The sequence below is a fragment of the Papio anubis genome, chromosome 20 (assembly GCF_008728515.1).
Source record: "Papio anubis isolate 15944 chromosome 20, Panubis1.0, whole genome shotgun sequence".
In the NCBI taxonomy this organism is placed as follows: domain Eukaryota; kingdom Metazoa; phylum Chordata; class Mammalia; order Primates; family Cercopithecidae; genus Papio; species Papio anubis.
The window spans coordinates 40,550,224-40,796,408 of record NC_044995.1 but is presented as its reverse complement, the minus strand read 5'-3'; the positions used below and the strand labels follow the sequence as shown (position 1 = coordinate 40,796,408).

At 52.0% G+C, this 246,185-nt stretch overlaps 6 protein-coding genes and 2 long non-coding RNA genes across 26 annotated transcripts in view; 3 read left to right on the top strand and 5 right to left on the bottom strand.

Moving 5' to 3' along the window:
* Nucleotides 1–21,942: 21,942 nt before the first annotated feature.
* On the top strand, nucleotides 21,943–64,641 carry LDLR (low density lipoprotein receptor). The gene is made up of 18 exons (XM_031659896.1): nucleotides 21,943–23,217; nucleotides 33,777–33,899; nucleotides 36,211–36,333; nucleotides 38,673–39,053; nucleotides 40,000–40,122; nucleotides 41,140–41,262; nucleotides 43,703–43,822; nucleotides 44,552–44,677; nucleotides 46,391–46,562; nucleotides 46,648–46,875; nucleotides 50,152–50,270; nucleotides 50,917–51,056; nucleotides 53,321–53,462; nucleotides 53,596–53,748; nucleotides 55,088–55,258; nucleotides 60,283–60,360; nucleotides 62,798–62,955; nucleotides 64,520–64,641. Exons 1-18 carry the CDS (start codon nucleotides 23,151–23,153, stop codon nucleotides 64,553–64,555), a joined length of 2,583 nt encoding a protein of 860 aa, XP_031515756.1. The 5' UTR covers nucleotides 21,943–23,150; the 3' UTR covers nucleotides 64,556–64,641.
* On the bottom strand, nucleotides 59,748–69,618 carry LOC110741890. Of its 2 annotated transcripts, none has more exons than XR_004180380.1 (4): nucleotides 69,569–69,618; nucleotides 68,398–68,553; nucleotides 64,372–64,509; nucleotides 59,748–60,297 (listed from the first exon to the last, which is right to left on the bottom strand). It is a non-coding gene; the product is annotated as an uncharacterized LOC110741890 (long non-coding RNA). The 2 variants fall into 2 exon arrangements; XR_004180381.1 differs by having other exon boundaries at nucleotides 68,422–68,553.
* A 7,806-nt stretch (nucleotides 69,619–77,424) lies between these two features.
* SPC24 (SPC24 component of NDC80 kinetochore complex) lies at nucleotides 77,425–89,741 on the bottom strand. Of its 2 annotated transcripts, none has more exons than XM_003914912.5 (5): nucleotides 89,225–89,741; nucleotides 80,752–80,896; nucleotides 79,610–79,714; nucleotides 79,422–79,498; nucleotides 77,425–78,887 (listed from the first exon to the last, which is right to left on the bottom strand). In XM_003914912.5, exons 1-5 carry the CDS (start codon nucleotides 89,382–89,384, stop codon nucleotides 78,781–78,783), a joined length of 594 nt encoding a protein of 197 aa, XP_003914961.1. In that variant the 5' UTR covers nucleotides 89,385–89,741; the 3' UTR covers nucleotides 77,425–78,780. The 2 variants fall into 2 exon arrangements, with proteins under 2 accessions (XP_003914961.1, XP_031515755.1); XM_031659895.1 differs by lacking the exon at nucleotides 89,225–89,741 and adding an exon at nucleotides 88,885–89,211.
* Nucleotides 89,742–97,643: 7,902 nt separating this feature from the next.
* On the bottom strand, nucleotides 97,644–133,339 carry KANK2 (KN motif and ankyrin repeat domains 2). 10 transcript variants are annotated; one of them, XM_009193500.3, is made up of 13 exons: nucleotides 133,260–133,320; nucleotides 131,343–131,614; nucleotides 130,276–130,391; nucleotides 128,740–129,951; nucleotides 113,423–113,614; nucleotides 113,215–113,317; nucleotides 110,797–111,036; nucleotides 110,093–110,180; nucleotides 108,050–108,269; nucleotides 106,687–106,829; nucleotides 103,722–103,922; nucleotides 103,551–103,640; nucleotides 97,644–99,944 (listed from the first exon to the last, which is right to left on the bottom strand). In XM_009193500.3, exons 3-13 carry the CDS (start codon nucleotides 130,310–130,312, stop codon nucleotides 99,891–99,893), a joined length of 2,580 nt encoding a protein of 859 aa, XP_009191764.2. In that variant the 5' UTR covers nucleotides 130,313–130,391; nucleotides 131,343–131,614; nucleotides 133,260–133,320; the 3' UTR covers nucleotides 97,644–99,890. The 10 variants fall into 10 exon arrangements, with proteins under 10 accessions (XP_009191764.2, XP_009191766.2, XP_003914962.2 ...); XM_009193502.3 differs by having other exon boundaries at nucleotides 131,408–131,614; XM_003914913.3 differs by having other exon boundaries at nucleotides 113,423–113,590; nucleotides 131,408–131,614.
* Nucleotides 133,340–135,359: 2,020 nt separating this feature from the next.
* On the bottom strand, nucleotides 135,360–196,688 carry DOCK6 (dedicator of cytokinesis 6). 6 transcript variants are annotated; one of them, XM_009193506.2, is made up of 50 exons: nucleotides 196,561–196,653; nucleotides 188,337–188,424; nucleotides 187,477–187,652; nucleotides 187,177–187,245; nucleotides 186,814–186,943; nucleotides 185,564–185,776; nucleotides 182,959–183,044; nucleotides 180,640–180,706; nucleotides 180,391–180,540; nucleotides 178,443–178,523; nucleotides 178,195–178,348; nucleotides 177,883–178,010; nucleotides 177,684–177,777; nucleotides 176,667–176,829; nucleotides 172,562–172,679; nucleotides 172,420–172,490; nucleotides 172,013–172,151; nucleotides 171,824–171,925; nucleotides 171,160–171,246; nucleotides 170,712–170,943; nucleotides 169,966–170,127; nucleotides 166,706–166,869; nucleotides 165,872–165,976; nucleotides 162,974–163,066; nucleotides 162,615–162,710; nucleotides 161,053–161,193; nucleotides 155,379–155,492; nucleotides 155,121–155,291; nucleotides 154,493–154,632; nucleotides 154,235–154,404; nucleotides 153,389–153,549; nucleotides 153,072–153,254; nucleotides 152,036–152,162; nucleotides 151,623–151,707; nucleotides 151,107–151,203; nucleotides 150,842–150,976; nucleotides 149,156–149,308; nucleotides 148,150–148,308; nucleotides 147,933–148,033; nucleotides 145,742–145,934; nucleotides 145,517–145,660; nucleotides 140,244–140,375; nucleotides 140,145–140,159; nucleotides 138,648–138,779; nucleotides 138,459–138,548; nucleotides 137,935–138,171; nucleotides 136,950–137,093; nucleotides 136,757–136,863; nucleotides 136,350–136,511; nucleotides 135,360–135,604 (listed from the first exon to the last, which is right to left on the bottom strand). In XM_009193506.2, exons 1-50 carry the CDS (start codon nucleotides 196,602–196,604, stop codon nucleotides 135,562–135,564), a joined length of 6,348 nt encoding a protein of 2,115 aa, XP_009191770.2. In that variant the 5' UTR covers nucleotides 196,605–196,653; the 3' UTR covers nucleotides 135,360–135,561. The 6 variants fall into 6 exon arrangements, with proteins under 6 accessions (XP_009191770.2, XP_009191771.2, XP_009191773.2 ...); XM_009193507.2 differs by having other exon boundaries at nucleotides 138,648–138,773; XM_009193509.2 differs by lacking the exon at nucleotides 162,974–163,066 and having other exon boundaries at nucleotides 138,648–138,773; nucleotides 196,561–196,688.
* ANGPTL8 (angiopoietin like 8) lies at nucleotides 174,234–176,565 on the top strand. The gene is made up of 4 exons (XM_009193505.4): nucleotides 174,234–174,556; nucleotides 174,757–174,918; nucleotides 176,065–176,174; nucleotides 176,280–176,565. The coding sequence occupies exons 1-4, from the start codon at nucleotides 174,260–174,262 to the stop codon at nucleotides 176,305–176,307; spliced, it is 597 nt and encodes a 198-aa protein (XP_009191769.2). The 5' UTR covers nucleotides 174,234–174,259; the 3' UTR covers nucleotides 176,308–176,565.
* Nucleotides 196,689–229,753: 33,065 nt separating the features above from the next.
* TSPAN16 (tetraspanin 16) lies at nucleotides 229,754–245,783 on the top strand. 2 transcript variants are annotated; one of them, XM_031659891.1, is made up of 6 exons: nucleotides 229,754–229,958; nucleotides 231,734–231,931; nucleotides 235,071–235,178; nucleotides 237,854–238,006; nucleotides 243,351–243,434; nucleotides 245,595–245,783. In XM_031659891.1, exons 1-6 carry the CDS (start codon nucleotides 229,890–229,892, stop codon nucleotides 245,640–245,642), a joined length of 660 nt encoding a protein of 219 aa, XP_031515751.1. In that variant the 5' UTR covers nucleotides 229,754–229,889; the 3' UTR covers nucleotides 245,643–245,783. The 2 variants fall into 2 exon arrangements, with proteins under 2 accessions (XP_031515751.1, XP_031515752.1); XM_031659892.1 differs by lacking the exon at nucleotides 229,754–229,958 and adding an exon at nucleotides 230,009–230,189.
* Nucleotides 229,920–246,185, bottom strand: part of LOC110741891 — a 19,142-nt gene continuing 2,876 nt past the window's right edge. The window contains exons 2-4 of one of the 2 annotated variants that reach the window (XR_002518892.2): nucleotides 235,049–235,106; nucleotides 231,672–231,902; nucleotides 229,920–230,018 (exon numbers count right to left, since the gene is read on the bottom strand). This is a non-coding gene — a long non-coding RNA (uncharacterized LOC110741891). Of the gene's footprint in view, nucleotides 230,019–231,671; nucleotides 231,903–235,048; nucleotides 235,107–235,368; nucleotides 235,419–246,185 lie in introns of those variants that run through there. The other variant, XR_004180379.1, reaches the window with a different exon arrangement.

Here is a 246,185-nt window from a genome sequence, read left to right as displayed (position 1 = left end):
GTCGCCCAGGCTGGAGTGCAGTGGTGTGATCTTGGCTCACTGCAGCCTCCACTTCCCGGGTTCAAGCGATTCCCCCGCCTTAGCCTCTGGAGTAGCTGAGATTACAGGCACCCGCCACCACGCCCGGCTAATTTTTGTATTTTAATAAAGACAGGGTTTCACCGTGTTGGCCAGGCTGGTCTCGAACTCCTGACCTCAGGTGATCTGCTCACATCAGCCTCCCAAAGTGCTGGGATTACAGGCTTGAGCCACCGCGCCCGGCCTTGTTTTGTTCTTAATTCTTGTTTTTCTTTCTTTCTTTCTTTTTCTTCTTTTATGTTTCCCCTCGGAGACAAGGTCTTGTGCTGTCACTGATACTGGACTGCAGTGGTGCAATCTCAGCTCACTGCAGCCTCCTGGGCTCAAGCCATCCTCCTACCTCAGCCTCTCGAGCAGCCAGAACTACAGGCTTGTGCCACCACACCCGGCTAAATTTTTTTTTTTTTTGGGTAGAGACAGGGTTTTTCCATGTTGCCCACAGTGGTCTTGAACTCCTGGGCTCAAGCAATCTGCCCGCCTCGGCCTCCCAAAATGCTGGGATTACAGGCGTGAGCCACCACTCCCGGCCCAATTCTCGTTTTTCTTTAGAAGGAGTCACCCCTGGGTCAGCCGAGCTGAGACATCAGTTGGTGGTTGGTCAGAACTTGTGCCCAAATGCTGAGTCAGTGGCTCTGCCCAGGCAGTTTGCAGGCTGGCGCTACCTTTGCTTTCGGCCTGTGGTTCCTATCAGGGCATGCACTTCAGCTCTCTTGGGCAGGGAGACGTGCATCGGGCTCTCTCCAGGGCATATGTGTTGTCTTGGCCTGCACGTGGCCTCCCAACCCCTATGGATACCTGGGGCCAGCTGGGCCTCCTTTTCCGTTTCTGGCTAGTTTACCAATCTGTTGCTCAATTGGAGTCTCAACCTTAGGCCAGCTGATGACCTTGGCCCTCCCCTCCCCGTTCACTCCGCACTGAGATCCCTGCAGCTTCCAACAGTGGGGCCCTCCAGCAGTGAGGCCACTGATCTCCATGGCGTGGCTGGAGCTGGGGGCCCAGGCCAGGAGCAGCCCCAGGCAGAAATCACCTCCTACTGCTCTTCTCTGCCACGCGGTAGTTTTTCTGGAATAAACATGTCCTGGCCGGGTGAACACCTTTGACCAGATTTTCACGGTCCCGGGATGGTTGCTTTGGACAATTCTGTTAAGCTTTACTGTTGCTTTTAGGGAGAGGATTTGCCAAGATCCTCACTCCACCATTTGGGAAAATCCTCATTTTGTTTGTTTCAATAGCTTTGGCTTTATTTTAATAGATTAGAATTTATTATTTATTTATTTATTTTTGAGACAGGGTCTTGCTCTGTCGCCCAGGCTGGAGTGCATAGTGACACGATCTCTGCTCGCTACAACCTCCGCTTCCTGGGCTCAAGAAATTCTGCCACCTCAACCTTCTGAGTAGCTAGGATTACAGGTGTGCACCACCACATCTGCCTAATTTTTTTGTATTCTTAGTAGAGACAGGATTTTGCCATGTTGCCCAGGCTGGTCTCAAACCCCTGCGCTCGAGCCATCTGCCCACGCTGGCCTCCCACAGTGCTGAGATTACAGGTGTAAGCCACCACTCCCAGCCAGAATTTATTTTAACATTTATGGAAAACCAGCTCACCAAACGTATGATTTCATGGTTTTCAGGATGAGGCCAATTAAAAAATAAGTCCCAGGAGGGAGAGCATTAGGACAAATACTTAATGCTTGTGGGACTTAAAACCTAGATGATGGGTTAATAGGTACAGCAAGCCACCATGCCATGGCACATGTATACCTATGTAACAAACCTGCGCATTCTGCACAGGTATCCCAGCACTTCAACCAACCAAGAAACAAACAAAAATAAAATTAAAAATAAGTCCCTTAGTCTGGGCATGTTGGCTCATATCCATAATCCCAGCACTTTGGGAGGCTGAGGCAGGAAGATTGTGAAGATTTTTTGAGGCCAGGAGTTTGAGACCATCCTAGGCAACAGAGAGAGACTGCCATCTCAAAAAAATGAAAAAATTAAATTAGCCAGGCACAGTGGTGCACATCTGTACTCCCAGCTACTTGGGAGGCTGAGGCAGGAGGATCACTTGAGCCCAGGAGTTTGAGGCTGCAGTAAGCTGTGATCCCACCACCACACTCCAGCCTGGGAGACAGAGTAAGACCCTGTCTAAAAAAAAAAAAAAAAAAAGAAAAGAAATTTTTCAGGAAAATAGTTTTTAGGAAAAAAATGAGGGAGCCCACAGAAAGAACTTTTGTCTGATGTCTTAATGTCCACCTATGTAAAACCCATGTTACGGGGACACGGGGACATGTTAGCTGTGGTGCAGATGAGTTGTCCGGGCTGCAGGTCCATCTGACTCAGGTCTCAGACATCGGCTTTGGCCTGAGGGCCTGGAACCAGCTTGGTCCCCATGTGGACAGTGGCCTCAAGCCAGGGGCCTCCACCCGTATGACTGGTGACAGCTGCTGGCTGGCTACTGCCCTTCCTGACCTTTGCTCTCCGCCCCTGCCCCTCTGGTAGGCCTTTCCTCTCTCTCAGTCCCACTGACCAATGCCCTTCTTCCAACAACCCTGGGGGCTAGAGGACTTCATTCCCGTTTCCCAGATGACACAAGCGGAGCTCAGGGAGGTTGAGCCACTGGCCTAAGGTTACACAGATCTGAGCTCAGGTTTGGGGGGCATGAGACTCCTCTGGGGCTGCCACCTGCTCCGGGGTCTGGAGCAGGGACCCTGAGACTTGAAGGCTGAAATGGCCCCTGGAACCAGGTGGTGAACTAAGCAATGGCGGACAGCTCAGTGTGTCCGGAGGAGTCAGGAGAGGCTTCCACAAGACACGACTGAGCAGGACCTTGAAGCTGAAACGCCCAGTGGTCAGGGCATGATGGGACCTGACACGGCCTGGATGAGGAGGGAGTGGGAGCAATAATGTGGCACATCATATGTGGCAGGTGGTCACGCGCTTTCCCATCCAGCCATCTAGGCTGGCTCTCCTGGAGTCTTTTTTGATTTGTTTTGTTTTGTTTTGAGACAGAGTCTTGCCCTGTCGCACAGCTGGAGTACAGTGGCACGATAGTTTCTCGAGTAGCTGGGACAAAAGGTATGTACCCACACCCAGCTAATTTTTGTATTTTTAGTAGAGATGGGGTTTTGCCATGTTGGCCAGGCTGGTCTCCTGACCTCATGCCACCCACCTCGGCCTCCCAAAGTACTGGGATTACAGGCGTGAGCCACCGTGCCTGGTTGCCTGGCCATTTTAAGAGTCACTTTTTGGGCCGGGTGCAGTGGCTTTTGCCTGTAATCCCAGCACTTTGGGAGGCTGAGGTGGGCAGATCACTTTTTTTTTTTTTTTGAGGTAGAGTCTTGCTCTGTTGCCCAGGCGTGAGTGCAGGTGGGGTGGTGCAATCTTGGCTCACTGCAACATCCACCTCTCAAGTTCAAGCGATTTTCCTGCCTCAGCCTCCCATGTGGCTGGGATTACAGGCACGTGCCACCATGCCCAGCTAAGTTTTTGTATTTTTAATAGAGATGGGGTTTTGCCATGTTGGCCAGGCTGGTTTCGAACTCCTGACCGCAGGTGATCTGCCCGCCTCAGCCTCCCAAAGTAATGGCCCACTTTCTGTATGTTTTAATAGAGATTGTGTCTCACTATGTTGCCCAGGCTGATCTTGAACTCCTGAGCTCAAGGGATCCTCCCACTTCAGTCTCCCAAAGTTCTGGGATTATAGAGTGTGAGCCACCACGTCCGGCCAGAACCGCTTCTTGATTCCTCACCAATGTTTTGGTCAATAGCAGACTTGGGTTCTAGTTTCTGTCTTGGTCTCAAAGATTTCTACTGCAATAAGCCAGTTCTTGGTTGGGCCTGGTGGCTCACACCTGTAATGTCAGCACTTTGGGAGGCCAAGGTGGGCGGGTCACTTGAGGCAAGGAGTTCGAGACCAGCCTGGCAAACATGGTGAAACCCCATCTCTACTAAAAATACAAAAATTAGCCGGGCCTGATGGCGCATGCCTGTAATCCCAGCAACTCAGGAGGCTGAGGCAGGAGAATTGCTTGAACCCAGGAGGCGGAGGTTGCAGTGAGCGAAGGTCATGCCACTGCACTCCATCCTGCGCGACACAGCAAGACTCAGACTCCAGAAAAAAAAAAAAAAAAAAGGATAATTCTTACCTGCAGGAGCGTTAATATGAATGAGGTGTCCAGAGCCCAGCTCCTCCCGATCCACCCATGTCTGATTCTGCTGTGTCCCCACCTCACTGGCCTTGTAGGCCACTGACCTACAAGGAGTCCGTGTCAGCTGCCGTCCCTTTCCATCAGGCCGCACCAGCCAATCCCCCCCACCCACTCATTCTCGTTCCTAAATATCCCCTCAACCCACCCACCTCTCTGTCCACCCTTGACCTTCACCTGCACCAGCCTCAACCTCATGACTGGCCTAGACCAGCGTGGTCAACTCCTTGGTTTCTCCGCTTCCAACCACGCTGCACTCCATGTGGCCAGAGGGTTCTAAACTGTCACAGTTCCTCAATGCACAAGGAGGCCTGGTCAGCTGAGCCTGCACCTGCCCAGCCCTCTCTAAGCCTCAGCTAAAATTCTACACCACATACTTCTAGGCACTGGCATGCGCAGGGGCCCGTTGCTGCAACCCCTCATGTGGCGAATCTCCCTTGGAGCCCTCAGACATCAGTTCCCTCCCCTTCTTGCCTTCCTTGGTAATCTGGGGCAGGAAACACTTGGGGCCGGGCACAGTGGCTTATGCGTGTAATCCCAGCACTTTGGGATGCTGAGGTAGGAGGATCGCTTGAGCCCAGAAGTTCAAGAGCAGCCTAGGCTCTACAAAAAAAATAAAAAGTTCTGCAAAGGTCAGTTTTCTTTTTTTTTTTTTTTTTGAGACAGAGTCTTGCTCTGTCGCCCAGGCTGGAGTGCAGTGGCCGGATCTCAGCTCACTGCAAGCTCCACCTCCCGGGTTTACGCCATTCTCCTGCCTCAGCCTCCTGAGTAGCTGGGACTACAGGCGCCCGCCACCTCGCCCGGCTAAGTTTTCGTATTTTTTAGTAGAGACGGGGTTTCACCGTGTCAGCCAGGATGGTCTCGATCTCCTGACCTCGTGATCCGCCCGTCTCGGCCTCCCAAAGTGCTGGGATTACAGACTTGAGCCACCGTGCCCGGCCGGTCAGTTTTCAAAGCATATTTCTGGCTGGGCGTGGTGGTGCACGCCTGTAATCCCAGCTACTTGGGAGGCTGAGGCAGGAGAATTGATCGAACCCGGAAGGCAAAGAGGTTGCAGTGAGCCGAGATCGCACCACTGCACTCCAACCTGGGCAACAGAGCGAGACTCTGTCTCAAAAAAAAGAAAACAAAAGGAAATGCTAGTGTGTATGCTGAATAAACAAGCACTTTGAGAAGTTGACAGGGAAGCTGGGCATGGTAGCTCACACCTGTAATCCCAGCACATTGTGGGGCTGAGGCAAGAGGAGCACTTGAGCCCAGGAGTTTGACATCAGCTTGTACAATGTAGTGAGACACTGTGTCTACCAAAAAAAAAAAAAAACTATCCAGGCATGGTGGTGTCCGCCTGTATGTAGTCCCAGCTACTCAGGAGGCTGAGGTGAGAAGATAACAGGTTGAGGGGGTTGAGGCTGCAGTGAGCCTCACTGTTGCACTCCACCCTGAGCAACAGAGGAAGACTTTGTCTCTACAAAAGGAAAAAAGAGAAATTGACAGAAGTTCTTCCTATTTCTATTTTCTTTATTTTTCTTTTTCTTTTTTTTTTTTTTGAGATGCAGTCTCACTCTGTTGTCCAGGCTGGAGTACGGTGGCTGAATCTAAGCTCACTGCAACCTCCCCTCCCAGATGTAAGAGTCCTGCCTCGACCTCCTGAGTAGCTGGGATTACAGGCACCTGCCATCACACCTGTCGCTCAGGCTGGAGTGCAGTGGCCAGATCTCAGCTCACTGCAAGCTCCGCCTCCCGGGTTTACGCCATTCTCCTGCCTCAGCCTCCCGAGTAGCTGGGACTACAGGCGCCCGCCCGCCACCTCGCCCGGCTAGTTTTTTGGTTTTTGTTTTTTTTAGTAGAGCCAGGGTTTCACCGGGTTAGCCAGGATAGTCTTGATCTTGTGACCTCGTGATCCACCCGTCTCGGCCTCCCAAAGTGCTGGGATTACAGGCTTGAGCCACTGCGCCCGGCCTTTTTTTTTTTTTTTTTTAAATAGAGATGGGGTTTTGCCACGTTGATCAGCCTGGTCTTGAACTCCTGACCTCAGATGATCTGTCCACCCTGGCTACCCAGAGTGCTGGGATTACAGGCGTGAGCCACTGCACCTGGCCTTCTATTTCTTTCTTTCTTTCTTTCTTTCTTTTTTTGTTTTTTGAGACAGAGCCTCACTCTCAAAAACAAAACAAAACAAAATCCGTCTCAAAAACAAAACAAAAAAACACCGGCATCACTGAAATGGATTATAATACTATGTTCTTTTATTGAACAGACCACAAGAAACCTACTTTAACCTTTAAAAAAGAAAAAGGAAGGCTAGGCGCAATGGCTCACATCTGGAATCCCAGCATGTTGGGAGGCCAAGGCGGGCAGATCATGAGGTCCGGAGTTCGAGACTAGACTGGCCAACATAGTGAAACCCCGTCTCTACTAAAACTACAAAAATTAACCGGGCATGGTGGTGAGTACCTGTAGTCCCAGCTACTGAGGAGGATGAGGCAGGAGAATCCCTTGAACCTAGGAGGTGGAGGTTGTGGTGAGCCGAGATTGAGAGTCACAGCACTCCAGCCTGGCAACAGAGCGAGACTCCATCTCAAAAAAAAAAAATTTTTTTTTGCCACAGGTCACACAGTAAAAGGTTTGTGCTCAGACAGTGTGGTTCTAAACTGCTGTCCACAAAATCAAAGTTAAGGTAAAACACTCTCAGAAGGCCTTGTAAGGGCAGGTGGCACTTTTTCCTTGAAGCCTGTATGTCAGAATTGCAATCAGTTACACCAACCCATTTAAATCAGAAGGATTGACCGGGAGTGGTGGCTCACACCTGTAATCTGAACAGTTTGGGAAGCCGCAGAGGGCAGATCACTTGAGGTCAGGAGTTCGAGACCAGCCTGGCCAACGGGCGAAACCCCATCTCTACTAAAAATACAAAAATAGGCCGGGCATGGTGGCTCACGCCTGTAATCCCAGCACTTTGGGAGGCTGAGGTGGGCGGATCACAAAATCAGGAGATTGAGACCATCCTGGCTAACACGGTGAAACCCCGTCTCTACTAAAAATACAACAAATTAGCCAGGCGTGGTGGCGGGCGCCTGTAGTCCCAGCTACTCGGGAGGCTGAGGCAGGAGAATGGCCTGAACCCGGGAGGCGGAGCTTGCAGTGAGCTGAGATCCTGCCACTGCACTCCAGCCTGGGCGACTGAGCAAGACTCTTGTCTCAAAAAAAGAAAGGAAGGAAGGAAGTTCTGACACAGGCTCCAACACAGACGTTATGCTCAGTGAAATAAGCCAGACACAAAAGGACAATACTATCTGATCTCACTCACAAGAGGTCCCTAGAATTGTAGAATGGTGTGTGCCACGGGCTGGGAGGGGCGTGGCCAGAGTTGCAGTTTGGGAAGTTCGGAATGTTCTGAAGATAGATGGTCGTGGTGGTTGCACAACTGTGTGAATGTGCTTAATGCCACTAAACTGTACAGTTAAAAGTGGTTAAGATGGGCTGGTCGCGGGGGCTCGCGCCTGTAATCCCAACACTTTGTGAGACCGAGGTGGGTGATCACGAGATCAGGAGTTCAAGACCGGCCTGACCAACATGGTGAAACCCCGTCTCTACTAAAAGTACAAAATTAGCCGGGCGTCGTGGCACGCGTCTGTAATCCCAGCTACTGGGGAGGCTGAGTTGGGAAGATCACCTGAACCCAGGGAGGTCCAGGCTGCAGCGAGCCGTGATTGCACCACTGCACTCCAGCCTGGGTGAGAGAGTGAGACCCTGTCTCCAAACACACACACATAAAAAACAGGGGTTTTTTTTTTAATTTAAAAAGGAAAGAAAAGGAGAGCGCTGTGTGGCAGGCACCTAGCCCTGTCCAGCGCACCCTGAGACAGGGATGATGTCTCCTCCTTGACGTAAGACCACAAGTTCTAACCAATTCAACCGAGGACGGAGCCCCAATTCCAGGCAGGGTGATTTGGTCCCCCAGTGAACTAAGATGCAGATGGAGAAGAGCAGACACAGGCCTTGGGGCCCCTGCAGGGGTTTCTTGCTGGCTTTTTCTCCCTGGATTCCTGTGGCTTCTGGGCAACAGAGTTAGGTGGCCTGGCAAGAGAGATGCTTGAGGCTGTGTCGCCCTTGACATTGAGCTGGAGGGCCAGAGTTCGTCACTGCTGACGCAGAGAAGCTGGGAACCAAGGTTAGCCAGATGGCTTGGAGGAGCTTTAAACAATCTTTTCTTCTTTCTCTTTCCATCCGTCTACCCTTCTTTCCTACCTTCCTGCCCCCTTTCTTTTCTTCTTTCTTTCCTTCCTCTCTCCTTCCTCCCTTTCTTTTCTTCGATTTTCTTTTTGTATTATTATTATTACTTTTTAGACAGGGTCTTGCTCTGTTGTCCAGGCTGGAGGGCAGTGGCATGATCACAGCTCACTACACCCTCAGTCTTCTGGGTTCAAGCAATCCTCCTGCCTCAGCCTTCCAGGTAGCTGGGACCACAGGCACACACCACCATGCCTGACTGGTTTTTTATTTTGATTGATTGATTGATTTTAAAACGGAGTCTCACTCTGTCACCCAGGCTGGAGTGCAGTGGCATGATCTCGGCTCACTGCAACCTCCACTCCCTAGGTTCAAGTGATGCTCCTGCCTCAGCTTCCCAAGTAGCTGAGATTACAGGTGCCTGCCACCACGCCTGGCAAATTTTTGTATTTTTAGTAGAGACAGGGTTTTGCCATATTGGCCATGCTGGTCTCAAACTCCAGACCTTGTGATCTGTCTGCCTCAGCCTCCTAAAGTGCGGGGATTACAGGCATGAGCCACCACACTGGGCCTAATTTTTTTTTTTTTTTTTTTTGAGACGGAGTTTCGCTCTTGTTGCCCAGGCTAGAGTACAATGGTACAATCTCGGTGCAATCTCGGCTCACTGCAGCCTCCGCCTCCCTGGTTCAAGCAATTCTCCTGCCTCAGCCTCCCAAGTAGCTGGGATTACAGGTGCACATCACCATGCCCTGCTTATTTTTTTCCTTTTTTTTTTTTTTTCGAGTTGGAGTCTTGCTCTGTTGCCCAGGCTGGAGTGCAGTGGCGTCATCTCAGCTCACTGCAACCTCTGCCTCCCGGGTTGAAGCGATTCTTGTGCCTCAGCCTCCCAAGTACCTGGGATCACAGGCGCATGTCATCACACCCGGCTAACTTACATTTTTAGTAGAGATGGGGTTTCACCATGTTGGTCAGACTGGTCTTGAACTCCTGACCTCATGATCCGTCCACCTCGGCCTCCCAAAGGGCTGGGATTACAGGCGTGAGCCACCATGCCTGGCCATGCCCAGCTAATTTTTTGTATTTTTAGTAGAGATGGGGTTTCACCATGGCCAGGCTGGTCTTGAACTCCTGACCTCAGGTGATCTGCCCGCCTCAGCCTCCCAGAGTGCTGGGATTACAGGCGTGAGCCACCGCACCCGGCCTAATTTTTTATTTTTTGTAGAGATGGAGTCTCTGTGTTGCCCAGGCTGGTGTCAAACTCCTGGCCTCAAGAGATCCTCCTGCTCCAGCGTCCAAAGTGCTGGCAGCGTCCAACATGCTGGGATTATAGGCATGAGCCACGATGCCCAGCTTTTCTCTCTGTTTGTTTGTTTTTCTCTCTCCCTCTCTTTCTTTCTAATTATGGCAAAACACATGTAATATAAAATTTACTAGCTGGGCATGGTGGCTCAAGCCTGTAATCCCAGCACTTTGGGAGGCTGAGGTGGGTGGATTGCCTAAGGTCAAGTTTGAGACCAGCCTGGCCAACATAGTGAAACCCCATCTCTACTAAATTAGCTGGGCGTGGGAGCACACGCCCATAATCCCAGCTACTCAGGAGGCTAAGACTACAGAATTCCTTGAACCCAGGAGACAGAGGTGACAGTGAGCCGAGATCACGCCACTGCACTTCAGCCTGAGTGACAGAGTGAGACTCTGTCTTTAAAAAAAAAAAAAAAAAGTTACCATCTTAACCATTTTTTAAAAAATAGGTCCTCACATTTTGTGGGATCTGATATTTCTTTGATGAAAGTGCTGCAATTAATCTATACCCTCTTAACTATGTTTTTTCTTTTCTTTTTTTGAGATGGAGTCTCGCTCTGTCACCCAGGCTGGAGTGCAGTGGCGTGATCTCGGCTCACTGCAACCTCCGCCTCCTGGGTTCAAGCTATTTTCCTGCCTCAGCCTCCTGAGTATCTGGGATTACAGGTCCATGCCACCACCTCCAGCTAATTTTCGTATTTTTAGTAGAGACAGGATTTCACCATGTTGGCCAGGCTGATCTCAAACTCCTGACCTCGTGATCTGCCCGCCTCAGCCTCCCAAAGTGCTGGGATTACAGGTGTTAGCCACTGCGCCTGGTCCTCTTAACCATTTTTAAGTGCACGGTTCAGCAGCATTAAGTACATTCACACTGGAGTCCAACCATCAGTCCTCGTCCATCTCCATCTTTCTCTTTTTTGTTGTTGTTTTGAGACAGGGTCTTACTCTGTTGTCCAGTTTAGAGTGCAGTGGTGTGATCTTGGCTTACTACAACCTCTGCCTCCCAGGTTCAAGCTATTCTCCTGCCTCAGTCTCCCCAGTAGCTGGGATTACAGGCACACACCACCATGCCCAACCAATTTTTTTGCATTTTTAGTAGAGATGGGATTTCACCATATTGGCCAGGCTGATCTTGAACTCCTGGCCTCAAGTGGTCTGCTCCAAACTGCTGAGATTACAGCCGTGAGCCACCGTGCCCAGCCATCTGCACCCTTCTCATCTTCCCAAATGTAACAATGTCCCCGTGAAACACTCACTCCCCATTCCACCTCCCCAGTCCCTGGCACCCACTATTTTATTCTGGTGCTAGGGGAATTTCAAACCAGGCAAGTCTCAACACATGCTCCAGTGTTAAGAACCAGCCCACAGCCTCATTCCCTGATCACCATCAAACCAAAATTCTACTCCAGGTTCTACTCTGTGAATCTGCTTTCTGTGAATCTGTTACTCTGGCGACTGCCTATATGTTGAATCCTACAGTGTCTCCACTTCAATGACTGGCTTATTTCACTTTTCTACTCTTAATTAATGAATTATCTATTTCTGAGACAGAGTTTCGCCCTTGTCGCTCAGGCTGGAATGCAAAACATCTCGACTAAGTTTTTGGTATTTTTAGTAGAGGCAGGGTTTCACCATGTTGGCCAGGCTAGTCTTGAACTCCTGACCTCAAATGATCCACTTTGGCATTCCAAAGTGCTGGGATTACAGGCGCGGCCCACCTTTCTCCTCTTAATCACACAGGTAATCCATACATACGACATTCTTTTTTCTTTGAGACCGTCTTACTCTGTTGCCTAGGCTGGAGTGCAGTGGCACAACCTTGGCTCACCGCAACCTCTGCCTCCCAGGATCAAGCAATTCTCCTGCCTCAGCCTTCCTAGTAGCTGGGATTACAGGTACCTGCCACCATGCCTGGCTAAATTCTGTGTTTTTAGTAGAGAGGGGGTTTCATCATGTTGGCCAGGCTGGTATTGAGCTCCGGGTTTCAAGTGATCCTCCTGCCTTGGCCTCCCGAAGTGCTGGAATTATAGGAATGAGTCACTGTGCCCGGCCAATATGACATCCCTGTAATGAAGTGCAACATATGAGACACGAGTGAAAAACACCCTTCCCCCACCCACTGCTCCCCCCACGCCCCCCACCCCTACCACAGGGCCTAACCCCCCCACCCTCGTCTTCAGATCAGAACTCGGGGCTGTGCAGTATTCAACCTTGTAGCCACTTGCTACTTGGGTAGTTGAAGTTCAGTCTCAGCCAGGGTGGAGTCCTGGACTCTGGCCCATCTTTTTTTTTTTTTGAGACACGGTCTCTGTCACCCAGGCTGAAGTGCAGTGGCGCGATTTCGGCTCACTGCAAGCTCCGCCTCTTGGATTCACACCATTCTGCCACCTCAGCCTCCTGAGTAACGGGGGCTACAGGCGCCCGCCACCACGCCCAGCTAATTTTTTGTATTTTTTAGTAGAGATGGGGTTTCACCGTGTTAGCCAGGATGGTCTCTATCTCCTGACCTCATGATCTGCCTGCCTTGGCCTCCAAATTATTTTGTTGATTTCTTTCTTGCTGGTTTCCAGGAGGGATGGGACCTTTGTCTTGTTCATGGCTTTGTCACCAGTCCCTGGAGGGGACTCCAGAGGAGGGATGTGCCCTGACTCAGGTACTCACAGGTGTCTGGTACATGAACAGTAAAGAAAAGTGTTTTGGCTGGGTGCGGTGGCTCAGGCCTGTAATCCCAGCACTTTGGGAGGCCTAGGCGGGCGAACCACCAGATCCCGGGAGGTGAACCATCCTGTGAATGAAACCCCGTCTCTAAAAACAGCTGTGCTGGGCGTGGCTGGCGCCTGAGTCCAACTACTAAGGAGGCTGGGCGGAAATGGCCTGAACCCGGGGGCTTGCAGTGAGCAGCCACCACTGCACTCAGCGACAGCGGACTCATCTCAAGAAAAAAAAGACTGCAAGCTCTCCTCCCAGTTCAAAGCGATTCTCCTGCATCAGCCTTCCAAGAGCCTGGGATTATAGGTGCCCGCCACCACGCCCAGCTAATTTTTGTATTTTTAGTAGAGATGCGGTTTCACCATGTTGGCCAGGCTGGTCTCAAACTCCTGACCTCACGTGGTCCACCTGCCTCGGCCTCCCGAAGTGTTGGGATTACAGATGTGAACCACTGCACCTGGCCAAGAAAAGTTGCTTGAATGAAGAGTAAATAGAAGACCCAGAAAGAAATGATTCATCCAAGGAAGGTCACAAAAGCAACGTAAGAAAGATGGAAATCTGACTCTTCCTAATTCTGGCCAGACTGCCCATCCCTCCAAAGCTTTCCAGACTCTTCCAGATCATTCTAGATATTTCCAGAAATCATTCGTGAAATCTTCTAACTAGGAGTAGTCTATAAACAATGTGCTTCACACAAATACAATTCATAAACGATGAGAAGACAAGGACACTTCATGAATGAAATTTTTATGGCCGGGTATGTTGACTCACACCTATAATCCCAGGACTTTGGGAGGCCCAGGCAGGAGGATTGCTCCTCCTGGAGTTCAAGGAGTCCAGGAGTTCAAGACCAGTCTGGGCCACAGAGTGAGACCCTGTCTCTACAAAAAATTTAAAAATTAGCTAGACGTGGTGGTGTATGCCTCTATTTTTAGCTTTTTTTGAAGGCTGAGGCAGGATGATCTCTTGAGCCCAGGAGGTTGAGGCTACAGTGAGCTACGACTGAACTATTTACACTCCAGTCTGGGTGACAGAGAAAGAGGCTGCCTCAAAAAAATAAAAATAGAAAAATAAGGCCGGGTGCGGTGGCTCACGCCTGTAATCCCAGCACTTTGGGAGGCCGAGGCGGGCAGACCCTGAGGTCAGGAGATCGAGGCCATCCTGGCTAACATGGTGAAATCCCGTGTCTACTAAAAACACAAAAATTAGCTGGGGGTGGTGGCGCATACCTATAATCCCAGCTACTCAGGAGCCTGAGGCAGGAGAATCACTTGAACCAAGGAATCAGAGGTTGCAGTAAGCGGAGATTGCGCCACTGCACTCCAGCCTGGCAACAGAGCGAGACTCCGTCTCAAAAAAAAAAAAAAAAAAGAAAAAAAAAGTCTGGGCACGGTGTCTCATGCCTGTAATCCCAGCACTTTGGGAGGCCCAAGTGGGTAGATCACTTGAGGTCAGGAGTTTGAGGCCAGCCTGGCCAACAAACATGGTGAAACCCCGTCTCTACTAAAAATACAAAAATTAGCCGGGTGTAGTCTCAGCTACTCGGAAGGCTGAGGCAGGAGAATTGCTTCAACCCAGGAGACGGAAGTTGCAGTGAGCCGAGATTGCGCCACTGGTGACAAAGTAAGACTCTGTCTCAAAAAAAAAAAAAAAGTTTAATTTAATGATTCAAATAATGACCTGCTCAAGACATAAATATAAATTCTAACATAAGAGGTGTACACTTTTTCCTCCTTCCTGCTCTCCTTGCCCCCACCTCACCCCAAGTCCCAACCTGATTGTTCAGTCTCCTTTCCCTCTGGTATCCCCACACCCGTGACGGAACTGAGAAGTCATGTACCCAAACGAGAACTGTAATTTTTTTTTTTCCAAAGTCTTCTTATTGCCCCGAAAATAGTTTCTTTCCTTCCCAGGGGATGTGAAAGTGTCTCTCCCAATTTTATTTCAACCTCCCAGCATTCCACACACATGCCCTGCCTCAGCCAGCTTTCACTGATCTGCCATTGCCACCTCGGCACTGCTCCTACTGTCCATCCACACTCTGATTTCTGTTGTTCCAGAACATTATTATTTTTTTTTTTCCGGAGCATTCTTTAAGATAAATCAATAAATGAAACCAGGGGGTATAGAACAGTATGAATGGGGACTACAATGTACAGGGGGAAATGGAGGGGAGTTTGATGTACTCTCCTTCTTGTATATGCTTAGGATGTTCTACAAGGGTATGCTTAAAAGGTCAGCGGTCCTGGCCAGGCGTGGTGGTTCACACCTGTAATCCTGGCACTTTGGGAGGCTAATGCAGACGGAATCACACGGTCAGGAGTTCTAGATAGCCTGACCAATATAGTGGAACACCGTCTCTACTAAAAATACAAAAATTAGCCGGGCATGGTGGCGGGCGCCTGTAGTCCCAGCTACTTTGGAGCCTGAGGCAGGAGAATCGCTTGAACTCGGGAGGCAGAGGTTGCAGTGAGCAGAGAGCGTGCCATTGTACTCCATCCTGGGTGACAGAGCAGGACTGTGTCTCAAAAAAAAACAAAAAAGGTAAGCAGTCATAATTGTCAGAGGGGAGGGGACCTGGCTGGGATGGAGGTTTTTCCTTATGTCCACTTTTTGAACCCTTTTGCCTTTTTTCTTTTTTTTTGTAAGTCTTTTTATTGTAGCAAAATAGATATAAAATTTACCACCCCTGGCTTTTTTTTTTTTTTTTTTTGAGACAGGGTCTCACTCTGTTGCCCAGGCTGGAGTGCAGTGGCATGATCTTGGCTCACTGCAACCTCTGCCTCCCAGGTTCAAGCAATTTTCCTGCCTCAGTCTCCCAAGTAGCTGGGATTACAGGCACGTGCCACCATACCCGGCTAATTTTGTATTTTTAGTAGAGAGGGGGTTTTGCCAAGTTGGCCAAACTGGTCGCAAATTCCTGACCTCAAGTGATCCGCCCCCCTTGGCCTCCCAAAGTGCTGGGATTACAGACAGGAGCCACCACGCTCAGCCCTAAAATTTACCGTATTAACCATCCTCAAGTTCAGAGGCATTAAAGTATGCTCACATTGTTGTTCAACCATCACCACTACTCATCTGCAGAAGTTTTTCATCTTGCAAAACGGAAACCCTGTACCCAATTCCCCGTTCTTCCTCTCAGCCCCCAGTAATCACTATTCTACTTTTTGTCTACTTTTTATATGAATTTGCCATTCTAGGACCTAATAGAAGTGGAGTCAAACCTATTTGTCCTTTTGTGACTGGCTTATTTCACCCAGCTTTATGTCCTCAAGGTTTATCCATGTTGGAGGATGCCTGAATTTCCTTGCTTTTTAAGGCTGAATGATACTGTATTAATAAGTCATATTTTTTTATCCTGATGGACACTTGGGTTGATTCCACCATTGGCCATTTTGAAGAATGCTTCTATGAACATGGTATACACATATATCTTCGGGTCTGTGCTTTCTTTTTTTTTTTTTTTTTTTTTTTTTTTTGAGACGGAGTCTTCACTTTGTCGCCCAGGCTGGAGTGCAGTGGCACCATCTCGGCTCACTGCAAGCTCCGCCTCCCGGGTTCGCGCCATTCTCCTGCCTCAGCCTCCCGAGTAGCTGGGACTACAGGCGCCCGCCACCGCGCCCGGCTAATTTTTTGTATTTTAGTAGAGACGGGGTTTCACCGTGTTAGCCAGGATGGTCTCGATCTCCTGACCTCGTGATCCGCCCGCCTCAGCCTCCCAAAGTGCAGGGATTACAGGCGTGAGCCACCGCGCCCGGCTGGGTCTGTGCTTTCAATGCTTTTGAGGATATTTCAGATGTGGAATTTCTGGATTATAAGGTAATTCTTTTTTTTTTTTTTTTTTTTTTTTTGAGACAGACTCTTGCTCTTGTCACCCAGGCTGGAATGCAGTGGTGTGATCTTGGCTCACTGCAATCTCTGCCTCCCAGGTTCAAGCTATTCTTGTCCCTCAGCCTCTCCATAACTGGACTACAGATGTGTGCCACCGTGCCCAGCTATTTTTTTGAAATATATATAATACATTTAAGTTCTGGGATACATGTGCAGAACGTGCAGGTTTGTTACATAGGTATACACGTGCCATGGTGGTTTGCTGCATCCATCTACCTGTCATCTACATTAGGTATTTCTCCTAATGCTATCCTTCCCCTAGCCCTCCACCCTCCCTGTTTTTGTTTTTGTTTTTAGTAGAGACAGGGTCTCACCATGTTGCCCAGGCTAGTCTTGAACTCCTGACCTCGTGACTCACCCGCCTCAGCCTCCCAAAGTGCTGGGATTACAGGTGTGACCTACTACCCCCAGCCTTATTTTCACGTGTTTATGCAACTTTCACTCTTGCTGTATTCTAGTAGGCACTGTGGAGTTCCACTGTGGAATTTTCATATTGCTGTATTCCAGCATGCCGTGGGGTCTGTCAGCACATGGCTTATGGGCATTTTGTGAAGATAACGGATGCCAGCTGAGCCAAGGCAGGTTCATGATTCCACCCACTGGCAGGCACCGAGGTCTCTGCTGTTACTGATAGTTTCTCTGTGGACTGATGGGCTTAAGGCCAGACCACAGCTGCAATGGCTCACTTCTGCCAAAAGGCCGGGCTCGTTGGGGCAGAGACCTATTCTGGTCTGAGCCTCCTGGTGAATCAGAGAGATAGAAAATGGGGCCGGGCGCGGTGGCTCAAGCCTGTAATCCCAGCACTTTGGGAGGCCGAGACGGGCAGATCACGAGGTCAGGAGATCGAGACCATCCTGGCTAACACGGTGAAACCCCGTCTCTACTAAAAATACAAAAAACTAGCCGGGCGATGTGGCCGGTGCCTGTAGTCCCAGCTACTCGGGAGGCTGAGGCAGGAGAATGGCGTAAACCCGGGAGGCGGAACTTGCAGTGAGCTGAGATCCGGCCACTGCACTCCAGCCTGGGCGACAGAGCGAGACTCCGTCTCAAAAAAAAAAAAGAAAATGGGAGGACAGGGACAAGGCGGGCTACTACAACGAGGAAAACGCCCACCCTGAATTTTATTAGATAACTTTGGGAGTTCAGGAACTTTCCAATAAAGTGGGTTCCACAGGATTACTTACTGACTCCCTAATAGAAAGAAGGCAGGCACAGGCCGGGCGCGGTGGCTCACGCCTGTAATCCCAGCACTTTGGGAGGCTGATGCGGGCGGATCACAAGGTCAGGAGATCCAGACCATCCTGGCTAACACAGTGAAACCCCATCTCTACTAAAAATACAAAGAATTAGCCGGGCGTGGTGGCACGTGCCTGTAGTCCCAGCTACTAGGGAGGCTGAGGCAGGAGAATTGTTCGAACCCGGGAGGCGGAGGTTGTAGTGAGCTGAGATCGGGCCACGGCAGGCTAGCCTGGGTGACAGGGCAAGACTGTCAAAAAAAAAAAAAAGAGCAGCAGGAACAGGCAGGTCTTCCCTAAGAGACTAAAAAAAAAAAAAAAAAAAAAATGCAGTTGCAACACAAAAGCAGCCACAGAGAAAAGCAAACCCATATATGGTATTTATTATGCACCGAGTGTGGCTCTAATCACTTTTTTTTTTTTTTTTTTTTTTTTTGTGACAGAGTCTCGCTCTTTCACCCAGGCTGGAGTGCAGTGGCCGGATCTCAGCTCACTGCAAGCTCCACCTCCCGGGTTCACGCCATTCTCCTGCCTCAGCCTCCTGAGTAGCTGGGACTACAGGCCCCCGCCACCTCACCCATCTAGTTTTTTGTATTTTTTAGTAGAGACGGGGTTTCACCGTGTTAGCCAGGATGGTCTCGATCTCCTGACCTTGTGATCCGCCCGTCTCGGCCTCCCACGGTGCTGGGATTACAGGCTTGAGCCACCGCGCCCGGCCTTTTTTTTGTTTGAGAGGTAGACTGGCTCTGCTGATCGGGCTGGAGTGCAGTGGCACCATCATAGCTCATTGCAGCCTCAACCTCCTGGGCTCAAGCAATCCTCCTGCCTCAGCCTCCTGAGTAGCTGGGACCACAGGTGTGAGCCACCACACCTGGCTAATTGTTTTATTTTTTGTAGAGACAGAGTCTCACTATGTGGCCCAGGCTGGTTTCCAACTCCTGGACTCAAGTGATCCTCCCGCCTCTGCCTCCCAAAGTGCTGGGGATTACAGGCATGAGCCACCTCGCCTGGCCTCTATTCGCTTTATATATTTTAACTTAATCCTTGCAAGAGCCCTACGAGCTAGTTACAGGAGCACAAATGGAAACCAAGAAACAGAAAAATTTATCAGCATGACTCAGTCCTCAGGGCCATGTATGACCGTGTCTGTGCGTGGCAGGCAGGTCAGGGGCCTGGGGAACGCTGTTCTGGAAACCTTGGCCAGGCCTTGGCACCCCAGGAATGTGCTTTTCAGAGTTTCTGTGGCTCTTTTCCAGACCTGCCCTGACCTGTAGCTCTGGGAACTACGTAAGCCAAGTGCCTTCCAGGAAAGGAGTCCCTCTCTGGTAACTCTTTCCGGGCCTGTCTACCACCAGATGTGGACTCATGACACACACTGAGCCTAGGTCTTATAATTTTTTGTTTTTGCTTTTGAGACAGAGTTTCGCTCTTGTTGCCCAGATTGGAGTGCAATGGTGCGATCTCGGCTCAGCACAACCTCCGCCTCCCCGGTTCCAGCGATTCTCCTGCCTCAGCCTCCCTAGTAGCTGGAATTGCAGGCATGCACCACCATGCCCGGCTAATATTTTGTATTTTTTTTTAGTAGAAACAGGGTTTCAACTTGTTAGACAGGCTGGTCATGAACTCCTGACCTCAAGTGATCCGCCCGCCTTGGCCTCCCAAAGTGCTGGGATTACAGGCCTGAGCCACCACGCCCGGCATATATATATATATCTAATATATATATGTGTGTGTATATATGTGTGTATATATATTTTTTTTTTTCAGAGGGAGTTTCCGTCACCCAGGCTGAAGTGTAGTGGCGTGATCTCGGCCCACTGTAACCTCTACCTCCCAGGTTCAAGTGATTCTCCTGACTCAGCCTCCCAAGTAGCTGGGGCTGCAGGCGCCTGCTACCACGCCTGGCTAATTTTTGTAGTTTTATTTTTTTTTATTTTTTTTTTTTTTTTTTTTTTTTTTTTTTTTTTTGAGACGGAGTCTCGCTCTGTCGCCCAGGCTGGAGTGCAGTGGCCGGACCTCAGCTCACTGCAAGCTCCGCCTCCCGGGTTCCCGCCATTCTCCTGCCTCAGCCTCCCGAGTAGCTGGGACCACAGGCGCCCACCTCTGCGCCCGGCTAATTTTTTGTATTTTTTAGTAGAGACGGGGTTTCACCGTGTTAGCCAGGATGGTCTCGATCTCCTGACCTCGTGATCCACCCGTCTCGGCCTCCCAAAGTGCTGGGATTACAGGCTTGAGCCACCGCGCCCGGCCTTTTTGTAGTTTTAGTAGAAACAGGGTTTTGCCATGTTGGCCAGGCTGGTCTCAAACTCTTGACCTCAGGTGATCCACCCCTTGGCCTTCCTAAGTGCTGTTATTACAGGCATGAGCCACTGTGCCCAGCCGTCTTAATTTTTTTTTTAAGGGAAATCAAACCCGGTGATATTGGGCCAGCGCAGTGGCTCACACCTGTAATTCCGGCGCTCTGGGAGGCTGAGGCAGGCGAATCACCTGAGGTCAGGAGTTCGAGACCAGCCTGGCAAACATGGCGAAACCCCATCTGTAATAAAAATACAAAAATCAGCCAGGCGTGGTTGCATGCACCTGTAATCTCGGCTGTTCGGGAGGCTGAGGCATGAGAATTGCTTGAACCTGGGAACAGGAGGTTGCAGTGAACTGGTATCACACCACTGCATGCCAGCCTGGGTGACAGAGCAAGAATCTGTCTCCAAAAAAAAAGAAAAAAAGAAAAATCCAGTGATACTGACTTTTTTAATTTTTATTTACTTATTTTTTGCTTTAAGTTTAATTTTTAAATTTATCTTTTTTTTTTTTTTTTGAGATGGAGTCTCGCTCTGTAGCCCAGGCTGGGGTGCAGTGGTGCAATCTCGGCTCACTGCAAGCTCTGCCTCTCGGGTTCACGCCATTCTCCTGCCTCAGCCTCCCGAGTAGCTGGGACTACAGGCGCCCACCACCATGCCTGGCTGATTTTTTTTTTTTTTTTTTTTTGTATTTTTAGTAGAGATGGGGTTTCACTGTGTTAGCCAGGATGGTCTTGATATCCTGACCTTGTGATCCGCCCGCCTTGGCCTCCCAAAGTGCTGGGATTACAGGCGTGAGCCACCGCGCCTGGCCAATTTATCTTTATTTTTGAGACACAGTCTCACTCTGTCACCCAGGCTGGAGTGCAGTGCTGCAACCACAGCTCAGTGCAGCTTTGACCGCCTGGGCTCAAGCCATCCTCCTGCCTCAGCCTCCCGAGCAGCTGGGACTACAGGCACACACAACCATGTCCAACTTATTTTTGTAGTTTTTGTAGAGACAGGGACCCACTGTGTTGCCCTGGCTGGCTTTGAACTCTTGGGCTCAAGTGATCCCCCCGCCTCACCCTCCCAAAGTGCTGGGATTACAGGCCTGAGCCACCACACCCAGCCTTCACTTTTTTGTTTAATGTCGCAAATGGCATAAGGAATGGGATTCAATGGGGACACATTTATAAATGTTGCAGCAGCTCCTAGAACTTGCCTATCCTTGTAAACTTCTCTAGGTGATTGCTAATTATTTCAATTTGACCTTGACACTGAGCCTGCCAAGTAAGTTCAAGCATTTTAATGGCCCCTTTACAGGTTGGGAAAGCTAATTTATCTGTCCAAGCCCCCTAATTCTGAAACTGCGTCTTAACTGCCAAAAATTCTTTTTTTTGTTTTTTGAGACGGAGTCTTGCTCTGTAGCCCAGGTTTGAGTACAGTTGCCGGATCTTGGCTCACTGCAAGCTCCGCCTCCCGGGTTTACGCCATTCTTCTGCCTCAGCCTCCCGAGGAGCTGGGACTACAGGAGCCTGCCACCTCGCCCGGCTAGTTTTTTTTTTTGTATTTTTTAGTAGAGACGGGGTTTCACCGTGTTAGCCAGGATGGTCTCGATCTCCTGACCTCGTGATCCGCCCGCCTCGGCCTCCCAAAGTGCTGGGATTACAGGCTTGAGCCACCGTGCCCGGCCAACTGCTAAAAATTATTGTTATCAATTTCTTCTTCTGGGTTGGGCACAGTGGCTCATGGCTGTAATGCCAGCAATTTGAGAGGCATCATGATGCAAGAGGAAGAGGATTGCGTGAAGCCAGGAGTTCGGGACCAGCCTGGGCAACATAGTCCCCATCTATAAAAAAAATTAAAAATTAGCTGGGCATGGTGGTGCACTCCTGTGGCCCCAGCTATTCTGGAGGCTGAGGTGGGAGGATTCCTTGAGCCCAGGGTTGATGCTACAGAGAGCTGTGGTCACACCACTGCATTCCAGCCTGAGTGACACAGCTGGAAATAATGATAAATAATAATTATAAAAAAATAGTAAAATTATTCTCCCTGATTAATCTTTTTTTTTTCCTACTGAGAGTTCAATTTGTCTCTTTTCTGCCTCGTCCCCTAGGTTTCCCTGAAATCCTGCTGAGAGGTTAGCACTCCCTGCCAAAGTCAGTCTGCAAAACCCCAGAGAAATCCAGCTCATTCCTGGGGAAAACCACCAAGACTGCCCAGCCCTGTGTGGGGTTCAAGCAAGTTTCTCACACGTGCCTTCTTGGCACGAGGTCTCTGCAATCCCATGAGTCCGCAAAGAGACTCAATTCTAAAAGTTGGTCTCCACCAGCTCTCTGTGGTTTAGGGGGTCAAGTTCAACTGTGAAAGCCCTGTTCTGTTTTGATTTTGCTTTGAGGGGGAGGAAGCCGCCCCTTCTGTTTGTTTAACTCCTTCTCCTAAAGGGAGAAATCAATATTTATGTCCAGACTCCAGGTATCTGTACAATTGATTTTTCAGATGTTTATACTGATAATTCATCCAAAGGCAGGATCTCACAAAAACAAAAAAAAATTTTTTTTGGCTGTACTTTTGTGAAGATTTTATTTAAATTCCTTATTGATCAGTGCTTATAAGGTGATTTGGAATAACCATGTAAAAACAATATACAACGAAAGTAAGCTAAAAATCTATATACAATTCCTAGAAAGGAAAAGGCAAATATAGAGAGTGGCGGAAGTTCCCAACATTTCTAGTGTTTTCCTTTTGAGGCAGAGAGGGGATTGGCATTAGGCTATTGGAGGATTTTGAAAGGATGCTGTTATCCTTCTGTGGACAAAAACAACAACATATTAACAGTTAAACGTGGAGACATTTCAGGGGGATCTTTCAGAAGATGCATTTCTAATTTTGGGGGAGAGTCAGCTGTTCACCAGAGACCCGAATACAGCAAATCAAGTCGCCTGCCCTGGCAGCACTTTCAAAAGACTGGAGTGGGAATCAGAGCTTCACGGGTTAAAAAGCCGATGTCACATCAGCCGTTCAAAACTCCTCCTCTCGCAGTGAGGTGAAGACATTTGAAAATCACCCCACTGCAAACTCCTCCCCCTGTTAGAAACCTCACGTTGAAATGCTGTAAATGACGTGGGCCCCCGAGTGCAATCCCGGGAAGCCAGAGTTTCCAGCGAGGACACAGCGGGTCCTGATCCGGGTCGGGACACTTTCTGGCAGAGGCTGCGAGCATGGGGCCCTGGGGCTGGAAACTGCGCTGGACCGTCGCCTTCCTCCTCGCCGCCGCGGAGGCTGCAGGTAAGGCTTGCTCCAGGCGCCCACGTAGGGCGAGAGGGAATCCCCGGGGGGCCCCTTGGGAATTTTTTTTTTTTTTGGGTAAAAATAATCACTCTATCCCTGGAAGACCTGTAGGGTAATGGCACGGGGTCCTTCCCAAAGGGCTGGAGGGGGCGCTGAGTAGGGCGCGAAGGTCGGGAGGAGTCTGAGGGATTTAAAGGAAACGGGGCACGGCTCGCCCCCAAGTCTCCACCAGGTAAGGGACACCTTCCTCTTATTTTTAAGACGGAGTCTAGCTATATCGCCCAGGATGGAGTGCAGTGGTCCGATCTCTGCTCTCTGCAACCTCCACCTCCTGGATTTAAGCAATTCTCCTGTCTCAGCCTCCCGAGTAGCTGGGATTACAGGCCCCCAACCACCATGCCCGGCTAATTTTTGTACTTTTAGTAGAGACGGGGTTTAACCATTTTGGCCAGGCTGGTCTCGAACTCCTGACCTCAGGTGATCTGCCCGCCTCGGCCTCCCAAAGTGCTGGGATTCCAGGCGTCAGCCAAGGCGCCCGGCCGGGACCCCCTCTTCTAACTCAGAGCCGGGTGTGGGGACCACCAGTCCTAAAAGAAGGGACCACCTCCCCCCTCCTCCCCGCTTAAGTCCTTCTGGGGGCGAGGGTCGCGCGACTGGAGACCAGATGTCCAGCCTGGAGGTCCCCGCGGGCTCAGGGGTCCCGATTCGCTTTGCGCGACCCCAGGGCGCTACTGCCACCCTAGGTTGGGTGCAGTTCCCGGATTCCGCCGCGTGCTCCGTCTGGGGGCCACCCCCTCCCGCCTCTGCCCCCGCCCCTTTGGCCCGCCTCCCGAATTCCATTGGGCGCAGTCCGAACAGGCCACCCTCGAGCCACTCCCCTCATCCAATTGGAGGCGGTGGAGGTGGAGGCCGGCGTCTGGAGGGCGGGGATTGTGTACTAGCTGGGCGGGACTGGCGCGGAAGTCTGAGCCGCACCTCGTCCAGGGCTAGGCGGCTGCCTGGTAGCCTTGCGTTCCTCCGCGGTTCCTGTCACAAAGGCGGCGACAAGTCCCGGGTCCCCGGAGCCGCCTCTGCGACATACACGAGTCGCCCTCCGTTCGCCCGGGCCCACCCGGCGAAGGCCCCGGTTTCCGCTGTGCTCTGTGGCGAGACCTCCATCCCCACCTTGTCCTGGGGGCCACCCCCGCCCTGCCAGCCCCGGTCAGGTTCACATAGGGGCCCCCGACCACCCTCAAGGCCTCGGTTCCTTCCAAGGCTGAAACGTTGTCTCAGAATCTACCTCCTTGGTCTGAAGCCGAGATCTTCCGACCCCTTGGGGTGGCCTCGCCTCTTCAGAGGCTGTGAATGGCTTCGGTTCAGCTGTCCAAGTGGCAATTTTTCCTCTGGGTGAAATGGATTAGATTTTAGATTTCCACAGGAGGCTGGTTGGTGCATGATCCTGAGTTAGAGCTTTTTCGGTGGCTTTAAATCAGTTGCAGAGAGAAAGCCTCGCCCTAGACAATAGCTATATGGTCCTTTCCCTCCTGAGAACCAGCCCAACCTAGAAAAGGATTGGGATTGCCTGTTGAACAGAAGGATTGCAGGAAACTTTTTTTTTAATTGGCAAGGGGGGTTGGCTTTGACTGGAGGGAGAGCTTTGAACTGCCTTGAAATTCACGCCGTAACTAACACACCGGTTTCCTCTGGGAGGCCAGAGAGGGAGGGAGGGAGGGTGCAGTGAAATACGGATGATTATTCTTTTATTTTTATTTATTTATTTATTTTTTAACTTTTTGTAGAGATGAGGTCTCGCTTTGTTACTCAGGCTGGTCTTGAACTCCTGGCCTCAAGCGATCCTCCTATCTCAGCCTCCCAAAATGTAGGGATTACAGGAGTTAATCACCGCGCCCCACCAGGGATGACGATTATTGCAAACATTCTGCCACCCAGTTCTACAAAAGAAAGAGAGGCACTGAGGCCGGGCGCGGTGCCTCAAGCCTGTAATCCCAGCACTTTGGGAGGCCGAGAGGGGTGGATCACGAGGTCAGCAGATCGAGACCATCCTGGTGAACACAGTGAAACCCTGTCTCTACTAAAACTACAAAAAACTAGCCGGGCGAGGTGGCGGGCGCCTGTAGTCCCAGCTACTCGGGAGGCTGAGGCAGGAGAATGGCGTGAACCCGGGAGGCGGAGCTTGCAGTGAGCTGAGATCAGCCACTGCACTCCAGCCTGGGCGACAGAGCGAGACTCCGTCACAAAAAAAAAAAAAAAAAAAGAAAGAGAGGCACTGGATTAACGTGTATTTCACTCACCAATCAACCTCTTCCTTAGGAGAAAATGTTAAGGGAGTCTTAAGCAAGACCTTGTTCGTTCATCACTTTAGCTGTCTCTCCTGCGGGGTGGCTGAGAATGTGATGTTTCTTCTGTTGTCAAGGAGACCACACCCCTGATGTTTCCCTCCAGACTTCTGAGAGCTTGGTGATGTGTGTTTCTAGCACTCCTAGCTGCGCTACCTCATGCTCCAGCTGGCTTCAAGGCATATCCAGGGGGGAGTTTCTTGTCATTTCCTTTACGAAGGGAAGTTGTTGGAATCTCAACACTTAGATCAAAATTAGGCAACAGTGGTGAGCGCAGCTCCAAACATGTCAATGGCTCACCGGAACTTGAGTAAGGGAGTTGTTTGCTTTAGCGAGCCCCAGGGTGATTCCTTTGTCATTTCCGGACTTACCTATCTTCCAGGGAACACTGGGAAAAAACAGTGTTTGTTGAGACTGAAAACCTGTAGGGAATTCTCTTCCTCATTCCTGCTCTTATCTGTAGACTTCCTCCCTGATAAGATCCAATTCTAGATGGGTCTGTTGTTGCTTGCTTTGATGGGTGCTTTGATGGACTTTTTTTTTTTTTTTTTTTTTTGAGGCGGAGCCTCGCTCTGTCACCCAGGCTGGAATGCAATGGCTGGATCTCAGCTCACTGCAAGCTCCGCCTGCCGGGTTTACGCCATTCTCCTGCCTCAGCCTCCCAAGTAGCTGGGACTACAGGCGCCCGCCACCTCGCCCGGCTAGGTTTTTGTATTTTTTTAGTAGAGACGGGGCTTCACCGTGTTAACCAGGATGGTCTCGATCTCCTGACCTCGTGATCCGCCCGTCTCGGCCTCCCAAAGTGCTGGGATTACAGGCTTGAGCCACCGCGCCCGACTTTTTTTTTGTTTTGATGGGCTTTTTGATGTCCTTTTTGCCTTCCACACTCTGTCCCAACTGTCAAGCAAATAGCCTTTTGTTGCTAAGAGGCTGCAGATGTAACTGACCAGCAGCAAACAGTGACAGGCTCTCTCTCCCGGAAACAAAATCAATCTCTGAGATCACTCTGGGGAAAATACCCACCTCGTTTGGAAAGAAGCGCTGATCAATTGATTTCTTTTCTTTTCTTTTCTTTTTTTTTTTTGAGTCAGAGTCTCACTCTGTTACCCAGGGTGGAGTGCAATGGCGCAATCTTGGTTCACTGCCAACCCTGCCTCCCGCGTTCAAGCAATTCTCCTGCCTCAGCCTCCGGAGTAGCTGGGATTATAGGTGCCTGCCACCATGCCCGGCTAATTTTTGTATCTGTAGTAGAGATGAGGGTTCACCATGTTGGCCAGGCTGGTCTCGAACTCCTGACCTAGTGATCCACCCGCCTCGGCCTCCCAAAGTGCTGGGATTACAGGCGTGACCCACCCACCATGCCGGCTGATCAACTGATTTCTCATTCATTTTCAGCTGGCTGTGTTCCCTCCAGCCAGGGCATTTTTGTTTGTTTGTCTCCCTTTCAAGGAAATTATTCTAGCTGCAATTGTGGATTTCCTCATACAACTGTTTTCAGTAGCACGAGGAAAGAAAACATCGAAAGCATTCACCACCTCATTTGTGTGCTGGGGCAAAAAGCAGAAATGTGTATTCTTTCTGTTTCGATAACCTGTTCCTGACTTGTCACTCGTGACTTGAGAGATCGGAAGCCTAGAGGACTAGAATTTATAGAGATTTTTTTTTTTTGAGACGGAGTCTTGCTCTGTCACCCAGGCTGGAATGCAGTGGCGCGATCTCGGCTCACTGCAACCTCTGCCACCCAGGTTCAAGTGATTCTTCTGCCTCAGCCTCCCGAGTAGCTGGGACTACAGGCGCATGCCACCACACCTGGCTAATTTTTGTATTTTTAGTAGAGACAGGGTTTTACCATATTGGCCAGGCTGGCCTCGAACTCCTGACCTCATGATCTGTCCACCTCAGCCTCCCAGGGTGCTGGGATTAAAGGCATCAGCCACCGCACCCGGCCTTTTGTGTTTTTGTTTTTGGTTTTTTGAGAGGAGCTCAGTGCTTTTTAGGCATCCTTAGCATGAGAAAAATCTGGGGATCCATGCTCTAGTTTGCTTCCTTTTTTGTTTTTTGTTTTTTTTTTTAAATGGAGTCTCACTCTGTCACCCAGGCGATCTCAGCTTATTTCAACTTCCGCCTCGGGGGTTCAAGTGATTCTCGTGTCTCAACCTCCTGGGTAGCTGGGATACAGGCACCCGCCCCCATGCCTGGCTAATTTTGTACTTTTAGTAGAGACAGGGTTTTGCCATGTTGGCCAGGCTGGTCTCAAACTCCTGACCTCGGGTGAGCCGCCCACCTTGGCCTCCCAAAGTGCTGAGATTACAGGCATGAGCCACCACACCTGGCCTAATTCGCTTTTCCTGAAATTCAAATGGTCTAATATGAAAAATGCCAACCTTGCTTGAAAGAATAAGAAAGAGGTATGGTTTCATTGGGCTGGTCGTGTTTGGAACAGGACTGGCTTTGTCCCCTTGCTTGGGAAGGGCAGCATCTGTGAGGACACCTCCCTGATGTGCTCTCACTCAGTACTATTCTGTTCCTGAGCCGTGTCCCCACTAGCTGGGCCAAGAGAGCTCATTTTGCAGGCAACTGCTGTCTAGCTGCGCCTGTTGCAGTAAAATCCCCCTTCATTTTTCAAAGGAAGGGTCTTGTCCTGTCACCCAGGCTGAAGTGTGCAGTCATAGCTCACTGCAGCCTCCAGCTTCTGCACTCAACTGATCCTCCTCTCTCAGCCTCCTGAGTAGCTGGGACTACAGGCATGTGTCACCACTCCCAGCTAAGTTTGTTTATTTATTTGTTCATTTATTGAGACAGAGTTTTGCTCTTGTTGTCCAGGCTGGAGTGCAATGGCGCGATCTCGGCTTACTGCAACCTCTGCCTCCCGTTTCAAGCGATTCTCCTGCCTCAGCCACCAGAGTAGCTGGGATTACAGGCATGCACCACCACGCCTGGCTAATTTTGTATTTTTAGTAGAGATGGGGTTTCTCCGTGTTGGTTCAGGCTGTTCTAGAACTCCCAGCCTCAGGTGATCCACCCACCTCGGCCTCCCAAAGTGCTGGGATTATAGGCGCGAGCCACCACACCAGGCCACTCCCGGCTAAGTTTAAATTATTTTTGTTTGTTTGTTTGTTTTTATTTTTTTGAGACAGGGTCTCCTGCCCAGGCTGGAGTGCAGATCACTGCAGCCTCCACCTCCCAAGCCTAAGCCATCCTCCCCACTCAGCCTCCCAAGTATCTGGGATTACAGGTGTGTGCCACCATGCCTGGCTAAGTTTTGTATTTTTTGTAGAGATGAGAGTCTCACTATGTTGCCCAGGCTGGTCTCAAACTCCTGGGCTCAAGCAATCCTCCCTCCTCAGTCTCCCTAAGTGCTGGGGAAATCCACTTTTGAAACACTGTCTGGAGAGGTGCCCAGGTGTTAGATCACAGAAATAGGTCATCGTGGGGTCCTCTCATGGGTGCAGTCTTGAGCCACCTGTGGCCAGCAAATATTTGGAGAATAATAGTCAGGGGAGAGCTTGAGGTTCAGGAAAAGATTTTGTTTTTCCTCAGGGAAAGTTTTTTATTGTTCTTTATCCCTCCTTAAAGGACCTTCAGGTGTTACTGACATTCCCAGTCTACCCAGTGGCACATTTAGTTTGTAAGCTGGGCCCTTATACAGAGGTAGGGAGGTGAGAGCATTGGATTAGTGGTCACCAAAGCTGCCGTCACCTAGTGGGGTGATCAGAGACTCCTCCCTTAAGATCTTTATCGCCAACGCCTCTGGCGCAACTTTCCTTTTTATTTATCGCAAACCTCCTGGAATCTCAATTGCTTTTTGCCCACCCGCTGTGTCAGCACAAGAAATGAGTCATTTCCTCCTTTAAGCACAATCGAAATTGAGCTGTGAGTCAGTGGGGTGTGTACAGTATTGTCAAAGCACCTCCAATAAGACATTCCACACAGATCTGTAGTTGGGCAAGATAATTATCAGTTTGTGACCACAACAGATTCCAAAGCTCAACTCATTTTCTTCTCTCTTCCTTCCCTTTTTCCTTTCCTTTTTTTTTTTTTTTTGGACAGAGTCTCGCTCTGTTGCCCAGGCTGGAGTGCAGTGGCACAATCTGGGCTCACTGCAGCCTCTGCCTCCTGGGTTCAAATGATTCTTGTGTTTCAGCCTCCCGAGTAGCTGGGATTACAGGCATTCGGGTTCAAGCGATTCTCCTGCCTCAGCCACCTGAGCAGCTGGGATTACAGGCATGTGCCACCATGCCCAGCTAATTTTTGTATTTTTAGTGGAGACGGGGTTTCACCATGTTGGCCAGGCTGGTCTCGAACTCCTGAACTCAGGTGATCTGCCCACTTTGGCCTCCCAAAGTGCTGAGATTACAAACGTGAGTCACCACGCCCAGCCTGTTCTGTTCTTTAATTCTCAAAACACCCTCTAGGAAGTAGAGATTGCCATTCTCCCCCATTTTACAGCTCAGGAAACTGAGTCCCAGAAGGATTAAGTCAGTTACCCAAGTCGTTCTTGTTAAATGACCTGGAAAGCCACTGAAGCCCAGGATTGTCTATCTAACCCCCTTACTACTCTGACTTTCAGGGAGTCTACATGAATGTGCTGGGTCAACTATCAAAGTTGAAATGGATAAAGGGGGCTGGATGCAGTGGCTCATGCCTGTAATCCTAGCACTTTGGGAGGCCGAAATGGGTGGGTGGGTTGCTTGAGCCCAGGAGTTTGAGACCAGCCTGGGCAACATAGTGAGACCCCTGTCTCTGCAAAAAATAAAAGCAAAAAGTTGGCTGAGTGTGATGGTGCACCCGTCTAGTTGCAGCTGCTCAGTTAGGCTGAGGCAGGAGGATCGTGTGAACCTGGGAAGTTGAGGCTGCCATGAGCCTCAGTCATGCCACTGCACTCCAACCTGGGCGACAGACTGAGACCCTGTGTCCAAAAGAAAAGAAAAAAAGACATAGATATCCCTTTTAAAGTTAGGTTGTATGTGAATTACCTACAGCTCAGTTTCAACCATGCTTAAAGGAGGAAATGACTCATTTCTGGCTACACGTCAAATTAGCCCAAAACATAGTGGCTTAAAACAACACATTCATGGTTTCTCAGTTTTTGTGTGTCAGGAATTTGGAAGCAGCACAGCTAGATGGTTCCAGCTCAGGGTCTCTCATGAAGTTGCAATCAAAATATTGGCAGGAGAGGAAAACATATTTTCAGAAGCCGCAGGCATAGGAAGGCTTGGCTGGGGTTGAAGGATCCACTTCCACGACGGGGCACTCAGTGGCTCTTGGCTGGAGGCCTCAGTTCCCTGTTGCATGGAGCTCTCCCTCCAGCTGCTTCAGTGGACTCATGACATGCAGCTGGCCTCCCCTGGAGTAAGTCGATCCAACAATGAGCATGGCCATGAACTAGGCTCAGAAGCCACTTGTTGTCACCTCTACATTTTCCTATCAGAAGTCCAGTGCCACTCCAGGGGACAGGAATTAGGCTCTGCCTTCTGAAAGGATTATCATAGAAGATGCAGTCATAGTCATATATTCTTTTTTTTTTTTTTGAGATGGAGTCTCGCTGAGTCGCCTAGGTTGGAGTACAATGGCACGATCTTGGCTCACTGCAAGCTCCGCCTCCTGGGTTCACGCCGTTCTCCTGCCTCAGCCTCCCGAGTAGCTGGGACTACAGGCGCCCACCACCACGCCCGGCTAATTTCTTGTATTTTTAGTAGATATGGGGTTTCACCGTGGTCTCCATCTCCTGACCTCATGATCCGCCCGCCTTGGCCTCCCAAAGTGCTGGGATTACAGGCGTGAGCCACCGTGCCCAGCCTATTCTTTTTTTTTTAATTATTCTTTTTTTTATTTTGTAGAGATGGGGTCTTGGTATGTTGCCCAGGCCAGTCTAGAACTCCTGAGCTCAAACAATCCTATCTCTGCCTCCCAAAGTGTTGGGATTACAGGCGTGAGCTACTGCACCTGGCAATGTGGTCATAGTTTCTCTTTTTTTTTTTTTTGAGACAGAGTCTCTGTCGCCCAGGCTGGAGTACAGAGGCATGATCTCGGTTCACTGCAACATCCACCTCCCAGGTTCAAGCGATTCTCCTGCCTCAGCCTCCTGAGTAGCTACAGGCGCCCACCACCACACCCGGCTGATTTTTTTAGTAGAGACGGGGTTTCACCGTGTTAGCCAGGATGGTCTCGATCTCCTGATCTGGTGATCCGCCTGCCTCGGCCTCCCAAAGTGCTGGCTGGGATTACACGTATGAGCCCCCCCCCCCCGGCCTTTTTTTTTTTTTTTTTTTGAGACAGAATCTTGCTCTGTTGCCAGCCTGGAGTGCAGTGGTGTAATCTTGGCTCACTGCAACCTCCACCTCCTGCATTCAAGCAATTCTGCTGCCTCAGCCTCCCGAGTACCTGGGACTACAGGCCTCTGCCACCGCCCCTGGCTAATTTTTTGTATTTTTAGTAGAGATGGGGTTTCACCATGTTGGCTAGGATGGTCTCGATCTCCTGACCTGGTGATCCACCCACCTCGGCCTCCCAAAGATTCAACCATCGATCAAAAGTTATCGATGTACATATGTAGCTAGGCACGGTGGTGTGTGCCTGTAATCCCAGCTACTTGGAAGGGTTAAGGCAGGAGAATCGCTTGAACCTGGGAGGCAGAGGTTACAGTGAGTCAAGATTACACCACTGCACTCCAGTCTGGGCAACAGAACAAGACTCTGTCTCAAAAACAAAACAAAACAAAAAAAACCCTTGTATGTGATTTTCCTGGAGAGCATCTGTTACACCTTCACAAAGATAAAAGGCAGACTTGGCCAGCCGTGGTGGCTCACACCTGTAATCCTAGCACTGAGAGACTGAGGCAGGTGGATCACTTGAGGTCAGGAATTCGAGACCAGCCTGAGCAACATGGTGAAACCCCGTCTCTACAAAAAATACAAAAATTAGCTGGGTGTGGTGGCTGGCACACGCCTGTATTCCCAGCTGCTTGGGAAGCTAAGGCAGGAGAATCACTTGAACCCAGAGGCAGAGGTTTGCAGTGAGCTGAGATCGCACCATTGCACTCAACAGAGTGAGACTCTGTGTCAAAAAGAAAATAAAATTTTTTTTAAAAAGGCAGATTTTTTTTTTCTTCTTGGTCTTATTACCTCATTATAGTAATAATAAGTGCATAGTGCATGCTGAGATAAGCAATCATAATTTGTTATTGCAGCCAGGCACGGTGGCTCCCACCTCTAATCCCAGCACTTTGGTCAGGAGTTCAAGGCCAGCCTGGCCAATATAGTGTACTGGGCAGTACAGGTTTTTTTGTTTTTGTTTTTGTTTTTGTTTTTTTTTTTTTTTGGAGACGGAGTCTCGCGCTGTGTCACCCAGGCTGGAGTGCAGTGGCGCGATCTCGGCTCACTCCAAGCTCCGCCTCCCAGGTTCTCGCCATTCTCCTGCCTCAGCCTCCCAGTAGCTGGGACTACAGGCGCCCGCCACCACGCCTGGCTAGTTTTTTGTATTTTTAGTAGAGACGGGGTTTCACCATGTTAGCCAGGATGGTCTCGATCTCCTGAGCTCTGGATCCGCCCGCCTCGGCCTCCCAAAGTGCTGGGATTACAGGCTTGAGCCACCGCGCCCGGCCTACAGGTTTTTTTTTTGAGATGGAGTTTTGCTCTTGTTGCCCAGGCTGGAGTTCAGTGGTGCCATCTCAGCTCACCACAACCTTTGCTTCCCGGGTTCAAGTGATTCTCCTGCCTCAGCCTCCTGAGTAGCTGGGATTACAGGCATGTGCCACCACACCCAGCTAATTTTGTATTTTTAGTAGAGATGTGGTTTCAGCATGTTGGCGACGCTGGTCTCAAACTCCTAACCTCAGGTGATCTGCCCACCTTGGCCTCCCAAAATGTTGGGATTACAGGCGTGAGCCACCGCGCCCAGCTGCAGTACAGGTTTTTAATATGCGAAATACTCTTCCTTTCTTTATGAATGTGCATGGAAATTCTAATTTGGAATCAACAACATCAGTCTTTGTTGACAAGTGTCTGTCTCTCTTGGGTGTCTTCCTTGTGTCCTCCACTGTATTCTGGGGTTCATAAAATTTCAGTTGTTGTGGTTGCTTAATTTCCTGGGAATCAGACTGTTCCTAATTGGATGATATTTCTGGTTAATTCTATAGTTGGCAGGAAACAGGCACAGGAAACGTGGTCAGTTTCTGATTCTGGCATTGAGTAGACCCTTTCTCCTTTTCCTCTCTCTCAGTGGGCGACAGATGTGAAAGAAACGAGTTCCAGTGCGAAGACGGGAAATGCATCTCCTACAAGTGGGTCTGCGATGGCACCGCTGAGTGCCAGGATGGCTCTGATGAGTCCCAAGAGACGTGCTGTGAGTCCACTGGCGGGATCCTCCACGCCCGTCCCTTTTTTTTTTTTTTAAATAGAGACAGGGTTTTGCCATGTTGGCCATGCTGGTCCTGAATTTCTGGTCTCAAGTGATCCTCTGGCCTCGGCCTCCCAAAGTGCTGGGATTACACGCACCACGCCTGGCCTGTGACACAATTCTTAACCCCTTTTTGATGATGGCAGCTGGAAAAGTGGGCAGGGGATTTTGATGTATCCAATCATTAATTAGGAGGTGGGGAGAGAATGAATTATTGGAGCTTTCCTTAAAGCCATTAAATGGCTTTTTTTCCATTGATGTGAATTTCACATAACATGAAATTAACCAGCTCAGTGGCATTAATACATTTACAATGCTGTGCTGTGTGGCCACCACCTCTATCTCAGTCCAAAACTTTGCATAACCTAATGTCTTTTTTTTTTTTTTTTTAAGAGATGGAGTCTAATTCTGTTGCCCAGGCTGGAGTCCAGTGGCACAGTCATACCTCACTGCAGCCTTGACCTCTTGGGCTCAAGCGAGTCTCTTGCCTCGACCTCCCAAAGTATTGGGATTACAGGTGTGAGCCAGTGCACTCAGCCTAATGTCCAATTTTTTTTTTTTTTCTTTTTTGAGACGGAGTCTTGCTCGGTAGCCCGGGCTGGAGTGCAGTGGCCAGATCTCAGCTCACTGCAAGCTCCGCCTCCCGGGTTTACGCCATTCTCCTGCCTCAGCCTCCCAAGTAGCTGGGACTACAGGCGCCTGCCACCTCGCCCGGCTAGTTTTTTGTATTTTTAGTAGAGACGGGGTTTCACGGTGTTAGCCAGGATGGTCTCGATCTCCTGACCTCGTGATCCGCCCGTCTCGGCCTCCCAAAGTGCTGGGATTACAGGCTTGAGCCACTGCGCCCGGCCCTAATGTCCAGTTTTTAACAAGCTCCATTAAATGCCCTCTGTTTTGACCCATAAAGGGGTAGGCTTGGCCGGGCACAATGACTTGTGTCTGTAGTCCCAGCTACTTGGGAGGCTGAGGCAGAAAGGCAAAAAGATTCCTTTATAAAGCCCAGGAGTTTGAGGGCCACCTGGGTGACATGGCTAGACCCCATCTCTAAAAAATAAATAATAAATAAATATTTGTTTTTTTTTTTTTTTGAGACGGAGTCTTAGTCTTGCTGTGTTGCCCAGGCTGGAGTGCAGTGGTGCGATCTTGGCTCACTGCAAGCTCTGCCTCCTGAGTTCATGCCATGCTCCTGCCTCAGCCTCCCAAGTAGCTGGGACTACAGGCGCCTGCTACCATGCCCAGTTAATTTTTTGTATTTTTAGTAGAGACAGCGTTTCACCGTGTTAGCCAGGATGGTCTCAATCTCCTGACCTCGTGATCCACCTGCTTTGGCCTCCCAAAGTGCTGGGATTACAGGCGTGAGCCAATGCGCCCGGCCCATATGTATTTTTTTTTTAAATGAATGAGAGGCCAGACATGGTGGCTCATGCCTAGAATCCCAGCACTTTGGGAGGCTGAGGTGGGTGGATCACTTGAGGCCAAGAGTTTGAGACCAGCCTGGTCAATGTAATGAAACTTCATCTCTACTTATAAAAAAAAAGTGGGATTGGCATTCTCTTCAAAGTTCTGGGGTTTTCCTTTGCAAAGAGAGAATTGGCGAGGCCAGTGGGTCTTTTGAGGCCAGGTCTGGCTCTGTCACCAGGCTGGAGTGCAGTGGCGGATCTCAGCTCACTGCAGCTCCGCTACTCCCGAGGTTCCGCATGCATTCTCACCTGCCTCAGCCTCCTCAGTAGCTGGGACTGCAAGCCACGCCACCTCGCCCGGCTAGGTTTTTGGTATTTTTAGTAGAGACGGGGTTTCACCGTGTTAGCCAGGATGGTCTCAATCTCCTGACCTTGTGATCCGCCTGTCTGGGCCTCCCAAAGTGCTGGGATTACAGGCTTGAGCCACCGCGCCCGGCCGTCTTTTTTTTTTCTGTCTTGTGACGGAGTCTCACTCTGCCACCCAGGCTGGAGTGCAGTGGTGGGATCTCGGCTCACTGCAACCTCCGCCTCCTGGGTTCAAGTGATTCTCCTGCCTCAGCCTCCCAAGTAGCTGGGACTACAGGCTCCCACCACCACGCCCAGCTAATTTTTGTATTTTTAGTCGAGACGGGGTTTCACCATGTTGACATGTTGACCAGGCTGGTCTTGAACCCCTGACCTCAGGTGATCTACCCGCCTTGGCCTCCCAAAGTGCTAGGATTACAGGCGTGAGCCACTGTGCTCAGCCTCAGTGGGTCTTTGCTTTGAGTGACAGGTCAATCCTGTCTCTTCTATAGTGTCTGTCACCTGCAAATCCGGGGACTTCAGCTGCGGGGGCCGTGTCAACCGCTGCATTCCTCAGTTCTGGAGGTGTGATGGCGAAGTGGACTGTGAGAACGGATCAGATGAGCGAGACTGTCGTAAGTGTGGCCCTGCCTTTACTATTGAGCCCATCTGGGTCCTGGGGAGTGGTCTGACTGTCTCTACAGGGTCCTGCTTAAGCTGCAAGGCAGCTGCCCTGAACTGGGCTCCATCTCTTGGGGGCTCATACCAAGCCTCTTCTGCCCCTCAAATCCCTCCCTGACCAGGAGGCATTACAGACCAGGGATAGTGCCACCTCTTCGGTTTGTTGCGCACAGTCAGGGACACCATCCCTGCCGAGGGCTGGCCACCTGGCACACACACTGGCAAGCCACTGTGATCCCCAGTGGCCGTGATCCCCGTGATCCCGTGATCCCCGCCCCGTGAGGCTGAACACATAGTGACACTTGCTAGCCACGCCTCAATGACCCAGGTAACGTGAAGGGGAAAAAGCTAGAAAGTTCTGCCAAGGAGGAAGGCCAAGAATCCCAAAGGGAAATGGGCTTTGGAGCTGGGCATCTTCTTGGCTGTCTTAATACAAGTGGCATATCCCAAATCCAAAAACCCGAAATTCAAAGTCTTGAGCACCCAAAATTCTGAAACGTCTTGAGCACTGACATTTAGAAGAAAATGCTTATTGGAGCATTTTGGATTTCGGATTTTTACCATTAAATGTGGAGTCCTAATTAGGAAAAAGCCAGGCTGGTCAAACCAAGGGAAAGCAATAAAAGAAGGCAGATAGAGTCGAGTGCAGTGGCTCACGCCTGTAATCCCAACCCTTTGAGAGGCTGAGGCGGGTGAATCACTTGAGGTCAGGAGTTCAAGACCATCTTGGCCAACATGGTGAAACCCCGTCTCTACTAAAAATACAAAAATTAGCCAGGCATGGTGGTGTGTGCCTGTAATCCCAGCTACTTGGGAGGCTGAGACAGGAGAATCACTTGAACCTGGGAGGCAGAGGTTGCAGTAAGCCAAGATCACACCATTGCACTCCAGCCTGGGGGACAAGAGTGAAAATCTATATCAAAAAAAAAAAAAAAAAGGAGCCTGGGCATGGTGGCTCATGCCTGTAATCCCAGCACTTTGGGAGGCCGAGGTGGGTGGATCAGGAGGTCAGGAGATCAAGACCATCCTGGCTAACACGGTGAAACCCCTTCTCTACTAAAAATACAAAAAATTAGCTGGGCGTGGTGGCGGGTGTCTGTAGTCCCAGCTACTCGGGAGGCTGAGGCAGGAGAATGGTGTGAACCCAGGAGGTGGAGCTTGCAGTGAACCGAGATGGCACCACTGCACTCCAGACTGGGCAACACAGCGAGACACCGTCAAAAAAAAAAGAAGAAGGCAGATAAACTATATAAGTCTGCCTTTCTTCATGGTCCAGAACACATAGCTCTCCTGTGTAAATAACTCCCAATCTTCCTGTGCCCAGGTATCAGCAGACACCTTGGCTGATAGAAAATTGCAGGTTAGCGCACTGCAACCTTGGCATCATAGGGACTGCACAACGCCCTCTTCAGCGCACAGCACAAGCACCATTCTATAAAATCTCCAGCAAGCAGCCGGGCACGGTGGCTCACACCTGTAATCCCAGCACTTTGGGAGGCTGAGGCGGGCTGATCATCTGAGGTCAGGAGTTTGAGACCAGCCTGGCCAAAATCATAAAACCCTGTCCCTACTAAAAATACACAAAAATTATCCAGGCATAGTGGCAGGTGCCTGTAGTCCCAGCTACTTGGAAGACTGAGGCAGGAGAATCGCTTGAACCTGGGAGTTGGAGGTTGCGGTGAGCTAAGACCGTGCCATCACACTCCAGCCTGGGGGACAAGAGTGAGACTTCTTCTCAAAAAAAAAAAAAAAAACATCCCCAGCAAGCCTTTGTCTCCTGGCAGTCAGCTCCTCCCTTGCTGACCTGCTCATTGCTTTCTTGCAAGGTATTTTCCTACTTTCTCGAATAAATCTGCGTTTCTTTACCTACAGCTGCCTTTTTTTTTTTTTTTTTTCTTCAATTTTTTGAGACCGAGTCTCACTCTGTTGCCCAGGCTGGAGTTCAGTGGTGCAGTCTCGGCTCAGTGCACCACTGGTCCCAAGCATTTTAGAGAAGTGATACTCAACCCAAAATAAGGACAGGAATTCTATAAATGGTGCCACCGTCTTGCAGTTCTCAGTTTAACAGCTTTACACCTATTAACGCACCAGTCCTCAGAGCAGTGCTGGGAGATGTGTACAGATGAGGAAACTGAGGCACTGAGGCAGTGGTTCAGAGTCCATGGTCCCTGACTGCTCCCCAGCCCGCCTCTCCAGGGGCCTGGCGTTTCTGTGGCAGCGTCCCCGGCTATAGAATGAGCTAGTGTTGGGAGACTTCACGGTGATGGTGGTCACGGCCCATCCATCCCTGCAGCCCCCAAGACGTGCTCCCAGGACGAGTTTCGCTGCCACGATGGGAAATGCATCTACCGGCAGTTCGTCTGTGACTCAGACCGGGACTGCTTGGACGGCTCGGACGAGGCCTCCTGCCCGGTGCTTACCTGCGGCCCCGCCAGCTTCCAGTGCAACAGCTCCACCTGCATCCCCCAGCTGTGGGCCTGCGACAACGACCCCGACTGCGAAGATGGCTCGGATGAGTGGCCTCAGCGCTGTCAGGGTCTTGAAGTGCCCAAAAGGGACAGTAGCCCCTGCTCGGCCTTCGAGTTCCACTGTCGAAGTGGCGAGTGCATCCACTCCGCCTGGCGCTGTGATGGAGGCCCCGACTGCAAGGACAAGTCTGACGAGGAGAATTGCCGTAAGGACAGGGGCGGGGCCTGGGGCGGGGCGGGGCCGGGGGCGGGAGCGGGGCGTCCTATCACCTGTCCCTGGGCTCCCCCGGGTGTGGGACTGCTTAGGTGCTGAAGTGGATTTCGAACAACATGCCAAGAAACTGTTCCCATTCCATGTTTTTTTCTTTCTTTTTTTTTTTTTTTTGAGGTGGAGTCTCACTCTGATTTTTTTCATCTCTAAATTTCCTGCATCCATGAGGCCCCAGGCGATGGTTCCTGTTGGCTTATTGGGAAGTCACTGTTTGGAAGGTGCTGGTTGTTTTTTGTTGTTTGTTTTTGTTTTGAGACGGAGTTTCGCTCTTGTTGCTCAGGCTGCAGTGCAATGGCGTGATCTCGGCTCACTGCAATCTCTGCTTCCCAGGTATAAGTGATTCTCCTGTCTCAGCCTCCCAAGTAGCTTGGATTACAGGCATGCACCACCACGTCCAGCTATTTTTTGTTGTATTTAGTAGAGATGGGGTTTCACCATGGTAGTCAGGCTGGTCGCAAACTCTTGACCTCAGATGATCCATCTGCCTCAGCCTCCCAAAGTACTGGGATTACAGGCGTGCACTGCCGCATCCAGCCTCTTTTTTTTTTTTTTTTGGGGAGGCGAGGTCATCTGTGCCAGGCTGGAGTGCGGTGGCGGATCTTGGTTCACTGCAAGCTTAAGCCTCTTGGGTTTCACATGCATTCTCCTGCCAACCTCCTGAGTAGCTGGGACTACAGAAGCCCGCCACCTTGCCTGGCTAGTTTTTGTATTTTTAGTGAGCCGGGGTTTCACCGTGTTAGCCAGGATGGTCTCGATTTCCTGACCTCGTGATCCACCCGTCTCGGCCTCCCAAAGTGCTGGGATTACAGGCTAGAGCCACTGCGCCCGGCCTCTGGTTGTCTCTTCTTGAGAAAATCAACACACTCTATCCTGTTTTCCAGCTGTGGCCACCTGTCGCCCTGACGAATTCCAGTGCTCTGATGGAACTTGCATCCATGGCAGCCGGCAGTGTGACCGGGAATATGACTGCAAGGACATGAGCGATGAAGTTGGCTGCATTAACGGTGAGCGCTGGCCATCTGCTTTCCCATCCCCCATTCTCCGTGCCTTACTGCTTGCAAATGATTTGTGAAGCCAGAGGGCACTTCCCTGGTCAACTCTGCACCAGCTGTGTGTCTGTGGGCAAGTGACCTGAGTTCCCAGAGCCTCACTTCCTTTTTTTTTAGGTGGAGCCTCGCTCTGTCACCCAGGCTGGAGTAGTGTGGCACAATCACAGCTCACGGCAGCTTCTGCCTCTGGGGTTCCAGTGATTCTCCTGCCTCAGCCTCCTGAGTAGCTGAGATTCAAAGCATATGCCACCATGCCAGGCTAATTTTTTGTATTTTTATTAGAGACAGGGTTACACCATGTTGGCCAGGCTGGTCTTGAACTCCTGTCCTCAGGTGATCCACCTGCCTTGGTCTCCCAAAGTGCTGGGATTACAGGTATGAGCCACCACCCCAGGCCTAATTGTTTTGTATTTTTAGTAGAGATGCGGTTTTACCATATTGCCCAGGCTTGTCTCGAACTCCTGGGCTCAAGCGATCTGCCTGCCTCGGCCTCCCAAAGTGCTGGGATTACAGGCGCAAACCTCTGTGCCCGACGCGCTTTCTTTTTTTTTTTTTTTTTTTTGAGACGGAGTCTCGCGCTGTCGCCCAGGCTGGAGTGCAGTGGCCAGATCTCAGCTCACTGCAAGCTCCGCCTCCCGGGTTCATGCCATTCTCCGGCCTCAGCCTCCCGAGTAGCTGGGACTACAGGCGCTGCCACCTCGCCCGGCTATTTTTTGTATTTCTTAGTAGAGACGGGGTTTCACCGTGTTAGCCAGGATGGTCTCGATCTCCTGACCTCGTGATCCACCCATCTCGGCCTCCCAAAGTGCTGGGATTACAGGCTTGAGCCACCGCGCCCGGCCCCGACGCGCTTTCTTAATGAGTCCATTTGCATGCGTTCTTATGTGAATAAACTATTATATGAATGAGCGCCAAGCAGACTGCAGGTCAGACACACCTGACCTTCCTCCTTCCTCTCTCTGGCTCTCACAGTGACACTCTGCGAGGGGCCCAACAAGTTCAAGTGTCACAGCGGCGAATGCATCAGCCTGGACAAAGTCTGCAACATGGCTAGAGACTGCCGGGACTGGTCAGATGAACCCATCAAGGAGTGTGGTGAGTCAGGGTGCAGGCGGCTTGCAGAGTTTGTGGGGAGCCAGGAATAGAACTGAGAAATGAGTGCTGTAGGGTTTTGGGAACTCCACGCTGCCCACCCTGTGCAAAGGGCTCCTTTTTTTTATTTTGAGACAGTCTCGCACCGTCTCCCAGGCTAGAGCACAATGGCGTGATCGTGGCTCCGTGCAACCTCCACCTACCAGATCCAAGCAATTCTCCTGCCTCAGCCTCCCAAGTAGCTGGGATTACAGGTGAATGCCACCATGCTGTACTGATTTTTGTATTTTTAGTAGAGCCGGGGTATCACCATGTTGGCCGGGCTGGTCTCAAACTCCTGACCTCAAGTGATCCACCCACCTCCTGAAGTGCTGGGATTACAGGCGTGAGCCACCTTGTCCTGGTGAGATTTTGTTTTTTTTTTCCAACCCTCTGTGGTGGATACTGAAAGACCCTATTAAGATAACCGTACGGTACAGAGAACGCAGTGGGAAGTTTTCTGTCATATACCAGAGAGGGCCTGGGCACGGTGGCACACTCCTGTAGTCTCAGCTACTCAGAAGGTTGAGGAAGGAGGATCGCTTGGGCCCAGGAGTTGCAGGCTGTAGTGAGCTATGATCATACCACCACACTTCAATCTGGGCAACAGAGTAAGAGACCCTATCTCTAAAAAAAAGTAAATATTTTGGACACTGTGGGCCATACGGTCTCTGGTGCAGTTTCTCAACATGGCTGTTGGGTGAACACCACCACCCACAGAACGCAAACCAATACATGTGGCTGTGGGCCCAGAAAATGTTATTTATGGACACTGAAATTGGAATTCCGTGTAACTGTTTTGTGTCACAAAAATGATTTCCCTTTTTATTTTTATTTTTCTTCTCAAGTATTTAAACATGGAAAAGCCATTTTTAGGTCTGACGGGATGGTTCACGGCTGTGATCCCAGTACTTTGGGAGGTCGAGGCGGGAAGACCACCAGGTCAGGAGATCGAGACCATCCTGGCTAACATAGTGAAACCCCGTCTCTACTAAAAATATAAAAAATTAGCCAGGCGTGGTGCCACGTGTCTGTAATCCCAGCTGCTCGGGAGGCTGAGGCAGGAGAATCGCTTGAACGCAGGAAGTGGAGGTTGCAGTGAGCCAAGGTCGCACCACTGCACTCCAGCCTGAGGGACGGAGTGAGAGTCCGCCTCAAACAAAAAAACGTTTGCTCATGCAGGTCTTGAACTCCTGGGCTCAAGCTATCTGCCCGCCTTGGTCTCCCAAAGTTCTGGGATTATAGGCATGAGCTACAGCGCCCAGACTTTTGTTGTTTTATATACATATATTTAAACTGCAGCAAAAAACATGTAATATAAAATTTACCGTCTTAAACCTTAGTAAGTGCACAGTTCTGTGCCATTAGCACATTCACACTGTTGTACAGCATCACAACCACCATCTCCAGAACTCTTTTTTAAAATTTTGTTTGTGATGGAGTCTCACTCTGTCACCCAGGCTGGAGTGCAGTGGTGTGATCTCTGTTCACGGCAACCTCCACCTCCCAGGTTCAAGTTATTCTCCTGCCTCAGCCCCCTGAGTAGCTGGTGGTGCCCACCACCATGCCTAGCTAAATTTTGAATTTGTAGTAGAGACGGACTGGGTTTCATCATGTTGGCCAGGCTGGTCTCGAACTCCTGACCTCAAGCGATGCTCCCACCTCGGCTTCCCAAAGTGCTGGGAATACAGGCATGAGCCACTGCGCCTGGCCCCAGAAATCTTTTATCTTCCGAAACTCTGAAGCTCTGTCCCCATGAAACACTCACTCCCCATCCCCTCCCCAACTCCTGGCACCTACCATTCTACTTTCTGTCTCTATGATGGCTCTAGGGACCTCCTTTGAGTGGAATCAGACAGCATTTTCCTTTTTTGACTGGCTTATTTCACTGAGCCAAGTGTGGTGGCTCACGCCTGTAATCCCAGAAGTTCAGGAGACCAAGGCAGGCAGATCACCTGAGGTCAGGAGTTCGAGACCAGCCTGGCCAAGGTGGTGAAACCCCATCTCTAGTAAAAATACAAAAAAATTAGCCGGTTTTGGTGGTGGGTGCCTGTAGTCACAGCTACTCGGGAGGCTGAGGCAGGAGAATCACTTGAACCCAGGAGGCAGAGGTTGCAGTGAACCGAGATCGTGCCATTGCACTCCAGCCTGGGCGACAAGAGTGAAACTCCGTCTAAAAAAAAAAAAAGAGAGAGAGAGAGAAACCCCGTCTCTGCTAAAAAATACAAAAAAATTAGTAGTCGGGCATGGTGGCGCATGCCTGTAGTCCCAGCTACTCGGGAGGCTGAGGTATGAGAATCACTTGAACCCGGGAGGTAGAGGTTGTAGTGAGCCAAGATTGGCAGTGTGAAGGGATGGGTGAGGGCCTGAGAGTGACCAGTCTGTGTCCCCTGGCCCTGCACAGGGACCAACGAATGCTTGGACAACAACGGTGGCTGTTCCCACATCTGCAACGACCTTAAGATCGGCTACGAATGCCTGTGTCCCGACGGCTTCCAGCTGGTGGCCCAGCGAAGATGCGAAGGTGATTCCCGGGTGGGACTGAGCCCTGGGCCTCCTCTGCACTTCCTGACATGGCGACTAAACCCCTCGTGCCTCAGTTTCCCCATCTGTCAAGTGGGCCTGAAAGCAGTTAGTAGGGCTTCATGAGATTCCACAGACATGGAAAACTATCATTGGCTGGCCAGAGGTTCTTGTCTCTGGGGATTAATAATTAAGAAATTTCAGGCCGGGCGTGGTGGCTCACGCCTGTAATCCCAACACTTTGGGAGGCCGAGACGGGTGGATCACCTGAGGTCGGGAGTTCGACACCAGCCTTACCAACATGGAGAAACCCCGTCTCTACTAAAAATACAAAATTAGCTGGGCGTGGTGGCTCACGCCTGTAATCCCAGCTACTCGGGAGGCTGAGGCAGGAGAATCACTTGAACCTGGGAGGCGGAGGTTGCGGTGAGCTGAGATTGTGACATTGCACTCCAGCCTGGGCAACAAGAGTGAAACTCCGTCAAAAAAAAAAAAAAAGAGAAATTTCAGCTGATACAGCTTCACACTCTTGGTTGGGTTCCTGTGGTGAGTGGTGAGGTCACGTCATGGCTGGGGATGACACCTGGCTGTTTCCTTGATTACATCCTTTGAGAGGCCAGGCTGTCCCCTGGCTGCCTTCGAAGATATGGGTTTTGGCCTGGGTCCCATTGCTCCGTTTCCAGCCATTGGGGAGGAGTCCCCCCACCAAGCCTCTTTCTCTGCCTCCCAGATATCGATGAGTGTCAGGATCCTGACACCTGCAGCCAGCTCTGCGTGAACCTGGAGGGGAGCTACAAGTGCCAGTGTGAGGAAGGCTTCCAGCTGGACCCCCACACCAAGGCCTGCAAAGCTGTGGGTGAGCATGGGAAGGCGGCGGGTGGGGGCGGCCTCACCCCTTGCAGGCAGAAACGGTGAGGAGTTTCATCATCTGAACTTTGCACAGACTCATATCCCCTGGCCAGGAGGCTGTTTGCTCCCAAGGGCTCTGGCAGCAGAGTCCACTGCCCTGTTAGGACTTGGGCTTGCCAGGGGCATGACTGCATAAAACCTAGTTTCTAGGAATATCCAGTTAATAAAACCCTCAGCCCTGCTGGTGGAACAGGAACCGGCTTTCCTTTCAGGGACAACCTGGGGAGTGATTTCAAGGGGTTAAAGAAGAAAAAATTAGCCAGGTGTGGTGCCGCACACCTGTGGTCCTGGCTACTCTGGAGGCTGAGGCAGGAGGATCTCTTGAGGCTACTCGGGAGGCTGAGGCAGGAGGATCGCTTGAGGCCAGGAGGATTGGTTCATCCTCCCATGTCGGCCTCCGGAGTAGCCAGGACCTCAGGTGCATGCCACCATGCCCAGCTAATTTTCATATTTTTAGTAAAGACAGGGTTTCACCATGTTGGCCAGGCTAGTCTCGAATTCCTGAACCCAAGTGATCCTCCTGCCTTGGCCTCCCAAAGTGCTAGGATTACAGACACCACACCTGGCTATTATTGTTTTTTAGAGACAGGGTCTTGCTCTGTCTTCCAGCCTGTAGTGCAGTGCAGCCTCCATCATAGCTCACTGCGGCCTTGACCTCCTGGGTTCACACGATCCTGCTACCTCAGCCTCTGGAGTAGCTGGGACTACTGGCATGTGCCACCATACCTGGGTAATTTTTTTTTTTTTTTTTTTTTTTGGTTTTTTTTGAGACAGAGTCTCAGTCACCCAGGCTGGAATGTGGAATGTAGTGGCACGATCTTGGCTCACTGCAACCTCCACATCCCAGGTTCAAGCAATTCTCCTGCCTCACCCTTCCAAGTATCTGGGATTACAGGTTCCCATTACCAAATGTGGCTAGTTTGTGTACGTTTAGTAGAGATGGGGTTTCTTTTTTTTTTTTTTTTTTTTTTTTTTGAGACGGAGTCTTTGCTCTGTCACCCAGGCTGGAGTGCAGTGGCGCGAACTCAGCTCACTACAAGCTCCGCCTCCCGGGTTCACGCCATTCTCCTGCCTCAGCCTCCCGAGTAGCTGGGACTACAGGCGCCCGCCACCTCGCCCGGCTAGTTTTTTGTACTTTTAGTAGAGACGGGGTTTCACCGTATTAGCCAGGATGGTCTCGATCTCCTGACCTTGTGATCCGCCCGTCTCGGCCTCCCAAAGTGCTGGGATTACAGGCGTGAGCCACCGCGCCCAGCCAGAGACGGGGTTTCACCACATTGGTCAGGCTGGTCTCAAACTCCTGACATAAAGTGGTTCGCCCACCTCAGCCTCCCAAAGTGCTGGGATTACAGGCTTGAGCCACCGTGCCCGGCCAAAGTTTTTTTTTTTTTTGTGGCAATAAAGTCTCATTGTGTTACCCAGGCTAGCCTTACACTCCCAGAAAAAGTGATCCTCCTCCCTCAGCCTCCCAAAGTGCTGGGATTACAGGTGGGCTCCACTGTGCCTGTTCCTATCAGGAAGTTCTTTTCCACCCTGTTTTTCTGGGTGCCTCCTCTGGCTCAGCTGCACCCTGCAGGGTGACACGAGGGGATGGGGAGGCACTCTCGGTTCCATTGCCGGGTTTCCTCTGCCCCCCTGACCTTGCTCCCCGGGTCCCCAGGCTCCATCGCCTACCTCATCTTCACCAACCGGCACGAGGTCAGGAAGATGACGCTGGACCGGAGTGAGTACACCAGCCTCATCCCCAACCTGAGGAATGTGGTCGCTCTGGACACGGAGGTGGCCAGCAATAGAATCTACTGGTCCGACCTGTCCCAGAGAATGATCTACAGGTGAGCGTCGCCCCTGCCTGCAGCCTTGGCCCACAGATGAGATGAGGGCTCCCGGCCCTGACGCCCTCCTCTCCTCCTGCCTCAGCACCCAGCTTGACAGAGCCCACAGCGTCTCCTCCTACGACACCGTCATCAGCAGGGACCTCCAGGCCCCCGACGGGCTGGCTGTGGACTGGATCCACAGCAACATCTACTGGACCGACTCTGTCCTGGGCACTGTCTCCGTTGCGGATACCAAGGGTGTGAAGAGGAAAACGTTATTCAGAGAGAACGGCTCTAAGCCAAGGGCCATCGTGGTGGATCCTGTTCATGGGTGCGTATCTACGACGCTGAGGGGTGCAGAGGGAAGGGAGGGAGCAGGAAGGGGCTTCAGGAACTGGTTAATGGGCTGGGCATCGTGGCTCAAAGTGCCTGTAATCCCAGCACTTTGGGAGGCTGAAGAGGGTGGATCATCTGAGGTCGAGAGTTCAAGACCAGCCTGACCAACGTGGTGAAACCTCATCTCTACTAAAAATACAAAAATTAGCCGGGTGTGGTGACGTGCACCTGTAATCCCAGCTGCTCGGGAGGCTGAGGTGGGAGAATCACTTGAACCCAGGAGGCGGAGGTAGCAGTGAGCCAAGACAGCCCTGCTGCACTCCAGCCTGGGTGACAGAGCGAGACTCCGTCTCAAACGAACAAACAAAAAAAGAACTGGTTAGTGGTTAGTGGTTAGTGGCTAGGCCCCAGAATGGTATCTTCCAAGCCCGTGGCTGACTCAGCAGCTCCTGGGACAAGGCACTCTGACCTGTGTCCCCTGGCAGGAAGCATCGCCCCTGCCGCCTGCCTGGCGTACTCTGTACCTGTCAGGCGACATCTGCCACCTGAGCACGTGAGAGGTGGCACCTCAGTTTCAGTGAGGCGCTGACAAGCCGGGATGCACACCGTCCTCACAGCCACCATCAGGAGGTGAATGTTCGGTCTCGGGCAGAGATCACTGGAGAAGGCACACTTGGTGTCCGGCAGGGGAAAGCAGGGAAGAGAGCATCATTTAGATGGAACAGAACTTTCCTGCGGGGGAAGGTGGGCCCGTGAGAGACCGTCCTTTATTTTTTGTTATTTATTTATTTATTTGTTTATTTAATTTATTTTTTTTTTTTTGAGATGGAGTCTGGCTCTGCTCACCCGGGCTGGTGCAGTGGCGGATCTCAGCTCACTGCTCTGCCTCGGGTTTCACGCCATTCTCCTGCCTCAGCCTCCCGAGTAGCTGGGACTACGACCCCGCCACCGCCAGCTAGTTTTTTTGTATTTTTTAGTAGGGCAGGGGTTTCACTGGGTTAGCCAGGATGGTCTCGATCTCCCTGGCCATCGTGGTCACCGTCTGGCCTCCCAAAGTGCTGGGATTGAGCTTGAGCCACAGCATGCAGCTTTATTTATTTATTTATTTATTTTTTTTTTTTTTTTTTTGAGGCGGAGTCACAAGCTCTGTCGCCCAGGCTGGAGTGCAGTGGCGGATCTCAGCTCACTGCAAGCTCCGCCTCCGATTCCGCCATTCTCCCGGCCTCAGGCTCCCGAGTAGCTGGGACTACAGAAGCCATGCACCTCGCCTGGCTAGTTTTTTTGTATTTTTTAGTTGAGGCGGGTTTCACGGGTTAGCCAGGATGGTCTCTATCTCTGACACCGTGATCTGCCGTCTCGGCCTCCCAAAGTGCTGGGATTACAGGCTTGAGCCACCAGCAGCCCGGCCCTATTTTTTGAGACAGAGTCTCACTCTGTCACCAGGCTGGAGTGCAGTGGTCCGACCTGGAAGCTCACTGCAAGCTCCGCCTCCGGGTTCCACGCCATTCTCTGCCTCAGCCCCTCCCGAGTAGCTGGGACTACAGAAGCCCACCACCACGGCTAATTTTTGTATTTTTAGTAGAGGCCGGGCTTCACTGTATTTATGGGATGGTGCTTGATCTCCTGACCTCATGATCTGCCCTCCTCAGCCTCCCAAAGTGTTGGGGGATTGGGGCAGGACCACTGTAGCCCCTTTTTATTTTTATATTTTGGTAGTCTTGCTGTATTGCATGAGCTAGATTGCAGTGAATCTTGGCTCACTGCAGACTCCACCTCCCAGGTTCAAGTGATTCTCCTGCCTCAACCTCCCAACTAATGGGATTAGAAGCATGCACCACCACACACCCGGCTAATTTTTGTATTTTCTTTTCTTTTCTTTTTTTTTTGAGGCCGGTCACAAGCTCTGTCGCCAGGCTGGAGTGCAGGTGGCGGGATCTCAGCTCACTCACCAGGCTCACTTCCTCCCGAGTTCCATGTTCTCCTGCCTCAGCCTCCCGAGGTAGCTGGGACTACAGGCGCCAGCCACCTAAGCCCGGCCTAGTTTTTGTGTATTTTTTTTTAGTAGAGATGGGGTTTCACTGTGTTAGCCAGGATGGTCTCGATCTCCTGTCCTCGTGATCCGCCCGTCTCGGCCTCCCAAAGTGCTGGGATATTTTTTGTATTTTCAGTAGCGACTGGGTTTCACCATGTTGGCTAGGCTGGTCTTGAATGCCTAGCCTCAAGTAATCCGCCCACCTCAGCCTCCCGAAGAGCGGAGATTACAGGTGTGAGCCACTGTGCCCAACCCAACCCTGGATCTCTTTTAAACAAGACAATGCTCACTGTTGCCACAGAACAATGAGTGGGGTACGTGTGGCCCAGTGTGTTTGGCCACATAACTGCCAGGCCAGCGGGAAAGAGACTCCAGACTGTCTCCACTCAGATACAAATGTTGTGTGTGTTGTGTGTGTGTGTTCTGGTCTCATGTTTGTTTTTATCGTTTGTTTGTTTTGAGACAGGGTGTCGCTCTGTCACTGAGGCTGGAGCGCAGTGGTGCAGTCAGAACTCACTGCAGCCTCAAACCACCGGGATCAATCAATTCTCCCACTTCAGCCTCCCACGTAGCTGGAACCACAGGTGCACACCACTGCGCCCAGCTAAATTATTTTATTTTTAGTAGAGATGAGGTCTCACTATGTTGTCCAGGCTGGTCTTGATCTCTTAGCCTCAAGCAATCCTCCTGCCTCGGCCTCCCAAAGTGTTGAGATTACAGGCGCAAGTCATTGTGCGTGGCTTGTGTTCTTATGTTTCTTCCTTTCTTTTTCTTTCGAGGTAGCGTCTCAGTCTGTCACCCAGGCTGGAGTGCAGTGGTGTGATCATAGCTCACTGTAGCCTCAGCTTCCTGGGCTCAAGCAATCCTCCGATTTCAGCCTCCTGGGCCTGGCCAGCATGGTGAAACCCCGTCTGTACTAAAAATACAAAAATGTAGTCAGGTGTAGTGGCGCGCGCCTGAAATCCCAGCTACGCGGGAGGCTGAGGCAAGAGAATCGCTTGAACCTGGAAGGTGGAGGTCGCAGCGAGCCAAGATCATGCCACAGAACTCCAGCTTGGGCGACAGAGACAGACTCTGTTTCAAAAAAACCCCAAACAAACCATATTTGGAGTTTGGGGTTCCCAGCAGGGCTGTTTCCCAAGCCTGAGCCTGGCTGTTTCTGCCAGAATTCGTTGCACGTGTTGGCTGGGATCCTCCCCCACCCTCCAGCCTCACAGCTATTCTCTGTCCTCCCACCAGCTTCATGTACTGGACTGACTGGGGAACTCCCGCCAAGATCAAGAAAGGGGGCCTGAACGGTGTGGACATCTACTCGCTGGTGACTGAAAACATTCAGTGGCCCAATGGCATCACGCTAGGTATGTTCGCAGGACAGCTGTCCCAGCCAGGGCCGGGCACAGGCTGAAGGACTGACGGGGGTCACCAGGTGGCTCTGGGACAAGCCCAAGCTGCTCCCTGAAGGTGTCCCTCTTTCTTTTCTTTGTTTTTTTCTTTTTTTTGAGATGAGGTCTTGGTCTGTCACCCAGGCTGGAGTGCAGGGGCGCAATCGTAGCTCACTGCAGCCTCCACCTCTCAGACTCAAGTGATCCTCCTGCCTCACCCTCCTGAGTAGCTGAGACTACAGACACGTGCCACCACACAGACTAATTGTATTTTATTTTGGGGAAGAGACAAAGTCTTGTTATGTTGGCCTGGCTGGTCTCAAACTCCAGGGTGCAAGGGTCCCTGCCACCTCCGTCTTCCAAACTGCTAAGATGACAGTACGTGGGCCGCCGTACCCAGCCTCCCTGAGGTTTTTCTGACCTGCAGCTCCCCTACCTGCCTGTTGCAGAGGGCGTCACAGGGGAGGGGTTCCGGCTCACACATGGTTGGAGCTGCCTCTCCAGGTACCTCTGCCGGGTCCCTGGGGGGTTCTTCCTGCCTGGATCAGCGTGGCCAGGCCCGCAGGCCCCTCTGGGACTGGCATCGGCACGTGACCTCTCCTTATCCACTTGTGTGTTCTAGATTTCCCCAGTGGCCGCCTCTACTGGGTTGACTCTAAACTTCACTCCATCTCAAGCATCAACGTCAACGGGGGCAACCGGAAGACCGTCTTGGAGGACGAAAAGAGGCTGGCCCACCCCTTCTCCTTGGCCATCTTTGAGGTGCGGCTTACGTACGAGATTCAAGAACTTAGATGGCAGATAGACACAGACTGTGTAGATCACTCAAGCCAAGACGAATGCGGAAAACTGGTCGTGACTAGGAGGAGGTCTTAGACCTGAGTTATTTCTATTTTCTTTTTTTTTTTTTTTGAGACGGAGTTTCGCTCTTGTTGCCCAGGCTAGAATGCAATGGTGTGATCTTGGCTCACCGCAACCTCCACCTCCCAGGTTCAAGCAATTCTCCTGTCTTAGGCTCCCCAATAGTTGGGATTATAGGCACGGACCACCATGCCCGGCTAATTTTGTATTTTTAGTAGAGACAGGGTTTCTCCATGTTGGCCAGGCTGGTCTCGAACTCCTGACCTCAGGTGATCCGCCTGCCTCTGCCTCCCAAAGTGCTGGCTGGGATTACAGGCGTGAGCCACCGCGCCTGGTGCTTTGTATTCTTTTTACTGAGAGCAGTGAAAGGCAGTGATCCTTGGTCACATGTGATCTTGGCTCTCGGGACACATTTGACGATTTCTAGAGATTTTTTGGTTGTCACAAGTTGATGGGGAAGACTGTTGGCATGTAGTGGGTAGAGGCCAGTGACGTTGCTGAACGCCCAGAACAGAGAAGTAGCAGGCCCTAGATACAGCTACGATGGGGAAACCTGCTCTAAGGAAATGGCATTATTTTATAACCCCACGTTCCTGGCAGCATGATTACCCAGAGCCAAAAGTGGAGTCCCCCCAGGTCTGTTCGTCCATTTGCATTTTAGTAAAGGAATAGCTGAGGCCGGGTAATTTATAAAGAAAAGAGGTTTAAACTGGGCACGGCAACCTACGCCTATAATCCCAGAACTTTGGGAGGCTGAGGCAGGAGGATCACTTGAGTCCCGGAGTGCGAGACCAGCCTGGCCAACATGACGAAACCCTGTCTCTACAAAAAATACAAAAAGGGCCGGGCGCGGTGGCTCAAGCCTGTAATCCCAGCACTTTGGGAGGCCGAGATGGGCGGATACCGAGGTCAGGAGATCGAGACCATCCTGGCTAACACGGTGAAACCCCGTCTCTACTAAAAAATACAAAAAACTAGCCGGGCGAGGTGGCGGGCGCCTGTAGTCCCAGCTACTCGGGAGGCTGAGGCAGGAGAATGGCGTAAACCCAGGAGGCGGAGCTTGCAGTGAGCTGAGATCCGGCCACTGCACTCCAGCCTGGGCGACAGAGCGAGACTCCGTCTCAAAAAAAAAAAAAAAATACAAAAAGTAGCCAGGTGTGGTGGCAGGCACCTGTAATCCCGGGTTCTCCAGAGACCGAGCCATGAGAATTGCTTGATCCCAGGAGTTGGAAGCTGCAGTGAGCCAAGATCATGCCACTGCACTTCAGCCTGGGCGACAGAGTGGGACTCTGTCTCAAAAAAAAAAAGAAAAGAAAAGAAAAAAAGTTCTGGAAATGGATGGTGGTGATGGTGATACTTGCACAACAGTGTGAATCTGCTTAAGGCCATTGAACTGTGCACTTACAAATAGCTGAGATGGTACATTTTATGTTATGTATATTTTTACCACAATTAAAAACTAGTTGTGGGCCAGGCATGGTGGCTCATGCCTATAATCCCACCACTTTGGGAGGTTGAGGGAGGCGGATCATGAGGTCAGGAGTTCGAGACCAGCCAGGCCAACATGGTGAAACCCCCATCTCTACTAAAAATACAAAAAATAGCCAGGTGTGGTGGCACACGCCTGTAGTCCCAGCTACTCGGGAGGCTGAGGCAGGAGAGCCGCTTGAACCTGGGAGGCTAAGATTGCAGTGAGCCGAAATTGTGCCACTGCACTCTAGCCTGGGTGACAGAGCAAGACTTAGTCTCAAAAAAAAAAAAAAAAAAAAAAAAAGGCTAGCTGTGGGTGAGGCATGGTGGCTCACGCTTGTAATTCCAGCACTTTGGGAGACCGAGGCAGGTGGATAGCCTGAGGTCAGGAGTTTGAATCCAGCCTGGCCAACATGGTGAAATCCCGTCTCTACTAAAAATACAAAAAATTAGCCAGGTGTGGTGGCATGTGCTTGTAATCCCAGCTACTCGGGAGGCTGAAGCAGGAGAATCGTTTGAACCCGGGAGGTGGAGGTTGCAGTGAGCCGAGACTGGGCCACTGTACTCCAGCCTAGGCAACAAGAGTAAAATTCTGTCTCAAAAAACAAACAAACAAACTAGTTGTGGAGAGAGGGTGGCCTGTATCTCATCCCAGTGTTTAATGGGATTTGTCATCTTCCTTGCTGCCTGTTTAGGACAAAGTATTTTGGACAGATATCATCAACGAAGCCATTTTCAGTGCCAACCGCCTCACAGGTTCTGATATCAATTTGTTGGCCGAAAACCTACTGTCCCCAGAGGATATGGTCCTCTTCCACAACCTCACCCAGCCAAGAGGTAAGGGTGGGTCAGCCCCACCCCCACCTTGAAACCTCCTTGTGGAAACTCTGGAATGTTCTGGAAATTTCTGGAATCTTCTGGTCTATCTGATGATCTGGTTCCTGCCCTGACTCCGCTTCTTCTGCCCCAGGAGTGAACTGGTGTGAGAGGACCACGCTGAGCAATGGCGGCTGCCACTATCTGTGCCTACCTGCCCCACAGATCAACCCCCAGTCGCCCAAGTTTACCTGCACCTGCCCGGACGGCATGCTGCTGGCCAAGGACATGAGGAGCTGCCTCACAGGTGCGGCACACGCCTTGTTTCTGTGTCCTGTGTCCTCCAACTGCCCCTCCTGAGACTCTCTGCTTATCTGTCAAATGGGTACCTCTAAGTCATTGTGAGGACTTGTGAGTCGAGGACTTGTGAGTCGGGAAAACCATACTTTTCTTTCCTTGGATGGACACATCAGCACTGGGCTGGACATATACCCAGTTCCCCTTTGATACCTGGTTTCCTCTTTCCCGGACCTCTGAAGAGGTGATATGATTTCTGACAAGGGCCCTGAGGGAGGAAATGGTCCCCTTTGTTGACTTTTATTTCTCTTTTTTGAGATTTGCTCTGTCACCCAGGCTGGAGTGCAGTGGTGCCATCTTGGCTCACTGCTGCCTCTCCTATTGGGTTCAAGCAATTCTCATGCCTCAGCCTCCCAAGTAGCTGGGATTACAGGCATGCACCACCACGCCTGGCTAATTTTTGTATTTTTAGTACAGACAGGGTTTCTCCACGGTGGCCAGGCTGGTGTCGAACTCCTGACCTCAGGTGATCCACTCACCTCTGCCTCTTCAAGTGCTAGGATTACAGGCATGAACCACCGTGCCAGGCCCCCTTTGTGGACTTTTCTCATCCTCTGAGAAAGTCTCAATTGAGGCCAACACCTCCCTCAAGCAAATTGAATCTCCCTTTTGTTTTTTTTTTTTTTTTTGAGACGGAGTCTAGCTCTGTCGCCCGGGCTGGAGTGCAGTGGCTGGATCTCAGCTCACTGCAATCTCTGCCTCCCGGGTTCACGCCATTCTCCTGCCTCAGCCTCCCGAGTAGCTGGGACTACAGGCGCCCGCCACCTCGCCCGGCTAGTTTTTTGTATTTTTTAGTAGAGATGGGGTTTCACCGTGTGAGCCAGGATGGTCTCGATATCCTGACCTCGTGATCCGCCCGTCTCGGCCTCCCAAAGTGCTAGGATTACAGGCTTGAGCCACCGCGCCCGGCCTTTATTTTATTTTTTTATTTTTTGGTTTCTTTTTTTTTGATACAGGGTCTCACTCTGACGTCCAGGCTGGAGTGCAGTGATGGGATCATAGCTCGCTGCGGCCTCTACCTCCTGGGCTCAAGCGATCCTTCCACTTCAACCTCCTGAGTAGCTGGGAGTACAGGCGTGCACCACCACACCTGGCTAATTTTTTGTTGTTGTTGTATGTAGAGACGAGATTTTGCCATGTTGACCAGGCTGGTCTTAAACTCCTGGACTCAAGAGATCCTCCTGCCTTGGCCTCCCAAGGTCATTTTAGACTTCTCCTCATTAGGCACACACTTATTAGAGGGGCTTGCAGGCATGTGGCACTCAGAAGACGTTTATTTATTCTTTCAGAGGCTGAGGCTGCAGTGGCCACCCAGGAGACCTCCACCGTCAGGCTAATGGTCAGCTCCAAAGCTGTAGCGACACAGCACACAACCACCCGGCCTGTTCCCAACACCTCCCAGCTGCCTGGGGCCACCCCTGGGCTCACCACGGCGGAGACAGTGACGATGTCTCACCAAGGTAAAGGCTGGGCCTTCCCTGGGCCCCCCTTCCCCAGGAGGTGGGCCCCTTCAGTGGCCACGAACATTTTGGTCACGAGATGGAGTCCAGGGTGGCGTCCTCACTCCCTTGCTGACCTTCTCTCACTTGGGCCATGTGTCTCTGGGCCCTCAGTTTCCCTATCTGTAAAGTGGGCCTCATACCAGTTCTTGCCCTCTTTGCAAGGATTAAATGGGCCAAATCATATGAGGGGCCGGGTCCTTCAGGCTCCTGGTTCCCAAAGTCAGCCACACACAGTCTGGGTCCTGAAATTTTATCAAGGCACATTCGCTGCCTCACCTTCAGGCATCCGCCCAGAAAGGCCAGGACTCAGGCAAGGAGAGGGAGGGATTCCTCAGTACGCAGCTTTTCGCAGAGGCTCCAAAAGGCTAAGGAATCCAGTACATTTTAACACAATTTTACAATTTTTTTTTTTTTTTGAGATGGAGTTTTGCTCTTGTTGCCCAGGCTGGAGTGCAGTGGCGCGATCTCGGCTCACCATAACCTCTGGCTCCTGGGTTCAAGCGATTCTCCTGTCTCAGCCTCCGGAGTAGCTGGGATTACAGGCATGCGCCACCACGCCTGGCTAATTTTGTGTTTTTAGTACAGACAGGGTTTCTCTATGTTGGTCAGGCTGGTCGTGAACTCCCAACCTCAGGTGATCCGCCTGCCTGAGCCTCCCAAACTGCTGGGATTATAGGCATGAGCCACCACGCCTGGCCTTTTTTTGTTTTGTTTTGTTTTGTTTTGTTTTGTTTTGTTTTTTGAGACAGAGTCTCGCTCTCACCCATGCTGTAGTGCAGTGACGCGGTCTCGGCTCATGGTAACCTCCGCTTCCCAGGTTCAAGCGATTCTTCTGCCTCCGTCTCCCAAGTAGAGTAGCTGGGATTACAGGCACCGCCGCCATGCCTGGCTAATTTTTGCATTTTTAGTAGAGATGGGGTTTCACAATGTTGGCCAGGCTGGTCTCAAACTTCTGACCTCAAGTCATCTGCCCACCTCGGCCCCCGCCAAGTGCTGGGATTATAGGCGTGAGCCACCACACCGGGCCTACAATTTATTTTTTGGTGACTCATACCTGTAATCCCAGCACTTCGGGCGGCCAAGGTGGGAGAATGGCTTGAGCCCAGGAGTTCAAGTCCAGCCTGGGCAACACAGCAAGACCCTATCTCTACTACAAAATAAGTAACAAAGAAACTAATTTTTTTTCTTTTAAAACCCAACTATTCAACATGGTAATGCAATATATTTTTTAAAATTCTTTTTTTTGAAACGGAGCCTCTCACTGTTGCCCAGGCTGGAGTACAGTGTCGCCATCTCGACTCACTGCACCCTCCGCCTCCCGGGTCCAAGTGATTCTCCTGCCTCAGCCTCCCGAGTAGCTGGGATTACAGGTGCCCACCACCATGCCCGGCTAATATTTTTGTATTTTTAGTAGGGACGGTTTCACAATGTAGGGCAGGCTGGTCTTGAACTCCTGACCTCGTGATCCACCTGCCTTGGCCTCCCAAAGTGCTGGGATTACAGGCATGAGCCACGGTGCCTGGCCAAAACTTTTTTATTTTTATTTTTTTGGGACACGGTCTCACTGTATACCCCAGACTGGAATGATAGAGCACTGTCACGGCTCACTGCAGCCTCAACCTCCCGGGGACCAGGTGATCTTCCCACTTCAGTCTCCCAGGTAGCTGGGACTACAGGCATGAGCCACCACACCCAGCTAATTTTTGAATTTTTTTGTAGAGACGGGGTTTCGCCTTGTGGCCCAGGCTGGTCTCCAACTCCCGGGCTCAAGCGATCTGCCCACCTTGGCCTCCCAAAGTGCTGAGATTAATGCAATTTAAACAAAATTTTGGCCAGGCATGGTGGCTCACGCCTGTATTCCCAACACTTTGGGAGGAAAAGGCGGGCAGATCACTTGAGGTCAGGAGTTCGAGACTAACCTGGCCAACATGGTGAAACCCCCAGTTTACTAAAAAAACACAAAAGTTACCTGGGCATAGTGGTGGGCGCCTGTAATCCCAACTCCTTGGGATGCTGAGGGTAGAGAATTGCTTGAACTTGGGAGGCAGTGAGCCAAGGTCATGCCACTGGACTCCAGCCTGGGTGACAGAGCAAAACTCTGTCTCCAAAAACATTTTTTTTTTTTTTTTTTTCAAATCATCACAGTATAGCCAAGGCCTGGCCACTTACTTCTGTAAATAAAGTTTTATTGGAGCCAGTGGTCCAGTGAGGCCGAATCCTGCAGGTGTAAGATCATAGCCTATCCTTGAAAATGTTGATATTTTGTTCATTGGGGGATTTTTTCATTAATTTAAATTTTAAAAAATAACATATTAAAGGCCAGTGTGGAGGTGCATGCCTGCAGTCCTAGCTACACCCAGAGGCTGAGGCAGGAGACTCGCTTGAGCCCAAGAGTTGAAGTCCAGCCTGGGCAACATAGTAAGACTCCCATCTCTAAAAATAAAAATAATGCATTAGAATATTATTGGATTCCTGGGCAGGGCACAGTGGCTCACGCGTGTAATACCAGCACTTTGGGAGGCTGAGGCAGGCGGATCACATGAGGTCAGAAGTTTGAGACCAGCCTGGCCAACATGGTGAAACCCTGTCTCTACTAAAACACAAAAATTAGCCAGGCATGGTGGCACACACCTGTAATCCCAGCTACTCGGGAGGCTGAAGCATGAAAATCACTTGAATCCAGGAGGCAGAGGTTGCAGTGAGCTGAGATTGTGCCATTGCACTCCAATCCTGGAGGACAAGAGTGATACTCCGTCCCCACCCCACCCCCCAAAAAAAGGAATATTATCGGATTCCTAAGCTTTTTGGCTCCTCCTTTAGTTTGGGGACTGGGGTGAGGGTCTGGCTGTCTTCGTCCTACAAGACCTGGCCTCACTGTCCTCCCTGGATGTGATGAGACCCAGGTATGGGTCAGGACGTCATTCATTTGTCCACCAGAGGGCGCCCAACCTGCTTTGAGCTGCTGGGATATGGTGCTCCTAGACTTCTAGCAAACAAAAAAAAATGGCACATCAGCAAATTTCAGACCATTCTTTTTTTTTTTTTTTTTTTTTTTCCCCAGAGTAGCTGAAACCTTTGTTCAGTTACAAGCAGGATAAAATGGAAACTGCCTGGGAGAGGCCAGGAAACCTTCTTTCTTTGGGGAGGTGGGGCACTGCTAGAATTCCAGACCTCCTCAAATTTGGCAAAGAAGCCGTTCGTTCATTCGTTCGTTCGTTCGTTCGTTCGTTTGTTCGTTCATTCATTCATTTGTGTAGAGAGGAGGGAGTTCTGGCTATGTTGCCCAGACTGGTCTCAAATTCCTGGCCTTAGGTGATTCTCCTGTCGTGGTCTCCTAATGTGCTGCGATTACAGGCGTGAGTCACCGTGCCTAGCTCTAGTGGACTTGAAATGTTGACTTGCCCGGGGCCTTTATGTTGAATGGCCCAGGTCTACTTGCATGGTTCTGTACCGAGGTTATCCCCATCCCATAATTCGTGGGACAGTTGATGCAGGACAATCAGCCTCTGTGCCATTCAACCTCAGGACTGAGCATGCTGGGCACTGTAGGGTCCGAAGGTGGCTCCCCTGTCCCCTTCAAAATACACTCATTGTTTTTTTTTTTGTTGTTGTTTTTTTTTTTTTTTTTTTGAGGCGGAGTCTTCACTCTGTCGCCCAGGCTGGAGTGCAGTGGCGCGATCTCGGCTCACTGCAAGCTCCGCCTCCCGGGTCCGCGCCATTCTCCTGCCTCAGCCTCCCAAGTAGCTGGGACTACAGGCGCCCGCCACCGCGCCCGGCTAATTTTTTGTGTTTTAGTAGAGACGGGGTTTCACCGTGTTAGCCAGGATGGTCTCGATCTCCTGACCTCGTGATCCGCCCGTCTCGGCCTCCCAAAGTGCTGGGATTACAGGCTTGAGCCACTGCGCCCGGCCAGAAATAAATGTTTATTCTTTTTTTCTTTTTGAGATGTAGTCTTGCTCTATTGCCCAGGCTGGAGTGCAGTGGCACGATCTCGGCTCACCGCAACCTCTGCCTCCTGGGTTCAAGTGATTCTCCTGCCTCAGCCTCCTGAGTAGGTGGGATTACAGGTGCCCGCCACCACGCCTGGCTAATTTTTGTATTTTTAGTAGAGACAGGGTTTCACTGTGTTGGCCAGGCTGGTCTTGAACTCCTGACCTCAGGCAATTTGCCCACCTCAGCCTCCCAAAGTGCTCGGATTACAGGTTTGAGCCACTAGGCCTGGCTTTTTTTTTTTTTGAGAGGGAGTCTTGCTCTGTTGCCCAGGTTGAAGTGCAATGATGCGATCTTGGCTCACTGCAACTCCATCTCCCGGGTTCAAGTGATTCTCCTTCCTCAGCCTCCCAAGTAGCTGGAATTACAGGTGCCCGCCACCACGCCCACCTAATTTTGTATTTTTAGTAGAGACAGGGTTTCACTATGTTGATCAGGCTGGTCTTGAACTCCTGACCTTAGGTGATCCACCCGCCTCAGCCTCCCAAAGTGCTGTGATTACAGGTGTGAGCCACCACGCCCGGACCAAAATATGCTCATTTTAATAAAATGCAGAGATAAGTTGACGAAAATTTCACCCACAACCTTGTCAACCTCCTGGAATGAAAGCGTCTGCGACCCTGCCCTAAAGACCCATGAATGTGAGGCTCCAGAACCTTCTCAGGCTGGGCTCGGTGCCTCACGCCTATAATCCCCACACTTTGGAAGGCTGAGACAGGAGGATCACTTGAGTTCAAGACCAGCCTGGGCAACATAGCCAGACCCCTATTTCTATCCTCCCAAAAAAAAGCCTTCTGAAACTGGAATGGAGTCCCGCAACTTTGGTAACTCACAAATAAGCCCGTGTGGCGTCTCACAGACTCGGGAAATTCTCCAAGTGCCCAGGGAGACGTGCTGGGCACTTTCCTGGCCGTGACTGCCGTCCTCTGCCTGCTCCATTTCTTGGTGGTCTTCCTTTAGACCTGGGCCTCACTCTTGCTTCTCTCCTGCAGCTCTGGGCGACGTTGCTGGCAGAGGAAATGAGGAGAAACCCAAGAGCGTGGGAGCTCTGTCCATCGTCCTCCCCACTGGTAAGCGCGGGCCAGTCCCCCAGCATCCCCCAGGTCACAGCCTCCTGCAAGGTGACCTCGTGCCTGGCCAGTTGGGCCTGTTCACCTTTTCTCCCGGGCAGGGTACAGCCCCACTGAGTGTCCCTTATCACCCCGACAGCCTCTCCCGGCTTCGGGCTGACAGTGACAAGATCAGACAGCTAAGGGGTCAGATGGAGGACGTGGAGCTGGGTCCTGTGCTGCGGACATGGCCTCACTGAGACTTGAGTGCCTTCTGGGGAACTGGTTCTCTTGCAGGGGACTGTGTGGAGAGGCGCACTCTCGCTGCCTCACTCATGCTCATCCTAACTCACATCACATTTCTTTTTTCCTTTTTTCTTAAATTTTAAGAAAAAAGAAATTTGGCCGGGCGTGGTGGCTCAAGCCTGTAATCCCAGCACTTTGGGAGGCCGAGACGGGTGGATCACAAGGTCAGGAGATCGAGACCATCCTGGCTAACACGGTGAAACCCCGTCTCTACTAAAAAAATACAAAAACCTAGCTGGGCGAGGTGGCGGGCGTCTGTAGTCCCAGCTACTCGGGAGGCTGAGGCAAGAGAATGGCGTGAACCCGGGAGGCGGAGCTCCCGCTTTGTTGAGACAAAGCGAGACTCTGTCTCAACAAAAAAAAAAAAAAAAAAAAAAAGAAAAGAAAAAAGAAATTTAATTTGTTTTAGAGACAGAGTCTTGCTCTGTCACCCAGGCTAGAGTGCAGGGGCGCGATCATGCCTTGCTGTAGCCTCAATGTCTAGGCTCAAGTGATCCTCCCACCTCGGCCTCCCGAGTAGCTGGTACAAGCCACTGTACCCCGGTTCCTATTTCTTAAAAAGTCACAGCCTTGTGTGTGGCTAATCCTGGACAGAAATATGGAAGAAGTCAGCTACTTCTGGGCTGTGGCTCACCCAGTGGGCTTCAGGTTACACATTCCTTATACTTACGAGGCTGGGCGCCGTGGCTCATGCCTGTAATCCCAGCACTTTGGGAGGCTGAGGTGGGTGGATCGCTTGGGCTTAGGGCTTCGAGACCAACCTGGGCAACATGGCGAAACCCTGTTTCTACAAAAGATACAAAAATTAGCTGGGCAGGTGACACTTGCCTGTGGTCCCAGCTACTTGAGGGGCTGAGGTAGGAGGATTGCTTGAACCTGGGAGGTCAAGGTTGCAGTGAACTGAGACTGCGCCACTGTACTCCAGCCTGGCAACAGAGCAAGACTCCGTCTCAAAATAAATAAATAAATAAAATTCTTATGGATAGAGTTGCCTATTTTCTGTTTGTTTGTTTTTTTTTTTTCTTTTTGGTTTTTTTTTGAGATGGAGTCTTGCCCTGTCACCCAGGTTGGAGTGCAGTGACACGATCTTGGCTCACTGCAACCTCCACCTCCCGGGTTCAAGCGATTCTCCTGCCTCAGCCTCCCGAGTAGCTGGGACCATAGGCGCCCACCCCCACGCCCAGCTAATTTTTGTAGTTTTTAGTAGAGATGGGGTTTCACTATGTTGGCCAGGCTGATCTTGAACTCCTGACCTCATGATCCACCCGCCTCAGCCTCCCAAGGTGCTGGGATTATAGGCGTGAGCCACCGCGCCTGGCCTGTTTATTTTTTGTTTTTTTGAGATGGAGTCTCGCTTTGTTGCCCAGGCTGGAGTGCAGTTGCTCAACCTCAGCTCACTGCAACCTCCGCCTCTTGTGTTCAAGCAGTTCTCCTGCCTCAGCCTCCCGAGTAGCTGGGATTACAGGCACGCACCGCCATACCTGGCTGGTTTTTGTAATTTTAGTAGAGATGGGGTTTCACCTCATTGGCCAGGCTGGTCTCAACACAAAAAAAAAAAAAAAAAAAAAAAGCCGGATATGGTGGTGCATGTCTATAGTCCCAGCTATTCAGAAAGCTGAGTTGGGAGGATCGCTTGAGGCCAGGAGGTTGAGGCTGCAGTGATCTATGATGATGCCACTGCACTCCAGCCTGGGGCACAGAGCAAGACACTGTCTCTCTTTTTTTTTTTTTTTTTTTTGACGGAGTCTTGCTCTGTCACCAGACTGGAGTGCAGTGGTGCAATCTCAGCTCACTGCAACCTCCGCCTCCCGGGTTCAAGCAATTCTCTTGCCTCAGTCTCCCGAATAGCTGGGACTACAGGTACCCGCCACCACGCCCAGCTAATTTTTGTCTTTTTAGTAGAGACGGGGTTTCACCATGTTGGCCAGGCTGGTCTCGAACTCCTGACCTCATGATCTGCCCGCCTCGGCCTCCCAAAGTGCTGGGATTACAGGCGTGAGCCACTGTGCCCAGACCTCAAGACTATCTCTAAACAAACATAAAAGACCAGGAGTCCAGGTTATGGTACGATGCCCGTGTTTTCGCTCCAGCCATGGAGCTGGGTCTCTTGTCTTGAGCGGAGCTGTGTGACAGAGTGTGCCTCTCCCTACAGTGCTCCTCGTCTTCCTCTGCTTGGGGGCCTTCCTCCTCTGGAAGAACTGGCGGCTGAAGAGCATCAACAGCATCAACTTTGACAACCCTGTCTATCAGAAGACCACAGAGGATGAGGTCCACATTTGCCGCAACCAGGACGGCTACAGCTACCCCTCGGTGAGTGACCCCCTCTAGAAGGCCAGAGCCCATGGCGGCCCCCTCCCGGCTGGAGGCGTAGGATTCTCAGGCCAAGGCTTCCCCAGCCCTCCAGATCGAGGACGGCCTTAGGTGAATGCTTCTGTGCGCTCGTTCAGAATGTCAGTGGACAACGGCCTCGGTGATGTAAGGAACGCTGGATCAGCGAATAGAGTTCCATCAGATGGTGACGGGGCAAAGAAAGTCAAAAGGAGTTCAGAGGCCGGGCGTGGCGGCTCACGCCTGTAATCCCAGCACTTTGGGAGGCCAAGGTGGTGGATCACCTGAGGTCAGGAGTTCAAGATCAGCATGCCCAGCATAAGGAAACCCCATCTCTACTAAAAATACAAAAAATTAGCTGGGCGTGGTAGCAGGCACCTGTAATCCCAGCTACTTGGGAAGCTGAGATAGAAAAATGGCTTGAACCCGGGAGGCGGAGGTTGCAGTGAGCCGAGATCGCGCCACTGCACTGCAGCCCGGGTGGCAAGAGCAAAACTCCATTTCAAAAAAAAGGAGTTCAGAGGCCAGACATGGTGGTTCATACATGTGATCCCAGAACTTGGGGAGGCTGAGCAGGTGAATCACCTGAGCTCAGAGTTCATGACCAGCCTGCGCAGCATAGCAACACCCCATCTCTGCAAAAAAATAAAAATTTAGCCTAGACAAGCACCTATAGTTACAGCTACTAGGGAGGCTAAAGTAGGAGGTCAAGACTGCAGTGAGTCGTGATTGCACCACTGCACTCCAGTCTGGGTGACAGAGCAAGACTTTGTCTCTTAAAAAAACAAAACAAAACTCAAAGAAGGGTTTCCAGAGGGCTGGGAGGGAGGAAGGGAGAGGAGGTGTTTTTTGTGTGTGTTTTTGTTGTTGTTGTTGTTTTGAAACAGGGTCTTGCTTTGCCACCCAGGCTGGAGTGCAGTGTTGCGATCTTGGCTCACTGCAACTTCTGCCTCCTGGGTTCAAGCAATTCTCATGCCTCAGCCTCAGCCTCCTGAGTAGCTGGGATTACAACACTATGCCCGGGTAATTTCTGTATTTTTAGTAGAGATGAGGTTTTGCCATGTTGCCCAGACTGGTCTCGAACTCCTGACCTCAAGTGATCCACCCGCCTTGGCCTCCCCACGTGCTGGGATTGCAGGCGTGCGCTACCATGCCCGCCTTGATCTTCAGACAAGGGGTTTAGGGTAGGTAGGCTTCTCTGAGCCAGAGGAACAGCCTGTGCGAAGGCCCTGAGGCTGGACCATGCCTGTTGGGTTTGAGGCCGTTGTAGCTGGAGCAAAGAGGGGTAAAAAGGCAGGAGACGACCAGGCTGGTTGTGCAGAGCCTCGTGGGCCACCGGGGGGAGGACTTTGGCTTTTGCCCTGAGAGCGGTGGGAAGTGACTGAATGGTGTACTCACCGTCTCCCTCTGGCGGCTCCTGGCGGAACATGCTGAGGGATCAGGATGTGGGAGGCTGCCGAGCCCAGGAGGTGAGAAGTAGGTGGCCTCCGGCCGAGTTTCCTGAATGCTGGACTGATCGTTTCCGCTGTTTACCATCTGTTGGCTGAGACAGATGGTCAGTCTGGAGGATGACGTGGCGTGAACATCTGCCTGGAGTCCCTGGAGTCCGTCCCTGCCCAGAACCCTTCCTGAGACCTCGCCGGCCTCGTTTTAGTCAAAGACAGAGAAGACCGCTTGGTGATGGCTCAAACCTGTAATCCCAGCACTTTGGGAGGCGAGACAGAGGCGGATCACGAGTCAGGAGATCAGAGACCATCCTGGCGAACAAATTAAAACCCGTCTCTACTAAAAATACAAAAACTTGAGGCAAAGTGGCGCTGTAGTCCCAAACTACTCGGGAGGCTGAGGCAGGGAGAATGGCGTAAACCCGAGCGGAGCTTGCAGTGAGCTGAGATCCACGGCCTGCATCAGCCAGGGCGACAGAGCCAGACTCCGTCTCAAAAAGACAACAGAGAAGATAGAAAGCATTGCCTACAGAGCTTTGTTTTATGTTATTGTCATCGGGAGGCAGAACAGGCTTGGGACAGTGTCAGCGGTGACAGGTTGGGATTTTTGGTTTCTTTCTTTACTTGTGAAGGAGGAGAGAAACAGGCCCGGGGTGCCAGGATGACACGTCCATTTGGAAGTTTTGAGTTTCTCTCCACCGTGACACAATCCTCAAACGTGGAAGATGAAAGGGCAGGGGATGTCAGGTCCAGAGAAGCAAGTGGCTTTCAACACACGACAGCAGATGTCACCAACGGGACCCCTGGCCCTGCCTCGTCCACCAGTCTCTAAGCCGAACCCTTAAACTCAGGAGTCAACGTGTTTACCTCTTCTACGCAAGCCTTGCTCAACAGCCAAGTTAGCCTTTGCCCTGTCACCCCGGAATCAGGACCCACCCAGTGTCTTTCAAGCTGGGCTTGTACCTTCCTCAAACCGGGTAAGGGATTCATGGCATCGGAACTGATCCGGCTGAATCCGGGGTGGCACCGAGACCAAACTCATTCCCCAAATGACGCCACTTCCCAGAGGGAGAGCCTGAGTCTCTGGTCACCCTTCATATTTATTAAGTGCCTGAGACACCCGGTTACCTTGGCCATGAGGACACGTGGCCTGCACCCAGGTGTGGCTGTCAGGACGCCAGCCTGGTGCCCGTCCTCCCCACCCCTACCCACTTCCATTCCTGTGGTCTCCTTGCACTTTCTCAGTTCAGAGTTGTACATTGTGTCAATTCAGCATCTGTGTTGTTTTGCACTGTTTTCTGTCCTGTGTGTTGGGATGGGATCTCAGGCCAGGGAAAGCCCGTGTCAATGAATGCCAGAGACAGAGAGGGGCAGGTTGACCGGGATTTCAAAGCCGTGATGGTGAATATTGAGAACTGCCATTGTCTTCTTTATGTCTGCTCACCTAGTGCCTCCACTACTATGCAAATGCCTCCAAGCCATTCACATCCCCGATCTTGTCATTGATGGGTATGTGTTTAAAACATGCATGGTAAGGCCAGGTGCAGTGGCTCACGCCTGTAATCCCAGCACTTTGGGAGGCCCAGGAGGGCGGATCATCTGAAGTTAGGAGTTCGAGACCAGCCTGGCCAACATGGTGAAACTCTGTCTCTACAAAAAATACAAAAGGTAGCCGGGTGTGGTGGTGCATACCTGTAATCCCAGTGACTCGGGAGGCTGAGGCAGGAGAATCGCTTGAACCCAGGAGTTGGAAGTTGCAGTGAGCTGAGATTGTGCCATTGCACTCCAGCCTGGGTGACAAAAGCAAAACTTGTTTCAAACAAAACAAAACAAAACAAAAAACACATGCCTGGTGCATCAGCAGCCTGTGGCCTCTGGCCAGGCATGGCGAGGCTGAGGTGGGAGGAGGGTTTGAGCTCAGGCATTTGAGGCTGCTGTAAGCTATGATTATGCCACTGCACTCCAGCCTGGGCAACATAGTAAGACCCCATCTCTTAAAAAATGAAGTTGGCCAGACACAGGTGCCTCATGCCTGTAATCCCCTGTAATCCCAGCACTTTGGGAGGCTGAGTCAGAAGGATCACTTGATCTCCTGACCTCGTGATCTGCCCACCTTAGCCTCCCAGAATGCTTGCATTACAGGCGTGAGCCACCACGCCCAGCCAACGCCTGGCTACTTTTTGAATTTTTGGTAGAGACGGGGTTTCACCATGTTGGTCAGGCTTGTCTTGAACTCCTGACCTTGGGTGATCCGCCCACCTCAGCCTCCCAAAGTGCTGGGATTACAGGTATGAACCCCCGCCCGGGCCGGACTCGCTCCCTTCTTTCATCTGTTTGTGGATTGGACTCCCCAGGAGAAGGACCTAGAAGGGGAAGATTTTCAGGAGTTGGAGACCAGGCCTGAGCAACAAAGCGAGATCCCATCGCTACAAAAATCAAAAAGTTAAAAATCAGCGGGGTGCAGTGGTACATGCCTGTGATCCCAGCTACTCGGGAGGCTGAGGCAGGAGGATCGCCTGAGCCCAGGAGGTGGGGGTTGCAGTGAGCCATGATCAAGCTACTGCACTCCAGCCTGGGCAACAGATCAAGACTCTATCTCATAAATAAAACTATAAAAAAAAAAAGTAAATCCTCCAGTCTGGATCGTTTGACGGGACTTCAGGTTCTTTCTGAAATTGCCCTAAATGTTACTGTTGCACTGATGACCCGAGAGAGAGTGACAGCCTCCCTCAGATTCCCGGTGTGGAGATGTCACAGGGATTGGCTGTTGTCCCCAGGGACGAAACACTGTGCCCCCCCCCAGTGCAGGGAACCATGACAAGCCTTTCTGGTTTCGGAGCATGCAAATGCGTCCCTGTACAGATAGTGGGGTTTTTTGTTATGTTTGCACTTTGTATATTGGTTGAACCTGTTATCACTTATATATATATATACGTATATATAAAATCTATTTATTTATGCAAACGCTGGTTGCTGTATTTCTTCAGTGACTATTCTCGGTGCCCTGCGTAGTGGGTTATTGTCTCTGAAATGCCTCTTCTCTATGTACAAAGATTATTTGCACAAACTGGACTGTGTGCAACGCTTTTCGGGAGGATGATGTCCCCGCTGTATGTATGAGTGGCTTCTGGGAGACGGGTGTCACTTTTTAAACCACTGTATAGAAGGTTTTTGTAGCCTGACTGTCTTACTGTGATCAATTAAATTTCTTAAATGAACCGGTTTGTCTAAACTCAATGCACTTTCTTCTGTTCGCTCATTTTTTTTTTTTTTTTGAGACGGAGTCTGGCTCTGTCACCCCGGGCTGGAGAGCAGTGGCATGATCTTGGCTCACTGCAACCTCCGCCTCCCAGGTTCAAGCAATTCTCCTGCCTCAGCCTCCCTAGTAGCTGGGATGACAGGCGAGTGCCACCATGCCTGGCAATTTTTTTTTTTGAGATGGAGTCTTGCTCTGTCTCCCAGGCTGGAGTGCAGTGGCGCCATCTCAGCTCACTGCAACCTCCGCCTCCTGGGTTAATGCCATTCTCCCACCTCAGCCTCCCAAGTAACTGGGGCCACAAGCGCCCGCCACCACGCCTGGCTAATTTTTTGTATTTTTAGTAGAGACGGGGTTTCACTGTGTTAGCCAGGATGGTCTTGATCTCCTGACCTTGTGATCTGCCCACCTTGGCCTCCCAAAATGCTTGCATTACAGGCATGAGCCACCACACCCAGCCAATGCCTGGCTAATTTTTGAATTTTTGGTAGAGACGGGGTTTCACCATGTTGGTCAGGCTGGTCTTGAACTCCTGACCTTGGGTAATCTGCCCGCCTCAGCCTCCCAAAGTGCTGGGATTACACGTGTGAGCCCCCGCCCAGGCCAGCCTCGCTTCCTTCTTTCATCTGTGTGTGGATTGGACTCCCCAGGAGAAGGACCCAGACGGGGAAGATTTTCCCAGAACTCTGGGCAACATGCAGTCTCCATAGGCTGCCACGGTACCTGGCCTGTGCTGTGATGGCTGACCTGGTGAGTGTGTTCTCTGCTGTCGCTTCTCTGAGTTGGAGATTTTGTCAAGTCCTCTGCTCGTCCATTCATTCACTCGACAAATGTTGAGTGCTTACTGCGAACCACGCTCTCTCGTAGGCTTGTGGGACACTACAGGGGATAAAAGAAATGAAAGATGGGTGCGGTGGCTCACGCCTGTAATTCCAGCACTTTGGGAGGCTGAGGCGGGCAGATCACAAGGTCAGGATTTCGAGATCAGCCTGCCCAACATAGTGAAACCCCGCCTCTACTAAAAATACAAAAAAATTAGCCAGGCGTGCTGGTGGGTGCCTGTAATTCCAGCTACTTGGGAGGCTGAGGCAGGATAATCGTTTGGACTCAGGAGGCGGAGGTTGCAGTGAGCTGAGATCATGCCACTGCACTCCAGCCTGGGCGACAGAGAGAGACTCCGTCTCAAAAAAAGGGTTAACATGGTCAATTTTATGTGAGGTGTATTGGACTACAATTAAAATCACAAAAAATGTTCAAGATGAAACGGGGGGACAGTGAGGTAACCCAGAAATAAGCAACAGCAGAAAGCGCCACCACCACAAAACCAGGAGAGGGAAGACGTGGTTTCTGGAGCCTGGGAGCTGGTGGGAGCCAGAAACTCATAGGAGGGAAAGAACTGCTGCACATGTGGTCCCCGGCAGAGGGAGGGGGGAAAGAGTCCAGCCCATCCCCTGCTCCAGGCTCTATCTCCCACCACTGCCTCCCACGACCTGAACCCAACAGGGACGGGCTGATGAAGCCCAGGCAATGGTGCCTTACTGGGTGGATTGAAGGAAGGACAGGGTCAGCCTGGGGGTGACACGACACTGGGGTGGTTAGGCCCACAAACGTGGCCGGGGGTCACGGCTCATGCCTATAATCCCAGCACTTTGGGAGCCTGAGGCAGGAGGATTGCTTGAGCCCAGGAGTTCAAGAGCAGTCTGGGCAATATAGCAAGACCCCATCTCTAAAAAACATTCTAAAATTTCCAGGCTCACGCCTATAATCCCAGCACTCCGGGAGGCTGAGGCAGGCAGATCACCTGAGGTCAGGAGTTCAAGACCAGCCTGGCCAAAATGGTAAAACCTCGTCTCTACTAAACATACAAAAATTAGACAAGTGTGGTGGCGCATACCTGTAATCCCAGCTACTCGGGAGGCTGAGGCAGGAGAATCTCTTGAACTCGGGAGGCTGAGGTTGCAGTGAGCCAAGATCGTGCCACTGCACTCCAGGTGACAGAACGAGACTCTGCCTTAAAAAAACAAACAACAACAAAGAAATTTTAAAATTACCAGCCAGATGTGATGGTGCACACCTGTAGTCCTAGCTACTTGGGAGGCTGACGTGGGAGGATCTCTTGAGCCCAGCACTTTGGGAGACCAACCTGGGCAGATCACCTGAGGTTGGGGATTTGAGACCAGCCTGACCAACCTGGAGAAACCCCGTCTCTACTAAAAATACAAAATTACCCGGGCGTATTGGCGCATGCCTGTAATCCCAGCTACTCAGGAAGCTGAGGCAGGAGAATTGCTTGAACCTGGGAGGCAGAGGCTGCAGTGAGCTGAGATCCCGCCATTGTACTCCAGCCTGGGCAACAAGAGCGAAACTCCGTCTCAAAAAACAAAACAAAACACCACAAAAATCCAAAAAGAGCAGACTGACCAGGACACCTGGGTTCATATCCTGGCTCTGCCACTGACTCGCTGGGTGACGGGCACCTCAGAGCCTCAGTTTCTCCACCCGACAATGGAGACAAAGCTAATCTCCCCCTCCCCAGGGGCTCTGGAAGTGGGATGGGATGGGGGCTGCGCAGGCGCCCGGAGACAAAGGCAGGGCCTGTCATCTTTCCCGCGTCCACAGGGTGGCACTTCCTTCCTGCCTTCCGCCTTTTGTTTTGGGAAGCTTCCAAAACGCCCCTGGGAGGGAAAATGGAGCAGCCAACACAGGGAGCGTCCCGGAGCCTGCACACATGCGCTCGATAATTGCTTGATTGACGAAATTGGTGCTCAACCAAGTGGCAAACAGGATAAGTGGGCTCAGATGGCCAGGCTGGGAAGGAGGAGCCTGGGAGGTGGCAGCTCAAGGATGCCCTGAAGACTGAGACGGGGGGCAAAGGACAGGGTGCATCCCCAGGCAGGGGTGGGGGGACCGGGTGCACAGCACGGGTGGGGCATGACCCAGAGGTCAGGGTGATGGAGATTCAGTACATCGGCGCGGCTGCTGCATTGGGAGGGAGCCTGTACCAGGGCTTTGCTTTGAGGGTGACACAGACCTGCAGACATTCAGAGTTTCCTGACCATCTATTGTTCTGCCCTGGTGGTCGCCGAAGGGAGAGAGGGTGACAGCCACACATTTTACAGAGAGAAATAGGAGTCTCGGGTCACTGTGGCTGGATTCTGATCCTCACCGGTTCCAGTTCTCTGGCTCAGAACGGGGCGCTGGTAAAATGCGCTTCTGGCTCCCTGGTCCGTAGGCTCAGCACCCACCCACCCGCCCAAAGGCGCTTGTCCTGCAGGGCCGGGGGCAGCCTGCAGCTTGGGGAACGCCACCCCTGCAGACAGGATGAGGGCTGGTGGTCCTGTCCTGTCTCCGCAGGCTCAACAGCTCTGGCCAGGACAGAGTGGAAGGTGGGAGGAATTTGCCCCACTCCCAGCAAGTCTGACACCCACAGCTAATGTCCCCTGCTGTCCCTCCCCCTCTCCTGTCCCCAGGCCGTTCCTCTTCCAGCAGCCTGAGGCATCCCAGACCACAGCTGTCTGCAGTGAGTCAGCCTGAGTCTCTGGGCTGAGCCAGGGCTGCCAGAGGGAGGTGGGGAGAGGGGTGTAGGCTGCCCGGCCCTGCAGCTGGCCCTGGCCTAGTCCCCCCCAACCTCCCCAGTCTGGGGTCAGCACCTTCCTCCCTTGCAGGCAGTGATTTTCCATGATGATGAAGGGATAAAAAAGCCACTGAGGATTCTGAGTGGGAGTCTCTGGTCCCCATCACCCCACTGAGCACGGCCGCTTGGGTTTCCTGGCAACTTTCTGCTCCATCCGCAGCCGTCCCTCCCCTGGGCTGGGCTGCTCTGGGGCTGTTCCTGGGATGGGGAGCGGGGAGCTTGAGGGTAAATAATGACATCAGCCACCTAGACAGGCGGGGCCACTGTGTCAAGGGGCCCATGTCAGGTTCCCTCCTCCCAGAGCTGGGGTTTGTCTTGGAATCGGAAAATCCTCCCCACATTGCCCTGTGGACTGCAGGCCTGGCGTGATCAAGGACCCTGCCCTCCTGCTATCCCCCTGTCTCCTCCATGCCAGCCTTGCTGTGTCCCCTGCCTGGCTCACAGTCTCCACACCTTTATCCCCCAGGGACTCATATCTGGGACAAATGACGCCTCCTCCCTGGGCCTCCCACAGAGCCACAGAGCATCCCTCCCCGACCCCACAGTGTTCATTTGTGGGTAGGGATTAAGAGCACAGCTCGAATTAAAGCCCTGGCTCTGACACCCGCCTGCAGAAAACCTGACACAGTGGCCTCCACTGGGGCGTGACTCCATGAAGGAGGGCCTGGCCGGCCACAGGCTTACAGCACACATTTCTCTTTTCTTTCTTCCTTCCTTCCTTTCCTTTCTCTCTCTCTCTCTCTCCCTCCCTCCCTCCTTCCCTCCCTCCCTTGCTCCCTTCCTTCCTTCCTCCCTCCCCCCCCCCCCCCCCCCCTCTTTTTTTTTTTTTTTTTTTTGAGACAGGGCCTCGCTTTGTCACCCAGGCTGGAGTGCAGTGGTGCGATCCTAGCTCACTGCAGCCTTGACCTCCCAGGGTTGAGGCAATCCTCCCGCCTCAGCCTCCCAAGTAGCCAGGACTATGGGTGCACGCTACCATGCCTGGCTAATTTTTTAGGTCTTTTGTAGAGACAGGAGTCTCACCATGTTGTCCAGGCTGGTCTTGAACTCCTCAGTTCAAGCAATCTTCCTGCCTTGGCCTCCCAAAGTGCTGGGATTACAGGCATGAGCCACAGTGCCTGGCCCAGTTCACATTTCTAAGTAAATATGGGAGGCCAGCCAGGCGCAGTGGCTGTAATCCCAGCACTTTGTGAGGCCGAGGTGGGTGGATCACCTGAGGTCAGGAGTTCCAGACCAGCCTGGCCAACCTGGTGAAACCCCGTCTTTACTTAAAAAAATACAGAAATTAGTGGGACGTGATGTCAGGTGCCTGTAATCACAGCTACTTGGGAGACTGAGGGAAGAGAATCGCTAGAACCCAGGAGGCGGAGGTTGCAGTGAGCCGAGATCATGCCATTGCACTCCAGTCTGGGTGAGAGGGCAAGACTCCATCTCAAAAAAAATATATATATATATGTGTGTGTGTGTGTGTGTGTGTGTGTGTGTGTGTGTGTGTGTATTTATGAGGTCACTGGAGGTTGTGGAGCCACTGTGAGAGTGGACGAGTGTGGCCCACATTCCTAGATGAGTTGCCTGGAAGCTGTAGTCCCAGACCTCAAGGGGGGGTCCCCCGCAGAACCCAAGCACTGTCATGCCAATGACACAAAACTGGTCTTCCTGGCCTCTCCCATCCTGTCCATCCCAGAAGCGAGACTGAAGCTTCAGACCCGACAACCCTGGGTTCAAATCCAGCCTTGGAAGCTTGCTTCCTGTGCACAGGCAAGCCCCATTGTGATCTGTTTCTTTCTTTATTTTTTTTGAGACGGAGTCTTGCTCTGTCACCCAGGGTAGAGTGCAGTGGTGTGATCTCAGGTCACTGCAACGTCCACCTCCTGGGTTCAAGCGATTCTCCTGCTTCAGCCTCCTGAGTAGCTGGCATTACAGGCATGTGCCACCACGCTCAACTAATTTTTGTATTTTTAGTAGAGATGGGGTTTCACCATCTTGGCCAGGCTGGTCTCAAACTCCTGACCTCGTAATCTGCTTGCCTCAGCCTCCCAACGTGCTGGGATTACAGGGGTGAGCCACTGCACCCGGCCATGATCTGTTTCTTTTAACCATAAACTGGGAAGAACTTTGAGCACATCTTAGTCCAGAACTATCAGGGAAGGGGCACTGAATGCCAGGCCAGAGGAGGGTTGCATGAAAGGCTTAGCCCCAGCTACTCAGGAGGCTGAGGCAGGCGGATTGTTTGAGCCGATGAATTCGAGGCTGCAGTGAGGCTGTGATCACGCCACTGCACTCCAGCCTAGGCAACAGAGTGAGACCCTGTCTCAAAAAAAAAAGGCCGGGCGCAGTGGCTCAAGCCTGTAATCCCAGCACTTTGGGAGGCCGAGACGGGCGGATCATGAGGTCAGGAGATCGAGACCATCCTGGCTAACACGGTGAAACCCCGTCTCTACTAAAAAATACAAAAAATTAGCCGGGCGAGGTGGCGGGCGCCTGTAGTCCCAGCTACACGGGAGGCTGAGGCAGGAGAACGGCGTGAACCCAGGAGGCGGAGCTTGCAGTGAGCTGAGATCCGGCCACTGCACTCCAGCCTGGGCGACAGAGCGAGACCCCATCTCAAAAAAAAAAAAAACAAAAAAGGCGCAGCCATCCCAAGCTGCTCCCAGCCGCCTGCCCCTCTGGGTGGCCTCCACTATTGGCTGAGAACGCACTTTACCCCCGCCAGGGCCTGGGGAGTCTGGGGAAAGGGACCTGAGTCTAGTCCTCAGGGGAAGCCGCCCAGTGAGCAGCAGGGCACGAGGAAGGCTTCAGCCTCGAGACTCCATAGGCCCTGGGCTCCCGTCCCCAGAAACACCAGTTACGAGCAGGGGACTGGCCGTGGTGTGAGTTTGTGGCCTGCACACCTCCTGCCAATAATGACTAAGTAGCTAGAGCTTTGGGCTGCCCCCCTGCCGCCCTCTGGGGCTCGGGCAGGTGCAGGTGTGGATGCCCACCCTGGCTTGGCCGCTTCCCACCTGGGTGGCTTCGGACACAGGATGGACTCCTCAAAGGAGCCACCTCCCATCTGAGAAGCCAGCGTGATCCTCCAGGGGCTGCTGATGGACACACGCTGCCCCGGTCCCGAGTGAGATCACCCTGCCCCTGGGGGGCGTTGGGGGCTTCGCTGCTTAAGTTCACAATCCAGGGTTGTCCTTGTCCTGCGTGCCTCAGTTTCCCCATCTGTAAAATGGATGGTCCTGGGGTTGAGCCTCAGTGCTGCAGGGACCAGTGTGGAGCCCCACATCCTGGGGCCTGAAACTTTACTCCCACCTCAGCAGGGCTGGGCTGAGCCATCAACAAGCCTCTGGCCGGCCTCCATCATTCAGGAAAGAGCCGGTGGCCGAAGGGGCAGCTCTCAGAGGGAGAACAAACGGGGGCGGGGGTGGGATGGGGCGGGGCTGGAGGCCACCGGCCTCAGGCTGTCCTGGGCACTCAGCCAGCGCTGGGCAGTGAGTCAGGGGCCAGGCATGCGGAGTGGGGCCTCTCCTGGCCCTGGAGATCAGGCACCTCCCGGAACCCGCCCGCTGGGCCCCCACCAGGCCGCGTTCCTCTCCCACTCACTCTCCCCATAGAGGGGACCCTGGACCTGCCTGAGGGGGATGGGAACGGGGATGTGGGTGATGGGCACAGGGCCTCTCTGAGCCCCAGCACAGGCCCCCTGATGGGACCGTCTCTTCCTTGGGGAAACTGAGGTCCAGGTTGCTGGGGTGGAGGGGATGTGGAGTGACAGGGCAGGGCAGTGGCTCCTTGGCCCCCTCTGGGAACAAAGCCAGGCCATTCCCGTGGGGAGGGAGCGCCAACCCCAGGGTAGGGGGACACGGGCCCTGGGCCAGGGGTACAAATAAACCTGGGCTCCCAGAACCCTCGTCACTGCGGCCCCTCTGTCCCCATGCCTGCTTTCTCTCCAGGGCACTTGGAGCTGCAGTTTGCAGGACGAGAGGGAAACGTGCCCATTCCCCCACCCCGGGACTCTCAGCCATGCATGGGCTGGGCCCACTCCACTCCTGGCGCCCACAGTTGCACCGGTGAACCGGCCAGTGGAGGCATCCTGCCCCGTGTGCGGGAAGGAATGACCACAAAGGTGACAGCAGGCTCAGCCAGCCCTGGCACTGACACCTGACTTGCAAACTGGTCCCTGCCTGAGGCTTCAAGGCAGGCGAGACGCTTTGTGTGACTTCCTCCCCGAAGGGACACTGGCAACAGCTGGAGACATTTCCTGTTGTTAAGGCTGAGGGGGAACTACTGGCATTTGGTGGGTGGAGGCCAGGGATGACACTAACTGTCCTATGACGCCCAGGACAGCCCCCAACACACAGAACGGCCGGGCCCAATGTCACTAGAGCTGAGGCGGAAAAGCCCTGCCCTGCTTCAGGTCTTCAGATCTTTGGGGGTCAGGGGTGCAAATAGAGGACTCTGCTCCCCGTTCAGGTCACATAAAAGAACCGGCCGGGCGCTGTCGCTTATGCCCCTAATCCCAGCGCTTTGGGAGGCCAAAGTGGGAGGATCGCTTGAGCCCAGGAGTTTGAGACCAGTCTGGGTAACATAGCAAGATCTCATTTCTACAAAAAGTGCAAAAATTACCTGGGCACGGTGGCATGCACCTGTAGTCTCAGATGCTTCGGAGGCTGAGGTGGGAGGTTTGCTTGAGCCCAGGAGGTTGAGGCTGCAGTGAGCCGACATCGTGCCAGTGCACTCCAGCCTGGGTGACAGAGTGAGACTATCTCAAGAAAAGAAAAAAGAGAAAATCCATGAACTTGGAAAATTAAAACAGCCCCAAGGGCTTCTAGGAACACATCTAAACCCAGGCCCGCCATTCTCAGAATCTTTGCAAGCCGAATGGACTGAGATTTCTGACATTTCAGGGCTAGACTCAAAAATCCCTTTAAAAAAATTTTTTTTTTTTTGAGATGGAGTTTCACTCTTGTTGCCCAGCCTGGAGTGGAATGGCACGATCTCGGCTCACTACAGCCTCCACCTCCTGGGTTCAAGCAACTCTCTTGCCACAGCCTCCAGAGTAGCTGGGATTACAGGTGCCTGCCACCACACCTGGCTAACTTGTATTTTTAGTAGAGACGGGGTTTCACCATGTTAGCCAGGATGGTCTGGATCTCCTGACCTCGTGATCTGCCCGCCTCAGCCTCCCAAAGTGCTGGGATTACAGGCGTCAGTCACCGCGCCCAGCCCAGGCTAGTTTTTTATATTTTTAGTAGAGATGGAGTTTTACCATGTTAGCCAGGATGGTCTTGATCTCCTGACCTTGTAATCCACCCACCTCAGCCTCCCAAAGTGTTGGGGGGTTTCACCATGTTGGCCAGGATGGTCTTGACGTCTTGACCTTGTGATCCACCCGCCTCAGGCTCCCAAAGTGCTGGAATTACAGGCGTGAGCCACCGCGCCCGGCCCTTATCCCTCTTTTCTAGGTTGATCTCCCTGGAGGCCACCAGTTCAGCCTTCTCACCCCAGGACCTGAGGGTCACCTGAACGGACCGTTTCAGTGTCCCCCGAACATGCTTAGAAGCTGTTAAAGCTGACTGTTCCCTCTGCCTAAAAACGCCCCTGATTAAGAAAGAACTGCACTTAAGTTCAGTCATGGAAAGCGCCATGAAACCCAAGTCCAAGTTCATGGAACTAACACATCCAAGGACAAAGCTGTATCCGGGGACAACCGTGTGGGCGGGACCCCACCTCCCTCTCTCCTCCCTCAGGCAGGCAGGTGGTGTACAAGCCTCCTTTCCTTAGTGGTACCCAAAACACTGAGGATGGGAGAATGATGAACACATTGATTGGCCGGCCCTGGACTGGAGTACATTTTCAATCAGTTAGGACTTATTTTGGTATCTGGCATAGAAAACCCCCCAAACCGGCAGCTTACACAAGGTAGAAGTTGAGATTGGTTCTCTCCCTTCTCTCCCCCATTTATAAGTCTGTGTTGATATCTGGCTCTGCTATCATCAGGGAACCAGGCTCCTGTCATCCCTAAGGGACTGCACTCGTCTGTACATGTGGCAGGATGGCTGCCAGGGCTCCAGCCATCACGCCCACATTCCAGGAAATAGGAAGGGGGAAGAAAGGTTGTACTTGTCATTTAAGAATCCTTCTAGAAGTGTCATGTAACACTTCCACGTACATTTCACTGGCCAGACCTTAACTACAAGGGCAGCTGGGAAGTGTTGTGTTTTAGCTCCCAAAGTGCTAGGATTACAGGCATGAGCCACTGCGCCAGGCCAAATTTTTTAATTTTTTTGTAGAGAAGGGGTCTTGCCATGTTCCCCAGGCTGGTCTCCAACTCCTGGGCTCAAGTGACCTGCCCGCCTCTGCCTCCTACAGTGCTGGGACTGCAGGCCTGAGCCACTGCACTGGCCGGCTTATCTTTTTAAGTCCTGACACAAAAGTTGCTTCCGTCCTCCATGAAGCACACTCTGGTGTCACAATCTGGGCCTCTCTCTAGTTCTAGAGTGTTGTCTGCTTTTGTGTGGACTCCTCCGTCAGCAGTGGGAGGAGAGCCACGTCACTTGTGTCTTGTCTCTCTGGTGCCTAGCAGAGTCTGGGCACACCGTGGCACTCAAACATACCCCCGAATGAATAAGGGCCAGCCTTGTAACACCTGGGAGCTGTCATCGAATACAGCAGTGTCATCTGTCCCATCTTGCCACAGATGTGAAACTGCAGGCCTGGCATGGATAAGTCGACTCCCGTTGGTTACTGAGCTGAGGCCACTCTAGGAGCTGAGGCCAAAATCAGGAGAAAAAGAAATCCAGTAAAAAAAAAAAAAGCCAGGCGTGGTGGCTCACACCTGTAATCCCAGCACTTTGGGAGGCCGAGGTGGGTGGATCACAAAGTCAGGAGATTGAGACCATCCTGGCTAACATGGTGAAACCCCATCTCTACTAAAAATATAAAACATTAGCCGGGCGTGGTGGCAGCTACTCAGGAGGCTGAGGCAGGAGAATGGCGTGAACCCGGGAGGCAGAGCTTGCAGTGAGCTGAGATCACATCACTGCACTCCAGCCTGGGCGACAGCGAGACTCCGTCTCAAAAAAAAAAAAAAAAAAAAAAGAAGTCTAGCTGGGCACGGTGGTTCACACATGTAATTCCAACACTTTGGGAGGCTGAGGTGGGTGGATCACCTGAGGTCAGGAGTTCAAGACCAGCCTGACCACTATGGTGAAACGCCATCTCTACTAAATACAAAAAATTAGCTGGGAGTGGTGACACATGCCTGTAATCCCAGCTACTTGGGACGCTGAGGCAGGAGAATCGCTTGAACCCGGGAGGCAGAGGTTGCTGTGAGCTGACATTGTGCCACTGCACTCCAGCCTGGGCAACAAGAATGAAACTCTGTCTTTAAAAAAAAAAAAAAAAAAATCTACGTGCACACATTTCATTTGAAACGGATCCAACCACAGCAGATGCCCGCTGGGTGGAAGACGCAGCCACGAGGCTCCTGGCTACCACTCGGTGTCCACCAGGCTCCAGAGATAGTCGCTGATGAATTTCCTGGAGAGCTGGGTGCTGTCCAGGTGGATGGGCTGGGCCACACTGGGGCCATGATGGACTGAGGCACAGATGTAAGGAAAGCCTGGGACACACAGCCCCTCACACAACCCCATGAGGAAAAGGATACTGCCTTTACTTTTTTTTTTTTTAGAGACAAAAGTCTCATTCTGTAGGCCAGACTGGAGTGCAGTGGCGCAATCTCGGCTCATTGCAACCTCTGCCTCCTGGGGTTAAGCGATTCTCATGCCTCGGCCTCCTGAGTAGCTGGGACTACAGGCATATGCCACCACGCCCGACCTCGGGTGATCTGCCCGCCTCGGCCTCCCAAAGTGCTGGGATTACAGGCGTGAGCCACCACACCTGGGCTGCTATACTTTACTGTATATTTATTGTAGTCACGGGGTCTCACTGATACCCAGGCTGGTCTCAAACTCCTGGCCTCAAGTGATCCTCCCACCTCAGCCTCCCAGGTAGCTGGGACTACAGGTGCACACTACCACACCTGGCTAATTTTTACAGGGTCTTGCTATGCACCATTTTACATCCCTACCTACAGTGCATAAGGGTTAAAATGGCTCCCCAAAAAGGATACTGCCTTTGATCATCCCTGGTTCACACTCATAATCCCACTCAATTTTACTAATTTGGTGGTAAAGTTGAGCCACGTACCTACAGGAAGACAAAAAAAAAAAAAGAAAGTAAGTTACCCAGCACTGACTTCAACCAAGAGCCGGACTGCACAAGGAGGCACAGGCAGGCACACGCTTTGGCAGAACCTACACGGCCGAGGGGATTGTGACTGTCGTGTCCTCGTCGACCTCCTTCTCCTGTCGCTCCAGATCTGCCTCGATCTCCTTGAGCTCTTCCAGCTCTCTGGTGAGCTGAGTAGGACAGGTCGTTAAGGACCCCAGCTTTTGAGAGGGCTGCCTCTGCGCTAACTGCAGCTGGGAGGCCCGGTGTCTTGGCTCTATCTACGCATTCTTTCTACTTTGAGTCAGAGTTTTGCTTTGTCGCCCAGGCTGGAGTGCAGTGGCGTGATCTCAGCTCACTGCAACCTCCGCCTCCCAGGTTCAAGTGATTCTCAAGCCCCTGCCTCCTGAGTAGCTGGAATTATAGGCGCACACCACCACCTCCTGCTAATTCGTGTATTTTTAGTAGAGGCAGGATTTCACCATGCTGGCCAGGCTGGTCTCGAACTCCTGACCTCAAGTGATCTGTCTGCTTCAGCTTCCCAAAGTGCTGTGATTACAGGTGTGAGTCACTGTGCCTGGTCTTTTCTTTCTGTTTTTTTTTTTTTTTTTGAGACAGGGTCTTGCTCTGTCACCCAGGTTGGAGTGCAGCCTCAATCTCCCAGGCCCAAGTAACCCTTCCACCTCGGCCTCCCAAGTAGCTGAGACTACAGGCGTGTACCACCATGCCCAGCTTGCTTGCTTATTTATTCATGTATTTATTTATTTACTTATTAAGACAAAGTCTCACTCTGTTGCCCAGGCTGGAGTGCAGTGGCGCGATCTCAGCTCACTGCAAGCTCCGCCTCCTGGGCTCACGGCATTCTCCTGCCTCAGCCTCCTGAGTAGCTGGAAAACAGGCACCGGACACCACGCCTGGCTAATTTTTTTTGTATTTTTAGTAGAGACGGGGTTTCACTGTGTTAGCCAGGATGGTCTCGATCTCCTGACCTCGTGATCCGCCCGCCTCAGCCTCCCAAAGTGCTAGGATTACAGGCGTGAGCCACCGCACCCAGCTTAATTTTTTTATTTTTGTAGAGACAGGGTCTCTGTTGCCCAGGCTGGTGTCCAACTCCTGGGCAACAGGATCCTCCCACCTGGGCTTCCCAACGTGCTGGGATTATAGGCGCAAGCCACTGCGGCTGGCCCTATGCGTGTTTTCTAGCAAGGCTGACCCCTAGCAGAAAAGGATATAGGAGGCTGGCCTTCAGATGGGCATCCTCCTCCCCAGCCTCCTGAAGCCCGGTTTCCAGCTGCTGCAGCTCCACGCCTCCCTGGTGCACCTGCTCTTTTGCGTTGAGAAGGTTCTGGGCCACTTCCTTTTCCATGGTGAGGATCTCTGCAGGGTGGAGAGAAGCAGGCTCCCTAGGGTCTGTCCTTCCCCAGGGAGAGCAGAGAGAAGGTGGTTCACCACCTCCACTGGCAAGAAACATGCCCCTTCTTGTCTGCAGCCCTGTGTCCAGAGAGTTCCACTGGCAACTTGTACAACTACTGTTTCACCAAAACACATTTAAATACACCAAAGATAAAACCTCATCCTTCTTCACACACCTAAAATAGTTTATAACAAAATAGTTGGCCAGACATGGTGGCTCATGCCTGTAATCCCAGCACTTTGGGAGCCTGAGGCAGGAGGATTGCTTGAGGCCAAGAGTTCAGGCCTGGGCAACATAGGGAGATCCTCTCTCTACAAAACTAAAAAAATTAGGCTGGGCGTGGTGGTTCACACCTGTAATCCCAGAACTTTGGGAGGTCGAAGCCGGGCAGATCACCTGAGGTCGGGAGTTCAAGACCAGCCTTGTCAACGTGGTAAAATCCCGTCACTATTAAAAACACAAAAAATTAGCTGGATGTGGTAGCAGGTGTCTGTAATCCTAGCTACTTGGGAGGGTGAGGCAGGAGAATCACTTGAACCCAGGAGGTGGAGGCTGCAGTGAGCCGAGATCGCACCACTGTACTCCAGCCTGGGCGGCTGAGTGAAACTCCATCTCAAAAAAAAAAAAAAAAAGGCTGGGCACAGTGGCTCACACCTGTAATCCCAGCATTTTGGGAGGCCGGGGCAGGCAGATCACCTGAGGTTGGGAGTTCGAGACTAGCCTGACCAACATGGAGAAACCCCATCTCTACCAAAAATACAAAATTAGCCGGGTGTGGTGGTGCATGCCTGTAATCCCAACTACTCAGGAGACTGAGACAGGAGAATCACTTGAACCCAGGAGGCGGAGGCTGCAGTGAGTTGAGATCGCGTCATTGTACTCCAGCCTGGGCAACAAGAGCGAAACTCCGTCTTAAAAAAAAAAAAAAAAAGTGAAAAAAAATTAGCCGGCTGTGGTGGCGCAGGTCTGCAATCCTAGCTGCTTGGGAGGCTGAGGTGGGAGGATCCCGTGAGCCCAGGATGTTGAGGCTGCAGTGATCCAAGATGGCGCCACTGCATTCCAGTCTGAGTGACAGAGTGAGACTGTCTCACACAGACACAAAGACATACACACACACACTCACACACACGTTTATAGCAAGAAGCACAGGACTCACTTTCCACATCCAATGAGCCTTGCAAGCCTGGTAGCTCCCTTCCTCCTGCTCAGCTCCACTCCTCATCTTCCTCATGCAGGTCCCCCATCCCTCCCAGACCACCCTAACAGCTTTCCTGCTGCTCCTCCCACCCCGCCTAATCTTTTGGTCTCTCCCTAAGCCACTCTGCCAATCCATTCTGCTCTCTGCTGCATGAGAGGCCAAGTGGGAAGTCACTCCCCTGCTCAAAGACCTACCATGGCTCCCCAGTGTCTCCAGGATAAAGCCCAGATCTCCTTTTACATCGTCACAATCCTAAACAGCCTTCTTTCTCCCTACCATGAACTTTTCTCTCTGTTCATCATTTTGCACACACGCCTTGGTTCTCACCTGGGCCCCTGTGCTCCATGGAATGTCCCCATGCTCCCGCCCAGCAGGCACACCCATACCTGGCCTTCAAGGCCTCCTGGGTGATGCCCAGCTCAGGCAGTGGGGCGCTCTCCTCTGCCTCCCAGAGTGCAGCTGTGCTTCCAGGACAGCCCCGGCACACTGAATTATTCCTTCCTCACCTTTCTACTTCAAATCAGATACCGCATCTTCTATTCACTTTTTGTCTCCAGCACCTACCCGAAATAAAAATGTGTTGAGGCCGGGTGCGGTGGCTCAAGCCTGTAATCCCAGCACTTTGGGGAGGCCGGGGAGCCCAGGCGAGGATCCGAGAGTTAAGGAGTCCCGAGACCATCCCACAAGCTAACCGCGAGTGGGAAACCCGTCTATTAAAATGCACAAAAACTAGCCGAGGCCCGAGGTGGCTGAGCCTGTAGTCCCAGCCTCGGGGAGGCTGAGGCGGAGAATGGTGAACCCGGGAGGAGCTTGCAGTGAGCTGAGATCCGGCCACTGCACTCCCAGCCTGGGCGACAGAGCCGAACTCGTCTCAAAAAAAAAAAATGTTGAGGAGGCTGGAGTGCGGTGGCTCAAGCCTGTAATCCCAGCACTTTGGGGAGGCGAGACAGGCGGGATCCCACAAGGTCCCGGGAGGTCGAGACCACCATCTGGCTAACACGGTGGCTTAGTCTCTACTAAAAAATACAAAACTAGCGTGGTGGCTGGCTTCATAGTCCCAGCTACTGGGGAGGCTGAGGCAGGAATGGCGTGAACGGAAGATGAGGAGCTTGCAGTGAGCTGAGATCCGGCCACTGCACTCCAGCCTGGGCGACAGAGCTAGACTCCGTCTCAAAAAAAAAAAAAAAAAAAAAGTGTTGAACAAAACACCCAGAAAGAGCCATGTCTGGCCAGGTGGGTGACAGCCTGTAATCCCAGCAATTTGGGAGGCCAAGGTGGGTGGATCATTTGAGATTAGGAGTTCAAGATTTGTACTTTAACAACATGGTAGAATCCCGTCTCACTAAAATACAAAAATTAGGCCAGGCACGGAGGCTCACGCTTGTAATCCCAGCACTTTGGGAGGCCGAAGCAAGCAGATGATGAGGTCAGGAGTTCGAGACTAGCCTGGCCAACACAGTGAAACCCCGTCTCTACTAAAAATACAAAAATTAGGGGGTTAGGGGCTAGGGGAGGGATGACATTAGGAGAAATACCTAATGTAGATGATGGGGATGGGTTGATGGGTGCAGCAAACCACCATGGCATGTGTATACCTATGTAACAAACCTGCACATTCTGCACAGATATCCCAGAACTTAAAGTATAATAATAATAGTAAAAAAAAAAAAAAGGAAAATAAAATATGTGACCTTGCCGGGGGGAAAAAAAAAGGCTTGGCACAGTGGCTCACGCCTGTAATCTCAGCACTTTGGGAGGCCGAGGCGGGTGGATCCCTGAGGTCGGGAGTTAGAGACCAGCCTGACTAACATGGAGAAACCCCGTCTCTACTAAAAATACAAAATTAGCCAGGTGTGGTGGCGCATGCCTGTAATCCCAGCTACTCGGGACGCCGAGGCAGGAGAATCGCTTGAACCCGGGAGGAGGAGATTGCGGTGAGCCGACATCGTGCCACTGCACTCCAGCCTGAGCAACAAGAGCAAAACTCTGTCTTATGAAAAAAAACCAAAAAACGCTACTGGTGGCTGGGCACAGTGGCTCATGCCTGGAATCCCAGCACTTTGAGAGGCCAAGGCAGAAGAATCGCTTGGATCCAGGAGTTTGAGACCACCCTAGGCAACATGGCAAAACCCCATCTCTACTAAAAATACAAACAATTAACTGGGCGTTGTGATATGTACCTGTAGTCCCAACTACTTAGGAGGCTGAGATGGGAGGATCACCTGAACCAGGGAGGTTGAGGCTGCAGTGAGCTATAACTGCTGTCACTGTGCCACTGCACTCCAGCTTGGGTGACAGAGAGATATCCTTTCTCAAAAACCCAAACCAAACCAAACCAAAACAAAAATGGCTACTGTTCCTTCCTAGAAACCTGCCAACTCAGAGAAAGCAGATTAAATGCTTCCCAAAAGGCCCGTGTTTAAGTTTTAGAAACTCACATTAAGTTATTTTTAATCACAGTATGACATGTATATGGTTCTGCAAACATAAACACACATGCACACACCCTTCTCCAAGCCTCTCCGCCCCTCTGAAGCAGCCACTTTCAAGTTTTAGCTGTTTTCTCTGGCACTGGCCTCCACATTTCTAAGTAACTTGCTTATGCTGCTATTTCTTGATGGGTCTGGTTCGGATGGTGCCTGCTGATTTCCTGTTAGGACAGCTGAGGCTCCGGCTGGCTCACATAGCCTTCCCACCCGCTGTCTGTCCGCCCTCCCGAGGGACAATGGACTCTTCTTGAATTCTTCCCTGAGTAGTAATCTCTACCCCATGGCCGTTCATTATAAGACGCTCCTACTTGACATATTCTCACACAGCTCTCTGAGGGGACACTTTTTTTTTTTTTTTTAAAGATGGAGTCTCGCTCTGTCACCCAGGCTGGAATGCAATGGCACGGTCTCAGCTTACTGCAACCTCCATCTCCCAGGTTCAAGTGATTCTCCTGCCTCAGCCTCCTGAGTAGCTGGGATTACAGGTACCCACCACCACGCCTGGCTAATTTTTATATTTTTACTAGAGACGGGGTTTCACCATGTTGGCCAGGCTGGTCTGGAACTCCTGACCTCGTGATCCGCTCGCCTCGGCCTCCCAAAGTGCTTAGATTACAGCTGTGAGCCACTGCACCAAGCCTTTTTTTTTTTTTTTTTGAGACAGAGTCTTGCTCTGTCGCCCAGGCTGGAGTGCAGTGGCACAATCTCAGCTCACTGCAAGCTCCGCCTCTCGGGTTCATGCCATTCTCCTGCCTCAGCCTCCCGGGTAGCTGGGACTACAGGCCAGCCACCATGCCGGCTAATTTTTTTTGTATTTTTAGTAGAGGCGGGGTTTCACCGTGTTAGCAGGATGGTCTCGATCTCTTGACCTCATGATCCGGCCCCTTGGCCTCCCAAAGTGCCAGGTTGCAGGCATGAGCCACAGCCCAGCACTTTTTTTTTTTTTTGGTAGGAGTCTCCCTCTGTGGCCCCAGGCGGAGTGCAGTGGCCAGATCTCAGCTCACTGCAAAGCTCCATGCCTCAGGTTTACGCCATTCTCCTGCCTCAGCCTCCCGAGTAGCTGGGATACAGGCCCGCCACCTCGCCCGGCCTAGATTTTTGTATTTTTAGTAGAGGCGGGGTTTTCACCATGTTAGCCAGGATGGTCTTGATCTCCTGACCTTGTGATCCGCCCATCTCGGCTCCCAAAGATGCTGGGATTACAGGCTGAGCCACCGGCCCGGCCCTTTTTTTTTTTGCTTTTATTTTATTGGCCATGTTTTGAGACAGAGTCTCGCTCTGTTGCCTAGGCTGGAGTACAGTGGCATGATCTCAGCTCACTGCAATCTCTGCTTCCCAGGTTCAAGCTATTCTCCTGCCTCAGTCTCCCGAGTAGCTGGGATTACAGGCATGCGCCACCATACCTGGCAAATTTTTGTATTTTTAGTAGAGACAGGGTTTCACCATGTTGACCAGGCTGGTCTTGAACTCCCGGTCTCAAGTGATCCACCCACCTCAGCCTCCCAAAATGTTGGGATGACAGGCATGAGCCACTGCGCCCAGCCAGCCTGAGAGTGTACTTTAACTCCTCTGCCCCGCATCTGCGACATGAAAAACAGGTCCAGAGACAGAGAAGTTCAGTGACTCGCCCACAGGTACATAGCTCCAAACCTAGGATATGAACTGGATCTGTTTGACCCAAAGCTCAGGATCCCTGGATCCTGACTCTCAGTTTTCTTGGCCCCAGACTCATCCATTCTGCTAACAGCCAGGCTGGCTGAGTCACACCGTTCTCCTAAGCCATCAAAGGAGGGGGAGTTAATGGAGGGGTGGAAGGAGGAGGAGGGAAAGAGGGAAGAGCCTGCCTGGGACATTACACTCGGATAATATTCAGACTCCTCCTGGGTGCTCACCAGGCCTGGCAGTCAGGCGGCTGCTGAGCTCATCTTCTGCTCGCCAAGTTCATTCTCACCTCCTGACCTTTGCATTTGCAATCCACGCTGCCAGGAACACCATTTGTGAGCCATCCTGTGGCCGACTCCATAGGCCAATCAAGGCTCAGCCCAGGCCTCCTCATAAAATGTGACTGTACAAGGCATCCGAAACCCTTGGCACTGCAGCTGTCAAGAACTGTATGGCGATTCCTCAGAAATTAAACTTTGAATTACCATTTGATCTGCTTCTGGCTGAATACAAAAAAGAATTGAAACTAGAGTCTTGGGCTGGGTGCAGTGGTTCATGCCTATATTCCCAGCACTTTGGGAGACCGAGGCGGGCAGATCACGAGGTCAAGAGTTCGAGACCAGCCTGGTCAACATGGTGAAACCCTGTCTTTACTAAGAATACAAAAATTAGCTGGGCGTGTTGGCACGTGCCTGTAATCCCAGCTACTTGGCAGGCTGAGGCAGGAGAATCGCTTGAACCCGGGAGGCACAGGTTGCAGTGAGCAAAGATCACGCCACTGCACTCCAGCCTGGCCGACAGAGCAAGACTCTGTCTTGAAAAAAAAAAAAAAGAATCTTGAAGAGATATTTGGTCACCCGTGTTCATACCAGTGTTATTCACCACAGCCAAAAGGTGGATACAACTCAAGTGTCCATGGATGGATGAATGAATTAACACAATGAGGTCCATCCTTCTATATCATGGAATATGACTCAGCTTTAAAATGGAAGGAAATTGGCGGTGACAGGCTCCAAGCCCTGTAATCCCAGCACTTTGGGAGGCGAGGCAGGCGGATGCAGAGGTCAGGAGGGTCGAGACCATCACCAGCTAACGGTGAAACCAGTCTACTAAAAAATACAAAAACTTAGCGGGCCCGGTGGCAGGCGCCTGGTCCCAGCTACTGCGGAGGCTGAGGCAGGAGAATGGCGTGAACCGAGGCCCGGAGCTTGCAGTGAGCTGAGATCCGGCCACTGCACTCCAGCCTGGGTGACAGAAGCGAGACTCCGTCTCAAAAAAAAAAAAAAAAAAAAAAATAAATAAATAAAATGGAAGGAAATTCTGGCTGGGTGTGGTGGCTCACACTTGTCATCCCAGCACTTTGGGAGGCCGAGGCGGGTGATCACTTGAGGCTGGGAGTTCAAGACCAGCCTAGCCAACATGGTGAAACCCTGTCTCTACTAAAAATACAAAAATTAGCCGGGCATGGTGGTGCATAAGTGTCTTCTCAGCTACATGGGAGGCTGAGGTGAGAGGATCACTTGAGTCTGGGAGGCAGAGGTTGCAGTCAGCCAAGATCACACCACTGTATTACAGCCTGGGCAATGGAGTGAGACTCTGTCTCACAATAAGTAAATAAAATGGAAGGAAATTCTGACATAGGCTATAACATGGATGAACCTGGAGGACATTATGCTCCGTGAGATAAGCCAGACACGAAAGGGTAGATATTGTACAATTCCTCTGTGAAGTTCCTAGAGGAGTCAAAGTTGAGACAGAAAGTAGATCCCTGGTGGGTGCCAGGGTCTGTGAAGGGGATGGGGAGTGACTGTTTTATGGGGGCAGAGCTTCAGTTTGGAAAGATGAGAAAGTTCTGGAGGTAGATGATGGTGATGATGGTTGCACAGCAGTGTGAATGTGCTTAACGCCACTGGACTGTGCAGTTAAAAATAGTGAAGATGGGCCGGGCGCGGTGGCTCATGCCTGCAGTCCCAGCACTTTGGGAGGCCGAGACGGGCGGATCACGAGGTCAGGAGATCGAGACCATCCTGGCTAACCCGGTGAAACCCCGTCTCTACTAAAAATACATAAAACTAGCCGGGCGAGGTGGCGGGCGCCTGTAGTCCCAGCTACTCGGGAGGATGAGGCAGAAGAATGGCGTAAACCCGGGAGGCGGAGCTTGTAGTGAGCCGAGATCGGCCAGGGCACTCCAGCCTGGGCGACAGAGCAAGACTCCGTCTCAAAAAAAAAAAAAAAATAGTGAAGATGGGCCAGGCACAGTGGCTCACGCCTGCAGTCCCAGTACTATGGGAGGCCAAGGCAGGCAGATTACCTGAGGTCAGGAGCTGGAGACCAGCCTGGTCAATGTGGTGAAACCCCATCTCTACTAAAAGTACAAAAATTAGGCGGGTGTGGTGGCAAGCACCTGTAATCCCAGCTACTCAGGAGGCTGAGGTAGGAGAATATCTTGAAGCCGGGAGGTGGAGGTTGCTGTGAGCCCAGGGCCTGGCAGCAGCAGGTAATCCATAAAACATCTGAATGCCTTCAGGAAGAAGGGATGGGCTATTGTCATAACTATTTGACAGGGAAGGAAGCTGGGGCACAGAGAAGCTAGGAAACTCACCTCAAGTCTCACAGCGGACATGGGGACGGGTGCGGAGATGCAAACCTGGAGCTTTGACTCCTGAGCTCCAATTCAAACCCTGAGACCCCCAGCTCCTGCTCACGGAGCGCTCAGAAGACGCCAACCCCTCCGGGCTCCTATATCTACCACTAAACCCCTGGGGGGCGGGGGATGGTTGCTATCATAAAGCCCGGAGGGCTCAGAGGCGGCCGTCCCAGAGGGGATAGGGCAGGAGATGGAAGAGTCCAGGAAAGAAGGAGTGTTGAGGTCGGCCTGGTTGCCAGCTCCCAGCACCCGGGCCCTGTTCCCCGTGGGCCCGCGCCCACGCTCCAGCCCTCACCTCGCAGCTGCTGCTCGGCACCGTCTTGTGTCTCCAGCAGCCGCTCCACCACCTGCTCGTGGCGCCCCAGCAGCCGTCTCTGCTGCGCCTCGGCGCGGTTGGCGCCCAGCAGGCTGAGCAACCCCTGGCTCACCTCCTCTATGTCGCGGAAGGCGGCCATGACTACGCCGGGCCCCAACCCGCGCAAATTTGACTGCCCGCGGAGCCCGCCCTCTTCCCGAAGAGGTTGCTTTCCATTGGAATTTTTCTACGTCAGTCATAAGCAATAGCCAATAGGCATAGGGAACAGCGTCTTAGAATGGGGGAAGCCGCCTAGGGTCTGGCCTGGTGCGCCTGCGACCACTCCTCCGTCAGTCATCGGCGATGACCAATCGGCGCAGGAAGCGGGAGGCTCCGTTAGCCCTCCCGATGCGCCTGCGCGGGATGGAAAGCGGCTGTTTATTTCTCCATAGGTCGAGCGCCTGCTCTGTGCAGGGCCGGGTTCTAAAGGCAAAACCTCAAGCAGCTTCTCCTGGAACTTACATCCTACAGTGTGTGCGTGGGATACACACAATAAGCATAGAGAATAAGCAGATTCTATGAGAGGCTGCATAGAAATATGGCGTCTGTAGCCAAGTTACTGGGTTCGAATCCCAGCGTTGCCACTTACTAGCTGTGTTACCCTGGGCAGATTTCACCCCTATGTGCGGTACTTTCCTCCATAGTAAAATGAGGTTCATACTAGTGCCTATGTCAGGGTTGACGTGGTGCTGAGACGGGGGTCATCTGTCGCGAGCTGAATACCCGATGGCAGATCTCAACTCGCTGCTCCGCTGCCGGAGGTTCACCTATTCTCCTGCCTCGGCCTCCAGTAACAAGGACTACGAAGCGCCACCGACTTAATTTTATTATTTTTTGGTGAAACCGGTTTCACGCGTGTTAATCGAAGCTGGTCTCGATCTCCTGACCTAAACCGATCGCTTTCCGTCTCGGCTCAAAGATGCTGGGATGGCGTGGCTCACTAGCCCGGCTTGTGTCAAATTCTTATTGCTTTTTGGGAGCAAGGTATTGATTGCTCTATGCTCAGTGGCTGCACAGTAGCTGTCGTTGCATCGCCGACCTCGGGCCTCCAGCAATCCTCCGCCTCGCCTCCCAAAGTACTAGGATTACAGGCCTGACCCAACCTGGCGTGTGGTATATATATTAGGTAGGTGCTATATGGTTGTTTAATGAAACATACATAGAATCCTAGCATGTAGCTGGGTGCAGTGGCTCACGCCCGTAAGTCTCAGCTCTTTGGGAGGCTAAAGGCAGGAGGGTGCTTGAGCCCTGGGTTGAAACCAGCCTGTCTCAGAGCAAAAACAAAACAAAGAAAGAAAGATAGTGCTGACTCTATGAGCTGGTTCCATGCTAGACACTGGTATTTCTGCAGAAGCTGATTTAAGATGTTAAGATGGCATTTTTTTTTTTTTTTGAGGCGAGTCTCACTCTGTTGCCCGGCTGGAGTGCAATGGGGCGATCTTTCGGCTCGCTTTTTCAACTCCTTCCTGGGTTCAAAGGCATTCTCCTGCATCAGCCTCCCTGAGCATGGGATTACAGACTTTAAATACCACGCCCGGTAATTTTGTATTTTTATTAGAGGCGGGGACACACTGTATTAGCCATGCTGGTCTCGAACTCCTGACCTTGTGATCCGCCTGCCTCAGGTTCCCAAAGTGCTGGGATTATAGGCATGAGCCACCATACCCAGCCTGACATCATTTTTATGTGTGCTACCACCTAAAGAACATCTCGGGCCAGGCGGCGGTGGCTCAAGCCTGTAATCCCAGCACTTTGGGAGGCAGGGCAGGGATCAGGGTCAGGGAAGTCAGATATCAGCAATGAGGGGTCAGCTACAGTCTCAAAACCACAAAAATGGCGGCAGGGTGGCAGTAGTCCTTCCCGAGGAGGCTGAGCCCGAGTCAGCTGATGAACCCGGGAGGCGGAGCTTGCAGTGAGCTGAGATCCGGCCACTGCACTCCAGCCTGGGTGACAGAGCAAGACTCCGTCTCAAAAAAAAAAAACAAAAAAAAACAAACAACAAAAAAGAACATCTCGTTGCTTTCCTATGATTTTTTTTCTTTTCTTTTTTTTTTTTTTTCTTTTGAGACAGTTTCACTCTTGTTGGAGAGTGCAATGGCATGATCTCGGCTCACTGCAACCCCCACCTCCCAGATTCAAGTGATTCTCCTGCCTCAACCTTCAGAGTAGCTGGGATTATAGGCATGCATCACCACGCACAGTTCATTTTGTATTTTTAGTAGAGACAGGGTTTCTCCATGTTGGTCAAGCTGGTCTTGAACTCCCAACCTCAGGTGATCCACCTGCCTCGGCCTCCCAAAGTGCTGGGATTACAGGTGTGAGCCACTGTGCCCGGCCTTCTTTTCTTCCTTTTTTTTTTTTTTTTTTTTTGTTTGATATGGGGTCTTGTTCTGTCCCCCAGGCTGAAGTGCAGTGGCTCAGGTGATCCTTTCATTTCAGCCTTCCAAGTAGCCGGGACTACAGGTGGGTGTCACCCTTTGGTGCCTGAGAGCATGGCTTCTAGAACCAGCTGTGTGATCTTGGCATAGAATTCACCTTCTTTGTGCCTAAAGGCAGTGAATAACAATTATGCAGAGTGAAAGCAAGAGGGGATAAGACCTTGGGTTCACTTTCTGACGCTGCAGTTTACCTGTGACCTTGGCAGGTTCCTAACCTTTCTAAGCCAGAGTGGCTAAAGATAGCCCTTTCTTATTAGCTGCCAGGAGGTGTCCCGGAGATAAGCCAGGCAAGATTGTGCAACTCGAGCCTGATAGATATAAAGGCTCCTGTGGAAAAATGCCACCCGCCCACCTCCCTTCCAAAAAAGCAAAGCGAGAACCACTTCACAGCCATTAGGATGGCTACTGTCCAAAACCAACCAACCAGCCAAGCAACCTGGAAAATAACAAGTGTTGATCAACAGGTAGAGAAATTGGAATACTGTGTACCCTTGCTGAGAATGTAAAATGGTGCAACTGCTGCGGGAAACAGTATGGCAGTTCCTCAAAAAATTAAAAATAGTATTACCATATCAGCAATTCCACTTCTGAGTATATCCCCAGAAGAATTGAAAGCAGGTTGTTGGACTAGGCTCAGTGGCTCATGCCTGTAATCCCAGCACTTTGGGAGGCCAAGGCGGTCGGATCACCTGAGGTCAGGAGTTCGAGACTAGCCTGACCAACATGGAGAAACTCCATCTCTGCTAAAAATACAAAATTAGCCGGGCGTGGTGGCACGTGCCTGTAATCCCAGCTACTAGGGAGGCTGAGGCAGGAGAATCGCTTGAACCTGGGAGGCGGAGGTTGCGGTGAGCTGAGATCGCGCCATTGCACTCCAGCCTGGGCAACAAGAATGAAACTCTGTCTCAAAAAAAAAAAAGAAAGAAAAGAAAGAAAGGAGGTTGTAGGACATATATTTGCAAGTCCATGTTCACAGCAGCCATTATTCACAATAGCCAAAGGGTGAAAACAGCACAAGTGTCCTTAGATAGAAGAATTAATAAACAAAACGTGGTTCATCTCAACAACGCAATTTTTTTTTTTTTTTTTTTTTTTTTTTTGAGATGGAGTCTTGCTCTGGTGTGCACGTGTAATCCCTGCTACATGGGAAGCTGAGACAGGAGAATCACCTGAACCCGGGAGGTGGAGGTTGCAGTGAGCTGAGATGGCACCACTGCACTCCTGCCTGAGCAACAACAGTGAAACTCCGTCCCCACCCCCCACAAAAAGAAAGGAAATTCTGACACATGCCACAAGGTGGATGAAGACATGTTCAGTGAAATAAGCCAGACACAAAAAGACAAACACTGTGTGATTCCACTTATAGGAGGTCCCTAGAGTCATCAGGTTCACAAAAGCAGAACGTAGAACGGTGGGTCCCAGGGGCTGGGGAGGAGGATGGGGAGTGAGTGTTTCATGGGGACAGAGTTTCAGTTTTGCAAACTGAGAAAGTTCTGGAGATGGATGGTGGTGATGGTTGCACAACAGTGTGAATGTGCTTAATGCCATTGAACTCTGCACTTCAAAATGTTTAAAGTGGTACATTTTATGTCATGTATATTTTACCACAATTAAAATTAAAAATCTACTAAAAAAAAAAAAAAGCAAAGCAAGAAACTGCATGACGGGGAAATACGGTCTTAAGGGTGAGCTGAACGAGAGAAACAAAGATAATGACAAATGGAACTGGCAATTGCTTTGTGAGAAACAGTTTATTTCCTAAGACAAGGGCTTCTTGGCTCACAAATCCAGAGGAAATTAACAAGAGTAACGGACCTTCTGCCTAGAAACACACTCTTTAGTATAACATTTCTGGGGCTTTCTAAAACCTTCTGTTATCTCCTGGCTGAACAGCCTAGCGGATAAACAGAGGAAATGAGAAGTCAGGAGATATGATCACCGCTGGAAGATCTGAGGGGAGGGGCCCGTGGGCTGCTGGGGCCAATGATACTCCTTTTCCAGTTCTGGTGCTGGTGACTTAGGCGTGCCGTTTGCAAAAAAGTCATGGATGGAGCTTAACACTTTTGTGCACCATTTGTGCACTATATATATATATATATATATATAGATATATACACACACACACACATACATTTTTTTTTTTTGAGACGGAGTCTCGCTCTGTCCCCAGGCTGGAGTGCGGTGGCGCCATCTCGGCTCACTGCAAGCTCCGCCCTCCAGTTACGCCATTCTCTGCCTCAGCCTCCAGAGTAGCTGGTACCACAGGCGCCCGCCACCACACCCGGCTAATTTCTTTTTTGTACTTTTTAGTAGAGGCGGGGTTTAGCCATATTGATTAGCCAGGATGGTCGCCGATCTCCTGACCTTGTGATCCACCCGCTTTGGCCTCTCAAAGTGCTGGGATTACAGGCGTGAGCCACCAAGCCTGGCTTTTTTTTTTTTTTTTGTGAGACAGAGTCTCACTCTGTCACTCAGGCTGGAGTGCAGTAGCGCGTTCTCAGATCGCTGCAACCTCCGGCTGGGGTCAAGCGATTCTCCTGCCTCAGCCTCCGGAGTAGCTGTCACCATGCCTGTCACCGTGCCCGGCTAATTTTTTTGTATTTTTAGCAGAAGTGGGATTTCACCATCTTGGCCAGGCTGGTCTTGAATTTCTGACCTCAGGTGATCCACCCGCCTCAGCCTCCCAAAGTGCTGGGATTACAGGCGTGATCCACTGTGCCCAGCCAAAATATATTCATTTTATACCTCAAGAAAAAAGAACTGTTAAAAAAAAATTAAGATCAAACATATTGGAAAAAGATTTGGTAGGAGATGCTCCAAACTGTCGACAATGGTATCCCTACCAAGTGGGATTATGGCACCCTGCAAGGACACCAAACACTGCTGTATTGTTTGAATTTTGAGTATTTTTATTTTTAGATGGAGTTTCTCTCTTGTTGCCCAGGCTGGAGTGCAATGGTGTGATCTCAGCTCACCACAACCTCCGCCTTCCAGGTTCAAGTGATTCTCCTGCCTCCTCCCGAGTACCTGGGATTACAGGCATGTGCCACCATGCCTGGCTAACTTTGTATTTTTAGTAGAGACAGGGTTTCACCATGTTGGGCAGGCTGGTCTCCAACTCCTGACCTCAGGTGATCCACCCACCGTGGCCTCCCAAAGTGCTGGGATTACAGGTGTGAACCACCGTGCTCAGCCCGAATTTTGACTTTTTTATTGAGATGGAGTCTCCCTGTTGCCCAGGCTGGAGTGCAGTGGCACAGTCTCGGCTCACTGCAACCTATGCCTCCCAGGTCCAAGCGATTCTTGTGCCTGAGCCTCCTGAGTAGCTGGGATTACAGGCGTGTGCAACCGCACCTGGCTAATTTTTTTATTTTTAGTAGAGGCGGGGTTTCACCATGTTGGTCAGACTTGTCTCAAACTTCTGACCTCAGGTGATGCCCACCTTGACCTCCCAACGTGCTGGGATTACAGGGGTGAGCCACTGTGCCCGGCTGGATTTTGACTTTTATAATAAATCGCTGTAAATTATTTGGCATTAGAACACAAAAGTCACTTAAGAGCTATTTTTTAGGCCAGGCATAGTAGCTCATGCCCGCAATCCCAGGACATTGGGAGGCTGAAGGGGGCAGATTGCTTGAGCCCAGGAGTTTGAGGCCAGCCTGGGCGCGATAGAGAGACCTCGTCTATACAAAAAATAAAAAAAATTAGCCAGGCATGATGGCACACACTTGTAGTCCCAGCCACTCTGGAGGCTGAGGTGGGAGGATTGCTTGAGTCCCGGAGGTCCCGGAGGTTGAGGCTGCAGTGAGCTATGATCGCACCACTGCACTCTACCCTGGTAGGCAACAGAGTGAGAACCTGTCTCAAAAAAATAAATAAATAAATAAATAAAAAGATCTTTTTTTTCTGAGGTGTTCACAATAGGTGTTCAACAAAATTTTGTACGTTGGCAATATTCAGTATCTGCAAGTCGGTACAGTAGCCACCAACCACGTAAAGCTGTTGAGAACTAATTATAATTCATTGACTTTATTTATTTTTGAGTTGGAGCCTCACTCTGTCGCCCATGCTGGGGTACAGTGCTATAATCTTGGCTCACTGCAACCTCTGTCCTCCAAGTTTAAGTGATTCTTATGCTTCAACTTCCCCAGTAGCTGGGATTACAGGCGTGCACCACCATGCCCAGCTAATATTTTTGTATTTTTAGTAGAGATGTGGTTTCACCATGTTGGCCAGGCTGGTCTTGAACACAAATGATCCACCTGCCTCAGCCTCTCAAAGTGTTGGGATTATAGGCGTGAGCCACCACACCCGGCATAATTCATTTACTTAAAAAAATTTTTTTTAGAGACAAAGTCTCACTCTGTCACCAAGGCTGGAGCGCAGTGGGGTAATCACAGCTCACTGCAGCCTCGAACTCCTGGCCTCGAGTGATCTTCCCACCTGCCTCAGCCTCCTGAGTAGCTGGGACTACAGGCACAAGCCTGCTAATTATTATGTATGTATGTATGTATGTATGTATTTATAGATGGAGTCTTGCTCTGTTGCCCAGGCTGGAGTGCAGTGGCGCAATCTCAGCTCACTGCAACCCCTGCCTCCTCGGTTCAAGTGATTCTCTGGCCTCAGCCTCCTGAGTAGCTGGGACTACAGATGCCGGCCACCATGCCCAGCTAATTTTTTTGTATTTTTAGTAGAGACAGGGTTTCACGATGTTGCCCAGGCTGGTCTTGAACTCCTGACCTCAGGTGATCCACCTGCCTCAGCCTCCCAAAGTGCTGGAATTACAGGCATGAGCCACCACGCCCAGTCTCATTTAACTTTAAATGAAAATAGCCACATATAGCTAGTGGCTATGCTATTGTTGGGTGCTGGTCTAGGACAGAGCATGAAGGTGTTTACTGTGATATTCTTCAACTGTTCTGTAGCTTTGAACACTTTCCAAAATAAGTCCATTTTGAAAAAGAGATTTGCAGCAGCTCATGTGTATAATCCCAGCACTTTGGGAGGCCGAGGCGGGAGGGTAGCAGGAGACCGGAAGTTCGAGACTGGCTTGGGCAACATAGCAAAACCCCATTTCTACAAAAAATTTATAAATTAGGCCGGGCGCGGTGGCTCACGCCTATAATTCCAGCACTTTGGGAGGCCGAGGCGGATGGATCACTTGAGGTCAGGAGTTCAAGACCGGCCTGGCCAACATGGTGAAAACCCATCTCTACTAAAAATACAAAAATTAGCTGGGTGTGGTGGTGGGTGCTTCTAATCCAAGCTACTCAGGAGGCTGAGGCAGGATAATTGCTTTAGTCCACAAGGCGCACGAGGCGGAGGTTTCAGTGAGCCAAGATCGCACCACTGCACTCCAGCCTGGGCGACAGAGGGAGACTCCGTCTCAACAACAAGAAGTCAGGGGTGGTGGCACAAGCCTGTGGTCCCAGCTAGTCAGAAGGTTGAGGTGGGAGGATCGCTTGAGCGCTGGAGGTAGAGACTGCAGTGAGCTAGGATTTGTACCACTGTACTCCAACCTGGGAGACGGAGTGAGACTCTCTCTCCAGAAACAACAAAAAACGGTGGTTCACGCCTGTAATCCCAGCACTCTGGGAGGCTGAGGCGGGTGGATCACCTGAGGTCAGGAGTTCGAGACTAGCCTGACCAACACGGTGAAACCCCGTCTCTACCCAAAATACAAAAATTAGCCGGGTGTGGTGGCGGGCGCCTGTAGTCCCAGCTACTCGGGATAATCGAGGCAGGAGAATTGCTTGAATCCAGGAGGCAGAGGTTGCATTGAGCCAAGATCGTGCCACTGCACTCCAGGCTGGGTGACAAGAAGCAAAACTCTGTCTCAAAAAAAAAAAAAAAAAAAAGGAAAGATTTCTATCTTAAAGCTTAAAAGGGAGCAGAGTGAAAAAAGAAAAGACACAGAATCATCAACATTATTGGTAGCTTTATTAAATTTGTTTACCTTCTAAAAAAACGATTACAAAAAAGAATACTTCAATTAAGTGTAATACTGGCTTTATGGACGTACCGTGATCAGAAAGTGAAATTAAAGCTCATGGATACGCGTGAGAAGAGAATGGGCACAGAGGCACGAGCCCGGTATCCCACGGAGAGAAGGAAGCGTAGAGAGACGCGTGGACCCACCTCAGGGGTCTCGCATTCCTGGGCCAAGAAGTTGCTTCTAAGAGTTTAAAATAAATGCACTGGCTGGCTCCAGGGATGGACACACAGGCACAGCACTCTTGTACCGCTTCTCAAAGCTGCCCAAAACTGCGTCCTTTCCCCTCAGACACCAGCAACTCATTGTTTCCAATCAGCTTTGGTTTTGTTTTCTCTGCAATTTACATGAAAATACCATCCATCCATCCATCTATCCATCCATCCATCCTTCCTTTCTTCCTTCCTGTCTCCTTTGACCAGCCAAGCCCTATTTTGTTTTACGTACATTCCCTTCACTAAAAATCAAAGCAAGCCAATCTACATCAAGCCAAGAAACCTACTTTTCTAAGGAGAGAAACCAGTGCTTTGCCTTCTTTAATGAACCTGCGAGCTCTCGGCGCTTTCTCTTGCTGAAATGTGGCTTTTAAAGCCTTGGGGGCTGAGCTCACTGGCCTCGAAAGGGCAGCGCACATATTTGGTTTGGAGCACACTCCTGATCACAAGGCACATTTTTAGAGGCTTGGAACCCTTCCCTTTCTGTTGCTCACCAAGGAAAAGGCACAAGAAAGAAAATGATGTGGAGATTCTTGGGGGACCAAAACAGGCCACGAAGGAAACTGTGAGCGTCTCTGGCAAGCTCTGTTTCCCGCAGGCTCTGTTCCAGGCAGCTCCGGAAAGCCTCTAGGTTGTTAAAAAGGCCAGCTGGCCCATGTTTGGTTTTCAGCAAAGCCCTGTCTCTTTAAGTTTGCGCCGGGAGGCCTGGGAACGGCCAACTTTTAATCGTGCACACATGGGGTTCTTGGGAGCTGGCCCTGCGTTTTGCCAACAAGCACATGCCCTGTTTTCTTTCCTTTGAGGAGAGAAATTCTGGAGTCCCAGGGAGGAACAGGACGGCCCTGTGACCATACTCCGGGGCCTGGCGGGGGGACACAGAAGTCACCCTGAGAGCCAGATTCTTTTCTTCGTCTCCAGGTCTGAAGGATTTTCTAGGAAAATTAACATTTGCCAAGACCTCCATGTGGGGAAGGGAGGGGTTTCTGGGTAATTTTTTTTTTTTTTTTCTGGAGACAGGGTCTCGCTGTGTCACCTAGGCTGAAGTGCAATGGCACAGCTCACTGCAGCCTCGACCTCCAGGGCTCAGCCTCCCAAGTAGCTGGGACTACAGGTGCGCACCACCACGCCTGGCTAATTTTCACATTTCTTGTAGAGATGGGTCTTGCTATGTTGCTATGGTCTTGAATGTCTAGGCTCAAGCTCTTGCCTTGCCCTCCCAAAGTGCTGGGAGTACAGATGTGAGTCACCACGCCTGGCTGGTAATTTCTCACTGTGAATTGGTTCCCTGTTAAGTCACAGAACTTGTCCTGAGTCCCTTCATTTGAATGAGGGTGAAAAGACTGAGTTTTCTGTCCTGGGTGACAAGGCCAGGATCTGTCTCATGAAACAACCGGAAGAAAATTCCCCTAACAAAGCCGTCTAGAGGGGGGCAGTGGGCATAACACTATTCTATATCAGACAATTAAATGTGAGGGATGAAGGGTGAACCCCAAACTGGTGCGTAATAACACTTAGGATTAAAATGAAAATATGCAAGTTCCAGTGACTTTCAAATCTGGCAACAAATCCTAAGATTCCCGCCCCCTCCTGCAACATGGATTCAAAAATACAATATTTTTTTTCCTCTCCCTCTTCCTCCATCCATAATTACCAGCTGATTGTTCTCAATGTTCTTCATAAAACCCACACCCCAGCATCAGCCCTGGCGCCAATGTATACAAGAATTTTGCTTCGGTCTGCGCTGTGGCCGCTTTGATCCGGGGAGCCAAGAAAACCCGCTTGGAGCTGGAGTCCTGTGGCCGTCGGGGCTCCCCCAGGGAAGCAGAGGGAAAGCTCGCTTGCCTTTCAGCCATGGGCCTTGGGGAGTGTGAGTGGGGTGGGCCAGGGAGGAATGGGAACAGGGAGGAAACGGGACAAGGGACGGTTTGCTCCGGGGCTGGTGGCCCCCGCCTCCCTCACAGCTACTCTTCTGCCGAGGATGATGTAGGGCTCTCGTCATCTGACATTGGGGCAAACTGAAACGAGAAGCAGAATTCTTTTTGTTCGGGATCCTTTCCAATCCCCCGAGGCGCCGACGTGGTGGCTGGCCTGGTAGATATGGTGGGTAAGCAAGAGGGAGGCATGGCCCCAGGCCCCAAGGAGGTGGCAATCTAGGGGCACCGCCTTGAAGAAACAAACTCATGATTGTGGTCGAAGATGTTCACCAGGGGTGAGGGATGCAAAGGAATGAGGGTGGACAGTGGCTGCTTAGGGAGGGTGAGGTCTCAGCTGACTGTGAATGGCATCAAGGGACCAGCAAGCAGGGAAGGGCATTCCAGGCAGTGGAAACAGCACATGCAAAGGCCCTGGGGTAAGTGCAGAGGGGTCGTGGCAATAAGGCCAGTGTGGCTGAAGGGGGAGAGAAACAGTCGTGGGGAAGGTGAGGGTGGTTGTGCAGGGCCTGGTGGACTTTGGAGAGGACTTTGGCTTTTTTTTTTCTTTTTCTTTTTCGAGACAGTTTTACTCTTGTTGCCTAGGCTGGAGTGCAATGGTGTGATCTTGGCTCACTGCAACCTCCACCTTCTGGGTTCAAGTGATTCTCCTGCTTCAGCCTCCTTAGTAGCTGGGATAGCTGGGATTATAGGCATGCGCCACCACGTCCGGCTAATTTTGTATTTTTCATAGAGACGGGGTTTCTCCACGTTGGTCAGGCTGGTCTTGAACTCCTGACCTCAGGTGATCCGCCTACCTCGGCCTCCCAAAGTGTTGGGATTACAGGCGTGAGACACTGTGCCTGGCCTAGATTTTTTTTGATTAAAGACAGGGTCTTGCTCTGTCACCAGGCTGGAGTGTAGTGGTCCAATCATAGCTCACAGCAGCCTTGACCACCTGGGCTCACGCAATCCTCCCGCCTTAGCCTTCCAAGTAGCTGGAACTATAGGCATGCACCACCACGTCCAGCTAATTTTTTTTTTTTTTTTTTTTGAGACGGAGTCTCGCTCTGTCACCCAGGCTGGAGTGCAGTGGCGTGATCTCAGCTCACTGTAACCTGCACCTCCCAGGTTCAAGCAATTCTCATGCCTCAGCCTCCTGAGTGGCTGGGATTACAGGCGCCCACCACCATGCCCAGCTAATTTTTGTATTTTTAGTAGAGATAGGGTTTCACCATGTTGGCCAGGCTGGTCTCGAACTCCTGACCTCAGGTGATCCGCCCGCCATGGCATCCCAAAGTGCTGGGATTACAGGCGTGAACCACTGAGTCTGGCCTGAATGCTCCTTAAACACATCAGGCACACCCCTGCCTCAGGGCCTTTGCACTGCCTGTTCCTGCTACCTGGAAGACCATATGATTCACTCCCTAACTTCTCCAAGTGTTGACTCAAATGTCATGTCTTCTCTGAGGGCCTCCAATAGCTTCCCCATCACTTGCCATCCCACGTCCCTTGGGTTTTTTTTTTGTTTTGAGACAGAGTTTTGCTCTTGTCACCCAATGGCATGATCTCTGGCTCACTGCACCCTCTGCCTCCCAGATTCAAGTGATTCTCCCACCTCAGCCTCCAGAATAGCTGGGATTAAAGGCATGTGCCACCACACCCAGCTAATATTTTGTACTTTTTTAGTAGAGATGGAGTTTCACCATGTTGGCCAGGCTGGTCTTGAACCCCTTACCTCAAATGATCCGCCCGCCTTGGCCTCCCAAAGTGCTGGGATTACAGGCATGAGCCACCATGCCCGGCCTCTTTTTTTTTTTTTTTTTCAGACAAGGTGGCACTCTGTCACCATATAGTGATGCAACCACAGCTCACTGCAGCCTTCACCTCCTGGGTTCAAGTGATCCTCCTGCCTCAGCCTCCCGAGTAGCTGGGAGTACAGGCATGCACCAACACACCCACTCATTTTTGTATTATTATTATTATTTTTTGAGACGGAGTCTCGCTCTGTCGCCCAGGCTGGAGTGCAGTGGCGCCATCTCGGCTCACTGCAAGCTCCACCTCCCGGGTTCACGCCATTCTCCTGCCTCAGCCTCCCGAGTAGCTGGGACTACAGGCACCCGCCACCATGCCCAGCTAACTTTTTTTTTGTATTTTTTAGTAGAGACGGGGTTTCACCGTGTTAGCCAGGATGGTCTCAATCTCCTGACCTTGTGATCCGCCCGCCTCAGCCTCCCAGAGTGCTGGGATTACAGGTGTGAGCCACCGCACCTGGCCTCATTTTTGTATTTTTGCGGAGACAGGGTCTTCCTATGTTGCCCAGGCTGGTCTCAAAACTCCTGGGGTCAAGCAGTCCTCCTGCCTCAGCCCCCCAAGATGCTGGGATTATAGACGTGAGCCACCACACCCAGCCTGATTGTATCTCTTACCAGAATGCCCACTCCACAAGGGTGGATACTGTTTTCTGTTTTGATCAGTGCTGTGACCACTGGGGACTACCCAGAACTGGGCCTAACACACAGCAGGCACTCAATAAATATTTTTCAAATGAGTGAATGATGACTAAGTTATGCATTTGGAACCAGACAGACCCAGGCGCGGATACTGCTGTGCCAACCATGGCCATGAAGCCTCTCTGTGACTAATTTCCTCACTGGGGCACTATGAAGGTTCAGCAAGCAGCTGACCATATCCTGACTTTATCCTTAGCATGGACCCCGTGCACAATCAGCTCTTCATAAACATCCGTCTCCTCTGGCCAGGCGCAGTGGCTGACCCCTGTAATCCCAGCGCTTTCGGAGGCTGAGGAGGAAGCATGGCTTGAGCCCAGGATTTCAAGACCAGCCTGGGCAACAGAGTGAGACCCAGCCTCCACAAAGAATAGAAAAAAAATGGCCGGGTGCGGTGGCTCACTCCTGTAATCCCAGCACTTTGGGAGGCAGAGGCGGGCAGATCACTTGAGCTCAGGAGTTCAAGACCAGCCTGGCCAACACAGTGAAATCCCATCTCTACTAAAAACACAAAAATTAGCTGGGCATGGTGGTGTGTACCTGTAATCCCAGCTACTCTGGAGGCTGAGGCAGGAGAGTTGCTCGAACCTGGGAGATACAGGTTGCAGTGAGCCAAGACTGCGCCACTGTACTTCAGCCTGGGTGATAGAGCAAGACTTTGTTTCAAACAAAACAAAACAACTCAGCCAGGTGTGGTGGTGAGCACCTGTAGTCCCAGCTACTCAGGAGGCTGAGGTGAAAGGATCACTTGAGCCCAGGAAGTGGAGGCTGCAATAAACTAAAATTGTGCCACTGCACTCCAGCCTGGGTGACAGAGTAAGACTCAGTCTCGAAACAAAAACAAGGCTGGGCGCAGTGGCTCATGCCTGTAATCCTAGCACTTTGGGAGGCTGAGGTGGGCAGATCACGAGGTCAGGAGTTCGAGACCAGCCTGATCAACATGGTGGAACCCCATCTCTACTAAAAATACAAAAATTAGCTGGGCGTGGTGGTGCACGCCTGTAATCCCAGCTACTCAGGAGGCTGAGGCAGCAGAATCGCTTGAAGCTGGGAGGCGGAGGTTGCAGTGAGCCCAGATCGTGCCACTGCGCTCCAGCCTGGGCGAGAGTGAGACTCCGTCTCAAAAACAAAAAGAAAAACAAATCTCTCTCCTCTCAGAGCCCCACCCACCCCACGCCTCCCCGGCCGGGTTGAGACTCACCGAGCATTTGATGTTCATGCGGGAATACAGCATGGACGCAATCTCACTCTGCCCTGCATCCAAGGCCACCATCAGAGCTGTGCTCCCATCCTGCAAAGTATCCGGTGCTATGAATGACGTCCCCACGCTGTGCTCCCGCCCTCCCCGGGGTGCACCTGGTTGGAGACTCACGCGATCTGTGAGTGAGATGTCACAGCTGGGTACGGCCAGCAGCAGCCCTGCAATCTCCTTGTGGCCGTGCTCACAGGCGCACATGAGGGCCGTGGAGCCATCATCATCTTGCACATTGATGTCTGCCTCACAGGCCAGCAGGGCTTTGACAACGTCCACCCGCCCGTGGCTGACTGCCAGCATCAGGGCCGTCTGTCCTGCCTGGGGAGGGCAAGGAACAGGATTATGGCTCATGCAGGCCCCAGAGCAGGACACCCCCTGCTCTAGAACCTGCTGTAGCTCCCACATACTCTGATGGTGAAATGTACCCTCAACTCGCTCCTCTCCCCCTGAATCTCAAACAACCCTCCCACCACCAGGGGAGTAATCAATCCATAGAGACAGAAAGCAGATGAGTGGTTGCCAGAGGCTGGGAGAAGTGGGGGCAGAGGAAATGAGGATGAATACAGGTTTCCTTTGGGGGTGAAGAGAACGTTCTGGAACTAGATGGAGGTGTTGGTTGCACAACAGGGTGAATGTATTTCACGCCAGTAGGGCTTTTGGTTTTCTTTTGCTTTATTTTAGAGACAGGGTCTTGCTCTGTTGCCCAGGTTGGCGTGCAGAGGCACGATTGCAGCTTGCTACAGCCTCGACCTCCCCAGGCTCAGGCAATCCTCCCACCTCAGCCTCCCGAGTAGCTGAGACTGTTGGCACACACCACAATGCCTGGCTAATTTTTGTATTTTTTGTATAGATAGGGTTTTGCCATGTTGCCCAGCCTAACTGTTCACTTTAAAAGGGTTAATTATTTTTTTTTTTGGAGACAGAGTCTCGCTCTTTCGCCAGGCTGGAGTGCGGTGGTGCAATCTCAGCTCACTGCAACCTCGGCCTCCTGGGTTCAAGCAACTCTCCTGCCTCAGCCTCCTGAGTAGCTGAGATGATAGGAGTATGCCACTACGCCCACCTAATTTTTGTATTTTTAGTAGAGATGGAGTTTCACCATGTTGGCCAGGATGGTCTCGATTTCTTCACCTCGTGATCCATCAGCCTCGGCCTCCCAAAGTGCCAGGATTACAGGCGTGAGCCACTGTGCCCAGCCTAAAAGGGTTAATTCTGGGCACTGTGGCTTACACCTGTAATCCTGGCACTTTGGGAGGCCGAGGTGGGAGGACTGCTTGACGCCAGGAGTTAGAGATCAGCCTGGGCAACAGAGCGAGACCACATCTCTAGCAAAAAAATAAATAAAATACAGCCTGGGCAACTTGGCGAAACCCCATCTCTTAAAAAAAAAAAAAAAAAAATTAGCCGGGCATGGTGCCACATGCATGCTTGTAGTCCCAGCTACTTGGTGGCCTGAGGTGGGAGGACTGTTTGATCATGAGAGGTCAAGGCTGCAGTGAGCTGTGATTGTACCACTGCACTCCAGCCTGGGTGACAAAGTGAGACCCTGTCTCAAAAAATAAAAAATAGAAATAAAATAAAATAAAAAGTTAGAAATAAAGGGTAAATCTTATGTTTTGTGAATTTCACCTTCTTTTCCTTTTTTTTTTAATAGAGAGGAGGTATGCGGGGGGGAGCGTCTCTAGGTTCCTCAGGCTGGTCTCGAACTCCTGACCTCAAGCAATTCTCCCGCTTTGTTTTCCCAAAGTGCTGGGGTTACAGGCATGAGCCACCTTGGTGAGCCTCACCTTAATTTTTTTTTTTTTTTTTTTTTTTTTGAGATGGAGTCTTGCTCTGTCACCCAGGCTGGAGTGCAGTGGCGCGACCTTGGCTCACTGTAACCTCTGCCTCCTGGTTCAAGCGATTCTCCTGCCTTGAGTAGCTGGGATTACAGGTGCATGCCACCACGCCCAGCTAATTTTTGTATTTTTTTTTTTTAGTAGAGATGGGGTTTCACCATGTTGGTCAGACTGGTCTCGAACTACTGACCTTGTGATCCGCCTATCTCGGCCTCCCAAAGCGCTGGGATTACAGGCGTAAGCCACCGCGCCTGTTTTTTGAGACAGAGCCTCACTCTGTAGCCCAGGCTAGAGTACAGTGGTGCGATCTCAGCTTACTGCAACTTCCACTTCCCAGGTTCAAGCAATTCTCCTGCCTCAGCCTCCCGAGTGGCTGGGATTACACGCACGTGCCACCATGCCCAGCTAATTGTTTTATATTTTAATAAAGACAGGGTTTCACCATGTTGGTCAGGCTGGTCTCGAACTCCTAACCTCAGGTGATCCACCCACCTTGGCCTCCCACAGTGCTGGGATTACAGGCATGAGCCATGGCGCCAGGCCTTAATTTTTGAAAATGAAGCCACTAAAAAAGTCTCTTGGGAATTAAAACAAAATTAAATCAATAAAGGTAAAGCAGAGTTATGCCTGTTATGGCCTGTCACAGCTCCCTGTTTTGTTCCTTTGCTATCTTCAGGCTATTGGCAATCCCTCTCCTCACTGTCCCCAGTGGGTCCTGGCTTCCCTGCTCTTTTGCCCACACACCTGTCCATAAGCCCCAGTCACCTGCACAGTACCTGTTTCTGCTTCCCAACACACAGCCAAAGAGTGCGCTCAGACCAGGAATCAGGCCATGCCACTTCTGCGTAAACTCCCCTGGTGGTTTCCTGCAGCCCTGAGTCCAAACTGGCTCAACTCCCGGTGCTCCCTGAAATGCTTATGGCTTGAAGCACGGGCTAGTTAGTGAGCTTCAGGAGACCATGCCTGCTTGTTCACTGTTTGAATCCCCAGTGTCCAGCCCAGGGAACCCAGCTGCTGCTCAATGAACTGTCCAGCAGGATGTGGGACGGGGTCATATTAAGAAAGGGAAGGACCCCCATATCCTCCACTCCTTCCAGTTTCCACAAGAAGGTCCTGTGTCAGAGACAGCCTGGCCATGAAGAGCAGGGCTCTGGTGCTAGACCACCTGGGTTTGGGCCTGTCACTCAGCCGAGATGTCATAAAGTAAGAAGAACAGCCTGGTTCTGCAGCAGCAGGGGGTCCCATACCTGGCTGGCTTTGGCATTGACGTCACCGAGCCGGAAGAGCTGAAGGACAGTCTCGATGTCGTCCTGGGTCTTCAGGGTGGCCAGAGCGGTGAGCATAATAGGGCTGTAGCCAGCACGGTTCTGTTTGTCCACCTTGCAGACACCTAAGAGGGGTGGTGTGAACCCTCAGACCAGGCATCTCTGCTAGTGGACTGCCCCAAGCAACGTGGGTATCATGTCTCCTCCATCAGTCTAGGCATGCCCTAATCCCTCCCTTTTCTCAGAGGACCCCACTCTACCCCAGAGGCCTCCATCTCCATTGGGTCACCCCATTACACCACGGGTTCCTAAAGTTGGAGACGGTCCCTCCTCCATCAGATTTGGGGCCCCGATGCTGGCATCTATATTTAGGGCTGAGACTAGGAACTGGGTCTCCCCCGTTAATTTTGGAACAGCCATTTACCCTCAGACTGGCCCATGTCTCCCCCATCAGATTGTGGGCCCTGAGTCCTTCATCAGCCTGGGAGGCTGTCTCCCCCAATCGAAGAGGGAAGGGCAAGTTTCTTCCTGCCAAACTGAGGGCCACATCTTCTTTCTAAGCCCGAGACTTGAGGACGCATCCTTCTCTTAGACCAGGGCTCCAGAGATGTCGCCTCCATCATGCAGGCGTGTTTGGGGATGCTGGAGGGCCACATGTTTTCCCTAATATCATTTCTGCCTTTTCGATAATGCTGGCTAAAGGTAGGGCCCGTGCCTCCCCCACCAGACTGGGAAGGCAGTGTCTCCTCCATCAGACTGGGAGGACAGCATCTCCCGCATAAGACCAGGAGGGTGGAGTCTCTGCTATCAGACTAGGAGAGTTATGTCTCCCTCGTTAGACTGGGAAGGTGGTGTCTCACTCATTAGACTAGGAGGGCAGTGTCTCCACTATTAGACTGGGAAGGCAGCCTCTCCTCTATCAGACTGGGAGGGCCACATTCCCCCCACAATGAGCTGGGAAGGTGTCTCCTCCATTAAACTAGGCAGGTGGTGTCTCCTCCATCAGCCTGGGAGGGTGGCGTCCCCCCCATCAGACTGGAAGGGTGGCATCTCCTCCATCAGACTGGCAAGGCAGCATCTCCTCCATCAGACTGGGAGTGCCATATACCCCCACCATTGAACTGGGAAGGCGCTGCCTCCTCTATCAAACTGGAAGGCTGGTGTCCCTCCACATCTGAGTGGAAGGTGGACTGGGAGAGAGGCGTTCCCTCTATTATACTGAGGAGGCCGCGACTCCTCCATCATCTTCCCCACCAGACGGGGAGGGCAGCGTCTTCCCTATCAGACTGGGCATGGCGGACAGCCAGCTGCTTTAGAGTCGCCTTGTCCTCCCCGCTGGGCTCACCGCTGTCGAGCAGCTGCTGCACCACAGGGAAGTTGGCATGAGACACGGAGTAGTGCAGCGCCGTGTTGCCGTTGCTGTCGGCGATGTTGACCACGTAGTCCAGCAGCCGCGCAGACATGGCCCGGAACGTGACCAGGTGCCGCCGCACCAGCTCGGCGTGTGCATCGCTGCGGCAGGCCAGGCGCAGCCACTCCTGCAGCACTGTGGTGTAGGCCACTTTCTGTAGGTAAGTCAGGTGGGAGAGGACATGAGGGCGGGGGAGGCCCACTGGGACACCCCCAACCCCAGACGGGCCCCCCTGAAGCAAAGCGTGGTGCCCTTGTCCTGGAAAAGGATCTCAAGGGAAGTGCAAGGGCTCCCAGAGGGAAGTATAGACATCTCTGTCCCAATAAGATTCTTGGAGTGGGGTGTGGACTTTGCAATCCCCAACATGTTCCCCGAGGAAGGTGTGAGCACCTCCAGCCTGGATATAATTACTCTGTCGCTCTCTCTCTCTTTTTATTTTTTGTGAGACAGAGTCTCGTTCTGTTGCCTAGGCTGGAGTGCAGTGACATGATCAGGACTTACCGCAGCCTCAACCTCCTAGGCTCAAGCCATCCTCTCGTCTCAGCCTCCCAAGTACCTGGGACCACAGACATGCACCACTATGCCGGCTAATTTTTTTTTTTTTTTTTTTTTTTTTTTTTTTTTTTTTTTGAGGCGGTCACCGGCTCTGTCGCCCAGGCTGGAGTGCGGTGGCCAGATCCCAGCTCACTGGCTCCTGCCTCCCGGGTTCACGCCATTCTCCTGCCTCCAGCCTCCTGAGCAGCTGGGATATGAAGCCCGCCACCACACCCGACTAGTTTTTTGTATTTTTTTTTTTTTTTTTTTGAGACTGAGTCTGGCTCTGCAATAAGCCCAGGCGCCTGATGCTTGGTGGCGGATCTCAAAGCTCACTGCAAGCTCCGCCTCCACGGGTTACATGTTCTGCCTCAGCCTCCCGAGTAGCTGGGACCACAGGCGCCCGCCCACTTCGCCGGCTAGTTTTTTGTATTTTTTAGTAAAGGCAGGGGTTTCACCTTGTTAGCCAGGATGGTCTCGATCCTGACCTGCGTGATCCACGCCAGATCTCGGCCTCTAAAGTGCTGGGATTACAGGCTTGAGCACAGCGCCCGGCCGTTTTTGTATTTTTAGTAGAGACGGGGTTTCACCCGGGTTATGAGGATGGTCGATCTCCTGACCTCGTGATCCGCCCGTGCGACTCAAAGTGCTGGGATTACAGGCGAGCCACGCTTGCCAGCCTGCCCGGCTAATTTTCAAAGAATTTGTAGAGGCTGAGTGCAGTGGTTCACGCCTGTAATTCCAGCACTTTGGGAGGCTAAGGCAGGCGGATCACTTGAGGTCATGAGTTCGAGACCATCCTGCCCAACATGGTGAAACCCCGTCTCTACTCAAAATATGAGAAAATTAACCAGACGTGGTGGCACGCTCCTGTAGTCCCAGCTACTTGGGAGGCTGAGGCAGGAGAATTGCTTGAACCTGGGAGGCGGAGGTTGCAGTGAGCCGAGATTACACCACTGCACTCCAGCCTGGGTGACAGAGCAAGACTCCATCTCAAATAAATAAATAAATAATAAAATAAAAAAAAAGAATTTGTTTATAGAAATGGGGTCTCACTATGTTGCCCAGGCTGGTCTTGAACTCCTGGCCTCAAGTGATCCTCCTGCCTTGGCCTCCCAAAGTAACAGGATGACAGGCATGAGCCACCACGCCCGGCCCTGGTTATAATCTCCAAAGTCAAGTGTAGGTGCCCCAATAGGGAAATCTGGATGCCCCGCCCCTGAAGCCCCCAGGAAGAACAGCAACCTAAGGCCAGGCCTGGCCAGTGAGCGTTCGTCCTCCCCATCTCCCTCGCCTCTCTCTGAGGCCCATTACTTGAGCACCACCCACCCCCAAGCTCTGGGCTTGGGTCTCAGGGTCCCCACTAGGCAGAAGCAGGAAGTCACTGAGGATGAGAAGAGGCCACGGGTGGGGTGGAGGTAGGAGTGCGCGTGGGGATCGTACCAGCTCCCGCTCCGTGAGGGCGTTGGGATTGTCCAGATACTTTTCCAGGGCCAAGCAGGCTGAGATGAGGTCAGGGCTTAGCTCCATCCTGCCAGGAACAGACAAAGCAGGGGACTAAGTAAGCCCCCAGCCCCCTGCATTCTCCCCCAAAATCCTCACATCCCGCTGTGGTGCCTGGGAAGGGACTTGACATTCTGCACCACGTCACTCACACTAGGGTCACCGGAATGGTGGCATCTCAGACCCTCCTTCCCCCAGGACACACATTTACATTGCACCCCAAGGGGCAGATGTGGGGAACATGCAGACCCCCAAGGGAGAGTGGACACCAAGCCAAAGTTGATTCCAAATGCCCACTGGCAGACGGAAAATATTTCCCAAGGGCAAATTTTTTCACCAGGGGAATGAAAAAGACATAAATAGAACAGGCAGGTAGAGGAAACGTCCCAAAGTAGGTAGGTGACTTCAGGATAAACTTTGGCTGGCCCCCCCAAATCCTAACCCCGGCAGCCCAAAATACTTCCACCAGGCCCTTTAGCAAAGCCTCCAGAACTTCAGATGCCCAGAAGGGGCAAGTGCTTGTTTGCTAATTCAGACTAAAGTATGCATGACTGATAGGAAGGTCCTTCGAAGGGCTTGAATGGTGGGGTGTGAGGCAGAGGTCATCAGGCCCTGCCTGAATCCCTCCCACCCAGAAAACGGACCTGATCTCCTCCTCCGTGTTTGATCCTGATGCCCCCTCAGCAGTGGGTATGTGCTGAGATTCTCGAGATAGCTGGCATTCCTGCCGGCTAGTCTTGGCCACGGCCGTCCCAGCAGGCCTGAGCTGGGGGGCTTCAGCCACACTCGGAACCCTCTCCCTTGGCTCTGGGGCCTCGTTCTCTGTGCTGTCGTTGTCTGAGATGTTCTCTGCCGTGCTGGAGTCCTCCGATGATGACTCATACCTGGGGAGGTACAAGCGGGGCAGGGGAGACGCTGCAGACGGGATGAGAAATGGTGGGAAAGGAAGGCAGGAATCCGGTGACCTGACCTCTGTGGGCCTCAGCTTCCCCATCTGTTCAATGGCAGTGTTGACATTCCGGGGCTATGCCATGTGGTTTACAGCAACTGGTATACAGTAAGCGCTCAATAAACATTAGCAGTGATTGTGATCATGCTTGGGGGGAGAGGCACTGCTTTTCACCTGCTGCCCTTTGACACTTCTAGCATACCCACCCTCTTTTTTTTTTTGAGACAGAGTCCTGCTCTGTTGCCCAGGCTGGAGTGCAGTGGCGCTCACTGCAACCTCCACCTCCTGGGTTCAAGCAATTCTCCTGCCTCAGCCTCCCGGGTAGCTGGGATTACAGGCGCCTGCCATCACGCATGGCTAATTTTTGTATTTTTAGTAGAGACAGAGTTTCACTATTTGGCCAGCCTGGTCTCGAACTCCTGAATGCAAATGATCTGCCCACCTCGGCCTCCCAAAGTGTTGGGATTACAGGTGTGAGCCACTGCACCCAGCCATATCTCCAGCCTTTTTAAGATAGGGTCTGACTTTTGCCCAGGCTGGACTGTAGTGGTGTGATCTTGGCTCACTGAAACCTCTGCCTCCTGGGTTCAAGTGATTCTTCTGCCTGAGCCTCCCAAATAGCTGGGACTACAGGTTCGCACCACTGTGCTCAGCTAATTTCTGTATTCTTTTAGTAGAGACAGGGTTTCGCCATGTTGGCCAGGCTGATTGCGAACTCCTGAGCTCAGGCGATCCGCCTGCCTTAGCATCCCAAAAGCTGGGATTAAAGGTGTGAGCCGTTGCGCACAGCCGCCTCTAGCCTCTTTTTTTTTTTTTTTTTTTTTTTTGGTAGTCTTGCTCTATCACGCAAGGTTGGAGTGCAGTGGCGGATCTCAGCTCACTGCAAGCTCCCTCCTCTCGGGTTCACGCCCTACTCCTGCCTCCAGCCTCCCGAGTAGCTGGGGCTGCAGGCACCCGCCACGCCGCCCGGCTAGTTTTTGTATTTTTATTAGAGGCGGGGTTTCACCGTGTTAGCCATAGGATGGTCTGCGATCTCCTGACCTCATGATCCAGCCCGTCTGAGCTCCCAAAGTTGCTGGGATTACAGGCTTGAGCCACCGCACCCAGCCTAGCCTCTTTTTTTTTGAGATGGAGTGTCGCTCTGTCACCCAGGCTGGAGTGCAATGGTGCAATCTCGGTTCACTGCAACCTCTGTCTCCTGGGTTCAAGCGATTCTCCTGCCTCAGCCTCCCAAGTAGCTGAGACTATAGGCACCCACCACACCCAACTATTTTTTGTATTTTTAACAGAGATGGAATTTCACCATGTTGGCTAGGCTGGTCTCAAACTCCTGAACTCAAGTGATCTACACGCCTCAGCCTCCCAAAGTGCTGGGAGGACAGATGTGAGCCACTGTGCCTGGCCACTTCTAACCCTATTAAACACAGGTGATTCAGACCTCCTGTTCCACTGCAAATAGGGCTCTCTCGTGTTTCTTGCTGGCTCTGGACAAAACCTAATCAAGCTTCTAGGCTCGGCATTCAAGGCCCCAAACCAACCATCACTCCCTGCGCCTCCCACTTCTCATGTCACTCTGCTTTCCCGCCTCTGAGCCTTTACCCACGCTATGCCCCTGCCAGGAGAGCCCTCCTCGTGCCCTCTCTCTTCGCCTTGCTAGCTCCTACTTCTCCCGCAGCACCTGCATCTCCTCCTTCTGGGACTCCCCTAGGGCCACCTGTGTCTTTCCTGAGGCCCGGTACCACCTGAGTGTTCCCCATCATGGCTCCAACCACATGGCTCCAACCACCCATCGGTGCCCAGCTGCCCACTGGACCAGGAGCTCTATTAGGGCAGGAAACGGAGTCCGGCACCTTCTGTGGGGTAGAGCTGTGCAGTGGTTACACCTTGAGTTCTTGAGCCAGGGCACCTGGGGCTGACTCCTGGGTCACTGAGTGAGCTCCAGCAACGCGCTCAGCCTCCCCGTGCCTCAGTTTCCTCATCTCTGTATTGTGGTTTGATTAAACAAATTAACCAAAGCAAGGGGCTTGGAATGAGGAAATTAGGAGGCTCTCGTGCATGGATGAATGGAGGAGGGGCAGGAAGTGTGGGGGGAGTGGGGGTCTTCTCCTCTCACCCGCCGTTGACCCCCACAAACTGGAGGCTCCTCCGGTGGGCCGTGGGGTCTGCAACCTCCTCTTTCCGTTTCATGATAGATCGCACGCCTGCTGGGGGCCCGCCTGGAGGGGAGAACAGAGGAGGTGTTGTGAGAATCCTTCAGGGCCAGACTCCAAGCTGGTGCCATCTGGGTGCCCCATCCCTCTTGGCAGCCACCCACCACTTACCGGCGCCCCCGGCCTCCTCGGTCTCTCGGGAGGCTGCTTGCCCGGTGGGCTCCCTGTGGGTGGTGTCCCGGGCAGGCTCTCGGGCTGTGGTCTTCTCAGGCTGTGTAAGGAAGGCTACTTTGGACCCCGGGGGTGACGAGGACGATTCGGCAGTAACTTGTGGGAGGCCTGGAGGGACAGGAAATGGGGTGTCTGCTCTTGGTCATAAAAGCCAAACCACCACAGCCTGATAGCTCCTGCCCTGCGGGTCATACACCCTGGGCCAGGAGCTGTAACAGGGCTGATTTTTGTTTTACCACAGCCAGTCTTCCTTACCCTCGAAGGGAAGTCGGATTATTACAGATGAGGAAACTGAGGCGCAGAGCTGCCAAGATCACCCCTTGAGCAGGTGGCAGAATGCAGTTCCAACCTGTTTGGTGCCTGCCCAGCAGTTAGTCAGGGACAAGTGACAACCCTGTGGTCCTATATTCCTGGCTCGAGCCTGAGTGATCTCTAAAAATAAGGTTCGGCCAGGCACAGTGGCTCACGCCTGTAATCCCAGTACTTTGGGAGGCCGAGGCGGGCGGATCACCTGAGATCAGAAGTTCGAGACCAGCCTGGCTAACATGGTGAAACCCTGTCTCTACTTTAGTCGGGCATGGTGGTGCACACCTGTCATTCTAGCTACTCAGGAGGCTGAAGCAGGAGAATTGCTTGAACCTGGGAGGCGGAGGTTGCAGTGAGCAGAGATCATGCCATTGCACTCCAGCCTGGGCAACAGAGCAAGATTCTGCCTCTTAAAAAAATAAATAAATAAAAATAAATCAGATAAAAACACGTCTTCGCTGCCGGGCACAGTGGCTGATGCCTGTAATCCCAGCACTCTGGGAGGCTGAGGCGGGCAGATCATGAGGTCAGGAGTTCAAGACCAGCCTGGCCAACATGGTGAAACCCTATCTCTACTAAAAATACAAAAATTAGCTGGGCGTGGTGGGGTGGGGATGACTGTAATCCCAGCTACTAGGGAGGCTGAGGCAGGAGAATTGCTTGAACCAGGGAGGCAGAGGTGGGGATGACTGTAATCCCAGCTACTAGGGAGGCTGAGGCAGGAGAATTGCTTGAACCAGGGAGGCAGAGGTTGCAGTGAGCCGAGATCACACCACTGCACTCCAGCCTGGGTGACAGAGTGAGACTCCATCTTGAAAAAAAAAAACACATCCTGACTAAAAAAACGAAACAAAACAAAAGACAACAAAACAAAACACCCACCCAGGTTGGTCTGAGAACAAAGGTGACTTCCTGGACGCTGAGGTCCTGGACTGCCAGTCACGGCGTGGAATAAAAGTTGTTTCCTTTTCGTGTAGCCACCAATGTCTTGGAATCCACTCAGGTCCCACCAGGCTGCTTTTTAAGACCGGGTTTCACTCCCTTCACCCAAGCTTGAATGCAGTGATGCGATCTTGGCTCACTGTAACCTGTGCCTCCGGAGTTCAAGTGATTCTCCTGCCTCAGCCCCCGAGTGGCAGGCAGTAAAGGCACATGCCACTGTGTCCGGCTAATTTTCTGTAATTTTTGTAGAGATGGGGTTTCACTATGTTGCCCAGGCTGGTCTTGAACTCCTGAGCTCAAGTGATCTGCCTTCCAAAGTGCTGGGATTACAGGCTGAGCAGCACCGCCCAGCCCATGCGTGCCTTCTGTGTCAGCATTTCCTCGGGGCTTCCCCTTCCTGTCCCCCGGGGTGCCAACTCTGAAGACCAATTAATTTGAATTCCCTTTAATGGATAAAAAGGTTGTTGGTTATTTTTTTTTTTTCTTTGTGACAGGGTCTTGTTATATTATCCAGGCTGCTCCTGAACTCCAGAGCTCAAGGAATCCTCCCACCTCAGCCTCTCGCATAGCTGGGATTATAAGCGTGAGCCACTATGCCCAGCCTTAAATTTGTTTTGCCATATACAGTGACTTCATGAGGCCCACAGGCAACATTCAACTTTAGTACAGAACGGTGACCAAATGCTGGACGCAGGCAAAGAGTAACATAGACAGGGCTGGTTGCATGAGACACTCGGTCATCAGCACGGCCAACAGCATCCCCAGACCAGGGTGTGGCCAGCTCAGACCACAGAAAACATAAAAACCATGCCAGAGCCAGGGCTTGAACTCATGAGTGGGGAACTGAGCGAGAGGAAACGCCAGTTGCTATGTCAGTCTCTTGATTTTTCTTTTTAAACTTGGCAATAAATTCACATGAAATAAACAAACATACTGCGTGGCCAGGAGACGGATTCACAATGTCAATCTCTGCCCAAAGTGCAGGGCGCCTAACTTGAAATCCTGGGAGAGGCCGGGCGCGGTAGCTCACGCTTCTAATCCCAGCACTTTGGGAGGCTGAGGTGGGTGGATCACTTGAAGTCAGGAGTTGAGACCAGCGTGGCCAACATGGCAAAACCCCATCTCTACTAAAAATACAAAAATTAGCCGGGCATGGTGGTGCACATTTGTAATCCCAGCTACTTGGGAGGCCGAGGCAGGAGAATCGCTTGAACCTGGGAGGCGGAGGTTGCAGTGAGCAGAGATCATGCCACTGTACTCCAGCCTGGGGGATAGAGCGGGACTCTGTCTCCAAAAAAAAAAAAAATCCTGGGAGAGCCAAAAAATGAGGTGGAGCAATGTTATGCTAAGTGAAAGAAGCCAGATGCAAAAGGGACAAAAACATTGCATGATTCCATTCACAGGAGGTCCCTAGAGTTGCCAAGATTAATTATTATTATTATTATTAGATACAGTCTTGCTCCATCGTCCAGGCTGGACTGCAGTGGCGCAATCTCGGCTCATCGCGACCTCTGCCTCCCGGGTTCAAGTGATTCTCCTGCCTCAGCCTCCTGAATAGTTGGGACTACAGGTGCCCACCACCATGCCTGGCTGATTTTTGTGTTTTTACTAGAGACAATGCTTCACCAAGTTGGCCAGGGTGATCTCGAACTCCTGACCTCAAGTGATCCATCTGCCTCAGACTCCAAAAGTGCTGGGGTTACAGGTGTGAACCACTGCGCCCGGCCCTAGAGTTGTCAGATTTAAACAGACAGAAAATAGAACGGTGGGTGCCAGGGGCTGGGGGAAGGAGAATGGGAGTGAGTGTTTAATGGGGACAGAGTTTCAGTTTGGAAAGATAAGAAAGTTCTAAAGATAGATGGTGGTGATGGTTGTGCAATAGTGTGAATGGGCTGGACATGGTGGTTCACACCTATAATCCCAGGACTTTGGGAGGCTGAGGGGGGAGGATCACTTGAGCCCAGGAGTGTGAGACCAGTTTGGGCAACATAGGGAGATCCCATCCCTAACAAACACAAGAAAAAACACACACAAACAAACGATGCAAATGTACTTAATGCCATTGAATTATATACTCAAAAATGGATAAGATGGTTAAATTTTTTTTTTTTGGACGGAGTCTTGCTTTGTCGTCCAGGTTGGAGTGCAGTGATGCAATCTCGACTCACTGCAACCTCTGCCTCCCGGATTCAAGCAATTCTTCTTGAGTAGCTGGGATTACAGGCGTGTGCCACCACGCCCAGCTAATTTGTATTTTTAGTAGAGACGGGGTTTCACCATGTTGGCCAGGTTGGTCTCGAACTCCTGACCTTAAATGATCCGCCCGCCTCAGCCTCCCAAAGTGCTGGGATTACAGGCGTCAGCCACCATGCCTGGCCAGATGGTAAATTTTATGTTTTATCTATGTTACCACAATATTTTAAATGGTGAAAAAATTTTGAGAGGCTGAGGCAGGAGGATCGCTTGAGGCCAGGAGTTTAAGACCAGCCTGGGCAAGAGAGCAAGACTCTATCTCTACAATTAAAAAATTAGCCAGGTGTGGTGGAGTGTGCCTATAGTCCTAACTACTTGGGACTATACTTGGCTGAGATGAGAGCATTGCTTGAGCCCGGGAGTTTGAAGTTACATTAAGCTATGACAGCACTGCTGTACTCCAGCCTGGGTGACGGAGTGAGACCCTATGTTTTTTTTTTTTTTTTTTTTGAGATGGAGTTTTGCTCTTGTTGCCCAGGCTGGAGTGCAATGGCGTGATCTCGGCTCACTGCAACCTCCACCTCCCAGGTTCAAGCGATTCTCCTGCCTCAGCCTTCCCAAGTAGCTGGGATTATAGGCATGCGCCACCAAGCCTGGCTAATTTTGTATTTTTAGTAGAGATGGGGTTTCTCCGTGTGGGTCAGGCTGGTCTCGAACTCCTGACCTCAGGTGATCCACTCACCTCAGCCTCCCAAAGTGCTGGGATTACAGGCGTGAGCCACTGCGCCCAGCCTAGACCCTATATTAAAAAAAAAAAACAAAAAAAAACAAAAAAAAAAGGCAGGCGCAGTGGCTCACGACTGTAATCCCAGGACTTTGGGAGGCTGAGGCAGGCAGACCACAAGGTTAGGAGATTGAGAACATCGTGGCTAACATGGTTAAACCCCATCTCTACTAAAAATATAAAAAATTAGCCAGGTGTGGTGGCACGCACCTGTAGTCCCAGGTACTTGGGAGGCTGGGGCAGGAGAATCGCTTGAACCCAGGAGGCAGAGATTGCACTGAGCCGAAATTATGACACTGAACTCCAGCCTGGGTGACAGAGTGAGACTCTGTCTCAAAAAAAAAAAAAAAAAGTGAAAAAAATAAAAACAAACAAACTAGAGCAGAACCAAAGCCCATTCTGCCCCAACAGAAAAGTAGGCAGTGACTTCAAAACCTGGGATGGCTCCTTCCAGTCTAAGGAATTCAAGGTTAGACACAGAATGCTAAAATAACAACAACAAGTAATAATAAAATTGATCATACTTCTTATTGTTATCCCACTGGGGAATGGTGCCAACTCATACTAAAATTCACACAAAAGAACTAAAGTCCATTGATGAGCTAAGACAATCCTACAGAAAAAGAGCAAAGATGGAGTCGTTGGTCTGTGAGAGAGTTAAACATATTTCAAAGTCACAACCATGAGAACAGAAGGGCATTTTTGCATTAACAAATGGACCAATGGGAGAGAGAAGACAGCGCAGCACAGGCTCCAATCTCTGGGCACTGAGGGTAAGACAGAAGGGGTTACCACAAGCCAGTGGGAGACGGTGGATTCTGTGGTGTGGTTTTGGGAGAAGCAGCTTACTTCACATGAGAAGAGCCAAGCTGGATCCCTGTCTCACACCGTACACAAGAAAGAAACTGTGAAGAATTAAGATGAAAGTACAACTACAAAGCTAAAGGGAAATAATGTAGCAGAGTATCAGGGACTCAGGAAGGGGAAAGATTCATTCATTCATTCATTCATTCAGTGACAGGGTCTCACTCTATTGTCCAGGCTGGAGTGCAGCGGCATGATCACAGCTCACTCCAGCTTTGAACTCCTGGGCTCAAGTGATCCTCCCACTTCAGCCTCCCGAGTAGCTGGGACTACAGGCATGCACCACCATACCCGATTAATTTTTTGTTTTTTTGAGACAGAGTCTTGCATTGTCACCCCAGGCTGGAGTGGAGTGGGGCCATCTCAGCTCACTGCAACCTCCGCCTCCCGGGTTTAAGCGATTCTCCTGCCTCAGACTCCCGAGTAGTAGCAGGTGCCCACCACCATGCCCGGCTAAATTTTTTGTATTTTTAGTAGAGATGGAGTTTCACTATGTTGGCCAGGTTGGTCTCGAACTCCTGACCTCGTGATCTGCCCACTCTGGCCTCCCAAAGTGCTGGGATTACAGGCATGAGCCACCGTGCCTGGCCAATTTTTATATTTTTTGTAGAGAAGGCGGCCTTATGGCCGGGCGCGGTGGCTAAAGCCTGTAATCCCAGCACTTTGGGAGGCCGAGACGGGCGGATCACGAGGTCAGGAGATCGAGACCATCCTGGCTAACACGGTGAAACCCCGTCTCTATTAAGAAATACAAAAAACTAGCCGGGCGAGGTGGCGGGCCCCTGTAGTCCCAGCTACTCAGGAGGCTGAGGCCGGAGAAGGGCGTGAACCCGGGAGGCGGAGCTTGCAGTGAGCTGAGATCCGGCCACTGCACTCCAGCCTGGGTGACAGAGCGAGACTCCGTCTCAAAAAAAAAAAAAAAAAAGAGAAGGCGGCCTTACTATGTTGCCTAGGCTGGCCCTGAACTCCTGGACTCAAAGCAATTTTCCCACCAAAGTGCTGAGATTATAGGTGTTGAGTCAATGTGGCCCGTTAAGATTCTTTTAAAAATTCCTCCAGGCCGGGCTCGGTGGCTCACGCCTGTAATCCCAGCACTTTGGGAGGCCAAGACAGGTGGATCATGAGGTCAGGAGATCAAGACCATCCTGGCTAACACAGTGAAACCCTGTCTCCACTAAAAATACAAAAAATTAGTCGGGAGTGGTGGTGGGTGCCTGTAGTCCCAGCTACTCGGGAGGCTGAGGCAGGAGAACGGCATGAACCTGGGAGGCGGAGCTTGTGGTGAGCCAAGATCACGCCACTGCACTCCAGCCTGGGGGACAGAGCGAGACTCTGTCTCAAAAAAAAAAAAAATTCCTTCAAGCACAATAATGGTTTTAATTATATTCAAAACGAAGACCTCTGGCCAGGCGCGGTGGCTCACGCCTGTAATCCCAGCACTTTGGGAGGCCAAGGTGGGCGGATCACTTGAGGTCAGGAGTTTGAGATCAGCCTGGCCAACATGGTGAAACCCAGTCTCTACTGATAATACAAAAGTTAGCCGGGTATGGCGGCAGGCACCTGTAATCCTAGCTACTTGGGAGGATGAGGCAGAATTGCTTGAACCAGGGAGGCGGAGCTTGCAGTGAGCTGAGATCGTGCCACAGCACTCCAGCCTGGATGACAGAGCAAGACTCCGTCTCAAAAACAAAAACAAAAAAAAAAATGAAGACCTTTAAGATCTTCATGGGTGCGGTGGGGGAGTGCCGGAGATTGGCACAGGCAAAAGTTGGCAAGGGATAATCTTCTAGAACAGGGTCAACAAACTTTCTGGGGAGGGCTAGATAGCAAACATTTTTGGTTACGCCACACACAAGGACTTGGTTGCAACTGCTCAACTGTGGCATAGTTCTAATACAAAACCAGCCACAGACAGTATGTAAATGCTTCCGCGTGGCTGTATCCAATAAGTGTGAATTTCATATTATCTTGTTCATGTCAAGAAATATTATTTTTTTTGAGACAGGGCGAGACTCTGTGTCTATTTTTTTTTTTTTTTTAGTGTGAAAAAATCCATAAATAAACTAGAGCAGCACCCAAAGCCCATTCTGCCCCAACAGAGAAGCAGGCAGTGACTTCAGGCACCTTTTTTTTTTTTTTTTTTTTTTGAGACGAAGCCTCGCTCTTGTTGCCCAGGCTGGAGTGCAATGGTGTGATCTCAGCTCACTGCAACCTCCACCTCCCGAGTTCAAGCGATTCTCTTGCCTCAGCCTTCCAAGTGGCTGGGATGACAGGCACCCGCCATCATGCCCGGCTAATTTTTGTATTGTTGTAGAGACAAGTTTCACCATGTTGGCCAGGGTTGGTCTCCACCTCCTGACCTCAGGTGAGCCACCATGCCCAGTCTACTTCAGGCAACTTCTGTTGCCCAGGCTGGAGTCCAATCATAGCTTGCTGCAGCCTCAAAATCCTGCGCTTGCTGGGCATGGTGGTTGACGCCTGTAATCCCAGCACTTTGGGAGGCCGAGGCGGGTAGATCGCTTGAGCCCAGGAGTTTGAAACCAGGCTGGGCAACATGGTGGAACCCCATCTCCACAACAACAAAATTCCTGGGCTCAAGGAATTCTTCTGCCTTACCTTCCTGAGTAGCTGGGTCTACAGCTGCAGGCCACCATGCCAAACTAATTGTTTTACTTTTTTTGTAGAGACGGGGTGTCACTATATTGCCCAGGCTGGTCTCAAACTCCTGGCCTAAAGCAATCCTTCGGCCACGGCCTCCCAAAGTGCTGGGATTACAGGCATGAGTCAGTGTACTTGGCCCAAAATATACTTTTAAATCATTCAACCATTTAAAAAAAAAACTTAAAAATCATTCTTAGCTGTGGGTTGTAGAAAAACAGGTTTTGGGCTGTATCTGGCCCACAGGCCGTAGTTTACCAGTTTTGACTCTGGAAGATACCAGGAACTTCTAAACACTGCTCAGAGAAAAAATGGAGAAAGGCTACAAGTAATTGACTTACAGAGGAACCTTATTAGGCACACACAGAGAAGCCGTATCTCTCACTGCCTATCAGAGCTATGCCAATGAAAACAATAAGGAGGGCTGAATTCCAAGGCTCGCATCTCTAATCCCAGGACTTTGGGAGGCTGAGATGGATCACTTCAGCCCTGGAATTTGAGACCAACCTGAGCAACAAGCAAGACCCCATCTCTACAAAAAATTACCTGAATGTGGTGGCACATGCCTTTAGTCCTAGCTACTCGGGAGGCTGAGGTAGAAGGATCTTGTGAGCCCAAGAGGTTGAGGCTGCAGTGAACTGTGACTGTGCCACTGCACTCCAGCCTGGGTGACACAATGAGACCCTGTCTCAAAAAACAAAACAATGAGGAGATACCATTATGTAGCAGCTATCAGATGGATTAAAAAAATTAGAAAGATAGGGCCGGGCGTGGTAGCTCACACCTGTAATCCCAGCACTTTGGGAGGCCGAGGTGGGCGGATCACCTGAGGTCGGGAGTTTGAGACCAGTCTGGCCAACATGGTGAAACCCCGTCTCTACTAAAAATACAAAAATCAGCCAGGTGTGGTGGCACGCCTGTAATCCCAGCTACTGGAGATGCTGAAGCACAAGAATCGCTTGAACCTGGGAGGCGGAGGTTGCAGTGAGCCAAGATCGCCCTACTGCACTCTAGTCTGGGCAACAGAGCAAGACTCTGTCTCAAAAAAGAAAAAGAAAAAGAAAGAAAGAAGAGGCCAGGCGCAGTGGCTCACGCCTGTTAATTCCAGCACTTTGGGAGGCCAAGGCAGGCAGATCAACTGAGGTCGGGAGTTGGAGACCAGCCTGACCAACATGAAGAAGCCCCGTCTCTACTAAAAATACAAAATTAGCTGGGCGTGGTGGCGCATGCCTGTGATCCCAGACACTCAGGAGGCCGAGGCAGGAGAATCGCTTGAACCCAGGAGATGGAGGCTGCAGTGAGCCGAGATCGCGCCACTGCACTCCAGCCTGGGTAGCAAGAGTGAAAACTCTGTCTCAAAAAAACAGGGAAGAAAAATTAGAAAGACAGATAAAGCCGTATGTTGGTGAGGGTATGAGAAAATGGACACCTTGAACCGGAGCACGGTGTTAGGAATGCAGACAGGGAGAGCCTTTTTTGGAAAGGATCAGACAGGACTTGGAGTGAAGTTGCAAATCCTCTAGGAATGGGCAGTCCCACAGGAGGGGATGTGTGACGATGACTCCAGCATTGTTTGTGGTGGCCGGAAATTAGAAGTAACCAGATACCCACTACGAGGGGATTAGAGAAGAGGGTAGGTGGGTGCAGTGGCTCACGCCTGTAATCCCAGAACTTTGGGAGGCCAAGGCGGGCAGATCATGAAGTCAGGAGTTCGAGACCAGCCTGGCCAACGTGGTGAAAACCCCGTCTCTACTAAAAATGTAAAAATTAGCCAGGCGTGGTGATGCATGTCTATAATCCCAGCTACTTGGGAGGCTGAGGCAGGATAATTGCTTGAACCTGGGAGGCGGAGGTTGCAGTGAGCAGAGATCACACCACTGCACTCCACCCTGGGCGACAGAGTGAGATTCCGTCTCAAAAAAAAAAAAAAAAAGGAAGAAAAAAAAGAAAAAAAGTGACAAACTAGATTTACAAACATCAGTGTGGAGAGTTCAAAAATAGCGTAAGGAGAGGAAAAAATAAGAAACAGAAAGAGATTTTTGTTTTTCTGAAGCACACCACCATTTAAGGAAATGAAACACGAACGAGGCATATTTTTCAAGGACACTCAAATGTCTAAATAAGTTTCTGGAAGGTGGATTGTAAGGAATGGTATTAGATGGGGTGGGGGTGGCACTGATGGTGGAGAGTGGAGGGTGGTGAGCTTCAGCCTGTGGGTGCTGTTTTCACATTTTTAAATGGATGGGAAAGAAGAATTTAATTTGGGACTCATGAAAAGTATGTGAAATAGAAATTTCAGGGTCTGTAAATAAAGTTTTATTGGAATGCGGCCATGTTCGTTCATTTCCATATTGTCTATGGCTGCTTTTGCAACTGCAAAATGAAGGCACTGAAGCACCAAACTCAAAAACGTATACATTAAATATGTGCATTTTTGGGGCATATTAAGTATACGTCAGTAAAACCAGAAAAAGTTGGGCGCCTGTAATCCCAGTTACTCAGGAGGCTGACGTGGAAGGATCACTTCAGTCCCTGAGTTTGAAGCCAGCCTGGGCAACATAGTGAGACCTCATCTCAACAAAAAGGATAAAAGGAATAAAAATAAAGTGGGGAGGAAAAAAGAACGGAGGCAGAGTTGAATCAGTGCAATAGAGACTGTATGACCCGCCAAAGTGAAAATATTTACTGACCTTTAGCATTGAAGGGTGAAGGTGGAGGTTGAAGGTGAAAAAATAATAATACAAGAAAAGTGGTCTGCGCAGGCTAACGTGGATGGTTGTCAGGAGCTAAGGAATGAGATGAACTCAGTTTTGGACTCCTGCAGGCCAAATACAATTTTTTTTTTTTTGAGATGGAGTCTCAGTCTCACTCTGTCACCCAGGCTAGAGTGCAGCGATGCGATCTCAGTTCACTGCAATTTCCACCTCCCCGGTTCAAGCGATCCTCCTTTCTCAGCTTCCCAAGTAGCTGGGATTATAGGTGTGTGCCACCACGCCTGGCTGATTTTTGTATTTTTAGTAGAGATGGGGTTTCGCCATGTTGCCCAGGCTGGTCTTGAGCTCCTGACCTCAGGTGATCTGCCCACCTCGGCCTCCCAAAGTGTGGGGATTATAGGCGTGAGTCACCGCACCTGGCCCAAAATAAGTTTTTTTTTTTAAATTTAGGCTGGGTGCAGTAGCTCATTCCAGTTTGTTCAACCCCTTGATAAGCCCGAGCCTCTGCTTATCTCAGGGCCTTTGTCCCTGCTGTGCTCCTCCTTGGACCATTATTTTTTCCACCTCTTTTGGTGACTTCTTTCCTTTCACGTCTTTGTTCAAAGAGGCTCCTTGGAGGCCGGGTGCAGTGGCTCACACCTGTAATCCCAGCACTCTCGGAGGCCGAGGCTGGCAGATCACGAGGTCAGGAGTTCGAGACCAGTCTGGCCAACATAGTGAAACCCCATCTCTACTGAAAGTACACAAAAATTAGCTGGGTGTGGTGGCGGGCGCCTGGAATCCCAGCTCCTTGGGAGGCGGAGACAAGGAGAATCTTTTGAACCCGAGAGGCGGAGGTTGCAGTGAGCTGAGATAGCGCCATTGCACTCCAGCCCGGGCAGCAGTGAGAGACTCCATCTCAGAAATAAAAAGATGCTCCTTTGAGAGGCTATAGAGCCAAGAGCTGACCTTCGGCACCAACTATCAACACACCCCTGGTAGCATGGTGAACACTTGACATGAATTGATTCTCGCCCTCCTACTCCCACCCACAAGATTGGTCTTGCCCAGGCTGGAGTGCAGTGGTGTGGTCACAACTCACCGTAGCCTCGACCCACTGGCCTCAAGCAATCCTCCTGCCTTGGCCCCCTAAAGCGCTAGGATTACAGGCATAAGCCACTGCGCCCAGCCAAATTGACATATTAAAGCCTCACATTATTCCAATGATACTGTGCCGTCAGGACCCCCAATTTGCAAATGAGGAAACTGAGGCACAGAGAGATTAAATCATGCTCGAAGGCCCAGTCAGTTGGATCGCCTGAGGTCAAGAGTTTGAGACCAGCTTGACCAACATGGTGAAACCCCATCTCTACTAAAAATACAAAAATTAGTCAGTTATGGTGGTGCCTGCCTGTAATCCCAGCTACTCGGGAGGCTGAGGTTGCAGTGAGCCGAGATTGCATCACCGCACTCCAGCCTGGGCGACAGAGCAAGACTTCGTCAAAAAAAAAAAAAAAAAAAAAAAGAAGATATAGAAATGAATTAAGACATTCCAGCTCAGCCCAAGCAAGGCAGAGATTGGGGCTGCCTGCAGCAAAAGGGAATAAAATGAGACTCCAGGCAGAACTTTCAGGGCAGCAGCTTGCATGCAAAGAAGGTGGACATCGCTCTGTCTGTTCGTCCTGCAGGCAGAAGGCCTCCCAGCTGCTCTGGGAGGCACGTCTGGAATGGTGGTTGCCTCTCAGAGATTCCGAGGCTGAGCCAGGCGGAGCCTCTGGCAGGGGGCCAGAACCTCAGGGTTGGGTGTTTGGGATAGGCATAGAACAGGCGGGTGGTGTCCAGAGCTGGCCAGGAACAACACGGGCCGGCGAGAAAACACAGCTGGGTCCGTGCCCTCCAGCCTGTGCCCTCTGGTCTGTCGGTAGGGGCTCTGGCCACCTGACATTCGAGGCTGGGATGAGAACTTGGGCCCTACCTTCAAGCTCTGCGGCAGATTCAAGCTGTCCTGGGTTTGTTTATTTTTACTTTTTTTCTTTTTCTGTTTTTTGAGATGGAGTCTCACTGTCATCCAGGCTGGAGTGCAGTGGCGCGATGTTGGCTCACTGCAACCTCCGCCTCCTAGGTTCAAGCAATTCTCCTCCCTTAACCTCCCAAGTAGCTAGGACTACAGGCGTGTGCCACCATGCCCGGCTTATTTTTGTAGTTTTGGTAGTGACGGGGTTTCACTATATTGGCCAGGCTGGTCTTGAACCCCTGAGCTCAGGTGATCCACCCACCTCAGCCTCCCAAAGTGCTAGGATAATAGGCTTGATGTCCTGGGTTTAGATACTGGCTCAGTTGAGCCACTTCCTGGCTGTGTCACACAGGACAAATGAATCTCCTCAAGCCTCAGTTTCCCCAGGTATAAACAGGGTTGACCAGAACATTATCAGCAGAAGCAGCAACCAGTACTTAACCATGTGCATTAATTCATAAATTCTCCACCTCTCTAAGACGGAGAGCATTATCATGCCACTGCACAGATAGGGATGTTTAGGGCTAAAGAGGTGACGTTGCTTACCCAGTATCACACCGCATGAGTTTGAACCCATCTGGCAGAGCCTCCCTGACCATGTTTCAAGAAGAACAGCTGTCATTATCATTATTATTATTTTTGAGACACAGTTTCACTCTGTTGCCCAGGCTGGAGTGCAGTGGCATGATCTCAGCTCACTGCAACCTCCGGCTCCCAGGTTCAAGCATTTCTTGTGCTTCAGTCTCCGAAGTAGCTGGGATTACAGGCACCCGCCAACATGCCCGGCTAATTTTTGTATTTGTAGTAGCGACAGGGTTTCACCATGTTGGCCAGGGTGGTCTTGAACTCCTGGCCTCAAGTGATCTGCCTGCCTCTGCCTCCCAAAGTGCTGGGATTACAGGCATGAGCCACCGTGCCTGGCCAGCTGTCATTATTATTATTAATTATTTTGAGATACAGTTGCACTCTGTTGCCCAGGCTGGAGGGCAGTGGTGTGATCTTGGCTCACTGCAACCTCCGCCTCCGGGTTCAAGCGATTCTCCTGCCTCAGCCTCCGGAATAGCAGGGACTACAGGTGCGTGCCACCACGCCTGGCTGATTTTTGTTATTTTTAGTAGAGACAGGGTTTCACTGTGTTGGCCAGGCTGGTCTTGAACTCCTGGCCTCAAGCCATCCGCCTGCCTCGGCCTCCCAAAGTGTGGGATTATAGGCATGAGCCACCGCGCCCGGCCCAGCTGTCATTATTATGAATCATTTGTGTGGCTTCTCCCAGGGACCTCAGGACAACCCGGCAGCTGACATTCTGCACAGCCGGCATCCCCTTTCCTGGCATCAGGACTCAGTACTTCCTCTGGGAAGCACCCCCTTCCTCCCTCAAAGGCCACAGGGCTTGGGTGGGGCTCCCATACCCCCAGTGTCCATGGCTAGGCAGACAGGGACACCACACTGTGACTGGCTCAGCAATGGGCACATGACCCAGGCCAGCCAATGAGGGCCCCCTCTGGGATTTTTACTGGTGCTCTTTGGACTGAGGAGCTCCCTCTGCACTAAACGGAACAGACAGATGCCTGGAGCAGTGAGGTCACCTTCCCTCGCCTGCCTGAAAGAGAAGCTCCCAGGGTAAACAAAAAATGAAAGGCATCAAGTTAGATTCCTGATGATACCTGAGCACTGAGGCCAGCGTGGTGGCTCATGCTTGTAATCTCTGCACTCTGGGAGGCCAAGACAGGAGCCCAGAAGTTTGAGACCAGCCTGGGCAATATAATGAGGCTTTGTCTCTACAAAAAATTAAAAAAAATTAACACGGCACTCGTTAATTTTCTTCCACCAGACACATCACTCCAACTCTTAGAGAGTCTCTGTCTTGCCGGGTGCGGTGGCTCAAGCCTGTAATCCCAGCACTTTGGGAGGCCGAGACGGGCGGATCACGAGGTCAGGAGATCGAGACCATCCTGGCTAACATGGTGAAACCCCGTCTCTATTAAGGCCACTGCACTCCAGCCTGGGCGACAGAGCAAGACTCCGTCTAAAAAAAAAAAAAAAAAAAAAAAAGAGAGTCTCTGTCTTGTCATCCACAAAAGGGGAAGAATTGTGCAGCCAACCTCAGGGCTGTAGCAACCATGCAGAGAAATTAGGTGACTGCCACTTTGTCAGTATCCAGAAAGTGGGAGGTATTTGGGGGAAAGTTCCCCAAGGCTGTTGGTTTACCAGGCAGAAATCCTCCCTGTTTATTCAGTAAGTGGCAGGAATCAATCTTGGACCAGTTTAAGCAGTGAAAAGGAAATGTGTTGTTATGTAACTGATGACAGCTTCAGGCATGGCTGGATCCAGGTGCACAAATATCTTGTTGTTGTTGTTATTAAGAGATAGAGTCTCGCTCTGTTGCCCAAGCCGGAGTGCAGTGGTGCAATCACGGCTCATTGCAGCCGTGACTCCTAGGCTCAAGTAATCCTCCCGCCTTAGCCTCCCAAGTAGCTGGGTCTACAGGCACTGCAACCTCTGCTTCCCTGGTTCAAGCAATTCTCGTGCCTCAGCCTCCTGAATAGCTGAGGTTTCAGGTGCGTGCCACCACACCTGGCTAATTTTTGTATTTTTAGTAGAGATGAGGTTTCACCACGTTGGCCAGGCTGGTCTTGAACTCCTGACCTCAAGAGGCCTGCCTCGGCCTCCCAAAGTGCTGGGATTACAGGCATGTGCCACAGCACCCCGCCTGGATCCTGGCATTCTGAGGGTCCAGGATGAGCCATGGGAAGAAAGAGGGCCCCCCCACCCCCAGCATTTCTCCCCGCCTGAGACCGCTTACCTGCCGTTCCATCACAGCTGCGATCTGTGATGCTAATCTTCTTCACCATATGGACGTTGCTGGTAGCCGCAGCAGGCACTGGGCACATCGTCTCCACCACCTCCTGGCTGCGGAACACAGGTGGGCTCTCAGGCCCACCAGGCATTGCCAGGGCCCTCAGCCCTGCCCCATAAGGCTCCAGGCTCTGGGCCCGCTGTGCAGGGGTGCCAGCGGCTGTGCTGGCCACCACCTCCACCTCCCGTGGCCCTTCTACCACCCGGACGGTATCCACGCGAACCGGGCTGTCTGGCGGTGGCCAGGCCTGGGGCTGGGGGTCGGCCTGCCGGGCCTGAGCTGCCTGCAGCTCCTGCAGTGCCTTCTTGAGCTGGGTCTCCAGCACAGCGACCTTGGCAGTGAGAGCAGCCTCCCCATCAGGCATGCCCAAGTCCCGTTCTCGGACCCAAGTGCCCACACTCCGGGTCTCAAGTGCCACTGGGTCCTCTGGGGGATCGGGGAGGTCCAGGCAGAGCTCGCTGCGGCCCCGGCCCGCTGTGGGGTGGCCCAGGAACTTCTGGCTCTTAAGTTGCACTGTGAGCTGCCGCTTTTCCTCCTGGAGCACTGAGAGCTTCACCTGGAGCACGGGGATCAGCTTCACCTGCTCCTCCAGCTGCCGTAGCTTCCGCAGGGCACCCGCCATCTGCTCTCGCACGTGGGCCAGGTGCCCGGCACTGGGAGGCACCGGCGTGGACAGTCCCGAACTCCGTGGCGTCGGGGGTGGCAACCCCACACCCACCAGGGAGGCCATCGAGCCGGCCGCACTGGGGGTCAGGGAGCCCAGGCCGGCGGGTGTGGCCGCCTGGTCCTCGAGACGGCGACGGGCGTCCAGCAGTGTGCGTTCCACCCGCGGATTGAAGCCACCGCGGGTCTCCAGAGCACCATACTGAGGATAGAAGCCACGGCCGCAGTAGGAATAGGCTGAGTGGCGGCTGTCCCCACTGGCATTGGAGCACAGCGACTCAGTGGACGTCCACCAGGAGCCAGGGCCACGGGGCAGCGAGCTCAGGCGGGGGCGGCGCTGTACCGCCACGCGTCGCAGTGTGTGGCCCTTCTCGATGTCGTCCACGTACTTGAGGAAGTCCAGGTCCAGGCGATAGCCATAGGGGGTCTCCACAGAGTAGGGTGGGTCGGGGTCCTTGGCAGGGAAGGCAGGCGGGGAGGCCGGGCCAGGGGTCCCTGGGGGTGGGAGAAACACCAGGACCTTTGAATCCTCTTGTCCCCATACTCAGGGTGAAGACTGATGCCTGGGGAGAGTTGGGGTTTATTTGCCCAAGAGATGGGAGCCCACCTGGTACTCAACTGCGTCTGTTCTCAGACCCTCCCAGCGCAGGGCTGTGCCTCCCCATCAGACACCTGGGGCAGGACTCTGCCTCCTCCCTCAGACCTCTAATCCTTGGGCTGCGTCCCACCCTCAAAGTCCCCAGGGCAGAGTCCCCGGCCCCTCAGGCCTCCAGAACTGAAGCTCCCCAGGGCAGGGCCCTCTTCCCTGAGTCCCCTGACCTGGGAAGGGGGCAGGCACGTGCAGGACCTGGGCCATCTTCTTGTCTGCAGATGCTCCTTGGAAGTCACTTGAGGGACTGTGAGTCAGACTGCCTGCAGCACTGACTGAGGCTTACCTGGGGAAAGGGAACCATGGCACCGGGAGTTAGGAGTCTGTAGGGGGAGGGAAGGAGATGGGGCCAGTCCCCTCTACTTCTGGCTCACCCAACCCCCCACCCAGGTCTGGGACCCACTCATAGACGCACACCCGGCCTGGCTGCGGAAGGGCTCCCCCCGCACCGCAGGTCTGGAACAAAGAAACCAAACCTCACTGCCTGCATGAACATCTGTCCAGCCCCTGGACAGGCTCCAGCTGTTCCCACAGCCCGGCCTCCACATAGCTCTGGGGCTGGGGGGCCCCAAGCCCAACAGGCCCCACCCTTCCTGCATCCCCTCCCCTCAGCCCAGGCCTGGAGCTGGCCACAGGGAAGGATGGGGGTTGAGGCGCTAAGGGGTTGGGGAAGACGGGAACCTCATCTTCCTGCAAGGATCTGAGGAGACAGAGATGGAGGGGAACAAAGAGAAGCAAAGCATGGCGAAGGGGACCCCCAGTGACCCCAAAGCTGACAGCTGGGTCAGGCCTGGACTAGGTAGGGGGGAAGGGGTAGGGAAAGTTGGGGAGGCAGCTAGGAGTGAAGCCTTTCCCCTTTATGGAAACAATTTTCTCTAAAAATAAACAGTTTCACTGCCGGGCTACACAGAACTTCCTGCCTGCCTAGGATGCGTCCGGGCTTAGGGGCGCAGTAGGGATAGAGGGCCGGGTGGAGGCCCAGGAAGTCCTGGGGGTGGAGGGGAGGAAGTAAGACGGGGTGCCTGGAGGCTGCAAAAAGGAGGGACAATCAGAGCCTCTCACTAAACCCCCCTCAGCCCTGGAGGCTGGCCAGGGCTCTCTTGTCCCCAGTATAACCCGTCTGAACTTGGCCGGTCCTTTCTGTTATCTGACCTCCAGCCATCATGCTGCAGAGGCCCCAGCCCATCCCGCCATCAGTGAATCCTTTCTGGCCTTTGAGTGCGGGGGCAGCAGGTACCTTGGGAGGATGGGCCAGGTAGCGCACCTGCTGGGCATGAAGGCAGGGCTGGGGCTCCGGGGCACCTGAGCTTGTCCTTGTTCTCCTGTCCTGTCTTGCTTTGTCTCTCTCCAAGTCTCTCTGTGTCTCTCCACGTCTCTGTCTCTCTGTGTCTCTCTCCGCGTCTCTGTCTCTCTGTGTCTCTCTCCGCGTCTCTGTCCTTCTACGTCTCTCTCCGTGTCTTTCTCTCTGTCTTTCCACGTTTCTGTCTTCGCGTCTCTGTCTTTCAACACCTGGAACACATGATCACCAATTGCAGGAAATTTGGTTTTCCATTTGCCTGGAGACTCGCCCCTGAGCAACAGGAAGTTGATTGAAAATATTTTCTGGCCACCAAAGAGAGATGGAGATACAGGGAGCAAGCAGGATTAGAGCAGGATTGGAATAGTCAGGGGGAGAGGGGGGCAGGGGAGTGAGGGTGCTGCCAGGCAAATAGTATAGTAACAGTAATAATAACACCAACTCTTTTTTTTTTTTCTTCCTGAGACGGAGTTTTGCTCTTGTTGCCCAGGCTGGAGTGCAATGGCATGATATTGGCTTACCGCAACCTCCGGCTCCCAGGTTCAAGCAATTCTCCTGCCTCAGCCTCCTGAGTAGCTGGGATTACAGGCATGTGCCACCATATCTGGCTAATTTTGTATTTTTGGTAGAGATGGGGTTTCTCCATGTTGGTCAGGCTGGTCTCGAACTCCTGACCTCAGATGATCCACCCACCTCGGCCTCCCAAAGTGCTGGGATTACAGGCATGAGCTACCGCACCCAGCCTAACATCAACTCTTCTAATTGTCATGACAATTCCATGAGATGGGCAGTTATCCCGTTTCACAGACAGGGGATGCAGAGGGCACAGAAAGGTACAGTGGCTTGCCTAGGATCCTTGGGGCCACGGGGAAGTAGCTGGGCCTGAACGTGAACCTAAGGCTGGTGGATCCCGCCAATGCCCACCAAGTCACCACCCCCAGACTCCACACCAGATATCTCTACCCGTTTCCCAGATATTGAGGTCTGAGGGTCCTCAGTCATCTGATCGCCCTCGATCAGGACCAGCGACTCCCGAGTAAGGGGAAGAGAAAGGAGATGAGGGGGTGTGGTGGGGGAGATGGATGTCTGTGGCTGAAACCCTTCTCTCGCTATGGGACCCCTGGGGAGTGGGGAAGGGGTGACAGGATAAGACACAGATGGAGAGACTGGAGCCTACAAGAGGGGACAGGTAGGGAGTTCAGGGAAGGGGCGCGGGTCTCCCCAACCCACCACCCAAGACCGGCCTGCACATCTTGGAGGTGGCGGGGGCGCGGGGGGTCTTTCCGCCCTAAACTCGGGGGGTTGGGGGGCGGCGAGAAGGACCCCGCCCCGTGCAGGGAGGGGGCGGGGCCTGTGGATCCCCGGCTAATGGCAAACAGCTGCCGCTCCCCACGCCGGCCCAGCCGCCAAGCCCAGGCCCAGCCCGGCCGGACGCCCGGCCGCCTTCCCGCCGCCTGGGGCATGGCCGCGGAGGAGGGTGAGGGGGGACAGTGCGGGGAGGGGGCAGAGCCGGGCGGGGAGCAGAGGCAGAAAGGGGGACACAGATAGGGGAGAGGGGGCAGAGGGGAGCCAGGACAGGGGAGACGGGCAGGGCACGAGGAATCGATGGGGGTACTGGGAGGAATCGATGAGGGTATGGGGTCATAGACGGGGAGGGAGCAGGGACGCGGGGACAGAGACAGTCCAAGTCTGGAAAGTTTGGGCACAGAAGGTGGAGTTGGAGGCAGCGGCTCGTTGAGACCAGCGAAGTCGTGTCCCGGGGTTGGAGGCGGGGGGTAGGGTAGTAGGTGGGGGGGCGGTGCACACTCGATCCCCGAACCGGACTTGAACCCCTACCCAGCCCCGGGTCCCACTCGCCTTGCGCGCTCCGGCCGCTGCCTTCCCTGCGTCCCGCCGCCCGAGCGTCCTCGCGCGCGCCGCCGCCTGGGCGCCCGGCCCTCGGAGGTGGCTCCGCCCGCACTACGCCCCCTCCTGCTGGCCCCGCCCCTCCAGTCGGCCCCGCCCCCTCCCGCCGCCCGGGCGCCCAGGCCGCGGTGGGGGGTGGGGATGCAGAGACGCTAGTTGGAGACTGGATCTCACCTGGACAGCAGGTGTGTGTGTGCGCGCCGGGCTGTCCGGCCTCGTCCTTCCTCCCTCCTTAAGTCCCCAAAGCAGGGTCCCCCCCCGCCGGCCTCCCCCCACCGCCGGCTGTCCCTGGGCCGCTGCGGGGGGCGGAACGGCTCGGCGGCAGGAGGGGGTGGAGCTGGCCGGGGCCCAGCTAGGGGAGGGCGCGCGGGGGGGGGGGCGCGGCGGCGGGAGGTCACCCCTCCCCCAGGCGGCCCAGGGCTGGACGCGGCCCAGCGCAAGCCTGGCACACGGTGGGGTGACCGCCGCGCGAGAGGGGAGGCTGCACAGGCCTGGGCGCCGGAGCCAGCCAGACCTGGACTCCCATCCCAGACCCACCAAACTTGCTGCTCTGTGCCTCAGTTTGCCCATCTGTAAAATGGAGATGATCATGTTAGCTACCTGATAGGAGTGTTGAGAAGATTCACTAACCATTGAGAAGGGGCCTAACCATTAGGAAGGAGGTCCCTCGGGTTAAAAAGTCTCATAAATGGAGTGTCCTACTTTTGCAGAGATCTTTCTAGGAGCCCTTTAGTACACAGCCAGCCACTCAGCAAGGGCTTAATAAATATTATTAGGCCGGTGAGGTGGCTCACACCTGTAATCTCAGCACTTAAGGAGGCCGAGGCAGGAGGACTGCTTGAGCTCAGGAGTTCCAGACCAGCCTGGGAAACGTAGCAAGACCCTGTCTCTACAAGAAAAATTTTTAAGTGAAAAAAAATTAGGCCAGGCGCAGTGGCTCATGCCTGTAACTGCAGCACTTTGGGAGGGCAAGGTGGGCGGATTATTTGAGCCAAGGAGTTGGAGACCAGCTTTGGCAATATGACAAGGCCCCATGTCTGCAAAAAACAAAATAAAAAGAAACCACCTGGGGCCGAGAAATGGCTCACACCTGTAATCCCAGCACTTAGGGAGGCTGAGGTGGGTGGATCACCTGAGGTCAGGAGTTCAAGACCAACCTGGCCAACATGGTGAAACCCCGTCTCTATTAAAAATACAAAAACTATCCAAGCATGGTGGTGCACATATATAATCCCAGCTACTCGGGAGGCTGAGGTAGGAGAATAACTTGAATCTGGGAGGTGGAGGTTGCTGTGAACCGAGATTGCGCCACTGCACTGCAGCCTGGGTGACAGAGCGAAACTCCGTATGAAAAAGAAAAAGAAAAGCCAGGCATAGTGGCATGTGCCTATAATCCCTGCTACTCAGGAGGCTTGAGCCCCGGAGTTTGAGGCTGCAGTGAGCTATGATTGTGACACTGCATTCCAGCCTGGGGGACTGAGAGAGAGCCTGTCTGTTAAAAACAAAGAAGCAAGAACCAGGTATTATTATTCCCGGTAGGCATGTGACATTATTTTTTTTTTTTTTTTGAGACAGAGTCTCGCTCTGTCGCCCAGGCTGGAGTGCAGTGGCGCGATCTCGGCTCACTGCAAGCTCCGCCTCTCGGGTTCACGCCATTCTCCTGCCTCAGCCTCCCGAGTAGCTGGGACTACAGGCGCCCACAACCGCGCCCGGCTAATTTTTTGTATTTTTAGTAGAGACGGGGTTTCACCGTGGTCTCGATCTCCTGACCTTGTGATCCACCCGCCTCGGCCTCCCAAAGTGCTGGGATTACAGGCGTGAGCCACCGCGCCCGGCCGCATGTGACATTATTTGTGTGTTGCCTTCCCCGCTAGAACGTCAGCTCCACAAGGGCAGGAATTTGTGTCTATTGTCACCATGATGTCCCTGGCACCCAGTATGTTCTTGGTGTCTCCATTGATGATGCAGGGATGTGTGGATGTGGGGCAGTGGACTGTGAGCATGTCATGAGCATGTGACCCAGCCCCTAGTGACCGCACCACATGGCACAGGTTGCTTATAAAAACCATTTTAAATTAAAAAAGGGAGGAAGCATCAGTGCATACAGATGGGGACACAGGGGCAAAGGGCCCAGCACCGAGTACAATGTGGTCACCCCATGGCCCAGTGGGCACCAGGGGAGACTCCCCTCGCAGCACAGATAGCTGAGGGCCGGGTGCTGGTTCTTCTAGGTGCAGCTTTGGTCCTTGTGGGCTCAGAGGTCTGCCTTTCGAAAACTTGCTCTGTTCAAGGAGTTCCTGGGAAAAGAATGAGGGTGGGTCAGCATGGCCGTGGGGCCCCCAACTCCATAGACCTCCCAGCCCACATCCTCATCCTCTTCCTCTTCATCTTCCTTCGAGGATCCTTCTGGGGTCTCTCCTATCCCTGATCCTGCTGTGGGATTCTCAGATGCTCTCTTGTAATCCACCACGGAAGGTATGAATCATCCCCATTTTACAGATGTAGAAACTGAGGCTCAGAAAGATGAATTCATGTATCTGGGAAATGACGGCTCGGAGCCTGCCCTGCCTTTGTACATCTGAATGACTTATTCAGATGCTTATGCAAAGTTGAAGCAGCTCATGCTATAATCCCAGCACTTTAGGAAGGCAAAGCGGGTGGATCACCTGAGGTCAGGAGGTCAAGACCAGCCTGGTCAACATGGTGAAACCCTGTCTCTACTAAAAATACAAAAAATTAGCCAGGTGTGGTGGTGGATTCCTGTAATCCCAGCTACTCAGGAGGCTGAGGCAGGAGAATCGCTTGAATCTGGGAGGTGGAGGTTGCAGTGAGCTGAGATTGTACCACTGCACTCCAGCCTGGGCGACAGAGGGAGACTCTCTCAAAAAAAAAAAACCAGAAACACAACAAAGTCGAACAAAGTCCAAGCTACCAGGAAACATGTTGCTGTGTACGTGTACAACAGCCCCCATCCTGTATCTGTCCTGGTCTGCCTCTGCATCCCCTCTCTAGTCTCTAGGATGGGGGCACCAGGTCAGGCACCTGAGGCCAGGTGGGGTGGGTGCCAGCAGCTGGGGCAGGCGCTGGGTAAGCAGGGGCTGCAGAGCCTCCCGCAGGCGGCAGTAGTTGCGCTCTAGCTCGCGGTGGTACTCCTTCTGGTCCGGCCCAATCAGGGCCTTATTTTTCCGCAGCGCATCTTCACATCTGAGGGCCAGAGGGTGGGAGATGCTAAGAGACTCGCACACAGGACTGAAAGCAAGACTAGGGGTGGGGGCATCCGTAAGGCGGGGCCAGGCCTGCTGAAAGACCCACAATAGGAGGTCAGGTTGGGAGAATGGACTTAATGGGAATCGGGCAGATGGGGGAGCCATGCGGAGATCAGGTGGGCAGAGAGCAGGTCTATGCAGGTTAGGCAGGCATGAGACCCTCCTGCGGGGTTTTGCGCCTACTTCTTGCAGAAGTCCTTGAAGCAGAGCCGCAGTTTGTTGTGATGCCGGAAGAGCTTGGGGTCTTCCGGGATCTCTGCTAAAAACACTTGGGCCACCTCCAGGGGACCCTGTGGGGTGAGAGGGACTGGTGAGCCAGCCTGCATGGCACCTGGAGTCCCCTGTGCGGCCTGCATCCCCCTTCCACCAGCCGTGCCTGATTCACGGTGGGCCCCACAGAGCCCTGAAGCACCATCTGTAGCATCTTAGCATCTGGTGGGTCCTGCTCGGTGGCGAAGGCCAGCTCCCGTGTTTTCTTCTGCATGTCCTCGATAGCCACCTCCACTGGCGTCAGCACCGTCTATGGGGTGAGGGGAGGGGTGTGCACTCGCTGGGGCCTGAGGAGGTCCTGATCGAAGCCAGTCGGGGGCAGCTCAGACCCCGCTGGGAGCAAGAGGGGTCCAAGAACCCAGGCAATGACCAGAATCTGGGGTCCTTCCTGGGTCTGACTCTGGGGGGGTCCAGCCTTGGGTCTGCTGAGTCTGGTGCCCTGGGGTTTAGTGGCTTCACATCTGGGGTCTCCAGACTTCCTTGGGTCTGGAGGTAGAGGTTTGAGACTGGAAGTTGGAGTTTGGGGTCCCCAACCTGGTTCTGGGGTACATGAGCCAATTTCTGGGTCTAGCGTGTCCACACCTCTCCTCTCTGGGTCTGGGATCCCCGGGCGTCTCCTCCCTGGGCCTTCTTAGATTTGGAGTCCCTGTGCCTCCCCTTTGTGAGTCTAGAATCCCTGGGTCCTCCTGGGTCTGGAGGTACAGGTTTCAGTTTAGAGATTGGAATTCGGGTCTCCATATATTCTCAGCTCAGTTCTGGGGTACCTGGGTCTCTTCCTGGGCCACACCTCCTTCTCCCTGGGCCTTCCTAGATCTGGGCTCCCTCTGCCTCCTCTTTCTGGGTCTGGAATCTCTGGGCCACACTGGGTCTGGGGTCCCTGTATCTTGCCTCCTAGGTCTCCCTGGGTCTGGTCTCCTCCCCTCTCCTCCCTGGGGATCTGGTCTAGGGTCCCTGTGCCACCCCTCTCTGTGTCTGAGATCCATGGGCCACCTTTGGTCTGGGTCCCTGTGTCTTCCCTCCCCTCCCCTCCCCTCCCAGGGTCTGTTGTCCCCTCACCTCCCCACCCCTCCAGGCCCAGGGTCCCCACGCACCTCCTCCCTGTGGCACACACGGATGCGAGTCTTGATGTAGGGGAAGGCGTGGTCGGTGCTGAGCAGCGTCTTACGCTTGTGTTGCTCGGGCAGCTCCCCGTGTGCGCGCCCATCCGGCGTGAAGGGCGTGCAGAACAGGAATGTGCGAAGCCCGTAGTTGCGGTCAAAGTAGGTCACCCGGTCCTTGAGCTCGTAGGTATCAAAGTACGGTTCCACATACGTGATCTGGATGTAGGCCTGGGCGCAGGGTCAGGTGTGAGGAGGGTCCCACAGCCCCGGCACGCACAGCCCAGGCCCTGTGCCTGGAGAGAGGGGATCTGGGCATCCCTGGATCTGGGGACTTTGTCACTTCCAGGTCTTCCTATGTCAGGATGTTTGGGAATCCCCTGAGGAATAGGTTTTGGGGTCCCCCAGTGAAATATGATTTGGGGTTTCCCAGAGAAAGAGGATTTGAGGGTCCCCAGGAAACAAGACTTGGAGTCTCTGTGGATCTACGATTTTGGGGAAATGGTCGGGGGACCCACCTTCTGTGCGTCAAGCTTGGACTTGTCCACAGGGTTAGAGTCTTTGATAATCTCAACCACGTCGTCGCCAAATCTCTCCGTGTAGAACTCCTGGAGACACAGGGCTGACTCGGGGCCACCCAGGGACAGCCCCTACTCCAGCCCCAAGGCAGCCCCATGCCCCGTTCCACCCCCACCACAAGGACATGCCTCCAGCCGGTGTGAGATCTCTGCCAGCTTCGTGATCGATGGCTCCTTGTACACAAACTCCTGCTCATCCAGGTCGCCAAAGCGGGCGCCGTAGAAGCCCACGCGGAAATACGTCCCGAACACGCGCTGGAGCTGTGAGAAAGGGTGTGGTTGTCCGGGAGGCCCCTGCTGGAGGTCTGCCTGCCCCAGAGATAGGGGTCTCGAATATCAGGATGGGAGTGTGAGGACCATGAGAACATCCGGGCATGGGCACAGGCAGGGGGTCCTGAGAACATCGGGGCATGGATTGCAATATGAAGTTAGGACTGGGGCTGTATTGTTCACAGGTGTGTCCCTGATGCCCATGGGACAGGGTATATAGCAGGTACCCAATAAATGCTTGGATGGCTGAGGAGAAGGATGGCTGCCTGTCACTCTAGGACAGAGGCTCTGACTCCTTTGTTCTAGGGCATTCTCCTTCCCGTGCCCCGATGCCCGCAATGGGTATACAGTAGGTGCCCAATAAGTGCTTGGATGGCTGAGGGAAGGGATGGCTGTCTCTCACTCTAGGACAGAGGCTCTGGTTCCCTTGTTCCATGGCATTCCCCTGCTCCTGTCCCCGGCCCTAAGTTTGGAAGAAGGAACCCCCTCCCTACCACCCCAAAACCACCACCCCATGACTGGAAAGGAAGTGGAATGGCTGGATGTTCACTTACCAAGGCCGATCCGGGGAGGGTGGGGCAGACATGGTGGGGTCAGAGGTGTGGGGGACAGAGAGACAATGTCATGGGAGAGGTCAGAGGTCAGAGTTCCCTCAACCCCCAGGGTCCTGGTTAACACTGCCCCGTGAGAATCATTCCGTGGGGAGAGAGATCAGAGATGGGAGATGGGTGGGGGCGAAGAGGACCTGCCCTCCCCACCCAGCTCCCACCCGGCCTGCCTGCCTGGGCTCTGGGTTTCTGCCATCTTTGGCCAGAACATTCTCCCCAAACTAGGAGATGCCTAAAAATAGACCTAAGCAGAGCAGAAGCGGGATTGGGGTGGGGGGAGTGCTGCTGGAGCGGGGGGACACATTAACCAGAAATGAGGAGCAGAGGAGAGCCTGGGGGAGGCTGGAAGCTAGAGACGCAGGGAGAGACAGAGACTAAGAGACAGAGAGATACCAAGATAGGGAGAGCCACGTGATAGATGGGGAGAGATGAGAAAGAGACCATGAGGGAGTCAGAGCCACCCTGCCACCCCCCTGCAGTGACCAAGCTGGCCCTGGCAGCGGGAGGGGTGTCTCTGGAGAGCTCCCAGCTGGGTGAGTCACAAGCTGCCCTCGAGATCTGGGGCGGGGGGGTGGCGCATTTTTAGGGAAGGGAGGGAAATGATGGGGTGGGTGCCTTGTGGCCACAGCCCCAGCCCCAATGGCCAACGGCCATGCTCCTCTGGCGCCCCCTGGTGTTCACTGATGGCTGCTGGCCAGTCATCACGGGGGTCCCAGAGGCAGGTGGCTGTCCACTGAAGCTGACTCACCTCCCAGCCGGAACTCTGTCGGGAGAGAAGGGTCAAGGTCAGCATATCCCTGGAGGAGTGGGGCTGAGGGTGGGGTCTGGGGAGGGGTCCTGGGCCCACCTGGTGCATGATCTTGGTGAAGGCCTCCTGCAGTTTGCCGTGCACCGCGGCCAACTTCTTGTAGTCACGGTGGGCTTCCAGGATGGGGATGAGGTTCTTGTAGACCTCATTCACCGCCTCGTAGAGTCCACCCTGAGAGTGAGGTGGGGTCAGGATTCCCCAAACTGTCTTCCCCTCTCCACTGTGCTCCTGTCTACCCATCTCCCTTGTGATCCTGTGCTCCATCCTACCCACCCTCCATCACCTCCTCCAGGAAGCCCGCCCTGACCACCCCCATCCCAGATAGGGACTGAGCCTTTCCACTCAGCTCCCACAGAGGGCTCCATGGTCTTCACCGCTACTTATCTGTTTTGTTTTTTTGAGATAGGGTCTCACTCTATCGCCCAGGCTGGAGTGTAGTGGTACAATCACAGCTCACTGCAGTCTCCAACTCCTGGGCTCAAGAGATCCTCCCACCCTAGCCTCCCACGTAGCTAGAACTACAGGCACATGCCACCATGCCCAGCTAATTTTGTTTTAGTTTTTGTAGAGTCAGGGTCTCACTATATTGCCCCGGTTGGTCTTGAACTCATGGGCTCAAGTGATCCTCCTGCCTTGGCCTCTGAATTAGCTGGGATTACAGGTGTGAGCCACCACTCCCCCAGCCCTTCACCACTTTTAACAACAATATTCTATGGCACAGGTACCATGTACATCTGCACTTCACCCATCTGTGTTCCCTCATTGATGGGAGAAGCAGTTTTTTTTTCCCCTATTCCTCAAAGAGGAAAGTGAGTTTCAGAGATATGGAGGCAATCCCCAGGGCCAAGACCCGAACACAAGCCCATCTGGCCCTGTGCCCGTGACCTCCATGCCCAACTGCCTCGTGGCGTGTGGTAATATGCCCCTCACCCCCAGCGGGTGCTGGCATTGAGCCTGGCTCAAAACAGGCACCCTGTGAGGTTTGCTGACTGTCAGAAGGCCTGTGTCCACCCCCTGGTTTCTTCCCCTGAGGCCTCTGTGTGTGTGTTTTTTAAATCTTTTTTTATTATTATTATTTTAATCTTTTTTAAATTATTATACTGGTTCTGACATGTGTGAGCCACCGCATTCAGCCCTCCCTCCGAGGACTTTGTCTCCAAGAATCCAGCAAAGTGACAATAATGAAGTTCTGGGGTACATGTGCAGAACGTGCAGTTTTGTTACGTAGGTATACATGTGCCACAGTGGTTTGCTGCACCCATCAGCCCGTCACCTACACTAGGTATTTCTTCTAATGCTATCCCTCCGCTAACCCCCATCCATGTTTGTTTTTTTGTTTTGTTTTGTTTTTAGATGGAGTCTTGCTCTGTTGCCCAGGCTGGAGTGCAGCGGTATGATCTCAGCTCGCTGCAACCTCTGCCTCCTGGGTTCAAGCAATTCTCCTGCCTCATCCTACCTAGTCACTGGAACTACAGGCGCCTGCTACCATGCCTGGTTCATTTTTATTTTTTTGAGACAAGAGTCTTGCTCTGTCACCCAGGCTGTAGTGCAATGGCGTGATGTTGGCTCACTGCAACCTCTGTCTCCCGGGTTTAAGCGATTCTTCTGCCTTAGCCTCCCGAGTAGCTAGGACTACAAGTGCCCGCCATGCCCGGCTAATACTTGTATTTTTAGTAGAGACGAGGTTTCACTATGTTGGCCAGGCTGGTCTCAAACTCCTGACCTCGTGATCTGCCCACCTTGGCCTCCCAAAGTGCTGGGATAACAGGCATGAGCCACTGAGCCCATGCCCAGCTAATTTTTTTGTTTTTTGGTTTTTTTTTGTAGAGATGGGGTTTCTCCATGTTGCCCAAGCTGGTCTTGAACTCCCGACCTCAAGTGATCTGCCCTCCTCGGCCTCCCAAAGTGCTGGGATCACAAGCGTGAGCCACCGCATTCGGCCCTTCCTCTGAGGACTTTGTCTCCAAGAATCCAGCAGAGTGACAATAATGAAAACAATGTCGGCCGGACGCAGTGGCTCACGCCTGTAATCCCAGCACTTTAGGAGGCTGAGGCAGGCAGACTACGAGGTCAGGAGATCGAGACCATCTTGGCTAACACGGTGAAACCCCATCTCTAATAAAAATACAAAAAATTAGCCAGCCGTGGTGGCGGGCGCCTGTAGTCCCAGCTACTCAGGAGGCTGAGGCAGGAGAATGGTGTGAACCCGGGAGGCAGAGTTTGCAGTGAGCCGAGATAGTGCCACTGCACTGCAGCCTGAGCGACACAGCGAGACTCTGTCTCAAAAAAAAAAAAAAAGAAAAGAAAACAATGTCACTAGTGTCACTAGAGGGCCAGCACCACAGAAGAAATCTCACTGGAACACCTGACTTCAAATGTGACCTTGAATCTCGCTGAGCTCTCAGATGTAAATGCCAGTTCCCCAAAATGTGAGGAACTGAGAAACAGGTAAAGTGACATCACATGGACACAGCCAGCCCCACACAAACCAGAAAAACACGCGGAGCAAAGGCCCCAGGGCTCCTGCAAGTCAAATGTAGAAGCCACCACCTGCCCTCATACAAACAAGCAAACTAGAGAAGAAAACCCCTTTTCAACAGTGGAAAATCAGTTGCCAGGCATGCTGGCTCATGCCTGTAATCCCAGCACTTTGGGAGGCCGAGGCGAGAGGGTTGCATGAGTCCCGGAGTTCAAGCCCAGCCTGGGCAACATAGCAAGACTCCATCTCTTTAAAAAAAGAAAAAAAATTGGCAGGCACGGTGGCTCAAGCCTGTAATCCCAGCACTTTGGGAGGCCGAGACGGGCGGATCATGAGGTCAGGAGATCGAGACCATCCTGGCTAACCCGGTGAAACCTCGTCTCTACAAAAAATACACAAAACTAGCCAGGCGAGGTCGCGGGTGCCTGTAGTCCCAGCTATTCGGGAGGCTGAGGCAGGAGAATGGCATAAACCCAGGAGGCGGAGCTTGCAGTAAGCTGAGATCTGGCCACTGCACTCCAGCCTGGGCGACAGAGTAAGACTCCGTCTCAAAAAAAAAAAAAAAAAAAGAAAAAAAATTAACAAAGAAAAAAAAATTAGCTGGATGTGGTGGTGCGCACTTATAGTCCCAGCTACTTGGGAGGCTGAGGTGGGAGGATCACCTGAGCCCAGGACATTGAGGCTGCAGTGAGCCAGGCTGCACACTGCAACCTGGGTGAAAGAGTAAGACCCTGTCTCAAAAAAAAAATAAAAAAAAAGAAAAAGAGACTTAGGATACAGATCAGCCACAGCCATTGTGGGCCCTTATTGGATTCTGATTCAAACCAAGTAACCCCAAAAAAGATACATCAGAGATGATCTGGGACATCTAAATATAGAGGGCAATGAAATGACATCAATGTCATTAAAGGATGACCATTAACTTGGCCACGTGGGATACGAGTTTTGTAAAAGGGTCTTTATCAGGAAGGGTTGCACAGCGGGTACTTGTGGGAGTGGTGGGAAAATACCTGGGATTTGCTTTTTTTTTTTTGGAGACAGAGCCTTGCTCTGTCCCTCAGGCTGGAGTGCAGTGGCATGATCTCAGCTCACTGCAACCTCCGCCTCCTGGGTTCAAGCGAGTCTCATGCCTCAGCCTCCCAAGTAGCTGGGATTACAGATGCCTGCCACCACGCCCGGCTAATTTTTGTATTTTTAGTAGACATGGGGTTTCCCCATGTTGGCCAGGCTGGTCTTGAACTCCTGACCTCAGGTGATTCACCTGCCTCGGCCTCCCAAAGTGCTGGGATTACAGGAGTCAGCCACTGCGCCCAGTCTGGGATTTGCTTTAAGCTGGAGCTTCTCCAACTTGAAGATGCATGTGAATATCCTGTCTTTATTTTATTTATTTTTTGAGACATGTCGGTTTCACTCTGTCACGTAGACTGGAGTACAGCGGCACGATTATAACTCATTGCAGCTCCAACCTCCTGGGCTCCAGTGATCCTCCCGCTTCAAGCTTCCTGAGTAGCTGGGACTACAGGTGCACGCCACCACACCCAGCTAGTTTCTTGTATTTTTTGTAGAGACAGGGTTTTGCCGTGTTGCCCAGGCTGGTCTCAAACTCCTGGCCTCAAGTGAGCCTCCTGCCTCAGCCTCCCAAAGTGCTGGGATTACAGGCGGATTACAGGCGGGAGGCTCCTGCCTCAGCCTCCCAAAGTGCTGGGATTAGGTGGGAGGACTGAGTGAGGCCAGAAGTTTGAGACCAGCCTGACCAACATAGTAAGACTCCCTCTCTATAAAAAAATTAAAAATTGGCAGGGTGTAGTGGCACACACCTGTAATCCCATGACTTTGGGAGGTTGAGGCAGGCAGATCACTTGAGCTCAGGAGTTCAAGACCAGCCTGGGAAACATGGCAAAACCCCATCTCTACAAAAAATTACAAAAAATTAGTCTAGTGATGTGTGCCTGTAGTCCAGTTACTCAGGAGGCCAGGGTGGGAGAATCACCTGAGCCGCCCTGGAGGCCCAGGTTGTAGGGAGCTATGATCACGCCACTGCACTCCAGCCTGTGTGACAGAATGGAGGCCCTGTCTCACAAAATATCACAAAGAAAAAATATATATAATAATTTAAAAATTGGCCGGGCATGGTGGCACATGCCTGCCGTCCCACCTACTTGGGAGGCTGAGGTGGGAGGATTGCTTGAGCTCAGGAGTTCGAGGCTGCAGTGAGCTATCATCGCACCACTGTACACCAGCCTGGGCAAAAGAGCAAGACTCTGTCAAAAACAAACAAATAAAAAAACAAGAAAGGAAAAAAGAAAACAAAGGAAAATTGAAAGCATCTCCAGCGTATGGAAGGTTTACTATATCAAGCCTGCATCAAGGGTCTCATGGAGACATAGGCAAGTTACAGGGCCTCTGAGAAACCCAATTCTCCTTCTTGCTTTTTTTTTTTTTTTTTTTGAGACAGTCTCCCTCTGTCGCCCAGGCTGGAGTGCAATGGCGCAATCCCGGCTCACTGCAACCTCTGCCTCTCTGGGTCAAGTGATTCTCCTGTCTCAGCCTCCCGAGTAGCTGGGATTACGGCTGCGTGCCACCACGCCTGGCTAATTTTTGTATTTGTAGTAGAGACAGGGTTTCACCATGCTGGCCAGGCTGGTCTCGGACTCCTGGCCTCATGATCTGCCCGGCTCAGCCTCCTAAAGTGCTGGGATTACAGATGTGAGCCACCGCGCCTGGCCCAGTCTCCTTCTTTCTAAATCCCCTGCTGGAAGGGTCTAGGAAGCAGATGTGATGGCGCCTCCCTGGCCCGAGCCCCCTCTCCTGCACCCAGTCCCCAAGGCCTCACCATGGTGAAGTAGCCGGCTGCCTGTTCCAGCAACCCTACCAGCCCCAGCTCAGTGAAGTGCTTCCCGGAGCAGAAGCCCTCCTCGTCGGGCGACAGGATGTCATCGGAGATGGCGGACTCCTCTAGCACGTTGGACGAGATGTTCTGGGGCAGAAGAGATGGCATCAAACCCTCGTCCCCACTGCACAAGTGCTGCCCACCGCCTGCCGCCCCCTGGCCTCTCACCTGGAAGGAAACACAGCCCACGGGCAGGTGGCGGTGGTCCTCAAGCAGGGCGAGGTACTCAGCCACAAGGGCGGCTGCATGCACCATGCACTGGGCGGCCTCGGCATGGTTGCCCAGCTCCGCGTGCTTCCCGGCCATGTTCTGTAGCCAGGTCAGCCGCAGGTCTGGTGAGCCCTGGTAGCCCCGGGCAATTCTGGAGTCCAGGTGAGGGGGGATGTGAGGAGGGGACTCACCTGGTCCTCCCCCTGCCTCCCACTTGTCCACCCCCTTCACTGGTTACCCCCATATCTGCCCCAAGGATTTTGCGATGATGTATTTTATTAAGCGATGATTTAAGCGGTTTATTCTTTACGGAGTTTTGTTTAGCATTTAGTGGCGACGAGCGATGAGCCTTTTGAGCGATGGAGAGATGAAGAGTGCCGATGAGTTCGAGAAATGAAAGCATTGATTTGTTGTTTTCGGATTTATTTCCCGATGACGAGCCGATCTTTTACGACGCATTTCTTTATTGATTCCATTTATCGAGCCGACGCTGGTCGACGCGAAAGAGTTTATCTCTTTTACGAAACGATTTTATTTGTCTTATTCATTTCGACTTTTCCTTTGTTTTGTTCCACGACGACGAGCGATGAGCCGAGAGCGATGACGAGTCGATCTTTGATGAGCGATTTTGATGAAACGATTTTTATGGGATCGTGACGCGGATGACGATTTTATGACGAGATGATGAAAACGATTTTTTATGAAAACGATTTACTGAAACGACTTTTGATAGCGCCGATTCGGATGAAATGAGCGATCTTTTATCGACGATTTTATCGAGTCGATCTCTTTTGTCGGTCGATGACTGACGATCTCTTTATCGAGATCCATTTTCGCGATTTGCCGATCTCTTTTATCGAGCTGATTTGATGTCGACGCGATGAAGTGATCTTTTACCGACGAAATCTTTATCGAACGATTTCTTTATTTCTCGAAATGATTCGCGATGGAGTTGATCTCGGATGAGCCGATCTTTTTACTGATCTTTATGAGAAAACGATTTCCGGATGAGTCGATCTTTATCGACGATTTCGGATGACGACGATGAGCGACGATTTTTTGATTTAGCCGTGACGGATTGAGATTCGACGAGCCTTTGTCGACGACTTTTTACGAGTCGACGCGACGACGCGATTGTCGATCGCGATTTGTCGAGGAAGTGATGAGCTGATTATGATGAGTCGATTTTATCGGACGATCTCGACGACGTCTTTATCGACGATGATTTCGCAAAGCCGGAGACGAACGATTTTTTGATGCTGAGATTGAATGATTTGATGACGAGGAAATGATCTCTTTATCGACGACGCGGGATGAAATGATTTTTATCGAGTCGATCTTTATGAAATGCGCGATGAAAACGATTTTTGATGCCGAATGATCTGATGGAAAGATTCGCGCGATTCTTTTGACGATCGATTGTTCTTTGATTGACGACGCGATGAGGATTTGTCTGTTTCGATGACGGATGACGATTTCTGATTTATTTTCTCGATTTCCGGACGATCTTTTACGAGTCGATTCGAGCTCCTGAAATGAGACGATCTCTTTATTTTGTCTTTATCACGACGATGACGATGACGAGCGAAACGACCGCTGAATGCCTGACGGGATGAGTTTCTTTACTGACGATCTGATGAGTCTTTATTTAGATTTTGCTTTCGACGACGAGATTTTGTCGACCTTTTATCGACGTCTCTTCACCTCTGTTCTTTCACGACCTGCCACCCACCTGAAACTTTGCGTCACTTCCAACTTTAATCTTATCTCATCTGTCTATCCAATTTATCCTCCTTATGTTCTTAATCCATCACCCATCCACCCCTCCTACACTCCTCAACAGGTCTAGTCTCTGGATCTCATTTCCCTTCACCTGTGAGCCCCTCACCTGTCCCCCTCACCTGTCCTGGCTCTCATCTGTCATCCTCATCAGTACATTCTTCTGGCATCCTCTTTACCTGTTTGCTCACCTGTTCTCTCCTTACTTGTGCCCTCATTTCTGCTCACCTGTCCCCCTCACCTGCCTCTGTTAGAGACTGTACGCTCCCCTGCTCCCTCCTCACCTCCTCAGACATCTACTCTCATCCCTGTTCTCCCTGCACCTGTTGGGGCGTGGGCGCGGCTGAAGGTGCCGGCTGGCCCGCCGCACCTGTACATGAGGTCGATGAGCATCTCAGGGTCCTCCTGGTGTTCCTTCATCTTCACCGTGTCCGTCAGGATCATGTGCAGGTTGAACATCAGGTCCTGGACCTGGAGCCGGGGAACATTCAGGGGCCAATGAGGGCATTAGGAAGTGAAGGGAGCCAAGGTGATGGGGTCAGGGATTATACGAAGGGAAGGTGGCGCGGGGACCCAGCAGGTGTCACCTGCTCAGCGAAGGTGCTGTCCCGCAGCCCCACGTCCTCCTCAGCATAGGTGAGGATGGTTTTGAGTGAACGTCGCAAGTGCTCTTCACTGAAGTTCTGTGTTGTCCCCACCAGGGACGAGAGAGACATGGTGACCTGCATCTTCACACGGGCAAAGTTCTGCAGGGACGGGAGGGAAAGTGGAGCCGGGAGTCTCAGACCCCAGACACCATACCAGGGTCTGCTCAACCTGCCGACATGGCCCTTGCATTCTTTATTTTTTATTTTTTTTATTTTTAATATTTTTGAGATGGAGTCTCGTTCTGTTGTCCAGGCTGGAGTGCAGTGGTGTGATCTCAGCTCATTGCAACCTCCGTCTCCCGAGTTCAGGCAATTCTCCTGCCTCAGCCTCCTGAGTAGCTGGGACTACAGGCGCCTGCCACCTCGCCCGGCTAGTTTTTTGTATTTTTTAGTAGAGACGGGGCTTCACTGTGTTAGCCAGGATGGTCTCGATCTCCTGACCTCGGTATCCGCCCGTCTCGGCCTCCCAAAGTGCTGGGATTACAGGCTTGAGCCACTGCGCCCGGCCAATTTTTGTATTTTTAGTAGAGACGGGGTTTCATCATGTTGGCCAGGCTGGTCTCGAACTCCTGACCTCAAATGATCCACCTGCCTCAGCTTCCCAAAGTGTTGGGATTACAGGCATGAGCCACCATGCCTGGCCTCTTTTTTTTTTTTTTGAGACAAGGTCTCACTCTTGCTCAGGCTGGAGTGCGGTGGCACAATCATGGCCCACTGCAGCCTCAAACTCCTGGCCTCAAGTGATCCTCTCACCTCAGCCTCCCAAAGCGCTGGGATTACAGGAATGAGCCAGGGCATCTGACCCCCAATTGCATTCTGAGCCCTCCTCCTGCCCATTATGCTCACTGACTACCTCCCCCTCCCTCACTCCCTGTATGGCACTGAGACCCCGCCGGCCACCCTGACCCGAGCCATGTGTGGACCATGCCTCCTCGCCCCCACTCACGTGGCCGATCTCGAAGTTCTGTCGCATGAGCAGGTACAGTGAGGCGCTGGCGTGCGTGCGGATGGTGCTGATGCGGCTGCCACAGTGTCGTAGGAGCCTCAGGCACAGGTCAGCACACAGCTCCGTGTCCTCCTCAAACAGCAGCTCCGGGAACTGCCCACAAGGACCCAGACAGACACTGTCCAGCCCCTCCCGGTTCTGGCTCAGAAGGGGACTGGCCCAAATGAGGACTGCTTGGGTAGGGGTTTGTGTTTTGTCCTCTTTGGCCAAGTACCACTGGGTTCGGAGTCAGACCTGGGTTTAAGCCCCGTGCTGTGTGACCCTGGGTGAGTGACTTGGCCACTCTGATCCTGCCTTCCTTCCACTGTAAACTGTGGCAAAGCAGTCTGCTCCATGGAGTTACAGAGCATACAGTAAGTGCTCAATGAATGAGCTACTTTTTTTTGTTTCTTTTTTTTTTTTTTTTTTTTTGAGACGGAGTCTCGCGCTCTGTCGCCCAGGCTGGAGTGCAGTGGCGATCTCGGCTCACTGCAAGCTCCGCCTCCCGGGTTCACGCCATTCTCCTGCCTCAGCCTCCGAGCAGCTGGGACTACAGGCGCCCGCCACCTCGCCCGGCTAGTTTTTTGTATTTTTAGTAGAGACGGGGTTTCACCGTGTTAGCCAGGATGGTCTCGATCTCCTGACCTCGTGATCCGCCCGCCTCGGCCTCCCAAAGTGCTGGGATTACAGGCTTGAGCCACCGCGCCCGGCCTGTTTCTTTTTTTTTAAGACAGTATTTCACTCTTGTCTCCCAGGCTGGAGTGCAGTGGCGCGATCACAGCTCACAACTCCCAGGCTCAAGCCATCCTCCTGCCTCAGCCTCCCCAGCAGCTCCCTAGTAGCTGGGATCTCAGGTGTGTACCACCCTGCCTGGCTAGCATTTTTTTTTTTGAGACAGGCTCTCACTGTGTTGCCCAGGCTGGAATCCAGTGGCACGATCACGGCTCACGTAGCCTTGACCTCCCGGGCTCAAGTGATCCTCAGCTTTCTGAGAAGCTAGGACCACAGGCACATGCCACCACACTCAATTTTTTTGTAGAAACAGGGTCTGGGCCGGGCGCGGTGGCTCAAGCCTGTAATCCCAGCACTTTGGGAGGCCGAGATGGGCGGATCACGAGGTCAGGAGATCGAGACCATCCTGGCTAACACGGTGAAACCCCCGCTCTACTAAGAAATACAAAAAAATAAAGTCGGGCTGGCAGCAGCGCCAAGGTAGTCCCAGCTACCGGGAGGGGCTTTATGTCGAGAATGGCGCGGAACCCTCGGGAGGCGGAGCTGCGTTGTTTGAGACTGCCACTGCACTCCAGCCTGGCGACAGCACTGGCTCAAAAAAAAAAAGAAGAACTGTTCATGTTGCCCAGGCTAAGTCTAACTCCTAGGCTCACATCATCTTCTCCTGGGCTCTTCAAAGCCTCCCCAAAAGTGCTGGGACAGGTAAGGAGCCACCATGCCTAGTCCTAGCTAATTTTAAAATGTTTTGTAGAGACGGGCCTCTCTATGTTGGCCAGGCTGGTCTCCAACTCCTGGCCTCAAGCGATCCTCCCACCTCAGCCTCCCAAAGTGCTGGGATTATAGGCATGAGCCACTGTGCTCAGCCTAGAGCTTCTACTGTTTTTCTAAGAATCATGGTTGTTGAGTGGTGCTTACCTTGGACACAAGGGCCCTCTGGGTGGCCAGGCCATGCTGCAAGAAGAGGGCACTCTGGGCACTGCCCAGGCTGTACAGCACAACCTTCAGCACTGCCCCTAAGACGCTCTCCCGGGCTTCTGAAAGCATCACTGTCTGGAGGGGAGGGGGTCAGAAATCCAGGTGTGGTGATAGGGAAAGGGAAGGAGAGGGATTATGGAGCCAGGGATCACAGGGCACTGCAGTTGGGCTCAGAGCACAAAGCAGATGCTGGATCAAGACCTACCTGCACGATGATCTCCAGTGTGTCCAGAACTACTAGGCTTGCCTCGGTTGCCAGGTTCCCTTCCACCAAGGCCTCGTGTTCCATTTCATCCTTGGTCCTGGAAGGGGAAGGGAGGTCTTGGGGCCCCACTCATGGCAAGATCCTACTCCATGGCTGAGCTCCCTCCTCCCCCGGCAACCCAGGGGGCTCCGGCTCTCTGGAAGCTGTTGTTTTTTGTTGTTGTTTTTGTTTTCTGAGACAGGGTCTTGCTCGGATGCCCAGGCTGGAGTGCAGCAGTGTGATCACAGCTCACTGCAGCCTCAACCTCCCAGGCTCAAGTCATCCTCCCACCTCAGTCTCATGAGTGGCTGGGACCACAGGCACATGCCACCATGCCTGGCTAATTTTTAAATTTTTGGTAGAGACAGGGTCTCACTATGTTGCCCAGGCTGGTCTCGAACTCCTGGACTCAAGCAATCCTCCCGCCTTGGCCTGAACTGTTCTGAACTCAGCAAACTCCCTCCTGCCCACACCTACTTGTCCACGCGGTCTGAGGTTTGCTTCCAGTGTGTGACGCTCTTCCGCCAGCGCACGTTCTCTGGATTCCCAAATGGGCTCCTCTCTGAGACGCATGAGCGCATGATCACAGATGCGTAAAAACACAGGGCACACGTGAACATCAGGAGAAATGCACAGACATGAAGATATTCAGGTGGGCTGACCCGTGAGGGCACTGGATGGAGCAGAAGCCTGCCAGGTGGACGCACAGAGGCAGACACGAGTGACAGATGGGGACGCACAGGCGCACATGTACGGTGATGACGCGTGGACCTCTCTCCAGGAAATGGGAGGCAGAAAGTAAGCTAGGGATGGCCCCCTTCATGGGGTCCCTTGACACAAGGTGGGAGCAGCTGGTGGGATGGGGACACGTGGCTACGTTACCCTCTTACCACGACTTCGCCGAACCATTTCTTGTCGAGCTCCGATGGTGCCCAGGATGGCTTCCTCTAGACGCGCCTTCATATCCAGCGATTTTTTGAATGTGAGGCTGTTGATGCGTTCAAAGGCCTTTTTCCCCTGCGGGGGGACAGAGAACTGGGGTTCAAGGTTGACTCTGCTCTTTTCGGTGGGACCTTGGCTGGCCCCATCCCTTTCTTTGTGCTCTTTCTCACCTCCGGGCCCCTGTGCTTAAAGACAGTTTACCTTTTTCCTCTAAATTCTTAGCACTTACCAAAAAGTGCTCACTGCAACCTCCACCTACTGGGCTCGAGCAATCCACCTCAGCCACCTCCGTAGCTGGGACTACAAGCATGTGCCACCATGCTCAGGTAAGTTTTGTATTTTTTGTAGAGATGGGGTTTCACCATGCTGCCCAGGCTGGTCTCAAACTCGTGGGCTCATGCAGTTTGCCTGCCTTGGCTTCCTCAAGTGCTGGGATTATAGGCGTGAGCCACTGCACCAGGCCTTTTTAAAAAAATTTCTTTCTTTTTTTTTTTTTGGAGATGGAGCCTCACTGTGTTGCCCAGGCTGGTGTGTAGTGGCATGATCTCAGTTTACTGCAACCTCTGCTTCCCAGGTTCAAGCGATTCTCCTGCCTCAGCCTCCCGAGTAGCTGGGATTACAGGCATGTGCCACCACATCCAGCTAATTTTTTGTATTTTAGTAGAGACAGGGTTTCACCATGTTGCCTAGGCTGGTCTTGAACTCCTGACCTCAGGTGATCCACCTGCCTCAGCCTCCCAAAGCGCTGGGATTACAGGCATGAGCCACTGTGCCTGGCCTCCACCTTCCAAATTCTATTCACAAAGGCATTTCTGACTTTATTCCTTGCCTTGGCACAGAAACAGTCCACCCCTTTACTCTCAGTCCCACAGAGTCCTCTGCACAAAGACAGTCCACCCCTTCCCACTCAGCCTGCAGCACCCTGGGTCCCTGGGTACATCTTTAGCCTGCCTCCCCCATTATCTCCTGCCGACACCCTCGAACCTTGTACTCGAAGGCAGCCAGGCAGAGGTACAGCAAGTCCAAGAGACGTCCCAGCTGGGGGAGTGTCAGGTCAGTGGCCCAGCGCTGCAGGAGTGCTGGCTCGGCATTTTTCAGCACCCACAGCACACACGCCAGCAAGGTCCGGCTTGACTCAGCAGAGAGGGCACAGCCTGCGCGAGAAGCCTGAGGCCAGAGAGGAATCAAAGTCAATTTCCATTTTCTCCATGTGAGATGAATCCTGGCCAATCTGTATCTTGATACCTGGCTTCTCTCATTCAAAGGGGATGATGTCTATGGGGACAAGCCTCCCTACTCACCGTTGGCGGCCCCTGGGAGATGCTGGCCCGGGAGCCAGGGGCTAGGGGGCCACCAGCAATGGCCATGGCCACAGAGGGGTTGATGGTACCCGCAATGTCCCCTTCGCCTTCTGTGTCTGAGTCAAGCATTGAGGCCAGTCTTGACCGCTGACCTGGACCCTCTGGCAGGGAAGGACAGAGGGAGAAAAAGATAAAGCCTTGGTAAGTGCTGTCCCTGTCTCAAATTTCAGAAGTCTTCCCTCATGGCCAGGCATGGTGGCTCACACCTGTAATCCCAGCACTTTGGGAGGCCGAGGGGGGTGGATCACCTGAGGTCAGGAGTTCGAGACCAGCCTGGCCAACGTGGCACATCTCTACTAAAATTACAAAAAATTAGCTGGGTGTGGTGGCAGACGCCTGTAATCCCAGCTACTTGGGAGGCTGAGGCAGGAGAATGGCATGAACCTGGGAGGCGGAGCTTGCAGTGAGTTGAGATCGTGCCACTGCACTGCAGCCTGGGCGACAGAGTGAGACTCCATCTCAGAAAAAGAAAAAAAAGAAAAGAATAAATGGTACAATAATATTTCCCGTCTATTGTAGGCTGACAGTATCTCAGTACTACAGCCCCGCACATTTTCACATAACTTTATCAAGTAGTTGGTGTTATTACTGTCCCCATTACAGGGGAGAAACCTGAGGCTCAGAGATGTTATAACTTGACTAGTCTGTCCTAGCACTTTAACCTGCTCTGCTAATCCTAATGCCTATACTCATATCCCTGACTGTGTTCTCCCACCTTTACTATCCTGCGCCTTCTGTGACCAAGTCCCTGGGTCATGTGAGCCCATCCTCCCCTGGCCCACTGACCAGCAAAGTCATGCAGCCGTGGCAAGGTGTCCCGTGCAATCGATAGCAGCGGCAGGTACAGCTCAGCCACACAAGCCTTCACGGTGGCCTCTGCATAGCGGGGATCAGTGTCATGGCCACATAGCAGGCTGTGCACAGCACTGATGGCCTTCTTGTGCAACAGAAATGCCCTGTGGGGTAATGGGGTGCTCAGGACAGGGCGGACATGGCTCCTGAACTGTCCCACCTGCCCTGGGGCTAGATAGGACCTCTGCTCACCCCTCAGCCTCAGGTTCAAGGGCCAGCGCCAGCTCTGTCAGCAGGAGACCAGCTAGGAAGTGCTGCTGCCGGAATGGTCCACTCAGTTCGAACATGCTGGTCACCTTGGGGTCCGGGGCTTGGCTGGAGAAGGTGGAGCTCTGCAGAGAGTGGGGTAAAAATGGGGGATGCCAGCGGTCAAGGGTCAGAGGTGGGAGGTCACCATTAAAGCCATCTTGGAGGTGACAGAAATCACGGTGCTAATAGCCACAGATGAGAGACTGAGGTTAAGTCATCTGGAGGTGACAGCGGGTATGGGTTTCAAGCCCAGAAATGAGAGGCGGACGTTAACCCATCTGTGATGTAACAGGGCATGGGGTCAAAAGTCAGAGGACTGAGAAATAGCACATGGAACACTGGGCTGGGAGTTAGGATTTAGGGGAGAGAAATCAGAAGTTAGTCCTTCTGGGAAATTGCTGAGAATGACAGGAGAGGTGAAGGGTCAGAGGTCAAAAGTCAAACATAAGGGATCAATTCACCTAGGCAGTGGTCCACCGTGAAAGGGACAGAGATGAGGGAACCATAGGAGATGGACTGAAGGTGAGAGGTTGTAGGTCAAAGAGAGGAGGCAGAAGTGAAGCCAGCCCACCTGGGACGTGGTGGAGGACACAGAGGGGGAGGGCGAGGCTGGGGGCGACAGGGGGCAGCAGGGGAGGTTGAGGGTCACGTAGTGCTCGTGGCTGCATAGGATGCGGGTGAATTCCATGCGCAAGGTCAGCAGGGCCGCTGGATTAGGGGACGACTGGAGCCGTGTGGCCACCTGCAGGAGAGGGGTGGCCAGCAGTGAGGTCAACATTGCTCCGCCTTCCATCCATGCCATGTCCACCCTGCCCACGCCCACTCCTACCTGCTTGTAGTGGGCCCGGACCAGGCTGAAGACAAAGCCCCGGTCCACTAGGGACAGAAGGTCACTGAGGAAGAAGGCCAGGCTGGCGTTGAGGCGCTCGGCCAGCTCCACATCCTGAGGACACAGGGGCCTGTCAACCCACACAGCCATACCTCCTCCCCAAACCTCAGCCCCTACAGGGGCTTGGGTTTTTTTTTTTGAGACAGAGTCTTGCTCTCTTGCCCAGGCTAGAGTGCAGTGGCACGATCTCAGCTCACTGCAAGCTCCGCCTCCCAGGTTCACGCCATTCTCCTGCTTCAGCCTCCCGGGTAGCTGGGACTACAGCCGCTTGCCACCACGCCCGGCTAATTTTTTTGTATTTTTTAGTAGAGATGGGGTTTCATCAAGTTAGCCAGGATGGTCTCGATCTCCTGACCTCGTGATCCGCCCGTCTCAACCTCCCAAAGTGCTGGGATTACAGGCGCGAGCCACTGCACCCGGCCAGGGGCTTGACTCTTACCAGAGTCAAGATCATCTGCCACACCTAGGAGCTGCATCACTGCCCCAAAGCCTTTGTCTCTGGGCTGTGGTGACCCTGGGACTTCCTGGTTGCCCTCCTCAGGCTGCCTTCCTCTCCCATGCTCCTTAAGACACCAAGGCAGATATGGGCTGACTCCCTGCAAGATCCTCTTGCCCTCTCTGTCCAGAGTTCAGAGCTGGGGAGAGACTATTTCCCAGCCTCCCTTGCAGTGGAATCACATGACCAATTCTGGCCAATGGAATTTGAGGGGAAAGTGAGGTGGCCACTTACATGGCAGAAGCAGGTGGGTGCTGGGGAACTGCCAGGGCCAGGCCCACACAGTGATGTCTCCATAACCTACTTAATGCTCAGAAATAAGCTTTGGTTATTTAAATCACTTGTGACTGTGTTGAAGCGAGTTAGCCTCTGCCCTAACTGATCAACTCCCAACATCATTTATTTTTATTTTAATTAATTAATTAATTTATTTATTTTTTGAGACGGAGTCTCACTCTGTCGCCCAGGCTAGAGTGCAGTGGCACGATCTCGGCTCACTGCAACTTCTGCCTCCCAGGTTCAAGCAATTCTGCCTCAGCTTCCCCAGTAGCTTGAATTACAGACACCCACCACCACGGCTGGCTAATTTTTGTATTTTTAGTAAAGACGGGGTTTTGTCATGTTGGTCAGGCTGGTCTTGAACTCCTGACCTCAGGTGATCCACCTGCCTTGGCTTCCCAAAGTGCTGGGATTACAGGCGTGAGATACCACACCCGGCCTCTCAGCACCATTTAATGTGAGCTTTACTGAGCATCTACTCTGTGCCAAGCCCTGTGAATGAGGCAGATGCCATCCCCGCTGCGTGTCCAACTCAGTCCAGTGTGTGTGTGTGGGGGTAGGGGGGCAGGGAAACACAAAATAAACAAGAATTTCAGATAGTCAGATAGTTCTATGTGCTTCAAAGACAATATTAGATTGGTGCAAAAGTAATTGCAGTTTTGCAATTACTTTCAATGGCAAAAACCATAATTATTTTCTTTCTTTTTCTTTTTTTTTTTTTTGAGACAGAGTCTTGCTCTGTCGCCCAGGCTGTAGTGCAATGGTGTAATCTTGGCTCACTGCAGCCCCTGCCTCCCGGGTTCAAGCGATTCTCCTGCTTCAGCCTCCTGAGTAGCTGGGATTATAGGCATGCGCCACCACCCCTGGCTAATTTTTGCATTTTTAGTAAAGACGGGGTTTCACCATGTTGGTCAGGCTGGTCTCGAATTCCTGACCTCAGGTGATCTGCCCTCCTCGGCCTCCCAAAGTGCTGGGATTACAGGTGTGAGCCAACATGCCCGGCCTGTAATTACTTGTCACCAACCTTAACAGACTGGGGTGACATTTTCAGAGATACTGAAGGATAACAAACAGCCATGGGGAGAATGGCATCCTGGGTAAAGGGAACAGTCAGTGCAAAGGCCCTGAGGCAGGATGTGCCTGGCAAGCCTGGGGAACACTGAGGTGGCTGATGTGGGCCAAGGCTCAGCTGGTACTTGTTCTGCCCTCGTACTCTCTTGAGCCACTCTGAGACCTCACAAGTTAGCCTCAGTGGCCGTCAAATCCCTGCAACCCAGCCAGGCATGGTGGCTTATGCCTATAATCCTAGCACTTTAGGAGGCCGAGGAGGGCGGATCACAGGGTCAGGAGTTTGAGACCAGCCTGGCCAATATGGTGAAACCCTATCTCTACTAAAAATACAAAAAATTAGCTGGGCATGGTGGCATGCACCTGTAGTCCCAGCTACTCAGGAGGCTGAGCCAGGAGAATCGCTTGAACCCAGGAGGCGGAGGTTGCAATGAGCAGAGATTGTGCCACTGTACTCCAGCCTGGGCAACAAAACAAGACTCCGTCTCAAAAACAAAAACAAAAACAAAAAAATTAGCCGGGCATGGTGGCACATCCCTGTAGTCCCAGCTACTCAAGAGGCTGAGGCAGGAGAATTGCTTGAACCCGGGAGGCAGAGGTTGCAGTGAGCCAAGATCATGCCATTGCGCTCCAGCCTGGGGGACAGAGCGAGACTCCATCTCAAAAAAAAAAGTGGGGCCGGGCGCGGTGGCTCAAGCCTGTAATCCCAGCACTTTGGGAGGCCGAGATGGGCGGATCACGAGGTCAGGAGATCGAGACCATGCTGGCTAACACGGTGAAACCCCGTCTCTACTAAAAAATACAAAAAAGTAGCCGGGCGAGGTGGCGGGCGCCTGCGGTCCCAGCTACTCGGGAGGCTGAGGCGGGAGAATGGCGTGAACCCGGGAGGCGGAGCTTGCAGTGAGCTGAGATCCGGCCATTGCGCTCCAGCCTGGGGGACAGAGCGAGACTCCATCTCAAAAAAAAAAGTGGATTATCACGGGCATTGTTCTTCTCTGGATCTCTTTCTTGGGGTAGTTTCCTCACCATCTGGATCAGCCCCTGGGAATGTCAGTCTTTGGGAAGGCTCCAGTGAGACAAGGCCAGAACCTCTGAGACCAGCTTGGAGGTCATATGCGATTGTGCAAGGGTTGGCCTGGGCCAGAATGCCATTTCAAAAATCTGGAAAGTTCTCATCAAATCCAGAGGTCCCATTTCTCCTTAGAAACCAGGCCATCTCCTGGCATGGGTAACATAGCAAGACCCCATCTCTACAAAAAAAAAAAAAAATTAGGTGGTTATGGTAGCATGCACCTGTAGCCTCAGCTACTCTGGAGGCTGAGGTGGGAGGATTGCTTCAGCCCAGGAGTTTGAGGCTGCAGTGAGCCTCATATCATGCCACCACACTCTAGTCTGGACAATAGAGCAAGACTGTGTCTCAAACAAAAACAAATATAAAAACAAAAACAAAACCACACACAAAAAACTCCCAGACAATCTGGCCAGGCATGGAGGCTCATGCTTGTAATCCCGGCACTTTGGGAAGCCAAGGTGGGAGGAGCCCTTGATCTCAGGAGTTGGAGACCTGTCTGGAGCAGCACTGACTCTGTAAAAATGCTTGGGCGGTGAAACCAAGCCTGTAATCCCAGCACTTTGGGAGGCGAGATGGGGATCCACGAGATTTGGGAGATCGAGACCATCTAATGTACAGTGAAACCGATCTCTATTAAATAAAAACTAGTGGGAGGGCGTGAGCCTGTAGTCCCAGCCTCGGGGAGGCTGAGGCCAGAGAATGATGAACCGGAGGCGGAGCTTGCAGTGGGCAGAGATCCGGCCACTGCACCTCCCAGCCTGGGCGACAGAAGCGAGACTCCGTCTCAAAAACAAAAAACAAAACAAAAATAAATAAATAAATAACCAATTATGGTGGCTTGTGTCTCTGGTCACAGCTACTTGGGAGGCTGAGGAGGGAGGATCCCTTGAGCCGAGGAGGTCGAGGCTGCAGTGAACTATGATCACACCACTGCACTCCAGACTGGGCAACAGAGCAAGACCCTATCTCCAAACAAAAACAGCCAGCCGGGCGCGGTGTCTCACGCCTGTAATCCCAGCACTTTGGGAGGCTGAGGCAGGCGGATCACGAGGTCAGGAGATCGAGACCATCCTGGCTAACATGGTAAAACCCCATCTCTACTAAAAATGCAAAAAATTAGCCAGGTGTGGCGGCGGGCGCCTGTAGTCCCAGCTACTTGGGAGGCTGAGGCAGGAGAATGGCACGAACCCAGGAGGCGGCGCTTGCAGTGAGCCGAGATTGCACCACTGCACTCCAGCCTGGGCGACTGAGCAAGACTCCATCTCAAAAAAAAAAAAAAAAAAAACACACAAACAAACAAAAAAAAAACAGCCCATCTGGCCATAGCTGAGCCACATTTCTGCAGGGTTTCTGTTGGCTGGATTGAGTGATGGTCACCCCTGTTAGGTGGGACATCTGCCCTCTGCTCTACCATAAGCGCCACTTTCCTAGCTGAAACTGGTATTGACAGTGAGGGGTCAGGAGCTGGTGGCTCAGATTCAAAAACCTCATTCTGCCCCTTCTCAGTCATATGATACAAGGTTAAGCTACTCATTCATTTGATGCCTCAGTTTCCCCATCAGTAAAATGGAGATAACAATAATACTAACTTCATGGGTTGTTGTGAAAATTTAATGATACGATCCAAGGCCAGGAGCAGTGGTTCAAGCCTGTAATCCCAGCACTTTGGGAGGCTGAGGCGGGCGGATCACCCAAGGTTAGGAGTTCCAGACCAGCCAGGCCAACATGGAGAAACCCTGTCTCTACCAAAAATACAAAATTAGCCAGGTGTGGTGGCACATGCCTGTAATCCCGGCTACTTGGGAGGCTGAGGCAGGAGAATTGCTTGAACCTGGGAGGCGGAGGTTGCAGTGAGCCAAGATCGCGCCACTGCACTCCAGCCTGGGCAACAAAAGCGAAACTCCGTCTCAAAACAAACAAACAAACAAAAAAAAGATATCCATATAAAGTGCTTAGATACACAGTAAGTGCTCAATAAATGCTCGATATTATTACTCTTATGATTAGTATTACCTGCCTAGCCCCTGAGGGCACTGGAATTGGTAATCCAGGGCCTGAACAAGTCCACTGTCAGGGTCTCCGAACATCAACATCCATGTATTGAGCACTTGCTGTATACTCTGACTGTGCTAAGGGCTAATGGATCTGCCCTGTCACTTCCCTGCTCTCATCAACCCTCATTTTCTTCCTCATTCACTACAATCTAGCCATCCTTACTGCTCTCCTGGTAGCCCAAGCATGGTCTTGCCCCAGGGCCTTTGCACCTGCTATTCTCCCTGCCTGGAATGTTCCTTCCCCAGACGTTGCATGGAATGATCTCTCACTTTCTTCAAGTCTCCCCTTAAAAGTGAGGGTAAGGATTTGGGTCTGTTTTGTTTCTTGTTATGTTGCTACACCCAGCACAGGGCTGTGCACACCAGAGGCACTCAAGAAACAATGAATGAATGGATCCACCCAGCAAAGGGGATTCCCAGTCTTACAGGCAGGAGGCACTGGGCAGGATTGGCGCCCCCACCTGGCTGGCTCGCTGTGCACACCAGAGGCACTCAAGAAACAGACAATGAATGAACAGATCCACCCAGCAAAGCAGATTCCTGGTCTTACAGCCAGAAGGCACTGGGCAGGATTGGCGCCCCCACCTGGCTGGCTCTATGTCCTCCCTCAGGTTTCTTCCCACATTGAGACCCTGCATCTCCCACCTTGTGGACACGGGTGATGACCTCCAGGCCCACAGAGCCCACCAGGGCAGTGATGTCGTCCAGGAAGCGCCCAGGGAAGCGCAGCTTGCGGGGTGTGTCTAGTCGCTGGCCAAGAAGCAGGTGCAGTGCCATACTCTTCACCTGGGGGTGGAGTGAGAAGGCTGTGGGTGGGGCTTGAAGGACTGTGGGTGGGGCTTGAAGGGCTGTGGGTGGGGCTTGAAGCGCTGTAGGTGGGGCTTGAAAGGCTGTGGGTGGAGGAGGCTTGACAGAAGGGGTGGGGCTTTAGTAGCAAGGGAGGTGGGCTGAAGGTAGGTTTGAGCCCTGTAGCTGCAGGTAGAAGTTGGGGCCTGAGGGATGTAGATGGGGTTTGTGACCTATGGGTGGGGCTTGAGAAAGCCATGGGCGGATCCTGTGAGCATCCCAGGCTGAGTGTAGAGAACGGGAAGGCTGAGAGGGTGTGGGAGGGGCTTATGCAGGTCTCCCCAGGGCAAAGTCCAGAGGTGGGACAAAGGGTGGGGCTTGAGGCACTGGATTTGAAGGGAGCTTTACTGGAGGTCCAGAGGGGATGGGGCCAGCAGGCCCTGGGAAGGGGGCTTCAAAGAACCTATTGAAGAGTTTTAGGGATGTCTCTACCTTGATCAGACAGCTTTCCCTCTTTTTTTTTTTTTGAGATGGAGTCTTGCTCTGTCGCCCAGGCTGGTGTGCAGTGGGCATGATCTTGATCACTGCAACCTCTGCCTACTGGGTTCAAGTGATTCTCCTGCCTCTGTCTCCCATGTAGCTGGGATTACAGGCACATGCTACTACGCCCGGCTAACTTTTGTATTTTTAGTAGAGATGGGGTTTCACCATATTGGCCAGGTTGGTCTCAAACTCCTGACCTCAGGTGATCCACCCGCCTCGGCCTCCCAAAGTGCTGGAGACCCCAGGCGTGAAACCCCTATTAACCCAGCCTGGCACAGGAATGTCTCTGCTTGCAGGATGGAGATTATATAGGTGAGGGTCTCTCAATGGTTTCTCTCCTTAAACAGTCTCATGGGGAAGGGAGGCTCTCTCTAAAGGGGGTTTCAGGTACAGTCTCTCCACGGAGACACCACCTTAAGTGCTTCTTACCTCCCTAGGTGGGGTCTCTTAGGGCAGCACAGGCATATCTCAGGTGCAATCTCCAGGGGCTTCTCTCCTTTTTTATTTTTTATTTTTTGTTTTTGAGTCTTTTCTGTTGCCCAGGCTGGGTACAGTGGCGCCAATCTCTGGCTCACTGCAAGCTCCGCCTCCTGGAGTTCATGCCATTCTCCTGCCTCCAGCCTCCCAAGTAGCTGGGGCTACAGGCGCCATACCACGCCTGGTTAATGTTTTTTGTATTTTTTTTTTAGTAAGTGGGGTTCACCATGTTAGCCAGGATGGTCTCGATCTCCTGACCTCTGATCCCACCCAGCCTCGGCCTCCCAGTGCTGGGATTACAGGCATGAGCCACTCCTAACACCTGACCAGGGGCATCTCTCTTTAAGAAGAGGCTCCTTGAGGGGGTCTCTTGCCACCAGGCAGGGAGGCGGGGGTCTCACCATGAGCTGGAAGAAGAACCAGGCGTGCTGGAGGATGGCCTCGCGTACGGCACTGCTGCTGACCACCCACTGCAGAGCCAGCTCCTCGTGAAGCAGCTGGGGACAGAGGCAGGGGTCACAGAGTGCAAGGTGCCACCCCTTCCCGCACCCCCTCTGGAGGGCATGCCAGGGGAGGATGCAGCCGGAGGGCTCGGGGTTAGTGCAGCAGGAGCCAAGCAGGAGGAGAGGGGTAAGAGGAGTGGACGTGCCCTTTCCCTGGGCTCACCAGACCCCCTTGGGCTCTGGATGGGGGAGGAGCACTGGACCCCTTTGCTGGGGGCCAGGACAAAAATGAAGTCATCCACCCTTCCCCCCACTACCTTCTGTACAGTGGGTCTCGGCTGGGTGGCTGGTGGGGCTGAGGAGGAACCCTCGAGGTAGGAGGAGGCTCGGCTAGAGGTGCGGTCGATGGCCTATGATGGGATGTGATGGTGAGGAGAGGGTTAGTGTGGATGAGGTGAAGGGGTACGTGGTTGGAGGAAAGACGTGTCCATGCAGACAGGGATGGGGGAAAAGAGGTGGGTCAGTGTGAATATAGAGAAAGAAATGCTTCCACATGGATGGGTCAGGGCCATGGACGGGCAGTGGGGGCAGGCAGGAAAGAGAGATGGGTCAGCGTGGGTGGGAAGGGGAGGCTGGTTGGCATGGCCAGGGTGCTGTGGGAGTAGACAGAGCAGTGGAGGCAGGGACAAATAAAAGAGTAGCTGGAGAGAGCTGGGTGAGTCAAGATCAAGGTGTGTGGGTATGGGAGAAGAATGTGAGGCTGGGTGGGGTGGCTCAACACCTGTTATCCCAGCACTTTGGGAGGCTGGGGCAGAAGGACTGCTCGAACCCAGGAGTTTAAGACCAGCCTGGGCAACATAGTAAGATAATGACTCTACTAAGAAAAAAAAAATACGTGTATATATACATATATATATATATATATATGGCTGGGCCTGGTGGCGTGTGCCTGTAGTCCCAGCTGCTCGGGAGGCCAAAGCAGGAGGATTGCTTGACCCTGGGACTTGGAGGTTGCGGCAAGCTGTGATGGTACCACTGCACTCTAGCTTGGGTGACAGAGCAAGACTCCGTCTCAAAAAAAAAGGAATGCTGTAATCCCAGCACTTTGGGAGGCTGAGGCAGGTGGGTCATGAGGTCACGAGATCGAGAACATCCTGGCCAACATGCCAACATGTTGAATCCCCGTCTCTACTAAAACTACAAAAATTAGCCAAGCATGGTGGCAGGCACCTGTAATTCCAGCTACTTGGGAGGCTGAGGCAGGAGAATCGCTTGAACCCAGGAGGCAGAGGTTGCTGTGAGCCGAGATTACACCATTGCACTCCAGCCTAGGTGACAAAAGCGAGACTCTGTCTCCAAAAAAAAAAAAAAAAAAAAAAAAAAAATATGATAGAGGAGGTGAGAATAACAATGAAAACACGGTATGGCAGTGACACAGCAGTGCAAACACAATAGGCAGAAGGAGTGTGGATGGAGCAGGACCGAGAACACACGAAGGCTGGGAATGGGTGCGTGGTGTGTGGGGTGAAGGCAGAGGAGATGAAATCAGTGTAGACAGCAAGAATGTGTGTGGCCAGAGAAGGTGAGGGTGAGTGTGGACGAGGTGTAGAGTATGACCGAGTCAGTGAGTCTAGACAACAGAGAGGAGGACGCAGAGGTGCAGGAGGGTGCATGTGGACAGAGGAGGTTAAACACAAGATGGGGAAGGAGGAGAAAGACAAGGCAGAAAGACAAGGACAGAGGAGGTGAGATGTTGATGAGGTGCCAGGAATAGCAGAGACAGTCCAAGGTTCCAGGCCTGGCCCTGCCCAAGCCTGGCTTGGGCCTTAGTATTCCCATCTGTGAAATGGGTATGGGCAGAGGAGTTCAAGCTCCACTCTTGCTTCCTCCTTCGCTGGTTGGGAGGCGAGGCTGCTCGCAGGGAGAAGAGGTCTGATGACAGAGCCGACCCAACCCCGGGACCTACTCTGACACTTGAGGGCTCTCCAGCTACCCCAGTCCCAGCCATGCCCTGGCAACTCACTGTGCACCACGAGGGCCTTCCACTGAAAAGGCCCAGCCTCAGTGTCACCCAGATTTCCAGATTCCCAACAATCCAAGGAAATGACTGCCCTAAGGCCCCCCTGCTTGTTCTGCTAACAGTCCCCTGGGCCTGTCATAGGGTACAGGTTGCCTTGGTGATGGGCACAGAGCTGGAAGAGGCCCTAGGGCCAAGTGTGTAAGGAAGCAAGCCCTGTGGCCTGCTCTCTGTGTGTACAGTCCTCTGACCTTGGTCCCAATATTTGTACATGCCTTTCCCTCTTCCTGCAACACCCACACCCACCCACCCTTCCCTAGCTGACTCTATCTCACCCTTCAGGTCCCAGCAAACGATGTCACCCCCCTGGAGAAGCCCCCAAGACCACCCAGAGAGAAGCTGGTATTGGGTTGCTACGTGCTTCCTTTCCACGCTGTGTGATCATACACTTAATGCATTTGTTTGATCCATGTCTATTTCCCCAGCTAGCTAGAAGCTCAGGGTCAAGTCCAGACCAAGAATCTATCATCCCAACAAAATCCCACTGCAATGCCCTCAGCCCTAATCAAGCACAGGCTCAGGACTGCTGGGGAAGCACCATATTTTGAGTCCAAACTGCATCTGAAAAATTGGAGTGTTATCTTCATTTTACAAATGCAGAAACTGAGGCTCGGGAAGATGCATCCAATTGCTCAGAGCATGGGGTGAGCTCATAGCAGAGATAGGACCTGAACCCAGGTCTGTTTGGAGGCAAAGCCCTCCACTACACCAGGTACCTGGAAAGAGGCAGGGTAAGTAAGGGGAGCTCTTTGTCTTAAATGGGATAGGGGAGCTGAGAGGTTCCGGTCCAGCCCTTTGAGAATCCCATGATCTGGGTGGATTAAAGGGAGGTGAATAGGCCATGCAGGGCAGTGAGGTTATGGGTGACTGGATTGGCACTTCATTTGCATGCTATTTGCATATCATCCCTGTGCCTTCTGTCTCCATCTGAGACTGTGGCCTATGTGGCAGCAAAAGGCCAGTTAAGATGACCCAGCGATGCCTAAACACAGACTTCACAGCCCCAAACAAAGGCAGGAGAGGGGTCTGCCACCTCCTTCAGGCAGCCCCCTTAGGTTAGTCAGATGCAGCCAGAAAGGTGGGAGGAGCTCATGCTGAGGTGGTGTCACACAAGTGCAGGGACAGGTAGGAAGGGCACCTGTCTGGGGTCGGCCCCACAGTAAGGGGGCGCCCGCCGCAGCACAGCCTTACTGCCTCCTGGAGCATAAGCGGAATTCACCCAGGAGTGTGAGCGATCGATGCCCTGGAGATACACGGAGAAGTGCTAGCATCCCCAGTGGAGGGCAGGGAAAGCAGCATGAAATACCAAGCGTGGACATGGTTCCGGACCATACATGTGCCCACGTATGTATCATCATATGTCCTGAAAATTCTGAAAAATGTGCCCACGTATGTGTATCATCATACGTCCTGAAAATCCTGAAAAATGTGCATATGTATGTAGGTCCATTGGGTGCATGCCTATACATACTTGTGTATGTGGGTCCATGGGTGCATGCATACACACCCCTGTACGTCTGTGCATGGGGTGCATATGTATACACACCCGTATACGTATATGCATGAGGTGAATACAGACCCGTGTACATACAGGCACAGGGTGACTGTGTATATGCACCTGCGTAAGTAGAGGCATGGGGTGAATGTGTATATGCACCCGTGTCTGTATATGCACGGGGTGAATGTGTATATGCACCTGCTACACTAGGAAAGTACATATTGCTCTTTGTTCAGCCACGCCAAGCTCTGCCATCGTCCTCGGGTCAGTCATGGAGTACAGAGCTCAGTACCAAGTCTGATCCATACCCCACAACCTGAGACAGCCCAGCCCAAATCTGCTGCCCAGAGTTAAGCCTTCATCCATGTTGTCGTCTCTGTTGTTTCCCATGTTTCATCAGCAGAGATTCTTTGCCCACCCACGTGGCAGCTACAACCACTAAGCCTGGAGATTCCAGGGCCCCCGTTGCCCTACCTTGCTGGCCAGGATGCGGGAAACCTCGTCATCCACAGAGCCAGGGGCCACGGCGAGGTCAGGGTTGCTGCTGCTGATGCTTTTGGAACGCGCCAGGTAGAGGCTTATGGGGCGACCAGAGCCACAGGCCAGTGTGGCAGCCTGCACTGTCACTGGAGGGGCCCCTGAGGATGGAGTGAATAGGGTCAGCCACCCACCCACCTGATGTGATGCCTCCCAGTCCCTTCCTACTTAGCTAATCTTTGCAAAATCACTTTCCTTCTCTGACCTTCCAAATTCCTCATCTATAAAATAAGTATGACTACCGCCTCACAGAGTTGGGGGCATTGAAAAACTGAGAATAGGCCAGGTACAGTGGCTCATGCCTATAATCCCAGCACTTTGGGAGGGCAAGCCAGGGCCCTTGGTAGCCAGAGTTCAAGCCCAGCCAGCCAACATAGACTCTGTCTAAAAAGTAATGAAAAATTAGCCCGAGACATGGCAGTGCACCTGTGGTTCGGTTGCCCAGGAGAGAGAGCTGAGAGGCAACAGGATTACTTTTTTTTTTTTTTTTTTTTTTTTTTTTGAGGCGGAGTCTGGCTCTAGCCCAGGCTGGAATGCAGTGGCAGGATCTCAGCTCACTGCAAGCTCCGCCTGCCTCCCGGGTTTACGCCATTCTCCTGCCTCAGCCTCCCGAGTAGCTGGGACTACAGGCGCCCGCCACCTTGCCGACTGGCGTTTGCGCTTTTGTATTTGAAATTTTTTAGTAGGCAGGTTTCACCCAGGATGTGGTCTCGATCGCTGACCTCGTGATCCCGCCCGTCTCGGCCTCCCAAAGTGCTGGGATTACAGGCGAACCACAGCGCCCGGCCTTTTGAAGTGAGTCTCACTCTACCGCCGGGCTGGAGTGCAGTGGCCGGATCTCCAGCTTGCTGCAAGCTCGCCTCCCCGGTTTAAGCCATTCTCCTGCCTTAGCCTCCCGATTGGCTGGGACTAGAGCCGCCACCCGGCGCCCAGCTATTTTTGCTGCTTCCTGGCTGAGAGACAGGGTTTCACTGTGTTAGCCAGGATGGTCTCGATCTCCTGACCTCGTGATCGCCCGGTCGGCCTCCCAAAGTGCTGGGATTACAGGCTTGAGCCACCAGCCCGGCCCGGCAACAGGATGCCCAGGCCCAGCCAGTTTAAGGCAGCAGTGAGTTATGATCGTGACTGCCTGCACGCCTAGCCTGGCCGACAGAGTAAGACCCTGACTGTTCCTTTTTTGTTTTAAGAAAGTTTCGCTCTTGTCAGCTGGAGTGCCATGTAAGTGAACTCGCTCACCTGCAACGCACCTGCCTCCTGGGTTTAAGCAATTCTCCTGCCTCAACCTCCTGAGTAGCTAGGATTACACAAATACCACATGCCCACCTATTTTTTTCACAAATGAGACAGAGTCTTCCCTCTGTCACCAGGCTATGGAGTGCAATGGAAGGCGATCTCAGCTCTTTGAGAACTCCTCAGGTTCATATGATTCTCCTGCCTCAGCCTCCCAGTAGCTGGGACTACAGGCATCGCCACCATGCCCAGCTCATTTTGCATTTTTAGTAGAAAGACTGCTGGCTGGCCAGGATGGTCTCGATGTGTTGACCTCGTGATCTGCCTGCCTCAGCCTCCAAAAGTGCTGGGATTACAGGCATTAGCCACTGCACCCGGCCTAATTTTCGTATTTTTAGTAGAGATGGGGTTTTACCATGTGTTGGCCAGGCTGGTCTCAAACTCCTGACCTCAGGTGATCCATCGCCTCAGCCTCCCAAAGAGCAGGATTACAGCTGTGAGGTCACCGTACCAGCCAGCCCCAGCTCTTAAAAAGAAGAGAAAAGAGGCAGGCGTGATGGCTCAAAACTCCCAGCTGGAGAGCAGGCAGGCGGATCACAGGTCAGGTCAGACCATCCTGTATACCAGTGAGCTCCCATCTCTACTAAAAAAAAATACAAAACTAGCCGGAGGCGGTGAAGCGGCGCCATAGTCCCAGCCTCGAGAAGGCGGGCAGAGATGAACAGGGCCGGGCACAGTGAGCTGAGATCCAGTCACTGCACTCCAGCCCTGGTGGCAAGCCGAGATCCGTCTCGAAAAAAAAAAAAAAAAAAAAAAAGAAGAAGAAAAAGAAAAACCCTGAAACTTACGACACATAGGGGTTGGTGTTTATTTGGCAAATTAAAAAAAAAAAAAAAAAAATCCAACTCTGTAGAGGGATTACCATTTTGTGCTAACCATTTTGTGTGGTTTATTATGTCATTTACTATGACCAGCGCCCCCATGAGGTGGGTACTATTATTATCGCTGTTTTGCAAAAGGAAAAACAGGCTCAGAGAAGTGACGTCACACGCTCAAGGTCACAGAGATTGTAGGTGGCAGGGCCAGGATTCACATCCAGGCGGTCCAGCTTCAGTCCCCGCTCCAAGCTACTGAAGAGGCTTGCTGACTGACTAAATCATTTTCCAGCCAAGCAAACAGAAACCACAGCCTAAGGATGGGGCAAAAGTGGGCAAGACATTATCTCTGTTGCAAGTTGCTCAAACCAGCCAAGGCCTGTGAGGCCTCAGGGCCTTTGCACATGCTATTCTCACTACTTGGATGCTCTTCTCCCAGATCTTTCTTTCCTTTTTTTTTTTTTTGAAACAGGGTCTTGCTCTGTCGCCCAGGCTGGAGTGCAGTGGCGTGATCTCGGCTCACTGCCACCTCCATTTCCCGGGTTCAAGTGATTCTTCTGCCTCAGCCTCCTGAGTAGCTGGGGCTATAGGCGTGTGCCACCACACCTGGCTAATTTTTTTTTTTTTTGAGACGGAGTTTCACTCTGTCACCCAGGCTGGAGTGCGGTGGCATGATCTTGGCTCACTGCAACCTCTGCCTCCCGGGTTCAAATGATTCGGCCCCCCTAGTAGCTGGGATTACAGGCACCTACCACCACACCTGGCTAATTTTTGTATTTTTAGTAGAGACGGGGTTTCACCATTTTGGCCAGGCTGGTCTTGAACTCCTGACCCCCTGAAGTGATCCACCTGCCTTGGCCTCCTAAAGTGCTGGGATTATAGGCATAAGCCACTGTGCCTGGCCCCAGCTAATTTTTGTATTTTTAGTAGAAACAGGGTTTCATCATGTTGGCCAGGTTGATCTCGATCTCCTGACCTCAAATGATCCATCCACCTCGGCCTCCCAAAGTCCTGGGATTACAAGTGCGAGCCACCGCACCCAGCCTCTTCTCCTAGATATTTCTTATCTCCCAGGGATTTCTACAAACTCACCATCCGGGAGGCTGGGCTCAGTGCCAGGCAGGCGAAATGCGTAGTGGATGTAGGCAGCCAGCTGTGGGCAGTGACCGCGGGCATCCTGGGCTGCCTCCAGGCTCCGGTGGACAAGGCTGACTACATGGGCCATTGCTTCAAAGGCTCCACGGCCCAGGTTCACTGCCGGGCAAAGCAGAGGTCAAGTTCCAGGGCCCAAGGCCTCTCACCTCCCCGCCCACTTTCCAAATATAAAGACATCAGGATTCGATTGATCATGTGCTCATTAAAGGGTCACAGATTTTTTTTTTTTTTTTTAGATGGATTTTTGCTCTTGTTGCCCTGGCTGGAGTGCAGTGGCATGATCTTGGCTCACTGAAACCTCTGCCTCTCAGGTTCAAGCAGTTCTCCTGCCTCAGCCTCCCAAGTAGCTGGGATTACAGGCACGTGCTACCACGCCCAACTAATTTTGTATTTTTACTAGAGATGGGGTTTCTCCATGTTGGTCAGGCTGGTCTTGAACTCCTGACCTCAGGTGATCTGCCCGCCTCGGCCTCCCACAGTGCTGGGATGACAGGCGTGAGCCGCCGTGCCCAGCCAAAGGGTCACAGAAGACCTTCTCTGGGTGTAGGGGACTGGGGGTCATTTATCAGATGAGACAAATGGCTAGAGAGGTAAATGGACCTATAGAAGTTCCCTCAGGACCTCAGGACTGAGGAGCCATGTGCTGGATGGGGAAACTGAGGTCTGAGGCCACATCCGCTTACCAATCTGGCCACTGATGATTGGGGGCCTGACGACCAGACGCACGAGCTTGTCCAGCACGTGGTGGGAGAAGGCCACAAGGGGTTCGGGGCTGGCCAGGCGCAGTGCTGCAAGACTGGCCCGCAGCTCCTGCTCCACGTTGCCCTCGCTCAGCACAGCGTCCTTGAGCCGGAATGGGAAGGCCCCCTCCTCCAGGACATGCACCAGGGTGAAGAATTTGTCCAGGTGGGGGTCCTGGGTAGGGACGTGGAGTGAGCAGGGTGGGGCCCCAGGGGACGAAGACCACCCCCACCTGAATCAGCAGCTTCCCTGAAAGCTGGGCCCAGCTGACCAAAGTCACGTCCAAGGCCCGAGGCCAGACCTCCCTGGCCATCGGCAACTGTTACTCAATCCTAGGGCAGGCAAGAGGGGAGCAGGGCAGGACTCTTGGGTTCCTGCCCCACCCCGTACCTGGGGGTGCACAGAGGACGCGGCCGTGAGCTCCACACTGAACACGCCCTTGTGACCGTCCACCCAGCGCATGCCCGGCAGCGCCACCTGTGGGAGGGAGGCACCGGGTGGGCACTGGTCAGCCCTCCCCGACTGATCAGGTCACCCAGCGGCCCCAGCCATTGCGACACTGTGGCGTGAGTATAGCCTGGTCTGGGGGTGCAACCAAGCACCCTGACTCCAGCCCTGGTCCCAGTAGACTGAGGGGGTCCACTGGGCAGGCTGGAAAACCCACATGCCAAGGAGGGGGGCAGAGAACGGAGACACAGGGTGAATGAACACTCATTGAGTAGGTCAGGAAACAGGATAGGAGGATTTGAGGCCTCGAGTCATTAATGATGGTGCATTCATGGGGAATGATAAGGCACTGCGGGGGCAGGGGACAGTGATCAGGAAGGCAAGCAGGGTGCTAAAGTGGGAATGGAGCAGAGATGCAACGGGAATCTTTGCGGAGGACAGGTAGGACACAGAGAGGCATTAATAAGGGGATAATGAGCTACACAGGGGCCCTGGAGGCACCAGTAGAGGCCAACAAGCCTCCCAGGATTGAAAGGAAGGAAGGCAGGTGACTCGGGAGTGCTTCTGGGGAGAGTGCATTGGCAGGCAGGCGCTCCGGGGCACATACATCGGGTGTGAGCACGGAATAGCTGGGCGGCGGCTGGTCCACGGACACTGGGAGACAGAAGGGGCCGGTCCTCAGGCGCCCATGCTGCAGCAGTGGGATCCACTGGGGAGAGGCTGGAGGTCAGGTCTGCAGCCAGGCTTGGGGACGAGGAGGGCTCAGGGGGAGGGAGGGAGGGAGGGGACGGCTCACAGTAAAGCCCACGGGCGTCTCCAGGGCAGTGCCCGGCCGGGGCTGGCAGCTGACATGGTAGAAGGTGAACAGCAGGTGATGGTTCTCTGTCACGCAGGCTGGAAGATGCAGCTTGAACTCCTCGTAGAACTCAGGGGACCTGGGAGAATCAGGCTGGGGGATCTACTGGGGGCTGGGCTCCCCACTGTCTGCCCCATCACCTCTGCCATGCCACACCTGCATTGCTGCTGGGCCTCACTGTCTCTGCTCTCTGCCTCAACTTCCCTCATTAGCACTCTGGGAGCCTCTACCTCTCTTCTTCTTCCTGCCCCCCATCTTCTCATCGATGCTGCCCTATGTGTATATATAAGGGACATCCTCCTATCCCCATGAGTGCCCCCGAGTTCCTCACGTGTCCCCCTACATACTTGTTATGGTAGACCACTGGTGTGAAGGCCTCGCGGGTAAATTCACTGCAGCTGGACTTGCCAAAGATGACCTGGCGGAGTGGATGCATGAGGAACCCATGGGGGATGCCCTCCCCTCCTTCCCTGGGGTGCAGTCACTGACCGGCAGGGCCTGGCTGGGGTCCTCGCCTGTCATGTACTGCACTCGCACGGCAAGGTTGCGCACGGAGCCCTGGCGGCTGCTGAAGTTGAGGCTGTGCGGGTACACGTACAGCAGGTTCCTGTCGGGGGCAGGATGGGGGTGTCAGAGGAACAGGGCCCCTGAAGGTGCACATATGAGGCTGGGGTGATGGGACAAGGCTGGCTGGGAGCACAGACAGTCCGGGAAGAGTGGGTCATGAGGCTGGGGCATTGAGGGCCAGGTGAGAGGTAATACAGGTATCAGGCAGGAGATAGGACAGAGGGCAGAAGGTGGAGGACAAGTGAGTACCCTCAAAGCACGGATTGGGAACAGCGTGGTAGAGGGTGGAAACACAGAAAGACATCAGAGGCACTCGTGGACACAGTGACACACAGAAGGCAGAGAAGAACGAAGCACTCGGGGCCAGAGTTCCAAGGTGGCTCAGGTGGCCAGTGGTCAAGCCTAAGCCCCACCCAAGGGCCTGACTGCCCTTCCCCTAGGAGGTCACTAGAATTATGTGGCCTATTTCTCAGGTGCGGAAACTGAGGCCAGAGTCAGAGTCCTGCCTCCTTCCCCCAGAGGCAACTCTGTGCAAGCCTTGACCTCTCTCTGGGCCTCAGTTTCCCTGTGTGTATAATGGGCACTTCAGGCCTTCCAGCTGAGCCTTTGTAACGATACTGATGATGATAAATAACAACAATGACAATAATTGCACCAAACACTATTACTACAACAATACAATAATTGCACCTACTGTGTGCCAGGCTCTGTTCTAAGCACTCAACATGAAATCACTCATTTACTTCTGACAAGTAGCTCATGAGGCAGGACTAACATCACCACCATTTTACAGGAGGGGAAACCAAGGTACTTGCACAATCTCCCAGGGAGTAAAATGGCAGTCAGTGGTGATCCGGGTATATGCACGTCTTGGAGATCAGGCTGTGTGACCTTGGGAGAGTCTCTGCCACCTGCACCTGCCCCCTTGGCTACTAACCAGGCCAATAAAAGCCCTCAATGCTTATAAAATCTTCACTATTGGCCGGGCACGGTGGCTCAAGCCTGTAATCCCAGCACTTTGGGAGGCCGAGATGGGCGGATCACGAGGTCAGGAGATCAAGACCATCCTGGCTAACACGGTGAAACCCCGTCTCTACTAAAAAATACAAAAAACTAGCCGGGCGAGGTGGCGGGCGCCTGTAGTCCCAGCTACTCGGGAGGCTGAGGCAGGAGAATGGCATAAACCTGGGAGGTGGAGCTTGCAGTGAGCTGAGATTCGGCCACTGCACTCCAGCCTGGGTGACAGAGCGAGACTCCGTCTCAAAAAAAAAACAAAAACAAAAACAAAAAACTTCACTATTATTACCATCATCATTGCGATGCCTATTCATAGATGGAGAAACAGGCTCAGCATGGTGAGTCTCAGGAACTCCCAGCGGGGTCTGGGGCCCGTCCTCTCCCAATGCCCCCCACCCACACCTGGCCCTGAGCCCCAGGAAGCGTGATCCCGGCGTGGCCCAGCCGGACATTTGTATGATGCAACTATCGCACCACCACCAGGCCCTTGTGCAATGCGGGGCACCCGGCTGGCCAGTTAACGATTGACTGGGGATCAGTGGGGGTGTGAGACATAAAAGGCTTCAGTGGCGGTGCTGTGGCTACACACTCAGACCCTCAGTCATGCCAGTGCCTGCTCTGTGCCTGCTGTGGGCCCTGGCAATGGTGATCCAGCCTGCCTCAGCGGCCCCCGTGGGCAGCCCAGAACTGGCAGAGCATGAGGAGCTGACCCTGCTCTTCCACGGGACCCTGCAGCTGGGCCAGGCCCTCAATGGTGTGTACAAGACCACGGAGGGACGGCTGACAAAGGCCAGGAACAGCCTGGGTCTCTATGGCCGCACAGTGGAACTCCTGGGGCAGGAGGTCAGCCGGGGCCGGGATGCAGCCCAGGAACTTCGGGCAAGCCTGTTGGAGACTCAGGTGGGCACCGCAGCTGCGACACTGTGGGGTGGCCAGGAGTTCGAAGAGGAGTTCATGTCTAGGGTAACCAACCATCCTGGTTTGCCCAGGACTGAGGGGATTCCTGGGATACAAAATTTTCAGCAATAAACTCAGGCAAATCCTTAGGTACACAAAGATGAGTTGGTCATCCTACTAGTGACCCCCTGTTTATTAAGCAGATGGAGGAGGATATTCTGCAGCTGAAGGCAGAGGCCATAGCCGAGGTGCTGGAGGAGGTGGCCCAGGCACAGAAGGTGCTACAGGACAGTGTGCGGCGGCTAGAAGTCCAGCTGAGGAGCGCCTGGCTGGGCCCTGCCTACCAAGAATTTGAGGTCTTAAAGGTAAGGGGCTCCCCCAGCCCTAGCAGGCTGAGACCCTGATCCCCGGCCAGAACTCACTTCTGCACCTAAGTCCCAAAGACCTCCCAGATCAGCCTCCCAGCTCTGTGGCCTCTACTCTGCATGTCCCCAGACAAAAACCAAGTCCTTTTGTGTGCCTCAGTTTTCCATTTGCAAATAAGGGCAACACCTGGTGTCTCACAGTAGGGCCAGGTACTCAATGCAGGTGAAATATTCAGCATGGGGCGGGCACACAGTTGGCGCTCAATAAATTCTTTTTTTTTTTTTTTTATCAGACAGAGTCTCACTGTCACCCAGGTTGGAGTACGGTGGCATGATCTTGGCTCAGTGCAACCTCCACCTCCTGGGTTCAAGTAATTCTCCTGCTTTAGCCTCCAGAGTAGCTAGAATTACAGGTGCACCAGCTAATTTTTGTATTTTTAGTACAGATGGCATTTCACCATGTTGGCCAGGCTGGTCTCAAACTCCTGACCTCAAGGGATCTGCCTACCTTGGTTTCCCAAAGTGGTGGGATTACAGGTGTGAGCACCTGGCCAATAAATTCTTACTACTAGAGAAACTAGTAATATTTTGTAAGCACCCAATAAGTACCCAGCACTGTTCTATGCCCTTTAATAATCCATACAATGGCCGGGCTTGGTGGTTCACATCTGTAATCCCAGCACTTTGGGAGGCTGAGGCGGGTGGATCACTTAAGGTCAGGAGTTGGAGACCAGCCTGGCCAACACGGTGAAACCCCATCTCTACTAAAAATACAAAAAATTAGCTGGGCCTGGTGGCACGTGACTGTAGTTCCAGCTACTCAAGAGGCTTAGGTAGGAGAATTGCTTGAACCCGGGAGGTGGAGGTTGCAGTGAGGTAAGATCATGTCACTGCATTCCAGCCTGGGTGACAGAGCGAGACTTTGTCTCAAAAAAAAAAAAAAAAAAAAAAAAATCCATACGATGTTTATCACCTCCCCATGAAGTGAGTCCTATTTTATCCCCATTGTACAGATGGAGAAACTGAGGCCAAAGAGCATTGCTGACTTGCTGGGTCACACAGATACAATAGCGGGGCCAGGGCAGGGGGTCAGGAGATGGGAGGTGAGGTGGCTGTCAGCTGAGGTTTCCATTCTGACCCCCACAGGCTCACGCTGACAAGCAGAGCCACATCCTGTGGGCCCTCACAGGCCACGTGCAGCGGCAGAGGCGGGAGATGGTGGCACAGCAGCATCGGCTGCGACAGATCCAGGAGAGGTGAGCCTGGCGGGGGTTTGGGAGGCAGGGCAGTTGGATGGGGGGTGCACAGGGCAGCTGAAAAGGGGCCCCCTCACCTGGGATGAGCCACATCTCCCTCCCCAGAATCCACAAAGCGGCGCTCCCAGCCTGAATCTGCCTGGATGGAACTGAGGACCAACCATGCTGCAAGGAACACTTCCACGCCCCATGAGGCCCCTGAACAGGGAGGAGCTGCCTGTTCACTAGGATCAGCCAGGGCGCCGGGCCCCACTTCTGAGCACAGAGCAGAGACAGACGCAGGCAGGGACAAAGGCAGAGGACGTAGCCCCATTGGGGAGGGGTGGAGGAAGGATGTGTACCCTTTCATGCCTACACACCCCCCTTATTAAAGCAGAGTCGTGGCATCTCACCCAGGGTGTCTGTGTGTGTCCTCGGCTTAGGGAGACCCCACCCAGCATGATGTACGAATACCTTGCATTCAAGTGCCCAGCTGGGCCCCAGATGCCGTACCTATAGCTGGTATGGGGGGCATAGACTTCGCGAGCAGGGAACTCCAGGATCTCCTTGGTGGGCCGGCCCCTGGGGTCCGGGTAGGGCTTGATATGAAGCAGCTCGGGGGAGAGGCAGAAGTGGGGATTTTCCGGAGCTGGAGAAATGTCGATCTTGAGCTGGGCTGGGAAGGGAAGAACTGGTTTGCACCTGCCTGGGAGCCTCCCGGCCCAGCCCACCCTGTCTGGGCTGTGGAGTCAGGGCAGGCTCTCCCACGATGTTCTCTGTGGACTGGGGGCTGTGTCCCTCAGGTGCCAAGTCCAGAGATTGCCCTCAACTCTGCTGTCTCTCATCCTACAGTTTGTTTTTGTTTTCGTTTTTCTTTTTAAGTGGAATCGGGCTCTGTCGCCCAGGCTGGAGTGCAGTGGGGCGATCTTGGCTCACTGCAACCTCTGCCTCCCCAGTTCAAGTGATTCTCCTGCCTCAGCCTCCCAGGTAGCTGGGATTACAGGTGTGTGCCACCACACCAGGTGAATTTTTGTATTTTTAGTAGAGACGGAGTTTCACCGTGTTGGCCAGGCTGGTCTCAAACTCCTGACCTCAAGTGATCTGCATACCTCGGCCTCCCAAAGTGCTGGGATTACAGGTATGAGCCGCTGCACCTGGCCCCCAGGCTGGTCTTGAGCTCCTGCACTCAAACGATCTTCCTCCTGCCTCAGTATCCTAAAGTATTGGGGTTACAGGCTTGAGCCACTGCACCCCAGCCTTACCCCTACATTTGATCAACTCTGCCCCCAGGACCCCTGCCTGCCCTGCTGCCATTATCCACCCATTATCCACCCTATATCCATCTTATTAATTCTGCTTCTTGTCTATGGTCCTCATTAGAAGGCACAGTTAGCCCCCGAGGTCAGGGATTTGTCTATCAAGGTCACGGTTGGGTCTCTGATGCCCCTGGCACAGTAGGTGCTCTCGGTGTAGGTTTGTTGAGTGACTGAGTGAGAGTGATACTTCTTGTGTACGGGGTGTGTCACGCACCAGTCACAGGACGTAGTCGCCGCAGCAGGGACGACGGGCGCCTCATGTCAGCCAGGAACTTGAAGAGGTCCTCGTCACTAAGTCGCTCAGCCTCCTACATGGGACCCGCTCCCGTCAGCCTGGGCCGGGGGGCTAGGGGTCCCCAGGGCTGATGCAGCCAGCGGGGAGAAGGGGAGTCCCTGGCCCCGGGGTAGGACACCTGCTTAAAGAAGTTTGTGACAGTTAGCGTGGCTGGGCGGAAGCCAGAGAAACTGCAGGCGTCGTCCCCACTACTCGCCCGGTCCTGGGGCCCCCGACGGCGGCGGTCTGTCCAAGCTGGCCGGCGCTCTAGAGGAGGGAGTGACAATGACAAAAGGGGGACCAAGATGAAACAAGGAGACTCAGGGGCGGCACAGTTCGGCCAGCAGAGGGCGCACCCCACTCGCTCCGTAGCCCCGCCCCAGGCCTGTCAGCACCACCCTTTAGCCCCGCCCCGATTCCCGCCCCAGGGCTGTTAGCCCCGCCTCCTCACCGCCCTCCGAGTCAGAGTCCCGGTCCAGCTGCCCAGCGCTGCTCACGATGTTGGCCAAGTGCACGGCCGTCCAGGCAAAGGGCATGCGGTAGCGGCCCAGGCGGGTGCAGAACTGCTCAGCCGCCAGGCGCAGCTTCTCTAGCTTCTCTTTGTTCTATGGGGAGACCCCCGTCCCCTGCCAGCTCAGCATCCTAGCCCTGCTGAGTCAGGAATCTGGCCTGCCCCTGGTTCAGCCCCCACACACTTACCTTGGCTGTGTCTACTTCTTTCATCACCATGTAAGGCTCACAGCACTCACTGATGTCCCCTTGCTGAAGCACCTTCTCCAACTGCGGGGCAGATGAATGAATCCAGTGAGGCGCCGCCCGAACGCTCTGTTCCTTCCTACTGACTCCCCAGCCTCCAGGACCCCTCATGGGCCCTCAGACACTCCTATCATATGAAGGCTTTTGCTCCAACACCTCCCATGGCTCCCACTGTCCTTAGGATCAAGGGTTAGTGCTTGACCTGCCTGGTGGCTACTCCCTCCCATTCTTCAGATCCACCCCCAAACTCCAAGCCCACCTTTAGCTGGTGATATTTTCCCTACATTTACTTATTTATTTACATTTATGTATGTATGTATGTATGTATGTATTATAGAGACAGGGGTCTCGCTATGTTGCCCAGGCTGGTCTCAAACTCCTGGGCTCAAGTGATGCCCCCACCTCTGCCTCCCAAAGTGCTGGGATAACAGGCATGAGCCATCACGTCCCCGGCTTGCCATGCAAATTTTTTTTTTTTTTTGAGATACAGTCTTGCTTTGTCGCCTAGGCTGCAGTGCAGTGACGTGATGTCCGCTCACTGCAAGCTCCGCCCCCTCCGGGTTCATGCCATTCTCCTGCCTCAACCTCCTGAGTAACTGGGACTACAGGCACCTGCCACCACACCTGGCTAATTTTTTTGTATTTTTAGTAGAAACAGGGTTTCACTATGTTTGCCAGGATGGTCTCGATCTCCTGACCTCGTGATCCGCCCGCCTTGGCCTCCAAAAGTGCTGGGATTACAGGCGCGAGCCACCGCGCCCGGCCTTTTTTTTTTTTTTTTTTTTTTTTTTAAGACAGAGTTTCCCCTGTTGCCCAGGCTGAAGTTCGTGGTGGGATCTCAGCTCACTGCAACCTCTGCCTCCTGAGTTCAAGCGATTCTCCTGCCTCAGCCTCCTAAGTAGCTGGGATTACAGGCATGACCCACCACACCTGGCTTTTTTTTTTTTTTTTTTTTTTGAAATGGAGTCTCGCTCTATCACCCAGACTGGAATGCAATGATGCAATCTCGGCTCACTGCAACCTCTGCCTCCCGGGTTCAAGCAATTCTCCTGCCTGAGCCTGGACAGTAGCTGGGATTACAGGCACCTGCTACTACGCCAGCTAATTTTTATATTTTTAGTAGAGAATGGGTTTCACCATGTTGGCCAGGTTGGTCTCGAACTCCTGGGCTAAAGCGATCCTCCCGTCTCAGCCTCTCAAAGTGCTAGGACTACAGTCATGAGTCACCGTGCCTGGCCTTCCCTACATTTTTCTTTGTTAGTGTAAACAGAGGCCACTCTGGACATGGCTCTGAGCCATGAGGCCTAGACTCCAATCCTGACCACTCAGGGGCTGTGAGACCCTGGGCAGTGGGACCCTAGCTACTCTGTGCCTCAGTTTCCCCAATGGGAGCCATAGCACCCCTCCACCTTGGGGCCTGTGGTGAGGACTGAAGGTGGGATCCCTGTGAAACGTGACCGTAGCAGCACCTGCCTGTGGACACATCATTGCAACCTAATTGAAGATTTTGAGAAAAGCAACTTGTCCTCACTCCCAGAAAGAGAAAATCTCAAATGAGGGTACCAACTAGGTCTTTCATCTGTCCACAAACTTCCCAACAGCATCTCACCTGCCTCCGAGGACCCCAGCCTGTCACATGTGCCCAGGGATGGTTTTTCTTCCCAGGCTGCCCACTTATGGTTCTCAGCTCAACTGTCGCCTCTCCCTGGAAGCCCTCGGTGATTTCTCCCCACCTGAGTTGGGTTAGGGACCTCCTCCCGGCCTGTGTGACCCCGGCAACAGCCCTGATTACCCTTCTTGGTGATGTATCTGTCTCATGCTGTGAAGGCAGGGACTGAACCAGTGACAGGCATTCGGTATTACCACCCCCTTGCCCAGCCCCAGCAGGCACCTTGATGACCAGGAAGATGTCAGGTGAGGGGTAGGTCACGGAGAAGATGGCAGAGCGGGCCAAGGTGGAGATGGCAGGGTGGGTGCCATGAGCCCGAAGCAGCCCCTTTATGGAGTCCGAGTTCAGGTCGAAGTAGAAGTTCTCCGAGATCTGGGGACACCAGAGGCAGCTGGGCCACTACCTCTAGGAAGCCCACAGCCCCCCAACAAGGAGGAGGAAGGGGAGGAAAGAGAAAAAAGGGGCTCCTACCTTCTTTTTCTCCCGCACGTCATACAGAGCCAAGATCCCAAAGATGGGCTCAATTTCAATCTCAAACCTACAAGTAAATGGGAGGGAGGGGGTTCTCCTTAATACTTCCCGCCATCCACACACCCCACTCCCTCTTGGGGCCCAAGGTGGAGGGCATCTGACTCCCACTGGGCCACATGGAACCGCCACTTAAGGGCTTGTAGAAAAGGTACATCTCATTTTGCAAAAGGGGAAACTGAGGCACTAAAGTTTTTTTTATTTTTTTTTTGAGACAGAGTCTTGCTCTTTTGCCCAGGCTGGAGTGCAGTGGCGCGATCTTGGCTCACTGCAACCTCTGCCTCCTGGGTTTAAGCAATTCTCCTGCTTCAGCCTCCTGAGTAGCTGGGACTACAGGCACGTGCCACCACGCCTGGCTAATTTTCTCTTTGTTTTTTCTTTTTTGAGATGGAGTATCGCTGTCTCACCCAGGCTGGAGTGCAGTGGTGCGATCTCAGCTCACTGCAAGCTCCGCCTCCCGGGTGCATGCCATTCTCCTGCCTCAGCCTCTGAGTAGCTGGGACTACAGGTGCCCACCACTGCGCCCGGCTAATTTTTTGTGTTTTTAGTAGAGACAGGGTTTCACTGTGGTCTCGATCTCCTGACCTCGTGATCCGTCCACCTCGGCCTCCCAAAGTGCTGGGATTATAGGCATGAGCCACTGTGCCCGGCCAATTTTTTGTGTTTTTAGTAGAGACAGGGTTTCACCATGTTGGCCAGGCTGGTCTCGATCTCCTGACCTCGTGATCCGCCCATCTCGGCCTCCCAAAATGCTGGGATTACAGGCGTGAGCCACCGTGCCCGGCCGACACTGAAACTTTTTTTTCCCCCTTCCTACACCCTTAGTAAGTAACTCACACAGAGTTCCTCCTCCCTGCAACCACAGCCCTTTTTCAGTTGGCATGGGGGCAGTTTTGGGCTCAACAATCCCCACATCTTGAAATTCTCAACTTCTGGGCTTCCCCGTCTCTCTTTTCTGGGGTGTCATCTGCCACCACTGTCACGCTGCATGGAGTTCCCATCTCGCTCACCTGAATGGCCACCATAAGTCCTTCCCTGTCTTACTCTACCTTGCTGGCCTCCGCTCACCATGCACCTCCAAACTGAAACACTGAGTACTCCCCGTTACATCCCTTCCATCCTCTCTATTCAGCCAGTTCCTCTTCCTCACTGAGTCTCCACGTACACGTCCCTCTGCAAGGGAAGCTGTCCCAGATACCCGCTCCTACCCCTCAAGCTGGGTCAGGAGCCTCCTCCAGGACTCTACACACTTTCAGTGTCACTTATCCTGGCTCTGCGTGGTCATTACATGGTTATGTGTCCTGTATACAGTAGGGACTTCATAAATGTTTTTTTTTGTTTGTTTTTTGAGGCTGGAGTGCAGTGGCACAATCTCAGCTCACCGCAACCTCCGTTCTCCGGGTCAAGTGATTCTCCTGCCTCAGCCTCCTGAGTAGCAGGGATTACAGGTGCCTGCCACCACGTCTGGCTAATTTTTTTTTTTAGTAGAGATGGTGTTTTGCCATGTTGGCCAGGCTGGTCTCAAACTTGGCTCTGGTGATCCGCCCACCTCGCTTCCTAAAGTATTAGGATTACAGGTGGGAGCCACCGCGCCCGGCCAGTAAGTGTTTGTTGAATGACTGGATGAGCCCACAGAGCCAGTTCCCAATCCTTGTGTTTAGGGCAGGAGGCCCACCCAGGCCTCAGGCCAGCATGGAGCCTCCCTTTCCTGCCCTGATCCAAGCAGGAACTCGGGGTGGGGAGAGGCAGGGCCAGGCTCAGGTCCAAGTCCACATCCTGTTCAACTCTGTTCCCACGCACTTCTGCTGCTCCCTGGGGGCTGGTGTGGAGGGGGCTGAGAGCCAGGCCCAGGGTCACTAGCACCCGCCCCAAAGCCTCCCAGCCAAACCCTGGATCCCAGCAGCAGGGCCGGCAAGCGCCAGACTCCAGCTTCACAAGTTGTATGGTCTTGGCACCATGATGTTACCACTCTGTGCCTCAGTTTCCCCACCTTTGCCCACTTCATGAGGTTGTGGTGAAGATTAGATGGGTTCATATACATGAAAGGCTGAGAACTGATCCTGGCATACAATTGGCACTTAAGAATTGGCGACTTGGGATAACGAAAAAGGAAGTCTTACTTCCCCCTATAAAAGCCCATAGGTGGCCACATAGGTGACAGGGCCGCACACGGTAATGGCACTACTCATGTAGTGTGTACCCCACCGGAACCCACGCGGTCCTTTCACGCATCTAAGAAGAGGGACACATCGGTACACTCACTTGAGCGACAGACACTTGACCAAGATCCTCTGTCCAAAGTGCTCGCGGGGTGGCTCTGGGCGGCTACAGCGTTCCACGGCTTCGTCCTGCCAAGAGTCGGGGGCAGGAGCTGCAGGGGAGCAGCTGGGACATCCTCCAGGAAGGGTCTGGAGCGCCCAGCTTCAGACCAGCTCTACCCCAGCCTGACTAACCGTCTTTCTGTCCCTGCCTCTGAGCCTTTACACATGCTGTTCCCGTGCCTGGAATGCCCGTCTTCTCCCGCTCCTCCTTGTCTGGCTAATGTCTGCTCACTGTTCATATATACTTCTGCTATATAGAGGTACATAGTAGGTGTCCATGTATAGAAGCTTTTTTTTTTTTTAAATGGAGTCTCACTCTGTCGCCCAGGCTGGAGTGCAGTGGTGTGATCTTGGCTCACTGCAACCTCTGCCTTCCAGGTTCATGTGATTCTCCTGCCTCAGCCTCTGGAGTAGCTGGGATTGCAGCTTAGCCAACCCTTCCTCCAGGAAGTCCTCCCTGATCCCTGAGGCCTGGGCAGGCACCTCTTCAGGTGCCCACAATGTCCTGGTGTAAGGAGCCATGGTGGCTGGGACACTGAGGACCGTGTGAGGGACAATTACCAGCACCTCATCATGGCACTACTCTGTCTGGGTTATAAGCTCCTAGTAGAGAGGTCTCTCCTCCACCAGTGAACTCTGAAGGCAGGGACTGGGTCTCTCTATTCATGGCTATATCCCCAATGCCAACAATACAGTGGGTACCCAAACATGTTAGTCAAATTATTATAGAGGTATACAATAGGTACCTACTAAAAGTTGGTTGGATGAACATAAGCACATACAGAAAGCATCCAATAAATGCTGATTGGCGAAATAGGGATATATACCCAATAAGGCACTCAATAAGTACTGATTGAATAAATATGGGTGTATATAGTAAGCACTCAATAAATGGCTAAATACAAACACAGGAGTATACACTAGGTACCAAATAAATGTTGGTTGGATAAAAATAGGCGTATGTGGTAGGTGTTCAATAAATATTGGTTGATTAAATAGAGAACTATACAGTAGGCATTCATGTATTGAATAAATATAGGGATTATACAGTTGGTACCCAATACATGCTTGTTGGATAAATAATTTTTAAAAATTTATTTTCTGGCCGGGTGCAGTGGCTCATGCCTGTAATCCCAGCACTCTGGGAGGCTGAGGCGGGTGGATCACAAGGTCAGGAGTTTGAGACCAGCCTGGCCAACATGTTGAAACCCCATCTCGGCCGGGCGCGGTGGCTCAAGCCTGTAATCCCAGCACTTTGGGAGGCCGAGACGGGCGGATCACGAGGTCAGGAGATCGAGACCATCCTGGCTAACATGGTGAAACCCCGTCTCTACTAAAAATACAAAAAAAAAAAACTAGCTGGGCGTGGTGGCGGGCGCCTGTAGTCCCAGCTACTCGGAGGCTGAGGCGGGAGAATGGCGTGAGCCCGGGAGGTGGAGCTTGCAGTGAGCCGAGATCGCGCCACTGCACTCCAGCCTGGGCGACAGAGCGAGACTCCGTCTCAAAAAAAAAAAAAAAAAAAAAAGAAACCCCATCTCTACTAAAAATACAAAAATTAGCCAGGCATGGTGGCACACGCCTGTAGTCCCAGCTACTCAGGAGGCTGAAGCAGAAGAATCGCTTGAACCCAGGAGGTGGAGGTTGCAGTGAGCTGAGATCGTGCCACTGCACTCCAGCTTGGGCGACAGAGCGAGACTCATCTCAAAAAAAAAAAATTTATTTTATGTATGTTTTTACCTTTCCTATGGCGTTGATGGTTGGATAAATATAGGAGTATATAGTAGGTGTCCACATATAAAAGCTATTGAATAAACTTAGGAGATACAGTAGGTGCCCACTAAATGCTGGTTAGCTAACTATAAAAGTACACAGTAGGTGTCCATATACAGAAGCTATCTTTTTTTTTTTTTTAAGTCTCGCCTCAGCCTCCCAAAGTGCTGGGATTACAGGTATGAGCCACCACGCCCAGCCAGAAGCTACTTTTTTTGTTTTTGTTTTTGTTTTTTTTGAGACAGAGTTTTGCTCTGTTGTCTAGGCTGGAGTGCAGTGATGTTGATCTCAGCTCACTGCAGCCTTGGCCTCCCGGGTTCTGGCGATTCTCATGCCTCAGCCTCCTAAGTAGCTGGGATTACAGGCACCTGCCACTATACCTGGTTAACTTTTGTATTTTTAGTAGAGACGGGGTTTCGCCATGTTGACTGGTCTTGAACTCCTGGCCTCAAGTGATCTGCCCACCTTGGCCTCCCAAAGTGCTGGGATTACAAGCCTGAGCCACCATGCCTGGCCTAGAAACTATTGAATAAGCATAGGGTATACAGTAGGCACCCAATACATGCTGGTTGGATATAGGGGTATATAGAAGGTGTCCACATATAGAATCTATTTAATAAACATAGGATATACAGTAGGTGCCCAATAAACGCTGATTAGATTACTATAGGGGTATATAGTAGATGTCCATCTATAGAAGCTATTGAATAAACATGAAGTATACAATAGGCACCCAGTAAATGCTGGTTGGCTGATATCTGGGAAGGGGCACCTACCTCGTCAGGCGCCGGGTAGAGGGTAAGCAGGGCCGGGGGCCGGTGCTGCCGTCGAAGGCTTTCATTGCGCCGGTCCACATCTTCTGGGGCCGCCCGCTCTAGCAGCGAGGGCAGCAATGAGTCAGCTGCCAGGTTCCTCAGGTCGAAGATGCTAGAGGCACCACTGCTTCGAGGGGTGTCTTCCGGGGAGCCTGAGCCGCGCCGGGAGTCATTCTGCCAGTGGACAATGAGCAAGCACTGAGTGCCAGCTGTATACACCCTCACCACACTCTGGTGAGAGTGTCCTCAAACTCATTCTAGAGATGGGGAAATTGAGGGTCAGGGGCTGAGGGTCATCACTCTAAGGATCACGTGGAGGTTTTGCCTACCCTCTTTCCAGAAACTTCTGTCTGGAGAGCCTCCCAATTTTTACCATTGTTGAGGGAGGCTACTCTTTATCCCACATTTGGGGCTTCAGGTGATTCTTATCTGGCCAGTCAGAACACATCCACCCACCCTAGGGGCTGGCTCCAAGGGCCTGGGCTGGGCCAATGAGAGCCTTCCCTGGGACTTTGTTCACTGTTGCCAGAGAAGGAGAGAGTTCCTCCTGACCTTCCTGCACTGGATCAAATCTCAGCTCAGCTCTGTGACACTGAGTCTCTGACCCCCAACTCTAAGGGCCTCAGTTTCCCCATGTACATCTAAACATAATAACAAAATTAGCCGGCATGGTGGCCCATGCCTGTAATCCCAGCTACCCGGGAGGCTGAGGTGGGAGCATCGCTTGAACCCAGGAGGTGGAGGTTGCAGTGAGCTGAGATTGTGCCACTGTACTCCAGCCTGGGTGACAGAGTGAGACTCCATCTCAAAATAATAAATAAACTTACTTAAAATAATAATAATAATGAAAACAACAATAATCTTTGGAATAATTACGGTTGGTATACAGTAAGTGCCCAGTAAATGTTGACTGACAAAATACAGGCTCAAGGCCTCTAAGAACCTTGCTGTGCCTCAGTTTCCTCACCTGGGTGTAATGGCTGCCCTGACTCCTAGGATGAAAGGAGAGGACACATATAAAGCCTTTAGTATACCCTAAGCACTCAATAAATGTTTACAATTATGACCCCTAACTTTTTACTCATGGGGACTGATGCAATTCCTTTTGAGCTCAAGACTGTTTGGGTCATTTCCTGTCACAGGTGACCAAAACCTGAGACTGGAGCCTCCACACATACCCCTTCAGTGACCCCAGCCAGGGAATTCCTCACCGAGTCCTCAGGGCCGGACCTCTCGTCTCCAGAAGCATCCTGCTCAAAGACCTGGCGGGGGAGGCCCTTCTGTCGCTCTCGCTGTGTCTCCGTGGTGACGGGGCTGTATGCTGCACTCAGGTACTGATACCTAGCAGGAAACGAGGCTGGGCAGGTAGGGAGGGCTGAGGGCCCCCAGGGGCTCCCCAGTGTGTTCCGACACACCTACTCGGCCCCTACGAAGCCACCCTCCTCGTGCTCCACCTGACAAGTTTGCCTGCTCTTGCAGGGACAATGGGCAGATACACAGTAGGACCGGCTGCAGACATCAGCTCAGCCCTTTTGGGTTCCGAACCCCCTGAGCTGCCCCCAAGTCAGACTCACCTTCTGTGGACGATGACCCAGTCCTCGATATACATCTCCACTGCAGCCCTCACCTGAGCATCCAGTTTTCTGTAGCAAAAGAAGATCAGGGTAAACAGAGGCAGGGTCTCTGCGAATCCTTCTGCTAAGCCTGTAAGGTTGGCACTGTCCTGCCTATTCCAGACAGGGAGAGACAGAGGCTCAGAGAAAAAGCATGGCTTGTCCAAGGTCACGGCCCAGCCAGAAGCTGAACTCGGGCGGTTGATGTGGATGGCAGAGACAGAGTGGAATCACAGGCTGAGAGGGTGTGGGGCTACCCACTCATCCTTGGGGATCCCGGGCTCTGTGGTCCGGCATTCCCGGGGCTGCAGCAGCAGCTCCAAGTCGTCAGCTGGGAATTCGACCAGGTCCCTGAGGGGCCCGGGCTCAGCATCTGGTGGCCGGCTCAGAAGTACATCCTCAAAGTCCAGGGGCTCGACAACTTCAGTCAGTGGGACCTGGATTGGAGCAAAGTGGCTGTGATCGCACTGCCCAGGAGGCTGAGAGTGGAGGCGTGAGGCAGGGGTGGGTGCGTGCTGGCTTCAAACTCAAATAGGAGGGCGGTGGGAGCCATGGAGGGTGTTGGAGCTACGGAGGAGCCATGGAGGAGGGTGACCTCAGACTCTCCACCCCCACCTCAGCTTTCCCTGCCCTGCCCCTCCCTCCAGGGGCTCCAGGAAGGAAATCACACCCCATGCCTGGAAGGGCAGAAACTAACAGTGGAAGGAAAGAAATGTTGACAGAGGCCAGGCAAGACACAATTCCTACATCCCTCCCAACCCTCTGGGCAACATGGATGGCCCCACCCCTCTTAGGCAAAAGCCACTCCCCTCCCCAACTTCCCTCCTCCATCCCCATCTGGGTGGTCCAGGTGGCTGGAGGTGGGGGACATCAGCGGGGAGCCACTCCCCCTGGACCACCCACAGGGTGACAAGCAGCTGCAGGGAGAGTGGCCACAGGAATTGGTGACAGTACGAGGACCAGGGCAGGGACTCCCTCCCCTCACACTGCTGGGTCTCTCTTGGTTTCCCCATAGGACAGGCCACAGGAGGGAGGGGGTGGGATAGAACCTAGGCCAAGGAAGCCCCTACCTCTGTCTGAGAGAAGGCAGGGGGCTGGAGGTGGACCCCCCAAATACTTACCCCCAGGGAGCTGCTGCAGCGTCTGCTGGAGCTGGGGGAGCCACTGCGTTCCCGGGACACCTGCTTCCGCACCTCTGCGGCCACCGTCCTGCAAAGACAGAGAGGGGGCCATTGGGGACAGGAAAACTCAGGCAGTGGGGCCGACAGATTCCTGCTAGGAGGAAAATTCAACTTGTGGAAAGGAATAAATAGGCCAAGGGCCAAGAGAACCAGGAGTGCTGAGGTTTTAAGAGCCCCCAGCTCCCAGTTCCCCCAACCTCTTCCCCATCAAGCACAGATCAGGAGAGGGGAATGCTGCCACCAGTGGGGTTTAAAGCCATCACGGACTCTCGTTCCCCTCCCAGCTGGGCCTGTGGCCTTCCAGGTCTGGGGGGAGGCCCATGGGTCCCTGGCCTCTGTTCCCTCATCTGGGGGACCTCTGTCCACCCTACTGTTCCCCAACACACCCAGCTCTGCCCCGGGACCCCATCCAGAACATACATCCCTTCCCATCCTTGCTTTGGGGCCTGGATAAGTCATTTCCACCTCTGAGCCTCAGTTTACCCATCTGTAGCTGATGCCCTGACTTCACAGGGCTACTGGGGAGGGCGAAGCCTGGGGCCTGGCCTGAAGTCACAGAGATCTTGAGATGAGGCCATTGTGTCAGAGGTCAACCTGGCCTGGGGGGCCCAGAACTGGGAGGTCTTTTAAGTAACCCCATGCAACCAAGGTGGGCCCTGGGGCCTTCCTGGGCCACCTGGATCTGAGCAGGCCTTCAAAATCAGGGAGGATGGCCGGGTGTGGTGGTTCACACCTGTAATCCCAGCATTTTGAGAGGCTGAGGCGGGTGGATCACCTGAGGTCAGAAGTTCAAGACCGGCCTGGCCAACAAGGGGAAACCCCATCTCTACTAAAAATACAAAAATTAGCTGGACGCCTATAGTCCCAGCTAATACTCAGGAGGCTGAGGCAGGATAATCGCTTGAACCCAGGAGGTGCAGGTTGCAGTGAGCCGAGATTGTGTCACTGTACCCCAACCTGGGTGACAGAGCAAGACTTTGTCTCAAAAAAAAAAAAAAAATCAAGGAGGATGGGGGTAAAGGGGCAAGACTGGCAGTAGAGGGGACTCTGCAGGAATGTGGAGCAGAACCAATGGGCACAGGGATGGCTCCAGCCTCCAATTCCTCTGGCTGAGCTCAGGAGGGGACGAGAGAGAGCCACGCAGTTACCTGGGGGTAGAGGGTGCCCGGCAGGGGGCACAGCAGGTACAAAGGACCTGAGACTGGGTTTCATGCTTTGAGTGTGGAGACTCCCGCTCCCTGGGGTCTCTGTGAAGGCAGGAGCTAGGGCTGTGTGTCCCCCAAAGAGGGCCTTGCACGTACTAGGCACTCACTCCATTTTTTTTTTTTTTTTTTTTTGAGACGGAGTTTCACTCATTGCCCAGGCTGGAGTGCAATGGCACAATCTCAGCTCACTGCAACCTCCGCCTCCCGGGTTCAAGTGATTCTCCTGCCTCGGCCTCCTGAGTAGCTGGGATTACAAGCATGTGCCACCAGCCCGGCTAATTTTTTGTATTTTTAGCAGAGATGGGGTTTAACAATGTTGGCCAGGCTGGTCTCAAACTCCTGACCTCAGGTGATACAACTGCCTCAGCCTCCCAAAGTGCTGTGATTAGCGGCATAAGCCACCGCTGCCGACCTACTTTTTTTTTGAGACAGGGTGGCTCTGTTGCCCAGGCTGGAGTGTACTGGCACGATATCAGCTCACTTCAATCTCCGCCTCCCAGACTCAAGTGATCCTCCTCCCACCTCAGCCTCCCAAGTAGCTGTGATTACAGTGTATACCACCAAGCCTGGTTAATCTTTCTATTTTCAGTAGAGACAGGGTCTTGCCATGTTGCACGGGCTGGTCTCGAACTCCTGACCTCAAGTGATCCGCCTGCCTAGTACATTTTTTTGATAGAATGAGTGAGTCCCGCTGGGCGCAGTGGCTCGTGTCCGTAATCCCAGCACTTTGGGAGGCCGAGACAGGCAGATCACGAGGTCAGGAGATTGAGACCATCCTAACTAATACAGTGAAACCCCATCTCTACTAAAAATACAAAAAAATTAGTCGGGCGTGGTGGCAGGCGCCTGTAGTCCCAGCTACTTGGGAGGCTGAGGCAGGAGAATGGCGGGAACCCAGGAGGCGGAGTTTGCAGTGAGCAGAGATCACGCTACTGCACTCCAGCCTGGGCGACAGACTGAGATTCCATCTCAAAAAAAAAAAAAAAAAAAAAAAAAGAGTGAGTCCCTTCCAGTCTTCTTCTACAACTTGCCCAAATCTGCTGAGTGAGGGAAAGCCCCAGGTCATCTGGCTGTGTGACTTTGGCCAGGTAGGATACCCTCTCTGGACCTCAGTCCCTCTTAAAATAGAGAAGCTGATTGCCTGGGTTTTCAGGTCTTACTCCCTTCTGCTTCCCAATTCCCTGTGTAATTGTAGATTTTTTTTTTTTTTTGAGACTGAGTCTCGCTCTGTTGCCCAGGTTGGAGTGCAGTGGCGCAATCTTGGCTTACTGCAAGCTCCCCCTTCCCGGTTCACGCCATTCTCCTGCCTCAGCCTCCTGAGTAGCTAGGATTACAGGCGCCCACCACCAGGCCCAGCTAATTTTTTGTATTTTTAGTAGAGACGGGGTTTCACCATGTTAGCCAGGATGGTCTCGATCTCCTGACCTCATGATACGCCCATCTCAGCCTCCCAAATTGCTGGGATTACAGGCGTGAGTCACCACGCCTGGCCAGTAAATTTTCATAATAAAAAGTTGTGCTCAGCCAGGCACAGTGGCTCACACCGCTAATCCCAAGTTCTCTGGGAGGCTGAAGCAGAAGGATCACTTGAGGCCAGGAGTTCAAGACCAGCCTGGGCATGCCACTGGGTAAACTGGACCCTGAACAACATTAAAAGTAAATACATGTATCTCTCAGCCACTCATGGACCTAGTGCTCACCAAAGAGCTGGGTTATCAACAAGCCTCCCCAGGTGGGGACAAAGTTGTAGGGAGACCCCATTTCTACAAAAAATTTAAAAATTAGCTACTCAGGAGGCTGAGGCAGGAGGATAACTTGAGTATGGGAGGTAGAGGCTGTAGTGAGCTATGATTGTTGTGCCACTGGACTCCAGCCTGAATGACAGAGCAAGACCCTGTCTCAAAACAAAACAAAATAATTAACCTGGTGCAGTGGCTCACGCCTGTAATCCCAGCTCTTTGGGAGGCCGAGGTGGGTGGATCACTTGAGGTCAGGCATTTGAGACCAGCCTGGCCAACATGGTGAAACCCCATCTCTACTAAAAATACAAAAGTTAGCTGGGTGTGGTGGCACGCACCTGTAATCCCAGCTACTTGGGTGGCTGAGGCATGAGAATCACTCGAATCCGGGAGGTGGAGGTTGCAGTGAGCCAAGATTGCACCACTACATTCCAGCCTGGGCGACGGAGTGAGGCTCTGCCCCAAAAAAGGAAAAAAAAAAAAATTGTATGGGTCAAAACCAAAACTTGATCATGACCTTCATACAATGTGGAGGTCTCTAGTTGGAGACCCCGGTCGCCCTCCTCCATCCCCATATTCGATCCATTTTCACTCTTAATGGTCTTGGATTCTTGCTTCTACTGACTAGGGGGTTGAGAAAGGCACTTGTGGGGCATTCAAAGGATGTGAAACATTAGGGCTTTTGTCTTGAAATTCCCAAAGTCGGGCTGCTGCCTCCAGAACCCTGGGCACACAGGGGCTGGGGGATAATTTACAAAAGATGCTGAGACAGGGGACAAAGCTGTACCCTGGTCCCAGCTGTTCTGCAGCTGCTGCTCCAGCGGAGGGAGAGGGGAGGAAGGACGCCTGGGCCTCCAGCTTCATTTTCCCCTTGGCCTTGGAGAGAGGCCCCTGCAGTGGGAAAACGCCAGGCCTGCAACACCACGGCCGCAGAGCCAGCTGACTGCATCACAGGACTCTGCACGAAGCCGCTGAACATGGATGAGTGACCATCAGTCTCTCAGCCTCAGGGCTCTGGCCACTGCCCACCTTCTCCAGCTGTTCTGAGTGTAAGGCTTTGTACACAGAAAGTGCTTAATTAGGTTTACAAGCCACCCCAGGTCAGGGTTCTCAAAGACAAATCCTTAGCAGCTGGGATTTCCTGCACCCTGTTTTGTTTTGTTTTTATTTCTTTATTTATTTATTTATTTATTTATTTATTTATTTATTTGAGACAGAGCCTTTATTTCTTAATTGTCCAGGGTGAAGTGCAGTGGCGGTGATCTCTGCCCGCTGCAAACTCCACCTCCCAGCCCGTGACGCCCCTGCTTCAGCCTCCGAGCAGCGCTGGGATTAGGCCAGCCACTCACCGCCTGGCTAATTTTTTGTATTTTGTAGAGATGGGGTTTACATCTGGGCCAGGCTGACCTCAACTCCTGACCTCCTCTGGTGTGATCTACCCCGCCTCAGCCGCCTCCCAAACTCCTCTGAATTACAGGCTGAGCCACCAGTTCAGCCTTCCGTTTTGGTTTGTGTGTGTGTGTGTGTTTTTGGAGATGGGTTCATTGTCACCCAGTGTTGGAGTGCAGTGGTGTAGCACACGCCCACCGGTGCAGTTTGCCTTCCTGTAGTCTGGCAAGCAATTCAGTTCCTGCCTCCCGGGCAGCTGGGACAAACTGCGCACACCACCATTTTATAATTAAATTTTATTTTATTTTGTAGACAAATGGGGTCTCACTATGTTGCCTAGTTGGTCTCAAACTCCTGACTTCCCATGATCTCTTGCTCAGCCTCCAGTGCTGGGATTTGGTGAGCCACTGTGCCCGCCTCTCTGACCCTGTTTTACACCAAGGTGAGACATATAGGATGACAACCATGAGTCGTATGTTGGTTTCGCAGTACCTGCAATCCCAGTGCTTTGGGAGGCCACAGGAGGATCGCTGAGTTTCAGGAGTTTGAGGCTGCAGTGATGCACCCAGCACTCCAGCCTGGGCTACAGAGACACTCGTTCCTACAAAAACAAGGCGGCACCGTGGCTTATGCCTTGCACTCCAGCACTTTGGGAGGCCATTTGAGGTGGGCAGATCATCTGAGGTCAGGAGTTTGCACGCCTGCCCAACATGGTGAAACTGTCACTAAACATACAAAATTAGCCAGGCATGGTGGCACATGCTGGAATGCTAGCTACTGAGGCTGAAAGGCAAGAGGAATACTTTGAAACCTAGGAGGTGGAGGCTGGTGAGCTCAAGATTGCTCCACTTCCTTAGGGGGCTCAGGCAACAGAATGAATTCTGTCTCCAAAAAAATCCATCTGATAAGCCAGGTGGTGTGTAATTCATGTTCATATTCCCAGCATTTTGGGAGGCTCATTAGAGTATCTGCATGAGCCAGAGCTCACACCAACAAATGAGAAGTGGTATCCCTGTTTCTACAAACACACCCACACACACACACACACACACACACACACACAGAGAGAGAGAGAGAGAAAAAAAACCATCTGTGATTATTAAGCATGGTTGAAAATATGCCAATCCAGCAATTCCACTCCAAGGTGTAGATACTCAGAAGGAAACACATGGCCAAGAATGTTGACATCTCTGACCATGACAGCTCCAAAGTGAAACTCACATGTTCACTGACCAAAGATGGGGAAATAAATGCCCGAGGCAGGGGAGTACTACCCAGCAACGAAAAAGGATTGCAGGCAATGGCCCAGCTGAGCCTTCCTGACATGATGCTGAGTAAGCAAAGTTGGGCACGTGGATGCAACATCCCATGATTTAGTTTATTTGACAACCTAAAACAGGCCAGATCAGGTAGGGCTGCTGGCATGGGGGAGGGAGCCAGGAAGGTGGAGATGGTCCCCATAGGAAATTGACCAAGTGGCCGTTTCCCTGCCCTTTGCTTTCTAATTATTCTTTGAAATTTCCACTTTTCTTTCTCTCTCCCTCTCTTTTTATTTTTATTTTTTTCTTTTCTTGAGATGGAGTCTCTGTCGTCCAGGCTGGAGCGCAGTGGCTCGATCTCAGCTCACTGCAACCTCCACGTCCCGGATTCAAGCGATTCTCCTGCCTCAGCCTCCCGAGTAGCTGGGATTACAGGCACCCACCACCACGCCCAGCTATTTTGGACATACAGACCAAATTTTGGACATACAGACCAAAATGCAAAGAAACAGACAGCAGGCTGAGCACAATGGCTCATGCCTGTAATCCCAGCACTTGGGAGGCTGAGGCAGGAGGATCACTTGAGCCCAGGAGTTTGAGGCCAGCCTGGGCGAGATAGTGAGATCCCATTTCTACAAAAGGTTAAAAAGTTAGCCAAGTGTTGCAGCATACACCTGTAGTCCCAGTTACTTGGGAGGCTGAGGCAGGAGGATCACTTGAGCCTGGGAGGTTGAGGTTGCAGTGAGCCAAGGTATCACCACTGCCCTCCAGCCTGGGTGACAGCCTGTATTAAAAAAAAAAAAAAAAAAGCCTGGGCGCAGTGGCTCACATCTGTAATCCCAGCACTTTGGGAGGTATGCAGATCACCTGAGGTCAGGAGTTTTTGACCAGCCTGGTCAACATGGTGAAACAACCTCTCTACTAAAAATTCAAAAATTAGCTGGGTGTGGTGGCAGGCACCTGTAATCCTAGCTACTTACGAAGCTGAGACACAAGAATTGCTTGAACCCGGGAGGCAGAGTTTGCAGTGAGCTGAGATTGTGCCATTGCACTCCAGCCTGGGTGACAGAGCAAGACTGTCTCAAAAAAAAAAAAAAAGAAAAGAAAAGGAAAAGAAAAATAAAAATAAACAGACAGCCATAATATTTGCATCCTCAGAGATGCCAAAGGTCTAAGACAGAATGCCAATTTACAGACAAAGATAATGATAGAACATAAAAATTGCCCAGCCATTATGCCCCAGCCACCAGGTCTCTTCCCTCCTCTGCTGAGAACTCCCCATGGCTTCCACCTCACTTGGGGTCAAAAGTCAAAGTCCCCTGCACAGCCCACAAGACACTGTACATTCTACTACTACTGTCCCCCTCCAGCTCTCTGTTCCTGCCTCAGGGCCTTTGCACAAACCCTTCCCACTCTTCCCCCACAAACAGGTGTCGATCCCTCCCTCATCTCCTTGAGGTTTTTACTCAAAGGCACCTGCTCATCCAGGCCTTCCTGACCCACCTCCTGCATCTCAAGCAGCCCCCACCCTCCCATCCCCCTTCCCTGTCTTCTTGTCTCCACAGCACTTGTCACTGACAGGTAATCTACTTGATCAGGCTTCTGGTCTCTCTCTGCTACTATATCCCAAGAGGGGGATCTTTTCTCTCCAGGAGACCAGCGCCCAACCCACAGGGCAGCTCTTTCACCTGGGGGCAGACAGGACAGGTCCCCCGGGGAGAGGATACCTTAGTTTCTGAACGCACCCTTGTCGCAAAGACCCGCCCCCGCCAACTGGGGGCGAGGCTTTTCAGCCCCAAAGAGTCTGATATCCCCCTCCCAGGCTGTGACTCTCACAATCCCCAGTGGCCACGGAAATGAATCCCCCAGCGCCTGGGGCCTGTCCCCTCCCTCGTCTGCCCACCAGCTGGTTCTGTCCCCAGCCCCCACTCCCTCCATTCAATCACCCATCCATCCCCAGTGCGGTCCAGCCCGTGCTGGGAGAGCCTGAAGCAGAAGGTGGGGGAGCGCCCACAGCTGTCCCCTTTCCCCCCCGACAGCTGGGCACCGGACCCCGGAGGGGGAAGGGCACAGGAAACTCCTCAAGGGGTTTCAAACGCCACCAAGGAGCCCATCTCTGTCCCCAAATCTCTGAGCCTGGAGCCCCAAACCAGGCACTGAGGAGGGAACAGAAAGTCCGGCCCACCCCGATCTCCGAGGGCGCGGGGACAGTGAGGGGCCAAGAGAGGCGGACGGGGCGCGCAGGGAGTTCAGGGGGCGCCCGGCATCCGCAACCCCGCACCACCTCCTCCGCGAAGCCCTCCGGACACACCCCCGCGAGTCACGGAGGCAGAACTGCAGCCGCCATCGCGCTCCCAGCCCCGACGCGACTCCTATCTGGGACCCCCGCCGGGACCCCCGCGGGCCTCCCCGCCTTCTCCCGCTCCCAGCCCCTGCCGGAGGAAGCTGGCGGGACGCGGGCCGAGGCGGAAAGGGGTTTAATTGGGGGCGCCCCGGCGGGGAGGGTCACACCGCCCCGGGGCGGGGCCGGGCCACGTGGGGGAGGTGGGAGGGGGTCCCGCGGCCACGCTACCTGTTGATTTTGTGCGCGAAGGCGCGGCGCTCGGCGGCCGCCATGGTCCCCGCGTCCCGCCGCCGCCGCCGCCCCGCGTCCCGGCCCCGCCGCCGCCGCTGCCGCCTGCCGGTTCTGGGCAGCCGGGGCGGGGCGGGGCCGGCGCGGGGGCGGGGCCCTTCCGGGTGGCCCGGGCCGCTCCGTGCTGCCCCTGCCGGCCGGAGGGGTCGCCTGGAGTCCTGGGGGCTGGGGAAACTGAGGCTGGGGACGGAGAGGAGGCCCCGGGATCCAGGCTGGGTGGGCCCCAGACTCCCGGGCTCGGGGGACGCTCTTTCTACCCTAGGAGAAGGGCTGGGGAAACTGAGGCTGAGGAGGGAAGTTAGGGAAAGGAGGCGCTGGGACCCAGACTGGGGGTGCCCCAGACTGCCCGGCTGGCGGGGCGCTCTTTCCACCCTGGGGGCTGGGTTGGAGAAACTGAGCCTGAGGGAAGGGAGGCGCTGAGACCCAGGCTAGGTGGACCCCAGGCTCCCGGGGTTTAGTGAGGGGAATCTTCCCACCCCAGAAGCAGGGCTGGGGAAACAGGCTAAGGAGGGAGGAAGGGAGGGGAGGCGCTGGGACCCAGGCTGGGTAGGCCCCAGATTTCCGGGGTTTGGGGGGGGCGCTCTTTCTGCCCTCTGACTCCTGGCGGGAAAACAATAACGATGTTCACTTATCTAATAATCATGCCTGTAAGTATAATCGTGGCCGTGCATGATGGCTAACGCCTGTAATCCCAACACTTTGGAAGGCCAAGGCAGGAGGATTTTTTGAGCCCAGGAGTTGGAGACCAGCCTGGGCAACATAATGAGACCCCATGTCCACAAAAAATACAAAAATTAACCAGGCATGGTGGTGTGTGTCCCTAATCCCCGCTACTCAGGAGGCCGAGGGAGGAGGATCGCTTGAGCCTGGGAGGTCAAGGCTGCAGTGAGCTGTGATTGTGCCACTGCAATCCAGCCTGGGTGACAGAGCATGACCCTGTCTCAAAAAGTGTAATTGCTAAGATGTCATTGAGCCTGGCTCTGCAGTTCACACATGCGGAAGAAATGATTGCTTTCCTCCATTTTGCAGATGAGTAAACTGAGGCACAGGGGTGTTCAGGTGCTTGCTCGGGGTGACTCACAGGGGTCTCTGGCGCCTGCATTGTCCGTGCTCCCAGTCTAGAGCATGGGAGGCAGAGGAACCTGGCTAGGCACTGGGGTGCCAGGAGATGTGCCCCAGGTCCAGGCGGTGGGACCTGAGTGAGCCAGTTTGGGAGTCTAGACTTGCCGGGGCACTTCCACCAAGAGGAAGCGGTGGGGATGTCTTGGTTAATCTATGGTCTCAAATCTCTCCCCACTGGTCTCTCTCCCAGCACCGCTGCAGCATTTTTAGGGAATTCTCCAGCCCACATGCCCCTCTGGAGGAGCTCACCCCTTTCTCACCTGCATGCCGCTGCACCGGCAGGTCCTTCCTCCTGGACAGTCCTTCTTTCCCTGGTCAGCAAATGCCCCAGGGAGAATTTGAGGTTGAATCATACAAGGCTGTGACTCTGCCTCAGGGCCTTTGCATGTGCTGTTCTCATTCCCATCTGTGGGTTGCTGGCATTTTGTTCTCTATTTTTATTTATTTATTTATTTATTTATTTATTTGAGATGGAGTTTCGCTCTTGCTGCCCAGGCTGGAGTGCAATGGTACAATCTCGACTCACTGCAACCTCTGCCTCCCAGGTTCAAGTGATTCTCCTGCCTCAGCCTCCTGAGTAGCTGGCATTACAGGCACCCACTATCATACCCGGCTAATTTTTTGTATTTTTAGTAGAGATGGGGTTTTACCATGTTGGCCAGGCTGGTCTGGAACTCCTCACCTCAGGTGATCCACCCGCCTCGGCTTCCCAAAGTGCTGGGATTACAGGCATGAGCCACCGCGCCCACCCCGAGTCACCATGCACCCCCGAGACACGGTTTCTTGCCTTGCTGCCCAGTGAATCCATGTCAGACCTTGAACCCACAGGAAGGAGGGCTGGATTGTAGGGGAACCCCCAAAGCCTGCCACTCAGACCCAGGATAGCATCCTGCTAGTCAGGCTGCAGTAGGGTTGCCCACAGCCTGGCATGTCACATGTGCACACAGCCCACGTGCCTGCCTGCAGTGATCCAGCCACTTTGGCCAGGTAGAGCTCCGCCCATCACTCCCCGCTGTGCCCTACCCAGTGTCCCCGCCTTGCCTCTCAGGCTGCTGGGAGCTAGGCTGGGCAGGAAACATGCAGATAAGCAAAGATTTGCACATTTCTCAGCCTAGTTCCAGTCCAGCCCCCTTTATATCCGGTCTCCCAGCTTCCTTTCTCATCCTCCCGCCAGCTTGTTCCTGCATCAGTGGCCAGGAAGAGCCTGCGAACACCTGCATCACATCAGGTCCTTCCTCTGTTCAGAACCTTCCATGGCTCCCACCTCACTCAGGGTAAAAGCCAAAGTCCTCCCACAACTTGGCTTTGTAGGGGCAGTGCCTCATTGTAATCCCAGCACTTTGGGAGGCCGAGGTGGGTGGATCACTTGAGGTCAGGAGTTCGAGACCAGCCTGGCCAACATGGTGAAACTCCGTCTCTACTAAAAATACAAAAAATAGCCGGGCATAGTGGTGGGAGCCTGTAATTCCAGCTACTGCGGAGGCTGAGGCATGAGGATCGTTTGAACCCAGGAGGTGGAGGTTGCAGTGAGCTGAGATTGTGCCACTGCACTCCAGCCTGGGTGAAAGAGTGAGACTCTGTTTCAGAACAACAACAACGACAAAAACAATCAACAGACAAAACCAAAGTCCTCCCACAACCCACAAGCCCCAGCATGATCAGCCCTGTCACCTCCCTGGCTTGCCTCCTCCTTTTCTTTCCCTCATTCACTCTACTCCAGCCGCACCTGCCTCCTGGATGCTCCTCTAAACACCAGGACACAGCTCCACCCAAGGACCTTTGCATGTCCTGTTCCCTTTCCCATATATGGGTGCTGCCATTAGCCTCCTTTTACAGATAAAGAACACCCAGAGAGGGGATCTGAGGAACACCCGGAGGGGAGACTCGCCCTAACGTAGCCTAGTGAATCAGTATCAGATCCAAGATTTGGATCCAGGGAGCCTGACCCCAAAGCAGTTGTCTCTAAAGTCTCACTGGGTCTCCATCGGACCTGGCTATGTGGCCCAGGATAAATTGCTCAACTTCTCTGAGCCCCAGTTTCCTTGTTTGCTCCCTGAGAAGTTCATGATCGGTCACAGCTGGAGACCCAGACATCAGGAGGTAGGTTGAGCCCTGGAGCAGCAAACTTCAGGGCCTTGACGGGGCCCATTCGCTGTTGAAGCCCAAGGGGGCTTTGAGCTCAGTGACTCCACGTCCTGCCTTGGTGGAAACGCTGCTTCAGAGATCGCTCCGATCAAAGGCCCTACCCCAGACGCCTCAAGCCCAGTACCCGCCCCAGTGCCTGCCAGACCTGACTGGTGAAGCTATTTCTCTCCAGGGCACCGCCAGCCCTGACTCAGCTGGGTGTGGCTGGGGTGCCCCTGACAGCTAATCAAACAGAGGCTGAGCGTGGTGGCAGGGACTTTGGCCTCCTCTGCTCTGCTGCGCGGAGAACACGTTGTGGATGTGAGGCTGGAGCTGGTGGACCAGGGAGGAGGGGCTGTACTGGTCCAGGTCGGGGATGATAGGCCTGGATGGGTGAGGATACAGGGGAGGTGAGAAGTCGGTGGGCTGTGGGCAGATGGACTCACTGGTGGATGGACAGTGAGTCCATGTGCCCGTTACGGTAAGAGAGGAGCCGAAAACCATCTCCTTCACCCACGCTGCTGCCTAATGCTGCTCCTTCCACCTGGAATGCTGTTCCACCCACTCCTTGTCTGCCTGCACCCTTCTTTATCCCTTAAATGTCAGCTTGAGGCCGGGCGCGGTGGCTCACGCCTGCAATCCCAGCACTTTGGGAGGCCGAGGCGGGCGGATCATGAGATCAGGAGATCGAGACCATCCTGGCTAACACGGTGAAATCCCGTCTGTACTAAAACCACAAAAAAAATTAGCCAGGCGTGGGTGGTGGGTGCCTGTAGTCCCAGCTACTCGGGAGGCTGAGGCAGGAGAATGGCGTGAACCCGGGAGGCGGAGCTTGCAGTGAGCTGAGATCGTGCCACTGCACTCCAGCCTGGGCGACAGAGCAAGACTCCATCTCAAAACAAACAAACAAACAAAATCTCAGCTTGGACATCCCTGCCTTTGCCCACTGCCTCCGCCATGGCGGCCCCAGTCATGTCCCAGTTGCTGAGTTACGTGTTTCTGTGGGGTTCCCAGCACCTGACATTTAGTAGGAGCTTCATAAATATCAACTTTTTGGTTTTGCTTTTTTTTTTTTTTTTTTTGAGACAGGGTCTCTCTCTGTCATCCAGGCTGGAGGGCAGTGGCTCCAACACAGCTCACTGCAGTCTCCTCCTCCCAGGCTCAAGCAGCCCTCCTACCTCAGTTCCCAGAGTAGCTGGGACTATAGGCATGTGCCACCACGGCCAGCTGATTTTTTTGATTTTTCTTTGTAGAGACAGCAGTCTCGCTATGCTGCCCAGGTTGATCTCAAACTCCTGGCCTCAAGCGATGCTGCCAGCTTGGCCTTCCACAGTGCTGGAATTACTGATGCGCCTTCTTCTGTTTTCCTGATCCGCTGCTGAGAGCTTGTCCCAGACCTCGCTACTGGAATCACTGTAGCATCATCATGTGCTTCTGTATCTTTCTGTGCTGGGTGCAGCTGCCTCCAGACCTTTGCACAGGCCATCCCCTCTGCCCAGGCTGATGGTTTCCCCCACTCCTTACCTGAACAAACTTTTTTTTTGAGACGGAGTTTTGCTCCTGTTGCCCAGGCTGGAGTATAACGGTGCAATCTCGGCTTACCGCAACCTCCGCCTCCCAGGTTCAAGCAATTCTCCTGCCTCAGCCTCCCAAGTAGCTGGGATTACAGGCATGCGCCATCATGCCCGGCTAATTTTGTACTTTAGTACAGATGGGGTTTCTCCATGTTGGTCAGGCTGGTCTCAAACTCCTTACCTCAGGTAATCTGCCCACCTCGGCCTCCCAAAGTGCTGGGATTACAGGCGTGAGCCACCGCGCCTGGCCACCTGAACAAACTTCTATTCATTCTTCAGGTCTGATGTCTCTTGGAAGCCTTCCGTGACCATCTCCCTCCCCTGTGGAAGCTGGGTCAGGGGTTCCTCTGGGCTCCCATCCCCTCCAGGCCCTGGGTCTCCCCATCGCAGTCCTGATCACCCTCAGAATAACTGTCTGGTTCTGTGGTGTCTGCTCCTCCCGTTCCAATGTCACCTCCGTGAAGACAGAGATTTTTCTTTGCCTTTTGTCCTTCTTTCTGCAACAGGGTCTTGCTCTGTCGCCCAGACTGGAGTGTAGTGATGCAATCATAGCTCACTGCAACCTTGATCTCCTGGGCTCAGGCAATCCTTCTGCCTCAGCCTCCTGAGTTGCTGGGACCACAGGTGAATGCCACCATGCCCAGCTAGATTTTACATTGTTTGTAGAGATGGGGTCTCACAATGTTGCCCAGGTTTTTTGTTTTGTTTTTTGTTTTTTGTTTTTTCTTTTTTTTTGAGACAGGGTCTTGCTCTGTCACCCAGGCTGGAGTGCCATGACATGATCATAGCTTACTGCAGCCTCCAACTCCTGGACTTAAGCGATCCTCCCACCTCAGCCTCCCAAAAGTGCTGGGATTGCAGGCGTGAGCCACCACCGTGCCTGGCCTCTCTGCCTTATTCACTGCTGTATTCCCAACATCCGGGACACGGCTGTGCATACTATAGGTGCTCAATAAGAGAATGAGTGAGCCAGAGTAGTACAGGACCTCACTGGCCAGAGGACCTCAGTGCTTCTCTGTCCCCTGGTGTCCAGCGTTGATACCATCAGTCCCACAGCAGGGAGATAGGTTCCTCGTGGAGCGGGAGTCAGCCTGGGCCTCCCAAACTGAGACGTGTTGGGAGTGACGGTGAAGAGGGAGGTTGAATGAGGCTGCCCACTGGCCCCTGGTGCCTGTGGTGGGAATGGTGGGCCCAGCCAGCCCAGGACACTTGCCCCATCCTGCCCATAGGCAGAGGACCCTGCTGCTCCGTGGAGAATTGAGGAGCGAGAGCATACAAGGGCACATCCATGCAATAGGCATCCATGGAGCATCTACCACCTGCAGGCACCGACTCGCTCCGGGAGGTAGAATCATCATCCCGGCTCACCACCCTACAGGTGCAGGAAACTGAGGCTGAGAGAGGAGCAGCCACCAGCCTCAAATCATACAACACTGGTGTGCCAGGCACGGTGGCTCCCGCCTGTAATCCCAGCACTCTGGGAGGCCGAGGTGGGTGGATCCCTTGAGGTCGGGAGTTCAAAACCAACCTGGCCAACGTGTTGAAACCCCTTCTCTACTAAAAGTACAAAATTAGCCAGGTGTGGTGGTGCACGCCTATAGTCCCAGCTACTCGGGAGGCTGAGGCAGGAGAATCGCTTGAACCTGGGAGGCAGAGGCTGCAGTGAGCTGAGACAGTGCCACTGCCCTCACTTCAGCCTGAGTGACAGAGCGAGATTCCATCTCAAAAAAAAAAAAAAAAAAAAAAAAAATCACATAATGCCGGAGTCAAAGGACTCAAACCCACATCTGTCATCTTCAGGGAAATCTCTCCTGTGGTTTTTCAGATGCATTTCGGCAATTGGTGAATTACTTGAGTGGATGAATGGGTGTCTTGCAGTCAGTGGTGAGCTCAGAGTAGGAACAGTCATGAACAGGATTTGGAGTCCCGAGAGACGTGGATTCGAGTTCTGGCTTGGCCACGTAGCTGGACTGCGTGACCTGGACCTCTCTGGGCCTCAGTTTCCTCATCTGCAAAGTGGGCACAGCAACCCCAGTGCTCCACCAAGAGGGTCGTGATGGAGCCATCGAGGTGGCGTCAGGAGAGCACAAGACCGAGGGAGACATTGACGTGTTGGATTGTTTTTTTCTGCTGTTTCCAGAGCCGGGGAAGGAAGCCGGAAGCCAAGCCAGGGTGTCCAGGCCTGCCTTTGGGAGTTTAAATTACAAAGACAAAAGCTGGGCCTAGACGGGTCAGAGGGGCAGGACATAGGCTTCCTGTTTTTCTTTGAACAGATGGCCCAGCCACCAGATGCTTGTCTGTCCAGACACGTGTGCATTGTCCAAGGAACTCGCTTCTTTTTAAAATACTTTATTTTTAGAGACAGCGTCTCACTATGTTGCCCAGCCTGGTCTCAGGCTCTTGGCCTCAAGCGATTCTCCCACCTCAGCTTCCCAAAGCGTTGGGATTACAGGCGTGAGCCGCTACACCTGGCTGAGGCCACTTTTGTGTAAAATATTTGGAAAAATGTATATATCTGTATTTCCTTGATTTTTCCAGACACTCTCTTCAAAGACTACCAAGAAACTGGTGGGACTGGAGGATGAGCAGGAGGAATGCTTTGCGTTTTAACTGACAAATGTATTGCTAGTGTAGTGTAAATGACAGAAATGACAGAAGAGGGAGCCCATAGAGGAGAGATTCAATCCCTCCAGCAGTTTCCCCTATTAACAACTTGCAACCTGCTGAACATGTTACAATTGATGACCCAATCTTGATACATCATTATTCATGTAGTTCACATTCCCATACACAGTTCCTGTTGTACATCCTACTGGTTTTTGGTAAGTGCATATGCCTTTTCTTTTTTTTTTTTTTTTCTTTTTTTTGAGACGGAGTTTTGCTGTGTCACCAGGCTGGAGTGCAATGGCGTGATCTCAGCTCACCGTAACCTCTGCCTCCCGGGTTCAAACGATTCTCCTGCCTCAGCCTCCCAAGTAGCTGGGATTACAGGCACCTGCCACCACGTCCGGCTAATTTTTGTTTGTTTGTTTTGTTTTTGCGACGGACTCTCGCTTTGTCACCCAGACTGGAGTGCAATGGCAGGACTCGGCTCACTACCTCTGTCTCCCAGGTTCAAGCGATTCTCATGCCTCAGCCTCCCTAGTAGCTGGGAATACAGGTGCACACCACCACACCCGGCTAAGTTTTTGCATTTTTAGTAGAGACACGGTTTCACCATGTTGGCCAGACTGGTCTCGAACTACTGACCTCAGGTGATCCTCCCACCTCAGCCTCTCAGAGTGCTGGGATTACAGGTGTGAGCCATCGCGCCCAGCCAAATTTTGTAGTTTTAGTAGAGACAGGGTTTTGCCATATTGACCAGGCTAGTCTCAAACTCCTGACCTCAAGTGATCTACCCGCCTTGGCCTCCCAAAGCGCTGAGATTACAGGCATGATCCACTGTTCCCGGCTATTTTTTTTTTTTTTCCAAGATAGAGTCTTGCTCTGTCACCCAGGCTGGAGTGTGGTGGCGCCATCTCGGATCACTGCAACCTCTGTGTTCCAGGTTCAAGTTGTTCTCCTGCCTCAGCCTCCTGAGTAGCTGGGACTACAGGCATGTGCCACCACGCCCAGCTAATTTTTGTATTTTTTTGTAGAGACGGGATTTTGCCATGTTGGCCAGGCTGGTCTCAAATTCCTGACCTCAGGTAATCTGCCTGCCTCTGCCTCCCAAAGTGCTGGGATTACAGGCATGAGCCACTGCGCCCGGCCAAGGTGCATATGTCTTGTATGTGGCATTATAGTATCATACAGTATCATATTCACAGTGCACGGTGAATTCATTGTGCTAAAAATCTGCCTATTCATCCCTCCCTTCCCATGGGCCCTGGGCAATCCTGACTTTTTTGAGACGTGAGTCTCATTTCTATCACCCAGGTTGAGAGTGCAGTGGCTGTGATCTCAGCCCACACTGCAGCCTCGTACCGGTTCACTTATTCTTCCTGCCTCCCTCAGCCTCCTGGGTGATGCTGGGATCACAGGCCTCGCCACTTCGTCCTGCTAGTGTATTTTAGGAGACTGGTTTCACTGTTAGGCAGGATGGTCTCTCAGACCTGACCATTCCCTTTGATCCCACCTCACTCGCCTCCCAGTAAGTTGATTACAGGCTTGAGCCACCGCCTCAGCTCCCCTTTTACTTGAGACAGAGTTCCGCCTCTGTGGCTGGAAGGCAGTGATCTCGCTCTCAAATCAATCTCCTCACTTCTCTGGTCTGCCAATTCTCCTGCCCCTCAGCCTCCCAAGTAGCTGGATTACAGACACCACCATGCCTCGGCTAATTTTTTCAGCATTCTTTTAGAGATGGGGTTGCCATGCTGGTCAGTCAGGGGCTGGTCTCAACTCCTGACCTTTCTTTCATTCTCCTGCCTCCCAAAAGTACAGATCACAGGCATGAGCCACCACCAGGCCCCCTTTATTTTTCAGGTTCATTGTCCGTAGCTGATAGAGTGAGTAGTCATCATAAGCTTTCTCCCACTGCAGCCTCCATCTCCTGGGCTCAAGTGATCCTCCTTCCTCAGCCTCCCGAGTAGCTGGGACTACAGGTGTGTGCCACCACACCCAGCTAATTTTTTTTTTTTTTTTGACGTGGAGTTTTGCTCTTGTTGCCCAGGCTGGAGTGCAGTGGTGCGATCTCGGCTCACTGCAAACTCCACCTTCTGGGTTCAAGCGATTCTCCTTCCTCAGCCTCCCGAGTAGCTGGGATTACAGGTGCCTGCCACCACGCCTGGCTAATTTTGTATTTTTGGTAGAGATGGGGTTTTACCATGTTGGCCAGGCTGGTCTCAAACTCCTGACCTCAAGTGATCCACCTGCCTCGGCCTCCCAAAGTGCTGGGCTTTACAGGCATGAGCCACTACGCCGGGCCGCACCCAGTTAATTTTTAAAATTTGTGATAGAGATAAGGTCTTGCTATGTTACCCAGGCTGGTCTCCAACTCCTGAGGTCAAGTAACCCTCTCACCTTGGCCTCCCAAAGGGCTGGGATTACAGGCATGAGTCACCTTCCCCAGCCCCTCTTCCCCCTTAATAACCTCCATCCAGGTTGGGCGTGATGGTTCACGCCTGCAATCCCAGCACTTTGGGAGGCCAAGGCGGATGCATCACCTGAGATCGCAAGTTCAAGACCAGCCTGACCAACATGGAGAAACCCCGTCTCTAGTGAAAATACAAAATTAGCCGGGCGTGGTGTTGCATGCCTGTAATGCCCGCTACTCATGAGGCTAAGGCAGGAGAATCGCTTGAACCCAGGAGGCGGAGCTTACAGTGAGCCAAGATCACGCCACTGCACTCCAGCCTGAGCGACAGAGCAAGACTCTGTCTCAAAATAAATAAATAAATAAATAAATAAAATAACCTTCATCCTTTGGTGGCCCCTTTACTTGCCTTATTTCACTCAATCATCAGGACATCTTGTCTCTGTGAGATGGGGCCTCCAAGGCCCATTCATCACATAAAAAACCTTGGACCCCACAGGACTTGGGCTTCCCAGCTGGCAAGTGACAGAGTTAAGATTTGAACATAGAGCCAGCTTTTGCACCGAGACGCTATTTCCTTCTTCTTATTTATTTATTTTTTTGATATGGAGCCTTGCTCTGTTGGCCAGGCTGGAGTGCAGTGGTACGATCTCAGCTCACTACAACCTCTGCATCCTGGGCTCAGGCCATCCTCCTACCTCAACCTCCCGAGTAGTTGGGACTATAGGCGTGTGCCATCACACCCAGCTACCTGTTGTGTTTTGGTTTTTTGTTTTGTTTTGTTTTTGAGACAGAGTCTCACTCTGTGGCCAGGCTGGAGTGCAGTGGCACGATCTCAGCTCACTGCAGCTTCCGCCTCCTGGGTTCAAGCTATTCTCCTGCCTTAACCTCCTGAGTAGCTATGCCTACATGCATGCACCACCATGCCCAGCTAATTTTTGTATTTTTAGTAGAGACAGGGTTTCACCATGTTGGCCAGGATGACCTCGATCTCTTGACTGTGTGATCTGCCTGTCTCAGCCTCCCAAAGTGTTGAGGATTACAGGCATGAGCCACTGTGCCCGGTCCTGTTCATTTTTTATAGAGACTGAGTTTCACCATGTTGGCCAGGCCAGTCTCGAACTCCTGACCTCCGGTGATCCGCCCACCTCAGCCTCCCAAAGTGCTGCGATTACAGGTGTGAGCCACTGCGCCTGGCCTGTATTTCTTCCTTAGCACAACCTTTCAGAGCAGGTGGAAATGATTTTGACAAAGCTCCATCTTTTAGATGGACCACATTTTCTTTCTTTCTTCTTCTTCTTCTTCATTTTTTTTTTTTTTGAGACAGAGTCTTGCCCTGTTGGCCAGGCTGGAGTGCAGTGGCATGATCTTGTCTCACTGCAACCTCCGTCTGCTGGGCTCAAGCAATTTTCCTGCCTCAGCCTCCCAGGTAACTGGGATTACAGGCATGTGCCACCACTCCTGGTTAATTTTTGTATTTTTAGTAGAGACGGGGTTTCACCATGTTGGCCAGGCTGGTCTCCAACTCCTAACCTCAGGTAATCCACCCACCTCGGCCTCCCAAAGTGCTGGGATTATAGGCATGAGCCACCATGCCTGGCCAATGGACCACATTTTCTTAGCCCAGCAGCTCTGCAAAGAAAAGGAGGTGACATCAGGCAGTAGTTAGACGCCTAGACACTTGAGTTCAGATCCTGCACCTCAGCTCACAACACCAGCTTTAATAGACTGTTGCTCACACCTATTGGAATGGCTACAGTGAAAAATACCAACAACACCAAGTGCTGAGGAGGATTCAGGGAAACTGGACCCTCATACGCTGCTGGTGAGGATAAAAAACGGTGCAGCTGCTTTGGAAATGGTGATTCTTTTTTTTTTTTTTTTTTTGAGACAGAGTCTCACTCTGTCGCTCAGGCTGGAGTGCAGTGGCGTGACTTCTACTCACTGCAAGCTCCGCTTCCCAGATTCACACCATTCTCCTGCCTCAGCCTCCCGAGTAGCTAGGACTACAGGCGCCCGCACCGTGCCGGGCTAATTTTTTGTATTTTTAGTAGAGACGGGGTTTCACCATGGTCTTGATCTCCTGACCTCGTGATCCACCCACCTCAGCCTCCCAAAGTGCCGGGATTACAGGCATGAACCGCCATACCTGGCCTGGAAAATTGTGGTTCTTAAAACGCATACCATGCAAATACTCTATGACCCAGCAACCCCACTCTTGGGTAGTGACCTAAGAGAAATGAAAACGGATATTCACATTAAAAACCTATATATGGCCAGGAGTGATGGCTCACACCTGTAATCCCAACACTCTGGAAGGCTGCGGTGGGTGGATCGCTTGAGGCCAGGCGTTCGAGACCAGCCTGGTCAACATGGTGAAACCCTGTCTCTACTAAAAATACAAAAATTTGCCGGGCATGGTGGTGGGCGCCTGTAATCCCAGCTACTCAGGAGGCTGAGGCACAAGAATAGCTTGAACCCAAGAGGCGGAGGTTGTAGTGATCTGAGATGGTGCCACTGCACTCCAGCCTGGGTGATAGAGCAAGACTCTGTCTCAACAAACAAGCAAAAAAAAACCTGTACATGTGCTGGGCATGGCTACCTGGGAGGCTGAAGTGGGAGGATCACTTGAGGCTGGGAGTTCAAGGTTACAGTGAGCTGTGATTGCACCACTGTACTCCACCCTGGGGAACATAGCAAGACCTCATCTCTAAAAACGAAACTAATAATTAAAAAGCCTCAGTGTAGTGCTTCACACCTGTAATCCTAGCACTTTGGGAGGCTGAGGGAGGAGGACCACTTGAGCCTGGGGTTGAAGGCTGCAGTGAGCTCTGATCACGCCAACTGCCCTCTGGCCTGGGTGACAGAGGGAGACCCTGTCTCTAAAAAAAAAAAAGTAAAATAGAAGAAAAGGCTGTGCATGAATGTTGATAGCAGCTTTATTCATCATCACTCATAGCTTAAAACAATGGAGTTGTCCCTCAGTGGGTGAGTGTAAAACAAACCAGGGTCTTCCCTTACAATGGAATATTCTTCAGCAACAAAAATGAGCAAACTATTGAGACAGGCAAGTACTTGGATGCGTCTCAAATGCATTATGCTGCCTGAAAGAGGCCAGACTGAAAAGGCCACAGAGTATATGATTCCCGTTATGTTACATTCTGAAAAAGACAAAAGTACAGTGTGAGATAGCGGACAGATGAGGGCCCGCCTGGGGCTGGGGGGAAGGGCTGATGACAGAGGGCCAGCGCCAGGGAGCTTCGGGGTGATGCAGCAGCTCTGCCTGATGGCCCTGGTGGTCCCATGAATCTGGACATGTGTTAAAATTCATAGAACTGTCCACCTCTCCAGAACGAAATTTGACTGTATTTATAGAGAGAGAGACATTTGCAGGGGGAATCGGTCTGTGAGATTCTAGGAGTGTGGTTATTTATCCTTGTAAATCCCAGTCACCCCTGCTGAGACAATAGGGGTGACCCACTGTGCAACCTGCAGCCAGCCCACTTTGCGAAGTTTTCTTCCTTCCTTCCTTCCTTTTTTTTTTTTTTTTTTGAGACGGAGTCTCGCTCTGCCACCCAGGCTGGAGTACAGTGGCCGGATCTCCAGCTCACTGCAAACACCTCGGGTTTACTCCATTCTCACTGCTTCAGCCTCCCCAGTAGCTGGGACTGGCCAGCCACCTGGCCAGCCCCAGTTTTGGAGTTTTTTTTTTTTTTTTTTTTTTGTATTTTTAGTAGGGGTTTCACCATGTTAGCCAGGATGGTCTCGATCTCCTGACCTCGCGATCCACCGTCTCGGCCTCTCAAAGTGCTGGGATTACAGGCGTGAGCCACCGCGCCCGGCCTCCTTCCTTTCTTTCCTTCCTTCCTTCCTTCCTTCCTTCCTTCCTTCCTTCCTTCCTTCCTTCCTTCCTTCCTTTCTTTCTTTCTTTCTTTTTCTTTCCTTTATTCCTTCCTTCCTTCCTTCTTTCTTTCTTCTTTCTTTCTTTTCCTTCCTTCCTTCCTTCCTTCTGTTCTTCCTTCCTTCCTTCCTTCTCTCTCTCTCTTTCTTTCTTTCTTTCTTTTTTTTTTTTTTTGACAGAGTCTCGCTCTGTAGCCCAGGCTGGAGTGCAGTGGCACGATCTTGGCGAGCCGTAACCTCCGTCTCTTGGGTTCAAGCGATTCTCCTGCCTCAGCCTCCCTAGTAGCTGGGATTACAGGAGCATGCCACCACTCCCAGCTAATTTTTGTATTTTTAGTAGAGGCGGGTTTTTACAACATTGGCCAGGCTGGTCTCAAACTCCTAACCTCAAGTGATCCACCTGCCTCAGCCTCCCAAGTAGCTGGGACTACAGACGCACACCACCATGACCAGCTAATTTATTTTTATCTTTATAGAGATGGGGTCTTGCTATGTTGCCCAGGCTGGTCTCGAATTCCTAGGCTCAAGCAATCCTTTTGCCTCAACCTCCCAAGTATTTGGGACCCTAGGCATGCCACCACATTTGACTAATTTTATTATTTTTAATTTTTTTGTAGAGGCCAGAGTCTCGCTATGTTGCCCAGGCTGGTTTCAAACTCCTGGCCTCAAGCAATCCTCCTGCCTCAGCCTCCTACAGTGCTGAGATTACAGGTGTGAGCCACTGCACCCAGCTGGCTATGTGGTTTCTTGTGCGTCACTCTATCCCTAGTGTGCTGTACACAGCCTGGCACACAGTAGGTGCTCAGTAAGTGCTTTCTCAGTGAATGATTGGGAGAAGCAGAAAGTATTCCGAGGGAGGCATGGGCAATTTTTTTTTGTTTTTGTTTTTTTGAGGTTTTTTTTTGAGACAGAGTTTTGCTCTCGTTGCCCAGGGTGGAATGCAATGGCACGATCTCGGCTCACTGCAACCTCCGCCTCGTGGGTTCAAGCGATTCCCCTGCGTTCAAGTGATTCTCCTGCCTCAGCCTCCTGAGTAGCTGGGATTACAGGCATGCGCCACCACACTTGGCTAATTTTGTATTTTAGTAGAGACAGGGTTTCTCCCTGTTGATCAGGCTGGTCTCGAACTCCTGATCTCAGGTGATCCGCCCACCTCGGCCTCCCAAAGTGCTGGGATTATAGGCGTGAGCCACCACGCCCGGCCGGGCAACTGTTAATCGCTGAATCTTCCAGTTTCCACATGCCTCCTCCTCTCTCCTCCCCTTCTCTCCCTCACTCTTCCAGATGGTGCATGAAATTTCTAGATTGTGCATGAATGCCCTGCCCAGCCCAGGCTGCACATTCAGAGTTCATTTGAATTCTGAATTCAAATCCACCGAGAGGTGGAGGTTATACTGAGCTAAGATGACACAACTACACTCCAGCCTGGGCGACAGAGCAAGACTCGGTCTCAAAAACAAACAAGCAAAAACCACAAAAAACCTGTACATGAGCTGGGCCAGGCTGAGTGTGGTGGCTCACACCTGTGATGCCAGTGCCTCCAGAGGGTGAGGCGGGAGGACTGGCTTGAGGTCAGGAGTTTGAGATCAGCCTGGACAACTTAGTGAGACCGTGTCTATAAAAAAATAAATAATTAGCCAGGTGTAGTGGTGCGTATCTTTGGTCCCTGCTACTTGGGAGGCTGACGAGGGAGGATCGCTTGAGCCCAGGAGTTTGAGGCTGCAGTGAGCTATGGTTGTGCCACTGCACTCCAGCCTGGGTGACAGAGTAAAAGGCAATAGCAACAAAAACAGTGAATGAAATACAGCAAACATGCTTTTAAGTTATCAGCTAAGTTCACAAAAAAGTAACAGAAATCTCCAAGGGACACAGAGGAGGGGAAGTTACTGCTGAGGCTCCAGTTACCTTAAGGGATTTTCTGGGGAACTCCATGCTGAGAAATCAAATGAAAAGTAGTCCCTGAGATGCCTGAAAGAAGTCAGAACGAATCTTCCCCGAAAAAACAGACCCTTAGTCAGGGCCCTCAGGATTCTTGCCTGTTTGATCACAATCAAAATTATAAAACATACAAGAACATAAGCCACCATGAGTGAGAGTCAGCAGAAAAAACAAACAAACAAACAAACAGTAAAAATAAGTCCCCCAAAGGCATCAGGCATTGGAACTATTGGCGATACATTATTTTCAATATTTTCAATGTTTCTTCTTCTTCTCTATCTTTTTTTCTTAGACAGAGTCTCACTCTGTCGCCCAGGCTGGAGTGGCAGTGGCATGATCTTGGCTCATTGCAACCTCTACCTCCTGGGTTCAAGTGATTCTCATGCCTCAGCCTCCCAAGTAGCTGGGAGTACAGGCACATGCCACCACATCTGACAGGGGTTTTGCCATGTTGGCCAGGCTGGTCTTGAACTCCTGACCTCAAATGACCTGCCTGCCTTGGCCTCCCAAAGTGAGACCAGCCTGGGCAACATAGCAAGATCCTGTCTCTATTTTATAAAAAAAGAAAGAAAATGTCATCTAGCCAGGTGTGGTGGTATATGCCTGCAGTCCCAGCTACATAGGAGTCTGGGATGGGAGGATCACTTGAAGCCAGAAGTTTAAGACCAGCATGGGCAACATAGCAAGACCCCATTTCTTTTCTTTTTTTTTTTTTTTTTCCTTTTTTGAGACAGAGTCTTGCTCTGTCACTCAAGCTGGAGTGCAGTGGCATGATCCAGGCTCACTGCAACCTCTGCTTCTCAGGTTCAAGTGATTCTCCTGCCTCAGCCTCCTGCGTAGCTGGGACTAAAGGCACCCGCCACCACGCCTGGCTAATTTTTGTATTTTTGGTAGAGATGGGGTTTCACCATGTTGGCCAGGCTCGTCTTGAACTTCTGACCTAAGGTGATCCGCCCACCTCAGCCTCCTAAAGTGCTGGGATTACAAGTGTGAGCCACTGTGCCGAGCCATGAGACCTCATTTCTACAAAACATTTAAAAGTTAGCCAGGTGTGGTAGCATGCACCTGTGGTCCCAGCTAGTCAGGAGGCTGGGGTGAGAGGATTGCTTGACCCTTGCCGTGTTCACACTGCTGCACTGCAGCCTGGGCAACAGAACAAGACCTTGTCTCAAAAAAAAAAAAAAAAAAAAAAATTTAAAAATCAGCCTGTAGTCCCAGCTATTCAGGAGGCTGAGGTGGGAGGATTGCCTAATTCCAGGAGCTCCATGTTGCAGTGAGCTGTGATCAGGCCACTGTACTCCCGCCTGGGTGATAGAACAAGACCCCAACCCCCCAAAATAAAAATAAATTGAAAAAATAAAGAGCAAATTAAAACAAGGTCATTAGGATGGACCCTAATCCAAATGACCACTATCCTTATAAAATGAGGAGGTATAGGCTGGGCATAGTGGCTCATGCCTGTAATCCTAGCACTTTGGGAAGCTGAGGCAGGGGATCATTTGAAGTCAGGAGTTCAAGACCAGCCTGGCCAACGTAGTGAAGCCCTGTCTCTACTAAAAATACAAAAATTAACTGGGTGTGATGGTGCATGCCTATAATCCCAGCTATTCAGGAGGCTGAGGCATGAGAATTGCTTGAACCTGGGAGGTGGAGGTTGCAGTGAGCTGAGATTGTGCCACTGCAGTCCAGCCTGGGGCACAAAGGAAGACTCTGTCTCAAAAAAAAAAAAAAAAAAGAAAAAAAAAGATGAGGAGATATGGACACAGAGACAAACATGAAAGAAAGACTATGTGAAGACACAGAAACAAGGCAACTGGCTCTGAGCCAAGGACAGAGACCTCAGAAAGAACCAACCCTGCTGACACCTTATTCTTGGACATCCACCCTCCAGAACTGTGAGAAGCCCTATTGTATAAGCTGCCCTCCTGTGGTGCTTGGTCAAGACAGCCTTAGCAAACTCATACACGTCCCCTCTTCCCAACTGATGCTTCCTGGCATCACCACCTCTCAGACAAAGTACTTGTACTAAATCCTTGTCTCAGTGGTGGCTTCCAGGGAACCCAAACTAAGACAAGGCCACCCCAGGGTGCACACGGTGGCATGGAGAAAGAAGAGAGTCTCCAGGGAGCATTGTCATGCAGAGAAAGGAGAGGAGAGGTCTCGAAGGAAGTAGAGCCAGACCTCAGTTTCAGAAGCCACTGTATTTGCTCCCGGAACCCATGAGACAAAACTTCTGCTGTGGTGGTGGTGGGGAATCCCACAATAGGAAACTTCTCTGTGGTTTTGAGCCACAAAAGAAAGTTGTAGCCCATTGTTTCATGGCCACAAAGGAAATGGTTTCCAGTTGGGTGACGGTTTGCTTTGGTTGCTAGGAGGATCTGACCTCAACCTTCCTGCTGCACCCTGGGCAATGGGCTCCTTCCAGCATCTTCTCTCTCCTGTTTTTCAAGTTTACTCTTTTTCTGTTTGTTTGTTTGTTTGAGATGGAGTCTGGCTCTGTCACCCAGGCTGGGGTGGTGTGGCGCAATCCCGGCTCACTGCAACCTCCGCCTCCTGGGTTCAAGTGATTCTTATGCCTCAGCCTCCCGAGTAGCGGGGATTACAGGCATGTGCCACCATGCTCGGTGGCTAATTTTTGTATTTTTAGTAGAGACAGGGTTTCACATCTTGGCCAGGCTGGTCTCAAACTCCTGACCTCAGGTGATCCATCTACCGTGGCCTCCCAAAGTGCTGGGATTACAAGCGTGAGCCACTGCCCCTGGCCCAAGTTTACTCTTTCTAAAAGTAATTTATTTATTTATTTTTTGCAGTGGTATGATCATAGCTCACCGTAGCCTTGAAATCCTAGGTTCAAGTGATCCTCCTGCCTCAGCCTCCTGAGTAGCTGGGACTACAGGTGTCTATCACCTGACCTAGGAATTAAAATTTTTTCTGTAGAGATAGGGTCTTGCTATGTTGCCCACACTGGTCTTGAACCCCTGGCCTCAAACAATCCTATTGCCTCCAATACATCTGGCCCAGGTTTACTCTTTTTTTTTTTGAGACGGAGTGTTGCTCTTGTTGCTCAGGCTGGAGTGCAGTGGCACAATCTCAGCTCACGGCAACCTCCGCCTCCTGGGTTCAAGTGATTCTCGTGCCTCACCTCAGCCTCCCGAGTAGCTGGGATTACAGGTGTGTGCCACCACCCCCAGCTAATTTTTTTGTATTTTTAATAGAGATGAGGTTTCACCATGTTGGCCAGGCTGGTCTTGAACACTTGACCTCAGGTGATCTGCCCTCCTTGGCCTCCCAAAGTGCTGGGATTACAGGCATGAGCCATCACGCCTGACCAACATTCATTCCTTTTAAAGGCTAGATAATATTCCATTGTATGGATAGACCACATTTTGTTTATCTGTTCATCAGCAGATGGCCACCATGAACTACTGTTATCAGCAGTGCTCTTTTTTTTTTTTTTTTTTTTTTTGAGACGGAGTCTCGCTCTGTAGCCCAGGCTGGAGTGCAGTGGCCGGATCTCAGCTCACTGCAAGCTCCGCCTCCCGGGTTCACGCCATTCTCCGGCCTCAGCCTCCCGAGTAGCTAGGACTACAGGCGCCCGCCATCTCGCCCGGCTATTTTTTGTATTTCTTAGTAGAGACGGGGTTTCACTGTGTTCACCAGGATGGTCTCGATCTCCTGACCTCGTGATCCGCCCATCTCGGCCTCCCAAAGTGCTGGGATTACAGGCTTGAGCCACCGCGCCCGGCCCAGCAGTGCTCTTATGAACATTCGAGTTACACATTTTTGCATGGACATACGATTTCATTTCTCTTGGGTACATATACACCTAGGAGTGGAATTGCTGGGTCATATGGTAATTCCACTTTTTTTTTTTTTTTTTTTGAGACAGAGTCTTGCTCTGTCGTCCAGGCTGGAGTGTAGTGGTGCGATCTCGGCTCACTGCAAGCTCCGCCTCCCGGGTTCACGCCATTCTCCTGCCTCAGCCTCCCGTGTAGCTGGGACTACAGGTGCCCGCCACCACGCCCAGCTAATTTTTGTATTTTTTTTAGTACAGACTGGGTTTCACCGTGTTAGCCAGGATGGTCTCGATCTCCTGACCTCGTGATCCGCCCGTCTCAGCCTCCCAAAGTGCTGGGATTACAGGCATGAGCCACCGCACCCGGCCCTATGTGTAACCTCTTGAGAAGCTCTCAGACTGTTTTCCAAAGCTGCTGCCCCAGCTGACATTCCCACCAGCGGTATCTGAGGGTTCTGATTTTTTCGTGTCCTTGTGTGAAAACACTTCTTGAACCAATTATACAGATAAGACTAAAACATAGTGAGGCCCAGCAATGAGCTCAGTGTCTCATAGCTACTGAGACGCAGAGCTGGGACAGGTGCCCAGGTCTCCAGACTCCAGACATCAGGATTTGCTCATTTCATTGAGGTGTTAAGAAAGACTCTGTGGGTCTTTATTGAGCTCCTATTACATACCAAGCACGGAAGACACACAGTGAACAAACCAATGTAGAAAGGACTCAGATTGCTTAAAATAATAATAATAATAATAATAATAGGCCGGTGCCCAGTGTTGTGCACCTGTAATCCCAGCACTTTGGGAGGTCAAGACAGGATGATCACTTCAGCCCAGGAGTTTGAGACTAGCCTGGGCAGCACGGTGAAACTCCATGTCTACAAAAAAATCTAAAAATTAGCTGGTCGTGGGCCAGGTGTGGTGGCTCATGCCTGCAATCCCATCACTCTGGGAGGCCGAGGCGGGTGGATCACGAGGTCAGGAGATAGAGACCATCCTGGCTAACATGGTGAAACTCCGTCTCTACTAAAAATACAAAAAAATTAGCCAGGTGTGGTGGTGGGCGCCTGTAGTCCCAGCTACTCGGGAGGCTGAGGCCGGGAAATGGCGTGAACCCGGGAGGCACAGCTTGCAGTGAGCCGAAATCACACCCCTGCACTCGGCCCGGGGGAAAGTCCTCCTCCCCTAAAAAAAAAAAAAAAAAAAAACAGCCGGTCATGGGGGCACATGACTGTTGTCCCAGCTATTCAGGAGGCTAAGGTGGGCAGATTGCTTGAGCCTGGGGAGGTTGAGACTGTAGTGAGCCAAGATCACGCCCCTGCATTCCAGCCTCAGCAACAGACTGAGACCCCGCCTTAATAAAAAGAAAAAAAAAAAGTTGAAAATTAGAATTCAGGATGGCAGGGACTCCATCTGTCTTTTTTGGCATCACAATTGGCATGCACTAGGTGCTCAATGGATGCTTATTGAATGAAAAGTTGAATGAATTAGTGAATGAGCAGATGTCACCCATCAGAAAGAATCTCTGACCTTGGAGTCAGGAGACCCATCTTCAAATCTGGGCTGCTCTGTTCCAGGTGATGAGCCTCATCTGTTTTTTGTTTCTTGAGACAGAATCTTGCTGTATTGCCCAGGCTGGAGTGCAGTGGCGCAATCTTGGCTCACTGCAACATCCACCTCCCAAGTTGAATCAATTCTCTTGCCTCAGCCACCTGAGTAGCTGGGATTACAGGCGCGCACCACTATGCCCGGCTAATTTTTGTATTTTTTGTAGAGACGGGGTTTTGCCATGTTGCCCAGGCTGATCTCGAACTCCTGATTTCAGGTGAACCGCCCACCTCAGCCTCCTAAAGTGCTGGGATGACAGGCGTGAGCCACTACACCTGGCCAAGCCTCGTTTGTAAAGTGAGCATAACAATAGCACCTACCTCTAAGCATGCGAGTGAAGATTCTAGATCATTCTAGCACCTGGCATAAAGTAAAGGCTTCAAGAAATTTATACACCAACTCTCCCAGATCTTCTGAAAGAGAAGCACAGAAAGCAGTCTGAACACAGCGTGGAAGGAGAATTCCTGTGTTGGGTGGGTTGTTTTCCATGAACCCTGAGGACCTGGCTAAGTTTCAGTTCAGAGTTTTTTTTTTTCCTCCCCAGATTCTCTCATTTGCTCCGGTCCAAGTGGAGATCCTGGTTCCCAGTGTCACCACCCACCCTCTTCCCGCCAGGCGCAGCAGGCAGCGTCCGCTGAGACAGCAAGAAAACCCACCCAAGAATGCAGAGGTCTCAGCTGAGGACAGCAGTTGTAATTCAGCTTGGGCTATAATTCAGCGGGAGCTCCAGGTCACCCTTTAAAAACAATTGTAAGGCCAGGAGTATAATCAATGTACTCATGCCTGTAATTCCAGCTCTTTAGGAGGCTAAAATGGGTGAATGGCTTGAGTCCAGGAGTTCGAGACCAGCCTGGCCAACATGGTGAAACCCCGTCTCTATGAAAAAGAATAATAATAATAGGCTGGGCACAGTGACTCACACCTGTCATCCCAGCACTTTGGGAGGCCGAAGCGGGCAGATCACCTGAAGTCAGGAGTTTGAGACCAGCCTGGCCAACATGGTGAAACCCCGTCTCTACTAAAAATACAAACAATTAACCGGGAGTGGTGGCACATGCCTGTAATCCCAGCTACCCAGAAGGCTGAGGCAGGAGAATTGTTTGAACTCGGGAGGCGGAGGTTGCAGTGAGCTGAGATCACGCTACTGCACTCCAGCCTGGACGACAGAGCAAGACTCTCTCTCAAAAACAAAATAAAATAATAATAATAATAATAATAATAAAGGCAGATTCTTTTTTTTCTTCTTGGTCTTTTTACCCTATTACAGTAATAATAACTGCATAGTGCATGCTGAGATAAGAGGCAGTGGTAGCTCCAATCACTGCCTCTTCCGATGTCTTGTGGCCTTCTCCCTTCTGTCTGTGTCTAAATGTTCCTCTCCTGTCTCTCTTTCTCTCTCTCTCTCCCTTTTTTTTGAGACAGAGTCTCGCTTTGTCGCCCAGGCTGGAGTGCAATGGTGCAATCTCAGCTCACTGAAACCTCTGCCTCTTGGGTTCAAGCAATTCTCCTGCCTCATCCTCCCGAATAGCTGGGAGTACAGGCGTGCACCACCACATCCAGCTTATTTTTGTATTTTAGTAGAGACAGGGTTTCACCATGTTGGCCAGGCTGGTCTCGAACTCCTGATTTCAAGTGATCCACCCGCCTTGGCCTCCCAAAGTGCTGGGATTACAGGCATGAGCCACCGTGCCTGGCTGAATTTTTCAAGAGAAGCCTCAAATCTAAACTTCTCCACTGAAAATATTTTGAAATTTTATTTTATTATTATTTCTTTTAGAGTCTTACTCTGTTGTCCAGGCTGGAGTGCAGTGGTGCCATCATGGATCACTGCAGCCTTGACCTTCTGGGCTCAAGTGATCCTCCTGCCTCGGCCTCCTGAAGTGCTGGAATTACAGGTGTGAGCCACCACACCTTGCCTTGATTTTTTTTTTTTTTTTTTTTTTTAAGATAGGATCTCACTGTGTCACCCAAGCTGGAGTGCAGTGGCGCGATCTCGGCTCACTGCATCCTCTGCCTCCCAGGTTCAAGCAATTCTCATGCCTCAGGCTCCAGGGTAGCTGGGACCACAGGCGTGCACCACCACACCTGGCTTATTTTTTGTATTTTTGGTAAAGATAGGGTTTTACCATTTTGCCTAAGCTGGTCTCAAACCCCTTGGCTCAAGTGATCCTCCCACCTTGACCTCTTGGAGTGCTGGGATTACAGGTGTGAGCCATCGCGCCTGGCCTCGTGCCTTGATTTTTTTAAACTCAAAGTCACCAGCAAGCTCTGAACATTCTCTGTCTTCTTAAGGAAGAAAGGGACCAGGGGTGGTGGCCTAGGCAACATAGGGAGACACTCTCTCTACAAATAATACAAAAACAAAAACTAGCCGGGTATGGTCATACATGGCTGTGGTCCCAGCTACTAGGGAGGCTGAGCTCGGAGGATCCCTTGAACCCAGGAGCTGGAGGCTGTAGTGAGCTATGATGGCACCACTGTACTCCAGCCTGGTCAACAGAGTGAGACCTTGTCAAAAAAAAAAAAAAAAAAAAGGAAGAAAGGAAAGTTCTCCTTCACCGGATGTGGACCCTTTTCCCAAATCTTGTGCTGTGTTTCTCAGCCCCCACAGGCAGCTGAAATATGTCATCGCCCACCCACTGCTTCCTGTCCGTGTTAGATTTTTGGGAACTGCCATAACAAATCATCACCAGCTTGCTGGCTTAAAACAACAAGAATTTATTCTTTTTTTTTTTTTTTTTTTTTTTTGAGACAGAGTCTCCCTGTGTCTCTCAGGCTGGAACGCAGTGGCACGATCTCGGGATTATAGGCGCCCGCCACCACACCTGGCTAATTTTTGTATTTTTAGTAAAGATGGGGTTTCACCACGTTGGTCAGGCCGATCTCGAACTCGCGACCCCAGGTGATCCGCCCGCCTTGGTCTCCCAAAGTGCTGGGATTACAGGTGTGAGCCACCGCACCCGGCTCCCCAAAATTTATTCTTTCATTGTTCCAGAGGCCAGAAGTATGAAAGTAAGATGTCGACCGAGCTGTGCTGCACCTGAAGGCTCTGGAGAAGACTCCTTCCTTGCCTCTTCCAACTTCTGGTGGCCCCTGGTGGTCGCTGGCTTGTGGCCACGTCACTCCAATTGCTGCCTTTTCCATCATCTTGTGGCCTTCTCCCCTCTGTCTGTGTCCAAATGTTCCTCTCCGGTCTCTCTTTCTCTTCTCTTTCATTTTTTTTTTTTTTTTTTTTTGAGACAGAGTCTTACTCTGTCACCCAGGCTGGAGTACAATGGTGCGATCTCAGCTCACTGCAACCTCTGCCTCCCGGGTTCAAGTAATTCTCCTGCCTCAGCCTCCTGAGTAGCTGGGACTACAGGAGCGTGCCACCGCACCCAGCTAATTTTTAAAGGAGACAGGGTTTTGCCATGTTAGCCAGGCTGACCTCGAACTCCTGGCCTCAAAATCTACCCGCCTCGGTCTCCCAAAGCACTGGGGTTTACAGGCATGAGCCACCACACCTGGCCTCTCTCTCTCTCTTTTTTTTTTTTTTAACTAACAACCTTATTTATTTATTTTTGAGACAAGGTCTTGCTCTGTTGCCCAGGATGGAGTGCAGTGGCACCATCAAAGCTCACTGCAGCCTCAACTTCCCGGGCTCAGGCCATCCTCCTGCCTCTGCCTCTAGAGAAGCTAGTACTACAGGTGCACTCCACCATACCTGGCTAATTTTTATTTTTGTAGAGACATGGTCTTGATATGTTGCCCAGGCTGGTCTTGAACTCCTGTCTCAAGGCCTCAAACCTCCTGTCTCCTCCAGTCTAGCCCTCCCAAAGTGCTGAGATTATAGGCATGAGCCACCACCCGTAACCCCTCTCCTCCTATGTCTTATAAAGACACCAGATATTGACCAGATATTGGATTTAGGACCTGACCTAAATCTAGGCTGACTTCATCTCAAGATGTTTAACCAATGACATCTGCAAAGACCTTGTTTTCCAATAAGGTCTCATCTGAGGCTCCCGGTGGATATGAATTTTGTGGTGACATGACTTAACCCACTATGGTGCCCAAGGTAACCAGAGTTGGACATCAAGTTCTATAGGAACTGCAAGAACATTAGCAGGTTCTGGGCTGAGTTATTTCCCTCTCTTCCCACCAGGAGGCCTTGTAGTCCTGTTCCTTTTACAACATTTATTTCTTTTCTATTGTGGCAAAATATACATAACTTAAAATTTTGTCATTTTAACCATTTTAAGTGTACAGTTCATGTCGGGTGTGGTGGCTCACACCTGTAATTCCAGCACTTTGGGAGGCCGAGGCGGGCGGATCACTTGAGGTGGGGAGTTGGAGACCAGCCTGGGCAACGTGGTGGAACCCCGTCTCTACTAAAACTACAAAAATTAGCCGGGTGTGGTGGTGCACTCCTGTAGTCCCAGCTATTCAGGAGGCTGAGGCAGGAGAGTTGCTTGAACCCAGAAGGGGGAGGTTGCAGTGAGCTAAGATTGTAAGATCACACCACTGCATACCAGCCTTGGCAACAGAGCAAGACTCTGTCTCAAAAATAAATAAATAAGAATGTTAGTTTAAAAAAAAAAAAAAAGAGAGAGAGAGAGAGGCTGGGTGTGGAGGCTCACGCCTGTAAACCCCAGTGCTTTGGGAGACTGAGGCGGGTAGATTTTGAGGCAAGGAGTTCGAAGTCAGCCTGGTTAACATGGCAAAACCCTGTCTCCATTAAAAATAGAAAAATTAGCGGGGTGTGGTGGTGCCCTCCTGTAGTCCCAGCTACTTAGGAGGCTGAGGCAGGAGAGTTGCTTGAACCCAGAAGGTGGAGGTTGCAGTGAGCTAAGATTGCGAGATCACGCCCCTGCACTCCAACTTTGGCAACAGAGCAAGACTCTGTCTCAAAAAAAAAAAAAAAAAGAAAAAAAAAAGAAAAGGGCAGTTCAGCAGCATTAAGCACATTCACATTGCTGTGCAGCCATCACCATCATCCATCTCCAGAACTTTCTCATCTTTCCAAACTGAAACTCTGTCACCATAAAATACTTACTCCCCACCCTCCTCTCCATTCCCTGGCACCTACCATTCTATTTTCTGTCTTTATGAATTTGATGACTTTAGGGACCTCAAATGAGTGGAATCATGCAGTATTTGTCTTTTTTTTTTTTTTTTTGTCTTGAGACAGAGTTTCGCTCTGTTGCCCAGGCTGGAGTGCAGTGGAGCGATCTCCGCTCACTGCAACCTCCGTCTCCCGGGTTCACACGATTCTCCGGCCTCAGCCTCCCAAGTAGCCAGGATTACAGGCGCCTGCCACCATATCCAGCTAATTTTTGTATTTTTAGTAGGGACGGGGTTTCACCATGTTGGCCAGGCCGGTCTCGAACTCCTGACCTCAAGTGATCTGCCAGCCTTGGCCTCCCAAAGAGCAGGGATTACAGGTGTGAGCCACCGTGCCTGGCTCCCATTGTCAATTCTTTTAGTTAAGAATTTGCGCAGGTGTGGTGGCTCACGCCTGTAATCCCAGGATTTTGGGAGGTTGAGGCAGGCAGATCACTTGAGTGCGGGAGTTCAAAACCAGCCCAGGAGTTCAAGATCATTGCTAGAGCCTGTCTCTACCAAAAATGAAAAAAAAAAAAAGGCAGGTGCAGCAGTGTGTGCCTGTAGTCTCAGCTACTCAGGAGGCTGAGGCGGGAGGATCACTTGAGCCCTGGAGTTTGAAGCTACAATGAACTATGATCAAATCACTGTGCTCCAGCCTGAGCAGCACAGTGAGATCCTGTCTCCAAAAAAACAAAAAAGAATTCTGCATTCATTTTCTCAGCTTTTGAGCATCTTTTCCTCTAATTGGACAATTTTATACTTAATCAGCTGTTAATACGTTCAAAGGGCATTTCAGGTCAGGCACGATGGCTCATGGCTGTAATCTCAGCACTTTGGGAGGCCGAGGTGGGTGGATCACCTGAGGTCAGGAGATCGAGACCAGCCTGGTCAACATGGTGAAACCCCGTCTCTACCAGAAATACAAAAATTAGCTGGGTGTGGTGGGGCACGCCTGTAGTCCCACCTACTAGGGAGGCCGAGGCAGGAGAATCGCTTGAACCCAGAAAGCGGAGATTGCAGTGAGCTGAGATTGGCGCCACAGCCCTCGGCCTGGGGGACAGAGTGAGACTTCTAAAAAAAAACCCCAAAAAACAAAAACAAAGGGCATTTAAGTTGTTGTTTCCAATCATTCACAAATCAAGCTAGGCCTAAGAGCAGGCGTTAGCAAAACTACATTCTGCCACCCGTTTTTGTAAATAACAAAACCATCTCATATTATAAATAACATTTTATTTTGACAGAGTCACACTTGTTCATTTACATATATTTACATACTGTCCATTTACATATTTTCTATGGCTGCAATAGCAGAGTCCCAACAGAGACGGTATGGTCCGCAAAGCTGAAAATATTTACTCTCTGGCTCTTTCCAGAAAAATCTGCCAACTCTTGGCCTATGTGCGTTTGAATAAATCTGTAGTAGGAATTCCTAGAAGGAGAAACATTCCCCACAAGGTTTTAAAAGTCCATTTGCGGTTGTTACAGGTCTGCCTGTAATAAAATCTCCAGAAGTTATTTATGAGCTTTTTTTTTTTGAGACAGAGTCTCACTGTGTTGCCCAGGCTGGTGTGTGCGGTGGCAAGACCTCAGCTCACTGCAACCTCTGCCTCCCAGGTTCAAGTGATTGTCTTGCCTCAGCCTCCTGCGTAGCTGGGATTACAGGTGTGCGCCACCACGCCCAGCTAATTTTTGCATTTTTAGTAAAGATGGGGTTTCACCATGTTGGCCGGGCTGGTCTCAAAATCCCGACCTCAAGTGATCCGTCCGCCTCGGCCTCCCAAAGTGCTGGGATTACAGGCATGAGCCACTGCACCTGGCCAACCTTTTCAATGTGTTTAAGTGAGAGACTTGAGGAATATGGGACGGGAGCAGTCTTGGCCACCCTGGGACCAGCAGCCCAGACAACAGAGGGAATTATAATCCTATCCCCCATGCTAACAAGAGCAGAAGCCCCCCTCGAGGTGTGTCACCTGCACACACTGGTCTGGGGCCACTCGCTGCTTCCTGAACTCTCATCAGGACCCTTCAGTCCTCCTAACCCTTCAAGGTTGATACCTCTGAGACCCACCCTTCTCATCACTGCCTGGGTATATCTTATATACTAAATATTTTTAATATTATTAAGGATCTCGACTGGGTGCGGTGGCTCACACCTGTAATCCCAGCGCTTTGAGAGGCTAAGTCAGGAGGATTGCTTGAGCCCAGGAGTTCGAGACCAATCTGGGAAACATAGCGAGACCCCTGTCTCTACAAAAAATAAAAAAATTAGCTGGGTGTGGTGGCACGTGCCATTGGTCCCAGTTACTCAAAAGGCTTAAGCGGGAGGATAGCTTGAGCCCAGGAGGGCGAGGTCGCAGGGAGCTGAGATCACACTACTGTACTTCCAGCCTGGGAGACAAAGCGAGACCCTGTCTTAAAAAACAAACAAACAAAAAAACCCATCTCCCGGTGCTCCTTAATTTCACTCCCCTCTTTTCCAGCCAGATGCTAAGATAGCTGAAGGGGTAGAAATTGCAGATCTTTATTTATGTAGCAAGAGAGAGGAACTGGGAAAGCAGTGAGTGTTCATGTAGGACAGGAGTCTTTTTTTTTTTGAGACAGAGTCTCGCTTTGTTGCCCAGGCTGGAGTGCAGTGGTGCCGTCTCGGCTCACTGCAACCTCCACCTCTCCAACTCAAGCGATTATCCTGTCTCAGCCTCCTGAGTAGCTGGGATTACAGGCCCCCGCCACTACATCCCGGCTAATTTTGTATTTTAGTAGAGACGGAGTTTCCCCATGTTGGCCAAGGCTGGTCTTGAACTCCTGACCTCAGGTGATCCACCCGCCTCGGCCTCCCAAAGTGCTGGGATTACAGGCATGAGCCACCTCGGCCGGCCTGACAGGGGTCTTCTGATCACTCCTCAGTGCCTCCCAACCCACCATACAGAGCACAAAGCTTTAACTATAAGGCAGAATGTGAACATTGGGAAATAAATGCAATTTTTTAAAAAAAACAGCCAAACAAAAAAATTCCTAATGGTGGAAATGCTGTTTGCTTTTTTTTTTCATTTGGTAACAATGATGACCATCAAGATCCTCTACTGCCACAGTGATGTCAGTCCCTGATGCTGAAACTTAGTGACACTTCTGTGCTCGTCCCCAGTGAGCGCTGAGATGCACGACCTGGAAACTCCTAGAATGAGTGACTGATGCCAAGGGTGTGGACCAACCTCTGCAAGGACAGGCACCTTTCTTTTGTGTGTCCCAGACTTTTTTGTTGGATGGTGCATTCTGATTTGCCTCCTTCCCCAACGATGGCTACTAAAATACCTGAAACCATAAAATGCCCCTTTGTCAAGGATGGATCCAGGTTTTGTGAGGCAACAACAGACAAATACACCTCTGCTGCAAAGTTTACGTGAACAAACGAGCAGGTGAGCCTATTGCCGCGCTCCTCTCTGACCTTGAAGGGTGGGCGCAAGCTCAGGTCTCATTCATTTGCTATTTGTTGTTCAATGCTCCCAAACACCCAATTGTTGCCCTTGGCAACAAACACATCAATTTAAGAAGGGGGGAGTTCAGGCCGGGCACGGTGGCTCACACCTATAATCCCAGCACTTTGGGAGGCTGAGGGGGTGGGGAGTGGATCACTTGAGGTTAGGGGTTCGAGACCAGCCTGGCCAACATGGTGAAACCCCATCTCTACTAAAAATACAAAAATTAGCCGGGCGTGGTGGCGCTGTGCCTCTAATCCCAGCTACTGAGGACGCTGAGGCAGGAGAACTGCTTGAACCTGGCAGGCAGAGGTTGCAGACTGTCTGAAAATTAAAAAAGAAAAAAAAAAAAAAAAAGGAGGGGTCGTTGACATAAGTATTCTGTGTGTGATTGTATTCAACACATTTCATTTTTTGGTTAATTATGCTTTTTTTTTTTTTGAGACTGAGTCTCGTTCTGTCGCCCAGGCTGGAGTGCAGTGGCGCGATCTCGGCTCACTGCAAGCTCCGCCTCCCGGGTTCACGCCATTCTCCTGCCTACAGGCGCCCGCCACTGCACTAATTTTTTTCTGTATTTTTAGTAGAGATGGGGTTTCACCGTGTTAGCCAGGATGGTCTCGATCTCCTGACCTCGTGATCCGCCCGCCTGGGCCTCCCAAAGTGCTGGGATTACAGTCGTGAGCCACCGCGCCCGGCTGGTTAATTGTGCTTTTAAAAAATATCCCTCATCCCTGTAAATATATACACCTACTATGTGCCCACATAATTAAAAATTAAACAGTTTTAATCTCCTAAGAATAAAAAAGGAGACCAAGCATGTGGAGAAATAAATGTCTCAACACACCATAAGGATGGATTGGAATGGCCCTTCTGTTATTTTGACAATGATACTAAAAGTCCTGGCCGGGCGCAGTGGCTCATCCCTGTAATCCCAGCATTTTAGGAGGCCGAGGCAGGAGGATGGCTTGAACCCAGGAGTTAGAGATCAGCCTAGGCAACATAGCGAGACCGCGTCTCTACTAAAAAAAAAAAAAAAAAAAAAAAAAAAAGCTAGTATCTTGCATTTGTAATTCGTCGGATGCCTGCATAATCTGTCTGTTCGCATCAATTCCGTGGGTGTGTGATGTAGGGATCTGGGGCACGGGAAGTTATTCCTGCTTCATTTCCTGACGCTGACGGGCTGGGCGGCGTCCCTGGGGCCCCAGGGCACATTTGGACGTGTTTGACAGGGAGAGTCCTGGCCCAGCCCCTGCACGCAGGGCCGCGCTTCCACGGGCCGCCGCCAGGAGACGCGCGAGGCTGCAGATGGCGGCTTTGCAGTGAAGCCGGGAGGGTCGAGGGGCTGGGCGGTCGAGGGGCGGGGCCGCGTGCAGCCGGCCCAGATTCCTTTCCGGCCAGTTCCTTCCAGGAGCTCTCCCCGTCTACAGCGCCCTCTGCTACTCACCCAGCTCTCTTGTATCTGAGCCTCATTTTCCCACCGTCCTTTAAGCCCATTTTCCCATTGCTCATTTGCAGCCAAGTTTTTTGCGTCCCCCTTCTCTGCACCCTCCTTTGCACCCCCATTTTCCTGCCTTCCCTTGAGTCCGCATTTCCCAGCCCTCTTTTGCCCCCTACATTTTCCCATGCTCTCTTGCATGCCCGTTTATCACCCTCTTTTGTGCCCCCATTTCCAGGCCCTCAGCCTTTGGCTCTGAGGCTCCTTATTTCAAATGACTTTTTTTTTTTGAGACGGAGTCTCCCTCTGTCTCCCAGGCTAGAGTGCAGTGGCGCGATCTCAGCTCACTGCAACCTCCACCTCCCAGGTTCAAGAGATTCTCCTGCCTCAGCCTCCCGAGTAGCTGGGACTACAGGCACCTACCACCACACCCAGCTAATTTTTTTGTATTTTTAATAGCAACAGGGTTTCACCGCATTAGCCAGGATGATCTCCATCTCCTGACCTCGTGATCTGCCCACCTCGGCCTCCCAGAGTGCTGGGCTTACAGGTGTGAGCCACCGCACCCGGCCTCGACCTCTTAAAGAAAGGTGTGGAAGGACACACTCCTGGCTGTGAACAGCGCCCGTGGTCCAGGAGGCATCACTCCTCTGTGAACATCTTGCTTAGTTCTACATGTTCCAAGAAGCAGGCGATTCGACAAACACTCATTAGATTAATTAAAGTGTAAGCTATTTTCTCCCATTTGAGCCATCCCCCTTCCCCCAATCCATGCAGGACCTGGACCCCGACACACCCCAGCCCAGGGCTGGACAGAGAGGGGACCGGGGTGGGGCAATGTGAAGCTGATGTGGTTAGGGTGGGGAGGTATGGGGGCAAAGTGGGCTACAGACTGCAGGATCTGGGCCTGGAGGTCTTCAGTGCCCACATACAGAATGTTTTTGGTCCTGAAATGCTAACTACATCTATCATCATGGAGAAAAGCCCAGTGACCTGCTACTTGGGAGGCTAAGGTGGGAGGATCACTTGAGGCAGGGAGGTCGTGGCTGCAGTGAGCCATGATCACCCCACTGCACTCCAGCCTGGGCAACAGCCTGGAGCAAGATTCTGTCTCAAAAGAAAAAAGAAAAGCCCAGTGACCAAAGGCATACAGCTACAGGACTCTTGGCCTTACAGGTTCCTGCCCTCATGTTACTCTTGCGGCTTCAAAGCCTGGTCTTGCTTCCTGTGTGGCCTCAGTCAAGTCCCTTGGCCTCTCTGAGCCCTGTATGAAGGATGGGTCAAGTGTGGGCTGGGGCTTGGGGGGCCCCATGACTTGTAGCTAGATTTCTGCATCATGGAGCCTCTGGATCCATTCATTCATTCATTCTCCACGGGTTTCTTAAGTACTGCCTTGCCAGGCTTTGGGGGCACGGCTGTTTTTGTTTTGGTTTTGTTTTACTTTGTTTTGTTTTGAGACAGAGTCTCACTCTGTCGCCCAGGCTGGAGTGGAATGGCACGACCTTGACTCACTGCAACCTCCACCTCCTGGATTCAAGCGATTCTCCTGTCCCCACCTCCCAAGTAGCTGGGATTATAGGCGTGTGCCACCACACCCGGGTAATTTTTGTATTGTTAGTAGAGACGGGTTTTCAACATGGTGGCCATGCTGATCTCGAACTCCTGACCTCAGGTGATTCGCCGGCCTCTGCCTCCCAATGTGCTGGGATTGTAGGCGTGAGCCACCGCACCCAGCAGGGGGCACAGCTGTTAACAGGACAGCCCAAGTTCCCCCCTCCCCCGCTTGGATCCCCCAGTCTACTAGGAGATGTCAACTGTGCAAGTGGTCAGCTCTGGGCATTATGCCCACAGGGTCCTGGTGGCATCTGGAGGGTACCAGGGTAGCATACGATGCCTGTTCTCTTTCCCTGGTGTGACCTATTTGAAGGATGAGGAGCCAACAGGGGGCAGTTTGGGGCACCTGATTCCCTGAACCATGGGTCTTGCTCTAGTACCCGATTGTGATGTGATAAAAGGCTGACGACCAGGGCAGGGAGCAGCTGCTGGGCAGCCTTAGACAACCACCAAGCAGCCAGGACAGAGAGGGGCAGAGCAAGTCAGTGTTGGCGCCCCTGTCTCAGACCCCTATCATCTTGGGAAACAGTAGCCCAGAGGTTCAGGAAGATGTTAACTTAAATGTTCAGGGTGCCCCAGTCTGTTCAGCATGGCTGAAATCCACACTCCGTACGCTTCCTTGAAGAAACTGTTATCTTTACTCAATGGCTTCGTGGCTGTAAGTATGTCACAATCCAGGCCCCTGGTTTGTTGCAGCCCTTCCTCCACGGTCAGCTCCCTGAAAGACAGAAATAAGTTGATCCAAATTGGCGTCGAGATCTGTGGTTCCCTAGAGAAGCAGGAGGGATGTAGGGCAGACGGAGGAGGACGAGCAGGGAGCTTTGGGACCTGCCATCAACCCAGAGCTGGTGAAATCCAGCACAGATGAGTGTGATCTGGGGGAGCCCAGGTGGGTGATGGAAGAGCTTGGCTCTGAGTCAAATCCTGCAGCCGACCAAGTTGTTTGGGAAGGCCAGGAGAAAAGGTTATTTTCTGAATCTTTTAAATTTGTCAAGACATATTTTTCCTTACCATACAAGTAACCCGAAATGTACATTGCTAAGGAATTGCCAGGCCGGGCGTGGTGGCTTACACCTGTAATCCCAACACTTTGGGAGGCCGAGGCTGGCGGATCACGGGGTCGGGAGTTCGAGACCAGCCTTGGCCAATATGGGGAAACCCTGTCTCTACTAAAAATTCCAAAAAAAATTAGACGGGTGTGGTAGCACACACCTGTAATCCCAGCTACTCGGGAGGCTGAGGCATGAGAATCACTTGAACCTGGGTGGCAGAGGTTGTCAGTGAGCCGAGATTGCGCCACTGCACTCCAGCCTGGGCAACAGAGCGAGACTCCGTCTTGATTTAAAAAAAAAAAAAAGAAGTAATTGTCTTCATTGTAGCATAGTCTAAGGAAAAGCTGCCAGGAAAGAGAAGGAAATGAAATATCACCCCTCCCCTTCACTTGTATTGTAACATTTTAAAGAGAATTAAGGCCGGGTGTGGTGACTCAAGCCTGTAATCCCAACACTTTGGGAGGCCGAGATGGGCAGATCCCTTGAGCCAGGAGCTCAAGACCGACTATAGTGAGATCCCCATCTCTATTTAAAAATAAATAAATAAATAAAGTGTTATTGGAACATGGCCATGCTCACTTATATGCAGATTGTGAACAGCTGCTTTTAGGCTACACCAATAGAACCGCGTAGTTTCAACAGACACCCTAAGGCCTGCAGAGTCCACAACATCTGGGTTTTTCAGGGAAAAAAAAAAATTTGCTAATCCCTGTCCTATGACATTATTTATTTTATATTTTATTTTATTTTATTTTGAGTCAGAGTCTTGTTCTGTCACTCAGGCTGGAGTGCAGTGGCACGATCTCAGCTCACTGCAACCTCTGCCTCCCGGATTTAAGCGATTCTTCTGCCTCAGTCTCCTGAGTAGCTGGGATTATAGGCCGCCACCATGCCTGGCTAATTTTGTATTTTTAGTAGAGACAGGGTTTCGCCATGTTGGCCAGGCTGGTCTTGAACTCCTGACCTCAGGTGATCTGCCTGCTTCGGCCTCCCAAAGTGCTGGGATTATAGGCTTGAGCCACTGTGCCTGGCCTATTTTATTTTTTGAGACAAGGTCTTGATCTGTCATTCAGGCTGGAGCCTAGTGGCACAGTCGTAAGTCACTGCAGCCTCGACCTCATGGGCTAAAGTGATCCTCCCACTGCAGACACCTGAGGAGCTGAGACTACAGGCACGCACTACCATGCCCAGCTATTTTTTTTTTTTTTTTTTTTTTTTTTTGCGGTAGGGAGAGGGTACAGATGAGGTCCTACCAACCTGGTCTTGAACTCCTGGGCTCCCAAAGTGCTGGGATTACAGGCATGAGCCACTGCACTCACCCAGTTCTATTTGTGCACAACTAACAGATTACTTTTCTTCCTTTCTGATTTCTGTTCTAAAGATGTCTGGCATCATCCTCGTCGGCCTGGGCATTGGTGGTAAATGTGGAGGGGCCTCCCTGACGAGCGTCCTCGGGCTGTCCTCCGCATATCTCCTTCACGTTGGCAACCTGTGCTTGGTGATGGGATGCGTCACGGTACTGCTTAGCTGTGCCGGGTGGTATGGAGTGACTAAAGAGAGCAGAGGCATGCTCTTATTTGTAAGTTGGATCTGCACACAGACCCCAAAACTGCCTCCCCACACATACAAATCTTTTTTTTTTTTTTTTTTTTTTTGAGACAGAGTCTCACTTTGTCACGCAGGCTGGAGTGCAGTAGCTGCGATCTCCAGCTCACTGCAACCTCTGCCTCCCGGGTTCAAGCGATTCTTCTGCCTCAGTCTCCCAAGTAGATGGGATTACAGGTGCCGGCCACCATGCCCTGCTAAGTACATGTATTTTTAGTAGAGACCCAGGGTTTAGCCATGTTGGCCAGGCTGGTCTTGAACTCTCCTGACCTCGTGATCACCCTCGGCCTCCCCAAAGTGCTGGGATTCTGAGAGTGTGAGCCACTGCGCCTGGTCTTGAATTGTTTCAAACTAGAGGCCAGGGTGGCCTGGGAGTGGAGGTCGGGGGAACAGAGACAGCCCCTCCCCCTGCAGGGTACAAGGTCAGGGAGGCGAGCAGGCTCCCAGGCCCTCTCTCCCCACACTGTGTGTCTTTGGTGCATCCCTGTCAGTAGTTTATTGTCCTCATCGTGGAAGTCACAGCACCACAGTGGTCCTTCTTTTCTTTCCAATTGTAAGGCACAGCCCTGCCTCCACCCGTAGCATTAGAAGATAAAAAGAACCAAAGCGGCGTGGTGGCTCACGTCTGTAATCCCAGCACTTTGGGAGGCTGGAGTCCGGGTGATCACCTGAGGTCATGAGTTCCGAGGGCCATCCTGGCCAACATGGTGAAACCCTGTATCTACTAAAAATACAAAAAATTAGCCAGAAGAATGGCCGGGCATATGAACTAGCTACTGGGAGAGCTGAGTGGGAAGAATAGCGTGGGCTCCTGAGCGAGCTGCAGTGAGCCGAATGCCACTGCTCCCAACCAGCCGAGACTCCGTCATCCAAAAAAGATATAGAACCAATAGAAGTCCGCCCTCCCCGCCAGGCAGCCACGATCAGTTGTGGAGGGGCCCTATCACACGATGCCACTTTCAATGGGGTGACTGAAATCCTCATGCCTGCCCCTCCAAGGCCCTCACAAAACCTGCGAGGAGTTCATTTTAGTTCATCTCTCTTGGGTTTGGTGGCAGGAGAGGGAGATGATCAGAAGTGTTGCATATTGATTGGGGTTTTGAAATGTATTCAAAATAGAGGGACAATTTAGCAAAATTCATCAAATGACAAAAGCTTCAGCGCACGACCCCATGGCAGTCCCATCTCTCTGGGAATTATTCAAGGACTCACTTGCTGGTGTGCAGAGTCATTCATGCCAGGGCATGAAGACGTGCAAGGAGGGCCAGGTCGCGGTGGCTCACTCCTGTAATCCCAGCATCACCGGGAGACTGAGGCAGGAAGGTGGATCCACAAGGTCAGGAGATCAAGACCAGCCTGGCCAACATGGTGAGGAAACAAATCTGTACTAAAAATGTGAAAAAACTAGGCAGGCGTGGTGGCACATGCTGGCTCCTTCTCAGGAGAGCTGAGACAGGAGAATCCACTTGAACCAGAATTAAGAGGTTGCAGTGAGCTGAGATTGTGCCATTGCCTCCAGCCTGGACAACAAAAGAGTGAAGCTCTGTCTCAAAAAAAAAAAAAAAAAAAAAAAAAAAAAAAACCAGAAGAAAGAAAAAAGAAAAAGAAAGAAAGAAAAAGAAAAGATACAAAAAGAACCTGAGTGAGTATGAATAGGGTTTAGGTGAGTTAAAATACATCCCACACAGTGGAATCCTGTACATCAGGAGTGTTACAGAGAAGGAGGCTCTGGGCACCAGATGGAATGCTCTCAGGATAGAGTGCGATCTCATTGGCATCCTCCCCAGAGCTGACCCTGAAAACAAAATTCAAAAGCTGACCAGGCGCGGTGGCTCCGCCTGTAATCCCAGCACTTTGGGGAGGCCAGTAGGCGGATCACCGAGTCAGGAGATGAGACCATCCTGGCTAACACGGGTGAAACCCGATCTCTACTAAAAATACAAAAACTAGCGAGGCTGGTGTGAGCGCCTGTAGTCCCAGCTACTCCAGGAGGCTGAGGCAGGAGAATGGCGTGAACCGGGAGGTGGAGCTTGCAGTGAGCGAGATGGCGCCACTGCACTCCAACCTGGGCGACTAAAAGCGAGACTCTCTGTCTCCAAAAAAAAAAAAGGAATTCAAAGGCATGTGGTTTGTTTGGGAGGTGATCCCAGAAAACACCTGCAGGGGACATAGCAAATGAGGCAGGTAAGGGAAGACAGCCCACAAAAGGGGATGCTGGGCACAGCACAGAACATGCACCTAAGTTATTCCACTCAAGTGGAGAGGGAGTTGGGATATTGATCCACCAACTCCCACTAGCCATTGATGGAGGTCTGCTCCCAGGGGGCACGTGGGCTCAGAGGCCAGAGAATCCTCACTTGCTGGCACTAGGGAGCCAGGCCAGTGGGCACAGAACTGACAAGGGCCACAGAGTTATGGGCAGCCCACCAAGAGCCCCTGCTACTCCTGTCGAGAACAGCCAGATGCAGAAAAATGAGTGCAGCATAAACCAAGGAGGAAGAATAGTGAACATATACTTTGCTTTGACACACAGAGAAGAACATCTCTTTGGGGACACAGGAAACAGTTAACAGTCATTGGCATGGAGTGGGAGGAAATTTTTGGCTGGGAGGAAGGGGTGGGAGAGAGACTTTTCATGGTCTACCCTTCTGTGCATTGTCAATTTCGAACCACGTGCCTCTATCATCACTTTGCAAAAGGATTTTTTAAACCTTTGTTTAAAAAACAGAAAATTAAATGTGCCCCTTTTGTGCAGAGAGAGATTCCGTGGAGATGATATTCAATTCTTTAATGGAGTTACAGCCACATCGTGGGTGCAGCAGGGTGTGGGCGATTCCAAAGAGCAGATGATTCAAATTCGTGTGTGACGGGTACAGAGAGATACGCTTGGCTCCAGACCCACGCGTCTCCCTGTTTCCCTCTCTTGGGCGGGAGAGGGGGCACAGTAGCCTCCATGTGTCTACCTCTAGCACAGACCCATGAGCTGAGGGTAGGAAAAATGAAGGCAGCACGAGGGAAGCCCCCACCTCCCACTCTATCCTCAAGAACCTCTGCCAATGAACGGGCCACTCTTGCTAGTTGGGGTACTGACCGCTTCCTGTCCCATCTGTGAGGTTCGAGACGTGGTCTTGGAGCACACCTTCGTGACCCTGAGGAAGAATTACAGAGGTTACAATGAGCCAGACGACTATTCTACACAGTGGAACTTGGTCATGGAGAAGGTGAGGCTCACTTAAAAAAAAAAAAAAAAATTGTGGTAAAAGGTACACGACATGGGTGGGCGAAGCGGCTCATGCCTGTCATCCCAGCACTTTGGGAGGTGGAGGTGGGAGGATCACTTGAGGCCAGGAGTTCGAGACCAGCCTGACCAACATGGGGAAACCTCGTCTCTACTAAAAATACAAAAATTACCTCCGTGTGGTGGCAGGCATCTGTAGTCCCAGCTACTCAGCAGGCTGAGGCAGGAGAATCGCTTGAACCTGGGAGGCAGAGGTTGCAGTGAGTTGAGATTGCACCACTGCATTCCAGCCTGGGCGACAGAGGGAGTCTCTTTAAAAAAAAAAAAAGAAATAGCCAGTCAGAGTGGTGCATGCCTGTGGTCCCAGCGACCCAGGAGGCTGAGGTGGGAGGATCGCTTGAGTCCAGGAAGTCAAGGCTGCAGCGAACTATGATGGCGCCACTACACTCCAGCCTGGGTGACAGAGCAAGACCCTATTTCAAAAAAGAAAAAATATTTTTAAAAAGATACACAAATGAAATGTATCATTTAACAATTTTTGTTTTTTGAGTTGGAGTCTCATTCTGTCACCTAGGCTGGAGCGCAGTGGTGCAATCTCAGCTTTCTGCAACCTCCACCTCCCGGGTTCAAGCAGTTCTCCTGTCTTAGCTTCTCAAGGAGCTGGGATTAGAGGCACCCACCACCATGCCTGGCTAATTTTTGTTTTTTTAGTAGAGACGGGGTTTCACCATATTGGTCAGGCTGGTCTTGAACTCCTGGCCTCAGGTGATCCACCCGCTTCGGCATCCCAGAGTTCTGGGATTACAGGCATGAGCCACTGTGCCCGACCTAAAATTTTTAGTAGAGATCTTTCAGCATGTTGCCTAGGCTGGTCTTGAACTCCTGGGCTCAAGGGATCTGCCTGCCTAGTCTTCCTAAAGTGCTAGGATTACAACGGTGAGCCACTGCGCCCAGCCCTATTTATTTAAAAAAAAAAAAAAGTTTTGCTCGCTATGTTGCCCAGGCTGGTCTTGAACGCCTCACCTGAAGTGATCTTCCCGAATTGGCCTCTCCAAGTGTTGGGATTATAGGCATGAGTCACCGCAACTGGCTGATGCCTTTCTGCATGCTGGTTTTGGCTTCTCAAGCTTGTGATGGTACAGAATGTCTCTCTTTCATTCATTCATACAGTCCTCCCACGAATATTTATTGAGTATCTGTTATGAGTCAGGCTCTGTTTAGGGCTCTTGTTAGGGCACAAAAAAATCCTTGTCGGTGCTGGGCGCGGTGGCTCATGCCTGTAATCCCAGCACTTTGGGAGGCCGAGGCGGGTGGATCACCTGAGGTCAGCAGTTCGAGACCAGCCTGGCCAACATAGCGAAACCCCGTCTCTACTAAAAATACAAAAATTAGTCGGGCATGGTAGTGCATGCCTGTAATCCCAGCTACTCGGGAGGCTGAGGCAGGAGAACTGCTTGAACCTGGGAGGTGGAGGATGCAGTGAGTAAGATCGCACCATTGCACTGCAGCCTGAGTGACAGAGGGAGACTCCGTCTCGAAAAAAAAAAAAAAATCTTTGTTGGGCCAGGCTCAGTGGCTCACATCTGTAATCCCAGCACTTTGGGAGCCTGAGGCGGGTGGATCGCTTGAGGCTAAGAGTTTGAGACCAGCCCAGGCAACATAGCAAGACCCATCTCTACAATAGATTAAAAATATAGCCAGGCATGATGGCCTGCACCTGTAGTCCCAGCTACTTGGGAGGCAGAGGTGGGAGAATCGCTTGAGCCCAGAAGATTGAAGTTGTGGTAAGCTATGATCTCAGCACTGCACTTCAAACTGTTTTTGAGGAACTGCCAGACTCCTTTCCACAGTGGCTGTATCATTTTCCATTTCCATCAGCAATGCAGGAGTCCAATTTCTCCACATCCTTGACACCTGTCATTTTCTGGGTTTTTTTTTTTTTTTTTTTCTTTGAGATGGAGTCTCATTCTGTCACCCAGGCTGGAGTGCAGTGGCGCAATCTTGGCTCACTGCAACCTCCGCCTCCTGGGTTCAAGTGATTCTCCTGCCTTAGCCTCCCAGGCAGCTGGGATTACAAGCGTGCACCACCATACCTGGCTAATTTTTGTATTTCTAGTAGAGACAGGACTTCACCATGTTGGCCCCATCTCTACTAAAAATACAAAAATTAGCCAGGCGTGGGGGCATGCGCCTGTAATCCCAGCTTCTCAGGAGGCTGAGGCAGGAGAATCGCTGAGGAGTTCAGCTTTTTTTGTTTTTAGAGACAGGGTCTTGCTCTGTTGTCCAGGCTGGAATGTAGTGGTGTGATCATAGCTCACTGCAGCCTTGATCTCCCGGGCTCAAGCGATCCTCCAGCCTCAGCCTCCTGAGTAGCTGGGACTACAGGCATCTGCCACCATGCCTGGCTAATTTTTTAATATTTGCCGAGGTGGGGTCTCACCCTGTTGCCCAGGCTGGGAGTTCAGCTTCTACCCTGAGTGAGATGGGAGTCAGGGAGGGTGCTGAGCTGCGATGGGATGTTTGTAAGAGGACGTTTAGCACAGTCTCTGGAATATCGTGACCACACTAGACAGTAGCCATGGTAACCATGATTTCTGATGCGTTTATTATTTTATTATTTGAAAGAGACTCTCCAAGTATTTCTTCTCCTCTCTATAGCTAAAGTGCTGTGGGGTGAATAACTACACAGATTTTTCTGGCTCTTCCTTCGAAATGACAACGGGCCACACCTACCCCAGGGGTTGCTGTAAATCCATCGGAACTGTGACCTGTGATGGACACAATGTGTCTACAAACGTCATCTACCAGAAGGTAACTGGAGATTTTGTGTGTTGCCTTGACAGACCCCTGAGGGCTGGTGACTTTATTTTTATCTTATTTTGAGATAGAGTTTCACTCTTGTTGCCCAGGCTGGAGTGCAATGGTGTAGTCTCGGCTCACTGCAACCTCCACCTCCCAGGTTCAAGTGATTCTCCCACCTCAACCTCCCAAGTAGCTGGGATCACAGGCATGTGCCACCACACCTGGCTAATTTTGTATTTTTAGTAGAGATGGGGTTTCACCATGTTGGCCAGGCTGGTCTCGAACCTCAAGTGATCCACCCACCTCGGCCTCCCAAAGTGCTGGGATTACAGGCATGAGCCACCACACCCAGCCTTTTTATTTATTTATTTGTTTATTTTGAGATGGGGTCTCACTGTGTCTCCCAGGTTGGAGTGCAATGGTGCCATCTTGGCTCACTGCGACCTCCGCCTCCTGGGTTCAAGTGAGTCTCCTGCCTCAGTCTCCCGAGTAGCTGGGATTACAGGTATGTGCCACCACGCCTGGCTGATTTTTGTATTTTTAGTCGAGATGGGGTTTCATCATGTTGGCCAGGCTGGTCTCAGCTCAAGTGAACTCCTGAGCTCAAGTGATCCTCCCACCTCAGCCTCCCAAAGTGCTGGGATTACAGACATGAGCCACCACACCTGGACTTATTTTTAGTTTTTTAGAGATAGGGTCTCACTCTGTTGCCCAGGCAGGAGTGCAGTGGTGTGATCACGGCTCGATGCAGCCTCAAACTCCTGGGCTCAAGTGATCCTCCTGCCTCAGTCTCCCGAGTAGCTGGGACCACAGGCACATGCCACCATGCCTGGCTAATTTTTTAAAATTTTTATTAGAGTCGGGGTCTTAGTATGTTGCCTAGGCTGGTCTCGGACTCCTGACCTCAAATGATCCTCCTGCCTCAGCCTCTCAAAATGCTGGGATTACAGGCATGAACCACCACACGCAGCCTGGCAACTTTAATAAAAATGGCTTCTTTTGGGGGACCTCTGCAAAGGGGGTCAGGGAGAAAGAAATCAACTCTTACTGAGTGTTCAGCTTATTTTGACAACACAGCTCAGGAACTTACGGTTCCACCTTCTCTTAGAAACTGAGGCTTGGGGAGGGGACATCACTAGTTCAAGATCACAGAGTTTTGGCAGAGTTGGAATCTGAAGCCACATTGGCCTGAATCCATTGCCAGCACCATACTACTTGCCCTCCAGAGACCTTAAATGAGCAGTAACCATGAAAAGTGACCATCCCAGCGGGAGTGAGGGCCAGACACGTGATGGAACACTCACTTTGTGAGTTTTGTCCCATCATATCCCTTGAGGTGGGAAATTACTCTTGTCTCATTTTGCAGATGAGGAAATTGAGGCACAGAGAGTTTCTTGTGTCCAGGCAATGGTGAGCTGGGTTTCAAGCCCCACCCCAGTTACCCCTTCACTTCTGCCATGAGTAATGAACACAGAGATCTTCTGTGAGGGAAGAAATAGAAATCAGAGCTGGGGCAACATAGCAAAGTCCCCACCACAACAACAACAAAAATTTTTTTTGAGACGCAGTCTTGCTCTGTCACCCAGGATGGAGTACAGTGGTGCAATCTCAGCTCACTGCAGCCTCCGCCTCCCGGGTTCAAGTGATTCTCCTGCCTCAGCCTCCCGAGTGGCTGGGATTACAGGCTTGTGACACCACGGCCGGTTAATTTTTGCATTTTTAGTAGAAACGGGATTTTACCATGTTGGCCAGTCTGGTCTTGAACTCCTGACCTCAGGTGATCCACCTGCCTCAGCCTCCCAAAGTGCTGGGATTACAGGCATGATCCACCCTGCCCGGCCAAAGAAATTTTTTTATATTAGCTGAGTGTGGTGGCACATGCCTAAAGTCCCAGCTATTCTGGTGGTTGAGGCAAGAGGATCACTGAAGTCCAGCAGTTCAAGACCAGCCTTGGCAACATAGCAAGATGCCATTTTTACAAAAAATTTAAAAATCAGCTGGGCATGGTGGCGTGAACCTGTAGTCCCAGCTAACTGGGAGGCTGAGGCAGGAGGATCGATTGAGCCCAGGAGGTCAAGGCAACAGTGAGCCGTGACTGTGCCGCTGCACTCCACCCTGGGCCACAGAGCAAGACCCTTCTCTAAAATAGAAAAAAAAAAAAAAAAAAGAAGAAGAAGAAGAAATATGAATCGTTCATTCCTTCATTTGCACTGAATGGCTCCTGCAAGGAAATAGGCCCTGTGGAAAATCAGCCAGGTTGAGTCCCAGGCAGGGGCCTCAGAGACAGACACAGGCCAGACACGGGCCCACTGGGCCCTGCACAAACTGCCTGTCACCTTCTATCCTTTCCCCCTTGCTCACTCTGTTCCGGCCGTGCTGGCCTCCTTGCTACTGCTCAGAAACACCAGGCACATGCCTGCCTCATGACCTTTGCACAGGCTGTACCCTCTGCCTGGAATGGTCTTCCTTCACATGTCTTCCTACCTCTCAAGTCTTTACTCAACTGGCACTTTCTCCGTGAGGCTGTTCTGACTTCCCATCTATAAAAGGATCCCTTATCCCAACGATCATGCTCTATCTTCATATCCTGTTTCTGTGTCTTTCCAGCATTTATCACCACTTTACAATAGCATCACTAATGCTTGCCATTAGCTGTTCTCCCCATTCAAATGGCAGCCCCCTGAGGGCAGGAATTTTGTCTGTTTTATACATTGCTGGGTTGCCACTGTCCAATTCAGTGCCAGGCACTCAAATACCTATTATGTGGCTGAGTGTGATGGCTCATGCCTGTAATCCCAGCACTTTAGGAGGCCAAGGCAGGAGGATCACTTGAGGCCAGACGTTCAAGACCAGCCTGAACAACATAGCAAGACCCCCCACCTTCATAAAAAATTTACAAATGAACTGGGTGTGGCATCGCGCACCTATAATTTCAGCTGCTTGGGAGGCTCACGCAGGAGGATCACTTGAGCCTAGGAGTTCGAGGCTGCAGCGAGCTATGGTCATGCCACTGCATCCAGTCTGAGTGACAGGACAAGACCAGATTTAGAAAAAAAAAAAAAACCTATTACATGAAAGGGGGCACTGCACAGTGACAACAGCAAGTTCAATGTGGCCCAAGCCTCCAGAGGAGAGATGTGCCAAGGGCCTAGAAGAGGGAGCAACTCTAGAAGTGCAGGAAGGAGGCCGGGTGCGGTGGCTCACGCCTGTAATCCCAGCACTTTGGGAGACTGAGGTGTGTGGATCACCTGAGGTCAGGAGTTCAACAACATGGTGAAACCCCATCTCTACCACAAATACAAAAATTAGCCGGGTGTGGTGGTAGGAGCCTATAACTCCAGCTACTTGGGAGGCTGAGGCAGGAGAATTGCTTGAACCCGGGAGGTGGAGGTTGCCGTGAGCCAAGATCGTGCCACTGCACTCCAGCCTGGGCAACAGGGGCGAAACTCCATCTCAAAAAAAAAAAAGTGCAGGAAGGAGAGAGGATGCCCTGCCCATGCACTTTGCCTGGTCTCCTGATATCTCTGAGCCTCAGTTTCCTCATCTGTAAAGTGGAGGAAAGAAGAGTACCCAAATCATGGGGTTATAGTGAGAAATGAGTAAGAAAATATGTGGACCAAGAAGCCACTGAATACATGTCAGCTTTTCTGTTCATATGTAAAGAGCACTTAAAAATAACTAACAGTTATTGAATGCTAGCTACATGTCAGGCCACTGCAATGTACTTCATGTAGATTCCTTCTTTTATATGTATGTATTTATTTAGAGACAGGTTCTTGCTCTGTCATCCAGGCTGGAGTACAGTGGTGCAAATATGGCTCACTGCAGCCTTGACCTCCCAAGCTCAAACGACTCTCCTGTCTCAGCCCCCAATAATTTGGGACTACAGTCACACACCACCACAACGGCTAATTTTTGTATTTTTTTTTTTTTTTTTTTTGAGACGGAGTCTCGCTGTGTCGCCCAGGCTAGAGTGCAGTGGCACGATCTCGGCTCACTGCAAGCTCCGCCTCCCGGGTTCACGCCATTCTCCCGCCTCAGCCTCCGAGTAGCTGGGACTACAGGCGCCCGCCACCACGCCCGGCTAGTTTTTTGTATATTTTTAGTAGAGACGGGGTTTCACCATGTTAGCCAGGATGGTCTCGATCTCCTGACCTCGTGATCCACCCGCCTCGGCCTCCCAAAGTGCTGGGATTACAGGCTTGAGCCACCGCGCCCGGCCTAATTTTTGTATTTTTTGTAGAGACGGGGTTTCGCTATGTTGTCCAGGCCAATCTCGAACTCCTGGGCTCAGGGAATCTGTCAGCCTCGGCCTCTCAGAGTGCTGGGATTACAGGCGTGAGCCATCGTGCCTGGCCTTATTTATTATTTATTTAGAGATGGAATCTCGCTCTGTCGACAGGCTGGAGTGCAGTGGCACAATCTTGGCTCACGGCAACCTCCGATTCCCTGGTTCAAGTGTTTCTCCTGCCTCAACCTCCCGAGTAGCTGGGATTACAGGCGCCGCCACCTTGCCTGGCTATATATTTGTATTTTTCGTAGAGACGGGGTTTCACCATGTTGGCCAGTATGGTCTTGATCTCCTGACCTCATTATCCGCCTGCCTCCGCCTCCCAAAGTGCTAGGATCATAGGCATGAGCCACCGCGCCCAGCCTGTTTATTTTTGAGACAGATGTTGCTCTGTCCCCTGGGCTGGCGTGCAGTGGCATGATCATGGCTCACTGAAGCCTCGACCGGCTGGGCTCAAGCGCTCCTCCTGCCCCAATCTCTCAAGTAGCTGGGACTACAGCCACACACCAGGCTGATATTTAAATTTTTTATAGAGAGGGAGTCCCACTATGTTACCCAGACTGGTCTTGAACTCCTGGGCTCAAGTGATCCTCCTGTCTTGGCTTCCCAAAGCGCTGGGATTATAGACATGAGCTACCATGGCTGGCCTTTGATTCTTTTACTCCTCACAAAATTCATGTGAGGCAGATCCAGTGGGTACCATTTATAGATGGGAAAATGGAGGTACAGAGAAATATAGTGACTTCTCCAAGGTCATACAGCTAGTAATAATCAAGGATGTCCAACCACACTTAATCGCCACACTGGAACATTAGCACAGACAAGTAGAAGGGAATCATCGTTATGATCTGTTGGGGGAATGAGGAGGACAGGGAAGATGCTAGGGTGGCAGGGGGTGGGTGGCAGTCAAATGAGATGGAGGAAAGGCCCTCATGGCTCTCTCCCCTTCTCCTCAAAGAATCTGAGAGGCATCTGGGTGGCCCAGTGAGTTGGGGTTGATGGGGATTTGCAATCCATGAGCCCCTAACCAGCTCCTGCTTGTTTTGGCATTTGTTTCCTCAGGGCTGTTTCCATAAACTCCTCAAAATCACCAAGACTCAGAGCTTCACCCTGAGTGGGGGCTCTCTGGGAGCTGCAGCAATACAGGTAAGACCCAGCCTCCCTAGGACGTATTGAACTGTTTTATTAAGGACCTACTGTATGCCAAACTGTTCTGGTCACTGGGACACAGCAGTGAACAAAATACAAAACTTAAAAAAGAAAAGAAAAGAAAGAAACTCAACAAAGAAGAGCAAACTAAACCCAAATCAAGCAGAAGGAAGACACTAAAGATTAGAGTGAAAATAAATGAAATGGAGAAAATCAATAAAACCAAAATTTGATTCTTTGAAAAGATAAAACAGGTAGGGCATAATGACTCAGCCTATAATTCTAGCACTTTGGGAGGCTGAGGCAGGAGGACTGCTTGAACCCAGGAGTTCGAAATCAGCCTGGGCAACATAGTGAGACCACCCATTTCTACAAAAACAAAAATAAAAAAATTATCCAGGTGTGGTGGCACATGCTTGTAGTTCCAGCTATTTGGGGGGCTGAGGCAGGGGGATCACTTGAGCCTGGGATATCAAGGCTAGTGAGGCATGATTGTGTCACTGCACTCCATCCTGAGTGACAGAGTGAGATCATGTTACAAAAAACAAAAACAAAACAAACATAAAATTGACAGAACTCTAGTAGACTGAAGGGGGAAAAAAAGGGAAAGATTACTCAAATCACTAAAATTAGGAATGAAAGAGAGACATCACTACTGACCTTACAGAAATAAAGCAACTATAAGGGAAAAGTCTGAACCTGTATGCCAATAAATGAACTAACCTAGATGAAATAGACAAATTCCTAGATAAACACAAACTACCAAAACTGACTCAAGAAGAAATAGAGTATCTAAATAGGTCTACAACAAGTAATGAGATTAAATTAGTAACCAAAAAACTTCCCACAAAGAAAAGATCAGGCCCAGATATCCTCACTGGAAATATTACCAAACTTTTAGAGAAGAATTAACACCATTGTTTCACCTGCAAACTCTGCCAATAAAAAGGAGGAAGACATATTTCCCAGTTTATTCTATGATGCTAATACAAGATATTGCAATGACATAAGAAAGTAAAACTACAAGGCTGGGCGTGGTGGCTCATGCCTGTAATCCCATAACTTTGGGAGGCCAAGGCAGGTGACTCACGAGGTCAAGAGTTCGAGACCAGCGTGACCAACATGGTGAAACCCTGTCTCTACTAAAAATATAAAAATTAGCTGGACATGGTGATGCACGCCTGTAATCCCAGCCACTCGGGAGGCTGAGGCAGGAGAATCGCTTGAATCTAGGAGGTGGAGTTTACAGTGAGCCAAGATTGCACCGCTGTACTTCAGCCTTGGTGACAGAGCAAGACTCTGTCTCAAAAAAAAAAAAAAAAATTGTTATATCTTAATAAAAAGACAAGTAACCCAACCAAAATGGACAAAGGATTTGAATAGAGATTTTTATCCAAAGAAGGCATACAGATGGCCAGTAATCACATAAAAAAATGCTCTACCACCATCAGTCCATAGAATTATTATTTGTCCCAGCAATTTCTCTCTTATGTTTATAATCCAAGATAATTGAAGACATGTATCCATACAAAAACCTTTATGTGAATGCTCATAGCAGGATTATTCATAATAATCAAAAAGTAGATAAAAAGTTATGTGGCAGTGGAGTCTGGGGAATATGGTCCATAGGGTTCCGGGGAAGGCCAAAGTGGAGAGGATGGGCCAGGCGCGGTAGTTCACGCCTGTAATCCCAGCACTTTGGGAGGCTGAGGTGAATGGATCACCTGAGGTCAGGAGCTCGAGACCAGCCTGACCGACATGGTGAAACCCCGTCTCCACTAAAAATACAGAAATTAGCCAAGCGTGGTGCTGGGCGCCTGTAATCCCAGCTACTCGGGAGGCTGAGGCAGGAGAATTGCTTGAACCCGGGAGGTGGAGGTTGCAATGAGCCAAGATAGTGCCATTGCACTCCAACCTGGGCAACAGAGTGAAACTCCTTCTCAAATAAATAAATAAATAAATAAATAAATAAATGGAGACGAATGCACTGTAACCACAGTGGCTCCAACTTAGCCTAGGTGGTTCTTCAGCCATCTGTAAAACCCTGCCCCTCACCTTTCTGGAACAAGATGCTCCCCTTGCCCCTGTAACTCCAGTATGATTCTGGTTTGGAGAGCTCTAGCATTGGATCCATGTTTCTCTCTTCACCCATTTCAGTTGCCAGGAATTCTCGCCACTTTGCTGCTGTTTATCAAGTTGGGCTGACACCCAGGCCTAGAGAAGATGAGACACCTGGGCCCACCTGGCTGCTGGAGAGTCAGTCTCAGTTTTATTTGTCTGTGGCACTCACTGCTTCTGGAGGGGAGACTGTTAATAAAAGATTTGGGAAACCCCTGTCCAGCCTGACTCCTTTCTCCTTACTTTCATTTTTGGCAATGATTTTACCTCAAAATACCTGAATGAGAGGCTATGTCCTTTCTCATACAACTTTCCTGTTTTGTAAATTATTATTGGGGTGTGTGTGTGTGTGTGTGTGTTTTCTCTTCGAGAGAGTCTTGCTGTGTTGCCAGGCTGGAGTGCAATGGCACGATCTCGGCTCACTGCCACCTCCACCTCTGGGGTTCAAGCAATTCTCCTGCCTCAGTCTCCCAAGTAGCTGGGATTACAGGCACTCGCTACCACGCCCAGCTAATTTTTTGTATGTTTAGTAGAGATGGGGTTTCACCATGTTGGCCAGGCTGGTCTTGAACTCCTGAGCTCAGGTGATCCACCTGCCTCAGCCTCTCAAAGTGCTGGGATTACAGGCAT

Coding starts and splice junctions, on each gene's coding strand:
- LDLR (XM_031659896.1), top strand. CDS start 23,151: ATGGGGCCCTGGGGCTGGAAACTGCGCTGGACCGTCGCCTTCCTCCTC. Junction 23,218..33,776: donor CGCCGCCGCGGAGGCTGCAG/GTAAGGCTTGCT, acceptor CCTCTCTCTCAG/TGGGCGACAGATGTGAAAGA. Junction 53,749..55,087: donor CATGAGGAGCTGCCTCACAG/GTGCGGCACACG, acceptor TTATTCTTTCAG/AGGCTGAGGCTGCAGTGGCC.
- SPC24 (XM_003914912.5), bottom strand. CDS start 89,384: ATGGCCGCCTTCCGCGACATAGAGGAGGTGAGCCAGGGGTTGCTCAGC. Junction 79,499..79,609: donor GTCACAATCCCCTCGGCCGT/GTAGGTTCTGCC, acceptor GTCTTCCTGTAG/GTACGTGGCTCAACTTTACC. Junction 78,888..79,421: donor ACCAGGGATGATCAAAGGCA/GTATCCTTTTTG, acceptor TCTGTGCCTCAG/TCCATCATGGCCCCAGTGTG.
- KANK2 (XM_009193503.2), bottom strand. CDS start 130,312: ATGGCCCAGGTCCTGCACGTGCCTGCCCCCTTCCCAG. Junction 113,615..128,739: donor CAGCTGTGATGGAACGGCAG/GTAAGCGGTCTC, acceptor GACCAAGAGCAG/ACACCCCATTTCCTGTCCCT. Junction 103,923..106,686: donor TCAATGCCAAAGCCAGCCAG/GTATGGGACCCC, acceptor TGCCCTCCCCAG/GCAGGACAGACGGCCCTGAT.
- ANGPTL8 (XM_009193505.4), top strand. CDS start 174,260: ATGCCAGTGCCTGCTCTGTGCCTGCTGTGGGCCCTGGCAATGGTGATC. Junction 174,557..174,756: donor CAAGCCTGTTGGAGACTCAG/GTGGGCACCGCA, acceptor TTTATTAAGCAG/ATGGAGGAGGATATTCTGCA. Junction 174,919..176,064: donor AAGAATTTGAGGTCTTAAAG/GTAAGGGGCTCC, acceptor TGACCCCCACAG/GCTCACGCTGACAAGCAGAG.
- DOCK6 (XM_009193506.2), bottom strand. CDS start 196,604: ATGGCGGCCGCCGAGCGCCGCGCCTTCGCGCACAAAATCAACAG. Junction 165,977..166,705: donor CCCGCATCCTGGCCAGCAAG/GTAGGGCAACGG, acceptor GTGTATCTCCAG/GGCATCGATCGCTCACACTC. Junction 148,309..149,155: donor AGAACTTCGAGATCGGCCAC/GTGAGTGGGGGC, acceptor CCGTCCCTGCAG/AACTTTGCCCGTGTGAAGAT.
- TSPAN16 (XM_031659891.1), top strand. CDS start 229,890: ATGGCTGAAATCCACACTCCGTACGCTTCCTTGAAGAAACTGTTATCT. Junction 231,932..235,070: donor GCAGAGGCATGCTCTTATTT/GTAAGTTGGATC, acceptor CCCATCTGTGAG/GTTCGAGACGTGGTCTTGGA. Junction 235,179..237,853: donor GGAACTTGGTCATGGAGAAG/GTGAGGCTCACT, acceptor TCCTCTCTATAG/CTAAAGTGCTGTGGGGTGAA.